Source organism: Drosophila miranda (genome assembly GCF_003369915.1).
Source record: "Drosophila miranda strain MSH22 chromosome Y unlocalized genomic scaffold, D.miranda_PacBio2.1 Contig_Y1_pilon, whole genome shotgun sequence".
Taxonomy (NCBI): Eukaryota; Metazoa; Arthropoda; class Insecta; order Diptera; family Drosophilidae; genus Drosophila; species Drosophila miranda.
This window is the reverse complement of record NW_022881603.1, coordinates 11,655,884-11,914,198: the sequence shown is the minus strand read 5'-3', so window position 1 is coordinate 11,914,198 and position 258,315 is coordinate 11,655,884. Positions and strand designations below refer to the sequence as shown.

The 258,315-nt window shown below is 50.3% G+C and overlaps 2 protein-coding genes and 1 long non-coding RNA gene across 8 annotated transcripts; 1 reads left to right on the top strand and 2 right to left on the bottom strand.

Moving 5' to 3' along the window:
* The first annotated feature begins 18,231 nt into the window (after window positions 1-18,231).
* LOC117189983 (F-actin-uncapping protein LRRC16A-like) lies at window positions 18,232-244,015 on the top strand. Of its 6 annotated transcripts, XM_033395065.1 has the most exons (22): window positions 18,235-18,380; window positions 18,447-18,874; window positions 212,304-212,401; window positions 228,268-228,318; window positions 228,385-228,513; window positions 228,605-228,688; window positions 229,665-229,891; window positions 229,952-230,113; window positions 230,176-230,273; window positions 230,995-231,182; window positions 231,246-231,323; window positions 231,396-231,729; window positions 231,805-232,798; window positions 239,646-239,808; window positions 240,141-240,215; window positions 240,819-240,839; window positions 241,254-241,848; window positions 241,903-242,295; window positions 242,358-242,474; window positions 242,537-242,593; window positions 242,767-243,206; window positions 243,447-244,015. In XM_033395065.1, exons 2-22 carry the CDS (start codon window positions 18,838-18,840, stop codon window positions 243,540-243,542), a joined length of 4,437 nt encoding a protein of 1,478 aa, XP_033250956.1. In that variant the 5' UTR covers window positions 18,235-18,380; window positions 18,447-18,837; the 3' UTR covers window positions 243,543-244,015. The 6 variants fall into 6 exon arrangements, with proteins under 6 accessions (XP_033250960.1, XP_033250956.1, XP_033250958.1 ...); XM_033395069.1 differs by lacking the exon at window positions 242,767-243,206 and having other exon boundaries at window positions 18,232-18,874; XM_033395067.1 differs by lacking the exon at window positions 240,141-240,215 and having other exon boundaries at window positions 18,235-18,874.
* LOC117189985 lies at window positions 20,715-21,528 on the bottom strand. Its single transcript, XR_004473616.1, has 2 exons — window positions 21,181-21,528; window positions 20,715-21,126 (listed from the first exon to the last, which is right to left on the bottom strand). It is a non-coding gene; the product is annotated as an uncharacterized LOC117189985 (long non-coding RNA).
* Window positions 234,088-238,284, bottom strand: LOC117189984. Its single transcript, XM_033395071.1, has 2 exons — window positions 236,404-238,284; window positions 234,088-236,326 (listed from the first exon to the last, which is right to left on the bottom strand). Exons 1-2 carry the CDS (start codon window positions 237,743-237,745, stop codon window positions 236,310-236,312), a joined length of 1,359 nt encoding a protein of 452 aa, XP_033250962.1. The 5' UTR covers window positions 237,746-238,284; the 3' UTR covers window positions 234,088-236,309.
* Window positions 244,016-258,315: the final 14,300 nt, after the last annotated feature.

Below are 258,315 nucleotides of genomic sequence, written 5' to 3'. Positions count from 1 at the left end.
TGCCGACGGCAATTGCTTCTCCACTTTGGATGATTGGGTATGACCTTTCTCCTAACGTTACCGTTTCATTTCGGTAATCGATGACGGCTTTGCTGGCCATCAAATATTCTCTGCCTAAGAGTATGTCATAATTATCAGAAAAATTATGAATATAAAATTTTTGTTTTGTCGGACAGTTTTTGGTTGCATCGCGTGTAATGCTCTGAGTCAGACGGACGGGTCCATTGATGGTATGGACGGTGAGGTTGTCGCTATCGACTTTGGAATCTGTATAGTTTTCTTTTATTATATTTATTGACGATCCCGAGTCCGCGATACCTCTTAATTTTTTATTATTTACGATTATTTCTATATATGGTCTTCCTCGATTTCTTCCGAGGCACTCTGCTGAAAATTTACATCCATTTTCATTTGTCCGCTTTGGCTTTCCCTAGACCGTTTGACTGTCTGATTTGGTGCACTGCTACCTGCCTGTGTCTGATTGATTTGATAGTTTGTGGGATTCTGGACTCTGCCCTGGTTTAAGGAATTTCTAAATTCGTTAAATAGCCCTTTATTATTTACGGCATTATTTCCTGAATTATTTCGATTCGATCCAAGATTATTTCTGGAAGTACTTGGGTTTTGATTGTTATAATCGTTACTACTATAGCGAGGGTAATAAGTTCCAACATTCCTACGATTGTTATTTCCGTTTCTTGAATGTTCGTGATTCTTGTTATCAGTTACGAAATTTTCGTAGATTCCTAACTCTTGAGCTGATTTTTCTAGATTAGCCATAGTAGAAATGTCTTTTTTTGCTAAAATGATGAATAGTTTATTGGGTAGAGCATCTTCTATGGTATGTCTGGTGGCATTTGCCAGAGCGTTTTTAAAGATTATCTTATTTTCTGGGCTAGTCTCCAGATTTAGTTTACTTACTATAACATTTGACTTAATTTCTAGTTCTTCTACGAACTTACGAATATTCCCATTGAATTTGGTGTCGTGTAATTGTTGTAGCAGCGTCTCGTATGGAGTGTGGTTGTTGAATTTGCTGATTAGGGCTGCTTTTAGATCGGTCCAGGTGTTGGGTTGAAGGCTTTGTGATAAAAGTTGTGCTCGTCCGCACAGTTGACCCTCAGTGGCTCCGTACATGATGCTTTGTTGCCGGATGTCTTCTGTTGAGTACAATTCAAAGATGTACTCGATTCTACTTATGAACGAGCTTAGGCGTTCTTGGCATCCGTCGTATGGTGGAATTTGCCTGATTGACTTCAAGGCTTGGTTCAGCTGTATTTCTGTTAGCGGCATGTTGATTTCTTTTTATTTATTTATTTTTTCTAATATTAATTGAGTTTCGTGTGTAGATTCTTTGGCGGATCTCTTTAGTATTAGCGTTACTTTTCCTCTGATCACTGTAGGTTATTACGCACTGTAACTGTCACTACGCCAATTGATCGTCTTAAAAAAAGGGATTCACTTTTAACTGAGATCCTACCGGCTGCGCCAATTAAATATGCGACACTTCAGTTTACGTTTTAAAAAAGGTTTTATTCTTCACTTAAACTTTAGCGTACATTGATTAGTTATTTCCCCGACGATGACTGAGGTCTGAAGTCTTGAACGGAATTAACTTTGGTTGAATTCTCCGACGGTGTCGCGATTGACGTTTGTCTTGAACAGAACTGAGTTGGCTTCTTAGATGCAGACTATTTATATTATGATGCTCGGTTTGGGATTCGGATTTGGATTCGGAGGCGTTGGCTTCGACTTCGGCTTCGGAGATGGAGTACGTGACTCGATCGATATGTGGGAAAGGCGGCTTTTGATGAAAGGCTTCCGCTGCGTATGATCGGTGTTGCATTACTTGGGGGTGGCTGAGAATAGGGCCTCTGATTGGTCAGCTAGGATGGTGTGATTCTTGAGAATCGATTCGTAATTGATCTCTGAAGAGTGGCGTGATTCTGGTGCGGCTGGATTCTAGTGCGGCTGGATTCTAGGGCGGCATCTATTGTTTTATGTTCAACTTCCAGTTTAGGGTGTTTGTTTACATTGCCTGCAATCGGCTGCGCGTGGTCCATTTCGAGCGTGAGATTGTTTATGAGGGTTCGAAGCTGAGGGTGTCGTATTGTTTATAGTATTGTGGGTGCAGGGTAATAGACATAGACAAGGGTATGCGGAGCATGGACTATAGATATGTCACTATATATATATATATATATATATATATATATATATATGTGTGTATATAAATCAATAATTAAAAACAAATATTTTTTTTTTGTATTATTATTCTCAATGGTTGATCAGACCGTTTCATGAGGTATTTCAAATTTTATACCTGTATTTATACCCGATACTCAAAATGAGTATTGGGGTATATTAGATTTGTGGTAAAAGTGGATGTGTGTAACGTCCAGAAGGAATCGTTTCCGACCCCATAAAGTATATATATTCTTGATCAGCATCAATAGCCGAGTCGATTGAGCCATGTCTGTCTGTCCGTCTGTCCGTCCGTCCGTCTGTCCGTCCCTATTAGCGCCTAGTGCTCAAAGACTATAAGAGCTAGAGCAACGATGTTTTGGATCCAGACTTCTGTGATATGTCACTGCTACAAAAATATTTCAAAACTTCGCCCCGCCCACTTCCGCCCCCACAAAAGACAAAAATCTGTGGCATCCACAATTTTAAAGATACGAGAAAACCAAAAGCGCAGAATCGTAGAGAATGAACATATATTTTAGACTGTAGAATCTGAATTGGATCGTATTATTATTATAGCCAGCATCAAGAAAACAATTTCATTTTTTCTCGCCCTGTCTCTCTCTAACACACACGTAGCATAGCCGGCTTTGCTTAGAGTAAAACATTAGCGCCTAGATCTCAGAGACTATAAAAGCTAGAGCAACCAAATTTGGTATCCACACTCCTAATATATCGGACCGAGACGAGTTTGTTTCAAAATTTCTCCACACCCCCTTCCGCCCCCGCAAAAGATGAAAATCTGGGGATATTCACAAATCTCAGAGACTATTAAGGCTAGAGTAACCAAATTTGTTATCCGCACTCCTGTTAGATCTCACTTTAAAACGTATATCTCAAAATTTCGCCCCACCCTCTTCCGCCCCCACAAAGGACGAAAATCTGTTGCATCCACAATATTGAGGATACGAGAAAACTAAAAACGCAGAATCATAGATAATGATCATATCTATCAGATTGCTGAATCTGGATCAGATCAGATAATTTTTATAGCCAAAAGGAACAAATCAATTTGCACTGGCTGCGCAGCCCCCGACGTCACGCTCAGACTGATTTTCTGTCTCTCTCGCACGCACTCTTTGTCGTGTCGTTCAATATTAGCGACGTCTGCCGGAGGAGAGCCATACTGACTTAGTATCGGGTATAACTGTAGAGTTGCGGTGTCCGCTGCAACTCACAACGTTCCCCCTCGTTTTAGCCTATCTTTATGAACTGTTTGTCTCTTATTTTTGCTAATGGTAATGTTATCTTTATCATCTATGCATATGACCTCAAATGGTCCTATATACCTAGGGTCTAACTTGTGTCCTACTTCGTTTTTTAATAGTACTTTGTTTCCTATTTCTATGCTTACATTTGATGCTTTGTTATCATAATATTTTTTATTTCTGGCTTTATTATTTTCTAGCGATATCCTAGCTCTTTGATATGCTATTTCTAGTCTAAACTTTATTTCTTTTGCATAGTCATCTATTTTATTTACTATTCTATTCTATTTACTTTATTAAAATCTATAAACTGTCTTGGTAATCTGCCAAAGACTAGTTCATATGGACAATATTCATGCGATGCCGAGGGTGTTGTGTTGAAATAATAAGTAAAATATTGTATCCAAACATCCCAATGGGTTTTGTCTGCAGATATGTATGAACGAACGTATTCATTGAATGTTCTATGACTTTGTTCTATTGTCCCTAAGGTCTGGTGGTGGTGTGCATTGGACGTTATATTGACTATCTTAAGATATTTGCACAAATCATTTATGATTGAATTCTTATATTCTGTTCCCATGTCCGTAATGAACGTCTTCATCGGACCGTACTTCAGAATAAAGTTTTCAAATATTGCTTTGGCAACGGTTGTTGCGCTTTTATTTGGAATTGGTATGAATACTAAATACTTTGTTAAATCGCATATTAGCGTAACTGCATATTCATTGCCATTTTCTGAGCATGGTAGTGGCCCTATAGTATCCACTATCACTCTATCAAAAGCCATGGTTGGTATTTCCGTTAGTGTCATTGGGGTCCTAATATGAGTTGTTATTTTAGATTTCTGGCATTTTTGACATTTACGTATGTATTCTTTGATATGACGAGTCATGTTTTTCCAATAGTAATGTCTTTTTATTTTCGCTAGCGTTTTCGAAATGCCATTATGACCTCCTTGAGTTGGATCGTCGTGAAATTTAGACAGTATCGCTTCTTGATCTTTTTCATTTTCTATTTGGGTCACCGGCTTGAGTAGCGCTACTCATAATGGTTTTAATATTTTATTGCCCATGTTCTTAAAAGATTCAATTGAACTTAATTCAAAGATCTTTTCGCTCGGTGCCATTTTGAGCTGGCTGATCGCAAGTATACCGGCTTGCATTTCAAGCCTTTGGAAGAACTGCCCTAAGTCAAGGGTTCCATTGGTATACAGATCGCTAACATCAATTCTTGCTACAACTTTTCTTCCATGTTTCAAAAAACATATCTGATTTTGTATGTGCAAGGCCACTACTTTTCGTACTTCGTCATTACAAATGACTTCATATACGTTGGGCTTAGAAGCGTTGTCAAGAGTTTGCATAGGAAAATCTTCTTGTACATTTCCTGCGCAGGAATTTTTCTGTCTATTTTGTTGCCTGGTAGTGACTTTCAGGACTTTGTTGTGCATGTCTTTTAGGTCGGATATTGTAATCCTGGATAGGGCGTCTGCCACGAAATTGTCTTTACCCTTGAGATATTCGACTGTGAAATCATATTCTTCTAGATCTAATCTCATTCTGGTTAGTTTTGAACTTGGATTTGTCATTGAGAACAAATAAGTTAGTGGTCTGTGGTCTGTCTTTACTGTAAAATGTTTTCCATAAATATATGGTGTGTAATTGCCCAGTGAATTGCTGCTAACTCTTGTTCTGTAGTAGTTTTGTTGCTTTCACCTTTGGTAAATGAGCGTGAAGCATATGCAACTGGGAGATGTTTATCTCCATATTTTTGTGTTAGAACAGCTCCACATGCGTGTTTACTTGCATCTGTAATTATGCAAAATTCTTTATTGAAATCTGGATATTTTAATAATGTGGGTTTAATTAAAGCCTTCTTTAAGTAATCGAATGCATTTTGGCATTCATCTGTCCATTGAAAGGTGACATTCTTTTTACATAATCGAGTTATGTGCCGTGAATAGTCGGCGAAATTTTTGATGAAACGTCTATAGTAATTGCAAAATGCCACGAATATTCTAGCGCTATCTTCGTCTGTAGGGACTGGATATTTTTCGATGACGTCATATTTTTTATCGTCGGGCAAAATGCCTTGATCAGTGCACTTGTGGCCTACAAAAGTCACTTCGTGCATGAAGAAAGCGCATTTTTCTGGATGTAGCTTAAGGTTGTTTTTCCTACACAAATCAAAAACGTCTGTTAAGTTTTTGATCATGTGGTTTTCGGAACAACCGATGACTATTAGGCCATCCATATACAAGAATGCTTGTGAAGTATTAAGTCCAGAAAAAGCAATTGTCATCATTCTTTGAAAGGAATTTGGCGCTATTTTAAGACCATAAGGTAGTCTAGTGAATTGGTACGAGCCATTGCTCGTTGAAAAGGACGTTAAATCTCTAGAGTGTTGTTTCAGCTCTATTTGATGAAATCCAGACATTAAGTCTAGACATGAAAAATATTTGGCTCTACCCAACTGATCAAGAATATCATCTATTCTTGGAAGTGGAAATTTATCGGACAATAATTTTTTGTTTATTTGACGATAGTCAATGACTAAACGCCATCTTTTATTTTCAGATCCTGGGAGACCTTTTTTGGGTACAAGTAGTATTGGACTATTGTACTTCGAAACTGATGGTTCTACTATTTTGTCCAGAATGAGTTTTTCTACCTGTTTATTGATTTCGTCTTTGTGTGCGTGTGGAATTCTATAATTTTTTGTGTATACCGGGTTGTTATCCTTCAATCTTAGCTCTTGCCTATAAAAATTATTAGTTGTTATCGATTCGGTTTCAAGTCCGAATATGTCTGTATACTGTGTGCATTAATCTTTTAGTTTTGTTTTAAATAGTGGCGGAAAGTTTTTAGTTAGCTTTTTCATGACATCTTCGTGTCTATCCTTGCTAATTTCTTGGACTATATCATAGTCACTTAGCATTTCGGTTTTTATTTTATTAATATTTACGATTTTGGTTGAATTTGTTGTATTCAACACTCGGACAAAAATGTTGTTTTTATTGGAAATTGTATTTCCAATGAATATTCCGTCCTCAATTTCTTGATTCGGGATTAGAACAGTATGTTCTGTTGACGCTAATTTAATTTGTCGGACAACTTCAGCGCGTGCTGGAAGAATTGTGGCATTATTATCACAAGTGTGTGTGATAGGTATGTTTATTGGGAAGTTAAGATTGTTTGGCCGTTGTATTAGAGTGTCACTAGTATGTGTACAATCTAATAGGCAATTGAATTTTTTAATGAAGTCTATACCTATAATGCCATCGCTAGGGATTGGAAAGTTTTGTTCAACTAAATGATAATCGTGTGGGATTATATACTTTCCTGTACATAATTCTACGAATGCTAAACCTTTTGAAAAAACTGAACCTTCGCCGATTCTTGATATTTTGGTTGATATGTTAACATTAACATTATCAAAAATATCGATATTTTTATACCCGATACTCAAAATGAGTATTGGGTATATTAGATTTGTGGTAAGAGTGGATGTGTAACGTCCAGAAGGAATCGTTTCCGACCCCATAAAGTATATATATTCTTGATCAGCATCAATAGCCGAGTCGATTGAGCCATGTCTGTCTGTCCGTTCAAATTAGCGGCGTCTGCCGGAGTGGCTCTCTCTCCTACTGACTTAGTATCGGGTATAACTGTAGAGTTGCGGTGTCCGCTGCAACTCACAACGTTCCCCCTCGTTATTACTGTATTCTTGTTGATACATTTATACGACTTTTCAAAAAGTTGTTTACTTTCTATAAGTTTTTTCGCTAAAACTGGCCATTCCATAATATTTTATTCGTTTTCTGCGTGCAATAAACAAGTATTAAGTGAATTTAATGCTGAATTTTTTTTTTTTTAACTAAGCTTTTTCAAGGTCCATAGCCCTACTAAGGTACCTCTTTTTCAAGGTCTTTTTATATAGGAGGTAAAGTTTTAGGAGCAAATTCAATGCTGCTATTATTGTTAGAATGGTCAGAAGTACTATTTGGGATTTTAGATGTGGTGTGTTGTCTACTACATCGACAACATTGATCACATTGGCTGTGCTATCCTGAACTTTAGAGTCATGGTTACCGATCTTGATATCTTTTTATAAATCTACTCATGAAATGGATCTGTTTGGTTCTTTCTTTATTAATTTTTTTTCTCTGCATGTAAGTATATATATAAAAAAAAATTTTTTTTTTTGTGAGGATTTGTTACCCTATTCTGAGAAATGAAATGTGAGTAGTCTTAGTGAACGGTTGTTAGCTTACATAACTGTTTACAATCATTTAAAAAAAAAAAAAATGCTAACAGCACGTTTGTTAGTTAAAGCCTAACAGAATTAGTATTTCGCAAGCTGCATTTTCATGCATCAGCTTGCTTTGTGGTAAGACTTATATTAAGGCAAGTTAAGGCTTGCGCATTTCTGCGGCCCCTTTGCGTTTCTTCGCTCTTTGGCGAAGTGTTGCCTTTATATTTGCAATACGCTCTATGCAGCGTTGTCGGTCCTCTTCTTCAGTTAACGACTTCAGGATTTCCTCTTCTAAATGTTTTTGGGTTAGAAGTTTCCTTACTTCTCCTCCTCGTTGGGTTTTGGGTTTCAGCTTCTTTTGCTGGCGAGCCCTGTACTCAGCTATTGTGAGTGGGCGTGGTCCATCAGCTGGACACACCTCAAGCGCCTCTTTCAGCGTCGGTGCGTCCCTTTGTTCAATAGGAACAGCATTTTTCATTGGTTCCTTTTCCATGGGCCTATGGGCTCAGGCGGTGCCGGTGCCGGTCATCGCACAGGTCAAGTTATATATTTGTAAGTATGTTATGTTTGTAGTTTATTTTCTTCTTTTAGGCCTATGAGCTCAGGCGGTGCCGGTGCTGGTCATCGCACAGGTGCTTCTAGTGACACACGCTCTTTGTAGCGTTGTCGGTGCCTTTTGAGGTCTTTATCTTCTTCCGTTTTCTTTTGTCGCACTTTTAATTCACTTTTAATTTTAATTGTCCATTGGTTAATTGTTCCATTGTAGTTAAAGAATGTTTATTGGCGTGTGCTCCTTCCGGTTGCGTATTTATAATTTTTTCACTATTTATTTTTCACAAAGGGTCCTGTCACGGTCGCCATGTAGAAATGGAATCGTAATCGAATAGAAACAGCGAAAACACTTCTGTTCTTTCTTTGGGTTGTATTCGGAATGAATTCAATTTATTCTTCATAAACTTATTTAGCCTAAAGTACATAATGTTCTTGGTTGAGTTCTGTCGCTAAGGGCAGCGGCAGAACGGGATCATGTAGCATGCCATATGTATGTGTATATTTATGTTTGTAAGAATGTATATGCAGAAGGCATATACATTGGAATGCTCATTTGGCCACTTGGAATATATTGCCGACACTGCAGTTCTCACGCTGCAGGCCAGTCCACATATAAGGGACTGATCGTATTACGGCTCTTGAGTGTGGCTATGTTACGTAAACATTGCGACAAAGTGTCTTTATGTTTATGAGCGTGATACTCTACATTAACTTTGGATATGACCACTTGACATATTGTATACACTACAATACGGTGAGCATATGTGTATTTGGCATACAACATACTACACTAGAACTGAAATTTGAGTTTGGTTCATGTTTTGGGTCTTTTGATGGACTGACCTACCGCCACAAAATAAATGAAGAATGGGCAGGGGGTGGGGGTATGGTACACTAGGGCGCGGGAAATTAAATAAAAGCTGTTAATTGTTTGATTTATACCACAAAATATAAAATATTACAATAAAATAATTACACATTTATTTCCTTATTTTAAACAGGTTGATTATAAATTATAAAAATTATGCAAACGCCTTCGGTTCTCGACTTTTTTGTTTATTATAACTAAAACAATGATGTATCTAAATATACAATATAAGAAAATATATATATACTTAAATAAATATGCATAAATATATATATTTCTTTCTATAAATAGAACCATACATATACTGTATGGTTAGTGGTTGTATGAACTGGCACATCTATGTATATACTGTATGGTTAGTGGTACTAGCTAATCGTGTAGAAAATTGAAGTATCAATCGGATTAAACTTGTTATGATCCGCCTCTTTGCCACCCTGGCCTATCGTTCCCAGCTAGCTCACGGGGAAGTCAGGGGTGTTTCCGACCCGATAAGCCAGGGGACGGATTGAACAAAACAAAAAAACATACAAAAAAAACAAATCTAATTTATAGGACAGACTTGTCCTCGTTGGCACTTTCGTCAGCGGGGATAGTTGGTTTCGTTATCCCTAGCAGGGTCCCACCCTTCCTTGAGCGCCACCTTTTTCATATTCAGGGTCCCGCTCTTCTTCTCGCTCTCGTCCCACCCAACTACCGTTTTCTATTCACTCATGACTCTTTTCAAATTTTCATTTTTATATCCATTATATTTTCATATTTAACTTGAACATTAATAATTAATAATCTAGGTTTATATAAAGGAAATAAATACTAACACAAAAATACTAACAACAAAATAAACCCTATTTCGGCCGAATTGGCAGCCCCCTTTGATAGAAGTTGTTGCTTCCTGATGCTTGCTGATGTTTACGTTTGATCGTGGTGTTTTTTTATATGATCGTGATATATTGTTTAATTGTGGGTCGGACGGGTGTAGATGTGCGAAATGTGGTGATGTTATGTGATGTGTTATGAATGAGGGTATACATGCGTGGGTTGTGTGTGATGTGGGTGGATGAAGGTGGGTGTGTGTGAATCGTGTGTGTGTATTTCTGCTTTGAAGTCCGGATTCTTTCCCCAGGGGGGGGGGGGGGGGGGGTGGTGTGTGGGGACAGAAACGTGTCTCCAGTCGGTGCTCCGCTGACGGTCCCTTGGTGCCGGTGCTCCGCTGACGGTTCTCGCATCAGTTTCCCGGCCTGGCCAGTACCGGGATGCTGCTGCCGATGTCCGCCGCTTCTGCTGATGTTGATGCCTGCCGCTGATGTCTTGGTGGGACCGTCGTCTCCACGATCTCCAATTTTGTTTCCTTTTTTTCTTTTAGGGCACGTGCGGCCTCCACTATTCTCCACCGGAAACTCTCTCTTTTTTCTTCCTCGCCCCGTTTCCTTTTCTCCCACGCAACTCTGCCACTGCTTCCCAGGATCCACTGTAGATGCCGCTGTCTCTTTCTTCTCCAGCCCTGATACCTATCGGCTCTCTCCAAAACCGCCCATAACACCACACTACCGTTTCCAGGATTACTCCGCCGAAACGGGAGTGCCAAGCTGGCGGGCTTTTTCAATTAAGGGGCCCCAAACGTAGGCCATCGCCCACACCCTGAGATTGAGAGTCTCTGGCTCCATCGACTGAGATGCCTGGGCTACTGCTTCAGATCCTTTGCGTGAAACACCCCAATACGTGAGCCTTGCAACGTCTCCAGCTCGTACAGACTGTTGCCCATACTCCGGATCACTCGGCACTTGACGTATTTTGGGCTGAACTTCGCGTTGATGTTGTTTTTAAATTTGCTCAACACGAAATTCCGCTTATATATCTCCTGACCCGGTGAGTACCTAATTTCTCGAGCTTTTCGATTATACCTGTTCTTCGCTCTGTTGTAGGCTTCATGAGAGTTTCCTCGGACCTCATCTCGGACTATCTCCATCTTGTCACTCCTCGCCAAGGGTGACATTTGTGCATCATTTAGGGCGCCCAGTCTGCGTGCCAATTTATAATCTCGGCCGCTAGTAAACATGTGCTGCCCAAACAACACAAAGTATGGCGACGTCCCGATACCCGTGTGTATAGCGCTCCTAGCCACACACTGGATCTCCGTCAGCTTCTCGTCCCAGCGCGTGTGATCCTCACTAGCGTATGTCCTTATTGCTGCCAGTACAGTCTGGTTCACTCGTTCGGCCGCGTTCGCCTGCGGTGCATAGTTCCCCGACTTCAGGTGCGTTATGCTTCTCCTGTCCAAGAATTGCGATAATTCAGCTGACACAAACTGCTTTCCATTATCGGTGTGTACTATTTCAGGCACGCCAAACTGCGCGAAGACCTCGGCGTGCAAGAATCGGATCACGGCCGAAGACGTCGCCTTAGGCAAAGCCTTCAACCAGACATATCTGGACATGTGATCGAGGACTATTAGTATGACCACATTGCCACTTCGAGTCCTCGGATATGGACCCAGGAAATCCAGGTACAGTTTTTGAATCGGCCTCTCGGTTCTGGTTTCGGCCCCCATGAGTGGACGGTGAACCTGTGTTGAATGTTTTGTTTCTTTGCAGGTGTTACAATCAGCCACATATGCCTTCACCTGCACGGTCATCCGGGGCCAATAATAGAACTGTCGCAGCCGTCCCAGTGTCCTCGCGATTCCTCCATGCATTGCCACATCGCTGTCGTGAGCCTGTTGGATCAGTGTGCTCGTCAGGGCTTCCGGGATCCATAGCTTCCACGAAAACTCCTCTAATTCCGGCCGGCCAAATTGTGTGCGCTTAAACAGCAGTCCTTCCTCCACCTTCAGGTCTGGGAATTCATCCTCATCGCTCTGGACCGACTCAATTTTTCTTCGGTATTCTTCATCCTCGAAGGCTGTGGTGTCGAACTCCAGGAAGTCGATAGCGTCCACGTCAAAGGGACGTGACAGCATATCGGCGACGATATTTTCCTTTCCTTTGCGGTGCTCGATTTCGAAGTCATAAGCCTGAAGAGCCAACGCCCACCTGGCTAGCCTCCCATCCAGTGCTTTGAATCGCATGAGCCACTGCAAACTCGCGTGATCTGTTATCACCGTGAATGGCATCAGTTCTACGTATGCACGGAACTTCTCTATGGCTCTTACCGCCGCCAGACACTCCTTCTCTGGCACGCTATAGTTGAGCTGTGCCCCTCTTAGCTTCGCCGAAAAGAATGCGATCGGGTGCTCTGCTCCTTCATCATCCCTCTGGAAGAGAACTGCTCCAATCCCCACGTGGCTCGCATCACACTGGATGAAGAAGTGCTTCTTAAAGTCTGGGTGATGTAGCACGGGGGCACTGGTAAGTGCTTTTTTGAGCTCCTCGAACGATTTTCCTGCCTCCTCCGTCAGCTTAAATTGCCCTTTTCCTTTCAGACAGTCTGTCAGAGGAGCCGAGAGTGCCGAGAAATTTCGGATAAACCGCCGATACCAGCCAGCTGTCCCCAAAAATCTCCGGATTTGTCTCACGTTCCTTGGCATTGGTATTTGGGTGATCGCCTGTACTTTCTCCGGATCTGTCCTAAGTGCGCCGTCGCCTACGATGTACCCTAAATACTTTAAATATTTATAGCCGAATTTCGATTTTTTTCTTCCAATTGTCAGGTTTGCCTCCTTGAGGCACTTGGCCACTTCCTCTAACAGGTGTATATGCTCCTCAAACGTCCGGGAAATAACTGGTAGATCGTCTAAGTATACAAAGACATGGCTTCGGAGTCGTTGTGGAATTACTCGTTCCATCAACCGACACAGCCGTTGGGCTGCATTGCACAACCCGAAGAGCATCGATTTAAATTGATAGAGTGGTCTGCCTGGCACCGTGAATGCTGTGTACGTCCGACTTTCAGGCTCCAGCTCTATCTGCCAAAATGCGTGCTTTAAATCGATGCTGCTGATGTACACCGTATCCTCTACGCGGCTCAAAATTGACTCTATGCTCTGCAGCGGGTAAGCATCCTTCACGGTTAATTTGTTTAGTTTCCGCGCATCCAGACACAATCGGTTCTTTCCCGGCTTCCGTACCAGCGTCACGCGGTTGCTCCACGGGCTCTCGCTGGTTTCGATGACTCCGAGACGCAACATTTCGTCCACCTCAGCAAACAACAGCTCTTGCACCGCGGGAGATACCGGGTAGAATCGCTCCTTTACGGGTACGGCTCCCTCGATTAATTGAATTTCGTGCCTTTCGAGCGTCGTTCTTCCCAAACCATGCGTGTCGAATGCCCTGAAGTTGCTCTTCACCTGGTCCAGACGTGTCTGCTGCGTGTGCGTCAACTCGTGCGGTTCCGTTGGTCTACTCCTAGTCAGCACCTCAGCATCAATTTCGGCTAATTCCTTGTGTCGTTCTAGACCTACTATATGCGGAGCCAGACCAAACTTCCGCCAGAAATCGACCCCTAGGTACAGCGGTTGCTTCAGCGAGGGACACAGGAACAACTCCATGGTCTGCTTCTGGCCTCCATACGTCATTACCGTCGACACATGTCCCAGTATTTTATGAGGAGTGCCGCCTGATGTTTGTACTGAGAATTTCTTTATGTCTTGAAGTTTCAGCTCCAATTCTCATATCAGTTCCAGGCCACCTTTACCCAGGAGGCTCACCGATGCCCCTGTATCCCATCAACGTCCTCGGGCCCAACTTTATTCGTGCGAATGGCCTGTCATCCTGACGAATTGCCGAGTGGACTGCTGCACACACCTGGAGCCGCCTCCTCTTGCGCCTCTGAAACCTGTCCCGAGCCCGCTGTGCTCTGACTGCTCTCGTTCGGATACTCTCCGCGACTTCGTCCCCCATTATCCGATTCCTAGCCTGCTCGTACTGACGCTGCCTTTCCTTTATCGGCTTGCGCTCGGACCATCTAGCTTCGGGTAATACAGCTTGGTTAACCTTATATATGGTAGTGTAAATATTCTTATTGCTACTTCTTTCCTTAGGGGTATCTAATTTAACGTTGGAGGACCTATCTATTGGCTGCTTCGCGGCGACGTGGAACTCGACTCCTCCAATTGCGTCGTGCTCCTTTTCGAGTTTCCCGGTCGACATTTAGGGCATTTTGGAAGGATGACCCCGGCCAGCCCGCACTTGTAGCAGAACAGGTTACGCACGGCCGACTCACACTCAAAATAGGTGTGACCCGGCTGAGCGCAATTCCAGCACCTCAGCTGGGCGCGATCGCCTCCGGGTTCCCTCGTCCTATGGACAGCATCCAATGCCTCGGTCTGTTCCTCCGGGTCGTGAGTGTTCGCATCCAATTCATGCACTTTGTGATCTTCCCTGCGCCTACTCCCCCAAGGTCTGGACCGCTCCTTGTCCATCGCGTCGCCAGCAGTTTCTCGGCGTCCGCACACTCTTCTCGCAGCTTCTGTAGGTTTGGTATCTGCATTGGATAAATCACCCTCGAAATTGCATCCCTAATATTGATCTTTATGATCTTTATTAGATCATAATCCGAGAACGGATTCAGCAATCTCGACCTCAACACCAACATCTCCTGGATGTACTGGTCCGCCGACTCCCCGTGGCGTTGTCGGCGTTCCCTGAGCTCTTGCTCTCGCTCGAACTCTGTCCGACGAACTTGAAACTGCTGCTGGAGACCATATCTCATATTCGGCCAGTCCGGCATTCCTACCGTCCGCACATGCATCCAGTACCAATCCCTTGCGTGGCCACTGACCAATGTGTGAAAGGCTTTCAACAACTCCGCCCACGGTACCTGATACGACGCCTGTAGATGCTCCACCCGGAATATGAATTCCGCCACGGGCATCCCCTTTGGATCGCCGTCGAAGCTAAGTCCCCATCTTCGTATCTGCACTTGCTCCTGCCTAGCCTCTCCGAAACTCGGTCGATTCCTGTTAGGGTTTGCTCCTGCGCCCATCCCGTTGAACAGCCACTCCTCCACGGGTCTCTGATCGGCTTGGGTCCTCTGATCGGCCTCCAATGTTCGTTTGTCCACGAACAAGTGCGTTGGATGTGCTTGCTGGTTCCCGGGTGCTTCCTGTTGACCTCCTCCCAGACTGGTTGCATTTGATCCCCGATTCCTTCCATTCGCATCACTCGCCGTTCGCTCCGCTTTTAACGAACCCACCACAGCGTTGATCTCTCGCATGAAATCTAGCATGTCTGCTTGCATTGACGATCTCAGCGCTTCCATTTGCTGCCCGAGCGACGCTCGGTAGGTCTCCTGTGCTTGGGCTAAGGCTGCGTTCACGGCTGAGCTTAACTCGGATGGTAACACCAGGTCCTTACGGGTTCGCTGTTGACCTCCTACCGCTCCGGCTTCTGGGTCCTCCTGGTACAACCCCGCATGTACGTTTACCGCCACTTGCGACGGCCCTTCCAGCCTACTGCCGGCTTTACCGTCCTGGGACCGAGTCGTCGGCATGTTGTACGGCTGGTACCTGCGCTGTGTCTCTGGGCTACGCCTTGTCTTTCCCGACCCTTTAAAAATCTCCGGGTCACTCATCAACCAATTTTCCTAACGTACTACTTTCCTTCGTCTATTCCCTATCTACTTAACTATCTTGGTGATAAATAAATTGGATTGTTTATTATCTGACTACCCTACTCCACTAAACACCTAGTTCCTGGCTAATTAATCCTCAATACCTTCAATCGAAACGAGAAAACAAATAAATAAATAGTGCAATAAATAAATAAGCGAATAATTAATTCCATGTTTAGATAACCAAATAAATAAATCTAAATACATACATCGGTTAATTTAAATCAATAAATTGATAAATCTAAATATCCAAACTGATTCAATCAAATAAATAAACACCTACATCTACAATTAATCGCCTAATTAAATTCCACACTAAATAACTAAATACTTCCTCTCCCAAACAAAAACTCTTTTTCCGATGACTTGCCTAATGCCTACTTCTAAAATTGCTTCCAAACAATGCTAGCGAGGATCGTCAGTCCTCAAAAAAAAAAATTATTTCCCTTTGGGTTTTCTTGCTTCGGCTTTCCAATAGTAAATCACTAACAAAAAAACATATAATTCCCAAACTGCTTCAGACAAAAATTCACCTTTAATTTGTTTGGTGGGACGAGAGACAACTGCATTAATTGTTTTGCAGGTGAGCGGACCCCCTTCTTTTCCCCTTGCTATTTACCTTCGTTTACTTTTTCTGAGTGCCAACTCCCTTTGCTGTTTCCTCCCTCAGATCACCGTGGATCCCCCAGAATCGGACAACGACGTTAATGCCTCTGGACATAACCCGGACCACGACTCGACAGATCCTCCGGCACCTCTTCCTCTTTTCAGATCCAGACAGCGAGCTCCACGAGTCGGACAACGAGGCTACTACCACCTGGTAATACCTGGACCACAACTCGGGACACACACTTCCTTCCCTTCTACCTCCGATACATAACTACCATGTCCCTTTTCCTCTCTTCTACTCCTCTCAGCGGCTACGACGGCTAGGATTTATTCCCGGCTCGCGGACCGGCTGAGTTTCGTTCTACCAGGGTTACATTTTACACCGGGTCTTTAAGACTCGCGTTTAAAATCGATCCCTTCTATTACCATTGGGCGCCATTTGTTATGATCCGCCTCTTTGCCACCCTGGCCTATCGTTCCCAGCTAGCTCACGGGGAAGTCAGGGGTGTTTCCGACCCGATAAGCCAGGGGACGGATTGAACAAAACAAAAAAACATACAAAAAAAACAAATCTAATTTATAGGACAGACTTGTCCTCGTTGGCACTTTCGTCAGCGGGGATAGTTGGTTTCGTTATCCCTAGCAGGGTCCCACCCTTCCTTGAACGCCACCTTTTGAATCCGCTCCCTTTTCATATTCAGGGTCCCGCTCTTCTTCTCGCTCTCGTCCCACCCAACTACCGTTTTCTATTCACTCATGACTCTTTTCAAATTTTCATTTTTATATCCATTATATTTTCATATTTAACTTGAACATTATTAATTAATAATCTAGGTTTATATAAAGGAAACAAATACTAACACAAAAATACTAACAACAAAATAAACCCTATTTCGGCCGAATTGGCAGCCCCCTTTGATAGAAGTTGTTGCTTCCTGATGCTTGCTGATGTTTACGTTTGATCGTGGTGTTTTTTTATATGATCGTGATATATTGTTTATTGTGGGTCGGACGGGTGTAGATGTGCGAAATGTGGTGATGTTATGTGATGTGTTATGAATGAGGGTATACATGCGTGGGTTGTGTGTGATGTGGGTGGATGAAGGTGGGTGTGTGTGAATCGTGTGTGTGTATTTCTGCTTTGAAGTCCGGATTCTTTCCCCAGGGGGGGGGGGGGGGGTGGTGTGTGGGGACAGAAACGTGTCTCCAGTCGGTGCTCCGCTGACGGTCCCTTGGTGCCGGTGCTCCGCTGACGGTTCTCGCATCAGTTTCCCGGCCTGGCCAGTACCGGGATGCTGCTGCCGATGTCCGCCGCTTCTGCTGATGCCTGCCGCTTCCGCTTTTGTTTCCTTTTTTTCTTTTAGGGCACGTGCGGCCTCCACTATTCTCCACCGGAAACTCTCTCTTTTTTCTTCCTCGCCCCATTTCCTTTTCTCCCACGCAACTCTGCCACTGCTTCCCAGGATCCACTGTAGATGCCGCTGTCTCTTTCTTCTCCAGCCCTGATACCTATCGGCTCTCTCCAAAACCGCCCATAACAAACTATGTGTTCAGCTGGGAAGTCCTAGATAGCTAGTAACTCCAAATCGAATATCAAAATCGAGGAATATGTGTCTAATCCTTGACGGAGAACGATTAGCCCATTGTAGCCCAAGGAGCTATTTAAATATTTCACCGAAAATATTGAATATTTAATCATTTTAGCGCAATTTAGGTGAAAGATATCGTGGTTTTCTTTAAGTAAAGTGAAAGGATAGGATGAATCTACCATAAGAACTTACAAACAATATTACTTTCCGCGGCTTAACTCAAGCTGTTCACCTGTTTAAATAGAGGGGGATGTAGTGGGCTAAGTTATTTTTCCCATTGGTATATTTACGGTATATTTTGAAAATAGGGTTCGGACTTATCGATAAGTGCATTATCTGAAAATGGTCTCACAGATTTTTCTGTGATGGGCCGGGGGAGAGCGTAGTTTTTGTTGAAGTAGTGCGTTTTTTGCGAACTTCGGCGAAATTGTTTAATCATAAATTAAGTGAACTGCGTTAAGCGGAGCGTTAAGCGGACCCCGCGAGACGAGGGTGGAAAACGCGTGAAAAGTAAGGAAAACGGCAGGCAAGGCTTTGTTCGTGTGTGAGCTTGCGAATAATGTGAATAATTAAAAGACGTTGCCAGAAGGAAAAGACGCAGCGAAAACCCCACGGAAGCACGGAATGGCCGATCAACCATGGTCTTTCGGGGATCGGGATGAGGAGTAGCTACTGCAGAATCCAGTTTCTGGCTGCTGTGAGGCAAGGCGTCTCGTCAGGATTGAAGTCGAATCGAACCGAAAACCACCGCCGCCACCACCACCATTAAAAACAACAATATCAACCATAAAAACAACAACGGAAAAAGCGGAGCCAAAAATCTTGGCCCTTTCCTGGCATCACTGCACCCGCCGCCGACACCGCCACCGCCTGGTTATTCCTGTTTGACTTTATTTTCACTCGTTTCGCTGCCAAATCGGCGCTACTTTCGCCACAAAAGATTTAAACAAAATTTTCGGAAGACAAGATGTCGACGCGCTCGCAATTAACCAAGGACTTGAACGGTGAGTAATTCTCTATTTCGTCTCTGTCGCTCTGTCTCTCTTCCACTCTCTCTCGTTGTTTGTCTCCCCTTCACACACTCATTCTCCTTCGAGCGGTGTTTGTGTCGTTCCTTTGTTTTGAGGAAGTGCATCTGCATCCCCTGCGCCGACGATGACGACGTTTTGTTTTCGGTTTTTACTGTTTTGTTTAGCCCGCTGACGGCTTCCGTTAGCCTGAATGTGACACCCGAGTTGAGGGACAGGGATACAGACGGACCTTTCGCACGTTAACATTTCCACCCACCCAATGACAAATGGCCCCCCCCCCCCCACACACATGCGCGGGTGCGGACCCCCCACCCCCCCCCCCCATCCTAGCCATAATTGTTATTTTATATATATAAATTGTTTTCCCAATAAAAAAAAAAAAACAAAAAAAACACACACATGCAGACTACTCCCCTCCTCCTCTTTGATACAACTCCACGGGCCGTGAAATCCAATCTGACAAAGCCGAAACACTCACCGCTTGGCATGAAAAGCCCCCACCGTAATGTTCTATGACAGGTGTCTGTCTGGTCCATAATCGCAAACCCCCAACCCTTCCACACACTGGTTCCGAATCGAAGCGAAAACCGGAACATTTTGTGAGCCCCATTTGCGCTGCTTTTACAGCTAGAGTGGATTACGTTTTGTGGTTGCAGAAGAACAATTGAAAAACTACCTTAATTATACCCGATACTCAAAATGAGTATTGGGGTATATTAGATTTGTGGTAAAAGTGGATGTGTGTAACGTCCAGAAGGAATCGTTTCCGACCCCATAAAGTATATATATTCTTGATCAGCATCAATAGCCGAGTCGATTGGGCCCTGTCTGTCTGTCTGTCTGTCCGTCTGTCCGTCTGTCCGTCCGTCCGTCTGTCCGTCCCCTTCAGCGCCTAGTGCTCAAAGACTATAAGAGCTAGAGCAACGATGTTTTGGATCCAGACTTCTGTGATATGTCACTGCTACAAAAATATTTCAAAACTTCGCCCCGCCCACTTCCGCCCCCACAAAGGACGAAAGTCTGTGGCAGAATTGTAGAGAATGACCATATCTTTAAGACTGCGGAATCTGAATTGGATCGCATTATTATTATAGCCAGCATCAAGAAAACAATTTCATTGTTTCTCGCCCTGTCTCTCTCTAACACACACGTAGCATAGCCGGCTTTGCTTAGAGTAAAACATTAGCGCCTAGATCTCAGAGACTATAAAAGCTAGAGCAACCAAATTTGGTATCCACACTCCTAATATATCGGACCGAGACGAGTTTGTTTCAAAATTTCGCCACACCCCCTTCCGCCCCCGCAAAGGATGAACATCTGGGGATATTCACAAATCTCAGAGACTATTAAGGCTAGAGTAACCAAATTTGGTATCCGCACTCCTGTTAGATCTCACTTTAAAACGTATATCTCAAAAATTTCGCCCCACCCCCTTCCGCCCCCACAAAAGACGAAAATCTGTTGCATCCACAATATTGAGGATACGAGAAAACTAAAAACGCAGAATCATAGACAATGATCATATCTATCAGATTGCTGAATCTGGATCAGATCAGATCATTTTTATAGCCAAAAGGAACAAATCAATTTGCACTGGCTACGCAGCGCCCGACGTCACGCTCAGACTGATTTTCTGTCTCTCTCGCACGCACTCTTTGTTGTGTCGTTCAATATTAGCGGCGTCTGCCGGAGGAGAGCCATACTGACTAAGTATCGGGTATAACTGTAGAGTTGCGGTGTCCGCAGCAACTCACAACGTTCCCCTTGTTTTAGAATGGTTTTGTTTTTCCAAATGATGAAATCTGTAGGAGAACATTTACAACGATCCATATATTTGTGTAGGTGTTTTTCTGATAATACATATATCTTATCTATCCGATTTTACTATCACTGAAATTGGTAAATGTTTTTTACAATACTATCCATCATCCCGAAGCACTGTGCCCTGGCGATGTCAATGGGAATTTTCCCCAAGCTCGCCGCCACTGCGAGTAATTTAAATTGAGTGCAGTGACAGCGGGAGGAGGAGTCGGTTCTCTGTTCATGGTGGTTCTTGGTTCTTGTTCCCAGGTGTAGGTGTTGACATGGTTGTTTCTTGTTTGTTTGCTTTACGTGTTGTTTGTCCAGGTGGTGGTCTCCTCTATCCTCCATGTGTACCACCGTCTACCTATCCCATCGAGATGCTCTCATTGCTACTCCCGTGTTTACTCCGACATTAGAAGAATCTTTTTCCTTCCAATTAGTATATTGTTATTAAAATTTAATGGGGAAAACCTTACGCCATCATCTCGATGTTTTATTTTCGACGGCTGCTGCAAATGAATTTGAATCTGAGTCCGCTGGAATGTGGCACACCCGCTCCAAATTGTGCATTGACAATTTAATTTATGATTCTGTCGCTACTTTCGTTCCAGTTGGCTACCAAAATAAACTTGATTCTGTCCCGCAGCTGTGTGGCGTCTTTGGCCTGGGGCTATCGGTGCTGCACCCGAAACTCAATTGGGCGTTGTATAGTGGTCGCCAACCGATCAGCTGTCAATTTATTCTCGGCATGACTGCACTGTTCATTGTTTTGAAAGATTTAAGACTGTTTGGACACCTGTCGCCGTCATTAATCATGCTGAAAATCGTTCCATCTTGCAAGGAAATTAACGATTACCCGATAGAAGGCACAGCCCACCATTCTAAATATATAGGAAATATAAGATAAGAAGTCGGTATAAATTGATACCACAGAAAGATTGCGATTGAGTGCAAGGTAATTAAACAAGCATAAACGCTTCCTTTGGGGATCCTTTGTCGTTTATCAACACTACGTCGCAATGCAGCAATAAATGAGGAGGAAAAAGCCCCATTTTCTTGTATGCCTATCTATGTTTTCTATTATCCAGTGTACTCGATTCTTTCTCTCTCTGTCTCTCGTTCGCTGCTGATAAGCCAGGGCCCACTGATAAGGCGGTCGTGTTTATCGGGGGGGCTCTCAGTGCTTATTTCGACGCGTTTTGTGCCTGGCCTGTCTCTGTGGGCCCGCAAATCCGTTAAGAACGCGTCCCCCGGTCTTCGGACACACTCGCCGTACGAGTATTTGTGTCTGTCTTTCTGTCGGTGTACTTGAACCGTTATTACGAATATTACGTGGATGGCTGCCCTGTACACCAACGAGATGATGAATCACATCGATCAGTATTTGCGGCGCATTATAGTGTAAAGTAGTGATCCTAGGCTGGGGTCAGTCTCAGTCTGCCCAGGGTCACCTACAGTTTATTTGTAAGTTGCTGAGACGTTGAGACTGGGGGGGGGAGGCGGGTCGTTGGCGCAGGGATCGCCGAGCCGCCGTCAACGACGGGGCCTTCGGGAGAAATTAGGGAGGGGGGGGGAAAGCGGCGTTGGGCCGGGCGGCGCGAAACTCACCCGAGACGCTGCACTCCCCGACTTCAGCAGGGTAAAACCCCTGTTGCCAAGGTCGAAGTGGGCCGCGGGTCCGGGGAGGTGAAGGAAAAGGATGAGGGGGGGCGCCTCTGTCGAAACGCGTACCACTTCTCACTCCAGCAGGGTAAAACCCTGTTGCCAGAGTCAGAGCGGGAGCGTAGTGACTGAGAACAGTCAGGAAAACGGGTGGGGAGGGGGTGGAGAGATGACCGCAGTCGGTGGTCCGACCAGAGAAAATAAATGGAAGCCAACGCGTTCTTAATTCTATGATCGAAGTTTTATTGGATTGGTTCCCCTCGCACTCCCTCCTACTCCTACTACTACCTTGGCCAGCGGCCAGCTCACCCGCGGATCCGGCGCCTGTGTTCCCGCAGCTCCTCCATGCTTTTCTCTCCTCTCTGGCGCGCGGCCGTTCAACACTTTTTTTTCTCCTCACTTCGATGTCCGCGACGTTCCGTCTTCGCTCACTTCCCAGAATCGACTCCTTCTCTCGCTACGGTCGCTCGACGTTCTCGCCACGCCTCGCGCTCGTTTTCGGGCCAACGGGACTTTTCCGAAAGAGCTCCGCTCTGCTGCCGGCTGAGCATGGCTCCCTCTCCTCGCCGTCTTCTTTGCGGTTGTTCCGTGTGAGCTGGCCGTTTGGCGGGATTTCGGCTATGCAAAACATAACTAGCTTATTTACTACTATAGCATATGGTTGTGAGTAATCCAATTATTAATATTATTATTATTATTCTTGTTACTATGTGAGGGTCCCAGTATGGGTCCTCACACCCTCTCCTTACTTCGGGGGCCCGTGAGCGAATAGTCACTTTGCTCGTCTTGCTGATGTGGACCTGGAAGAAGGTGTTGTCCGCCTCTGCCAAGAATCGGACATCTTTACGCCGCGGGTTGACGAGTTGTGCCAGGAGCCGGGCTTTCAGGGTGTCTGGCAGCCGGCCGTCGGGCGTACGTACTCTCCAATCCGCCTCCCCAGTCACCCAACGAACGGCTGGGTTGGGGGTCGACGTTTCTGGTATCTCCGGACGGCCGCCCTCGGGATGTAGGATGGCGTCCAGATCGCAGGCGTCCGGTAGCTCTGCGTCTTCGGTGGCGATGTCTTCGGGACGCAGGATGGCGTCAAAGTTGCTGACGGCCGGTAGTCCTGCATCTTCGGTGGCGATGTCTTCGGGACGCAGGATGGCGTCAAAGTTGCTGACGGCCGGTAGTCCTGCATCTTCGGGGGCGATGTCCAACCCGTCTATCCGTTCGAGAAGGTTGAGCGTATCAAGGGCCCCGAAGAGTGCCGGAAGCGGTGGCTCTTCCCAGCGGAGCACCTCTTTTTCGAACTCCGTCGGCTCGAATTGCTGGCGGTATCCGCGTGCGGTGGCACCTGGCAGCCCGTCAGGGATAGTGATGGCCTCTGCCCCCTCGTCGGGGCTCGGACCCGGAGCGGTGTAGTCGGCTGCTTCTCCTACGGTGGCGTGTCCAGGGCCCTGCGCGTGGTCTTCGGCGACCTGGTCGGGGTTGACCTGGCTGGGGCCCTGAGCATGGGTGAACGTGGCTCTGGCGGCGTTGCCAGGGCTTGGGTCCCTGTACGTCTGGGCCACGTCTCCTGTAATATTGACGTGATCGGGGTCTGAATCGTGCCCCTCGATGATCTGGTCGATGCGGGGCCAGCTTACGACGTCGCCGCATAAATTTTCCCAGCTGAGGACCTCTGGGTGGACTTGGAATTCTCGTGGAGTGGGGCGAAGAATCAGTTCCTCGATGATCTCCCAGTCGACTGGGGGCTCCGGCCTGGCTTTTGTCGTAGTTCTCCGACGGCGGGGGTCTCTCGCATTCGATGAGCTGTGAATAGGCATGGACTTGTCGACTACAGGCAAGAAATACTTTGATACTCTATGAGTGCGGCGGAGCGGTTATAGACTTAATGAGAATCTCCAAAATGTCGGCCTTGGTTGGTCCCTTCGGTACAATCACGGTTGCGGTTTGCCCTTGAAGGAACAGCCACGCCCGCTTCGTTTGGTGCGTCGTTCTTCGAAGGATGTCCGGGTCCCGGAAGCGGATGTGTCCAGGAGAAGCGGCCACGCACGCCTCGTTCGGTGCGTCGTTCCTCGCAGGATATCCGGGTTCCTGAAGCGGATGGGTCCAGGAGAAGCAGCCACGCACGCCTCGTTCGGTGCGTCGTTCCTCGCAGGACATCCGGGTTCCTGAAGCGGATGTGTCCAGGAGGAGCAGCCACGCACGCCTCGTTCGGTGCGTCGTTCCGCGCAAGATATCCGGGTTCCCGAAGCGGGTGTGTCCAGGAGGAGCAGCCACGCACGCCTCGTTCGGTGCGTCGTTCCTCGCAAGATATCCGGGTTCCTGATTGGTTTCGTCTCTGTGTATCCGGGGTGTCAGCATCGTCGTGGCGGTTTGAGTAGATCTGCGTTGTAATCAAGATTGTTGTATATTGGTTCGGTCAGGGTCGTCTTCACTGTCCGTCCTGATCTGGTCGGTCTTTTCATCATCTTCGTCGATGGTCGGGTAGAACGCCTTCAGGTCGTTCAAACTGGCTGATCGCTGCTTACGTCCGTTTAGAACCTGTAATCGGACGAGATTCGGAGAGAGAAACTTGGTCACCCGGTATGGTCCCTCGAATTTCGTGGCCAACTTGGAGGCGAAGCCTTCGGCTGCTTTGGACAGAGTGTGGCGACGTAACATCACTTGGGATCCAATAGCCGGTTTCCATTCCCTACGGCGGAGGTTGTAATGTCGTTTTTGCTCTTCTGATGCTTTGTCGCAGTTTGTTTTTGCGATTTCGAACACCTCTCTCATCTGTCGTGCCCTGGTCTCCGGGTCGGCGATGCTAGTTCCCGTTCCTGGCGTAACCTCGTCGTACAAGGCGCCTGGCAGTCTTGGCTCGCGACCTTGGATCAAAAACGCGGGGCTGAATCGCGTCGAATCGGACACGCTTGAGTTGATCGCGAGCGTGATTTCTGGCAAGAGCTCGTCCCAAGTGTTCTGTTTTCCGTCGATGTATTGCGCCACCATCGTTTTAATTGTTCTGTTCGCGCGTTCTGTTGGATTTTGTTGGGGAGTGTACGGGGCAGTATGCTGAAGTTCCATCCCTAGCCTTTTGCAGAATCCTTTGAACGATCGGCTGGTAAACTGTGCCCCATTGTCGCAAACGAAGGTACGAGGGGTACCAAAGCGGCTTAGGATTCTTTCTCGGAATGATCTTTCCAGGTGTGGCGTAGTTGCCTTGCGTAGAGGCACCAGTTCGACCCACTTACTAAATGCGTCGAAGAAAACCAGGAGGACGGCGTTTCCATGTTTGGAGCGGGGCAACGGCCCAACAAAGTCGGCGCATAACACGCTGAAGGGTTCGTCAACTTGTCTGGTGAACATTTTCCCCGCCGGTTTGAACTGGCTCACCTTGTATTTTTGGCACACTACGCATTGGCGAACGTATCTGGCGACTTCTCGGAACAGGCCTGGCCAGTAGTACTTTTGGGCGACTCGTGTGCTTGTTTTTCGGATTCCTAGATGTCCGGCCGTCGGGTGGTCATGGCATTCTTTTAGTACGCGTCGTCTATGTTCTGCAGCGACGCAGAGTTTCCATGGGGTGGAGTCTTCTTCTTCGGGCACGGTGTGCAGGCGCCGATACAGTTGTCCACTCTCGCTTCGGTAGTCTTCATATTTGCCCGGCTGCTGCCTGATTCTCGCCAACATTTTCCTGATCCACTTGCACTGTGACTCCTCCTCCAGAGCTTGATGTAGTAACTCCAATGGTTGGCGGGAAAGTGCATCTGCTACCACGTTCTGCTTCCCTCGGCGATAGCGAATATCGAATTGATATTGCTGCAGCTCCAAAGCCCAACGTGCTATCCGTCCAGTGGGGTTGTCGATCGAGTTGATCCATTTGAGGGCGAGATGGTCCGTGATCACGTCAAATCGGTATCCTTCCAAGTAACAGCGCAGCTTGCGGATTGACCACACTATTGCCAAGCATTCCTTCTCAGTAACGGAGTAGTTCTCCTCGGCTTTGGACAAGCGTCGACTCGCGTAGGCTATTACTCGTTCCTCGTCCCTTATCTTTTGTGTAAGGACGGCTCCTAATCCTTGTTCGCTAGCGTCGGTTTGCAATGAGAATTTTTCAGAAAAATCAGGGCAGGCGAGGACCGGCGCTTCGGTTAACCTGATCTTCAACTCCTCGAAGGCTTTCTCCTGTTCTTCCGACCATTTCCATTGCCGATCTTTCCTTAACAACGCCGTCATGGGTTCTACTATTTCGGAAAAGGTGGGTACAAACCGCCGGTACCAGGAGGCCATACCGATGCATCTATGAAGTTCCTTGACACCTGCCGGAGGTTTCAGGTTGCGCACTGCGGCGATCTTGTCAGGATCCGTGTGTATGCCGTTCCCGCTGATGACGTGTCCTAAATACTTCAGTCTGCGTTTGAAGAAGCTGCATTTGTCCTTGTTGAGTCGAAGATTAGCCTTGCGCAGCCGCTGTAGAACTGTCCCAAGATGCCGCATGTGGTCCTCCACGGTGTGCCCGATGACGATAATGTCATCAAGATAGGCGAATGCGTGTGGTTCCATGTCGGGGCCAATCACGCTATCCAGTGCTCGCTGGAAGGTCGCGCCGGCGGAGTGAAGGCCAAAAGGCATCACTTTCCAGTGAAACAACCCGCGGCCCGGCACGGTGAACGCCGTGCACTCGCGGCTGGTTGGGGCAAGCGGAATTTGCCAGTAGCCGCTCTTCAGGTCCAGGGTCGATATGTACCTGGCATCTCTCAGCTGTTCCAATATGTGGTGAATCCTGGGGAGGGGATACGCGTCGGGGATTGATCGCGCGTTCAACTGTCGGAAGTCTATGCACATCCTGATGTCACCTGTTTTCTTGCCCACGAGGACAATTGGGGCGCTATGTGGACTCTTCGAAGGTTCAATCTGCCCTTCCTTAAGCAGTTCGTCGACCTGTTTATTAATGACGGCTTGCATAGCGGGGTTTTTTGGATAATAACGTTGTTTTATAGGCTTGTTGTCGCGCATCACGATGGTGTGTTCTGCAATGGGGGACACTCCGCTGAGGCCGTCGAATTGTTTCAGTTCCTGTTGCAACCATTCGGTGATCCGGGGTTCCAGGGGTTCGTCGTCTTCGGGCTCGAATCCAGGGGCCAAAACGTCGGGCAATTGGGATATACTCACGGTGGCCACTGTTGCTCCCTGTGTCCGTTCCCTGGTGCGCCTACGGCGCGGCCCGTTGTCGCCGATGCCGGGCTCGAATCGCACTCGTTTCTTGGATCGCTGCTGTACCTCGTGTACCCGGAAGGGGTTTTTCAGCATGGCTCTGTGGTCGAGGCCGGGGAGCGCCGATGTCCATCCGGGTTGGTATCCTGCCGGGGTCGAGACCTCGCCCGAATTCCTAGAATTCCTTGAAGAAACGGCCACGCACGTCTCGTTTGGTACGTCGTCCCTCGCAAATTTTCCCCACCTCACCATCATGGATCCCAGGGGATCGGCCACGCGCTCCTCGTTCGGCACGTCGTTCCTCGTCGGTTCTTGATGCTGGGCGACCCGGTCTCGGCTGAGATTCGTAGGTTGATCCAGGCGGGCTGGGGATCCTATGTCTTGAGTCCTGGTATCATGGCTGTGTTTAAATTGCAGGCGCAAGGGGACTCCTCCACACTGCAGGGTCGCGTCTATTCCGCATAGGAAATCCATCCCGAGGAGGACGTCATCCAGCACGTCTTTCATTACTAGCACCGGCATCTTTACTTGTTGATCTCCTAGTCGTATGTCTGCCATCAGCGCCTGAGTCAATTCCCGGAGGGACCCATCCGCCAATCTGATCGTCGTTCGCACCATCGCTATACTCTGTCCGTTGTCCAGCTCCAGGGCTTTGCGTTCGCTAACGAAGCTCCGTGTGGCGCCTGTGTCCAGAGTAGCGAGTAGGTCCTCTCCTTCCATGGTTACTTGCGCGCGAATTCGTCCTCTCTCCAGCCGCAGGGTTCCCTTTACTGCCTCGGGGTGGGATTGGCGGTCTTCGCCCGGTCCCCTGCCGAGTGAAGCGCCTGTCCGTTTCCCGACGAATTCCTGCGACAGCATTCGATGGTGCGTAGCCCGCGACGGCCGCAGTCCCAGCAGTACAAGACTTGGGGCTGTTTACACTCCCTGGAAAAGTGTCCGGACCCGCCGCAGTTCCTACAAGCATGCTGCACGTCGATTATGGGGTCGGCGTCTTGGAGGATGGTTCCATTCCTGACATCCGGCTGCTGCGAGTCCGTCGACCAATCCCTCACCTGGGTTCTATCGTGCCGGAGATCCTGTGTCCTCGCGGCCGCGTGATTCCTTGGTCCTCGTTGACCAGCCGTTGGCCCTAAAGTTTCCCGCGGATGGGTGTCTCGTGCTTGGTTCGCGTAGCCCGTGAGCTCCGACGGTCCCTTGTTACGCGTCACCTCGAAGTTCACAACCAGTTGCGTTAATTCGGAGAGAGAATCAAAATCTTTTCGTCTCGTAAACAACTGGTATTCCGGGAGCATGTTATCGTATATCCTTTCCAATTCCTGAGCCTCGGTGTATCCCGCGCGCTGCATCATTAGTCGAATGTCCACGAGGTACGTTTTAAACGCTTCTTTTGGTCGTTGAAAATGGGTTCGGATCTCGTCTTCTAGCCGTTGAAAGTACCGGGGAGGCAAAAAAAACTCTGAAAACTCTTTGCGAAAGGTCTCCCATGGTTCTCCACTAAGGCGGCTCGTTCGAAACCAACTCTCGGCCCGACCGGTCAACAACACGAGGATTCCTTGTGATAAGTGGCGTAGATCTATCTTATAAGTGGCTGCCCTCTCTTGCACGTGCTCCAGGAAACTTAACGGATCGCCGGACCCATCAAACACGATTCCCCAGCGGACCATTTTCTCGGTGATCGCAGCGTTAAAATGCTCTTCGTTCCAGGTGGACCCCTTCGTTGGTGGGTCCTTGCTACCGTGCAGGTTTCTCTGCGCGGCACCGACGTCGATGCCATGGAGTAGGCTCTCTGCCGGCACAGCGGATCCCGACGCCACGATACTACGGCTACTGGCGGGTACGACATCATACGCAGCCGGGGGATGGGGTTGTAGGTTAAGAGGCGCGAGTGTAGAAGGGCGGGGAGAAAGTGGTTTAACCTCTGGAGTCACGGCGACTCCGTACTGGGCCTCCAATTCCTCCAACCGAGAACGCGCCGTACTTGGTAAATCGGCCGAGTTTGCGAAGGTCGCGAGTCGACGTCTCAACTCTTCGACATTTCCAGCGCTGTCTAACCCAAGCTCCGCGGTAATCATCTCCAACTCGTTCTTGCGCCTGACCGAAATCCACTTGACTCCCATGTTGAGTTGGTCCGGGTCACTGTTGCTGCACGTGGTCTACGATCAAATGTCTGGAGCGTCGCCCGAGGAGTCGAAAAACGTAGCTAAGGACGCGGCGAAAGACGGGGCTCTGAATCCTTAAACGGCGAGGACGCGTGCGAGGCTATTCGGTAGTGAATTACCGGTGGGCCGTCTTGGTCGTGGGCCTGGACACGGGGGCTGGCAATTAACACGCGCTTGTTCAGGGGTACTTCAGTCGTTGGTTTCTGCAGGATTGTTCCGGTTAGAATCCGTTGGTTCGTGTTCAGTTTCGGGGGGAGCGCGGGGTGGACAGAAGACGCGGGGATCGCTGTCTTTCGCACGTTGTATGCTGCGGGATAGGGACCACTGTATGCTGCGGGATAAGGACCACTGTAGTTTGCGCGTTGTGTACTGATCGAAGGTAGGGGATCACTCTGTTTCACACGTTGTATGTTTGACCGAATGCTGAGGATGACTGTCTCTTGCGTTGTATACAACCCGGCTTATATTGGGTCTGGCTGAACGGCCGAGCCTCTGCCGACGTCGACGTCTCGGAGTCGGCCGAGAACACCACGCGAGAGAGCCGCGGGCGAATGGTTAGGTAAATAGTCGAAGATCGGGGGGTGCGGGTAGTATGAGAAAGGGATAATTTCATGTATTATACTCGTGGGTCGTTCGGCTCATGCCCGCCGCCGACGCCCAGAACTGTTCTCCGGTCTTCACCCCCTCTCTCCCCACTGAGATGTAACAGAGGTCTGGCTGCCCTTGGCTCTTTCCCCACTGTACCGGGCGCTATGATCCCGCATGGTTTTGCCTGAGGATAACGGGGACCACAGAATTTTCGTTCTGCTTTGCGTGCTGCTTCGTCGCTGGTGTTTCGCTTGGATTTTTTTTTTTTTCTCTTTCTGCTGGACATGGGAAGGGCATCACTATGCTTTGCTCGGCTGCGGGCTGTACTTTCATTCTGTCGTTTTCCTCTCTAATTTCCTCTTTCCCGTTCTCTCCTCTTCATTTGCCGACGGCTAACGGGGATTGTACAGCTTTTCGGCCACGCTTTGCTCGCTGCTGGCCTGTACCTTCGTATCGTATTTTCTTATTGATACCCTATAAATTTCTCCTCGGTTTGATGCGGCGCTACCTACGCGATCTACTTGTGGGTCTTTAGGCCACGAAGGGTGAAATCCCCCCAGAAAACTATCGTTTGAATTGTCTCAACAGTCCCTGCTCGGGCGCCATCTGTAAAGTAGTGATCCTAGGCTGGGGTCAGTCTCAGTCTGCCCAGGGTCACCTACAGTTTATTTGTAAGTTGCTGAGACGTTGAGACTGGGGGGGGGAGGCGGGTCGTTGGCGCAGGGATCGCCGAGCCGCCGTCAACGACGGGGCCTTCGGGAGAAATTAGGGAGGGAGGGGGGGGAAAGCGGCGTTGGGCCGGGCGGCGCGAAACTCACCCGAGACGCTGCACTCCCCGACTTCAGCAGGGTAAAACCCCTGTTGCCAAGGTCGAAGTGGGCCGCGGGTCCGGGGAGGTGAAGGAAAAGGATGAGGGGGGGGCGCCTCTGTCGAAACGCGTACCACTTCTCACTCCAGCAGGGTAAAACCCTGTTGCCAGAGTCAGAGCGGGAGCGTAGTGACTGAGAACAGTCAGGAAAACGGGTGGGGAGGGGGTGGAGAGATGACCGCAGTCGGTGGGCCGACCAGAGAAAAGAAATGGAAGCCAACGCGTTCTTAATTCTATGATCGAAGTTTTATTGGATTGGTTCCCCTCGCACTCCCTCCTACTCCTACTACTACCTTGGCCAGCGGCCAGCTCACCCGCGGATCCGGCGCCTGTGTTCCCGCAGCTCCTCCATGCTTTTCTCTCCTCTCTGGCGCGCGGCCGTTCAACACTTTTTTTTCTCCTCACTTCGATGTCCGCGACGTTCCGTCTTCGCTCACTTCCCAGAATCGACTCCTTCTCTCGCTACGGTCGCTCGACGTTCTCGCCACGCCTCGCGCTCGTTTTCGGGCCAACGGGACTTTTCCGAAAGAGCTCCGCTCTGCTGCCGGCTGAGCATGGCTCCCTCTCCTCGCCGTCTTCTTTGCGGTTGTTCCGTGTGAGCTGGCCGTTTGGCGGGATTTCGGCTATGCAAAACATAACTAGCTTATTTACTACTATAGCATATGGTTGTGAGTAATCCAATTATTAATGTTATTATTATTATTCTTGTTACTATGTGAGGGTCCCAGTATGGGTCCTCACAATAGAGCTGCAGATACGCGACGTGGTGAAGAAGCAGCGCGACGAAGGTGAGCGCCGCCGTCTCCATTTGTTTACCGTAATTTGAATGCGTCATTTCTGCGGCTGCACATTCCCGCTCTGTTGCTCTCTTTTTTTCTGTTCCGCCTTGGAACCGATCTATCGATCGATCTGTCAGTCGTTCAGGTGCGGTCTCTCCAACGATTTTGCACTTCATAAAAGTTTGCCCGGCCCCTCCCCCCACTGACCCTCTGACCACACCTTGTACTCAAACGGAAATTGACTTGTTGAAAGTTTATTGTTGCTCTTGCGGTTGCTCCTCTCTTTGTTTATTTGTTGTGTAGGGTCTTCTCTGGCAGCGACTTCCACTCCATTTACTTAGCGCCAGCGGGGAGTTTCGGGGAGAGAGCCTCAGAGGTCGTATAGCATACTGATTGTTGCAATCGATTACAAACAAAGTGGATGTGCAATAAGCCAAATAAACAGAATGATTGAGAAAAACAGTGCGTTCAGGAAGATGTTTCAAACAAAGGCAGAGTTATGGCCAACAAAAGTGCATACAGACCGCGGAAATTTCTGAGAGGGATTTATTTGAGAGCCATATATTATTATATGTTTAAGTATATGTGTATATATAGTTAAATATTTTAATGCAAGTTTTAAATGAAACTAAGACTGGAATGTCACATAATAATACTCGTTTTCAAAATAAGTCAAGATGAGAGATGGGTGTAAATAAATAACTATTTAAATATCACGCAAAAGCATAAAAACTAAACGAAATTAAAATCGATTGAAAGATTGCACAAGAAAGTCATTTGTTTTTGGATATAGCCTATCAAAAATGCATCAGAGGCGCTTGCAAGCTAGTTTTTGTTTTTTGGAATATGAATATTTGTAGTATCGTTTAGCGATCAAATTTAACCTCCGCCTCGACACAGTCCTTGATGCAGCTCGTCCAGCTCGTCGCTCGCATGATCCTGCAGCGAAAAGTAATTGTTCAACTCGTCCACACAGGAGCGCTCCAGACAGCGCAAGTGCTCCAGGGCCGCTGGCTTGCGCTGCGAATGCAATTTGTGTAGGAGCGTTAGTTCAGCCTCTGACTGTACTGCAGTAAGTGGCGAGATCCGAGGCTTGGGGGCGAAAACGAACGGCTTGAACACAGATTCTGCTGCATTGGGCGTGGCCGTAAACCAATGACAGCATATCCCCTTGGCCGAGAGCACAGAAACAGTGGCCGCTCTGGAGCTACTCTCGTTGCTGGCGGCGCGCAGCGTTTCGAACATATCGGCACAGCTGATGAGCCAGGCGGCAGTAGAATCACACGCTATAAAATTGAGCTTGGTTTTATCATGGCCGTGGGTAGAAACCAGCAGCCCAATACGGTCCACGGCAGCCTCCACATCGCTGTGAGAAAATTCCCAGCCAAAATCCAAATCAAATGCAAAGCAATTCACAAATTTATACAAATCTCAATCATCGGGCGGAGCTGCTGCTCTCCGAAGGCCAATGCAAAAACAAAGGCAGTGGCAGTGGCGATTGCCCCAATTGGGGTTGCGAGAGCCTGACCCCGGGCTGACCCAGTTGCTAGCTCTCGATGATACTGTCCGCTCAGGTGGGGGATAATTTATGCCGCCAATTAAGTGACGTGCTTACCATTCATTTGCAATGCAACTAAGTGGCAAATGGCCCGCCATTAGTGCGAATTTATAATCGCAGGCACCAGCCTCCGTTCCAGCACCCGCTCCAGCTCCAGTCAGATGACGACCCCTCCTCTCTCTTGGCGCGTCGCGGCTCTCTCTCTCTCTCTCTCTTTCCTGCTATCTTTGTTTTACTCTCACTTTCAGCTTGCTCCAATTTCAATGGCGCTGCTCTAGTTATCCTTGTTGCTCATTAGTGATGCATGTTTTCGTTGTTGCTTTGGCTCACGCATAGTAACGGCACCTGGGCGCTCTGAGCCAGACAATTGTCGGTGGATTGGGAGGTAAAGGAAGACGAAAGTTGGGGCCGAACTAGTTTGACAGCATCTAAAAAAAAAAATACATTGGAGAAAGAAGAAAGAACGAACCGCACGGCAGCGCCATTAAAAGCCAAAGCCGAAACACGCTCATGTGCTCCATTTTCCAATAGCAACCTCCGGAGGTCGTGGATGTGCTATCTTTCCTGCTATCTTTGTTTTACTCTCACTTTCAGCTTGCTCCAATTTCAATGGCGCTGCTCTAGTTATCCTTGTTGCTCATTAGTGATGCATGTTTTCGTTGTTGCTTTGGCTCACGCATAGTAACAGCACCTGGGCGCTCTGAGCCAGACAATTGTCGGTGGATTGGGAGGTAAAGGAAGACGAAAGTTGGGGCCGAACTAGTTTGAAAGCATCTAAAAAAAAAAAATACATTGGAGAAAGAAGAAAGAACGAACCGCACGGCAGCGCCATTAAAAGCCAAAGCCGAAACACGCTCATGTGCTCCATTTTCCAATAGCCAAATGCGAATCTCTCTCTCTTCCGCTCTCCTGCTGCTCTCTTTCTCTATGGCTATGGTGCTGGCTGGTGAAATTGTGTCACCCAACAAGTGACGTTAATGACGTCGGGCCTGACGCTCGCATCCCTGACCTAGCTCCCGCTCTGCTGCTGCTGCTGCTGCTTTGGCCCACTTGTATATTTTGGGCAAGCAAGAGAGGCGGACAACGGACCGAGAGAGTAGGAGAACCCGAACCTGTCGCTTTCTAATACTCTGCCACAATGGGCGAGCGCAGGCCGCAACGAAATTTTCGCACAATAAATTGCGTTTTGAGGTCAAGCAAAGCCCGTTCCCGCTCGCTCCGCCCGCAATGAGAGTCACACATACATACAGTGGTGCTCATACACTTAAGCCACAAGAACTACACCAAGAATTTAAGCGAATATCAAGAAAATTTTTTATTTTACAGCTCCCATTTTTTGTCTCAAATTAGTTCTATATGTCAGTGTTTTAATACAACAACAACCAAGTTATGAAAATATATAGTCAGCGAAATAATTAAAAAATCTGAAATCATCTCCAACATATCCTGCTTATATACTTAAGCCACCTCAAAAAAAATGGTTAAAAAAGTTAAAATTATTTTTAATAAAACTACTTTAATATTCAGTAGGATGACCTTTCTGCTTAAGAAAAGTGGACCAACGCCTTGGTATTGAATCTACAGGACGTGCGCACTGTTGAGGGGTGATTTTCCTCCATTCTTCCTGTAAAATTCAACACAAATCCTTTTAATTGCTGGTTTTTTTTGGGCAACGGCTTGGTTTAGAATTCCCCACAAGTTCTCTATAGGGTTCTGGTCGGAACTCTGCGGAGGCCATTACAAAACATTGATTCCCTCTTGGTGAACCCACGACTTGACTATCCTGCAGCAATGTATCGGGTCGTTGCCCTGTTAAAATATCCAGGCAAGTGGCAAATTATCGGCATTTTATCCAGATAATGTGTTACTCAGAATGTCTATATACATTTCGGCATTCATAATACTTTGAATCTTCACCAGGGGACCTAAGCCCATTGCTATCCATCATGAATGTTAAAAAGCGCATTCAATTCGCCACAGTGCATACTCGCCAAGGTCCCAATTTTTGAAATATGATTGTTTGGATCGAAAAATCCAAGTTTAATGTCTTTAGAAGTGATGGTAAACTATATGTACGACATCCTGGCAACAAATAATTAACTCCACACACACACACACACACACACACACACACACACCGTGTGGTGAGCGGGCAGTAGAATACCACCACAGCATGTCACAGCTTGTCGTATGAGGCGACTAAGAAGACACGGGGATGTTCTGCTCCCTCTAAAGAGAAAAAAAGCAACTCGTAACCGCCGGCACAAGCCAGGTATCCCCCGGATAGGTCTAACACACTTGTGAAACACCTAGCTAATACGAGAAGGCGACTAAGACGGAGACCAGTAAAGTCTTAGGATAGGAACTGGACCCCCTTTTTTTGGATTGATGACCCCAGGGCTGACGGAAGCCAGCATTCTAGCACTTTAGTACGCGGAATGAAACCCCGCCGAAATGGCTGCTAGGTTAATGCTGCTTCTGCCCCCGTCCCGTGAAAAATTGGCAAATCTCTAAGCACGCTTCTTGTTCCGTAGCCATTAAATTGGACGTACAGGCTCAGTTGAGTCACTCCTGACTAGCGCGGATCCGGCTCTGAACTCCCGACCCCATAAGGGCGGGAGTCAACCCTCGCATGGCCTCCCTGCTTGCATAGACAACCATGGGATCATAACGCGACTGTACAACAGACAAGGACAACGGCTTACGAGTTGGGACCCAACAAAATGAGCAAAAGTATTACACCCATAACGACGAACGACTCAGAAGGCTTCAATAAAAGCAAAAAAATGGCGAGAACGCCAACTGGTGAGCGGACCGACGCCCCGCTGCCGGCCCTCCCTGGCCCGGAGCAGCACCAAAAAGCTCAGGGCAGCACAGCGCTGCGCGATCTAGGACGAGAGATCACGCAGCTAGTGGAGATGCTCGAGGATGGCAAGAGGCGATCCATACACCAACCCATGCGGGACTCGATCGAGAGCATAAGGGTGCTGTATGAGCTGGTTGCTATCCAGCTGCACGACGAAGGAGCTAAGGCGGTGATCAGGACCCACCAGTCCTCTCAGACGTCACCGATTTTCAGACCTCTCCCGGAGCCTAAGAGGAAACAGGCTGCAGGTGCACCAACACCCCGGACAAAGAGGACCAAGGCAGCGGTCGAGGTCCAGACCACACCAGGAGTAGCAGTTGAAAAGAACGCCCACGCTGAAAGGGAGAGAAAGGAGCCGGAGGAGACCCCATTTCTGACGGTGACCAACCGGCGCAGAAGGAAGAGGCCGCAAAAGCCGATTGGAGCGCTCGCGGACAAGACGCGACCAGACGCCATCGTCATTGCCACCAAAGGTGAAAAGACCTATGCAGAGATACTGCGCAAGGTTAGGACGGACGAAACCCTGCGTGGACTCGGTGATGCGGTCGCCAGGATCAGGAGGACCCAAAAAGGAGAGCTACTTCTACAGCTCAACAAGTCGGGAGAGGAGACGGAGATGTTTAAAAGCCTGGTAGCCAATACGCTGAAGGAGCACGCAGAAGTCCGTAGCCTGTCGCACCGGGTGACCGTAGAGTGCAAGGACCTGGACGAAATAACCACCACGGAGGATATATGCGAGGCTCTGAGAAGCCAGGTGGAATTGGCGGAGCTGTCTGCGGATGACATCCAGCTGAGAAAGGCATACGGCGGAACCCAGACGGCCACAATCAGGCTGCCAGCGGAGAGCGCTCAAAAGGCTCTGAAAATAGGAGTCCTAAAAGTAGGCTGGGTAAGATGCAGACTGCGTGAGCGAATCAGCGTCACCAAATGCTTCAGATGTCTCGAGTTTGGGCATATGGCACGACAGTGCAGTAGCAAAGTAGATAGGTCCAAGCTGTGTAGAAGATGTGGAAAGGAGAACCACCTGGCAAAGGACTGTAGCCTGGAACCACAGTGCATGCTCTGCAAGGGAACGAGCGCAGACTGGAAGCACGTGGCCGGCAGCGGTAGATGCCCCCAGTTTAGGAACGCCCTGACTAAAAGATCAGCATGAGGTGTACTCAGCTGAACTTAAACCATTGCGAAGCTGCTCAGTCTCTCCTGAGACAAGCAGTCAGGGAGAGGAAGACCGAAGTCGTGCTCATCTGCGAGCCATTCAGGGCGATACCAGGAAGCGGTTGGACCAGCAGCAGTTGCGGCAAGGCGGCCATCTGGGCCGTACAAATCCAACCCCAGGAGATATGCGCAGCCAACGAAGGATTTGTTAGAGCGAGGCTTAGAGAGGTAACCTTCTATAGCTGCTATGCCCCGCCGAGCTGGGACCTAGCGCGCTTCCAAAGTATGCTAGCGCATATAGCGGAAGACGCGCGCGGAAGAGCCCCCGTAGTAATAGCGGGAGACTTTAATGCGTGGTCCGTAGAGTGGGGCAGTAAGGAAACCAACGCCAGAGGCACGTGTCTGCTCGAGGAATTTGCGTCCTTGGACGTAATACTCGCAAACGATGGCAGGAAGCTAACCTACTTCAAGGCGGGCCGAGGGTCCATTATCGACCTAACCTTAATGAGCGTCTCACTCCATAGGGGAGCTACGTGGAGAGTAAGCGAGGAGTTTACGTTCAGCGACCACCAGGCGATCCACTTCGAATGCGGAGCAGCAACGAAAAGACAGCTAGCCAAAATTACCGGACCTAAATGGAAGGGCGACCACCTGGATGTGGAAACCTTCACGGAATATCTGCGCAACGCCAGCTGGAGCCCTGCGCGAGAAACGGCAGAGGGCCTGGCTCAGAAACTGGCGAAGCTCATGGAGGAGGTATGTGATGTGGCAATGCCAAGAAGGAAGCCTTGCAAAAGAGGAGCGCCCTGCTACTGGTGGAATGCGGAGGTTAACCAGCTAAGGAAAGCCTGCCTACGAGCAAGACGGTGCTACCAGAGAGCGCGAGGTCGGCCTGAGTTCGAAACCAGGGGAGAGGAACTCCGATCAGCGAAAAGAGCCCTTAAACGTGCCATAAAGAAGAGCAAGTCAGCCTGCTTCAGGCAGATATGCGAGGAGGCGGACGTCAACCCTTGGGGACGGCATATAAGGTCGTCACCAAGAGGATAAGGAGCCAGTCAACACCGGAAGTGACCTGCCCGATCCTGCTTCGTAGCATCGTGGAGGCCCTATTCCCACAGCACCCGTATAGGGAGGAAAGCGTCTCGAGCCAAGACTCCGAGCTGTGGCAACAGATTTCTGTTGAGGAGGTGATAGCGGCTACCAGGAGAATTGGGGATAAAAAGGCACCAGGACCGGACGGTATCCCAAACAAGGCATTGAAGCTTGGAGCAACCGCCAGACCAGAAGTATTTGTTGACACGTTCAACAAATGCCTACGGGAAGGAGTGTTTCCAGAGCAGTGGAAAGTGCAGCGGCTAATACTTCTACCCAAAGGAAATAAGTCCCCGGAGGAACCATCAGGATACCGCCCAATATGTTTGCTGGATACGGTCGGCAAAACCCTGGAGAGAATCGTCTACAACCGACTGCAAGTTGTGATCCAGGAGAAGGAGGCCTTATCGGAGTCCCAGTACGGATTCCGGAAGGCCAAATCAACGGTCGACGCCATCAAGGCAGTCACCGACATTGCATCCAGAGCGATCGAGGGAATAAGATGGAGATTTGGCACAAAGGAGTACTGCGCGGTGGTGACCCTGGATATCCGTAACGCGTTTAACTCAGCGAACTGGTCTCGGATAAACGAGGCGCTCGGGAGAATTGGAGTTCCCACCTACCTGCTTCGGATAATAGCCAGCTACCTGTCGGGTAGGGTACTGAGGTACGAGACGGAGGAGGGACCAAAGCTCTACAGGGTGACAGCCGGAGTTCCACAGGGATCAGTCTTAGGACCTCTACTGTGGAACATAATGTACGACGACGTCCTGAGACTCCAGCTCCCGCAGGGATGCACGCTTGTCGGTTTCGCTGACGATCTCGCCCTGGTCGTGGTAGCCAAAGAGCTCCGAGATGTCGAGGCGACGGCCAACGAGGCAATCCGGATCGTATCCAACTGGATGGAAAACGCGGGATTGGACCTGGCTGGCCACAAAACGGAGGCTGTACTCATCACGAGTCGGAAGAAGGTGGAGTACGCGACGTTTCGCGTGGGTAATGCGACTATTAAGTCGCAGGAGTCAATCCGGTACCTAGGCGTGATGCTGGATAACCGATTGAACTACCGGGCCCACATCGAGTACGTGAGTCAAAAAGCCTCCCGGATGCAGGCAGCACTCGCAAGGATGCTCCCCAATATTGGTGGACCCAAGGCAGGTCGTCGCATACTCCTGGCGAGAGTAGTGGCCTCGATCCTACTGTACGCTGCGCCGGTGTGGTCTTCAACCCTATCCGGCAACATGAGTCTAAGAAGAAAGATGTCAGTGCCATATCGGCTCTGCGCTCTTCGAGTAGTGTCTGGATATAGGACGGTGTCGGATAACGCAGCCCTGGTCCTCGCGGCCATGATACCGGTGGATATACTAGCGCTCGAGATGACGCATGTATATGAAGCGCGCGCAGGGATGCGAACTAATGCATCGCTAGAGACCATCCGTGCGTCGGAAAGGCGGGCGTCGATAGAAAAATGGCAGGCAAGATGGGACACGGCCACAAATGGACGGTGGACCCATAGACTAATCCCGGACATTGAGTCATGGATAGGGCGGAGAAGCGGAGAGATGAACTACCACCTCACCCAATTCCTGACGGGTCACGGAGGATACAGGAAGTATCTACATAGGTTCAAACACGAGGATACTCCCGAGTGTCCTGAGTGTTCGAATGAGAGCGAGGATCCGGAGCATGTGATCTACCACTGCACGAGGTACCGCTCAAGTGCAGAGTATTTCCCACGACCAGAGGAGCTAATGGCGTTCATGACGGAGTCCGACGAGAACTGGCAGCGCGTTAGCAACACCCTAATAGCCATCCAGAGCGATCTGAGAAGATGCGAAAGGGAGCGACGCGTAGAGGAGAGTGCCTAACGTAGGCAACCCATCCCCGCGAAGTAATACTTTGCGGTGATCCCGCGGGGAATGAGGTGTGCAGCTGTGCGTGGTGGTGAGTTTAGCTGGGAAGCCCCGAAGGGGTAGTCCAGTTCGTTGACTGGTACGGGCCGGTCGCGTCTCTTAGAGATTCTCACCCGCCGTGGCGTATCCATGGAAAAAAAAAAAAAAAACACACACACACACACCTCGATGATTGCAATGTAGAAGTGTGAACAAGTGCGGACGCGTTTCCTTGGTGCTCCCGGGCGGGCAGCCTATAGCTGCGACATCTGCAGGGAAACGAAACCAGATGGGTAACTACAACAACACTGGAGTCCGTACATACCCAGGAGAATGCCTAAGCATAGGAGTTGCCACATCCACGAGCTCCGGAGGCCCTTTATGCAGAACGATGACCAAGGCCAGGGGTGAGGGGTGAGAAATTTCCTCTCTGAGAGTGCCCTTTGCGCTCCCACTATCCGTGCCTTCTTCTTTCTTGTTGCATTTACAATTGCTGTAACTTAGGGTCGCTCTCCCGGCTCCACTCTCCCTGCAAATGCACTTGTCATGCCAGCTGATCTAGATATCAGCTGCTTAACAGAGTTAGGCAGCGGAGAAACCCGAAAGGTACCACAGGGAAGCTCCGGTAGAGGGCGAAAGCCCGATCGCCCGCAGCAACCTGACCAACAGATGGCGCCAGCAGACACTACGGTGCAGGGCAAGGCCCGTGCCAAAGTCTCAAAGGCTCCCTACTCCTAGCGGAACACACGGAACAATAGGGGTCAAAGGTCATGGAGCAGGCCAACAGACACCCCCACCGTCTAGGCGGCGCACCCCAAAGCGGGGCCCGCACCAGAAAGAAGGAAAGAAACCACTACCCTTCTTGACCACCGATGGACGCCCCAAAGGGCCTACAATCCAACCAAACCCAAGCAGCGTCTGACCCACAGTGGGCGGCTGCTTGGTCTGCGTCTGTATCACAGTGATCGGCAGTTAAATAACCTGGCAGAAGGTATAAAATGCAAACAACCTGGCAGTAGGTATAAAATGCGCATGAAATGGAAAGAAATGTACTCGAAAAACATAACTACTCCAGGTGGAAACCCACAAGGTGGAAATCCACACGCTCGGAGCAATCCCGCTGAAGGGGCACGGATTCTGGAGGCCCCAAGAAGCATTTCCCCCAACCTTGCTACGCCGGTGGCACACTTGGCCGGCGAAGCAAGTATGACTACAAGCATCGAAGCAACGGCTTTCCAAAGAGCCTCGAAAGTGGCAAGAACACCGCCACAGCAGCCAGCAGCCCCAGCCCTGCACATGAAACAGAGCAAAATACACGGCGTTGCCAGCGGGCCTTCACAGGACGGCAACAGAGATGCCGACACCCCAAAGAGGCAGCGTGACCCCCCTACCCCATCGAGTAGCGGAAGGAAAACGCCGCCCAAGAGAAGCAGGACCAGCGTGCAGGACATCGATGAGATTGGCGCAATTCTGGACGATCTTTTGTACCAGATGAACGAGAAGGGACAGAGGTCCATTAACATGGCCATCAAAAAGATGATGGCGCGCATGAAGGAACTGCAACTGGAGGTAAGGTCCCAGCTGAAGGCGCCAGCGGAAGGAAAGGTAGCGATGGGTGAATGTCAATGCCACTGCCACACCGCAGAACCTACCCCCAGGCTAGTTAACCCCCACCCAGGCGATGCGAAGACCTCATCGACAAAGGAGACGCAGACGACGCCATGAGTTCGCAGGAAGGGGACAACACCCAGTATGAAGGAGGAAAGCGCACGCCGTAAGCCCCGGACAGCGCAAAACAACGGTGCCAACCGGCAAGATGCGACAAAGAAGCCGACGACCAGCACGCAAAACACTGACCCCGCGCAGAAGTGGAACGAGGTAAGAGGGCGACGGGCGAAGCGCAAGCCGACAGCCCGGCCGGACGCGGTACTGGTGAAGTGCACCGAGGGAAAGTCATATGCCGACATCCTGAAGGTGGTGAAGGCAGCGCCAACGCTCCAGGTCCTGAAGAGCAAGGTCCAGGCCATAAGAAAGACTGCCTCGGGCGAGCTGCTCCTCAGGATGCAACAACCATCTGACCCTGCCACACAGGAACTGCAGAAGGCAATACAGGCAGCGATAGGAGAGATGGCAGCTGTAAAGGCCATTCAGGAGACAGTCGCGGTCGAAGTGCTCGACATAGATGAGCTCACGACAGGCGATGAGGTATTGGAAGCAATTACAGCAGCGACCGACCTGGACTTGACACAAGCAACAAAGCCGAGGATGCGGAAAGCGTATGGTGCCACGCAGGTGGCTACACTAAACCTCCAGCCCTCCCTTGCACAAGGGCAAGGTGCCTCCCTTGGCAAGGTGCGAATCGGCTGGGTGGTGTGCCGCATGCGAAGACGGATCGCGCCAACACGCTGCTTCAAGTGTATGGCCTACGGCCACACGGCAGCGAGATGCAGAAGACAACGTACAGTGGCGAAGGATACCTGCTTCAGGTGTGGCGCAGAGGGGCATGTACAAAACAAATGCACCAACCCCCCAAAGTGCCTACTGTGCGTGGGCAACAACGGAGACGCTCGCTCAACAGCCCACTCGGTCCTCAGCCGCAGCTGTCCCGAGTATAAGAAAGCCCTTTCCCAGCTGCTAGATGGTTAAGCTACTCCAGCTGAACCTCAACCACTGCCAAGCTGCCCAGGACTTGCTAACGCAAACGGTGCTGGAGCAGCAGATCGATGTAGCGCTCCTCAGTGGGACCTATAAGGAAAGAAGCGAAGCGATCTGGCACCAAAGCAAAGACGGCGGTGCGTCAATCTGGAGCTGTGGCCCCCAACCAGGCCAGCTCACACATAGAGCGCCTAGGGTGGGTTATGCGAGAGCCAAACATAATGGCACGTACCTATACAGCTGCTACATAGCCCCCCGATTCACACAGAACGAATACGAGGCGGTCATCAGGGACATAGCCAACGACGCCAAGGACAGATCCCCGGTCATAATAGCGGGCGATTTCAACGCCTGGGCTACGACCTGGGGCAGTGCCAGGAACACGCCCCGAGGGACAGCGCTATTGGAGGAATTTGCGAGCCTGAATGTCTGTCTCCTGAACGCAGGAAGCACCCCGACATACAGCAAAAGCAGGCCGAGTGTCTATCATAGACCTCACCTTTGCAAGCCCGGAGATCGCTCGCCACGCAAAGTGGCAAGTCCTGAGCACGTACACGCACAGCGACCACCTGGCTGTGATGACGGACACAGCCGCCATCGGGAATGCAACAAGGGGGCAACGAGCGCAATTGACTGGCTACAAAGAAGCAACGCTGGATACAGACGCGCTTCTAACAGCAGCTGAGAACCTAGCTGCCGCCGGGGACGCCGAAACAAGCGCGAGATCCATCTCCAGGACCGTCGTAGCGGCATGTGATGCAGCTATGCAGCGAAGGAAGCTAGGAGGAAGTAGACACCGCCCAGTACCATGGTGGAACGAGCACATCGCCCAAGCAAGGAGGGAGTGCTGCGCAGCGCGACGCGCGTACCAGCGATCCAGAGGTACACCACAGTTTGGGATCAAAGGGGCGGCATTCAAGGCAAATCGGAGAGCCCTTAGAGACGCCATTAGAATCAGCAAGGCCAAATGCTTCCAGCAGCTCTGTGAGGCGGAAGATGCAGAACCCTTCGGAGGGGCATACAAGCTGGTCATGGGAAAGCTCTGTAGGCAACCCACCCCAAGTGCCCTGTCCTGCTGAGGGAAATAGTCTGCGCACTCTTCCCCCGGCAACCACCAATCCAGGAGGCAGACAGCGTCGAGGATCAGGCACAGGCGGCCACCACCACCTTCTCGGTGAAGGAGGTGCAGGAGGTCACTGCCAAACTGAAGAACGGCAAGGCGGCAGGACCCGACGGAATCCCCAACGCGGCCCTGAAATGCTTGGTCAGTGCCCACCCAGAGGTATTCGCACGGATGTACAACAAGTGCATCCAGGAGCGGTACGTACCACTAGCATGGAAACGCCAGAGACTTGCCCTGGTACCCAAGCCAGGCAAGGACCTAAGCGACCCATCGGCATACCGACCACTATGCATGCTAGATGGTGTGGGCAAGATCTTCGAGAGGCTGGTATGCAACCGACTCGAGGCCGAGCTGACGCAACGGAATGGCCTCTCCACCCTCCAGTTCGGATTCAGGAAGCAGAGGAGCACCATCGACGCCATCCAGATGGTTACGAGCTTGGCCAGAGAAGCCATTGCAGGAACGCGATGGGCAGGAGGCTCTAAGGAATACTGCCTAGTGTGCAAGCTAGACGTGCGGAACGCATTCAACTCGGCCAGCTGGAAGAGCATCCTCGATGCACTGGCGAGGAGAGGCACACCCCAATACCTCATCCGGACGCTCCGAAGTTATTTAACGGACCGCGTATTGCTGTACGACACGGAGGATGGAGCGAAGCAGCACATAATCACCGGTGGCGTTCCACAGGTCCTAGGGCCGATCCTGTGGAATGCGATGTACGACGACATCCTGCGTCTGGAACTACCGGAAGGCTGCACGCTAGTGGGCTTTGCGGACGACATCGCGCTAGTGACGGTAGCAAAGCACATCAGCGGAGCAGAGCAGAGATGCAACGCAGCAGTGGGAAAAATAACATCATGGCTCACAGCGAACGGACTGTCCCTAGCGGAGAAGAAAACGGAGGCTGTGCTCATAAGTAGCAGGAAGGTGGTCGAACAGGCGTGCGTGATGGTTGGCAGCACTGCCATCAGGACCAAGCCCGCCCTAAAATATTTAGGGGTAGTACTCGACCAGCGACTTACATTCAAGGCGCACCTGGAGTACGCAAGCGCGAAGGCAGCCACAGCAACAGCGGCCATCAGTAGGATGATGGCCAACACTGGAGGGCCAAGACAACGCAGCAGACAGCTCATCGCCGGAGTTGTCACCTCCATAATCCTATATGGATCGGTTGTGTGGGCACCAGCAATGAGGGTGCCGTCATACAGCAGGGACAGCAGAGGCGCATACAGACGCTGCGCCCTCAGGGTTGCATGCTGCTTCCGGACGGTGTCAGAGGACGGCGCACTAGTGGTGGCAGGCATGGTCCCGCTGGACCTCCTTGCGGACGAGCGGCAGAGCGGCATGGCAGTCGGTAGCGAACGCCGCGAGGGCACTATAGCACGCTGGCAACGGCGATGGGATCAAGCCGAGAATGGAAGATGGACGAGACGGCTAATCCCCCAGCTGAGACCATGGATGCAGCGGAAGAGAGGCCAGATTGACCACTACCTCGGACAACTGCTAACGGGGCATGGCTGCTTCAAGAAATACCTATACCGCTTCAAGCACGCCGATGACCCGTACTGCAGCTACTGCGGGCCAGGAGTAGATGAAGACGCGGAGCACGTCTTCTTTTCCTGTCCCCGCTTTCGTCGGGAACGAGAGATGCTAGGAGAGGCGAGCCCAGGAGTAAGCGCAGAAACCCTCACCGAGCGGATGGTAGCCGACGAGCAGACGTGGCACGCGGCTGCCAATATGGCAGCAAGCGTCATAAGGGAGCTGCGTAGGCTTGAGCGATGCCGAACCAACTAGAGCCATAGAAGACACCAAGCTCCGCACCGCGAAGTAATGCCTAGCGGCAGTCCCGCGGGAGCGGACCTACCCTCAACATTCCCATTCCAACAACCCATCCCCCCCCCCACCACCCACTATTGTTAATATTGTTTTCCCAATAAAAAAAAAAAAAAAAAAAAAAAACACACACACCTCCGAGCGCGACGGCGTGCCCAAAGAGCGAGAGGCCGCTACGCCTTCGAAACCAGGCAAGAGGAATTTCGCACGGCAAAACACGGGCTGAAGGTGGCCATCAATAAGAGTAAGAGCGACTGCTTCCGCCACATATGCGACGAAGCGGAGGTAGACCCCTGGGGTACTGCTTATAAAGTAGTCACCAAAAGGATCAGAGGAATAAGCACTCCTACCCCGACGTGCCCGCAACTGCTGCATAGGATTGTGACAGCGCTGTTCCCCAGGCACCCGCAGAAGGAAGAAACTAACCTGGACCAGGAGGAGCCACCATACGAGCCAGTATCTACACTGGAGGTCAGAGAAGCAACCAGGAGAGTTGGCGACCGGAAGGCACCAGGGCCGGATGGAATACCCAACAAGGCCCTAAAGCTCGCGGTGGCCACCCGACCGGAACCCTTTGCGGAGACTTTCAACAGTTGCCTCAGGGAGGGAACATTCCCAAAACGATGGAAGAGGCAGCGTTTAATTCTGCTGCCCAAAGGCAACAAGCCAGCAGACGATCCATCGGCGTACAGACCAATCTGCCTGTTGGACACGGTGGGCAAGCTGCTTGAAAGAGTGCTGTACAACAGGCTTCTAGAGTTCGTGGAGGAAACAGAAGCACTCTCAGAGGCGCAATATGGATTCCGGAAATCCCGCTCGACCGTGGACGCCATCATGGCGGTAGTTAGCATCGCAGCGAAGGCCATAGAAGGAACAAGATGGAGGTGGGGCACCAAGGAGTACTGTGCCATCGTGACGCTGGACATCCGAAACGCTTTCAACTCGGCAAACTGGTCAAGGATCGAGACGGCGTTGTACCGAATCGGGGTACCGGTATACCTTCTGAGGATGATCTCCAGTTACTTCTCGGACAGGGTGCTGGGCTACGAGACGGACCAAGGAGAGATAGCCGTAACCTCTTACGGCAGGAGTCCCGCAAGGATCAGTCTTGGGGCCGCTCCTGTGGAACCTCATGTACGACAGCGTGCTCAGACTGCAGCTACCCCCAGGTTGCCAGCTAATCGGTTTCGCTGACGACCTGGCCCTAGTCGTTGTAGCTAAGGAGGTCCAGAAAGTCGAACTGGTAGCCAATACAGCTATTGATCTAATTTCTGGATGGATGCGGGAAGCCGGTCTGGATTTGGCTGGCCACAAGACGGAAGCAGTCCTCATCACGAGCAGGAAGAAGACGGAGTACGCCACAGTGCGAGTAGGAGCAGACCTGATAAAATCGCAAGACTCCATCAAGTATTTGGGAGTGATGTTGGACAACCGCCTAACCTTCCGCTCGCATGTGGAGTATGCTAGCCAGAAGGCAGCGAGGATGCAAGGAGCTCTCTCCCGCATGCTTCCAAATGTTCCATAGGCGGCACGGCGGTCATCCGCAATACAGCGCGACAGGCCTCCATCAAAACATGGCAGGAACGGTGGAATCAGAGCGTCATAGGGAGGTGGACGCATAAATTGATCAGTAGCGCGAAGGAGTGGATCGGAAGGAGCAGAGGCAACGCGGACTACCACATAACGCAATTCCTAACCGCGCATGGGGGCTATCGTAGCTACCTATATAAGTATAAACACGATACCAGCCCATACTGCCCTACGTGCCCAACCGCAATCGAAGACCCGGAGCATGCCCTCTACGGCTGTAAGAGATACGCAGCATGGACGGAGAATATTCCCCCAGCAGAGTTGCGGTTAGCTTTATGACAGCATCGGAGGATAACTATATATACGTGTACCGTCTTATCAAGCGCATCCAGGATGACCTGAGACGATGCGAGAAAGAGCGGCATGTAGCGGCCTAGAATAGGCCCCCCTCCCGCGAAGCAATACCTAACGGTGATCCCGCGGGGGGAAGAGGTTTTTTTTTTTTTAAATTCCATATTTTATTAGGTAGTGAAAAACGGAAGGGAAAAGCGTTTATATGATATATACAGCAGGATAGAATTAGTAGTATAGAAAGAAGTATTAGGTGTTTAAGTAGGTAGGTTTGGTTTGCCAGGTGCTCCTGCGGGACGACCGTCAAGTATTGCGTCGCAGGGCCCGGGCGGGCACTCTATGCCCCTCCTGTCTGCCGTCTTCTGGCGCGCTCGGCCTCGCGTAGCTTACGCATTACTACGCACGCAAAGTTGCATACAGCCTCCCATTTGCGCGTGTCTTCCAGCATCGCTCTCACCAGTGTTTCCTGGTGTCAGCCTTTCTCCACAGCAGTCCTCCATACTCTCTCTCTCCGCTGCGAATCTCGCGCAGTTGAAGAGTATGTGCTCCGCGTCCTCTGGCGTTTCGTCGCAGGCAGGACACTCTCCGTCTGTTTCGTGGCCAAACCTATGCAAGTATGATTTAAAGCAACCGTGGCCGCTTAAAAGTTGCGTCAGGTAGAAGTTTACACTCCCGTGACTTCGCTTGCACCACTCTTCGACTCTTGGGATTAGGGTGTGCGTCCATCTCCCCTTCGTCGACTCCGTCCATCTGCGCTTCCACTCGGCCATTGTTTGCTGCCGCTCCCGTTGTCCGATTGCGTCCCTATTTGGCTCCGCCGGCGCTATATCTCTTCGCTGCGAGTATATTTTGGCCGCCTCCCTTGCTAAAAGGTCGATTGGTGCCGTCCCAGCAATGATCAGAGCCGCGTCGTCGGATACCGTGCGGAAAGCACTGCATACTCGCAGGGCTCCCAGCCGATATGTTGCCTGAATATTCCTCATATAGGCTTTTGTGTTGGCCGCCTTCGTCCAGACCGCTGCACCGTATAGTATTGTAGCCTTTAGCACGTTGTGTAGTAGGAGCCGCCGTCCTTGCTTCGGGCCCCTCGTGTTGAGCATTATTTTGTTTAGTGCCCTGCCCAGTGCCGCAGCTCTTATGCTCACCTGGCTGAGGTGCTCACGGAAGCATAGCCGTGTGTCAAGTATCACTCCCAGGTACTGTATGGCTCTCACGGACTCTATCCTGCAAGATCCCACGTTCACCAGCGCTGTTTCGGTTTTTTTTCGGCTGCTGATCAGGACTACTTCCGTTTTGTGGTCGGCCAGTTGTAGCCCAGCGGAGCCCAGCCACTCTCTGATTCTCCTTATTGAGGCGTCACATTTGCCTTCCGCATCCTTGAGATTTTTTGCTACGGCCACTAGTGCCACCTCGTCGGCGAACCCTATCATTTTCGTGTCCTCGGGTACTTGCAGACGCAGGATGCCATCATACATAGCGTTCCAAAGTAGTGGCCCAATGACCGATCCTTGTGGGACGCCACCAGTTATCTCGTGTCTCTTAGTACCTTCTTCAGTCTCGTACATTAGCACCCGGTCCCGGAAGTAGTCTTGGACCATGCGCATGAGATGGCCTTCAACTCCAAAGCCCGTTAGCGCCCTCAGGATGCAATCCCAGTTTGCAGTGTTGAACGCGTTTCGTACGTCTAGTGTCACCACTATACAGTATTTTTTGGCACCGCCCTTCCAACGGGTGCCTTCGATTGCCTTTGCTGCAATGTCTGCCACCGTTGATAGCGCGTCTAGTGTGGAGTGGCCCCTGCGGAAGCCAAATTGCATTGGAGACAGGTCGCCCCCTCGCTGGATGGCTCGCTCTAGCCTTGTGCACATGATCTTCTCGAGGATTTTCCCCGCGGTGTCCAATAGGCATATCGGCCTGTAGGACGAGGGCTCGTCTAGCGGTTTGTCTGGATTCGGGATCAGCACTAGCTTCTGTAGCTTCCACCGCTCCGGGAAGATTCCTTCCGCCCAGCATCTGCTGAACATCCTTGCGAACATTTCTGGGTGGAACATAATGGCCGTCTTTAGTGCTCTGTTTGGGATACCATCTGGGCCCGGAGCCTTAGCGACTGGGATACTCCTAGCTGTGGCCTTGACCTCTGCCTCGCTAATTTGCTCTAGCTCACTTTGGTTCTCCGCATACTCCTGCCTTGGTGGGATGCCCTCCTGAGGCATACGGGGGAATAGAGTCTCCACGATATTCTTAATTTTCTCTGCTTCAACCGGTGCCTTCGGTTTCAGGGCATTCATTTTTTTTTATTATCACCTTGTAGGCCATTCCCCAGATGTCATGCTCCGCTGAGTCGCAGAGTTCCAGGAAGCACTTCCGCTTGCTATCCCGGCTAGCCATGGCTAGCTTCAGGTCCCTGCGGGCAGCTGTGTATTCGCCCTGGAGTTGCGTATAATTTGCCCGGCAACGCGCTCTCTGGTACTGCCTGCGGGCCTGCAGGCATTTCCGTCGCGAATCCTTAATCTGCTGGTTCCACCAGTAAACCGGCTGGTGGTGACTCCTGTACTCGTAGCGTCTCTCCATGCTCGCCCTGCAGGCGTGCAGCACTGCCTCCATCACTCTGTCCGCCTCGCTAGAGGCATCGGCCGCTGGCGGTGGGGTGACCAGGTTCGCCGAAAAGTCCGCTGTGTTGAGTGATCCGGCTTTGAAGCCCATCCTTGCTACCTGGGGGTTCCTTGCCTGGCGGGCTCTGCTGCCAGTGGTTATTTCGCAACATATTGCAGAGTGATCGCTTGCCGTGTAGGTATCGCTCAGCTTCCACTCAGCCCGCGTATACAGGGAGCTGCTGACGAAAGTCAGGTCTATGCACGATCCGATGCCGCCCCTGTTGAAGGTGTGCTCGTTTCCTGCGTTCAGCAGGGCAATATCAAGTGAGGCCAGGCTCTCCAGTAAAATTCTTCCTCTGGCGTTTGTTGACGGGCAGCCCCAGTCTTCAGCCCAGGCGTTGAAATCCCCCGCTATCACCACTCCAGAACGACCTCTTGCGTCCTCGGCTAGCTCGTGTAGGACGGCCGAGAACTCGTTGGCCTGCAGGCTCGGCGGTAGGTAGCAACTGTAGACCCAGAGTTCCTCGATCTTAGCTCTGACGTAGTGATTTGCGGACTCCACTGATTCCATCCGGCTCGGCCGTCTTCCGCAGACCCAGATCGCCGCCTTTCCTGAAACATCCACTGCAAAGTTAGCGTCACTCCTCGTCCTATACGGTGTGAGGAACCGTGGTTCCCACAGGCCGAATTCGACCAAAGCATAGCCGGATAAAGGCGGGGGGACGGTCGGATAAAGGCTGATGGCTGGCTGGATAAGGCGAAGGTCAGCCCAGATACCCACGGATAGCCGGATGCGGCGAAGAGGCCAAGGGCCCCGAGAGGAGAAGTGTCCCGCTCTCGGAGCAAGAGAAACGCGAGAGGCAGAGAAGACGGCGGGATCGGGCCGGCAGCGATCCGACGCATGACCAAATAGGGGCATGGGATCACGCCACCGGCCAGGCCCCGTTACGAAGGCCGTGGAAACCAGGAGACGGCGATGGAAAACTACCAACGCCGAGCCGGGGCCCGTCAAGGGGCTATAAAAGGAGGCTGCGGCAACGAAGCGGCTCTCTTTTTTTTCGTGGAGAAGTGATCGCGCGCGCACGTTGAAACCCCGCCGAAACGTGAGAGTAATACCCGGTACGGTTCGAAGAAGTGCAGTGAAGTGAATAGCAACAGGAAGACAGGCCCCGCCTGCCCCCAGAGTGAGTCTAAGTTAAGAGGTGATCCACAGTTGCCGGCGGAAGCTAAGAGGGGAGTGCGAGACGTAGAGTGCGGATTTGCGTGGCGGGCCAAAGCAACAGCGGAGGTCAAACTGCCCCAATCAACAGCCTCAACGCTGCCACACCCGACGAGAGCCCACGCGTGGTGGAGATCCATAGATAAGCTGAATTGTAGCATCTAGCCCTAAGTCCTAATATAAGTACGAATAAAGAGAGATTCGATTAAAGAAAAGGAAGGTCTAATCATTTGTCGTTGGGGGCAACAATAAAAATACGTTGCGACGAATCGGCCGACCGCTGAGCGAGCCCAGCAAACTCAAGCGAACCAAGAAGCAGGTCCGTTACAACTGGCGCCCAACGTGGGGCCTACAACGACAAATAGTAGGACAAAGGGAGGAGAAATATAGATGAGAGAATGGGGAAGGGACAATGGATCCACCGGTTGAGAAAGGAGGAGCTTGTCCAATGCGGCCACGCCTTCGGCGTGCGGCTGGAGGGCACAGTGGACGAAATGAGAAGAACATTTAAGGAGTGGATGAGGGAACACGAAGATGAGTCGGAGTGGGCCGATCTGATTGAGGTATGGGAGTGTCGGGCGGACAGGTCCTCGCCGACACCCCGGGCGGACGACAAACAAGCCGCGTACGAGCACCTGGTCCCCAGTCGACATACAGAGAGAATTGATAGCGAGTCTCTCAGTGCCAATACCGGAACGCTCGCACACGGGGACGCCTAGCAGGCCCCGCCACCAAGGATGGGATCGAAGCCGAGAGACCGAAAGAGGGAGCACCGAACCAGCCACAATACGGCCAGCACACCTGGACTACGCTAGAGTGGCGAAACAGGTGAGAGAGTGGTCGTTCCGGTTCGACGGGACGACGAAGCCTCTCGAGTTCTTGGAGCAGGTCGAGTGGTCCGCCGAGACGTACGGTCTGGATCCGGATCTGATCCCAAGGGCGATGCCGGAGCTGCTAAAAGGGCGGGCGCTGATGTGGTTCGTGGCGAACAATCGACAGTGGAGAACGTGGAAAGAATTCTCGTCGAGCTTCCAGGCTTACTTTCTGCCGCGGGGATACTTTGAGAAGTTGCTGCAGGAAGTGAGGATGCGGAAACAGAAATGGGGCGAGCCATTCAAAGAGTATATGGTAGAGATGCAGACACTTATGCGACCCCTGAAATGTCCCCAAGAGGAGCAGACGGAGCTGATTCGTGAGAATAGCATGCCCGATCTGAGAGCGTATATGATGCCGCACCGGTGCAAGGACCTCGACACCATGATGGAACTGGCAGACGAGTTCGAGGCGTTGGAGAGGGACCGCCTAGAGTTCCAACGGGAGAATCCAACCGTGAAAGCCCGGGCAGCGAATCCCTTCCACAAGCCAGCCGAGACGACGGCCTGTCGGCGATGCAAGGACGGCCCGCTGGACGGAGCAGCACTTGAGGAGAGGGGAGAGCGTGTCATTAGGCCGACACCGACCAACGGCAATATCGAGAACGGATATGTCAAGAATCCGGCCCAGGCGTGCCGAAGGTGTGGGAGCGCGGATCATTGGAGCCGGGAGTGCAATGGCCGACCTCTCACCTACTGCTGGAGATGCGGAAAAGTGGGCATCTCGGCATGGCAATGCTGCAGGAAGACGGGAAACGCCCCGCGACCCACGCCGCGGAGGGCCGTGCCAGGGTCGCAAGAAACGGTCCCTCAAGCCTAGTCGGCAGGCTGACCAGCGAGGAGGAACAGTTATCCGCGGTAGTGGAGGTCGCGGGCATGGAGCTGCAAGCCACGGTGGATACAGGAGCTACCAGCAGTTTCGTGAGCCGCGAGCTGGCGGACCGACTAAAGGGTGAAGGCCGGGAGGCGGCGGCAAGGAAAAGGGTGAGGTTGGCGGATGGCCATAGCCAGGAGGTCACGTGCTGGATTGAAACGAAGGTATGCTTTGGGAACAAGGAGATCCCAATGGTGCTACTCGTGTTGCCGGGCGTGATTGATGAGTTAGTGTTGGGATGGGATTTTCTCCGCGCGGTCGGGGCAGTGGTGACCTGTGCAGGGCACAGGGTGGTGATCCCTGCCCAAGATTGGGAACGAGGAGACCAGGAGGAAAGACTGTCCGTGGCGAAGGCCGAAGCTGGAGACACGGCTCCGGAGTCCGACAACGAAACGGACACGACCCTAAAAATGGCCGCCAGAGGGGTGTCAGCGGGCATGAGGCAGAATAAGGGGGCGAGGGAAGAGCCAGTGGAGGAATTCTTAGCCCGAGAGTTAGAGGCATTTTCCAGGATCGAGGGGGTGTCTAATGTGGCGGTGCACACAATCACCATGAGTGACCCGCAACCGATTAAGCAAAGATATTACCCGAAGAACCCCAAAATGCAGGCCGAGATTAACTAGAAAGTGGTAGAACTAGTAGAAATGGGATGCATAGAGCCGTCAAAGAGCCCCTACAGTTCGCCTATAGTGATGGTAAAGAAGAAAAATGGCAAATGGAGATTGTGCGTGGACTTTCGTCAAGTTAACGCGAGATCAGTAAAGGACGCGTACCCAATGCCCAGGATCGATTACATCCTCGATCAACTGCGGGAAGCGAAATTCATAAGTAGCCTAGATCTGAAGGATGGATATTGGCAGATCCCCCTGGCCGAGAGCAGCCGGCCGATCACGGCGTTCACGGTGCCCGGAAAGGGGCTATACCAATGGAAGGTGATGCCGTTTGGGTTACACTCCGCGTCGGCCACCTTCCAACGGGCGTTAGACCAGGTGATTGGGCCAGAAATGATGCCGCACGCGTTCGCATACCAGGATGACATAGTGGTCATCGGGCGAACAGAGGAAGAACACCGAAGAAACCTGAAAGAGGTGTTTCGACGGCTGCGCTTGGCGAACCTGCGGCTGAACGCAGACAAGTGCGAGTTCTTTAGGAAAGAGCTGCGGTATCTAGGCCACAAGGTGACCGGTGAGGGGATATGTACAGACCCCGAGAAAGTCGCAGCCATAGCCGAATTGAAACCGCCGACAAATGTCAAGGAGCTGAGACAGTACTTGGGAGTGGCCTCATGGTACCGGAGGTTCGTGCCCGACTTCGCCACCCTCGTGCAGCCCCTGTCCGGGCTCCTCAAGAAGAAGACGGAATGGGTCTGGACACAAGAACGGCAAGAAGCGTTCGAGGAGGTGAAAAGACGACTGTGGCGGACCCCGTGCTGGCGTGCCCCGACTTCTCGAAGAAGTTCATTCGGCAGACAGACGCCAGTGATTACGGGCTGGGTGCGATTCTCACGCAGGAGACGGAAAGGGGCGAACGGGTAATATCATATGCTAGCAGGACGCTAAATGGACCCGAAAGGAACTATTCGGCGACCGAGAAAGAATGTCTGGCCATTGTGTGGGCCATCCGCCGGTTGAGGCCATACTTGGAAGGATATCGCTTCAAGGTGGTCACGGACCACATGGCTCTGAAATGGCTAAATAGCATGGAAAGTCCGTCGGGAAGAGTGGCGAGATGGGCATTAGAGCTACAGCAGTACGACTTTGAAGTCACGTACAGGAAAGGACAGCTCAACGTGGTAGCCGACGCACTCTCCCGACAACCGGTGGAGGAGCGAGGCCGTCGGATAAGAAGTGAGGAGGGAACACAACCAGTAGGCGAGCCGCCCTGCAAGTGGTTAGAGGGCATGGTAGAAAAGATCAGAAAAGAATCCCCGAAATACCCCGACTATGTGGAGAAGGGGGGAAACTTGTACCGGCACATTCCTCACCGGGCAGGGAGCGAAGAAGTCGCCTCGTGGAAGTTATGTGTGCCGAAATATGCCCGAGAAAGGGTCTTAAAGGAAAGCCACGATAGTCCGGAAGCAGGCCACGCCGGCGGAGGGAGAACCGCGGCACGGGTGGCGGCAAGATATTACTGGCCAGGGATGTACAGGGACGTGAGGGCCTACGTGCGGAAGTGCGAACTATGTCTTCGCTATAAGCCAAGTCAGCTACAAGCGGCAGGAGAAATGTTGACACAGGTGCCGGAAGAACCATGGGCAACGGTATGCGCGGACTTTGTGGGTCCTCTGCCGAGGTCGAAACATGGGAACTCGATGTTGTTGGTGCTGGTGGATCGATTCTCCAAGTGGACCGAGTTGGTGCCGCTGAGGAAGGCCACAGCAGAGGCACTAATAAAGGCCTGTCGGGAGCGCATAATAGCCCGTTTTGGCACGCCCAAAGTCTTCATTACGGACAATGGGGTGCAGTTTGCAAGCAGGGCATTTACAAGATTCCTGGAGCAGCTAGGAGTTCGTCACCAGTTTACGGCGCCATACACGCCGCAAGAGAATCCGACAGAGCGAACGAACAGAACGGTAAAGACCATGATAGCTCAGTTTACCGAGGGTGATCAAAGGTGTTGGGATGAAAAATGGCCGGAGCTGATGCTGGCCATGAATTCGGGAGTGTCGGATACAACGGGATATTCACCGGCGTTCGTGGTGCAAGGAAGGGAACCCCGGCTGCCAAAGGCCCTATATGACGAGGAGACGGTAGGCACGGGACAAGGCACAGAGACGCCGGATGAAAATGCGAAGAAATTAAAGGAGCTGTTTCAGTTGGTTCGACGCAACTTGGAAAGGGCAGCCCAGGATCAGGCCAGGCATTACAACCTGAGAAGAAGACCGTGGGGACCCAAAGTGGGAGAGGTCGTGTGGGCCAAACAGCACCACCTTTCCAATGCAGCGGAGGGATTCGCCGCGAAGCTGGCACCAAGGTACGATGGGCCATACCAGATAGAGGATTTTATATCCCCGGTTATCTGCAACCTAAGAAAGGAGGGCGACAGGAAGAAGAGAACGGCACACATACGAGATCTGAAACCCCAACCCGAGGAGCGAGAGACACAGGGGTGAAGGAGAATGGCTGTAATAGGTCGCCCTAAAGGGTCACGCAGGACCAGGAACGGTAGAGTGCCACGCAGGACACTGGGGAAGGGTGCCGCGCAGGACACGCACGAGACTCGTCAGCACGCAGGGTGATGGACTTGTGCACTTAGATTAAAAAAAAAAAGGCGAACAGGAAGACTGTGTTTGGAGAAATCTGAAAAAAGCGAAAATTAGTAAAAAGAAAGGAAAATAAAACGAGAAGAGGAAAAGCGCAGCAAACCTGAACAGGAAACGCGTCACCCAAAGCTGGGAGGCGAATCCAGGGTCGGGGAGTGTAATCTCAGACAGCGGATGACCAGGAAAAACCCAGGGGCCAGGTTCACGCCTCAACGCGGACTCACGGGGCAACTACGAGCGTCGGGCCGGCAGGACGGGTGCCGCTCATGCGTGGACTACCGGGCGAGGAGTCGGATGATCCTCGGGTCCGAGCCACTGTGTGAGGGAGACACCCGTCAAAAGAGTCCGGCCGGTGGCGCAAAGGAGTTGCCCTGGGATGTGAGCCCAAGATTCCAGCCCGGGCGGAGGGTCGGATGACCCATTGTTCACGAGCGGAATCGCGGCAAGCGGCCCGCATTGAGGGCAGAGGGCGAGCTGGAAAGGGAGAAAGGATGGAGTAAAAGTCATCCGGGTCGGGAGAACTCACCCAGGCCAAGGAGGGTCCGAGCAGCACGGGATGAAGAAGACAGGTCGGCGGTAGCATGTAAGAATAAATAGCAATTTTTTTATAACAATTAAAAGTAAATAATTAGCAATCCATCAATCCATTAAATAGCAATTAAAATAAACAAGAATAAAGGGCTGAATAAAAGTTGTGAATAAGCAAAAATAAAATGGGGGAATAAAAAGCAAAATAATCATGAACGGGAAGGGGGTGGGTCCATCAAAGATGGAAAAGTTTTATCCATGAGCCAACAGAGAAACGCGGCGAGAACACAACAGTATCCAAAAAAGAAGTGATAAGGCGAAATCGGCTAGAGAGCGGAGAGCGCGCCGGCACTCGCACAACCAGGGGAAAGATGCCGTTAGAGAGCGCGGCCGTCAGAGAGACGAGGCTGAGGGCCATGAGTACAGACGCAACAACCGTTAGAACCAGGCGGGAGAGACCGAGACACGGAGCACCGGCACCGGTAGAGGGAACGATTGGCAATGCAACGCGTGTATATAGGCGGGTGGAAAACGGAACAGCGAACACTTGAAGGTAGTTATCACCAGAAAGAACGCAAGAAAGGCAGCAAAAAAAAAAATGGAGATGAAACGCGGGCTCAACCACGAGGATGGCAGGAAAAAGATGGATGATATGAGGGCCTTCCTGGAGGAGCAACAGGCGATCGTGGGAGGAGGGGGCTATCGCGCCGGTACTTCTCGTCAGCGACGGGCGTCTCTGCTCTCGCGTAGCGACGAGGAGGATTGGTGCGATGGCTCCCAGTTCCTTCAACTGCTGGCCTCGCCGTTGGTGTCACCGGCGCCATCGGGGCACGACTCGGTGTCGCCGACGGTGTCATCGGGTGAGGAGGAGGAGGAAGACGACGAGGGCATATGCACCGACGGCCCGCGCGCGCCAACCGCTCAGGAGAAGGCCAGATGGAGAAGGCAGATCGAGAGATATCGCCTAAACGCCCCTACACCTTATCGATAGGTGGGGATTCGGCCCCAGCCAGAAAATTGCAAGGGCTGGCAGCGCCGCCCGAGCAAAGGCGCCAGAGGCCGCCAGGGCGCCCGTGATCCCAGATGCCGTAAGGAGCGCGCGTAAAATGGGGCCGTTTGAATGAGGAAAGCACACTCCGTCGCAAGGTCGCGGAAAACGGGAGTATTCCGCTGCGGGAAGAAAGAGGGGGTGTGAGGAACCGTGGTTCCCACAGGCCGAATTCGACCAAAGCATAGCCGGATAAAGGCGGGGGGACGGTCGGATAAAGGCTGATGGCTGGCTGGATAAGGCGAAGGTCAGCCCAGATACCCACGGATAGCCGGATGCGGCGAAGAGGCCAAGGGCCCCGAGAGGAGAAGTGTCCCGCTCTCGGAGCAAGAGAACCGCGAGAGGCAGAGGAGACGGCGGGATCGGGCCGGCAGCGATCCGACGCATGACCAAATAGGGGCATGGGATCACGCCACCGGCCAGGCCCCGTTACGAAGGCCGTGGAAACCAGGAGACGGCGATGGAAAACTACCAACGCCGAGCCGGGGCGCGTCAAGGGGCTATAAAAGGAGGCTGCGGCAACGAAGCGGCTCTCTTTTTTTTCGTGGAGAAGTGATCGCGCGCGCACGTTGAAACCCCGCCGAAACGTGAGAGTAATACCCGGTACGGTTCGAAGAAGTGCAGTGAAGTGAATAGCAACAGGAAGACAGGCCCCGCCTGCCCCCAGAGTGAGTCTAAGTTAAGAGGTGATCCACAGTTGCCGGCGGAAGCTAAGAGGGGAGTGCGAGACGTAGAGTGCGGATTTGCGTGGCGGGCCAAAGCAACAGCGGAGGTCAAACTGCCCCAATCAACAGCCTCAACGCTGCCACACCCGACGAGAGCCCACGCGTTGTGGAGATCCATAGATAAGCTGAATTGTAGCATCTAGCCCTAAGTCCTAATATAAGTACGAATAAAGAGAGATTCGATTAAAGAAAAGGAAGGTCTAATCATTTGTCGTTGGGGGCAACAATAAAAATACGTTGCGACGAATCGGCCGACCGCTGAGCGAGCCCAGCAAACTCAAGCGAACCAAGAAGCAGGTCCGTTACAACGGCTCACTAAGGATAGCTACGTCCACCTTTTCCTCCCTGGTCGTTTGGCTCAACAGATCTTGAGCTGCCGCGCAATGGTTTAAGTTCAGTTGCAGGAACTTCACTTTATACGCTGGGTACGAGCGCCTCCCTGCACCATTGGGCATCTCCTGCTGCCAACATAGTGCTTGGTGTCCTGCCGGTTTCCCTCTGTACATACAGATCACTTTGGCTACTTTTGGCACGTTGCTGCTTTGTGGCCGCTCTCGCCACACTTGAGGCAGCAGCCCGAGCGGTCAACAGCGCTTGTGCAGTTCGCCGCTATATGGCCGAACTGTAGACATTTATAGCATCTCCTTTGTGCTTGCCGTTCACTGACCCGGCATCTGGTCCAACCAATCCTCAGCCTGCCCTCTTTGAGCAGTTCCTTGGCGACCGACGGTGGGAGGCAAACTATTGCCATTTGCGTGCCGGCGAAGGCCTGTCTAAGGCTTTTGACCGCACTGGTAACCACCTCTCGCCCCGCCTGTTTTGCAATTGCAGCAACAACATCCTCTTTTGTGACCTCTTTGATCTCCACGCAGGATTCCTCTGACACGGCTCTGATGCCCACTTGGTTTCCCAACGCCAGCTGGATGTCTTCTTTCATCCTCTCGTTGCTGCTGCTGCACACGCCCTTCAGTTCAAGCAGTAGATCTCCTTTCGCTGTTCGCCTGACCCGGTTGACGTTTTCGCTGACGGCCTTCAGTTTGTCGTCCTGCCGCCTGGTGACCATCCGCAGCATATCGCTGTATGTTAGGTTGCCCTGAGGTTGGATGATTATGACATCCGGCCTGTGTCTCCTTTCGGTCCGCTCCCGCTTTGATTTTCTGTCGACGAGTTGCCACTTCTGCAGCTTACTACTGGGGGTATCCCCTCTGGTTACTGGTGCGGTTGTGGGAGTGCTCTCGCCGCCCGCTGTCGCATGTCCTTGACCTGGGTCTGGCAGCATCAGTTTGTGGGGGACTCGGATCTGCGGCGGTCCCTTGTGCCGCTTTGGTGAGAAACGTCTGCTCTTGTGTGACTCCTCTCGTACCCGCCTGTACACGCTTCCTCTCTTATCTGCCTCCCTCTCTGGAGAGGTCTGTGAGGCCCTCTCTAGCATATGTGGGTTTCCCTTCAGCGTTTTTCCTTCATTGGAGGGTTTCTCCTTAAATGCTGGTCTCCCAGCATTTAACCACCGTTGTTTGCAGGTCTGCTATTCCTGCCGCGAGTTCCCTCATGGCAGTGTTAACGTGCCGCTGCTCGCTCATCATGGTTGTCAATTCTTTTACTCTCTCGCCTAGGCTGATGAGTGATTCCCTCATATTGGGCAGGGACTCCTGGGTCTTGCTCCCAGTCCTCTGTGCGATTCGAGCGACTCTTTCGGCCGCCGGGGCAGATTTAGGTGGCGATCTTCCCATGATATTCCGTCTCCCGAATACCACGTCCTCTGAAATCTCGATTTGCTGAGAATTCAGCACATCCGGGGGGAAGAGGTGTGTATGTGTGTGGGGTGGTTTTAGTACGTATGACTTGACTAGAGCAAGGAATCGTGCATGCCAATGGCACGGGTCATTGGTATCTCATGAAGATTTCCACTCCTCATGGCGCATCAATAAAAAAAAACGAGGGGGAACGTTGTGAGTTGCTGCAGACACCGCAACTCTACAGTTATACCCGATACTAAGTCAGTATGGCTCTCCTCCGGCAGACGCCGCTAATATTAAACGACACGACAAAGAGTGCGTGCGAGAGAGACAGAAAATCAGTCTGAGCGTGACGTCGGGCGCTGCGTAGCCACTGCAAATTGATTTGTTCCTATTGGCTATAAAAATGATCTGATCTGATCCAGATTTAGCAATCTGATATATATGGTCATTATCTATGATTCTGCGTTTTTAGTTTTCTCGAATGTGCAATATTGTGGATGCAACAGATTTTCGTCCGTTGTGTGGGCGGAAGGGGGTGGGGTGAAATTTTGTGATACACTTTTTATAGTAAGATGTAACAGGAGTGCGGATACCAAATTTGGTTACTCTAGCCTTAATAGTCTCTGAGATTTTGGAATATCCCCAGATTTTCGTCCTTTGCGGGGGCGGAAGGGGGTGTGGCGAAATTTTGAAACAAACTCGTCTCGGTCCGATATATTAGGAGTGTGGATACCAAATTTGGTTGCTCTAGCTTTTGTAGTCTCTGAGATCTAGGCGCTAATGTTTTACTCTAAGCAAAGCCGTCTATGCTACGTGTGTGTTAGAGAGAGACAGGGCGAGAAAAAATGAAATTGTTTTCTTGATGCTGGCTTTAATAATAATACGATCCAATTCAAATTCTGCAGTCTAAAAGATATGGTCATTCTCTACGATTCTGAGTTTTTGGTTTTCTCATATCTTTAAAATTGTGGATGCCACAGACTTTCGTCCTTTGTGGGGGCGGAAGTGGGCGGGGCGAAGTTTTGAAATATTTTTGTAGCAGTGACATATCACAGAAAACTGGGTCCAAAACATCGTTGCTCTAGCTCTTATAGTCTTTGAGCACTAGGCGTTGAAGGGGACGGACAGACGGACGGACGGACAGACGGACAGACAGACATGGCTCAATCGACTCGGCTATTGATGCTGATCAAGAATATATATACTTTATGGGGTCGGAAACGATTCCTTCTGGACGTTACACACATCCACTTTTACCACAAATCTAATATACCCCAATACTCATTTTGAGTATCGGGTATAACGAGGGGGAACGTTGTGAGTTGCTGCGGACACCGCAACTCTACGGTTATACCCGATACTTAGTCAGTATGGCTCTCCTCCGGCAGACGCCGCTAATATTGAACGACACGACAAAGAGTGCGTGCGAGAGAGACAGAAAATCAGTCTGAGCGTGACGTCGGGCGCTGCGTAGCCAGTGCAAATTGATTTGTTCCTTTTGGCTATAAAAATGATCTGATCTGATCCAGATTCAGCAATCTGATGATTCTGCGTTTTTAGTTTTCTCGTATCCTCAATATTGTGGATGCAACAGATTTTCGTCCTTTGTGGGGGCGGAAGGGGGTGGGGCGAAATTTTGAGGTATACGTTTTAAAGTGAGATCTAACAGGAGTGCGGATACCAAATTTGGTTACTCTAGCCTTAATAGTCTCTGAGATTTTTGAATATCCCCAGATTTTCGTCCTTTGCGGGGGCGGAAGGGGGTGTGGCGAAATTTTGAAACAAACTCGTCTCGGTCCGATACATTAGGAGTTTGGATACCAAATTTGGTTGCTCTAGCTTTTATAGTCTCTGAGATCTAGGCGCTAATGTTTTACTCTAAGCAAAGCCGCCTATGCTACGTGTGTGTTAGAGAGAGACAGGGCGAGAAAAAATGAAATTGTTTTCTTGATGCTGGCTATAATAATAATACGATCCAATTCAGATTCCGCAGTCTTAAAGATATGGTCATTCTCTAAGTTTTTGGTTTTCTCATATCTTTAAAATTGTGGATGCCACAGATTTTCGTCCTTTGTGGGGGCGGAAGTGGGCGGGGCGAAGTTTTGAAATATTTTTGTAGCAGTGACATATCACAGAAGTCTGGGCCCAAAACATCGTTGCTCTAGCTCTTATAGTCTTTGAGCACTAGGCGCTGAAGGGGACGGACTGACAGACATGGCTCAATCGACTCGGCTATTGATGCCGATCAAGAATATATATACTTTATGGGGTCGGAAACGATTCCTTCTGGACGTTACACACATCCATTTTCACCAAAAATCTTATATACCCCAATACTCATTTTGAGTATCGGGTATAAAACACAAACACACACACACACACACACACATCAAGCTCAATCTGAATCACTGTAGGGCCGCACAGGACCTGCTCCTGCAGACGGTGAGAGAACTCAAATCGGACCTGGCCATACTCAGCGAGCCGTACAAATCAGGTGACAACGAATCCCGGGCGACCGACAGAACAGGGAAGGCATCCCTGTGTGCATGTGGAGGCGATCCCTGCAAACTCAGCAATGTGCTGGCAGGAGACGGATTTGTGCGCGCGAGAGCTGGCAACCTATGGGTATACAGCTGCTACCTAGCGCCCAGTCTACCCCTCGAGTCCTCCGCCCGAATCATTGAGGAACTAGCTGAAGACACAAGAAACCGCGGGGCAGTCCTAATCGCCGGGGACTTCAACGCGTGGGCACACGAGTGGGGCTGTCAAGTCACCAACGCAAGAGGCCGAATCCTGCTAGAAACTTAAGCATCGCTAGACCTAGCGCTGCTGAACGAGGGCTCCCAGCAAACCTTCTGCAGGGGTAGCGCTGGGTCAATCATTGAACTAACGTTCGCGAGCCCTTCGCAGCTGCGCAATGCAAGGTGGCGAGTAGGAGACGTGTACACCGGAAGCGACCACGAAGCCATAGTATGCACCATTGGCGAACGCCCCAGACCCAGCAGATCAAGCGCGAGGAGCAAAGCCTACATCGTGGACACGCTCAACACCAGCGCTCTGGCTAGAAGCCTCGAGACGTGGGAGGCCCTCGGGGACACAAGTGCCAACGAATCGGCCAACCAGCTCGCCTTGCGAATGGAGGAGGCCTGTGACAGGAGCATGAGACAGCGGAAGCCATTCATGCGGCATCACGAGCCAATCGTGTGGTGGAACGCCGACATCGACAGGCTCCGGACAACGTGTCTAAGGGCCAGACGAGCTATGCAGAGAGCGCGACGCACGACTCGGTTCGTCACATCGCATGAGGAGTATAGGACCGCCAGGAAGGCACTGAAGCATGCAATTCGGAGCAGCAAGCGGGAATGCTTTCTCCAGCTCTGCGACACAGCGGAACAAGACCCCTGGGGCAGGGCTTACAACATCGAAATGAAGCGGCTAAGTGCCGGGAGCAAGGCGCCAACGGACCCCAGCACCCTCGAGGACATAGTGCACACCCTGTTCCCCAGCGAGCAACAGAGGCGTCCAGGCCCCTTAGAAAGCGACGCACCGATCACGGGCATCGAAATGATCACGGAAGCGGAGATCCTGGAAGCCGGTAGGAGCCTGCCCAGCAAAAAAGCCCCAGGCCCGGATGCAATCCCAAATAGGGCTTTAAAACTGGCATTGGCACTACAGCCATCCGCCTTCGCCGAGGTCTTCAATAAGTGTCTGCTAGAAGGTACCTTCCCCGATAGGTGGAAGATTCAAAAGCTACTGCTGCTCAACAAGCCAGGGAAACCACCAGGCGAGCCTTCTTCGTACAGACCAATTTGTCTCCTGGACAACGCGGGGAAGGTATGCGAAAAGCTCATTGCACGTAGGCTCAGCCGTGCCATTGAAGATGCCGGCGGCTTGTCGCCCAACCAGTATGGCTTCCGGAAAGGCAGATCAACCCTGGATGCCAGTGGCATAGTCACCAACATAGCGGAGAATGCAGTAAGTGGGACCCGCTGGAGAGCGGGCCAAAAGCAGTACTGCCTGCTGGTTACCCTTGATATAAAAAACTCTTTCAACTCTGCGGACTGGGGTAAAACGATGGAAGCCCTACGGAGGCTACGGATCCCGGAATACCTCCTGAGAATAGTGGACAGCTACCTCAGTGAGAGGGTGCTGCTGTACGAGACGAGCGAAGGGATAAGATCATATAGAGTGACTGCTGGAGTCCCGCAGGGGTCGGTGCTGGGGCCGCTCCTGTGGAATACGATGTATGATGGAGTTCTGCGACTGAACCTTCCCGAGGGCACGACGGTCGTCGGGTTTGCCGATGACGTCGCCATCGTAGTGGTAGCCAAGGAACTTGAAGCAGTTGAAGCAGCTGCAAACGGGGCAATCCGTGCCGTGGAGACGTGGCTCGCCATAGCGGGATTACAGCTGGCGGCCCACAAGACCGAGGCTGTTCTGATTAGCAGCAGGAAGAAGGTGGAGACGGCTCGAGTGTCGGTCGGCGGACACGACATTACTTCGCAAAGGGCTCTTAAATACCTAGGAGTGATGCTGGACACTAGGCTTTCCTTTAGAGAGCACTTGGAGTACGCCAACACAAAGGCCGCACAGACTTGCCGAGCACTCTCGCGAATCCTGCTCAACACCAGGGGCCAAAGCAAGCAAGGAGGAAGCTGATCACCAGCGTCGTCTCCTCTCAGCTCCTGTATGCTGCCGCAGTGTGGTCCAAAGCGACGAAGGTGCCGAGCTATATGCGAGGAGTCGAAGCAACGCACCGCTTATGTGCCATCAGGATCGCCTGCGCGTTTAGAACCATATCTGACGACGCAGCACTGGTCATCGCGGGACTAGTCCCAATAGCAGAGCAAGCGAGGGAAAGGGCCGAGGTGTACGAGCTATCTCGCAGGGACACCCACAATCCTCCCACCGGAGTCGAGAGAGAATCACCCAGGCACGAGACCGTCAGGAGATGGCAGATGAAGTGGGATTCCTCGACTAAAGGACGCTGGACCCACCAGCTGATTCCGGATATCAAGCTGTGGTTGGAGAGGAAGCACGGACAGGTGGACTTCCACCTCACTCAGATGCTGAGCGGCCACGGATGCTTCAGATCGTACCTGAAGCGGTTTGGACACGAAACGGAGGACTGGTGCCCATCAAGTGGTCGAGGTATCGTGGAGGACGCTCACCACGTCTTCTTTGAATGCAACCGTTTCGAGTACGAGAGGCGCCAGCTAGAGGATGAGCTAGCCACCAGCATTAGCGTCGGAGGGATCGTGCCGCTCATGGTAGCGAATCCCATGGCGTGGGATGCCACCACTAGGTTCGCCGCCACTATAATGCGGGAACTACGGAGAGCGGAGAGGGAATTGAAAGTGTCGGACGAGTAAGGAGGAACGGCTGTGCGAAGCAATGCTTTGCGGCCGTACCGCATAGCTACGCCCCATTACCCCACCAACAAACCACAGTCACACACACACACACATGCCGCATGCGACGACGGATCGCGCCAACACGCTGCTTCAACTGTATGGCCTACGGCCACACGGCAGCGAGATGCAGAAGCCACTACAGTGGCGAAGGATACCTGCTTCAGGTGTGGTGGAGAGGGGCATGTACAAAACAAATGCACCTTCCCCCAAAGTGCCTACGGAGACGCTCGCTCAACAGCCCACTCGGTCCTCAGCCGCAGCTGTCCCGAGTATAAGAAAGCCCTTTCCCAGCTGCTAGATGGTTAAGCTACTTCAGCTGAACCTCAACCACTGCCAAGCTGCCCAGGACTTGCTAACGCAAACGGTGCTGGAGCAGCAGATCGATGTAGCGCTCCTCAGTGAGCCCTATAAGGAAAGAAGCGAAGCGATCTGGCACCAAAGCACAGACGGCGGTGCGGCAATCTGGAGCTGTGGCCCCCAACCAGGCCAGCTCACACATAGAGCGCCTAGGGTGGGTTATGCGAGAGCCAAACATAATGGCACGTACCTATATAGCTGCTACATAGCCCCCCACAGAGCGAATACGAGGCGGTCATCAGGGACATAGCCAACGACGCCAAGGACAGATCCCCGGTCATAATAGCGGGCGATTTCAACGCCTGGGCTACGACCTGGGGCAGTGCCAGGAACACGCCCCGAGGGACAGCGCTATTGGAGGAATTTGCGAGCCTGAACGTCTGTCTCCTGAACGCAGGAAGCACCACGACATACAGCAAAGCAGGCCGAGTGTCTATCATAGACCTCACCTTTGCAAGCCCGGAGATCGCTCGCCACGCAAAGTGGCAAGTCCTGAGCACGTACACGCACAGCGACCACCTGGCTGTGATGACGGACACAGCCGCCATCGGGAATGCAACAAGGGGGCAACGAGTGCAATGGACTGGCTACAAAGAAGCAACGCTGGATACAGACGCGCTTCTAACAGCAGCAGAGAACCTAGCTGCCGCCGGGGACGCCGAAACAAGCGCGAGATCCATCTCCAGGACCTTCGTAGCGGCATGTGATGCAGCTATGCAGGGAAGGAAGCTAGGAGGAAGTAGACACCGCCCAGTACCATGGTGGAACGAGCACATCGCCCAAGCAAGGAGGGAGGGCTGCGCAGCGCGACGCGCGTACCAGCGATCCAGAGGTACACCACAGTTTGGGATCAAAGGGGCGGCATTCAAGGCAAACCGCAGAGCCCTTAGAGACGCCATTAGAAGCAGCAAGGCCAAATGCTTCCAGCAGCTCTGTGAGGCGGCAGATGCAGAACCCTTCGGAGGGGCATACAAGTTGGTCATGGGAAAGCTCTGTAGGCAACCCACCCCCAAGTGCCCTGTCCTGCTGAGGGAAATAGTCTGCGCACTCTTCCCCCGGCAACCACCACTCCAGGAGGCAGACAGCGTCGAGGATCAGGCACAGGCGGCCAACACCACCTTCTCGGTGAAGGAGGTGAAGGAGGTCACTGCCAAACTGAAGAACGGCAAGGTGGCAGGACCCGACGGAATCCCCAACGCGGCCCTGAAATGCTTGGTCAGTGCCCACCCAGTGGTATTCACACGGATGTACAACCAGTGCATCCAGGAGCGGTACGTACCACTAGCATGGAAACGCCAGAGACTTGCCCTGGTACCCAAGCCAGGCAAGGACCTAAGCGACCCATCGGCATACCGACCACTATGCATGCTAGATGGTGTGGGTAAGATCTTCGAGAGGCTGGTATGCAACCGACTCGAGGCCGAGCTGACGCAACGGAATGGCCTCTCCACCCTCCAGTTCGGATTCAGGAAGCAGAGGAGCACCATCGACGCCATCCAGATGGTTACGAGCTTGGCCAGAGAAGCCACTGCAGGAACGCGATGGGCAGGAGGCTCCAAGGAACACTGCCTAGTGTGCACGCTAGACGTGCGGAACGCCTTCAACTCGGCCAGCTGGAAGAGCATCCTCGATGCACTGGCGAGGAGAGGCACACCCCAATACCTCATCCGGACGCTCCGAAGTTATTTCACGGACCGCGTATTGCTGTACGACACGGAAGATGGAACGAAGCAGCACATAATCACCGGTGGCGTTCCACAGGGTTCGGTCCTAGGGCCGATCCTGTGGAATGCGATGTACGACGACATCCTGCGTCTGGAACTACCGGAAGGCTGCACGCTAGTGGGCTTTGCGGACGACATCGCGCTAGTGACGGTAGCAAAGCACATCAGCGGAGCAGAGCAGAGATGCAACGCAGCAGTGGGAAAAATAACATCATGGCTCACAGCGAACGGACTGTCCCTAGCGGAGAAGAAAACGGAGGCTGTGCTCATAAGTAGCAGGAAGGTGGTCAAACAGGCGTGCGTGATGGTTGGCAGCACTGCCATCAGGACCAAGCCCGCCCTAAAATACTTTGGGGTAGTACTCGACCAGCGACTTACATTCAAGGCGCACCTGGAGTACGCAAGCGCGAAGGCAGCCACAGCAACAGCGGCCTCAGGGTTGCATGCTGCTTCCGGACGGTGTCAGAGGACGCCGCACTAGTGGTGGCAGGCATGGTCCCGCTGGACCTCCTGGCGGACGAGCGGCAGAGCGGCATGGCAGTCAGTAGCGAACGCCGCGAGGGCACTATAGCACGCTGGCAACGGCGATGGGATCAAGCCGAGAATGGAAGATGGACGAGACGGCTAATCCCCCAGCTGAGACCATGGATGCAGCGGAAGAGAGGCCAGATTGACCACTACCTCGGACAACTGCTAACGGGGCATGGCTGCTTCAAGAAATACCTATACCGCTTCAAGCACGCCGATGACCCGTACTGCAGCTACTGCGGGCCAGGAGTAGATGAAGACGCGGAGCACGTCTTCTTTTCCTGTCCCCGCTTTCGTCGGGAACGAGAGATGCTAGGAAAGGTGAGCCCATGAGTAAGCGCAGACACCCTCACCGAGCGGATGGTAGCCGACGAGAAGACGTGGCACGCGGCTGCCAATATGGCAGCAAGCGTCATAAGGGAGCTGCGTAGGCTGGAGCGATGCCGAACCAACTAGAGCCATAGAAAACACCAAGCTACGCACCGCGAAGTAATGCCTAGCGGCAGTCCCGCGGGAGCGGACCTACCCTCAACATTCCCATTCCAACAAACCATCCCACGCCCCGCCCCCCACTATTGTTAAAAAAAAAAACGAGGGGGAACGTTGTGAGTTGCTGCGGACACCGCAACTCTACAGTTATACCCGATACTTAGTCAGTATGGCTCTCCTCCGGCAGCCGCCGCTAATATTGTGCGTGCGAGAGAGACAAAAAATCAGTCTGAGCGTGACGTCGGGCGCTGCGTAGGCACTGCAAATTGATTTGTTGCTTTTGGCTACAAAAATGATCCGATCTGATCAAGATTCAGCAATCTGATAGATATGGTCATTATCTATGATTCTGCGTCTTTAGTTTTCTCGAATGTGCAATATTGTGAATGCAACAGATTTTCGTCCTTTGTGTGGGCGGAAGGGGGTGGGGCGAAATTTTGAGATACACGTTTTATAGTAAGATCTAACAGGAGTGCGGATACCAAATTTGGTTACTCTAGCCTTAATAGTCTCTGAGATTTGTGGATGCCCCAGATTTTCGTCCTTTGCGGGGGCGGAAGGGGGTGTGGCGCAATTTGGACACGAAACGGTCAAGGTCCGATATCACAGGAGTGTGGATACCAAATTTGGTTGCTCTGGCTCTTATAGGTTCTGAGATCCTTGAACTCATATTTTGCAATCGGCAAAACCGACCATGAAACCTGTGTGTTAGAGAGAGACAGAGCAAGAAAGAATGAAATATTTTTCTTGATTCTGGCTATAATAATTATACGATCTGGTTGAGATTTTACACTCTAGAACATATAGTCATTCTCTACGACTCTGCGTTTTTGGTTTTATCGTATCTTTAAAAATGTGGATGCCACAGACTTTCGTCCTTTGTGGGGGCGGAAGTGGGCGGGGCGAAGTTTTGAAATATTTTTGTAGCAGTGACATATCACAGAAGTCTGGATCCAAAACATCGTTGCTCTAGCTCTTATAGTCTTTGAGCACTAGGCGCTGAAGGGGACGGACAGACGGACAGACAGAAAGGGCTCAATCGACTCGGCTATTGATGCTGATCAAGAATATATATACTGTATGGGCTCGGAAACGATTCCTTCTGGACGTTACACACATCCACTTTTACCACAAATCTAATATACCCCAATACTCATTTTGAGTATCGGGTATAAAAACACACACACACACACACACACAAACACACAGTTTGAGTTAGAGGATGGTGTGTTAAAGTATCAAGGTGCGGACGCGTTTTTACCGGTGCTCCCGTGTGGACGGCAAATAGGAGGCAAACCTGCAGGAAAAAAGCTCGGTCAGGAAACAGGCGGACACAGGGTAGGACTACGTACCAAATGGTCACCTATAGCGCGCACAAACTCAGCCCAGCGTAATAATCCAGACACTGCAAACGGAAAATCCCGGTCGTTGGCCAAGGGCGAGGGGTGAGATTTTGCCCTCTTTGTCTCTCATTCCAAGCATGCCACTAGTGTTGTAATCAAATCTCACTCTATGTTACGTGCTGTCTGCTTTGTTGCAAATTGTAACAAGTCATGCCAGCTGATCGAGCCGCCAGCTCCTGATCGGTGCTTCGCAGCCCTGCAGCAGCCCTGACGCGTTGCCGAAAAACGACAACAGAGGGCGCTGATGGCGATCCAATAAGGTCGAATAGAGCACCTACAGGGGGCGCAGTGCGCAGATCTACCGGAGCCGCCAGGCGACTACCCTCCGCCAGAGGGCGCTTTATAACGGACGCAAAAGACGGGCAAACGGCTGCTCCAACCGACGGGCATCCTGCGAAAAGCACACGCGAGCGGACAGCAAAAGGGAAATGGCAGGCTACCAACCTGCCCGTAGCACCGAACCCAGTAAGGTGCTCCGTATGGTATACTGGAAGCCACTTAAGAATTTTTCTGCTATAGGGCTGACGGCAACGGCATTCCATGACCTCAATAGGCAGCTTGATACGCTGCTGAAATGGCTCATGGGCTAATGTCCTTGCCGCCCCCGTCCCGTTAAAACCATGGCAGGCCTCTTCTAACGCTCGGCAGCTGCACCATTAAGTTGGCTGCGTAGGTTTGGTTGATTCCATCCCAATCAATACCGATCTGGCACTGAACTCTGCAGCCCATAAGGCCCAGAGTCAACCCTCGCATGGACCTCATTCTCGGAAAGGTACCCATGGGATCATGAAGGTGACTACGCAATACAGCTGTCGACAACGGACTAGAGTTGGGACCCACTAAAGGAAATGACTTCAACTATCAATAAATTGACGGATGTGCTGAATTCTCAGCAAATCGAGATTTCAGAGGACGTGGTATTCGGGAGACGGAATAACATAGGAAGATCGCCACCTAAATCTGCCCCGGCGGCCGAAAGAGTCGCACGAATCGCACAGAGGACTGGGAGCAAGACCCAGGAGTCCCTGCCCAATATGAGGGAATCACTCATCAGCCTAGGCGAGAGAGTAAAAGAATTGACAACCATGATGAGCGAGCAGCGGCACGTTAACACTGCCATGAGGGAACTCGCGGCAGGAATAGCAGACCTGCAAACAACGGTGGTTAAATGCTGGGAGAGCTCGACCAAGGAGAAACCCTCCAATGAAGGGAAAACGCTGAAGGGAAACCCACATATGGTAGAGAGGGCCTCACAGACCTCGCCAGAGAGGGAGGCAGATAAGAGAGGAAGCGTGTACAAGCGGGTACGAGAGGAGTCACACAAGAGCAGGCGTTTCTCACCAAAGCGGCACAAGGGACCGACGCAGATACGAGTCCACCACAAACTGATGCTGCCAGACCCAGGTCAAGGACATGCGACAGCGGGCGGCGAGAGCACTCCCACAACCGCACCAGTAACCAGAGGGGAGACCCCCAGTAGTAAGCTGCAGAAGTGGCAACTAGTCGACAGAAAATCAAAGCGGGAGCGGACCGAAAGGAGACACAGGCCGGATGTCATAATCATCCAACCTCAGGGCAACCTAACATACAGCGATATGCTGCGGATGGGTCACCAGGCGGCAGGACGACAAGCTGAAGGCCGTCAGCGAAAACGTCAACCGGGTCAGGCGAACAGCGAAAGGAGATCTACTGCTTGAACTGAAGGGCGGGTGCAGCAGCAGCAACGAGAGGATGAAAGAAGACATCCAGCTGGCGTTGGGAAACCAAGTGGGCATCAGAGCCGTGTCAGAGGAATCCTGCGTGGAGATAAGGGATCTCGACACCCTGGTCACAAAAGAGGATGTTGTTGCTGCAATTGCAAAACAGGCGGGGCAAGAGGTGGTTACCAGTGCGGTCAAAAGCCTTAGACAGGCCTTCGCCGGCACGCAAATGGCAATAGTTTGCCTCCCACCGTCGGTCGCCAAGGAACTGCTCAAAGAGGGCAGGCTGAGGATTGGTTGGACCAGATGCCGAGTCAGTGAACGGCAAGCACAAAGGAGATGCTATAAATGTCTACAGTTCGGCCATATAGCGGCGAACTGCACAAGCGCTGTTGACCGCTCGGGCTGCTGCCTCAAGTGTGGCGAGAGCGGCCACAAAGCAGCAACGTGCCAAAAGGAGCCAAAGTGCTCTGTATGTACAGAGGGAAACCGGCAGGACACCAAGCACTATGTTGGCAGCAGGAGATGCCCAATGGTGCAGGGAGGCGCTCGTACCCAGCGTATAAAGTGAAGTTCCTGCAACTGAACCTAAACCATTGCGCGGCAGCTCAAGATCTGTTGAGCCAAACGACCAGGGAGGAAAAGGTGGACGTAGCTATCCTTAGTGAGCCGTACAGGACGAGGAGTGACGCTAACTTTGCAGTGGATGCTTCAGGAAAGGCGGCGATCTGGTCTGCGGAAGACGGCCGAGCCGGATGGAATCAGTGGAGTCCGCAAATCACTACGTCAGAGCTAAGATCGAGGAACTCTGGGTCTACAGTTGCTACCTACCGCCGAGCCTGCAGGCTAACGAATTCTCGGCCGTCCTAGACGAGCTAGCCGAGGACGCAAGAGGTCGTTCTGGAGTGGTGATAGCGGGGGATTTCAACGCCTGGGCTGAAGACTGGGGCTGCCCGTCAACAAACGCCAGAGGAAGAATTTTACTGGAGAGCCTGGCCTCACTTGATATTGCCCTGCTGAACGCAGGAAACGAGCACACCTTCAACAGGGGCGGCATCGGATCGTGCATAGACCTGACTTTCGTCAGCAGCTCCCTTTATACGCGGGCTGAGTGGAAGCTGAGCGATACCTACACGGCAAGCGATCACTCTGCAATATGTTGCGAAATAACCACTGGCAGCAGAGCCCGCCAGGCAAGGAACCCCCAGGTAGCAAGGATGGGCTTCAAAGCCGGATCACTCAACACAGCGGACTTTTCCGCGAACCTGGTCACCCCACCGCCAGCGGCCGATGCCTCTAGCGAGGCGGACAGAGTGATGGAGGCAGTGCTGCACGCCTGCAGGGGGGGCATGGAGGGACGCTACGAGTACAGGAGTCACCACCAGCCGGTTTACTGGTGGAACCAGCAGATTAAGGATTCGCGACGGAAATGCCTGCAGGCCCGCAGGCAGTACCAGAGAGCGCGTGGCCGGGCAAATTATACGCAACTCCAGGGCGAATACACAGCTGCCCGCAGGGACCTGAAGCTAGCCATCCGGGATAGCAAGCGGAAGTGCTTTCTGGAACTCTGCGACTCAGCGGAGCATGACATCTGAGGAAGGGCCTACAAGGTGATAATAAAAAAAATGAATGCCCTGAAACCGAAGGCACCGGTTGAAGCAGAGAAAATGAAGAATATCGTGGAGACCCTATTCCCCCGCATGCCTCAGGAGAGCATCCCACCAAGGCAGGAGTATGCGGAGAACCAAAGTGAGCTAGAGCAAATTAGCGAGGCAGAGGTCAAGGCCGCAGCTAGGAGTATCCCAGTTGCTAAGGCTCCGGGCCCAGATGGTATCCCAAACAGAGCACTAAAGACGGCCATTATGCTCCACCCGGAAATTTCGCAAGGATGTTCAGCAGATGCTGGGCGGAAGGAATCTTCCCGGAGCGGTGGAAGCTACAGAAGCTAGTGCTGATCCCGAAGCCAGACAAACCGCTAGACGAGCCCTCGTTGGACCAGAAGGTTGGAAAGGTCAAAGTGGCATGGTCCGTCTGCCGCATACGGGAGCGAAACCTGCCGTTAAAGTGCTTCAGGTGCCTTGAGATCGGCCACGTTGCACTAAATTGCAAAAGATCTGTGGACAGAAGCGGGTGGTGCTTCCGCTGCGGGTCTGCGGAGCACAAGGTAAGCGACTGCCACAATGAGGCAAAATGCTTCCTTTGTGTCGGAAAGGGCAAGCCCCACACACACGTAGCTGGTAGCCACAGGAGCCCCATGGCACCCAAAGAGAAGGCAAGTCAATACGCTGGACATGGTTAGGTTTTACCAAATAAACCTAAACCATTGCGAGGCTGCCACAGATCTGCTCTCTCAGTCGGTGCGTGAAATGAGATCGGACGTTGCCATAATTAGCGAACCCTACATTTCCCCCGAGGATGGATTCTGGGTCCAAAGCTCCTCAGGCAAAGCAGCAATATGGGCTTGCGGTAAGCCTCCTCTGCGGCCCTCAGTGTGCGTTGAGTTCCGACATTTCGTCAGGGCAGAACTGGGGAACTTATGGATTTACAGCTGCTATCTCCCCCCAAGCTTGAGCCGTCATAGCTTCGCTGCGACGATGGACGAATTGGCCGACGACGCCAGGCACCACAAACCAAATGTGATTGCTGGCGACTTCAATGCTTGGGCCCAGGAGTGGGGCAGCGACATCTCCAGAAGCAGCAGCTCGGACGCCATATACAAGGGACACGCACTGCTTGAGGCCTTCGCTGCGCTGGACGTAGTATTGTTGAATCAGGAGACCGCGAATAGCTTCAAGAGGGGTGGCTCTGGGGCAGTCATTGGCCTTACATTCGCCTCTAGTAGCCTTTCCCCTCTGTCCACCTGGCGCCTGGGGAACCACTATACGGCCAGCGACCACGAGGCAGTGGTGTTCTCGATAGGTGGAGAAGGTGGTTGCAGACTGACCAGGGCAACGCAGACAAGCCGGAGAGCAGCCTACAATCCCGAATCAATGCGGATTCCAAGGTTCTTGGAGGCGCTGAGGCATATGGAGGTCGGAGGCTCAGCTCAACAGATGGTCAACCAGCTTTTGGAGTCCCTACTGCTCGCATGCGATGCCAGTATGTGTCGCAAGAGGCCATTCAAGGGTAAGCAATCGCCGACCTATTGGTGGAACGACGAGATCCAGGAGGCCAGACGCACTTGCCTGTCAGCTAGAAGGCGATATCAACGGGCTCGCAGAAGGAGTGGCACTAGCTGGCCAAGGCTACAGGCGGAGTACTGCGGAGCTAGAAAAGCGCTAAAGAACGCTATCAAGGAGAGCAAGAGGGAGTGCTTCCTGCAGCTTTGCGACTCAGCCGAGAAGGATCCGTGGGACGTGCCTACAAGACGGTAATGAAGCGAATGCATGGCAGCAACGCGGGGTCGCCGTCTGACCCAGACCAGTTGCGGACGATTAATGAGGCATTGTTCCCATCCGGGGCTCACGGTCCTGCCATCAGTGCCGTCGCACACCAGCCTGCATATTCGGTCGAACCTGTCACGGAGCACGAAATCGTCGCCCTGGCCCAAAGCTTAAAGGCCAAGAAGGCCCCAGGCCCTGATGGAATCCCCAACCGTGCGGTAAAACTGGCGATGGCATACAACCCGCACGAGTGACTGCTGGAGTCCCGCAGGGGTCGGTGCTGGGGCCGCTCCTGTGGAATACGATGTATGATGGAGTTCTGCGACTGAATCTTCCCGAGGGCACGACGGTCGTCGGGTTTGCCGATGACGTCGCCATCGTAGTGGTAGCCAAGGACCTTGCAGCAGTTGAAGCAGCTGCAAACGGGGCAATCCGTGCCGTGGAGACGTGGCTCGCCATAGCGGGATTACAGCTGGCGGCCCACAAGACCGAGGCTGTTCTGATTAGCAGCAGGAAGAAGGTGGAGACGGCTCGAGTGTCGGTCGGCGGACACGACATTACTTCGCAAAGGGCTCTTAAATACCTAGGAGTAATGCTGGACACTAGGCTTTCATTTAGAGAGCACTTGGAGTACGCCAACACAATGGCCGCACAGACTTGCCGAGCACTCTCGCGAATCCTGCTCAACACCAGGGGGCCAAAGCAAGCAAGGAGGAAGCTGATCACCAGCGTCGTCTCCTCCCAGCTCCTGTATGCTGCCGCAGTGTGGTCCAAAGCGACGAAGGTGCCGAGCTATATGCGAGGAGTCGAAGCAACGCACCGCTTATGTGCCATCAGGATCGCCTGCGCGTTTAGAACCATATCTGACGACGCAGCACTGGTCATCGCGGGACTAGTCCCACTAGCAGAGCAAGTGAGGGAAAGGGCCGAGGTGTACGAGCTATCTCGCAGGGACAACCACAATCCTCCCACCGGAGTCGAGAGAGAATCACCCAGGCACGAGACCGTCAGGAGGTGGCAGATGAAGTGGGATTCCTCGACTAAAGGACGCGGGACCCACCAGCTGATTCCGGATATCAAGCTGTGGTTGGAGAGGAAGCACGGACAGGTGGACTTCCACCTCACTCAGATGCTGAGCGGCCACGGATGCTTCAGATCGTACCTGAAGCGGTTTGTACACGAAACGGAGGACTGGTGCCCATCATGTGGTCGAGGTATCGTGGAGGACGCTCACCACGTCTTCTTTGAATGCCACCGTTTCGAATACGAGAGGCGCCAGCTTGACGATGAGCTAGCCACCAGCATTAGCGTCGGAGGGATCGTGCCGCTCATGGTAGCGAATCCCAAGGCGTGGGATGCCACCACTAGGTTCGCCGCCACTATAATGCGGGAACTACGGAGAGCGGAGAGGGAAAGGAAAGTGTCGGAGGAGTATGGAGGAACGGCTGTGCGAAGCAATGCTTTGCGGCCGTACCGCATAGCTACGCCCCATTACCCCACCAACAAACCACAGTCCCAGACCCCCACAACTAGTTGCTAACCCTATATAAGATCTAGTATTAAAGCATAATAAAAGTAATAGAATACAAAAAACACACACACACACACACACACAAGGCATTGAAGCTTGGAGCAACCACCAGACCAGAAGTATTTGTTGACACGTTCAACAAATGCCTACGGGAAGGAGTGTTTCCAGAGCAGTGGAAAGTGCAGCGGCTAATACTTCTACCCAAAGGAAATAAGTCCCCGGAGGAACCATCAGGATACCGCCCAATATGTTTGCTGGATACGGTCGGCAAAACCCTGGAGAGAATCGTCTACAACCGACTGCAAGTTGTGATCCAGGAGAAGGAGGCCTTATCGGAGTCCCAGTACGGATTCCGGAAGGCCAAATCAACGGTCGACGCCATCAAGGCAGTCACCGACATTGCATCCAGAGCGATCGAGGGAGTAAGATGGAGATTTGGCACAAAGGAGTACTGCGCGGAGGTGACCCTGGATATCCGTAACGCGTTTAACTCAGCGAACTGGTCTCGGATAAACGAGGCGCTCGGGAGAATTGGAGTTCCCACCTACCTGCTTCGGATAATAGCCAGCTACCTGTCGGGTAGGGTACTGAGGTACGAGACGGAGGAGGGACCAAAGCTCTACAGGGTGACAGCCGGAGTTCCACAGGGATCAGTCTTAGGACCTCTACTGTGGAACATAATGTACGACGACGTCCTGAGCCTCCCGCTCCCGCAGGGATGCACGCTTGTCGGTTTCGCTGACGATCTCGCCCTGGTCGTGGTAGCCAAAGAGCTCCGAGATGTCGAGGCGACGGCCAACGAGGCAATCCGGATCGTATCCAACTGGATGGAAAACGCGGGATTGGACCTGGCTGGCCACAAAACGGAGGCTGTACTCATCACGAGTCGGAAGAAGGTGGAGTACGCGACGTTTCGCGTCGGTAATGCGACTATTAAGTCGCAGGAGTCAATCCGGTACCTAGGCGTGATGCTGGATAACCGATTGAACTACCGGGCCCACATCGAGTACGTGAGTCAAAAAGCCTCCCGGATGCAGGCAGCACTCGCAAGGATGCTCCCCAATATTGGTGGACCCAAGGCAGGTCGACGCATACTCCTGGCGAGAGTAGTGGCCTCGATCCTACTGTACGCTGCGCCGGTGTGGTCTTCAACCCTATCCGGCAACATGAGTCTAAGAAGAAAGATGTCAGTGCCATATCGGCTCTGCGCTCTTCGAGTAGTGTCTGGATATAGGACGGTGTCGGATAACGCAGCCCTGGTCCTCGCGGCCATGATACCGGTGGATATACTAGCGCTCGAGATGACGCATGTATATGAAGCGCGCGCAGGTATGCGAACTAATGCATCGCTAGAGACCATCCGTGCGTCGGAAAGGCGGGCGTCGATAGAAAAATGGAAGGCAAGATGGGACACGGCCACAAATGGACGGTGGACCCATAGACTAATCCCGGACATTGAGTCATGGATAGGGCGGAGAAGCGGAGAGATGAACTAACACCTCACCCAATTCCTGACGGGTCACGGAGGATACAGGAAGTATCTACATAGGTTCAAACACGAGGATACTCCCGAGTGTCCTGAGTGTTCGAATGAGAGCGAGGATCCGGAGCATGTGATCTACCACTGCACGAGGTACCGCTCAAGTGCAGAGTATTTCCCACGACCAGAGGAGCTAATGGCGTTCATGACGGAGTCCGACGAGAACTGGCAGCGCGTTAGCAACACCCTAATAGCCATCCAGAGCGATCTGAGAAGATGCGAAAGGGAGCGACGCGTAGAGGAGAGTGCCTAACGTAGGCAACCCATCCCCGCGAAGTAATACTTTGCGGTGATCCCGCGGGGAATGAGGTGTGCAGCTGTGCGTGGTGGTGAGTTTAGCTGGGAAGCCCCGAAGGGGTAGTCCAGTTCGTTGACTGGTACGGGCCGGTCGCGTCTCTTAGAGATTCTCACCCGCCGTGGCGTATCCATGGAAAAAAAAAAAAAAAAACACACACACACACACCGTCAGTGGGATTCCTCGACTAAAGGACGCTGGACCCACCAGCTGATTCCGGATATCAAGCTGTGGTTGGAGAGGAAGCACGGACAGGTGGACTTCCACCTCACTCAGATGCTGAGCGGCCACGGATGCTTCAGATCGTACCTGAAGCGGTTTGTACACGAAACGGAGGACTGGTGCCCATCATGTGGTCGAGGTATCGTGGAGGACGCTCACCACGTCTTCTTTGAATGCCACCGTTTCGAATACGAGAGGCGCCAGCTTGACGATGAGCTAGCCACCAGCATTAGCGTCGGAGGGATCGTGCCGCTCATGGTAGCGAATCCCAAGGCGTGGGATGCCACCACTAGGTTCGCCGCCACTATAATGCGGGAACTACGGAGAGCGGAGAGGGAAAGGAAAGTGTCGGAGGAGTATGGAGGAACGGCTGTGCGAAGCAATGCTTTGCGGCCGTACCGCATAGCTACGCCCCATTACCCCACCAACAAACCACAGTCCCAGACCCTCAATACTAGTTGCTAACCATATAAGTACTAGTATTAAAGCAGAATAAAATTAATTGAATACAAAAAAAAAACAAAAAAAAACACATAAACACAAACGTGTCGCAGTTGAGGCGCATTTAAACCTCGAAAATGAATTAACTTCCATCCGTACATACATATGTATGTATGTACATATGTACATATATATCTAATGTGCACAAAAAAAAAAAATCTGCTGCAAGCGTAATATTTACGAAAAAAGGCGGACAAGAGCTAATCTGTCTACCCGGTGACACTGAAATAAACACAAGCCACATTGTACGTGCCAGAAAGAAATGGCTATAGTTGTATTAGTGGAGAGAGCAAGAAGGAGCTAGAGAGAGGGATAGAGAGAGAAACACCTACATAGACGCTACAGCCAACGCACACACCTGCGCCGTAAGCTGTTACCTGTGCGAGTGTGTGTGTGTGTGTATGTTGGCTTTTCGTTGCTCTCACTCACTCTCTCTCTCTCTTTCTGTGGGAGCCCAGCTGAGATGCTCTCAGCTCCAATGTGTGTGTCACCCTCCCCTTCCCCGTCACCATCTCTCCCTCTGCCACTGCTGTTTCGTTCCAAGCTCTCTTTTTCGCTTTATGATTCATTTGCCTGAACGCTATTCTTTCTATTTGGTTCGTTGTTGCTTTAATTACTGTCCAAATAGTTGCAATGCCTGGTATCTATCTATCTACATATCTATGTAACAATGTACAAGTATCTAAAAAAACGTTTGTTCGTTAGCTTCTTTTTGGTTCAGTGAGCAGCTGAAAAGCTTCACACACACACACACACACGCACACACACACACACACACACACAACCAACACCAATGCAGCTTTTACACCAACACCAACACACAGGCAAAGAGTCGAAAGCAAATGAACTACTTTTTAAACAATTAAGTCGACTTTTTTCACTGCTTTATAACAGTTAGATTTTATATTTAGATATCTCTTTATATTTCTCCCCTTATTTGGGAGGAGAGTATCACTTTTTCGCACAAATACCGATTTCGTTCTTTATTCGCGCAGTTATCTTATCAGTCACACACGCGGGGCTTTCGAAAGTTCTTTCGAATTGGCATTTACCCAGCGGAGAGGGGTAGCAGTAATGCTATATTTTAGATTTATTTGTCTTTATTAACGGCCATCCGTCCGTTCGAGTGTAACTATGACGTAAACGCGCCGCCAGCCACAGAGCCAACTACTCGTACAATCAACAGGCGGCGGCGGACAGCAGACAGCAGAGGAGCAGAACACATCAACGACAACCGACAACCGACAACCGACAACGACAGCTCAGCAGCCAAGAGCCAAGAGCAATAGCCACTTTAGCCACACGAACCAACAGCAGCAACTGGAGTGCGAGCGAGCGAGCGAGTGTAAGTACTCCAAAGCAAAGGCAGAGGTATCGTAGAATGGCGGCCGTGCCGAGGCAGAGACGTCGGCCTTAATACACACTCAAACGAATGGAATCGGTGGGCTGCTCTCTTTCTCTCTCTCTCTACGAAACCACACACGCATACACACAGACTTATAACAGGCCCCCATCATTCCCCCAAAAAAGTATCTCGACAGAGAGCCCCGTTTTAGAGCGCTGATTTATGAATGTGTTTGGTTATGAGCGAGCGTGAATGCATGCAAATTAAATAACTGCGGTAGCGGATTGTGTTTTTAAAAAGTTTTTATTTTACTTCTAACTTCACTGATATAGATTTAAGAGAGGGTCACAAAGGATTCCGGGCAAAGGGTTTGCGCGATCTTAATTTTTAGCTCGACTTTGCGGTGTCGCTTCTGGATCAAGACTGACTTGAACTTTCTGATCTTTGCATCGTTGATCCCTTTCGGGAATAGTTTTTCTATAAACATTTCAATTGATTTCGCCATCCCGAGTATTGGATTTCGTCATCCAAAGAGAGAACTGTAAAATGCCTAAAGTGCAGGATCTGCAGAAAGCCGGGAGTGAGATTGTTTATGAGAAGCCGGGTGTGGGCAAACATTGGTTTTCCATTTAGGCGACTGTCAAAGATTGGGATTGCGGCGGGAGCCCTTGAGATTGTACATCTTAGAAATCAATTAGGCGGAGGCCCAAGATTGAAATTGTTTTCGTTTTGGAAAGCCAAAGATTGTTTACAACTCGTATAAGAGCTCAATAGAATTGGGTACGTTAACTCCCCCCATTCTTAAATGTTTCGTCCCGATACATTTTGAAGTTCTGATAGAGCTCTAATTTCTTCTGACAGTATTTGAATTTTGCTTTCCACTATTTCTTCTGACGGTATTCTTATTGATTTAATAAGTACAAATTTGGTTAATTTATAGCCGAAGTAAAATAACATTATCAATATCAAAATGATTAAGAATGGTAAGGCCGTATTACCTAATGTTATAAGGGGATTTAAAATATTAACATTATCAAAAGAAAATTGCTTATCATTCGATTGTATATAATCAACTAATTCAAAATCGCTATATCTATGATGCGATATAAATCTTAGAATTTTACCCTTATCATTTATGTGGGTTATATTATTTATTACAATTGTGTTGTTGAATATAAGGAGATACGATCCTAACAAAGTAGTATTGTCTACGATATTTTTGCCTGAAACTAATATGGCACCATCCTAAATGATGTCTATTTATTTGATTTTTCCCTTTTTTTAGTGCAGTTGGCTTTAAAGCCATTAAGTAAATTGGTGAAACAGGTCTTCTTTAAATTTATTTGTGCGTAATTGTTAAAAGTTTCACTTTTAAAATTATTCATTAAATAGTATTTCTCCTTACATTCACAAACTTTTTCACTTATAACTAACATTCCATCATTTTGTGAGATGGCTCTTGCATGGTAAAACTTGCAAATATCTTAATTTGAGGATATTTTATGTAAATGATTATTAAATCAGCATTTCGAATTATTTTAACCGTTGCAATGTCCAGCAGATCAGACAGTTCAACAGGATGTTTTTTATGCTTATAAATGTCCTCTATTTCGTTTTTATTTAAAATTTTTGTATTGAAAATGTTTACTTTTAAGAGGGTTATGGTATCAACTAAATTTAGTAGGTCAAAAGTTATTAATTTTAAACGATGCTTTCTCAGTATCGTTTCTTCATTGAAGATGACATTTTTTAATGAATTTGATAGCAATTCAATTTCTTTGAAAAATTTGGAATTTATTACAAATTGTTTATTATTATTTTCAGTTAATTCATTTACTTTATTTTGTATTTTCAAAAAGTCGTCATGATCAGGGCTGCCTGCTATCCATTTCCAAATGGTACCTAATTCATTTATTCCCCTTTCATAACGTTTTGGAACTAATTCTGAAATCATTTATTTTAATAGACTTAAGTCCATTGATATTTCCCACTCATCGTCTGAATTAATTGATTTGTTGACATATTTGGATTCTTTATCAATTATCTCTCTATAAAAACTCAAATTAGTAATATGGAAAAGTTCAGCGTATGTTTCATAAGTGTAAACGTCTCTGTCGTCTTTGAGCAATAGATAGTCACTATGCGTATAGTCAATTACTTCCGAAGTCGTCAATATAACAAAAGTCAGTATTAGTATATTCGCATACATTTTGAACTATCCGGTAGGGGTCGTCCTTCTTAGTTTGGCTGACAGATCTTCGAACGGGTCTTCCTTCATGATTTGGCTGACAGGGCTTCGAACGGGTCTTCCTTCTTAAATTTCTTTGTTTAACTGGGTCTTCTGGGGGTCTTCCTTCTTTGGTTTAGCTGATAGTTTCACTTTCTTTGTGTTTTGGTTTGGTTGGTTTTGTTTAAAAACTTTGGTTTTTTTGGTTTTTTTGTATTTTTGAATTGTCTTGATTAGCTTTTGTATTTATTTGTATTTTGTATTGTATTTGTATTTGTATTTGTATTGTATATTGTATTTATTTTTGCACACCCTAAGCTCCGGTTTGTTTCCTTTTTATCTCACTTTTTCTTATCTTATATCTCACAGTCACTCCGCGTTTTTATATCTGAAGGATTTATTCCATTAATCAATTGTCCTTCGGGTTTCGGCACGACGCAACACTTTTATTATTCGGTGCTTTTTATACAACGTCGCCCCACGTTGGGCGCCACTTAAATAACTGCGGTAGCGGATTGTGTTTTTAAAACGTTTTTATTTTACTTCTAACTTCACTGATATAGATTTAAGTAGAGGGTCACAAAGGATTCCGGGCAAAGGGTTTGCGCGATCTTAATTTTTAGCTCGACTTTGCGGTGTCGCTTCTGGATCAAGACTGACTTGAACTTTCTGATCTTTGCATCGTTGATCCCTTTCGGGAATAGTTTTTCTATAAACATTCCTTCGGGTCATTGCGCCATAGGATGCACTGCACGTGCGTATCGGGATGGGAAACGCGTACACAGCGGTACATTTTGCAGATATCGCCACACAAGGCGACTTTAAACGAGGTGGAACGTTGTGAGTTGCTGCGGACACCGCAACTCTACAGTTATAGCCGATACTAAGTCAGTATGGCTCTCCTGCGGCAGACGCCGCTAATATTGAACCACACGACAAAGAGTGCGTGCGAGAGAGACAGAAAATCAGTCTGAGCGTGACGTCGGGCGCTGCGTAGCCACTGAAAATTGATTTCTTGCTTTTGGCTACAAAAATGATCCGATCTGATCCAGATTCAGCAATCTGATAGATATGGTCATTATCTATGATTCTGCGTTTAGTTTTCTCGAATGTGCAATATTGTGGATGCAACAGATTTTCGGCTTTTGTGGGGGCGGAAGGGGGTGGGGCGAAATTCTATGATATACGTTTTATAGTGAGATCTAACATAAGTGCGGATACGAAATTTGGTTACTCTAGCCTTAATAGTCTCTGAGATTTGTGGATGCCCCAGATTTTCGTCCTTTGCGGGGGCGGAAGGAGGTGTGGCGAAATTTGGACACGAAACGGTCAAGGTCCGATATCACAGGAGTGTGGATACCAAATTTGGTTGCTCTGGCTCTTATAGGTTCTGAGATCCTTGAACTCATATTTTGCAATTGACAAAACCGACCATGAAACCTGTGTGTTAGAGAGAGACAGAGTGAGAAAGAATGAAATTGTTTTCTTGATTCTGGCTATAATCATTATACGATCTGGTTAAGATTTTGCACTGTAGAAGATATGGTCATCCTCACCGATTCTGCGTTTTTGGTTTTATCGTATCTTTAAAAATGTGGATGCCACAGATTTTCGTCCTTTGTGGGGCCGGAAGTGGGCGGCGCGAAGTTTTGAAATATTTTTGTAGCAGTGACATATCACAGAAGTCTGGATCCAAAACATCGTTGCTCTAGCTCTTATAGTCTTTGAGCACTAGGCGCTGAAGGGGACGGACGGACGGACGGACGGACAGGGCTCAATCGACTCGGCTATTGATGCTGATCAAGAATATATATACTTTATGGGGTCGGAAACGATTCCTTCTGGACGTTACACACATCCACTTTTACCACAAATCTAATATACCCCAATACTCATTTTGAGTATCGGGTATAAAAAGCGGAAATGAAGCAGAGTTATCAGAATTTTAGGTTGGATGGTGGGTCCAGCCATTAGCGCATCATTCAGTGATACTCCAGACGCTGTTTTGGCATACCCATCGAACACTACGCGTAATTTGGTGGCTGTACTATCCTGCTTGTGGACGCAATGGTGAGGCAAGAAGTACTGCGGGAGGTCTGACTGCCGCGAAGCTGGCGACATGTGTCCTAAATCACGATACTCCTGGAGAAACTCCATATATTTTGCCTTAAGCTGTGCATTTTTTGCTAGCTTCCTCTCCAAATTGAGAAATCTACGTAGCGCCTCCTGATACGATTCTCCTAATTCCTCTAGACTGAATTTGGTTGGCAAACGCCCGGAGTAAGCTCCGGACTCTAGGCGAATGCAGTTTGTGACGAAATGCTGTTCGCAATGAACATCTTCCTCCGAAATTGATGAGGGCGAATAATCTCCATCGACTTCCCAAAACCGCCTTACAATATCGCACAAATTAGTCTCGCAAGCGGAGATGACAGGGGGATCTTCAACGGCTGCTAGCGCCGCACGGGCTTTCTCAGAGTTTTTAATACTTCCTGACACTATCCAGCCAAGTTTCGTCTTCTGCAATGTTGGCAATTGGTCTGACAGTCGAATCTGTCCAACGCACATTAATTCGAAAAACAAACCAGCACCTATCAACAGATCGACACGCTGGGGCTTGGCGAAATTAGGATCAGCCAGTTTTAGATTATTTGGCATTGGCCAATCCTTTGCGTCTAGGCCGAAGTTAGGCTGCATTCCTGTGATTGAGGCAGTGATAATTGCAGAGAGGAAACCGCGATAGCTTTCGTCTTGAGATTGCAGGACGATGTCCACAGCCTTGCTGGATGGTAGAATTGACTCTCCAATACCGGCGATTTTAACGTGAGACGGGTGAGGATCTAACTGCAGCTGATTGGCGAGTCTCGATGTTATAAAGTTAACCTGAGAAGCGGAATCTAAAATGGCACGACATGGAATAAGCGATCCAAAACGGCCCCTGACATATACGATTGCAGTAGCTAGCAGCACGTTTTGGCTAGGCAGAGATTTTTGACTCGAGGGGGGAGGGCTAATATATTTGCTTGCTACTAGGGCACTTGCAGGATCATGCTGGGTCGATTCCGTGCTCGGCGACGGCAACTCAGCGTCAGCGCCCGACTGCATGTGGAGCAGTGTGTGATGCTTGGCTTGGCAATTTCTACATGCCCCTGACTTGCAGCGTTGCAATGAATGGCCTTTGTTGAGGCAGTTTAGACATAAATGGCGCTTCTTTACCTCCTTGTATCGAGAAAAAACAGGGAGATCTATAAATGCCTGGCATCGGGATATGTAGTGATTGGAGGATTTGCAATACTTGCATGTTGAGCTATTATGATCGTTAATGGAGGTGATTAGGGTGCTAGGTTTACTTTCTCCCACCTGCTGGCTAGGAATTGTTACCATAGCCGATCCCAAATTTTCCAGCATCCGACATCTTGCTTTCAAGAATGAGGCCATGCTTGACCACCGAGGCAATCCTGACGTCGGCAAGTTCTCTTCCCATTTCTCCTTGGTCTTGTGGTCCAATTTCGTGCCTATGATGAAGATCAGCAACCCATCGGAAATCTCCTGCGGGGTCGCCAAGGTCGCAAGTGCGAATTGATTTTATCGCTGAGCGCGCGCAAGCCGATAGCCGAGCCCTTCTCCACCCCTTGCAGCCCGAAAATAGCCTTGACGTGTGCCTGAAAATGTAACAGTTTATTATCGAATCGCAACATTAGTAAATTCAACGCCTTGTCGTAATTCTCCTCAGAAAGTTCCAAGGAACGAATCGTATCCAGCGCAGCACCATCTAGACATCCACGAAGATATTGGAATTTTTCGATGATTGGTATACGATGGTCTTTGTGCACCATTGTCGAGAACATCGAGTGGAATACTGGCCAATCCATGTAGTTCCCCCCGAATCGCGGAAGCTGCAACTCGGGCATTCGAGAACGGCCTATACTATTATAGGCGAACAACGACGAATTCCCCTCGAGAGTATGCCGAGCCGTTGAATTGGCAACATTTACCGTGCGAGCAGCCATCAACTCCCGCGACAGCCTGGACCTAACCTTCACATAAACATTCGAAAAGTCCAGTCGGGCATCATGGGCTAACTGCAGGAAATCCAGCCTTTCAAGGCTCGTTTGAGCGGCATCGAAATCCGCATTCATTCGCTCGATTTGCTCTAAGCGAGCTTGAAGTTCTGCCTCATCTAACTCGGCAAGCTCTTCCTTGGTGAGAAAGCGATCCATGGCCTTTAGTTGGCTTGCGATGGACTCGGCCTTGTGCTTGTATAAATCTACATCACTCGGCATTGCTGCGTTCGCGACATTGGTAGGCTCAGGTGCTGCCATGTTGAGGTTTTAAAAGAGTCACTCAGCACGACCGAAAAAGACACCCTGTATACGTATAAACGTGGGAACCGAAAGCAAAGGGATTACAGCTAATGCCTTTAGCTGTGCGGCTGTGCGAGCTGTCCGATTCCGCTTTGTACTCCGCTTGTGTGTATTAGTGAGTTCGCTGCACTGCCTACCGCACTGCACTGACCGAATTGTCGCGACAGAGAAATTAATAGCCAGCAATGCGTGTATGTAGGTGTATGTAAGTGTGTTTTAGCACCGAATTGTGCTTAACCGCCGAAAATTTGCTAGGGCTAACGAATGTCGATCGCGAATGATTATTAATTGACACTGCAACTCAGAGATCACGTCGGGGTCACCAAATTTTATGTGGAGATAATGTTTTTTATCCCCAATCGGCCGACTAATTATTTCGAATTAAATAAAACTCGGCGCAGAAATAAAATTACGATATGTTCTTTAATGCGTGACATCCAAATTGCAAGTGTGGCTTGCCTGCCCTTTACATTGCCGCTCCGATCGCTAAGCGCAGCTTCGCTCGGCCGACGTCGGTAGGCAGACGCAAAGCGGAAATAGCGAAGAGCGAGCTGGCAGAGAGCGTATAGCAGGGCAAGCAAGCGCAGAGCTTTAACAAACAAATGAGTGACATAGACATAAGTAACAAACAAAATAAGCGGCTGAGGGCCAAGAATTAGGTGCTATTTGGCAAGCAGCTAATCGGCTGGGTTCTGCTCCGAACACACGTTTTATAGTAAGATCTAACAGGAGTGCGGATACCAAATTTGGTTACTCTAGCCTTAATAGTCTCTGAGATTTTTGAATATCCCCAGATTTTCGTCCTTTGCGGGGGCGGAAGGGGTTGTGGCGAAATTTTGAAACAAACTCGTCTCGGTCCGATATCTTAGGAGTGTGGATACCAAATTTGGTTGCTCTAGCTTTTGTAGTCTCTGAGATCTAGGCGCTAATGTTTTACTCTAAGCAAAGCCGCCTATGCTACGTGTGTGTTAGAGAGAGACAGGGCGAGAAAAAATGAAATTGTTTTCTTGATGCTGGCTATAATAATAATACGATCCAATTCAGATTCCGCAGTCTTAAAGATATGGTCATTCTCTACAACTCTACGTTTTTGGTTTTCTCATATCTTTAAAATTGTGGATGCCACAGATTTTTGTCCTTTGTGGGGGCGGAAGTGGGCGGGGCGAAGTTTTGAAATATTTTTGTAGCAGTGACATATCACAGAAGTCTGGATCCAAAACATCGTTGCTCTAGCTCTTATAGTCTTTGAGCACTAGGCGCTGAAGGGGACGGACAGACGGACAGACGGACGGACGGACAGACAGACAGGGCTCAATCGACTCGGCTATTGATGCTGATCAAGAATATATATACTTTATGGGGTCGGAAACGATTCCTTCTGGACGTTACACACATCCACTTTTACCACAAATCTAATATACCCCAATACTCATTTTGAGTATCGGGTATAAAAAGCGAAACCGGTGAAAAGACAGACCCACACGTGTGGCCGGTACATACCGAGGAGATTTGCAAGGCAGGCGAGGCCGCATGTCCAATTTCAGACGGCAGGTAGGCGAAATGTGTCCCCCCTTGGTCCACCTGGCCAAGGGGGGGGTGTTGAGTTTGCCCTCCTTTCTTGTTCTCACTGCTCTTTCAGCACTCGATATTCTTTGTTGTTTTAATTGTAACTTTTCACTCTTTGGCCCGGCCGTCTTGCTCTTGTTCTTCACTGCAAGTGTTACTCGACAGGCCAGCTGATCGATATATCAGCTGCCGACCAGTGCACTGCAGCGGAACCAATAAGCCACCGGCAGAGGGCGTGCTCATGCTGATCTAGGATTATCTACTCCTACATCTGCTACACCTACATGTAGCATAGATTATGTTCCCCCACCAGAGGCCGCCACTGTATTAAGGTGGCTACACAGTGCCAAAATTAAGTTTTGGACACTGTACTATTGGTGATATGGGACGTACTAGGAGGCAGTCGTACTAAAGGTAGTGGAACCTAATAATAGTAACCACCACGGCGAGCCGCTGCCTGTCGCAGGAGGCGACAAAACACGGCATCAAGGCCGAGACCAGTACAGCCTTGATTATAAAACTGGAAACACCGGCACGGAAAGACGTTTTTGGGCTGACGGCGTCAGTATTCTAGAACTTCAGTAAGCGGAGTGAAATCCTGCTGAAATAGCTTCTAGGCTAATGCTGAGGCCGCCCCCGTCCCGTTAAAAACTGGCAGTTCTCCTAGGTACGCTTCCTGATTCGTCGCCATTAAGTTGGTGGTGCAGGCTCGGTTGAGCAACGCTCCCGACTAGCGCGGATCCGGCTCTGAACTCTTGACCCCGTGAACGCAAGAGTCAACCCTAGCATGGCCTCACTGCTTGCATAGACAACCATGGGATTAATAACGCGACTGCGCAAGCGAACAGGAACAACGACCCGGGAGTTGGGACCCATTAGAATGGAAACACCACAATCACAACCAAAAATTACAGAGGACGAAAACGCATTCACGAGGAGTGCAAGGATGGCAAGATCACCGGTGGAGGTGAGACCTGCGGGAGAAGCAGCAGTAGCAGTCCAGGAGCGGACTCAAAAAGATCGGAACAAAAAGGAGCTACAACAGAAGGAGCAGACCCAGATGGAGCAGACCCAGATAGGGCAAAACCAAACGAAGCAGACCCAGAAGGGGCAGAGCAGCACGGCGCTACGCGATCTCGGGCAGGAAATTGCAAAGCTGGTGGAGATGCTGGAAGACGGGAAGAGGCGCTCCATCCACCAGCCGATGAGGGACTCCATTGAAAGCATCCGAGCGCTCTACGAGCTGGTGGCCATCCAGCTTCATGACGATAGGGCAAAGGCGGTGATCCGTACCCACCAGTCCTCCCAAACTTCGCCGTTGTTTAGGACACCTGTGGAGGCAAAAAGGAAGCAGGAAAATGGGAAAGCACCGAAAAACAAGAGGAGCAAAGGGGTGGACACCCAGACGAAAACCTGCGCGGTTGGAGTGGATGCGAAAACTCCAACTCCAGGAGATAACGACACAGGGGAGACACCGACGGCGCCTCCGAACAGGGAGTGGAGGAAAGTTGAAAGAAGGCCGAGAGTAAGGAAGCCCAAGCCTTCTAGGGTGATGACGGAGAAGGCACGCCCGGATGCCATCATCATAGCGGCGAAAGACCCGAGCAGCTACGCAGAGATTCTGCGAAAGGTAAAAGGAGACGAGAAGCTACAAGGGCTAGGAGAGGCGGTGGCAAGAATCCGCCGCACCCAAAAGGGGGAACTCCTGCTCCAGCTCAGCAAATCAAGAGAGGAAACCTCGTCCTTCCAGAGTCTGGTCGGCGAGTCGCTAGGGGACGCAGCAGAGGTCCGCGCCCTCCAATAGCGAGTCATCATTGAATGCAGCGACTTGGACGAGGTGACCACCAAGGAGGAGATAAGGGACGCCCTCATGTCCCAGGTCCAGTTGGCAAACGGGGCACTGGACGACATATCAATAAGGAGAGGGTACGGACAGACGCAGATTGCAACTGTCCGACTTCCGACAGAGGACGCCCGCAGGGCACTCAAAATAGGAGGACTGAAGGTCGGCTGGGTAAGAGGCAGACTTAGGGAAAGGGTCAGCGTCACCAAATGCTTCCGCTGCATGGAGTTCGGCCACATGGCCAGACAGTGGAGGAGCGATGTAGATCGTTCTAAGCTGTGCCGGAGATGCGGGAAGGAGGACCACCTTGCAAAAGACTGCGACAAGGACCCCCAGTGCATGTTCTGCAAGGGAAAGAAGGAAGATTGGAGGCATATTGCAGGAAGCGGCAGGTGCCCCCTCTTTAGACAGGCACTTGCAAAGAGGATAGGATGAGGTGCATGCAGCTGAACCTTAACCACTGCGAGGCGGCACAGGCACTACTGAGCCAAGACGCCAGGGAGAGGAAACCGGACGTGGTCATCGTATGCGAACCATACAAACCGGTGCCAGGCAGCGGTTGGGCACAAAGTAAGTGCAGGAAGGCCGCGATCTGGGGCGTCGAGACCCCGCCGCTCGATGTAAATTCGTCAAAGGAGGGCTTTGTAAGAGCTAGACTCAAGGGTGTAACTTTCTACAGTTGTTACGCACCGCCGAGTTGGGACCTGTCGCGTTTCCATACTATGTTGGAACACATTGCGGAAGACACTCGTGGGAGGACACCCTTCGTCATCGCAGGTGACTTTAATGCGTGGGCCGTCGAATGGGGCAGCAAAGAGACCAACGCAAGAGGGTACTGCCTACTGGAGCAGTTCTCGTCTCTCGACGTCGGACTGGCAAACGACGGGAAAAAGCTGCCCTACTGCAGGGCGGGAAGATCCTCAATAATAGATCTGACCTTTCTGAGTAGTTCGCTATGTAGACATTCCACATGGAGAGTGGGTGACGAATTCACATTTAGCGACCACCAGGCGATACACTTTCAGCTCGGACAGCGCAACAGAGTCCCCAGGAAGCCAAAAACAACGGGGCCAAAGTGGAAGGATAGTCTACTGGACGTCGCAGCCTTCTCGGACTCCTTCAGGCAACGCGGGTGGAACCTAGCTGGTATCTCAGCGGAGGAAGCGGCACGGGAACTGACGCAGAGGATAGCCGACGCATGCGACCAGTCCATGCCAAGGAGGAAGCCAAAGAGCGAGAGGCCGCTACGCCTTCGAAACCAGGCAAGAGGAATTTCGCACGGCAAAACACGGTGAAGGTGGCCATCAATAAGAGTAAGAGCGACTGCTTCCGCCACATATGCGACGAAGCGGAGGTAGACCCCTGGGGTACTGCTTATAAAGTAGTCACCAAAAGGATCAGAAGAATAAGCACTCCTACCCCGACGTGCTCGCAACTGCTGCATAGGATTGTGACAGCGCTGTTCCCCAGGCACCCGCAGAAGGAAGAAACTAACCTGGACCAGGAGGAGCCACCATACGAGCCAGTATCTACACTGGAGGTCATAGAAGCAACCAGGAGAGTTGGCGACCGGAAGGCACCAGGGCCGGATGGAATACCCAACAAGGCCCTAAAGCTCGCGGTGGCCCCCCGACCGGAACCCTTTGCGGAGACTTTCAACAGTTGCCTCAGGGAGGGAACATTCCCAAAACGATGGAAGAGGCAGCGTTTAATTCTGCTGCCCAAAGGCAACAAGCCAGCATACGATCCATCGGCGTACAGACCAATCTGCCTGTTGGACACGGTGGGCAAGCTGCTTGAAAGAGTGCTGTACAACAGGCTTCTAGAGTTCGTGGAGGAAACAGAAGCACTCTCAGAGGCGCAATATGGATTCCGGAAATCCCGCTCGACCGTGGACGCCATCATGGCGGTAGTTAGCATCGCAGCGAAGGCCATAGAAGGAACAAGATGGAGGTGGGGCACCAAGGAGTACTGTGCCATCTTGACGCTGGACATCCGAAACGCTTTCAACTCGCCCAACTGGTCAAGGATCGAGACGGCGTTGTACCGAATCGGGGTACCGGTATACCTTCTGAGGATGATCTCCAGTTACATCTCGGACAGGGTGCTGGGCTACGAGGCTACAAGGAGAGATAGCGTACGAGGTTACGGCAGGAGTCCCGCACGGATCAGTCTTGGGGCCGCTCCTGTGAAACCTCATGTACGACAGCGTGCTCAGACTGCAGCTACCCCCAGGTTGCCAGCTAATCGGTTTCGCTGACGACCTGGCCCTAGTCGTTGTAGCTAAGGAGGTCCAGAAAGTCGAATTGGTAGCCAATACAGCTGTTGATCTAATTTCTGGATGGATGCGGGAAGCCGGTCTGGATCTGGCTGGCCACAAGACGGAAGCAGTCCTCATCACGAGCAGGAAGAAGACGGAGTACGCCACAGTGCGAGTAGGAGCAGACTTGATAAAATCGCAAGACTCCATCAAGTATTTGGGAGTGATGTTGGACAACCGCCTAACCTTCCGCTCGCATGTGGAGTATGCTAGCCAGAAGGCAGCGAGGATGCAAGGAGCTGTCTCCCGCATGCTTCCAAATGTTGGTGGACCAAAGACTGGATGCCGAAGACTGATGGCAAGCGTAGTGTCCTCCATCCTTCTCTACGCAGCGCCAATCTGGGCGGCAGCGGTCATAAACAACCAAAGCCTGCGAAGGAAGTTAGCTGCTCCATACAGGCTAGCCGCGCTGAGGGTCATCTCGGCTTACAGGACTGTGTCCGAGGACGCAGCACTAGTCCTAGCGGGTATGATACCCGTGGACATACTGGCCAGGGAGATGAAAATAGTGTACGAAAAGAGTACGGCGCAGGGAACCATAGGCGGCACGGCGGCCATCCGCAATACAGCGCGACAGGCCTCCATCGAAACACGGCAGGAACGGTGGAATCAGAGCGTCAAAGGGAGGTGGACGCATAAATTGATCAGTAGCGCGAAGGAGTGGATCGGAAGTAGCAGAGGCAACGCGGACTACCACATAACGCAATTCCTAACCGCGCATGGGGGCTATCGTAGCTACCTATATAAGTATAAACACGATACCAGCCCATACTGCCCTACGTTCCCAACCGCAATCGAAGACCCGGAGCATGCCCTCTACGGCTGTTAGAGATACGCAGCATGGACGGAGAATATCCCCCCAGCAGAGTTGCTGGTTAGCTTTATTACAGCATCGGAGGATAACTATATATACGTGTACCGTCTCATCAAGCGCATCCAGGATGACCTGAGACGATGCGAGAACGAGCGGCATGTAGCGGCCTAGAATAGGCCCCCCTCCCCGCGAAGCAATACCTAACGGTGATCCCGCGGGGGGAAGAGGTGTGTATGTGTGTGGGGTGTTTTTAGTACGTATGACTTGACTAGAGCAAGGAATCGTGCATGCCAATGGCACGGGTCATTGGTATCTCATGAAGATTTCCACTCCTCATGGCGATTCCATGAAAAAAAAAAACACACACACACACACACAAACACATAGGACAGAAGCGGGTGGTGCTTCCGCTGCGGGTCTGCGGAGCACAAGGTAAGCGACTGCCACAATGAGGCAAAATGCTTCCTTTGTGTCGGAAAGGGCAAGCCCCACACACACGTAGCTGGTAGCCACAGGTGCCCCATGGCACCCAAAGAGAAGGCAAGTCAATACGCTGGACATGGTTAGGTTTTACCAAATAAACCTAAACCATTGCGAGGCTGCCACAGATCTGCTCTCTCAGTCGGTGCGTGAAATGAGATCGGACGTTGCCATAATTAGCGAACCCTACATTTCCCCCGAGGATGGATTCTGGGTCCAAAGCTCCTCAGGCAAAGCAGCAATATGGGCTTGCGGTAAGCCTCCTCTGCGGCCCTCAGTGTGCGTTGAGTTCCGACATTTCGTCAGGGCAGAACTGGGGAACTTATGGATTTACAGCTGCTATCTCCCCCCAAGCTTGAGCCGTCATAGCTTCGCTGCGGCGATGGACGAATTGGCCGACGACGCCAGGCACCACAAACCAAATGTGATTGCTGGCGACTTCAATGCTTGGGCCCAGAAGTGGGGCAGCGACATCTCCAGAAGCAGCAGCTCGGACGCCATATACAAGGGACACGGACTGCTTGAGGCCTTCGCTGCGCTGGACGTAGTATTGTTGAATCAGGGGACCGCGAATACCTTCAACAGGGGTGGCTCTGGGTCAGTCATCGACCTTACATTCGCCTCTAGTAGCCTTTCCCCTCTGTCCACCTGGCGCCTGGGGAACCACTATACGGCCAGCGACCACGAGGCAGTGGTGTTCTCGATAGGCGGAGAAGGTGGTTGCAGACTGACCAGGGCAACGCAGACAAGCCGGAGAGCAGCCTACAATCCCGAATCAATGCGGATTCCAAGGTTCTTGGAGGCGCTGAGGCATATGGAGGTCGGAGGCTCAGCTCAACAGATGGTCAACCAGCTTTTGGAGTCCCTACTGCTCGCATGCGATGCCAGTATGAGTCGCAAGAGGCCATTCAAGGGTAAGCAATCGCCGACCTATTGGTAGAACGACGAGATCCAGCCAGACGCACTTGCCTGTCAGCTAGAAGGCGATATCAACGGGCTCGCAGAAGGAGTGGCACTAGCTGGCCAAGGCTACAGGCGGAGTACTGCGGAGCTAGAAAAGCGCTAAAGAACGCTATCAAGGAGAGCAAGAGGGAGTGCTTCCTGAAGCTTGGCGCCTCAGCCGAGAAGGATCCGTGGGGACGTGCCTACAAGACGGTAATGAAGCGAATGCATGGCAGCAACGCGGGTACGCCGTCTGACCCAGACCAGTTGCGGACGATTGTTGAGGCATTGTTCCCATCCGGGGCTCACGGTCTTGCCATCAGTGCCGACACACACCAGCCTGCATATTCGGTCGAACCTGTCACGGAGGACGAAATCGTCGCCCTGGCCCAAAGCTTAAAGGCCAAGAAGGCTCCAGGCCCTGATGGAATCCCCAACCGTGCGGTAAAACTGGCGATGGCATACAACCCGCACGAGTTTGCTAAGGCATTCACGCAGTGCCTGCGGGAAGGTCTATTTCCGCCGCAGTGGAAGTTGCAACACCTGGTGCTATTGCCAAAGCCAGGAAAGCCGCCGGACGATCCCTCCTCGTTTCGACCGATTTGCTTAATCGACTCGCTGGGGAAGACTCTGGAACAGATAATCCGTAGAAGACTGGACAACGCCGTCGAGGATGCTGGGGGACTTTCACCAAACCAATACGGCTTCAGGAGTGGGAGGTCAACGGTGGACGCCATAGGCAGGGTAGTCGACATAGCCTCCAAGGCAGTGGAGGGAACTCGATGGAAGGGCGGCAAGAAGGAATACTGCCTGATTGTCACCCTAGACATCAGGAACGCCTTCAATACGGTGAAGTGGGAGTGCATCCTGGACTCACTTAACCGGCGCGGTGTACCCCAATACCTTCAGGCAATCGTAAGGAGCTACTTCGAGGGGAGACTGCTGGAGTATAATACGGCGGCCGGCGCGCAGACTCACGGCATAACGGCAGGCGTTCCCCAAGGATCAGTGATGGGTCCCCTCTTATGGAACATTGCCTACGATGGAGTCATGAAATTAGCACTTCCAGGCGGATGTCAGCTAACCTGCTACGCAGATGATGTCGCCCTGACGGTGGTAGCCAAGCACCTGGACGTCGTCGAAGCAAATTGCGACACCGCAATCCAGCTGATTGCAGACTGGCTCCGTTCTGCGGGACTAGAGCTAGCCGCTCATAAAACCGAGGCAGTATTGGTGAGCACCCGTTCGACTGTGGAGACCGCTCACATCAGGGTTGGCGGCCAGAGACTATCGTCGTAACGAGCCATTCGGTATCTGGGCGTGATGATCGACACCAGGCTCAGTTTCCGTGAACACCTAAGCTACGTCCAGAAGAAAGCGGCAAACACGAGTCGGGCGCTGTTCCGAATACTGCTGAACACCCGTGGCCCGAAGCAGGAGAGGAGGATTCTGCTGACCAGCGTAGTCCGCTCAGCCATGACCTACGCAGCAGACGTATGGGCGGATGGCATTAAAGTTGCCAGCTACGCTAGGGGCGTAAAAGCCACTCATCGCCTCTGCGCGCTCCGGATCTGCTGCGGCTTTCGGACCATATCCGACGACGCTGCCCTAGTACTGGCGGGGGGGCTACCTATGCACCTTCTGGTGCTTGAGGAGAGGGCCGTGGCCGAAGCCATCCGGGCCGGCGCGGCAAGGAGAGACGCGCGCAAGCAGGCCCGTGAAGGAATCTTCAGAGCATGGCAAAGCCGCTGGGACGGCTCTGATAACGGACGGTGGACACACCGCCTGATTCCGGATGTCCGATATTGGATCGACAGGCGACACGGTGCGGTCAATTTCCATTCCACACAGCTTCTGAGCGGACACGGCTGCTTCAGCCATTACCTTTGGAGGTTCGGCCACGAGGACTCGCCGAACTGCTCGTGGTGTGGCGACGCCACTGAAGACGCTGAGCACATCATTTTTCAATGTGGGCGCTTCTCACTTATTAGGGAGGAGTTGTGGCGAACCGCCGGCGGGCAGCTCACGCCGAACAACTTGATCGAGGCGATTGTGGAAGACCCCATGGTATGGTCGGCCTGGAGCAACTTTGCAGCCGGCGCCATGAAGGAGCTGCGTAGGTGCGAGCGCCGAAGGAACGAGAGTGGCTAGGTGGAACCATGGTCCCTGCGAAGCATTGCTTTGCGGCCGTCCCGCAGAGACCCGGAACTTCCTGCCGGTCTCTCCAACTCAATACAGCTCCCTGTCTAGCTATAGTTAAATCCCAGGCTTATAAAATTTAATAAAATTAAGAGTTAATACAGAATAAAAAAAAAAAAAAAAACAAACACAAACACATACGGACACATCAAGTGAACGGAAAGTGAACAGACGTGTTTCTAGTGTACCTCCAGTGATCATCAGGAGAAAACAAGCCTTAGACCCTCCTGAAAAAGGTAAACAAGTAAGCGCGTGGATTCCATTAGGAAGGGGTACGTACCGAGCCTGGCCCAAGCGAGAAGGGCAATCCCACAGCGCAGAAACCAGGTGAAATCGGGTGCTCCAGCCAGGGCTGAGGGGCGGAGGGGAAATCCAGTCCCGCTATCTCTCGCTCTCTCCCCACTGGGACCACAAAAACAAAGTTTTTTCGCGCGAACTTCACTCCACATCGTTCTTCCATTCTCGGCGACTCGAGCAGCTGATCGATATAGTAGCAGTGTTAGATAGTGCGCAAACTATCAGCTGTACTATATGCTACACAAATCTTGTAGCAACCAGCCGCCGACAAGCATAAAACCAAAAACAAAGAAGAAGAGGGAAAAAACAAAAAAGTCAGAAAGGTGCATACTTCCAGGCGGAAATTATTTGTTCTGGTAAGGAGTAAGCGATACCTGCCTACATCTAGGCCAAAATTAGCTAGCACAAGTCTAGGTAGGGGAAAGGGCTGAAGGTCGCGGATCCGACTATTTTCCAACCCCCCCCGCCTAGGCGGCGCCCCGGAAAAAGGGGCTCTGGGGACCGAAAAAGGGGCGGTATATCCCCCATCGACCAGAAGCCAAGGGAAACCTGTGGCCAGCGCGGGATCCTCTATCGCCTGGCCTGTTAAAGCAAGCGGCATGGAGGTAGGAAACCCCTTTGGAAAAAGCGCAGCGATGGCAAGATCGCCCCCTCAGCCAAAAGCCACGCCATTGGCACAGCAGCTGGCCGAATCGCTTAGAAGCCCTACCACGGCACCAAAGTCCCTGGCGGACGCGGTACGCCAAATAGGGCTGATCTTGAAGGACCTCTCGACCCTGTTCACCGGCCAGAGGCACATCAACCAGCGGATGAGAGACAGCCTAACACAGCTGGTACACCTGCAGGAGATGACAGCCGACCTCACCAGCCAAGATAATGGTAAGGCCCCCGAGCGCAAAGAGGCAGACACGCAGACGTCGCCAATAGCGGCAAGTAGGAACGGCAGAGGGCTCGGCACCCTGGAGAGGAGTCAAGCGACACCAAAACGTGCAAGGGAACCAACAGCAGGACAGAGGCAGACACCGCCGAAGAAGTTCAGGCCACGGGAGCGAACGGACCGCGAACTTGAAACCCAACGGTCCCTAATTGGCAGCAGTTCGGTAGGAACCTGAAAAAAACAGACCACGAAAAAAACGCGACCAGACGCTGTAGTGATAGCGAGCGTAGGAAACATCACTTACGCGGAATTATTAAAATCGGTGAAAGGAGATGCAACGCTGAGCCATGTGAGCGGTGATGTGGAAAGCATCAGGAAGACAGCTAAGGGAGATCTGCTGCTGCGCCTCAAAAAAGCCCCGAGTCACAGCGCGGAGGAGGTCAAATCGGCGGTCGGAAATGCACTGGAGGCCAAGGCAGTAGTACGGGCCCTGACCGAACAAACAAGGCTCGAGTTAATGGATCTAGACGAGATAACAACGAAGGCAGAGATATTGGAAGCATTGAAGCGTGCCACAGGGGAAACCGAAATCCCCGAGGAAGCGGTAAGGTCCTTAAGAGCCACCAGAAGCGGGATGCAGATAGCCACCCTATCCCTCCATGCAGTCACCGCCAACAAACTCGCTGCAATGGGGAAGATAAGGGTCGGCTGGGTAAACTGTCGTATCAAACAAATGGTGTCGCCAAAACGATGCTACAAGTGTTTGGAGCTCGGGCACATCTCGGTAAACTGCACCGGAGAAAAGGACCACAGAGGAGCGTGCTTTAGATGTGGAGGCAGAGACCATGAGGCCAGAAATTGCAGCAAGGACCCACACTGCATACTCTGCGCTCAAAAAACGGGTAGCCCCACGGACCATGCCTCAGGAAGTTTTAAGTGTCCAGCGTACCGCGAGGCAGTTAGAAAACTCAAATGTTAAGGATCATCCAACTGAACCTTAACCATTGCAGGGTGGCCCAAGACCTTCTCACCCAATCCGTTACAGAGCTCAACACGGACCTGGCACTGCTGAGCGAGCCCTACAAGACCGTGAGATCCAACACGTGGGTCATGGATCAATCGGGGAAAGCGGCAATCTGGATGTGCGGCAAACCGGCACAGCATCTAGACGAAGTTAAAAGATCCAAAGGATACGTACGAGGGAGCCTGAAAGACCTATGGGTATACAGCTGTTACCTATCACCCAGCTGGTCACTCGAAGAGTTCAGCGACACAATCGACAACTTGGCAGATGACATCAGAGCACACTCGCCGTCGCTAGTAGCTGGTGACCTCAACGCCTGGGCAACGGAATGGGAGTCAGTAACAACGAATGCTAGGGGCCGTGTCCTAGTGGAGGCTTTTGCCTCCCTGGACATAGTCCTAAAAAACGCTGGTTCCAACCCAACATTCAGCAGAGCAGGTACCACATCCATCATAGACCTCACCTACATAAGTACTCGACTTGCAGCGAGCACGTTATGGCAGATCAGCGAACAGTACACCGCGAGCGACCACAACGCTATCCTCTGCAGTATCCAGACCAGAAGAGCCACCCAGAGTATCGCTACGAGGGGGCACTACAAAGAAAACACGCTGAACACACCAGCCTTCAGGGCAGCCCTAGCAGGACTAGCCGACGTGGAAGGCGAAGACGATCTAGTGGCACAAGTCATGGGACAACTCGAAAGGGCGTGCAAAGCTAGCATGTAGCGCAGCAAACCATTTAAAGGCCATAGGCCGGTATACTGGTGGAACCAGGAAATTGAGGAGGCCCGCCACGCATGCATAGGCGCCAGAAGAGCATACCACAGATCCCGCGGAACAGCAGACTTTCAGGCTCTCAAGGAAATCTACACCCGAAGAAGGAAGGCACTGAAGAAGGAAATCAAAAATAGTAAAAAACGAAGTTTCCTAGATCTCTATGACGAAGCCGAAAACGATCTCTGGGGTAAGGCCTACAAGGTGGTCATGAAGAAGACCGGCGCATTCAAGCACGCGGCACCAACGGGAGCGGAAAAAATGGAGGCAATCGTCAAGCACCTATTCCAAGCGCAGGACACGCAGGTAGACAGGATCACGAGTACGGGACACCAAGTACCCCCAGTGACCCCGCATGAGTTGGCAGAACTAGTAAAGAGAGTGCCAAACTGCAAGGCACCAGGATGGGTGCTTTCCTGGAAGATGGAAGAAGCAAAAGCTGGTGCTGATACCAAAACCTGGGAAAGACACGGAGGACCCATCGGCATACAGGCCTATCTGCCTCCTGGACGGCGCAGGTAAGATGCTGGAAAGCGTAATCAGCGCAAGGTTAACGGAGGCAATCGAGGCCGCTGGTGGACTCTCCGACAGCCAGTACGGCTTTAGGAAGGCTCGCTCTACCTTGGATGCGCTAGACAAGGTGTGCGGCACTGCCAGATAGGCCTTGGAAGGCACACGATGGCTCGGCGGGGCCAAAAAATACTGTCTGGTGGCAACACTGGACGTGAAAAACGCATTTAACTCGGCATCCTGGAGCAGGATAATGTCCTCCCACACTCGAAATCCCCGGATATCTACAGGCGATGGTCAGTGACTACCTGGATAACAGATGGCTGATTTACGACACGGAAGATGGCCCTCGGTCAAACTCCATCACGGGAGGGGTCCCACAAGGATCTGTACTGGGACCTGTACTGTGGAATACCATGTATGATGGAATTCTTCGCCTCAACTTCCAACAAGGAGTCGAAATCGTGGGATTCGCTGACGATGTCGCGATGACGGTCACGAAGAAAACCCGGGCGGAGACCGAGAGCTGTATGAACGAGGCCATCGGAACCATAAGCGACTGGCTAGACCTGGCAGGGCTCAAGCTAGCCGAGCACAAGACGGAAGCTGTTCGCATCAGCAGCAGGAAACAGGTGGAGACGGCGAGGATAACCGTAGGAGGAGCCTCAATTACCTCAAAACGAACGATTATATACCTGGGAGTTATGCTGGACACCAGGCTGTCGTTTAGAGAGCACCTGCAGCAGACACACCAGAAGGCACGCGGCGTAGTCATGGCGGTTTCACGCATGATGCTGAACCACAGAGGCCCAAAGTCAACGAGTAGGAGACTGTTATTTAACGTGGCCAAGTCATCCATACTATACGCAGCGCCAATATGAGCCCAGGCCACGAGGACCAGGAGCTACACTAAGGGCATTGAGTCGGACTTCAGACTCGGAGCCCTGCGGGTGAGCTCGGCGTTCCGTACTGTCTCCACAGAGGCAATAATGGTAATAAGCGGCATACCACCAGTAGAGCTCGCAGCGAGGGAAGCCATCGAAATCCACAAGGGAAGAAAGGCCGCCAACACACAGGCAGACGCTAGAACGGTTAAGACCAGGGCGAGGGCTGAATGTCTTGAGAGCTGGCAACTCAGATGGGATAATGCTGAAACCGGCCGTTGGACCCACCGACTAATCCCCAACATTGCAGCATGGATGAATCGGCGGCATGGAGAACTTACGTTCTCGCTGACACCAGTTCTCAGCGGCCACGGGTGCTTTAAAGAGTACCTCCACCGCTTTGGCCACGAGGAAGATGGGCTGTGCAGCTGCTGCTTGAATTAATCACTGCCGTGATGTGGCACAACAGCGTCCGCAGCTCGTCAAATCCAAGAACCGAGTTGCCTATCGCACGGTAGAAGTGGTACTTGGCCGTCTTCACTGCAGCCTCCCATAGACCACAGGGGAAAGTTTGGTACCTAGGATGCTGGAAAACCAAGCAAATTGGACGGCGATATGCAGTCTTGCATCAGAAATCGCTTCGGAATTGAGACAGCTTGAACGCACACGAAACGAGCGGCCGTAATAGGCTAGCCAGCCTTGCGAAGCAATGCTTCACGGCAGTCCCGCAAGTCTGGTCCATATATATATATATATATATATATATGCTATATGTTAAGCTATTAAGCGTTTTTAACAACTGTTGCAATTTGAAGTTAATGAAAGTCGAGAGGCTGTTTATAATTCACAATTTATTTGTATATGTAAACCAACTTATCGCGTATGTACATATGGGGATGATTGGGGCGAACGATTGATGCGAGGATGTTAGTCTAATAGCTGCGACGATTAGCTCAAGACTGCCCATGCAAGGGCTGACGGGCCAAATTGCCGGGCCCTATGCAGCAAGCTTAGACGCGAGCGAGAGCGTATGATAGCCCGAGAGCGTTAGAGCTGCTCGGGGACGCTGTTAAGCCGAGTCCGAGAGATTGCGACATAAGGAGACGAAAGAATTCCGCTGCATGCGCATATGCGGTAGCAAATGATCTTTGCAGTGGGGCATTGGAAACGACAACACCAAAATGCATTTCCTTTGGGCCGCACCACTGGCAATAATTTAAAATATTTAAGCTGCTTGACCCGACATACTCCCCCCGTTGGAAGCCTGACTTTCAACAGCATCTTTAAGGGGCAGCAGGCACAGCTTGTTGACGGCGCGCTGGGTGATTCCAGATGACGTCTTCAGCAAAGCAACTCGGGCAACGCCATCTCGTCCAGGCCAAAGCTCGACCACTCTCGCCAGTGGCCACTTCATGGGAGGAAGATTCTCATCCTTGACAAGAACCAAATATGCGACTGCTAAACTAGGCTTCGCAGTGCGCCACTTTGAGCGCTGCTGTAGTGACGTTATGTACTCCTCCTTCCACCGGGACCAAAAGAGCTGCTGCAGGTACGAAACGCGCTGCCAGCCGTTCAGGCGATCGAAGTTTAGCTGCGTGCCGTCAGGCTCAGCGAACGAAGCAGGAGGGCCACCATTCAAGAAATGCGCTGGAGTTAGAACATCTAGATCGGCAGGGCTCTCTGAAATTGAAACTAAAGGTCTTGACAACAGCGTCCGCAGCTCGTCAAATCCAAGACCCGAGTTGCCTATCGCACGGTAGAAGTGGTACTTGGCCGTCTTCACTGCAGCCTCCCATAGACCACCAAAATGAGGGGAGCGCGGAGGAATGAAATGCCAGTCTATAGCCTCGACCAAGCAAAAATCCAGCAGCGCCTTCTGATGGTCATCGCAGAGGACCAGGCGCTTTAATTCCATCAGCTCATTCTTAGCGCCGACAAAATTGGTTGCGTTGTCTGACCAAATTTGCCGCGGCTTCCGTCTGGTACATATGAAGCGCTTTAGTCCATGTAGAAAAGCAACTGTGGATAAGTCCTTTATAAGCTCCAGATGAACAGCCTTGGTAGCGAAACAAATGAAGACGCAGACGTAGCACTTGATTGGAGCCTTGTTGCGTGCCTCCGGTTTGTAGAAAAACGGCCCACAGAAGTCCACGCCTGTGATCTCAAAGGCATGAGAACCATCAAGCCGCTCCTTTGGAAGATCCGCCATAATATGATCCAATACCCTGGGCTTCAGTCGAAAGCATCTTACGCACTTGTTTACTGCCTTGTTTACCGTCTTCCTCCCCCCAATAGGCCAATATTGGGATCGAATTAGTCCAAGCAAAGCTCGAGGACCAGGGTGCAGATTCCGCTCATGAAAATGGGAGATTATTGCAAGAGTCAGTGAATGGCTGCTGGGCAAGATGATGGGATGACGGCCATCAAAATCCAACGAAGAGTTTTTCAGTCGACCATCTACCCTGAGAAGTCCAAACTGATCCATGAATGGCGATAACGATGCGATTGAGCTCGATGAGGAGACTGCTCCCCTTGCCCGCAGTGACTTCATGTCCTCCCATAGCTGAGTACGCTGGTCTAGTCGTAGCAATACCTGGGTTCCATGTTCAATGTCTGAGACAGTGAGTCCGGGGCGCCGAATTCGGTTGCAAAACTTGTGAATGTATCCGAAAACGCGTTGCAAAGAAGCAAATGAATTCGCATACTTGGAATCAGCAATAATGTCCATGTAGGGCGATTTGGACCATGAGCCCAAAGAGGTGACTCATTCAGCTCAGTCGGATGAGCCCCTCGAGACAGAATGTCGGCTGGGTTTAAAGCTGTGGGAACATAGCGCCATTCCATTTTTTCGGTCATTTCCTGAATCGTTGACACTCTATTTGCAACAAAAATATTAAATCTTGACGGCTCGTCCCGAATCCAAGAGAGCGCAACGGCAGAATCACACCAACAGTAACACCTTCCCTTGAATACATTCATTCCAGCTATCTCAGATATGAGCCTAGCCAGCAACTCCGCTCCACAAAGCTCCAACTTTGGTACTGTAAGTGTCTTCAAAGGAGCCACACGAGATTTGGCACAAAGTAAGTGACTGCTGAAATGCTGACCCTTGGACACGACATAAATGCATGCACCATAAGCCTCGATGCTGGCATCGCAAAATCCGTGAATTTCCAGCGTAGAGTCTGGAAGGAGCACAAGCCAAGAAAATTGAAGTCGACGAATCTGACCAAAACTGGTGCATATTTCCTGCCACTCGGTGTTCAGTGCGACTGGAAGGCTTTCATCCCAGGACAACTTCTCTTGGCACAAACGCTGGAGAAAGATTTTGGATTTAGTAATTACGGGACCAGCTAGTCCGAGAGGATCGTAGAATCGCGCTATGGATGACAAAACAGAGCGCCTGCAGGAATTCAAAGAAGATTGAAGGGCCGAGAAAGAAAATAATAGTAGATCAGAAACCGGATCCCACGCAAGTCCTAAAGTTTTAGTCACATGGCTGCCATCGTCGAACTTCAAAAATGTTTCCTTGTCCACTTCCGGAACTCCATCCAGCACAGCAGGGACGTTCGAACACCATTTCCTCAATCTGAACTGACCTCTATCAATATCAATCGATATCAAGTCATCCACGTAGAAGTCACGGCGAAGGATTTCAGCTCCAACTGAAAACGCCATCTGCTCGTCCATTGCCAACTGATGCGTCGCTCGCACAGATAGATAGGAGGCAGGCTTCGTCCCGTAAGTAACGGTGTCCAATTTAAACACACGCAAGTCTTCTTCCCTGGAGTTTCTCCACAGAATACACTGCAAGTTGCTATCCTCGGTCGAGACTCTTACACAACGATACATCTTACAGATATCTCCCGTAATCGCATCGGCGTATGACCGAAATCGAGCAAGAATATGAAACAGTTTGGGTTGGATTACGGGACCAGCCATTAAAACGTCGTTCAGTGAATATACAGATGAGGTTGAAGCGGATCCATCAAACACGACGCGAAGCTTGGTCGTAGAACTATCTTCCTTCATGACGCAATGGTGAGGCAAAAAATATCGGCAGTTGCTGATTGACTGGGTAGGAACCTGAGACATATGGCCTAAATCAAGGTACTCCTTTATAAATGCTGCATACTGAGATTTAACATCACGGCGACGATCTAACTTTCTCTCAAGGGTCAGGAATCTACGAAGCGCTTGATTGTAAGATTCTCCAAGGAGATCCAAATTATATTTTGCTGGCAGCCGAACACAATAATCGCCTTTATGTAGTCGACGGAAATGCTGAACAAAGTGTGCTTCACAATCTAGCTCTTCTTTGGTAAACTTTATTATTGGTTCGATGCAATTTTCTACCTCCCAAAACCTCCGAAGAAGCACCTCAAGCCGATCCTCTGAACTATTATCCTCAGCAGCTACGGCCCGAGCGCGAGAGACCATCAACGAGGAACCTTTTAAACGCGAACAATTTCCAGACACGACCCATCCCAAGCGCGTTTTCTGAATTGAAGGCAATCCTGGCAGTAGCTTGACCTGACCAACACACAGGAGCTCGAAAAACAGACTTGCGCCAATTAGCAGATCGACGCGCTGCGGCTTATAAAACTCCGGATCAGCTAGTGGTATGTTAGATGGAACGAATGTTCCAGTTTTGAGTGTCAATTCCAAAGCTTGGCTGTCGATCGGTTATGCTAGAGGCTACAATGGCAGTGATGAGAGTTGAGTAATCCGATGAGCGAGAGTGCAGGCTAACGTTGACCGAAAATCCATCCGTGACGAAGCTAGAGTCGCCTATTCCCGAGACTGCAGTCGATGATTTCATTTTTCGAAGCTGAAGCTGATTCGCGAAACGAGAAGTTATTAGATGCAACTGGGAGCCGGAATCCAGCAACGCTCGGCAGGGAACTAAAACTCCGGAACGATTTTTGACTAAGACCGTGGCCGTGGCAAGTAAAACAACACCATTCCTGAGATCTTGGGCAATAAGGGCAGACGAGGTAGCCGCTGAAGTAGAGGGCGCAGTGGTATGCTCAGACGGTGTAGACTCAGACAGAGCAGACTGAGATGGAGTATACGGCGCTGATTTCCCTTGGACTGCGGTATCTTCAGGGCTACCAAACTGAAGGAGGGTATGGTGTCTACCCCCGCAGGTACGACAGTTGCTCGAGGTGCACTGAAGTAATCGATGCCCTGTTCTGAGACAATTTATACACAACGAAAGCCGCTTGGCTTCTTTATGGCGATTTGTGGGGGACAGCTCTTTAAACTTCTGGCAGTACTGGACCTCGTGAGCACCATCGTTGCACAGCGCGTAGCGTGCTACGGTTTGGTTCGTTGTAACCAATGTGGACCTAGAATTATTATGCTTTCTACTTCTGCCCACCTGATTGCTCAACGCATAGCTTGCCATAGAAAAGTCCATCGTCTCCAATGATCTGCATCGCTGCTCCAAGAACGAGGCCATAGATTCCCACGACGGAATTAAGTTTGCGAATGCGGGGTCGTTGAATCGTTCCTCCCACTTCTCTTGGCTCGCTGGATCCAGTTTTCGGAGAATTTCCTGCACGACGATGCATCCTGCGATCTGCTCAGTGGTGCCCAAACCCTGGAGCGCGCGCATATGTGAATTGAACTTGTCTGAAAGCTCCCGAAGCATGACCACTGACCCAGGTTCCACAGCCTGGAGCGCCAGGATCTCATTGATGTGTGCCTGAAAGACCAATCGCCGATTATTGAATCTGTTTTCCAGCAAATCTAATGCCACAGCATAATTGCCATCTGAGATTTCCAGCGACCGAACAGTCTCCAATGCCGAATCCCGCAGACAGGAACGCAAATGCTGGAGCTTTTCTATGTTTGTTAAGTCCGGATGGCTGTCGATGATGGTGGCAAACATTGAATAAAAGTCCGTCCAGTTCGCATACCCGCCGCTAAACGTCGGCAATTGTATAGGAGGCAGGGATGGTACTTGTCTACGGTGAGGTAGAAATTGCGAGCCGGCAAACTCAACCGTAGTATTTCCTCCAGCCAAGGTAGAATGAAACGGCATGCGGCCGCTACTCTTAGCCATTTCCCTCATAATCGCCGCCTTCAGCGAGCTTGCAAGTGACTCAAAAATGTCACACAAACCACTGTGAATTTCGCTTCGATACAATTCCTCAAGCTCGCCGTGAAACATCTCAAATTTGCTGATCAACTTCTCGACTTGCTCTTGCTTTACCACGAGCATGTAGTAGTCAAAGTCTGACGACTCATTCTGCCAAGCGGTAGCTAACCTTTTCATTTTCTCGCATAATTCCGTTGACTTAAGCTTCAAAAAAGACACCCTGTTTTGCTCACTGGTCATTGGAATTTCGTTAGCAGCATTAATTTCCATGGTAGCGGCAGCGTTAGCAGAAAGACCAACGTCTCTAGCGGGAAGATGATCGCAAACAGTAACACGAGCAATAGACGACAAGAACCGAGCCCAGCAAGCGAACAGCTATGTACGAACTGTATATACAAAGGCGACCGGTGTAAGAAACGTTTCTTGCGGGAAGATGACCGAAAAGAGAAGCGCCAACAGCTCCGTGCACTACCGATTATGCAGGGGAGGCCGGTGTATATATGTATGGATAACTTATGTGGTCGATGACACTGGTTGAGATGGCAATTAGTTAAGATATTTGAATGCTATATTAGTTTGTGATTGCACTGATGGATTATTTATTGCACAATCACGTCGGGGGTCCCCAAATGTTAAGCTATTAAGCCTTTTTAACAACTGTTCCAATTTGAAGTTAATGAAAGTCGAGAGGGTGTTTATAATTCACAATTTATTTGTATATGTAAACCAACTTATCGCGTATGTGATATGGGGATGATTGGGGCGAACGATTGATGCGAGTATGTTAGTCTAATAGCTGCGACGATTAGCTCAAGACTGCCCATGCAAGGGCTGACGGTCCAAATTGCCGGGCCCTATGCAGCAAGCTTAGACGCGCGCGAGAGCGTATGATAGCCCGAGAGCGTTAGAGCTGCTCGGGGACGCTGTTAAGCCGAGTCCGAGAGATTGCGACATAAGGAGACGAAAGAATTCCGCTGCATGCGCATATGCGGTAGCAAATGATCTTTGCATTGGAAACGACAACACCAAAATGAATTTCCTTTGGGCCGCACCACTGGCAATAATTTAAAATATTTAAGCTGCTTGACCTGACGCTATATATTTTTATTTTTAACTTTTATATTCTTATATTTAATATATATATATATATCATATTTTTACTATGAATAAAAAAAAAACACACACACACACACACACAGACAAGCGTGAGTGTTTTCCAAGTGCGATTGTGTTTATCACGAGCTCCAAGTTTTCCGGCAAAAAAATCCGCGCCACGCCTGGCAACTGAAAGGAAAGCTGTTAAGAGCAGGTCACTGAAGCACCGGTACGTACTGCGTATGAAATCGGCCCTCGCCGACCACCCGTTCTGTTGCAGGGGCATATCCAGTGCGCTCCGTGCAGGAGGGGGAGAGGGGTGAACTCTTGTTTGGCGCCTTCCGCTATACACATTGTTGGTGGTGAAGCAAAACAATTTTCTCACTCAAATTTTTCTTTCTTTTTCTGTTTACGGCTCTCGCCGGGAGCCTCCCACTCAGCAGCTGATCACTGAGCTGCCAGTCAGGTGATCGCGCAGGGTGGCAACTCGGACGGTGCTGCCGGACAGCCTCGTACGGAACAGGGCTGCCGGAGTGCCGGAGCAGAGTTACGCGCCAAACGAAATTTGAAATTTCAAATTAAAATCGACCCAGAATTAACTGGAACATCGAGCAAAGGAATGGAAGAGGACGAAAACCTGGCTTTCCTGAAGGGCAGCAAGCTCGCCCGATCGCCAGCAGCTGCGTCAGCTCCAGGAGCAGAGTTACAGAGCATGGACCCGGACGCCCGGGAGACCCCTAAGAGGGTACGGGACCCAGCCAGCCCAGAGAGTTTGCAAAGAAAAACGCCGCCTAAGAGAAGTAAGGCCTGCCAGGAGGCAACCTGCCTCGAAAACCTCCAAGAGCTGGGAAATATCTTGGATGAAGTCCATAGCAGAATGATGGATAAGAATACGCGCCACATCAACATGGCGACGAGAAACATGTTCGTACGAATGAATGAGCTTCACACGAGCATCAATGAAGCAAGCCAAGCATCAGCAGCGGGCAGAAGCGCCAGGCAGGAAGGCATCGACGCCGCAGTCCTGTGCTCAAAATGCTCACAGAGCACCAAGAGCATGAGCATGGACAAAGAGCAGCAGACAACGACAGTCTGGAAGAAGGATGCCGCGGCGCAAACGGAGCCGTGGCGTAGGCTAAGCCAGCCACTGGTGGATCCGGGTCCCCCCCCTCCCCCCACGCGCCCAAGGCAGCCAAAAAGCGCCAACGCAACCAGGAGGCCGCAGAAGAAAGCCTCGTTGCCGCCACAAGAAGACGTGGCGACGCCCAGCGTTATGAGCCAGACTAAGGGCCCCGAGATTCCGGTCAGCGGATGGAGGGAGGTGGCCAAGAAGACGAGGGCAGCCAAGAAGCCGGCTAGGAAACCTCACCGCCCGGACGCCGTGGTCGTCGAGGCGAAAGGAAAAACCTACAGCGAGGTGCTGGCCCTGGTTACCCGGAGAGAAGACGGTCAGCTTCAGGACCTGAGTACGAGCGTCAACAAGGTCCGCCGTACCGCAAATGGTAACCTGCTCCTTGAGCTGAACAGAGGCGATAAAGAAAGCGCAACAAGGATTAAGGAGAGCCTCGAATCGGTACTGGATGGAGTAGTGGAGGTACGAGCCCTTGCCGAAGACACGAGGACGAGGGTGCTGGCGATCAGCGACCTGGACCCGTTAGTAACCGCGGAGGACCTTGTCAAGGCCGTAGCGGAAGCCTACGCCCATCATACCGGGACACCCAGACTGCCGTAATTGGACTGCCGAGCAAGGATGCTCAAGTGGTCCTCGGCAAGGGCAAGGTCAAGGTGGGATGGACGGTATGTAAGATCAAGGAGAAGGACTCGCAGCCTAGGTGCTACAAGTGCTTGGAGATTGGGCACATTGCGCCAAACTGCCATAGTGCGGTGGACCGAACTGGGCGCTGCATTCGCTGCGGCGTCAATGGGCACAAGATAGCAGACTGTCCAAACAAGGCAACCTGCTTCGTCTGCGCCGGGAGAGGCCGAGAGGACAGAGGCCATCAATCGGGAAGCCGGCAGTGTCCCTTCTCGAAGTTAGGAGAGGTAGCCGGAACAAGAGGATGGAAGTGATCCAGCTCAATCTGCATCACTGTAGGGACGCACAGGACCTGCTCCTGCAGACGGTGAGAGAACTCAAATCGGCCCTGGCCATACTCAGCGAGCCGTACAAATCAGGTGACAACGAATCCTGGGCGACCGACAGAACAGGGAAGGCATCCCTGTGGGCATGTGGAGGCGATCCCTGCAAACTCAGCAATGTGCTGGCAGGAGACGGATTTGTGCGCGCGAGAGCTGGCAACCTATGGGTATACAGCTGCTACCCAGCGCCCAGTCTACCCCTCGAGTCCTTCGCCCGAATCATTGAGGAACTAGCTGAAGACGCAAGAAACCGCGGGGCAGTCCTAATCGCCGGGGACTTCAACGCGTGGGCACACGAGTGGGGCTGTCAAGTCACCAACGCAAGAGGCCGAATCCTGCTAGAAACTTTAGCATCGCTAGACCTAGCGCTGCTGAACGAGGGCTCCCAGCAAACCTTCTGCAGGGGTAGCGCTGGGTCAATCATTGACCTAACGTTCGCGAGCCCTTCGCAGCTGCGCAATGCAAGGTGGCGAATAGGAGACGTGTACACCGGAAGCGACCACGAAGCCATAGTATGCACCATTGGCGAACGCCCCAGACCCAGCAGATCAAGCGCGAGGAGCAAAGCCTACATCGTGGACACGCTCAACACCAGCGCTCTGGCTAGAAGCCTCGAGACGTGGGAGGCCCTCGGGGACACAAGTGCCAACGAATCGGCCAACCAGCTCGCCTTGCGAATGGAGGAGGCCTGTGACAGGAGCATGAGACAGCGGAAGCCATTCATGCGGCACCACGAGCCAATCGTGTGGTGGAACGCCGACATCGACAGTCTCCGGACAACGTGTCTAAGGGCCAGACGAGCAATGCAGAGAGCGTGACGCACGACTCGGTTCGACACATCGCATGAGGAGTATAGGACCGCCAGGAAGGCTCTGAAGCATGCAATTCGGAGCAGCAAGCGGAAATGCTTTCTCCAGCTCTGCGACACAGCGGAACAAGACCCCTGGGGCAGGGCTTACAACATCGAAATGAAGCGGCTAAGTGCCGGGAGCAAGGCGCCAACGGACCCCAGCACCCTCGAGGACATAGTGCACACCCTGTTCCCCAGCGAGCAACAGAGGCGTCCAGGCCCCTTAGAAAGCGACGCACCGATCACGGGCATCGAAATGATCACGGAAGCGGAGATCCTGGAAGCCGGTAGGAGCCTGCCCAGCAAAAAAGCCCCAGGCCCGGATGCCTGGCTGTGGAGTATTGTTTTTTATCCCCAATCGGCCGACTAATTATTTCAAATTAAATAAAACTCGGCGCAGAAATAAAAATACGATATGTTCTTTAATGCGTGACATCCAAATTGCAAGTGTGGCTTGCCTGCCCTTTACATTGCCGCTCCGATCGCTAAGCGCAGCTTCGCTCGGCCGACGTCGGTAGGCAGACGCAAAGCGGAGATAGCGAAGAGCGAGCTGGCAAAGAGCGTTTAGCAGGGCAAGCAAGCGCAAAGCTTTAACAAACAAATGAGTGACATAGACATAAGTAACAAACAAAATAAGCGGCTGAGGGCCAAGAATTAGGTGCTTTTTGGCAAGCAGCTAATCGGCTGGGTTCTGCTCCGAACATTCACCCCCCGTTGGAAGGCAAAGGCTTTCAACAGATCCATCCTGAAGGGGCAGAACCGCTATTTTTCCAACGGCCCTCTTGAAGATGCTTGCTTGGGCGCAGCTGGCGGCTACGCTGGGATGATCGTCGAACGCAGCAATCGGCGCTTCTTTACGAAGGCGGATTGTCGTGATTACGTCTTGATCATCGGGAACCTCTGTAATTGCATAGAATGGCAGGAAATTTGGCAATGTAGAAACTGTTGAAAGTTGAATTTCATTTGGCGTGGATATGTAGGTTTTTAATATATGGAAAAGTTCGCGCTGCAGTTCCTGATTCTCCAGCGTTGTGGGTCGAAAATCGTCAATAGAGATGCCCGAGGAATTTTTTAAAAGCGGCTAAAGCTGCGCGCTTATTCTCCTATCCAACCAAGTTTTGTCTCCTGCAATGTTGGCAATTGGGCTGATAGTCGAATCTGTCCGACGCACATTAAATCGAAGAACAAACCAGAACCTATCAACAGATCGATACGTTGGGCTTGGAGAAATTAGGATCAGCTAGTTTTAGATTATTCGGCATTGGCCAATCCTTTGCGTCTACGCCGAAGTTAGGATGCATTTCCGTAATTGATTTGGTGACAATTGCAGCGAAGGAAGCTCGATAGCTTGCGTCCTGGGATTGTGCAACTATATGTACAGACTTGCTCGAAGGTAAAATGGAATCTCCGATTCCAGAGATGTGAACATAAGACGAGCGATGATCCAACTGCAACTGATCAGCAAGTCTTGATGTTACAAAGCTTGCCTGTGATGCAGAATCCAAAATGGCACGACAAGTGCTCCATAACGATCTGTTACATGGACGAGGGCAGTAGGTAGCAACACGTTGTGGCTAGGCTGAGATTTCTGGATCGAGGGGGGAGGGCTAGAACACCCGCTTGCTAGAAGCACAGTCGCGGCCTCTTGCTGGATCGATTCCTCGGCCGGTGAAGAGGAAGATGAAGCACCAGTTCCCGATGGAATGTGGAGTAGCGTGTGATGTTTGGCCTGGCAATGACTGCAAAGTCCTGACCTGCACCTCTGCAATTCATGGCCTTTGTTGAGGCAGTTCAAACACAAGCGGCTCTTCTTTGCTTCTTTGTATCGTTCAAACGCAGAGAGATTCAGGAATTCCTGACATCTAGATATGTAATGCTCGGAGGAATTGCAATGGTTACATATGGGGTTAGGATGGTCGTTACTGGAGGTGATATGGGTGACAGGTTTGTCTTCTCCCACCTGCTGGCTAGGAATTGTTACCATAGCCGATCCCAAATTTTCCAGCATCCGACATCTTGCTTCCAAGAATGAGGCCATGCTTGACCACCGAGGCAATCCTGACGTCGGCAAGTTCTCTTCCCATTTCTCCTTGGTCTTGTGGTCCAATTTCGTGCCTATGATGAAGATCAGCAACCCATCGGATATCTCCTGCGGGGTCGCCAAGGTCTGAAGTGCACGCAAGTGCGAATTGATTCTGTCGCTGAGCGCGCGCAAGCCGATAGCCGAGCCCTTCTCCACCCCTTGCAGCCCGAAAATAGCCTTGACGTGTGCCTGAAAATGTAACAGTTTATTATCGAATCGCAACATTAGTAAATTCAACGCCTTGTCGTAATTCTCCTCAGAAAGTTCCAAGGAACGAATCGTATCCAGCGCAGCACCATCTAGACATCCACGAAGATATTGGAATTTTTCGATGATTGGTATACGATGGTCTTTGTGCACCATTGTCGAGAACATCGAGTGGAATACTGGCCAATCCATGTAGTTCCCCCCGAATCGCGGAAGCTGCAACTCGGGCATTCGAGAAAGGCCTATACTATTATAGGCGAACAACGACGAATTCCCTCGAGAGTATGCCGAGCCGTTGAATTGGCAACATTTACCGTGCGAGCAGCCATCAACTCCCGCGACAGCCTGGACCTAACCTTGACATAAACATTCGAAAAGTCCAGACGGGCATCATGGGCTAACTGCAGGAAATCCAGCCTTTCAAGGCTCGTTTGAGCGGCATCGAAATCCGCATTAATTCGCTCGATTTGCTCTAAGCGAGCTTGAAGTTCTACCTCATCTAACTCGGCAAGCTCTTCCTTGGTGAGAAAGCGATCCATGGCCTTTAGTTGGCGCGCGATGGACTCGGCCTTGTGCTTGTAGAAATCTACATCACTCGGCATTGCTGCGTTCGCGACATTGGTAGGCTCAGGTGCTGCCATGTTGAGGTTTTAAAAGAGTCACTCAGCACGACCGAAAAAGACACCCTGTGTACGTATAAACGTGGGAACCGAAAGCAAAGGGTTTACAGCTAATGCCTTTAGCTGTGCGAGCTGTCCGATTCCGCTTTGTACTCCGCTTGTGTGTATTAGTGAGTTCGCTGCACTGCCTACCGCACTGCACTGACCGAATTGTCGCGACAGAGAAATTTGCTAGGGCTAACGAATGTCGATCGCGAATGATTATTAATTGACACTGCAACTCAGAGATCACGTCGGGGTCACCAAATTTTATGTGGAGATAATGTTTTTTATCCCCAATCGGCCGACTAATTATTTCGAATTAAATAAAACTCGGCGCAGAAATAAAATTACGATATGTTCTTTAATGCGTGACATCCAAATTGCAAGTGTGGCTTGCCTGCCCTTTACATTTCCGCTCCGATCGCTAAGCGCAGCTTCGCTCGGCCGACGTCGGTAGGCAGACGCAAAGCGGAGATAGCGAAGAGCGAGCTGGCAGAGAGCGTTTAGCAGGGCAAGCAAGCGCAAAGCTTTAACAAACAAATGAGTGACATAGACATAAGTAACAAACAAAATAAGCGGCTGAGGGCCAAGAATTAGGTGCTTTTTGGCAAGCAGCTAATCGGCTGGGTTCTGCTCCGAACACTGGCATTGGCACTACAGCCATCCGCCTTCGCCGAGGTCTTCAATAAGTGTCTGCTAGAAGGTACCTTCCCCGATAGGTGGAAGATTCAAAAGCTACTGCTGCTCAACAAGCCAGGGAAACCACCAGGCGAGCCTTCTTCGTACAGACCAATTTGTCTCCTGGACAACGCGGGGAAGGTATGCGAAAAGCTCATTGCACGTAGGCTCAGCCGTGCCATTGAAGATGCCGGCGGCTTGTCGCCCAACCAGTATGGCTTCCGGAAAGGCAGATCAACCCTGGATGCCATTGGCATAGTCACCAACATAGCGGAGAATGCAATAAGTGGGACCCGCTGGAGAGCGGGCCAAAAGCAGTTCTGCCTGCTGGTTACCCTGGATATTAAAAACGCTTTCAACTCTGCGGACTGGGGTAAAACGATGGAAGCCCTACGGAGGCTACGGATCCCGGAATACCTCCTGACAATAGTGGACAGTTACCTCAGTGAGAGGGTGCTGCTGTACGAGACGAGCGAAGGGATAAGATCGTATAGAGTGACTGCTGGAGTCCCGCAGGGGTCGGTTCTGGGGCCGCTCCTGTGGAATACGATGTATGATGGAGTTCTACGACTGAACCTTCCCGAGGGCACGACGGTCGTGGGGTTTGCCGATGACGTCGCCATCGTAGTGGTAGCCAAGGACCTTGCAGCCGTTGAAGCAGCTGCAAACGGGGCAATCCGTGCCGTGGAGACGTGGCTCGCCATAGCGGGATTACAGCTGGCGGCCCACAAGATCGAGGCTGTTCTGATTAGCAGCAGGAAGAAGGTGGAGACGGCCCGAGTGTCGGTCGGCGGACACGACATTACTTCGCAAAGGGCTCTTAAATACCTAGGAGTAATGCTGGACACTAGGCTTTCATTTAGAGAGCACTTGGAGTACGCCAACACAAAGGCCGCACAGACTTGCCGAGCACTCTCGCGAATCCTGCTCAACACCAGGGGGCCAAAGCAAGCAAGGAGGAAGCTGATCACCAGCGTCGTCTCCTCTCAGCTCCTGTGTGCTGCCGCAGTGTGGTCCAAAGCGACGAAGGTGCCGAGCTATATGCGAGGAGTCGAAGCAACGCACCGCTTATGTGCCATCAGGATCGCCTGCGCATTTAGAACCATATCTAACGACGCAGCACTGGTCATCGCGGGACTAGTCCCAATAGTAGAGCAAGCGAGGGAAAGGGCCGAGGTGTACGAGCTATCTCGCAGGGACACCCACAATCCTCCCACCGGAGTCGAGAGAGAATCACCCAGGCACGAGACCGTCAGGAGGTGGCAGATGAAGTGGGATTCCTCGACTAAAGGACGCTGGACCCACCAGCTGATTCCGGATATCAAGCTGTGGTTGGAGAGGAAGCACGGACAGGTGGACTTCCACCTCACTCAGATGCTGAGCGGCCACGGATGCTTTAGATCGTACAAGAAGCATTTCCCCCAACCTTGCTACGCCGGTGGCACACTTGGCCGGCGAAGCAAGTATGACTACAAGCATCGAAGCAACGGCTTTCCAAAAAGCCTCGAAAGTGGCAAGAACACCGCCACAGCAGCCAGCAGCCCCAGCCCTGCACATGAAGCATAGCAAAATACACGGCGTTGCCAGCGGGCCGTCACAGGACGGCAACAGAGATGCCGACACCCCAAAGAGGCAGCGTGACCCCCTACCCCATCGAGTAGCGGAAGGAAAACGCCGCCCAAGAGAAGCAGGACCAGCGTGCAGGACATCGATGAGATTGGCGCAATTCTGGACGATCTCTTGTACCAGATGAACGAGAAGGGACAGAGGTCCATTAACATGGCCATCAAAAAGATGATGGCGCGCATGAAGGAGCTGCAACTGGAGGTAAGGTCCCAGCTGAAGGCGCCAGCGGAAGGAAAGGTAGCGATGGGTGAATGTCAATGCCACTGCCACACCGCAGAACCCATCCCCAGGCTAGTTAACCCCCACCCAGGCGATGCGAAGACCACATCGACAAAGGAGACGCAGACGACGCCAGGAGTTCGCAGGAAGGGGACAACACCCAGTATGAAGGAGGAAAGCGCACGCCGTAAGCCCAGGACAGCGCAAAACAACGGTGCCAACCGGCAAAATGCGACAAAGAAGCCGACGACCAGCACGCAAAACACTGACCCCGCGCAGAAGTGGAACGAGGTCAGAGGGCGACGGGCGAAGCGCAAGCCGACAGCCCGGCCGGACGCGGTACTGGTTAAGTGCACCGAGGGAAAGTCATATGCCGACATCCTGAAGGTGGTGAAGGCAGCGCCAACGCTCCAGGCCCTGAAGAGCAAGGTCCAGGCCATAAGGAAGACTGCCTCGGGCGAGCTGCTCCTCAGGATGCAACAACCATCTGACCCTGCCACACAGGAACTGCAGAAGGCAATACAGGCAGCGATAGGAGAGATGGCAGCTGTAAAGGCCATTCAGGAGACAGTCGCGGTCGAAGTGCTCGACATAGATGAGCTCACGACAGGCGATGAGGTATTGGAAGCAATTACAGCAGCGACCGACCTGACCTTGACCCAAGCAACAAAGCCGAGGATGCGGAAAGCGTATGGTGCCACGCAGGTGGCTACACTAAACCTCCAGCTCGCCCTTGCACAGAAGCTCCTGGAGCCGCATGCGACGACGGATCGCGCCAACACGCTGCTTCAAGTGTATGGCCTACAGCCACACGGCAGCGAGATGCAGAGGCCAACGTACAGTGGCGAAGGATACCTGCTTCAGGTGTGGCGGAGAGGGGCATGTACAAAACAAATGCACCAACCCCCCAAAGTGCCTACTGTGCGTGGGCAACAACGGAGACGCTCGCTCAACAGCCCACTCGGTCCTCAGCCGCAGCTGTCCCGAGTATAAGAAAGCCCTTTCCCAGCTGCTAGATGGTTAAGCTACTCCAGCTGAACCTCAACCACTGCCAAGCTGCCCAGGACTTGCTAACGCAATCGGTGCTGGAGCAGCATGTACAAAACAAATGCACCAACCCCCCAAAGTGCCTACTGTGCGTGGGCAACAACGGAGACGCTCGCTCAACAGCCCACTCGGTCCTCAGCCGCAGCTGCCCCGAGTATAAGAAAGCCCTTTCCCAGCTGCTAGATGGTTAAGCTACTTCAGCTGAACCTCAACCACTGCCAAGCTGCCCAGGACTTGCTAACGCAAACGGTGCTGGAGCAGCAGATCGATGTAGCGCTCCTCAGTGAGCCCTATAAGGAAAGAAGCGAAGCGATCTGGCACCAAAGCACAGACGGCGGTGCGGCAATCTGGAGCTGTGGCCCCCAACCAGGCCAGCTCACACATAGAGCGGCTAGGGTGGGTTATGCGAGAGCCAAACATAATGGCACGTACCTATATAGCTGCTACATAGCCCCCCACAGAGCGAATACGAGGCGGTCATCAGGGACATAGCCAACGACGCCAAGGACAGATCCCCGGTCATATCCCCGGACGGACACAGCCGCCATCGGGAATGCACCAAGGGGGCAACGAGCGCAATGGACTGGCTACAAAGAAGCAACGCTGGATACAGACGCGCTTCTAACAGCAGCAGAAAACCTAGCTGCCGCCGGGGACGCCGAAACAAGCGCGAGATCCATCTCCAGGACCGTCGTAGCGGCATGTGATGCAGCTATGCAGCGAAGGAAGCTAGGAGGAAGTAGACACCGCCCAGTACCATGGTGGAACGAGCACATCGCCCAAGCAAGGAGGGAGTGCTGCGCAGCGCGACTCGCGTAACAGCGATCCAGAGGTACACCACAGTTTGGGATCAAAGGGGCGGCATTCAAGGCAAACCGGAGAGCCCTTAGAGACGCCATTAGAAGCAGCAAGGCCAAATGCTTCCAGCAGCTCTGTGAGGCGGCAGATGCAGAACCCTTCGGAGGGGCATACAAGTTGGTCATGGGAAAGCTCTGTAGGCAACCCACCCCCAAGTGCCCTGTCCTGCTGAGGGAAATAGTCTGCGCACTCTTCCCCCGGCAACCACCACTCCAGAAGGCAGACAGCGTCAAGGATCAGGCACAGGCGGCCACCACCACCTTCTCGGTGAAGGAGGTCACTGCCAAACTGAAGAACGGCAGGGCGGCAGGACCCGACGGAATCCCCAACGCGGCCCTGAAATGCTTGGTCAGTGCCCACCCAGAGGTATTCACACGGATGTACATCCAGGAGCGGTACTTACCACTAGCATGGAAACGCCAGAGACTTGCCCTGGTACCCAAGCCAGGCAAGGACCTAAGCGACCCATCGGCATACCGACCACTATGCATGCTAGATGGTGTGGGTAAGATCTTCGAGAGGCTGGTATGCAACCGACTCGAGGCCGAGCTGACACAACGGAATGGCCTCTCCACCCTCCAGTTCGGATTCAGGAAGCAGAGGAGCACCATCGACGCCATCCAGATGGTTACAAGCTTGGCCAGAGAAGCCATTGCAGGAACGCGATGGGCAGGAGGCTCGAAGGAATACTGCCTAGTGTGCACGCTAGACGTGCGGAACGCCTTCACCTCGGCCAGCTGGAAGAGCATCCTCGATGCACTGGCGAGGAGAGGCACACCCCAATACCTCATCCAGACGCTCCGAAGTTATTTCACGGACCGCGTATTGCTGTACGACACGGAAGATGGAGCGAAGCAGCACATAATCACCGGTGGCGTTCGACGGCATGCGATGTACGACGACATCCTGCGTCTGGAACTACCGGAAGGCTGCACGCTAGTGGGCTTTGCGGACGACATCGCGCTAGTGACGGTAGCAAAGCACATCAGCGGAGCAGAGCAGAGATGCAACGCAGCAGTGGGAAAAATAACATCATGGCTCACAGCGAACGGAGAAGAAAACGGAGGCTGTGCTCATAAGTAGCAGGAAGGTGGTCGAACAGGCGTGCGTGATGGTTGGCAGCACTGCCATCAGGACCAAGCCCGCCCTAAAATACTTAGGGGTAGTACTCGACCAGCGACTTACATTCAAGGCGCACCTGTAGTACGCAAGCGCGAAGGCAGCCACAGCAACAGCGGCCATCAGTAGGATGATGGCCAACACTGGAGGGCCAGGACAACGCAGCAGACAGCTCATCGCCGGAGTTGTCACCTCCATAATCCTATATGGATCGGTTGTGTGGGCACCAGCAATGAGGGTGCCGTCATACAGCAGGGACAGCAGAGGCGCATACAGACGCTGCGCCCTCAGGGTTGCATGCTGCTTCCGGACGGTGTCAGAGGACGCCGCACTTGTGGTGGCAGGCATGGTCCCGCTGGACCTCCTAATCCACAAATAAGTCGCAGTCACTCGAGTCACTGCGAGCGAGTGACAGCGAGTCACAGTGACTCGATCCACGACTACCGCACAAATGTAAGATTAATAATAATGTATCGTTTATTAAAAGTGTTTTTCTTCCGACTTTTTGTTCATGGTGTTCGATGGTATCTTAAGTTCAAATGTTAATTTAGATGGGATAGTGCTTGATACACTGTCCTTTACATTCGGCCCTCCTGCTCATCTTCATCTGTCCCAGATGATAATATATCATCGTTCTCTGAGACAAAACGCCATAGCATCATATTGTCACTGCTCGTTGCTGTGATATTTGGCCCCTCGACTTGAGCAACCTTTCTGACGTCGTAGCGACCGTTCCGCTTTACCTTGGTGACTTCATATGGGCCTAGATACTCGCTGGCCAACTTGCGTCCTGCGACGAACTGCGTCCTCTTGATCGCGACCATGTCTCCTAGTCTGGAGCCGTGCTCAGGTCGTCGTTTTTTATCATAATTGCGTTTGTACACCTCTTGCGCCTTCTCAATGTTTTGTTTCGCTTGGTCACGCAGTTCTTGGCGCTCGTTGTTAAATTGCGTAACCAACTCCTCGTTGAGCGCCTCCAATAGTCGACTTTCAGCTTGTCTGTGCATCTTTGTCCCAAACATGACCTCGAATGGCGACGACTTCAACGTAGAATGCACATGCGAATTAATCGCCATCTGGACCTGTGGCACATGCTTGTACCACTTCGTTGACTTCTGAGCTGAGAGCTTTGCGATGATACCCAAAATTGAACGGTTCACCCGCTCAATCTGACCGTTGCCTCTCGCCACACCTGTCGTTGTACACACATGTTCGACTTTGTTCTCGTTGAGAAACTCGCTGAATGCGTTGGATGTAGACGCTGCTCCTCTGTCGCTGACTATGCGCTTGGGAAAACCAAACACAAATGACCAATCGCTCAGCCTCTTCACAACTTCTTCGTGACCTGTTGACTTAGTTGGGAACAGCCACACAAACTTGGAGAATGCATCTACCACAGCAAAAATGTACTTGTATTGCTTGGCTGTCGCATCCATTGGTCCCAAATGATCAAAGTGCAGCGTGTATAGTGGTGTGTCACCCTTGTCAATGCAATGAAGATAGCCTTCTTGTTTGCCCAACTTCTTGCTGAAAATTATACAACTGATACAATTAGTAATAAACTTATTTACTTTCCGTTCAAGGTGCGGAATCCAGTATTGCTGCTGAACTGAGTGCATTGTCTTCGCTGTGGAGAAATGACCAACTTCATGCGATCCTTGAATGATATTCCTTTCCATCAGCCTTGGAACCACCAATACGTCATTGCCATTTACAGATTTGAAGAGAAGACCTCCTTTAAGCTTGTAGTCTTGATATGGGTGCTGCTTCAGGATCTCAACTGTGGCTTTAATGAAATCGTCATCCTGCTGTGCTTTCTTTATCCGAGCTTTATCCGACGGAGCTACGTCACGAACACGCATGTCTGCGGAAAACGACTGAGACAGTCCACGTGTCTCATTCTGTCCCCTGGGCGGTGTACTGCTTTGAATGTAAAGTCCTCCATATACAGAATCCACTGGGAAACTTCTCTGGGAATATCTGCTTTCGTTGTTGTCTGCTTAAACGCCGCACAGTCAGTGGCAAGATCAAATTTGATCCCCAACAGGTAGTGACGAAACTTCTTGAGTGCGAGGTATGCAGCTTTGACATCCAAATAGTAACTGTGACGTTTGGACTCAGCTTGTGTAGTCTTTTTACTCCAATAGTAAATCGGGTGGAAATTGCCATCAGACTGCTGCAGCAGAACTGCTCCGAAACCTTCTTTGGATGCATCCGTGTGGAGTTCCGTTGGCGCTTCTCGTGAGTATAAATGTAATACAGGTGCGATTACAAGCAGATTCTTTAAGGTTTGTAGCGATTGTTGCTCTGCTTCGCCAATGTTGAAAACTGCTTCCTTCCTGAGTAGATTCGTGAGCGGCCGGGCAACTTGTGCATAGCCAGGGATGAACTTTCTGAAAAAGCCTGTGAGTCCCAGAAATGTGTGAGGAAAGGGGGCACACGTAGGGGGCAGTGCAGGGTTAAGCGCTAACGGCCGTTATCCGGGGATATCCGGAGGCGGCGAATTCCCGAGGAGAGCTCTCCCGGGGACCCAAGATGAGAGGGGAGGACCCCTGGAGAGAGAGCCGCGGGATGACGGGATCGGGCCGGCAGTGGCCCAGCGCATGACCAAATATGGTCATGAGATCACGCCACCAGCCAGGTCCCGTTGAAAAGCGACAAGGGAATGAAGGAACGCCGATGGAAAAATACGGGCACCGCATGGCGGAAAGTGCCGTTAGCGCCAGGCGGCATCGGCGGCGCTGACGCAGAAGCGAGCCTATAGGAGGAGGGCCGCGACCAGGAACAGGGGACGGTCAGCAAACGGAGCTAGCAAGAGTGAAGTGCACAGTGAGCGACAAGAGTGAGACCAAGCGAAGGGAAAAGAGCGTTAGAAAGCGAACACGTTGTGTGAGGATTGAGAGGCGGACTCGAGCGTGCAGCCAAGAGCCAAAGACCCCAATCCCTTGATTGGGACTCACCAGGAGTGAGGCACCCTCGGGCCGCAAAGCCAAGGGAGTCGAGTGAGAGCGAACGCGTCAGGCGCCTGACTGAGTGGCGGATTTGGGCCACGTGCCAAGAATCGCTAGCCCCAGTCAGTAGAGCCGGCGGTGCCACGCTCGGCGACGCCGTGGGGGGCCCAGGGAGCGACACGCTCATCGAACCACAGAGGAGAACCACGAGGAGAACCCGCACCGGAGTCGGAATAGCGTAAGATAGACTTAAGATACCAATAAAGCATAGTAGCATACCAGTACAAGACCCAACCCGTGCCTTCTTACTTGTCGTCGGGGCAACATACAAATATTGTTGCAGCGAGCCTTCCGACCGCTGAGCCAGCCCAGCTGCATCAGACGGGAAAAGAACGGAACGTTACAAATGCTTGAACTGCTTTAATGTCTTTGGGCGTAGCAAACCGACTGACAGCTGCTGTCTTCTCTTTGCCGGGCCAGATTCTCCCGTCCTCAATGATATGACCCAGAAAGCTAATGTGTGGCTGCATGAAGCTACATTTCTTCCACTTGATCTTTAGGCCAAACTGCGCAGCTGTCTCCAGAACCAACTTCGTCTTCCTCATGCATACCTCGGGCGACGCGGCGTAAACAATTATGTCGTCCATATAAAGCTGCATAATGTCAGAGTTCATTAATTCTTGAAAAATATAGCTTACGAACCGAATGAACGCAGCTGGCGAGTTCTTGAATCCGAAAGGCGCTTTATTAAACTCGAATAATCCCTCCTTTGTGACGAAGGCCGTATACGACTTGCTTTGCTCTTCCATAGGCACATGGAAAAAGCCGTTTTCAAGGTCCATTGTGGTAAACCACTTAGCCGACTGCAGCTTTTCCAAGACTTCCTCCATGATCGGGACTGGGAAGCAGTCCAGCAATACCATGCTGTTTAACTTCCTGTAGTCTACGCAAACTCTAAGTGTACCATCTTTTTTCTTCACGACGACAACTCTGCTCGCTACATTTGCAGACAACTTGCGCACGATTCCTTGCTCGATCCATTCTTCGACTTGCTTCTTTACGGCACTGGCTTCGTCTGTTGATAAACGACTCGGTGAGTGATGAAACGGCTTGATTACTCCGTCGGGAACTATCTTCAGTTGGATTGGAGACTGCTTTGCAACTTCTGTGGGCATTTGGTAACTGTTTCTTATCATCTGTTCAACGTCTTTTCGATATTGCAGCGGAGCTACAAAGGATGACTCTTCAGTTACATTATATATAAGAGCATGCTCATCTGTTGGCACAGGATCTGCGTCATGCTTCAAAAACGTGTATCCTTGCATATCAGCGACGAAACGGAACTTTTTAATGAAATCATGCCCCAAAAGTGCGTCGAAATCAATCTGGCTACTGGGGACTACTAAAAACATCTGTGTGGTCTGCAACTTATCCACGGTAACTTCTGCATTAAAGTATCCAACAGGCTTTGTTGATATCTGACCCAGACCGCGCAACATAGTTGTGCACTTCAAAAGTTTAACGTTTTTCATGGTCTTCAACATACTCTCTTTGATTATGGTTACATCTGACCCTGTATCCACAAGACATTCAACAACAATGCCGTTTATTTGAATTTTTTTCATGCGACTGCGATCCAAAATGACCCGAACTTGATCAACTTTATCAGCTTCATAAGGACTGTTTGAGATGCCAAGCTTTTTTGGCACCTATGTGTTTCAAAAATGAAAAGAGATTTTGGGTTAAAATTTATAATTCGTATTTAATCTTGGTGGCTTAGCGGAAGCCGATTGCTTGCTGTTGCCAGATAAACTTTATGCGAGATCGATATGCAACCAATGCGCAGAGGGGTTAGCATAGAACTAAACTATAGACGACGGCGTTAGATCAAAGTGATTGCCGAAGTGGCGGCAGCAGATCAAAGTAGTTGCCGAAGTGGCGGCGGCAGAGAGCCCCTTTAGCGGGAGAGCGCAGCAGCTCTGCAGAACGTCAACGTTTTACAACATAGGCGGCTCTCTCTGCTCATACAATAATAATGTTAAAGTTACGGTTATTCTTCAGCGGCTGGCCCGAACATACTCCCCCCGTTGGGAGCTAGTCTCTCAACAGATTCCTTAAGGGGCAGCAAACATAGCCGAGTGACGGCCCTCCTGATGTTTCCTGAGGATGTCTTCAGGTCAGCGACGCGACACACTCCGTCCTTGCCCAAAACGACATCGACCACTCTAGCCAGTGGCCAACGCATTGGAGGAAGATTTTCGTCCTTCACCAGAACGAGGTCGTTCTCGCAGATGTTTTGCGCGGGGGTACGCCACTTCGCGCGCTCTTGCAAAAGAGTGAGATACTCTTCGCGCCAACGGCTCCAAAATATTTGCTGTAGTTGGGTGACCCGCTGCCAGCCATCCAGACGATTGTAGTTCAGCTTCGTTAGGTCAGGCTCGAGGATTTGCTCATGGGGGCCGCCTAAAAGCAGATGAGCAGGAGTCAAAACGTCAAAATCATCGGGATTTTCTGAAAGAGAGAGCAAAGGGCGAGAGTTAACAATTGCAGTGATCTGACAGATCAGAGTGCGCAGCTCGTCGAAGCTAAGCACAGATGGTCCAACTGAGCGGTACAGGTGATATTTTGCGGTCTTCACGGCCGCTTCCCACAACCCGCCAAAATGCGGATAGCGAGGTGGGATGAAACGCCAGTCGATCGAGTCAGCCAAGCAGGATTCGTGGACCTCCTTCATATGCGGTTCGCTCAGACAAAGCTTCTTTAGCTCCAGAAGCTCGTTCTTGGCCCCAACGAAGTTTGTCGCATTGTCCGACCAAATTTGACTTGGCCTTCCTCGAGTGGAAGTAAAACGCTTTAGTGCGCCTAGAATCGATGCGGTGGTCAAATCCTTTACGAGCTCCATGTGTATAGCCTTAGAAGTGAAACAGATGAATACGCTAATGTAGCACTTGATCGGAGGCCTCGTGCGGATTTCTGATCGGTAGAAAAAAGGTTCACAGTAATCTACTCCAGTGACTTCAAAAGCTCGAGATCCTTCCAAACGTTCCTTAGGTAGGTCTCCCATGATGTGTTCGACCATGCGCGGCCTAGTCCTGAAGCATCTCACACATCTGCTGACGACCCTTGACACTGCCTTAACACCTCCAATGGGCCAATATTCCAGCCGAATTTTGGATAGCAAGGCGCGAGGTCCGGCATGGAGGTTTCTTTCATGATAATATCTTATCAGCGCAAAGGTAATGGAATGTCCCTTTGGCAGAATGAGCGGGTGCTGAGCGTCAAATCCTAGCGATGAGTTGCCAAGACGACCTCCAACTCTAAGTAGTCCAGAATGATCGATGAACGGGTTGAGCGAACTAATAGAACTGGATTTCATGACTTGACCATTGCGCCGAATCTCCTTTATGTCCATCCACAAATTTGCCAGCTGAATGTGTCGAATTAGAAGATGCGTTCCTTGCCGAATATCAGAAACGGTGAGTCCTGGATGCCTAAGACGATGTATAAATTTATGCATGTAGGCGAATGTGCGCTGCATGCGAAAGAATGAATTCGCAAATTTGCATCCGGACGTGAGATCGGCATGTGGAGACGTGATTAGCAATCCTCTCTTGCGAAGCTCCAAAGTTGCTATGTTGTTAGATGAAGGATACAGGCCACTTATCCTTGGAGCCTAGCAAAAAGGATGGGCCGTGAAACCATAGCTCTGACTGGATAAGATGGTTGGGAAGCGAGCCTCTCGAGAGAATATCAGCAGGATTTAAAGAGGTGGGAACATAGCGTAATTCCATGGCTGCCGTCAACTCCTGAATTGATGCCACTCGATTTGCCACGAAAACTTGAAATTTAGCTGGCTCGTTCCTAATCCAAGATAATGCTGTTGACGAATCCGACCAGCAATAGAACCGACCTGTAAAGATTCCCATGTCCTTTACACTCTGCATGATTTTCGCAAGCAAATGGGCTCCACTTAATTCCAGCTTAGGAATCGATATAGTCTTTAGCGGCGCCAATCGCGACTTTGAGCACAAAACGTGGCTCAAAGACTGGGCTTCCCTGGACACGACATACACGCAAGCGCCATATGCTTCCAAGCTGGCATCACAGAATCCGTGAACTTCTGTAGCCACACTAGAACGAAGAACCAAGCGAGGAAATGAGATCCGAGAAATGCTTGCCAAACTGTTTCTCAAGTCCATCCAAGTTGAATGCAACGCTGAGGGTAGGCTTTCATCCCAATCCAAATTTTCTCTCCAAAGCTGCTGAAGGAAGATTTTGCACCTGACAATGACTGGATTTATCAATCCAAGAGGGTCGTAGAACCGCGCAATCGTAGATAAAACCGACCGCTTTGATGGCTTTGAGTTTGTGTCCAGTGCGGACAAGGCAAAAAGCAGCTGATCCGAAGCAGGGTCCCACGCTAAGCCGAGAGTTTTGGCAATGTCGCTTCCATCATTAAACTTTAGGAACTTCTCTATGTCATCTTCAGGGGTTCCCTCAAGTACTTCCTGGTGACTGGAGCACCATTTCCTAAGTCTAAAATTACCACGGGACAGTAAAGCTGATGTTTGGTGCATCTTGTCCATGACCTGTGCGACCGAATTACCGCCCGAAATAAGGTCATCCACGTAAAACTCCTGCCGCAGAGCAGCTGAGCCAAGAGGGTAGGACTGGTGCATATAATGCAAATCAATGTACTCCCTCATAAAGGCGGAATACCGCTCCTTGAGTGTAGGATTACGCTTCAGTTTTCGCTCCAGACTGATGAACCGTCGATAAGCCTGAGCATAAGATTCTCCTAAACGATCAGTATTGTTATTTAGCGGCAGACGAACTGCATACTCCCCGGATGGCAACCGTGAAAGGTGGCTTACGAAATGTGCTTCACAATCGTCTTCTTCTTTGGTATTCAAACCAGCCTCCACACAATTCTCGACTTCCCAAAACATACGAAGAGTTTTATCCAACCTTGCTTCCATCTCAGCTATCGAATCTGGACAATTGTGCGTAGCCAAAAGCGCCGAGCTTGATACCTTCTGTCCACCGCCAGATACGATCCACCCAAGCCGGGTCTTCTGCAGAAGAGGCAGTCCATCGGTGAGTTTGATTTGCCCTACGCAGAGGAGATCATAAAAAACGCTCGCACCAATGAGAAGATCAACCCGTTGAGGATTGAAAAATGCAGGATCAGCGAGCTGAATGTTAGATGGAATACGCCAATCGGATACATTTACTGTCATACTTGGTTGAGAATCGGTAATCGTGGGGGCGATGAGAGCAGTAAGTGTAGTTGTGTAAGCAGAGGTGCGAGAATGCATACAAATGCTTATGGTGGATCCCTCAGTAGAAACGCTGGTATCGCCCAGCCCAGACACAAGTGCAGACGATTGAGTTCTCCTAAGCTGAAGCTGCTGGGCGAACCTGGATGTGACGAGATGCAGCTGCGATCCTGAATCTAAGATGGCACGACAAGGAACTAAAACGCCAGACCGATTCTTTACGAGAACCACGGCTGTAGCCAGAAGCACGACATCAGAGTGAAGACCTTGGGCAGCAAGAGAGGTAGACGAAGGTAGAGACGAGCTGCTAGCAGAATTTTGAGCAACGGAAAGAGTGTCCGGTTGAACGGCCAGATCGGGAGGAGTAATACCTGGGCAGTCTTGTGTTGTGGGCTGTATACTATCGAAGTGCAACAAACTATGATGCCTACCGCCGCATACTCGACATTTTCCACTATTGCATGCGCGGGTCCGGTGCCCCGGCTTTAGGCAATTGAAGCATAGGGAAAGCTTCTTCACTTCTTTGTGGCGCAGCAACGGTGAAAGATTTCCGAATATCTTGCACGAGTATATTCCATGGCCCGCTGAGTGGCAAAAGACGCATACAGACGGGTCGGCGGAGGAGTTGGAAGCTACAAACGTTTTCTTAACCTGCGTATAGAAATGGTTTTTTGCCACCTGATCGCTAGTAGCGTGTGTCGCTGTAGCATATTCCAACCGCTCCATTTTCTGGCAGCCTTGCTGCAAGAATTCGAAGAATTCCTCTGCGGTATGTATAGCATCCGACGATGTGTGCTCCTCCCATTTGGTTTGCGTCTTCGAATCCAACTTCTGCAGCAGCATGTTGATGACCATGAATCCTGAAATCTCCTCAGCAGTTCCCAATGTCTGCAACGCTCGCATGTGTAAATTGACTGCATCCGAAAACTCCCGAAGCCTTTTAGCAGAAGGCGAGTCTACCCTCTTTAGCCCAAGAATCTTCTAGATGTGTTCCTGGAAAACAAGTCTTTTGTTATTAAAGCGTTTATTAAGTATATCCAGAGCCGCACGATAATAGGCACTGGAGAGCTCTAACGATCGAACCGAATCCAAAGCCGCATCAGCGAGGCAAGAGCGAAGGTGCTGGAATTTCTCGATGTCACTGAGATCCGCATCCGCTTCAATCACCGATTTGAACATTGCCATAAAATCCGAGAACTCGACGTATCCACCAGAAAACTTAGGCACCTTCAGCTCAGGAAGTCGCTGCTTGTGAGCCATGATGATGGTACTATGTCCGGAATGGCTTGGCAGAGTCGTAGAATGGGCAGCGGCGTGTGACTGGCTTACTTCAACAGCAGCCAGCAACTCAGCTTTCAACGATATGAAAAGAGTATCGAAGATTTCGCGCAGCTCACTCCCAATCTCGTTTTGATCGAGAGCCTCCAACTCATTATGGGCCTTATTAAATTCCTCTCGAATTTCTGCCAACATATCAAGGCGCACCTCGACTTCCGCGGCGGTCAGCTTATCGATTTTATTCCACGCGAAGGATTCACCAAGCCTGTGCAATCGATCATATAATGACTGACTTTTACGCTTATACAGACTCAGTCTGGAATCAGCCACCACAATATTTCCGCCCGCGCCTGTATTTGGATCGTTGTCCATGTTAACCGTTAAGCGACGATGTATAGACGCGAGAGCGAGAATGCAAGACACGAAAAGTCAAGAACCGCGGCTGCAGCTGCGCTGAGAATGAGAGATTCGACGCTTAAAGTACCGGAATTTGTCTATAAATATTCCAGCCGCACTCTCACTGAATTTGCACTTTAAACTGTTTTTCAACGTGCACCCAAATGTATTTGTTGGTAGTTAAACTACCCAACAACAAAATATTGTATAAATAATAAGTGTTTTAACGGAACGCGATTAAGCAATGGTCTTATATCACGTCGGGGGGTCACCAATGTTTGAGATGCCAAGCTTTTTTGGCACCTATGTGTGCACCTATGAAAAGAGATTTCGGGTTAAACTTTATAATTCGTATTTAATCTTGGTGGCTTAGCGGAAGCCGATTGCTTGCTATTGCCAGATAAACTTTATGCGAGATCGATATGCAACCAATGCGCAGAGGGGTTAGCATAGAACTAAACTATAGACGACGGCGTTAGATCAAAGTGATTGCCGAAGTGGCGGCAGCAGATCAAAGTAGTTGCCGAAGTGGCGGCGGCAGAGAGCCCCTTTAGCGGGAGAGCGCAGCAGCTCTGCAGAACGTCAACGTTTTACAACATAGGCGGCTCTCTCTGCTCATACAATAATAATGTTAAAGTTACGGTTATTCTTCAGCGGCTGGCCCGAACAAGGACAGTTACGCGAAATGTGACCATTCTGATTGCACTTAAAACACTTTGTTTCGACTTTGCAGTCTTTGCGTTTGTGTTCTCCTGATCCACAGTTATAGCAATATTCTTTTTTACCGCTTTGCCCACTTTGCTGCTTGAAACTCGTTTTATGCTGTTCGTTATTGCCCTTCTTCTCCCATATGTTCAAACGATCATAGATATCGAACTCTTCTTTCAAGGCCCTGAAGGTCTTACAGCGATACATGGCATACTTATACTCGTTTCTTATGTCCAGACCGTTCACAATATGGCTTATAACAGCCGCGTCTTCAACATGTCCGACTGCTGCTATTTTTCTCATCTGCAGCAAGTACTCGTTCATCGACTCACTACTCTTCCTCTTTCTTTCTTGCAGCAGCTTATGAATGTCTGCACTGTTTTAGCTACATGTGAATTCATCCAATAATACGTTCTAGAGTTCCTCATAGGTGCACACGCATTCAGCTTCAAGGAAAAGCTTAGCTGCACCGGTCATTTTTCCTCTGGCCTGCACATACTTTTGCTTTTCAGTAAGCTCATATGCGTCGGCATTTTTTTCGAATATCTCAAACCATTTTTCTATGGGAACCGATTTTCCATCACAATCGCTCACAACTTTTGTAAAATTATCTGGAGCGATATTCATTTGGATTTCTCGTTGCTCATCGCAAAGCACTTTCAAACTTAGCAACTTTATCATTTGATCAATCTTGTCATCAGTATTGTTTTCCGCATTTTCTAAATCTTCCATCTCGTTTGCACTCGGGCGCGACGTTCCTGGTACAGCTTCTTCCTTCTCTCTCTCTTTCCAGTGCAACGGCGGCGGTGTTTGCATCATTTTGCGGCTCTTTTCGACTTGTGTCTGTGTACCCGACGAGTGCTTGTCTTTTCTGTTTATAAGTGTGTATTACACACAACGTCTCTGTGCGTGTTTTTTCTGCTTGCGTACGTACTGCGCACGGACAAGGCGACGCTGCAGCGCGACAATGAATTTCACAATTTTCCAACCGAATTAAACGACCGATCTTTTATTAAACTCCGTGTCTAGTGTTAGGCTCACAGAATTTGGATTGTTCAACTTAATGTTTATAGTCACCAACAACAACTTTACAACTTTATGTACATACATAGCTACAAACAACAACTTTAACAACTTTTCAACAATCCTCTTCTTGCATCAGCTTCTGCTTTCTTCTGTTTTTCTTTTTCACACACTCCGAGCTCTGTACCATCGAAACATGGCAGGAACGGTGGAATCAGAGCGTCAAAGGGAGGTGGACGCATAAATTGATCAGTAGCGCGAAGGAGTGGATCGGAAGGACCAAAGGCAACGCGGACTACCACATAACGCAATTCCTAACCGCGCATGGGGGCTATCGTAGCTACCTATATAAGTATAAACACGATACCAGCCCATACTGCCCTACGTGCCCAACCTCAATCGAAGACCCGGAGCATGCCCTCTACGGCTGTAAGAGAAACGCAGCACGGACGGAGAATATCCCCCAGCAGAGTTGCTGGTTAGCTTTATGACAGCATCGGAGGATAACTATATATACGTGTACCGTCTCACCAAGCGCATCCAGGATGACCTGAGACGATGCGAGAAAGAGCGGCATGTAGCGGCCTAGAATAGGCCCCCCCTCCCCACGAAGCAATACCTAACGGTGATCACGCGGGGGAAGAGGTGTGTATGTGTGTGGGGTGGTTTTAGTACGTATGACTTGACTAGAGCAAGGAATCGTGCATGCCAATGGCACGGGTCATTGGTATCTCATGAAGATTTCCACTCCTCATGGCGCATCCATGAAAAAAAAAACACACACACACGCACACACACACACACACACACACCCAGGGAAGCCATGGCAGGAACGCGATGGGCTGGAGGCGACAAAAAGTACTGCCTAGTATGTACACTAGACGTACGAAACGCCTTCAACTCTGCCAGCTGGCAGAGCACCCTAGAGGCCCTGACCAGGAGGGGTATATCTGAACAAATCACACGGATTCTGCGAAGCTATTTTACGGACCGCGTCCTGATCTACGACACGGAAGAAGGAGCAGAACATCACCAAATCACCGGAGGCGTCCCACAGGGCTCGGTCCTATGGCCGATACTGTGGAACGTGATGTATGACGATATCCTGCGGCTTACATTACCGGGAGGGTGCACCCTGGTGGGCTTCGCCGACGACATAGCACTGGTGACAGTGTCGAAACACGTAAGAGACGCAGAGGAGAAAACCAACGTAGCAGTCGGGATGATAGTGGCCTGGCTCGCAGCCAACGGGCTAGCATTGGCGGAGAAGAAGACGGAGGCTGTGCTAATGTGCAGCAGAAAAAAGGTCGAGCAGGCATGCGTGAGAGTCGGTAGCACGATCATCAGGACCAAGCCTGCGCTAAAGTACCTAGGGGTAATGATGGAATACGCCAGCGCAAAAGCGACTGCAGCAACGGCGGCCATAAGCAGGATGATAGCCAATACAGGGGGACCACGGCAGCGTAGCAGGCAGCTCATCGCTGGGGTGGTCACCTCCATAATCTTATATGGATCAGCAGTGTGGGCACCAGCAATGATGGTTTCCACATACAGCGGAGACTGCAGAAGCGCATACCAACGCTGTGCCCTGAGGGTTACATGCTGCTTCCGGACGGTGTCTGAAGACGCCGCACTTATTGTGGCAGGCATGGTCCCGCTGGATCTCCTGGCAGCTGAGCGGCAGAGCGGAGTGGAGGTAGCCAGCGAGCGGCGAGAGCGCACTATAGCCCAGTGGCAACGGCGCTGGGACCAAGCGGCAAAAGGGAGGTGGACCAAACGTCTCCTTCCCCAGCTCTGCCCATGGCTGCGAAGAAGGCACGGCCAAATGGACCATTATTTGGGCCAACTGCTGACGGGGCATGGCTGCTTCAAGCAGTACCTGCATCGCTTTAGGCATTCTGACGACCCGTATTGCAGCTGCTGCGGGCCTGGGGTCGACGAGGATGCAGAGCACGTCTTCTTTGTATGCCCCCGCTTCTCGCAAGAACGAACGAGGCTAGGGGAGACGCTTGCAGAAGTGAGTGTGGACACCCTCACCGACCAGATGCTAGCCGATGAGCTGCGCAGGCTGGAGCGAAGCCGGACAATGCCGCGAAGTAATGCCTAGCGGCAGTCCCGCGGGAGCGGCCATGGCGCATTTGGCGACCTTATGTTCGTGAGCAGCAGCCTCAGCCGCAGGACAACGTGGGAAGTTAGTGGCTTCTACACCGGGAGTGACCACCAAGCCCTCATATGTGAAATCCAGGAAGCGGGCGCACCTAACCCGTTCATTGGCAAGCAGATCGGTTATAAGACCGAAACGCTAGAGCCGGATATGGTCCGGGCCATGTTTGAGGACTACGAGACCACCGGTACGGCTGAAGAGAGAGCAAGCCAACTGGCTATACATACGCTGGAAGCATGTGATGCCTCCATGCTAAGGAAAAGAAGAAGCCTGAACAACCGCAGGCCAACGTATTGGTGGAACGCTGCAATAGGTAGCGCCAGGCAGGAGTGCCAGCGGAAAAGACGACTATACCAGCGTTCGAGAGGTTCCCCGGAGTTCGAGAGGCTCCAAGGAGAATATAAGGAAAGCAGACGCTGCTTGAAGAGGCAGATCAAGGATGCCAAGCGCAAATGCTTCGAAAAGCTCTGCGATGACGCAGAGGCGAACCCTTGGGGCTACGCATACAGGCTGGTAATGAAGAGCCTGCGAGTGTTAAGTCCCCCGCCGCCAATGTGTGCAGATCTGCTGGTTAACATAGTAGAAACCCTATTTCCAGAGAAAGTGGCAGCCCAGAGGGTGATGGATAGAATATCGCCACCTGAAATAGAAGCCACCACGGGAGCAGAAGTCCTCGAAGCTCTACAACGGATCAAGAACGGCAAAGCACCAGGACCTGATGGGGTCCCAAATGCCGTTCTCCGCACGGCTATTGAGACCTATCCACAAATGTACGTGGATTTATTCAATGCCTACATGTCCGAAGGGACCTTCCCCAGACCATGGAAGCGACAGCGGCTAGTCCTCTTACCCAAGGGGAACAAGCCGACCGAGGAGCCATCATCCTATAGACCACTCTGCATGCTCGACACAGTGGGTAAGATCCTCGAGCGCATAATCCACACCAGGCTGGAGAAGGCAGTAACGCGTCAGCTCTCACCGAGACAGCACGGGTTTCGCAAAGGCAGGTCCACGGTGGACGCAATCGGCGAGGTATGTGAGATAGCAAAACGAGCTATCGATGGCACCCGATGGATGTACGGGACCAAAGAGTATTGCATAGTTGCAACACTCGATGTCCAAAATGCATTCAACTCTGCCAATTGGGATCACATACTAGAAGAATTGAGAAACTTTCAAGTACCGCCGTATCTACAGAATATCATCGCGGACTACCTAAGAGACCGAGTGCTCATATATGAGACGGATAACGGGACACGTGAGCACCAAATCACTGGAGGAGTTCCCCAAGGATCGGTCCTCGGCCCGCTGCTGTGGAACATCATGTATGATGGAATCCTCAAGATGGATATGCCAATGGGCGCCACGGTGATAGGCTTTGCCGACGACATAGCAATAGTCGTAGTGGCAAAACAGAAAGAAGCGGCGGAAGAAATCTACAACGACGCGGTAGAGAGAGCCAGAACATGGCTATCAGGGAGGGATCTCTCATTAGCCACCCACAAAACGGAGGCGGTGCTCATAAGCAGCAGGAAAGTAGTGGAGACGGCCACGATCCGAGTAGGAGACTGCACTATTAGCTCCAGTCCAAGCCTGAAGTACCTGGGGGTCATGATTGACCACAGACTCAGCTTCAAGCATCACATGGCGTATGCAAGCAGCAAAGCAGGAAAGACGGCAGTGGCCCTATCCCGCATCATGGCCAACACCGGAGGCCCGAAACAGCCAAGGCGAAAGCTACTAGCGAGCGTAGTTGGCTTAACGCTAATGTGTGTTTTATGCAATGATGCATAAAACATATGCCCGAGAATGCAACGCAGTCCAGAGGCTGTGTGCCCTGAGGGTGTGTTGCGCATTCAGAACGGTATCCAAAGACGCCGCACTAGTGGTAGCAGGAATGTTTCCCAGCCATCTGCTGGCAAGAGAAGCCGCAGGAATCAGGGCACAGCGAACCCTGGGGACTACGGACCAGGACACCAGAGGTGCCTTAAGGCAGCGCACGATCCTGCAATGGCAAGATTCGTGGGATAACAGCAGCAAAGGGCGATGGACCCATAGGCTAATTCCAGACCTGAAGAGTTGGCTGAACCGTAGCCATGGACAAGTGGAGTATCACCTGACACAACTGCTGACAGGACACGGTTGCTTTAAAGCCTACCTGCATAGGTTTAAGCACGAGGACGACCCCTTCTGCGTGGTCTGCGCAGGGGTCATCGAAGACGCAGAGCACTGCTTCTTCGAATGTCCAAGATTTCGGCAAGAACGAGAGGATCTAAGCAACAAGCTTGGAAGAATGCCAGCGGTGACAAACCTGGCAGAATGCCTGCTGGAGTCGGAAGGAAACTGGGCCGCGATTAGATTCATGGCCGTAACTATGGCTACCAAACTGCGTCGCGAAGAAAGAGCACGCAATCCAAGGAGATAAAGGATAAAGGATATTATTAAGAGAAGAGCCCTACAGGCATCTCCCCCCGGCGAAGTAATATCTCGCGACAGTACCGCCGGGATCCGGGATAGGTGTGGTTGGTTTTAGAGCGGTTAGAGTCCCTCACTTCGGCTTCGGCTGAGTCGGCATGAAGCTTTCCTGTAGTCACACAACAAAAAAAAAAAAAAAAAAAAAAAAAAAACACACACACACACAAAAAAAACACACACACTCGATATTCGACTCGATTCGATTCGGTTCGGTTCTTGCTCATGATATCTTATTGACCAATTTTTGTGAGACGAACGGAAATGCTGATTTATTAGACACACATAATTTATTTTCACATAGACACAGTGTGTATTCTAGTGAGTGCGGTCGTGTTTTTAAATCGTTCCGTATAATTCAGTGGAAAACGTCGGAAGTTAGCCTGGAAAAGAGGCAAAGAGTAGTTAGCGCGAGCCATAGTAGTGCTGCGTTACTTACCTGCGCGGAACGCAAGTCCGCAAGCAGAGATGCGGCCACCTGGTTAATAGTACTGGCCGAAGGGGGGGGAAGGAACTGCAGGTAAGTGCCTGTTTTCCTATTCTTCTTCGCTGTGATTCTTGGCGCCACTTGTTGGTTGCTGCCTTCTTTTTGTTTTTGGGCAAAATTGGCCAAGCACACCGCAAGTGGTGTTGGATAACGACGGAAGAACAGCTGACTGCAGGCACGGAGCTAAGTGCTGGAAAACGACAGCGTCTGGCCAATAGAGGGCGCGGCCACAGCAACCGGAGTTGCCAGATCAACGGCCAGATAGGAGATGAGCGATCAGCGGGAACAAGCTGCGGCTTGCAGCACTCCGCTGACAAGCTCATTCGCCTGGGATGAGGAGAATCCCTTTCGCCGTAAAAATGCGCTGGCGCGATCGCCAAATCAGCCGGCGGAAGCAGTGGAGGAGCGCGCAAGATCCTCTCCTCCAACGCTGCAGCGCCCCCAAGAGGAGCAAGCAGACCCGAAGGAGAGGGCCATGGCGCATTTGGCGAGCTTGGGCCAAAAGGCCAGAGAGTTGAGGAAGCTGATCGTGCTCCCAAAGAGGTCCATCACGAACCCAATGAGGGATCTGGTGGATGAGATCGAATATCTGCAGCGAGAGTTGGAATCGTGCTGGCAGGCGATCTCTGCGGAGCAGGCTGTAGCCAAGGTTACACAGCCGGAAGTGACGGAGAGGGCGGGAAAGAGGGCACGGAAAGAGCCCAGGAACACCACCTACCCGTCCCCGTCCCCGTCCCCAAGGCCGAAGAAACCAAAACATGGACCCAAAAAGTAAAAAAAAAACGGAGAAGAAGCCGCAGGAAGGCCAAATGAGGGACGCCGTAGCTCGCAAGGGACCGGAGGACGCCCCAAAGGATCGAGAGGTGGGGTGGGTGAAGGTCGTAGCTAGGCAAAGGCCAAAGACAAAGCAGCAGCAACGACCAAGACCGCCACGCAGCGATGCAATAGTCATCGCCGCCACCAGCACTGTCTCATATGCAGACATTCTAAGGAAGGTCAAGACAGAGCCAGGTCTTAAAAAGCTAGGGCAATCGGTGCAAGGGGTGCGACGCACAGCAACAGGAGAGCTGTTGCTGATGCTGGAAAAATCGGCGGACCCGAGAACCCACGAGATGCAGGCAGCAGTCAAGGAAGCGCTAGGAAGCACGGTTGAAGTAAGGAGTCTTACCGAAACTGTCATCTTGGAGGTAAGGGACATAGACGAAGTGTCCACCCAAGAGGAAGTCCTAGCGGAACTCAAAGCGCAGGCAGGGGTGGAAATCTGCGAGGCCGCAGCCATCTCCATCAGACCAGCCTATAGGAGCACGCAGACCCTGACTCTGAAAGTTCCACCGGCTATAGCAAAGCCCCTCCTGGAGAAAGGAAGAATTCGCCTGGGGTGGGGGTATTGCAGAATACGACCCAAGTCAACTCCCCGAAGATGCTACAAGTGCATGGAGTTTGGCCACATCGCGCCTAATTGTAAGAGCAGCCAAGACTTCACGAAGTGCTGCTACAATTGCGCAGGAGCCGACCACCAGGCCAAAGATTGCAAAGACGAACCAAGTTGCATTCTTTGCAAGCGCCACCGGGTGAAGGACCCGAAGCACCAAATGACGAGTTCGAGGTGCCCGCAGTACCAAAAGGCGATGCAGCAAATGAAGGATAGATGAAAATCATCCAACTAAACCTCAACCACTGCGAGATGGCACAGCAGCTGCTGGACCAGACCATAAGGGAGCACCGTATTGATGTAGCAGTCATAAGCGAGCAATACCGGAATCGCAACTCGGGAGAGTGGATTGCTGACTCGAGCAAGAAGGCAGCGATATGGAGCTGTGCGAGTCCCACACAGCAACTACTGCAAACATACGTCGGAGACGGATTCGCCAGAGCCCGGATAAATGGAGTGCACATATATAGCTGCTACCTGCCCCGAGCCTCAGCCTACAGCAGGCGACGCAGGCACTGGAAAGGATTGCTGAAGATGCGCGGGAGAAACACCCTACGCTCATAGCCGGCGATTTCAACGCTTGGGCGACGGAGTGGGGATGCCCGAGAACGAACCCAAGGGGACAGGCGCTCTTAGAATGCTTTGCGACGTTGGATGCCGTACTGCTGAACACAGGCACACAGCAGACGTTCGGCAGAGCTGGAACGGGGTCTATAATAGACCTTCGTTCGTGAGCAGCAGCCTCAGCCGCAGGACAACGTGGGAGGTTAGTGGCTTATACACCGGGAGTGACAACCAAGCCCTCATATGTGAAATCCAGGAAGCGGGCGCACCTAACCGGTTCATTGGCAAGCAGATCGGTTATAAGACCGAAACGCTAGAGCCGGATATGGTCCGGCCCATGTTTGAGGACTACGAGACCAACGGTACGGCTGAAGAGACAGCAAGCCAACTGGCCATACATACGCTGGAAGCATGTGATGCCTCCATGCTAAGGAAAAGAAGAAGCCTGAACAACCGCAGGCCAACGTATTGGTGGAACGCTGCAATAGGTAGCGCCAGGCAGGAGTGCCAGCGGAAAAGACGACTATACCAGCGTTCGAGAGGTTCCCCGGAATTCGAGAGGCTCCAAGGAGAATATAAGGAAAGCAGACGCTGCTTGAAGAGGCAGATCAAGGATGCCAAGCGCAAATGCTTCGAAAAGCTCTGCGATGACGCAGAGGCGAACCCTTGGGGCTACGCATACAGGCTGGTAATGAAGAGACTGCGAGTGTTCAGTCCCCCGCCGCCAATGTGTGCAGATCTGCTGGTTAACATAGTAGAAACCCTATTTCCAGAGAAAGTGGCAGCCCAGAGGGTGATGGATAGAATATCGCCACCTGAAATAGAAGCCACCACGGGAGCAGAAGTCCTCGAAGCTCTACAACGGATCAAGAACGGCAAAGCACCAGGACCTGATGGGGTCCCAAATGCCGTTCTCCAAACGGCTATTGAGACCAATCCACAAATGTACGTGGATTTATTCAATGCGTGCATGTCCGAAGGGACCTTCCCCAGACCATGGAAGCGACAGCGGCTAGTCCTCTTACCCAAGGGGAACAAGCCGACCGAGGAGCCATCATCCTATAGACCACTCTGCATGCTCGACACAGTGGGTAAGATCCTCGAGCGCATAATCCACACCAGGCTGGAGAAGGCAGTAACGCGTCAGCTCTCACCGAGACAGCACGGGTTTCGCAAAGGAAGGTCCACGGTGGACGCAATCGGCGAGGTATGTGAGATAGCAAAACGAGCTATCGATGGCACCCGATGGATGTACGGGACCAAAGAGGATTGCATAGTTGCAACACTCGATGTCCAAAATGCATTCAACTCTGCCAATTGGGATCACATACTAGAAGAATTGAGAAATTTTCAAGTACCGCCGTATCTACAAGATATCATCGCGGACTACCTAAGAGACCGAGTGCTCATATATGAGACGGATAACGGGACAAGTGAGCACCAAATCACTGGAGGAGTTCCCCAAGGATCGGTCCTCGGCCCGCTGCTGTGGAACATCATGTATGATGGAATCCTCAAGATGGATATGCCAATGGGCGCCACGGTGATAGGCTTTGCCGACGACATAGCAATAGTCGTAGTGGCAAAACAGAAAGAAGCGGCGGAAGAAATCTGCAACGACGCGGTAGAGAGAGCCAGAACATGGCTATCAGGGAGGGATCTCTCATTAGCCACCCACAAAACGGAGGCGGTGCTCATAAGCAGCAGGAAAGGAGTGGAGACGGCCACGATCCGAGTAGGAGACTGCACTATTAGCTCCAGTCCAAGCCTGAAGTACCTGGGGGTCATGATTGACCACAGACTCAGCTTCAAGCATCACATGGCGTATGCAAGCAGCAAAGCAGGAAAGACGGCAGTGGCCCTATCCCGCATCATGGCCAACACCGGATGCCCGAAACAGCCAAGGCGAAAGCTACTAGCGAGCGTAGTTGGCTCAACGCTAATGTGTGTTTTATGCAATGATGCATAAAACATATGCCCGAGAATGCAACGCAGTCCAGAGGCTGTGTGCCCTGAGGGTGTGTTGCGCATTCAGAACGGTATTTTTCGTATCTTTCGTAGTGATCAGACGTGTTTTTGTTTTGCGCTCCGCATTTTTTCCTTTTGTTTTGAATAAACAGCCGGTGTTTTGCTAACTAAATTCTAAATTTACTTCCTAACCAGACAACAATCTGGAAACCTATTCTATTACGCGGGTGCATGCCTTTTGATTTGTGTTAAAACATTATTTAACTTTTTATTTTTCGGCGTCGGCTTGTGCTTGTGCTTGTGTTGTGTTGTTGCAGTGAGTGAGTACGCATTACATTGCATTGCAGTCCGCTCTCGTCTGGTAGCTTTTGTTGTTTTATCACTCTCTCGCTATCACCTCAACTTCAATAACTGTTCTTTCTCTCTCGCTCTTTAAACTTTCTGAGCAATAGCGCTCTCTGCTTAGTAGCTCTCGCTATAACCGCTCTCCACTCTGCTCTCTTTTTTTTTTACCAATTCCGCTTTGAGCGTTGTCTGGCACATTGGTCTGATACCAATTTGTTTTGAAAATAATAGTATATATATAAATAAATAATAAAATAAAATGGAATACGCTGTGGTCTGTGCCAAAAAAAGCTGTAAGAAGCAGATCACCCACGATCAGCCGAATGTCCCCTGCTGGCTCTGCGACAGCGTAGTGCACGCAAAATGCGCTGGATTTTCTGGCCTCGTGAGTGATGCTATAGCCAAACGTAATGGCTTGCATTACAGTTGCGAGGCATGCCGTGCGGTGGAGAAAGACATGGTGGCTTTCATGAGGCAGACGCGGAGTGGCTTTAAGGAGCTGACCGTTGGTTTTAAAAACCAATACGATCGGCTCCTAGCCATGGAGGCTCAGTTTAGCGGTTTAAAACTGCTGAATGAGTCTCCGAGGCGCAAAAAGGTCACTCCGCGGGATCTGCAATTGCCAACCGTCACTCAGCCGTGCGCCGCCGAAAAACTGACTCCGACCACTCCAAGTGTGCAGCAGTTGATCTCGTTTGCCACTCCAAGAGCAACGACAGCTGCTGGCGACGCAGATTCGGTAGCCGAATTCATCGCCTCGGAGAATGTGCAGCCAAGTACGTCTGCAGCGTCCGTGTCGGTGGTGTCCGCAATTTCGCTAGTTGTCCCGTCTATACCGATCCCACCAGTAAATAGACGTTCCGGACCTCCAGTACTGCCACCACAGGTACTAGGCCTGTGGTGACTAAACCACTGGTGGGAGTCCCACCAAAACGACAAGTTTTTGTTTCACGGCTGGCCCCTGACCTCACATCTAATGATGTAATTGCTTTTATTCAAAGCAAAATAAAAGCCGTGGGTTTAAAGGTGGAGAAATTTAACTTCTCTTATGCCAGGGAGATAGCCTCGTTTAAGATAAGCATCTCCCCAACTCAATTTGACACCATTTGCTCCGCCAAATTTTGGCCGGAGCATTTGGTGGTGAAGGAGTTTAAGGCTAAGAAGAAGAATAGGCCCCCCATATCCCTTCCAAACCTTTCCAGTGTGCCACCCTCAACCTCAACTTCCTCTTCCTCAACTTCCCGTCTTGCTTCCACCTTTCCAAAAAACTAACTTCTCTTTTAGTAACCTATCAGAATGTAAGAGGCTTGCGTAGTAAGCTCAGCATTCTTTTCCGGGATAGTGTTGCATTTGCTTCCCACGTTATTGTGTTTACTGAAACCTGGTTAAAGCCGGACATTCTTAGTTCCGAGGTTTTGGCAGGTCGGTACACAACTTTTAGAAAGGACCGTTCGTCTCGACGGGCAGGGGGGGTTCTAATTGCAGTGGACTCTTACTTCACGTCGGAACACTTCACAGTCCAAGTTCAACAGGAACTGGAATTCCTGTGTGTAAAACTGATTCTTCCCCCTTTCGCTATATTCATTACTTGCTCGTATATCCCACCTTCTTCGGATATTTCAATTTATGAGCAGCACTTGTCCGCTTTAACCGCTGTTTCTTCCTCGCTATCTGATAAAGATCGTATGATAGTTCTTGGTGACTTCAACTTGCCAGGAACTGTTTGGTCTTCGGTAAACGAGTCTAGTATCCTAGTGCCCATGTCACGACATGACTTTGTTGACGGCTTGCTTGACCTATCCCTGTCTCAAGTCAACCATGTGAATAATTCCTTGGGTCGATTGCTTGATCTGTGCTTTGTATCGGATCCGACCATAGTGTTGTTAACCCGAGCCCTTCCGCTCACTATACCTGAAGACGCCTACCACCCTACTTTCGAGGTGTCGCTAGATATAGGACCAACTGTATTGGATCGGTCGAGTAGGCTGCCCGAACGTGTCCGCTGCTTTCGTAAAGCCGAGTTTGCGAAGCTTAATAACCTCATTAGGGATTTTGATTGGTCCGCTTTGTACTTGTGCACTGATATCATAAAAGGCACAAACATTTTTTGCCCAATTCTTCCAAACCACCTATTCTGAGGAAAGCTACTCTTGTCATCCGTACCCATACGGTTTACCGAGGTCGAACGGCATTTTCAGTCCCTTGTTAAATGAATGTTCCCTACTTCATGATCTTCGACTAGTTAACCCGGTGTTTTCACCGGGTCCAGACGGGGTTCCAGGTTGTGTACTCAGGTACTGCGCCGAGGCTCTGTGTGGACCTTTGCTTAAACTATTCACCCTATCCATTGATTCTTCTTGCTTCCCCCCGATCTGGAAGGAATCGTTTATAATTCCTCTCCATAAAAAAGGTAGCAAGTCTGATGCAAAAAATTATAGAGGTATAGCAAAGTTATCCGCTATTCCTAAAATGTTTGAGAGGGTTTTAACTCCGCACTTGCAACATCTCTGCAAGTCACTTATATCTCCAACTCAGCATGGATTTATAAGGCGGCGATCAACCACCACGAACTTGTTAGAGTTTACCTCTTTCATTATTAAAGGCTTTCAAGGTAACTTACAGACGGATGTTATTTACACCGACTTTAGTAAAGCATTCGACTCTGTAAACCATTCCCTTTTAGCGCATAAACTTGACCTTTTAGGGTTTCCGCCCAACCTCCTGAGATGGATTTCTAGCTATCTTTGTTCTAGGTCTCAAAGAGTCCTCTTCAAAAACTCCCTCTCTTTCCCAGTAAAGGTTTCTTCGGGAGTACCACAAGGCAGCCATCTAGGCCCCTTACTCTTCACACTCTTTATTAATGACTTACCTTCAGTATTAACATACTCTCGAGTACTTATGTATGCGGATGATGTTAAACTCTGTGTCCAGTACAAGGACATTTCATTTCATTCTCGCTTGCAATCCGATCTCAATAACTTTCAGTCATGGTGTTGTGCAAACTTGTTACACCTTAATGCCTCGAAATGCAAAGTTATGACATTTCATCGTTCTAGCCCTTTGTTGGCTCCTTACACCCTATTTGGTGGTTCTCTTGAGAGAATTACCCTGGTGGATGATCTGGGTGTTATGTTAGACCCCAAGTTAAAGTTTTCCGAACACATTTCTACCATGGTAAATAAGGCCATGAGCGTGCTTGGGTTTATAAAGAGGTGGTCAAAGGAATTTGACGACCCCTATATAACAAAGACTCTCTATACCTCGCTTTTTCGTCCGATCTTAGAATACGGCTCCTGTGTATGGTGCCCTCAGTACAAAGTACACCAGGACCGTATAGAATCAGTACAGAAAAACTTTTTACTCTTTGCTCTGCGGGGCCTTAACTGGGATGCGGGTGTAAGACTCCCATCTTACTCTAGTAGACTACTATTAGTAAACCTCCCATCCTTAGTTAACCGTAGAAAAATGCTTGGTGTGATATTTATGCACAACTTGATCAGGGGTGACATAGACAGCCCTGATCTGTTGAGCCGCATAAACTTCACGATTCCTATTAGACTGACTAGAAATTTTATACCGTTGTTCCTTCCACTTTGTAGATCGAATTATTCCTTGCATGAACCGTTTAGGGTCTTATGCTCGGATTATAATTCCCTCTACCATATTATATCCACCACTAATTCTCTTCCTCTTATTAAATTATTAATCCTTACACACCTTTCTATTAATTAGTAACTGTAGTGGTATTTGTACTTTGATTGCATGCTTAGTTTCTTAGTAAGTTTAGTACTAATTTTCCTCGAATGTTAGTCTAATAGCTATCTTTCTTGCATGTTCGCGTTTGGTTCGGCTACGCACCGCGCGTCATGCGGCAGCGCCCCTCGGTCGGTTGGGCGGGAGGAGGGCTGCGTTTTGCCTGGGATCCGCGCGTAACAGCCTTCTGCTGGTGTCACACGGGCCACTTGACGGTGCAGTAGCTGCATCGCCTCTTGAAAGATGCAGGCATTGCATGTCAACGTCCACAATAATTAAAAAAAAAAAAAAAAAAGACGCCGCACTAGTGGTAGCAGGAATGTTTCCCATCCATCTGCTGGCAAGAGAAGCCGCAGGAATCAGGGCACAGCGAACCCTGGGGACTACGGACCAGGACACCAGAGGTGCCTTAAGGCAGCGCACGATCCTGCAATGGCAAGATTCGTGGGATAACAGCAGCAAAGGGCGATGGACCCATAGGCTAATTCCAGACCTGAAGAGTTGGCTGAACCGTAGCCATGGACAAGTGGATTATTACCTGACACAACTGCTGACAGGACACGGTTGCTTTAAAGCCTACCTGCATAGGTTTAAGCACGAGGACGACATCATCTGATGTCGAGCAGACAACGACCGTCTGGAGGAAAGATGCCGCAGCGCAAACCGAACCGTGGCGTAGACTTAGCCAACCATCCGTGGCCGAAGGTCCAATGGGGGAGCCGGGAACCCCACCTACGCGCCCAAGGCAGCGAAAAGGAGCTATCGCAACCAAGAGGACCCTTAAAAAGGCCCCGTTGCGGCCACACCAGCGCCATGAGGCAGCCCAAGAGCCCCGGAATCCCGGACAGCGAATGGAGCGTGGTGGCCAGACGCGGTCATAGTTCAGGCCTCCGGGAAGTCGTACAGCGAGGTTCTGGCAATGGTCACCAGACGACACGACAACCAGCTTTCCGACCTGGGAAGCTGCGTCTCCAAGGTACGCCGCACCATAAACGGCAACCTTCTTCTGGAGGTGGCAAAACACAGCGTGGAGAGTGCTGAGGGCATGAAAGCCAGCATCGCACGTGTCCTCGGCGATGGAGCGTCTGTGCGCGCAATGACGGAAGACTCGAAGGTCATATTGGAGATACGGGACATCGACTCCCTGGGGACGGAGCAGGAGATCTGTGCCGCTCTAACTCGCCAATTCAACATTGACGAGGAGGTCCAGATGGAGTCCCTAATGCAGCACTAAAATGCATAATTAGAGCCCATCCGGAGCATTCGCCACAATGTACACCCAGTGCCTAGCGGAGCGGACAGTCCCACGAGCATGGAAACGGAAAAGGCTGGTTCTGATACCCAAGCCAGGCAAAGAGCTCAACGACCCATCGTCATACCGGCCGCTGTGCATGCTGGATACCATGGGAAAGATTTTCGAGAGGATGGTATGTAACCGACTGGAGGCGGAACTGGCGGAGCGTCGCGGACTTTCCGACCTCCAATTCGGGTTCCGCAAGCAGAGGAGCACCACCGACGCCATCGAGATGGTGAAAAACCTTGCCAGGGAAGCCATGGCAGGAACGCGATGGGCTGGAGGCGAAAAAAAGTACTGCCTAGAGACCCAAGAGTAGACGTACGAAACGCCTTCAACTCTGCCAGCTGGAAGAGCATCCTAGAGGCCCTGACCAGGAGGGGTATATCTGAACAAATCACACGGACTCTGCGAAGCTATTTTACGGACCGCGTCCTGATCTACGACACGGAAGAAGGAGCAGAACATCACCAAATCACCGGAGGAGTCCCACAGGGCTCGGTCCTAGGGCCGATACTGTGGAACGTGATGTATGACGATATCCTGCGGCTAACATTACCGGAAGGGTGCACCCTGGTGGTCTTCGCCGACGATATAGCTGGTGACATTTTCGAAACACGTAAGAGACGCAGAGGAGAAAACCAACGTAGCAGTCGTGGCCTGGCTCGCAGCCAACAGGCAGCAGGCATGCGTGAGAGTCGGTAGCACGATCATCAGGACCAAGCCTGCGCTAAAGTACCTAGGGGTAATGATGGACCAGAGGCTGAACTTCAAGGCCCACCTGGAATACGCCAGCGCAAAAGCGACTGCAGCAACGGCGGCCATAAGCAGGATGATGGCCAATACAGGGGGACCACGGCAGCGTAGCAGGCAGCTCATCGCTGGGGTGGTCACCTCTATAATCTTATATGATGCAATGATGGTTTCCACATACAGCAGAGACTGCAGAAGCGCATACCGACGCTGTGCCCTGAGGGTTACATGATGCTTCCGGACGGTGTCTGAAGACGCCGCACTTATTGTGGCAGGCATGGTCCCGCTGGATCTCCTGGCTGAGCGGCAGAGCGGAGTGGAGGTAGCCAGCGAGCGGTGTGTTAAAGTATCAAGGTGCGGACCCGTTTTTCCCGGTGCTCCCGTGTGGACGGCAAACAGCAGAAAAACCTGCAGGAAAAAAGCTCGGTCACGAAACAGGCGTACACAGGGGAGGACTACGTACTAAATGGTCGTCGGCCAGGGGTGAGATTTTGCTCTCTGTGTCTCTTTGTTGAAATGGCTCATGGGCTAATGTCCTTGCCGCCCCCGTCCCGTTAAAACCATGGCAGGCCTCTTCTAACGCTCGGCAGCTGCACCATTAAGTTGGCTGCGTAGGTTTGGTTGATTCCATCCCAATCAATACCGATCTGGCACTGAACTCTGCAGCCCATAAGGCCCAGAGTCAACCCTCGCATAGACCTCACTCTCGGAAAGGTACCTGTTCGGAGCAGAACCCAGCCGATTAGCTGCTTGCCAAATAGCACCTAATTCTTGGCCCTCAGCCGCTTATTTTGTTTGTTACTTATGTCTATGTCACTCATTTGTTTGTTAAAGCTTTGCGCTTGCTTGCCCTGCTAAACGCTCTCTGCCAGCTCGCTCTTCGCTATCTCCGCTTTGCGTCTGCCTATCGACGTCGGCCGAGCGAAGCTGCGCTTAGCGATCGGAGCGGCAATGTTAAGGGCAGGCAAGCCACACTTGCAATTTGGATGTCACGCATTAAAGAACATATCGTAATTTTATTTCTGCGCCGAGTTTTATTTATATCGAAATAATTAGTCGGCCGATTGGGGATAAAAAACATTATCTCCACATAAAATTTGGTGACCCCGAACGTTATCTCTGAGTGGCAGTGTCAATTAATAATCATTCGCGATCGACGTTTGTTAGCCCTAGCAAATTTTCGGCGGTTAAGCACAATTCGGTGCTAAAACACACTTACATACACGCATTGCTGGCTATTAATTTCTCTGTGGCGACAATTCGGTCAGTGCAGTGCGGTAGGCAGTGCAGCGAACTCACTAATACACACAAGCGGAGTACAAAGCGGAATCGGACAGCTCGCACAGCCGCACAGCTAAAGGCATTAGCTGTAATCCCTTTGCTTTCGGTCCCCACGTTTATACGTATACAGGGTGTCTTTTTCGGTCGTGCTGAGTGACTCTTTTAAAACCTCAACATGGCAGCACCTGAGCCTACCAATGTCGCGAACGCAGCAATGCCGAGTGATGTAGATTTATACAAGCACAAGGCCGAGTCCATCGCAAGCCAACTAAAGGCCATGGATCGCTTTCTCACCAAGGAAGAGCTTGCCGAGTTAGATGAGGCAGAACTTCAAGCTCGCTTAGAGCAAATCGAGCGAATGAATGCGGATTTCGATGCCGCTCAAACGAGCCTTGAAAGGCTGGATTTCCTGCAGTTAGCCCATGATGCCCGACTGGACTTTTCGAATGTTTATGTGAAGGTTAGGTCCAGGCTGTCGCGGGAGTTGATGGCTGCTCGCACGGTAAATGTTGCCAATTCAACGGCTCGGCATACTCTCGAGGGGAATTCGTCGTTGTTCGCCTATAATAGTATAGGCCGTTCTCGAATGCCCGAGTTGCAGCTTCCGCGATTCGGGGGGAACTACATGGATTGGCCAGTATTCCACTCGATGTTCTCGACAATGGTGCACAAAGACCATCGTATACCAATCATCGAAAAATTCCAATATCTTCGTGGATGTCTGCGCTGGATACGATTCGTTCCTTGGAACTTTCTGAGGAGAATTACGACAAGGCGTTAAATTTGCTAATGTTGCGATTCGATAATAAACTGTTACATTTTCAGGCACACGTCAGTTGCAGTTCATCGCTCGTCTTATGTTCACATCTCTGAAATCGGAGATTCCATTCTACCTTCGAGCAAGTCTGTACATATAGTTGTACAATCCCAGGACGCAAGCTATCGAGCTTCCTTCGCTGCAATTGTCACCAACTCAATTACGGAAATGCAGCCTAACTTCGGCGTAGACGCAAAGGATTGGCCAATGCCGAATAATCTAAAACTAGCTGATTCTAATTTCTCCAAGCCCCAACGTATCGATCTGTTGATAGGTTCTGGTTTGTTCTTCGATTTAATGTGCGTCGGACAGATTCGACTATCAGCCCAATTGCCAACATTGCAGGAGACAAAACTTGGTTGGATAGTATCAGGAAGCATTGATAGCTCGGAGAATAAGCGTGCAGCTTTAGCCGCTTTTGAAAATTCATCGGGCATCTCTATTGACGATTTTCGACCCACAACGCTGGAGTACCAAAACTTAGAGCAGCAATGCAGGAAGCAGCTGCTCGAGTGCCAGGTGCAAGTGGAAAAACTGCGATCGGAGAATCAGGAATTGCAGCGCGAACTTTTCCATATATTAAAAACCTACATATCCACGCCAAATGAAATTTAACTTTCAACAGTTTCTACATTGCCAAATTTCCTGCCATTCTATGCAATTACAGAGGTTCCCGATGATCAAGACGTAATCACGACAAGCCGCCTTCGTAAAGAAGCGCCGATTGCTGCGTTCGACGATCATCCCAGCGTAGCCGCCAGCTGCGGCTTCAAGCAAGCATCTTCAAGAGGGCCGTTGGAAAAATAGCGGTTCTGCCCCTTCAGGATGGATCTGTTGAAAGCCTTTGCCTTCCAACGGGGGGTGAATGTTCGGAGCAGAACCCAGCCGATTAGCTGCTTGCCAAATAGCACCTAATTCTTGGCCCTCAGCCGCTTATTATGTTTGTTACTTATGTCTATGTCACTCATTTGTTTGCTTTGCGCTTGCTTGCCCTGCTAAACGCTCTCTGCCAGCTCGCTCTTCGCTATCTCCGCTTTGGGTCTGCCTATCGACGTCGGCCGAGCGAAGCTGCGCTTAGCGATCGGAGCGGCAATGTAAAGGGCAGGCAAGCTTCACTTGCAATTTGGATGTCACGCATTAAAGAACATATCGTAATTTTATTTCTGCGCCGAGTTTTATTTAATTCGAAATAATTAGTCGGCCGATTGGGCCGATTCCGTCAGAGACGGAATATCATAGGAAGATCGCCACCTAAATCTGCCCCGGCGGTCGAAAGAGTCGCACGACTCGCACAGAGGACTGGGAGCAGGACCCAAGAGTCCCTGCCCAATATGAGGGAAGCACTCATCAGCCTAGGCGAGAGAGTAAAAGAATTGACAACGATGATAAGCGAGCAGCAGCACGTTAACACTGCCATGAGGGATCTCGCGGCAGGAATAGCAGACCTGCAAACAACGGTGGTTAAATGCTGGGAGAGCTCGACCAAGGAGAAACCCTCCAAAGAAGGGAAAACGCTGAAGGGAAACCCACATATGGTAGAGAGGGCCTCACAGACCTCGCCAGAGAGGGAGGCAGATAAGAGAGGAAGCGTGTACAAGCGGGTACGAGAGGAGTCACACAAGAGCAGGCGTTTCTCACCAAAGCGGCACAAGGGACCGCCGCAGATCCGAGTCCCCCACAAACTGATGTTGCCAGACCCAGGTCAAGGACAGGCGACAGCGGGCGGCGAGAGCACTCCCACAACCGCACCAGTAACCAGAGTGGATACCCCCAGTAGTAAGCGGCAGAAGTGGCAACTCGTCGACAGAAAATCAAAGCGGGAGCGGACCGAAAGGAGACACAGGCCGGATGTCATAATCTTCCAACCTCAGGGCAACCTAACATACAGCGATATGCTGCGGATGGTCACCAGGCGGCAGGACGACAAGCTGAAGGCCGTCAGCGAAAACGTCAACCGGGTCAGGCGAACAGCGAAAGAAGATCTACTGCTTGAACTGAAGGGCGTGTGCAGCAGCAGCAACGAGAGCATGAAAGAAGACATCCAGCTGGAGTTGGGAAACCAAGTGGGCATCAGAGCCGTGTCAGAGGAATCCTGCGTGAAGATAAGGGATCTCGACACCCTGGTCACAAAAGAGGATGTTGTTGCTGCAATTGCAAAACAGGCGGGGCGAGAGGTGGTTACCAGTGCGGTCAAAAGCCTTAGACAGGCCTTCGCCGGCAAGCACAAAGGAGGTGCTATAAATGCCTACAGTTCGGCCATATAGCTGCGAACTGCACAAGCGCTGTAGACCGCTCGGGTTGCGGCCTCAAGTGTGGCGAGAGCGGCCACAAAGCAGCAACGTGCCAAAAGGAGCCAAAGTGCTCTGTATGTACAGAGGGAAACCGTCAGGACACCAAGCACTATGTTGGCAGCAGGAGATGCCCAATGGTGCAGGGAGGCTCACGTACCCAGCGTATAAAGTGAAGTTCCTGCAACTGAACCTAAACCATTGCGCGGCAGCTCAAGATCTGTTGAGCCAAACGAGCAGGGAGGAAAATGTGGACGTAGCTATCCTTAGTGAGCCGTACAGGACGAGGAGTGACGCTAACTTTGCAGTGGACGCTTCAGGAAAGGCGGCGATCTGGGTCTGCGAAAGACGGCCGAGCCGGATGAATTCAGTGGAGTCCGCAAACCACTACGTCAGAGCTAAGATCGAGGAACTCTGGGTCTATAGTTGCTACCTAGCGCCGAGGCTGTAGGCTAACGAGTTCTCGGCCGTCCTAGACGAGCTAGCCGAGGATGCAAGAGGTCGTTCTGGAGTGGTGATAGCGGGGAATTTCAACGCCTGGGCTGAAGACTGGGGCTGCCCGTCAACAAACGCTAGACGAAGAATTTTAATGGAGAGCCTGGCCTCACTCGATATTGCTCTGCTGATCGCAGGAAACGAGCACACCTTCAACAGGGGCGGCATCGGATCGTGCATAGACCTGACTTTCGCCAGCAGCTCCCTTTATACGCGGGCTGAGTGGAAGCTGAGCGACACCTACACGGCAAGCGATCACTTTGCAATATGTTGCGAAATAACCACTGGCAGCGGAGCCCGCCAGGCAAGGAACCCCCAGGTAGCAAGGATGGGCTTCAAAGCCGGATCATTCAACACAGCGGACTTTTCCGCGAACCTGGTCAACCCACCGCCAGCGGCCGATGCCTCTAGCGAGGCTGACAGAGTGATGGAGGCAGTGCTGCACGCCTGCAGGGCGAGCATGGAGAGACGCTACGAGTACAGGAGTCACCACCAGCCGGTTTACTGGTGGAACCAGCAGATTAAGGATTCGCGACGGAAATGCCTGCACGCCGGCAGGCAGTACCAGAGAGCGCGTGGCCGCGAAAATTATACGCAACTCCAGGGCGAATACACAGCTGCTCGCAGGGACTTGAAGCTAGCCATTCGGGATAGCAAGCGGAAGTGCTTTCTGGAACTCTGCGGATCATGACATCTGGGGAAGGGCCTACAAGTTGATAATAAAAACGAGGGGAAACGTGAGTTGCTGCGGACACCGCAACTCTACGGTTATACCCGATACTAAGTCAGTATGGCTCTCCTCCGGCAGACGCCGCTAATATTAAACCACACGACAAAGAGTGCGTGCGAGAGAGACAGAAAATCAGTCTGAGCGTGACGTCGGGCGCTGCGTAGCCACTGCAAATTGATTTGTTCCTATTGGCTATAAAAATGATCTGATCTGATCCAGATTCAGCAATCTGATAGATATGGTCATTATCTATGATTCTGCGTTTTTATACCCGATACTCAAAATGAGTATTGGGGTATATTAGATTTGTGGTAAAAGCGGATGTGTGTAACGTCCAGAAGGAATCGTTTCCGACCCCATAAAGTATATATATTCTTGATCAGCATCAATAGCCGAGTCGATTGAGCCCTGTCTGTCTGTCCGTCCGTCGGTCTGTCCGTCTGTCCGTCCCCTTCAGCGCCTAGTGCTCAAAGACTATAAGAGCTAGAGCAACGATGTTTTGGATCCAGACTTCTGTGATATGTCACTGCTACAAAAATATTTCAAAACTTCGCCCCGCCCACTTCCGCCCTCACAAAGGACGAAAATCTGTGGCATCCACAATTTTAAAGATATGAGAAAACCAAAAACGTAGAATTGTAGAGAATGACCATATCTTTAAGACTGCGGAATCTGAATTGGATCGTATTGTTATTATAGCCAGCATCAAGAAAACAATTTCATTTTTTCTCGCCCTGTCTCTCTCTAACACACACACACGTTGCATAGGCGGCTTTGCTTAGAGTAAAACATTAGCGCCTAGATCTCAGAGACTACAAAAGCTAGAGCAACCAAATTTGGTATCCACACTCCTAATATATCGGACCGAGACGAGTTTGTTTCAAAATTTCGCCACACCCCCTTCCGCCCCCGCAAAGGACGAAAATCTGGGGATATTCAAAAATCTCAGAGACTATTAAGGCTAGAGTAACCAAATTTGGTATCCGCACTCCTGTTGGATCTTACTATAAAACGTGTATCTCAAAATTTCGCCCCACCCCCTTCCGCCCACACAAAAAACGAAAATCTGTAGCATCCACAATATTGCACATTCGAGAAAACTAACGAGGGGGAACGTTGTGAGTTGCTGCGGACACCGCAACTCTACGGTTATACCCGATACTAAGTCAGTATAACTCTCCTCCGGCAGACGCCGCTAATATTAAACGACACGACAAAGAGTGCGTGCGAGAGAGACAGAAAATCAGTCTGAGCGTGACGTCGGGCGCTGCGTAGCCACTGCAAATTGATTTGTTCCTATTGGCTATAAAAATGATCTGATCTGATCCAGATTCAGCAATCTGATGGATATGGTCATTATCTATGATTCTGCGTTTTTATACCCGATACTCAAAATGAGTATTGGGGTATATTAGATTTGTGGTAAAAGCGGATGTGTGTAACGTCCAGAAGGAATCGTTTCCGACCCCATAAAGTATATATATTCTTGATCAGCATCAATAGCCGAGTCGATTGAGCCCTGTCTGTCTGTCCGTCCGTCGGTCTGTCCGTCTGTCCGTCCCCTTCAGCGCCTAGTGCTCAAGGACTATAAGAGCTAGAGCAACGATGTTTTGGATCCAGACTTCTGTGATATGTCACTGCTACAAAAATATTTCAAAACTTCGCCCCGCCCACTTCCGCCCTCACAAAGGACGAAAATCTGTGGCATCCACAATTTTAAAGATATGAGAAAACCAAAAACGTAGAATTGTAGAGAATGACCATATCTTTAAGACTGCGGAATCTGAATTGGATCGTATTATTATTATAGCCAGCATCAAGAAAACAATTTCATTTTTTCTCGCCCTGTCTCTCTCTAACACACACGTAGCATAGGCGACTTTGCTTAGAGTAAAACATTAGCGCCTAGATCTCAGAGACTACAAAAGCTAGAGCAACCAAATTTGGTATCCACACTCCTAATATATCGGACCGAGACGAGTTTGTTTCAAAATTTCGCCACACCCCCTTCCGCCCCGCAAAGGACGAAAATCTGGGGATATTCAAAAATCTCAGAGACTATTAAGGCTAGAGGAACCAAATTTGGTATTCGCACTCCAGTTATATCTTACTATAAAACTTGTATCTCAAAATTTCGCCCTACCCCCTTCCGCCCACACAAAGGACGAAAATCTGTTGCATCCACAATATTGCACATTCGAGAAAACCAAAAACGCTGAATCATAGATAATGACCATATCTATCAGGTTGCTGAATCTGGATCAGATCAGATCATTTTTATAGCCAATAGGAACAAATCAATTTGCAGTGGCTACGCAGCGCCCGACGTGACGCTCAGACTGATTTTCTGTCTCTCTCGCACGCACTCTTTGTCGTGTCGTTTAATATTAGCGGCGTCTGCCGGAGGAGAGTTATACTGACTTAGTATCGGGTATAACCGTAGAGTTGCGGTGTCCGCAGCAACTCACAACGTTCCCCCTCGTTAGTTTTCTCGAATGTGCAATATTGTGGATGCTACAGATTTTCGTTTTTTGTGTGGGCGGAAGGGGGTGGGGCGAAATTTTGAGATACACGTTTTATAGTAAGATCCAACAGGAGTGCGGATACCAAATTTGGTTACTCTAGCCTTAATAGTCTCTGAGATTTTTGAATATCCCCAGATTTTCGTCCTTTGCGGGGGCGGAAGGGGGTGTGGCGAAATTTTGAAACAAACTCGTCTCGGTCCGATATATTAGGAGTGTGGATACCAAATTTGGTTGCTCTAGCTTTTGTAGTCTCTGAGATCTAGGCGCTAATGTTTTACTCTAAGCAAAGTCGCCTATGCTACGTGTGTGTTAGAGAGAGACAGGGCGAGAAAAAATGAAATTGTTTTCTTGATGCTGGCTATAATAATAATACGATCCAATTCAGATTCCGCAGTCTTAAAGATATGGTCATTCTCTACAATTCTACGTTTTTGGTTTTCTCATATCTTTAAAATTGTGGATGCCACAGATTTTCGTCCTTTGTGAGGGCGGAAGTGGGCGGGGCGAAGTTTTGAAATATTTTTGTAGCAGTGACATATCACAGAAGTCTGGATCCAAAACATCGTTGCTCTAGCTCTTATAGTCTTTGAGCACTAGGCGCTGAAGGGGACGGACAGACGGACGGACGGACAGACAGACAGGGCTCAATCGACTCGGCTATTGATGCTGATCAAGAATATATATACTTTATGGGGTCGGAAACGATTCCTTCTGGACGTTACACACATCCACTTTTACCACAAATCTAATATACCCCAATACTCATTTTGAGTATCGGGTATAAAAATGAATGCCCTGAAACCGAAGGCACCGGTTGAAGCACAGAAAATGAAGAATATCGTGGAGACTCTATTCCCCCGGATGCCTCAGGGGGCATCCCACCAAGGCAGGAGTATGCGGAGAACCAAAGTGAGCTAGAGCAAATTAGCGAGGCAGAGGTCAAGGCCGCAGCTAGGAGTATCTCAGTTGCTAAGGCTCCGGGCCCAGATGGCATCCCAAACAGAGCACTAAAGACGGCCATTATGCTCCACCCGGAAATGTTCGCAAGGATGTTCAGCAGATGCTGGGCGGAAGGAATCTTCCCGGAGCGATGGAAGCTACAGAAGCTAGTGCTGATCCCGAAGCCAGACAAACCGCTAGAGGAGCCCTCGTCCTACAGGCCGATATGGACACCGCGTGGAAAATCCTCGAGAAGATCATTTGCACAAGGCTAGAGCGAGCTATCCAGCGAGGTGGCGAACTGTCTCCAATGCAATTTGGTTTCCGCAGGGGCCACTCCACACTAGACGCGCTATCAACGGTGGCAGACATTGCAGCAAAGGCAATTGAAGGCACATCGTGGTGACACTAGACGTACGAAACGCGTTCAACACTGCCAACTGGGATTGCATCCTGAGGGCGCTAACGGGCTTTGGAGTTGAAGGCCATCTCATGCGCATGGTCCAAGACTACTTCCGGGACCGGGTGCTAATGTATGAGACTGAAGAAAATACTAAGAGACACGGGATAACTGGCGGCGTCCCACAAGGATCGGTCCTTGGGCCACTACTTTGGAACGCTATGTATGATGGCATCCTGCGTCTGCAAGTACCCGAGGACACGAAAATGATAGGGTTCGCCGACGACGTGGCACTAGTGGCCGTAGCAAAAAATCTCAAGGATGCGGAAGGCAAATGTGACGCCTCAATAAGGAGAATCAGAGAGTGGCTGGGCTCCGCTGGGCTACAACTGGCCGACCACAAAACGGAAGTAGTCCTGATCATCAGCCGCAAAAAAACCGAAACAGCGCTGGTGAACGTGGGAACTTGCTCAACACGAGGGGCCCGAAGCAAGGACGGCGGCTCCTACTACTCAACGTGCTAACGGCGACAGTACTATACGGTGCAGCGGTCTGGGCGAAGGTGGCCAACACAAAAGCATATATGAGGAAGATTCAGGCAACATATCGGCTGGGAGCCCTGCGAGTATGCAGTGCATTCCGCACGGTATCCGACGACGCGGCTCTGATCATTGCTGGGACGGCACCAATCGACCTTTTAGCAAGGGAGGCGGCCAAAATATACTCGCAGCGAAGAGATATAGCGCCGGCGGAGCCAAATAGGGACGCTATCGGACAACGGGAGCGGCAGCAAACAATGGCCGAGTGGCAGCGCAGATGGACGGAGTCGACGAAGGGGAGATGGACGCACACCCTAATCCCAAGAGTCGAAGAGTGGTGCACGCGAAGTCACGGGAGTGTAAACTTCTACCTGACGCAACTTTTAAGCGGCCACGGTTGCTTTAAAACATACTTGCATAGATTTGGCCACGAAATAGACGGAGATTGTCCTGCCTGCGACGGAACGCCAGAGGATGCGGAGCACATACAGGACAGGACAGGACAGACAGGAGGGGCATAGAGTGCCCGCCCGGGCCCTGCGACGCAATACTTGACGGTCGTCCCGCAGGAGCACCTGGCAACCCAAACCTACCTACTTAAACACCTAATACTTCTTGCTATACTACTAATTCTATACTGCTGTATATACCATGTAAACGCTTTTCCTTTCTGTTTTTCACTACCTAATAAAATATGGAATAAAACACACACACACACAGGAGAGAAGTGTGAAGCGAGAAAGTGCGGTCGCGTTTTCCTGGTGCTCCCGCCCGGAAGGCTATTTAGCCAAGTGTCTTCAGGAAAAACGAGGGGGAACGTTGTGAGTTGCTGCGGACACCGCAACTCTACGGTTATACCCGATACTAAGTCAGTATGGCTCTCCTCCGGCAGACGCCGCTAATATTAAACGACATGACAAAGAGTGCGTGCGAGAGAGACAGAAAATCAGTCTGAGCGTGACGTCGGGCGCTGCGTAGCCACTGCAAATTGATTTGTTCCTATTGGCTATAAAAATGATCTGATCTGATCCAGATTCAGCAATCTGATAGATATGGTCATTATCTATGATTCTGCGTTTTTAGTTTTCTCGAATGTGCAATATTGTGGATGCAACAGATTTTCGTTCTTTGTGTGGGCGGAAGGGGGTTGGGCGAAATTTTGAGATACACGTTGTGGAGATAATGTTTTTTATCCCCAATCGGCCGACTAATTATTTCGAATTAAATAAAACTCGGCGCAGAAATAAAATTACGATATGTTCTTTAAGGGGGTGCAATTCTCCAAATTGCAAGTGTGGCTTGCCTGCCCTTTACATTGCCGCTCCGATCGCTAAGCGCAGCTTCGCTCGGCCGACGTCGGTAGGCAGACGCAAAGCGGAGATAGCGAAGAGCGAGCTGGCAGAGAGCGTTTAGCAGGGCAAGCAAGCGCAGAGCTTTAACAAACAAATGAGTGACATAGACATAAGTAACAAACAAAATAAGCGGCTGAGGGCCAAGAATTAGGTGCTATTTGGCAAGCAGCTAATCGGCTGGGTTCTGCTCCGAACATTCACCCCCCGTTGGAAGGCAAAGGCTTTCAACAGATCCATCCTGAAGGGGCAGAACCGCTATTTTTCCAACGGCCCTCTTGAAAAGGCCTTTTTGAGTGCGGATGACGGCTACTCTGATGGTTCCATCTTTTCCTGGGATGACGCTCTCAATGCGGCCAAGCGGCCACGCTGGTGGCAGCGTTTCCTCCTTGATCATGACGAGCGCTCCTAGCTTGATGTTTGGAGACGATGACCGCCACTTGCTCCGCTCCTGAAGAATCGAAAGATACGCCGTGCTCCATTTTCTCCAAAACGCCTGCTTCATTTGACACAGCCGCTGCCATCGACTAAGTAGTTTGACCCGGAGATGCGCCACATCTGGCTCGTCGAATGCAGCTTTCGGGGCTCCATTGAGAAAGTGGTTTGGCGTGAGCACATCTAGATCATCGGGACTTTCTGTAATTGCATAAAGCGGACGGGAATTTAACAAAGCAGAGATTTCACAAGCCAAGGTCTGAATTTCATCAAGAGTAAAAATGTAGGTCCCGACGATGCGATGAAAATGATATTTAGCTGCTTTAACAGCCGCCTCCCACAAACCCCCAAAATGAGGTGAGCGAGGGGGGATGAATTTCCAGTCGATTCTACTAGAAACGCAGAGATGTGACACAGCCGACGTATGAGGATCGCTGAGGAACATTTGCCGAAGCTCCAAAAGCTCATTTTTTGCTCCTACAAAATTTGTAGCGTTGTCTGACCAGATGATTCGAGGTTTGGGACGTAGACTTATAAAACGCCTTAATGATGCCAGAAAGGATTCTGTAGATAGATCCCGAACGACTTCCAAATGAGTTGCTTTGGTGCTAAAGCATACGAAGACAGCGATGTAACATTTGATAGGAGGCCTGCTTCTGACTTCCGACTTGTGATAAAAGGGTCCGCAAAAATCAACGCCCGTTGTGTGGAATGCTGGATTAGTCCTTACGCGATCCGCAGGCAAGTTTCCCATGATATGTTCCCTCAGCACTGGCTTCAAACGAAAGCATCTAACACATTTGCGAATGATTCCCGCAACATATTTGCGTCCACTAATAGGCCAGAATTTTTGCCGAAGCAGTCCGAGCAATCCTTGAGCTCCTGCGTGGAGAAACCTTTCGTGAAAGAAGATAATAATAGAGACAGTGACAGGATGTCCCTTAGGAAGCAGGATCGGGTGCTTCGCGTCGTAGTCCAATTCGGCATTTTGGAGGCGGCCTCCAACACGCAGCAATCCAAAGCTATCCAGAAAGGGATTCAGTGAGGCCATCGTGCTTTTTGGGGGTAGGGCCTGTTTGCTGGCGAGGGCCCTTATCTCTTCCGAAAATTGTTGCTGCTGTATTGCCCTTATGAGCAAATGCCTACCATTTTTGATGTCGATTACGGTAAGTTGACCCTGCGACCGCGCTATGCCTTTGTCCTTGAGAATGTAGAATCGATATATGTAAGCAAAGACGCGCTGCATGGATCCGAATGAGTTTTAAAATTTGCAATCGTACGATACATCCCTTTCGTTTGAAACAACCAATGCTGCATGACGACGTTCATCGGTCGGCAATTGCAAGCCTGCAGGCCACTCTGAGCTCTCAAGACGCAAGAATGGTGGTCCAGAGATCCAAAGGCTGCTATCCATTAGTTCAGCGGGCGTGGGTCCACGTGATATGATGTCGGCAGGATTCAACTTTGTGGGCACGTGATGCCAAGTCATTCCAGCGGTGAGCTCCTGAATCCGCTGAACTCGATTAGAAACAAATATATTAAAATTCAATGGTGATTCTCAAATCCAGGCAAGGGCTATGGACGAATCCGACCAGCAATGTATTTGGCATGGAGCTGATAATCCCTTAACTATGGTGGACACTAGTTCGGCTAATACGAGGGCAGCGGACAGCTCAAGCTTGGGGATAGTCATACTTTTCAAGGGCGCGACTCTGGATTTTGAGCATAAGAGATGACTTTGCACAATGCCAAGAGCTTCCGAACGCATGTATACACAGGCGCGATATGCCATATGCTCGACACAGTGGGTAAGATCCTCGAGCGCATAATCCACACCAGGCTGGAGAAGGCAGTAACGCGTCAGCTCTCACCGAGACAGCACGGGTTTCGCAAAGGCAGGTCCACGGTGGACGCAATCGGCGAGGTATGTGAGATAGCAAAGCGAGCTATCGATGGCACCCGATGGATGTACGGGACCAAAGAGTATTGCATAGTGGCAACACTCGATGTCCAAAATGCATTCAACTCTGCCAATTGGGATCACATACTAGAAGAATTGAGAAACTTTCAAATACCGCCGTATCTGCAGAATATCATCGCGGACTACCTAAGAGACCGAGTGCTCATATATGAGACGGATAAAGGGACACGTGAGCACCAAATCACTGGAGGAGTTCCCCAAGGATCGGTCCTCGGCCCGCTGCTGTGGAACATCATGTATGATGGAATCCTCAAGATGGATATGCCAATGGGCGCCACGGTGATAGGCTTTGCCGACGACATAGCAATAGTCGTAGTGGCAAAACAGAAAGAAGCGGCGGAAGAAATCTGCAACGACGCGGTAGAGAGAGCCAGAACATGGCTATCAGGGAGGGATCTCTCATTAGCCACCCACAAAACGGAGGCGGTGCTCATAAGCAGCAGGAAAGTAGTGGAGACGGCCACGATCCGAGTAGGAGACTGCACTATTAGCTCCAGTCCAAGCCTGAAGTACCTGGGGGTCATGATTGACCACAGACTCAGCTTCAAGCATCACATGGCGTATGCAAGCAGCAAAGCAGGAAAGACGGCAGTGGCCCTATCCCGCATCATGGCCAACACCGGAGGCCCGAAACAGCCAAGGCGAAAGCTACTAGCGAGCGTAGTTGGCTCAACGCTAATGTACGCTGCACCAATATGGGTTGATGCAATGAAGCATAAAACATATGCCCGAGAATGCAACGCAGTCCAGAGGCTGTGTGCCCTGAGGGTGTGTTGCGCATTCAGAACGGTATCCCAAGACGCCGCACTTGTGGTCGCAGGAATGATTCCCATCCATCTGCTGGCAAGAGAAGCCGCAGGAATCAGGGCACAGCGAACCCTGGGGACTACGGACCAGGACACCAGAGGTGCCTTAAGGCAGCGCACAATCCTGCAATGGCAAGATTCGTGGGATAACAGCAGCAAAGGGCGATGGACCCATAGGCTAATCCCAGACCTGAAGAGTTGGCTGAACCGTAGCCATGGACAAGTGGAGTATCACCTGACACAACTGCTGACAGGACACGGTTGCTTTAAAGCCTACCTGCATAGGTTTAAGCACGAGGACGACCCCTTCTGCGTGGTCTGCGCAGGGGTCATCGAAGACGCAGAGCACTGCTTCTTCGAATGTCCAAGATTTCGGCAAGAACGAGAGGATCTAAGCAACAAGCTTGGAAGAATGCCAGCGGTGTCAAACCTGGCAGAATGCCTGCTGGAGTCGGAAGGAAACTGGGCCTCGATTAGACTCATGGCCGTAACTATGGCTACCAAACTGCGTCGCGAAGGAAGAGCACGCAATGCAAGGAGATAAAGGATAAAGGAGATTATTAAGAGAAGAGCCCTACGGGCATCTCCCCCGGCGAAGTAATATCTCGCGACAGTACCGCCGGGATCCGGGATAGGTGTGGTTGGTTTTAGAGCGGTTAGAGTCCCTCACTTCGGCTTCGGCTGAGTCGGCATGAAGCTTTCCTGTAGTCACACAACAAAAAAAAAAAAAAAAAAAAAAAAAAAGCAGGCGCCATATGCTGCTTGGCTCGCATCACAAAACGTGTGCATTTATAATCTGGCTTGCTGCCGAAGCACGTAACGTGGAAACTTAAAGTTTTTAACCATCGACAACTGCGAAGTCAGCTCAATCCAAGTCGTATGTAGATCCTGGGGCAGGCTTTCGTCCCAATTCAACTTTAGGCTTTCGTTCCATAGCGACTGCATAAATATTTTAGCTTTTGTGATGATGGGAGAGATGAGCCCTAGAGGATCGTAGAACCTAGCTAGTGTAGACAGGACCGAACGCTTCGATATTGGTCCTGCAGCGGTTCCGACGTGAGCGAAGCTAAACAGAAGATTGTCCGTGGTGGGATCCCAAACTAGACCAAGCGCCTTGGTTACTTCAGTCCCGTCATGAAAGGTAAGGAACTTTTCGCGATCCGCCTCCGATACGCCTTCTAAAGCATTCATTGGTGTTCATTGGAACACCATTTACGTATGGGAAAACATCCTTTCGAAAGTAGCTCCTTTACCTGCTGACGAATCTTGATGACAGAATCAATGCTGTCCCCTCCAGATATGAGATCATCGACATAGAAATCTCTTCGAACAACATCAGCGCCAAGCGGAAAACGAAACTCTTCATCATTTGCCAATTGATGCATAGCACGAATTGCTAAGAAAGCGGCAGGTTTGGTTCCGTAAGTAACAGTCTCCAACTTGAACACCTGAATCTCCTCCTTCGGGTCATTGCGCCATAGGATGCACTGCACGTGCGTATCGGGATGGGAAACGCGTACACAGCGGTACATTTTGCAGATATCGCCACACAAGGCGACTTTAAACGAGGTGGAACGTTGTGAGTTGCTGCGGACACCGCAACTCTACAGTTATAGCCGATACTAAGTCAGTATGGCTCTCCTGCGGCAGACGCCGCTAATATTGAACCACACGACAAAGAGTGCGTGCGAGAGAGACAGAAAATCAGTCTGAGCGTGACGTCGGGCGCTGCGTAGCCACTGAAAATTGATTTCTTGCTTTTGGCTACAAAAATGATCCGATCTGATCCAGATTCAGCAATCTGATAGATATGGTCATTATCTATGATTCTGCGTTTAGTTTTCTCGAATGTGCAATATTGTGGATGCAACAGATTTTCGTCTTTTGTGGGGGCGGAAGGGGGTGGGGCGAAATTCTAAGATATACGTTTTATAGTGAGATCTAACATAAGTGCGGATACGAAATTTGGTTACTCTAGCCTTAATAGTCTCTGAGATTTGTGGATGCCCCAGATTTTTGTCCTTTGCGGGGGCGGAAGGAGGTGTGGCGAAATTTGGACACGAAACGGTCAAGGTCCGATATCACAGGAGTGTGGATACCAAATTTGGTTGCTCTGGCTCTTATAGGTTCTGAGATCCTTGAACTCATATTTTGCAATTGACAAAACCGACCATGAAACCTGTGTGTTAGAGAGAGACAGAGCGAGAAAGAATGAAATTGTTTTCTTGATTCTGGCTATAATCATTATACGATCTGGTTAAGATTTTGCACTGTAGAAGATATGGTCATCCTCACCGATTCTGCGTTTTTAGTTTTATCGTATCTTTAAAAATGTGGATGCCACAGATTTTCGTCCTTTGTGGGGGCGGAAGTGGGCGGGGCGAAGTTTTGAAATATTTTTGTAGCAGTGACATATCACAGAAGTCTGGATCCAAAACATCGTTGCTCTAGCTCTTATAGTCTTTGAGCACTAGGCGCTGAAGGGGACGGACGGACGGACGGACGGACGGACGGACGGACAGGGCTCAATCGACTCGGCTATTGATGCTGATCAAGAATATATATACTTTATGGGGTCGGAAACGATTCCTTCTGGACGTTACACACATCCACTTTTACCACAAATCTAATATACCCCAATACTCATTTTGAGTATCGGGTATAAAAAGCGGAAACGAAGCAGAGTTATCAGAATTTTAGGTTGGATGGAGGCTCCAGCCATTAGCGCATCATTCAGTGATACTCCAGACGCTGTTTTGGAAGATCCATCGAACACTACGCGTAATTTGGTGGCTGTACTATCCTGCTTGGGGACGCAATGGTGAGGCAAGAAGTACTGCGGGAGGTCTGACTGCCGCGAAGCTGGCGACATGTGTCCTAAATCACGATACTCCTGGAGAAACTCCATATATTTTGCCTTAAGCTGTGCATTTTTTGCTAGCTTCCTCTCCAAATTGAGAAATCTACGTAGCGCCTCCTGATACGATTCTCCTAATTCCTCTAGACTGAATTTGGTTGGCAAACGCACGGAGTAAGCTCCGGACTCTAGGCGAATGCAGTTTGTGACGAAATGCTGTTCGCAATGAACATCTTCCTCCGAAATTGATAAGGGCGAATAATCTCCATCGACTTCCCAAAACCGCCTTACAATATCGCACAAATTAGTCTCGCAAGCGGAGATGACAGGGGATCTTCAACGGCTGCTAGCGCCGCACGGGCTTTCTCAGAGTTTTTAATACTTCCTGACACTATCCAGCCAAGTTTCGTCTTCTGCAATGTTGGCAATTGGTCTGACAGTCGAATCTGTCCAACGCACATTAATTCGAAAAACAAACCAGCACCTATCAACAGATCGACACGCTGGGGCTTGGCGAAATTAGGATCAGCCAGTTTTAGATTATTTGGCATTGGCCAATCCTTTGCGTCTAGGCCGAAGTTAGGCTGCATTCCTGTGATTGAGGCAGTGATAATTGCAGAGAGGAAACCGCGATAGCTTTCGTCTTGAGATTGCAGGACGATGTCCACAGCCTTGCTGGATGGTAGAATTGACTCTCCAATACCGGCGATTTTAACGTGAGACGGGTGAGGATCTAACTGCAGCTGATTGGCGAGTCTCGATGTTATAAAGTTAACCTGAGAAGCGGAATCTAAAATGGCACGACATGGAATAAGCGATCCAAAACGGCCCCTGACATATACGATTGCAGTAGCTAGCAGCACGTTTTGGCTAGGCAGAGATTTTTGACTCGAGGGGGAGGGCTAATATATTTGCTTGCTACTAGGGCACTTGCAGGATCATGCTGGGTCGATTCCGTGCTCGGCGACGGCAACTCAGCGTCAGCGCCCGACTGCATGTGGAGCAGTGGGTTATGCTTGGCTTGGCAATTTCTACATGCCCCTGACTTGCAGCGTTGCAATGAATGGCCTTTGTTGAGGCAGTTTAGACATAAATGGCGCTTGTATCGAGAAAAAACAGGGAGATCTATAAATGCCTGGCATCGGGATATGTAGTGATTGGAGGATTTGCAATACTTGCATGTTGAGCTATTATGATCGTTAATGGAGGTGATTAGGGTGCTAGGTTTACTTTCTCCCACCTGCTGGCTAGGAATTGTTACCATAGCCGATCCCAAATTTTCCAGCATCCGACATCTTGCTTTCAAGAATGAGGCCATGCTTGACCACCGAGGCAATCCTGACGTCGGCAAGTTCTCTTCCCATTTCTCCTTGGTCTTGTGGTCCAATTTCGTGCCTATGATGAAGATCAGCAACCCATCGGAAATCTCCTGCGGGGTCGCCAAGGTCTGAATTGCACGCAAGTGCGAATTGATTTTATCGCTGAGCGCGCGCAAGCCGATAGCCGAGCCCTTCTCCACCCCTTGCAGCCCGAAAATAGCCTTGACGTGTGCCTGAAAATGTAACAGTTTATTATCGAATCGCAACATTAGTAAATTCAACGCCTTGTCGTAATTCTCCTCAGAAAGTTCCAAGGAACGAATCGTATCCAGCGCAGCACCATCTAGACATCCACGAAGATATTGGAATTTTTCGATGATTGGTATACGATGGTCTTTGTGCACCATTGTCGAGAACATCGAGTGGAATACTGGCCAATCCATGTAGTTCCCCCCGAATCGCGGAAGCTGCAACTCGGGCATTCGAGAACGGCCTATACTATTATAGGCGAACAACGACGAATTCCCCTCGAGAGTATGCCGAGCCGTTGAATTGGCAACATTTACCGTGCGAGCAGCCATCAACTCCCGCGACAGCCTGGACCTAACCTTCACATAAACATTCGAAAAGTCCAGTCGGGCATCATGGGCTAACTGCAGGAAATCCAGCCTTTCAAGGCTCGTTTGAGCGGCATCGAAATCCGCATTCATTCGCTCGATTTGCTCTAAGCGAGCTTGAAGTTCTGCCTCATCTAACTCGGCAAGCTCTTCCTTGGTGAGAAAGCGATCCATGGCCTTTAGTTGGCTTGCGATGGACTCGGCCTTGTGCTTGTATAAATCTACATCACTCGGCATTGCTGCGTTCGCGACATTGGTAGGCTCAGGTGCTGCCATGTTGAGGTTTTAAAAGAGTCACTCAGCACGACCGAAAAAGACACCCTGTATACGTATAAACGTGGGAACCGAAAGCAAAGGGATTACAGCTAATGCCTTTAGCTGTGCGGCTGTGCGAGCTGTCCGATTCCGCTTTGTACTCCGCTTGTGTGTATTAGTGAGTTCGCTGCACTGCCTACCGCACTGCACTGACCGAATTGTCGCGACAGAGAAATTAATAGCCAGCAATGCGTGTATGTAGGTGTATGTAAGTGTGTTTTAGCACCGAATTGTGCTTAACCGCCGAAAATTTGCTAGGGCTAACGAATGTCGATCGCGAATGATTATTAATTGACACTGCAACTCAGAGATCACGTCGGGGTCACCAAATTTTATGTGGAGATAATGTTTTTTATCCCCAATCGGCCGACTAATTATTTCGAATTAAATAAAACTCGGCGCAGAAATAAAATTACGATATGTTCTTTAATGCGTGACATCCAAATTGCAAGTGTGGCTTGCCTGCCCTTTACATTGCCGCTCCGATCGCTAAGCGCAGCTTCGCTCGGCCGACGTCGGTAGGCAGACGCAAAGCGGAAATAGCGAAGAGCGAGCTGGCAGAGAGCGTATAGCAGGGCAAGCAAGCGCAGAGCTTTAACAAACAAATGAGTGACATAGACATAAGTAACAAACAAAATAAGCGGCTGAGGGCCAAGAATTAGGTGCTATTTGGCAAGCAGCTAATCGGCTGGGTTCTGCTCCGAACACACGTTTTATAGTAAGATCTAACAGGAGTGCGGATACCAAATTTGGTTACTCTAGCCTTAATAGTCTCTGAGATTTTTGAATATCCCCAGATTTTCGTCCTTTGCGGGGGCGGAAGGGGGTGTGGCGAAATTTTGAAACAAACTCGTCTCGGTCCGATATATTAGGAGTGTGGATACCAAATTTGGTTGCTCTAGCTTTTGTAGTCTCTGAGATCTAGGCGCTAATGTTTTACTCTAAGCAAAGCCGCCTATGCTACGTGTGTGTTAGAGAGAGACAGGGCGAGAAAAAATGAAATTGTTTTCTTGATGCTGGCTATAATAATAATACGATCCAATTCAGATTCCGCAGTCTTAAAGATATGGTCATTCTCTACAACTCTACGTTTTTGGTTTTCTCATATCTTTAAAATTGTGGATGCCACAGATTTTTGTCCTTTGTGGGGGCGGAAGTGGGCGGGGCGAAGTTTTGAAATATTTTTGTAGCAGTGACATATCACAGAAGTCTGGATCCAAAACATCGTTGCTCTAGCTCTTATAGTCTTTGAGCACTAGGCGCTGAAGGGGACGGACAGACGGACAGACGGACGGACGGACAGACAGACAGGGCTCAATCGACTCGGCTATTGATGCTGATCAAGAATATATATACTTTATGGGGTCGGAAACGATTCCTTCTGGACGTTACACACATCCACTTTTACCACAAATCTAATATACCCCAATACTCATTTTGAGTATCGGGTATAAAAAGCGAAACCGGTGAAAAGACAGACCCACACGTGTGGCCGGTACATACCGAGGAGATTTGCAAGGCAGGCGAGGCCGCATGTCCAATTTCAGACGGCAGGAAGGCGAAATGTGTCCCCCCTTGGTCCACCTGGCCAAGGGGGGGTGTTGAGTTTGCCCTCCTTTCTTGTTCTCCCTGCTCTTTCAGCACTCGATATTCTTTGTTGTTTTAATTGTAACTTTTCACTCTTTGGCCCGGCCGTCTTGCTCTTGTTCTTCACTGCAAGTGTTACTCGTCAGGCCAGCTGATCGATATATCAGCTGCCGACCAGTGCACTGCAGCGGAACCAATAAGCCACCGGCAGAGGGCGTGCTCATGCTGATCTAGGATTATCTACTCCTACATCTGCTACACCTACATGTAGCATAGATTATGTTCCCCCACCAGAGGCCGCCACTGTATTAAGGTGGCTACACAGTGCCAAAATTAAGTTTTGGACACTGTACTATTGGTGATATGGGACGTACTAGGAGGCAGTCGTACTAAAGGTAGTGGAACCTAATAATAGTAACCACCACGGCGAGCCGCTGCCTGTCGCAGGAGGCGACAAAACACGGCATCAAGGCCGAGACCAGTACAGCCTTGATTATAAAACTGGAAACACCGGCACGGAAAGACGTTTTTGGGCTGACGGCGTCAGTATTCTAGAACTTCAGTAAGCGGAGTGAAATCCTGCTGAAATAGCTTCTAGGCTAATGCTGAGGCCGCCCCCGTCCCGTTAAAAACTGGCAGTTCTCCTAGGTACGCTTCCTGATTCGTCGCCATTAAGTTGGTGGTGCAGGCTCGGTTGAGCAACGCTCCCGACTAGCGCGGATCCGGCTCTGAACTCTTGACCCCGTGAACGCAAGAGTCAACCCTAGCATGGCCTCACTGCTTGCATAGACAACCATGGGATTAATAACGCGACTGCGACCCATTAGAATGGACACCGCAACTCTACGGTTATACCCGATACTAAGTCAGTATGGCTCTCCTCCGGCAGACGCCGCTAATATTAAACCACACGACAAAGAGTGCGTGCGAGAGAGACAGAAAATCAGTCTGAGCGTGACGTCGGGCGCTGCGTAGCCACTGCAAATTGATTTGTTCCTATTGGCTATAAAAATGATCTGATCTGATCCAGATTCAGCAATCTGATAGATATGGTCATTATCTATGATTCTGCGTTTTTTATACCCGATACTCAAAATGAGTATTGGGGTATATTAGATTTGTGGTAAAAGTGGATGTGAGTAACGTCCAGAAGGAATCGTTTCCGACCCCATAAAGTATATATATTCTTGATCAGCATCAACAGCCGAGTCGATTGAGCCATGTCTGTCTGTCCGTCTGTCCGTCCGTCCGTCTGTCCGTCTGTCCGTCCGTCCGTCTGTCCGTCTGTCCGTCCGTCCGTCTGTCCGTCCCCTTCAGCGCCTAGTGCTCAAAGACTATAAGAGCTAGAGCAACGATGTTTTGGATCCAGACTTCTGTGATATGTCACTGCTACAAAAATATTTCAAAACTGCGCGCCGCCCACTTCCGCCCCCACAAAGGACGAAAATCTGTGGAATCCACATTTTTAAAGATACGATAAAACCAAAAACGCAGAATCGTAGAGGATGACTATATGTTCTAGAGTGTAAAATCTCACCCAGATCGTATAATTATTATAGCCAGAATCAAGAAAACAATTTCATTCTTTCTCGCTCTGTCTCTCTCTAACACACAGGTTTCATGGTCGGCTTTGCCAATTGCAAAATATGAGTTCAAGGATCTCAGAACCTATAAGAGCCAGAGCAACCAAATTTGGTATCCACACTCCTGTGATATCGGACCTTGACCGTTTCGTGTCCAAATTTCGCCACACCCCCTTCCGCCTCCGCAAAGGACGAAAATCTGGGGCATGCACAAATTTTAGAGACTATTAAGGCAAGAGTAACCAAATTTGGTATCCGCACTTCTGTTAGATCTCACTATAAAACGTATATCTCAGAATTTCGCCCCACCCCCTTCCGCCCCCACAAAGGACGAAAATCTGTTGCTTCCACAATATTGCAGATTCGAGAAAACTAAAAACGCAGAATCATAGATAATGACCATATCTATCAGATTGCTGAATCTGGATCAGATCGGATCATTTTTATACCCAAAAGGAACAAATCAATTTGCACTGGCTACGCAGCGCCCGACGTCACGCTCAGACTGATTTTCTGTCTCTCTCGCACGCACTCTTTGTCGTGTCGCTTAATATTAGCGGCGTCTGCCGGAGGAGAGCCATACTGACTAAGTATCGGGTATAACTGTATAGTTGCGGTGTCCGCAGCAACTCACAACGTTCCCCCTCGTTTAGTTTTCTCGAATGTGCAATATTGTGGATGCAACAGATTTTCGTCCTTTGTGTGGGCGGAAGGGGGTGGGGCGAAATTTTGAGATACACGTTTAATAGTAAGATCCAACAGGAGTGCGGATACCAAATTTGGTTACTCTAGCCTTAATAGTCTCTGAGATTTTTGAATATCCCCAGATTTTCGTCCTTTGCGGGGGCGGAAGGGGGTGTGGCGAAATTTTGAAACAAACTCGTCTCGGTCCGATATATTAGGAGTGTGGATACCAAATTTGGTTGCTCTAGCTTTTGTAGTCTCTGAGATCTAGGCGCTAATGTTTTACTCTAAGCAAAGCCGCCTATGCTACGTTTGTGTTAGAGAGAGACAGGGCGAGAAAAAATGAAATTGTTTTCTTGATGCTGGCTATAATAATAATACGATCCAATTCAGATTCCGCAGTCTTAAAGATATGGTCATTCTCTAAAATTCTACGTTTTTGGTTTTCTCATATCTTTAAAATTGTGGATGCCACAGACTTTCGTCCTTTGTGGGGGCGGAAGTTGGCGGGGCGAAGTTTTGAAATATTTTTGTAGCAGTGACATATCACAGAAGTCTGGATCCAAAACATCGTTGCTCTAGCTCTTATAGTCTTTGAGCACTAGGCGCTGAAGGGGACGGACAGACGGACAGACGGACGGACGGACAGACAGACAGGGCTCAATCGACTCGGCTATTGATGCTGATCAAAAATATATATACTTTATGGGGTCGGAAACGATTCCTTCTGGTCGTTACACACATCCACTTTTACCACAAATCTAATATACCCCAATACTCATTTTGAGTATCGGGTATAAAAACAAACGAGGGGGAACGTTGTGAGTTGCTGCGGACACCGCAACTCTACGGTTATACCCGATACTAAGTCAGTATGGCTCTCCTCCGGCAGACGCCGCTAATATTAAACGACACGACAAAGAGTGCGTGCAAGAGAGACAGAAAATCAGTCTGAGCGTGACGTCGGGCGCTGCGTAGCCACTGCAAATTGATTTGTTCCTATTGGCTATAAAAATGATCTGATCTGATCCACATTCAGCAATCTGATAGATATGGTAGTTACCTATGATTCTGCGTTTTTAGTTTTCTCGAATGTGCAATATTGTGGATGCAACAGATTTTGGTCCTTTGTGTGGGCGGAAGGGGGAGGGGCGAATTTTTGAGATACACGTTTTATAGTAAGATCTAACAGGAGTGCGGATACCAAATTTGGTTACTCTAGCCTTAATAGTCTCTGAGATTTTTGAATATCCCCAGATTTTCGTCCTTTGCGGGGCGGAAGGGGTGTGGCGAAATTTTGAAACAAACTCGTCTCGGTCCGATATATTAGGAGTGTAGATACCAAATTTGGTTGCTCTAGCTTTTGTAGTCTCTGAGATCTAGGCGCTAAAGTTTTACTCTAAGCAAAGCCGCCTATGCTACGTGTGTGTTAGAGAGAGACAGGGCGAGAAAAAATGAAATTGTTTTCTTGATGCTGGCTATAATAATAATACGATCCAATTCAGATTCCGCAGTCTTAAAGATAAGGTTATTCTCTACAATTCTACGTTTTTGGTTTTCTCATATCTTTAAAATTGTGGATGGCACAGATTTTCGTCCTTTATGGGGGCGGAAGTGGGCGGGGCGAAGTTTTGAAATATTTTTGTAGCAGTGACATATCACAGAAGTCTGGATCCAAAACATCGTTGCTCTAGCTCTTATAGTCTTTGAGCACTAGGCGCTGAAGGGGACGGACTGACGGACGGACGGACAGACGGACAGACGGAGAGACGGACAGACAGACAGACAGACAGGGCTCAATCGACTCGGCTATTGATGCTGATCCAGAATATATATACTTTGGGGTCGGAAACGATTCCTTCTGGACGTTACACACATCCACTTTTACCACAAATCTAATATACCCCAATACTCAAAATGAGTATCGGGTATAATTACAGAGGACGAAAACGCATTCACGAGGAGTGCAAGGATGGCAAGATCACCGGTGGAGGTGAGACCTACGGGAGAAGCAGCAGTAGCAGTCCAGGAGCGGACTCAAAAAGATCGGAACAAAAAGGAGCTACAACAGAAGGAGCAGACCCAGATGGAGCAGACCCAGATAGGCAGACCCAAACGGAGCAGACCCAGAAGGGGCAGAGCAGCACGGCGCTACGCGATCTCGGGCAGGAAATTGCAAAGCTGGTGGAGATGCTGGAAGACGGGAAGAGGCGCTCCATCCACCAGCCGATGAGGGACTCCATTGAAAGCATCCGAGCGCTATACGAGCTGGTGGCCATCCAGCTTCATGACGATAGGGCAAAGGCGGTGATCCGTACCCACCAGTCCTCCCAAACTTCGCCGTTGTTTAGGACAGCGGTGGATGCAAAAAGGAAGCAGGAAAATGGGAAAGCACCGAAAAACAAGAGGAGCACAGGGGTGGACACCCAGACGAAAACCTGCGCGGTTGGAGTGGATGCGAAAACTCCAACTCGAGGAGATAACGACACAGGGGAGACACCGACGGCGCCTCCGAACAGGGAGTGGAGGAAAGTTGAAAGAAGGCCGAGAGTAAGGAAGCCGAAGCCTTCTAGGGTGATGACGGTGAAGGCACGCCCGGATGCCATCATCATAGCGGCGAAAGACCCGAGCAGCTACGCATAGATTCTGCGAAAGGTAAAAGGAGACGAGAAGCTACAAAGGCTAGGAGAGGCGGTGGCAAGAACCCAAAAGGGGGAACTTCTGCTCCAGCTCAGCAAATCAGGAGAGGAAACCTCGTCCATCCAGAGTCTGGTCGGCGAGTCGCTAGGGGACGCAGCAGAGGTCCGCGCCCTCCAACAGCGAGTCATCGTGGAATGCAGCGACTTGGACGAGGTGACCACCAAGGAGGAGATAAGGGACGCCCTCATGTCCCAGGTCCAGTTGGCAAACGTGGCACTGGACGACATATCAACAAGGAGAGGGTACGGACAGACGCAGATTGCAACTGTCCGACTTCCGACAGAGGACACCCGCAGGGCACTCAAAATAGGAGGACTGAAGGTCGGCTGGGTAAGAGGCAGACTTAGGGAAAGGGTCAGCGTCACCAAATGCTTCCGCTGCATGGAGTTCGGCCACATGGCCAGACAGTGTAGGAGCGATGTAGATCGTTCTAAGCTGTGCCGGAGATGCGGGAAGGAGGACCACCTTGCAAAAGACTGCGACAAGGACCCCCAGTGCATGTTCTGCAAGGGAAAGAAGGAAGATTGGAGGCATATCGCAGGAAGCGGCAGGTGCCCCCTCTTTAGACAGGCACTTGCAAAGAGGATAGGATGAGGTGCATGCAGCTGAACCTTAACCACTGCGGGGCGGCACAGGCACTACTGAGCCAAGACGCCAGGGAGAGGAAACCGGACGTGGTCATCGTATGCGAACCATACAAACCGGTGCCAGGCAGCGGTTGGGCACAAAGTAAGTGCAGGAACGCCGCGATCTGGGGCGTCGAGACCCCGCCGCTCGATGTGGATTCGTCAAAGGAGGGCTTTGTAAGAGCTAGACGCAAGGGTGTAACTTTCTACAGTTGTTACGCACCGCCGAGTTGGGACCTGTCGCGTTTCCAAACTATGTTGGAACACATTGCGGAAGACACTCGTGGGAGGACACCCTTCGTCATCGCAGGGGACTTTAATGCGTGGGCCGTCGAATGGGGCAGCAAAGAGACCAACGCAAGAGGGTACTGCCTACTGGAGCAGTTCTCGTCTCTCGACGTCGGACTGGCAAACGACGGGAAAAAGATGACCTTCTGCAGGGCGGGAAGATCCTCAATAATAGATCTGACCTTTCTGAGCATTTCGCTATGTAGACATTCCACCTGGAGAGTGGGTGACGAATTCACATTTAGCGACCACCAGGCGATACACTTTCAGCTCGGACAGCGCAACAGAGTCCCCAGGAAGCCAAAAACAACGGGGCCAAAGTGGAAGGATAGTCTACTGGACGTCGCAGCCTTCTCGGACTCCTTCAGGCAACACGAGTGGAACCTAGCTGGTATCTCAGCGGAGGAAGCGGCACGGGAACTGACGCAGAGGATAGCCGACGCATGCGACCAGTCCATGCCAAGGAGGAAGCCGTCTCTACGAGGAAGACCTTGCTACTGGTGGACGCAGGAAATAGGCGAGCTTAGAAGGGCTTGTCTCCGAGCGCGACGGCGTGCCCAAAGAGCGAGAGGCAAAACACGGGCTGAAGGTGTCCATCAAGAAGAGTAAGAGCGACTGCTTCCGCCACATATGCGACGAAGTGGAGGTAGACCCCTGGGGCACTGCTTATAAAGTAGTCACCAAAAGGATCAGAGGAATAAGCACTCCTACCCCGACGTGCCCGCAACTGCTGCATAGGATTGTGACAGCGCTGTTCCCCAGGCACCCGCAGAAGGAAGAAACTAACCTGGACCAGGAGGAACCACCATACGAGCCAGTATCTACACTGGAGGTCATAGAAGCAACCAGGAGAGTTGGCGACCGGAAGGCACCAGGGCCGAATGGAATACCCAACAAGGCGCTTTCAACTCGGCCAACTGGTCAAGGATCGAGACGGCGTTGTACCGAATCGGGGTACCGGTATACCTTCTGAGGATGATCTCCAGTTACTTCCCGGACAGGGTGCTGGGCTACGAGACGGACCAAGGAGAGATAGCGTACGAGGTTACGGCAGGAGTCCCGCAAGGATCAGTCTTGGGGCCGCTCCTGTGGAACCTCATGTACGACAGCGTGCTCAGACTGCAGCTACCCCCAGGTTGCCAGCTAATCGGTTTCGCTGACGACCTGGCCCTAGTCGTTGTAGCTAAGGAGGTCCAGAAAGTCGAATTGGTAGCCAATACAGCTATTGATCTAATTTCTGGATGGATGCGGGAAGCCGCATCTGGCTGGCCACAAGACGGAAGCAGTCCTCATCACGAGCAGGCAGAAGACGGAGTACGCCACAGTGCGAGTAGGAGCAGACCTGATAAAATCGCAAGACTCCATCAAGTATTTGGGAGTGATGTTGGACAACCGCCTAACCTTCCGCTCGCATGTGGAGTATGCTAGCCAAAAGGCAGCGAGGATGCAAGGAGCTCTCTCCCGCATGCTTCCAAATGTTGGTGGACCAAAGACTGGATGCTGAAGACTGATGGCAAGCGTAGTGTCCTCCATCCTTCTCTACGCAGCGCCAATCTGGGCGGCAGCGGTCATAAACAACCAAAGCCTGCGAAGGAAGATAGCTGCTCCATACAGGCTAGCCGCGCTGAGGGTCATCTCGGCTTACAGGACTGCGTCCGAGGACGCAGCACTAGTCCTAGCGGGTATGATACCCGTGGACATACTGGCCAGGGAGATGAAAATAGTGTACGAAAAGAGTACGGCGCAGGGAACCATAGGCGGCACGGCGGTCATCCGCAATACAGCGCGACAGGCCTCCATCGAAACATGGCAGGAACGGTGGAATCAGAGCGTCAAAGGGAGGTGGACGCATAAATTGATCAGTAGCGCGAAGGAGTGGATCGGAAGGAGCAGAGGCAACGCGGACTACCACATAACGCAATTCCTAACCGCGCATGGGGGCTATCGTAGCTACCTATATAAGTATAAACTCGATACCAGCCCATACTGCCCTACGTGCCCAACCGCAATCGAAGACCCGGAGCATGCCCTCTACGGCTGTAAGAGATACGCAGCATGGACGGAGAATATCCCCCCAGCAGAGTTGCTGGTTAGCTTTATGACAGCATCGGAGGATAACTATATATACGTGTACCGTCTCATCAAGCGCATCCAGGATGACCTGAGACGATTCGAGAAAGAGCGGCATGTAGCGGCCTAGAATAGGCCCCCCTCCCCGCGAAGCAATACCTAACGGTGATCCCGCGGGGGAAGAGTAGTGTATGTGTGTGGGGTGGTTTTAGTACGTATGACTTGACTAGAGCAAGGAATCGTGCATGCCAATGGCACGGGTCATTGGTATCTCATGAAGATTTCCACTCCTCATGGCGCATCCATGGAAAAAAAAACAAAAAAAAAACACACACACACACAAGTGAACGGAAAGTGAACAGACGTGTTTCTAGTGTACCTCCAGTGATCATCAGGAAAAAACAAGCCTTAGACCCTACTAACAAGTAAGCGCGTGGATTCCATTAGGAAGGGGTATGTACCGAGCCTGGCCCAAGCGTGAAGGGCAATCCCACAGCGCAGAAACCAGGTGAAATCGGGTGCTCCAGCCAGGGCTGAGGGGCGAAGGGGAAATCCAGTCCCGCTATCTCTCGCTCTCTCCCCACTGGGACCACAAAAACAAAGTTTTTTCGCGCGAACTTCACTCCACATCGTTCTTCCATTCTCGGCGACTCGAGCAGCTGATCGATATAGTAGCAGTGTTAGATTGTGCGCAAACTATCAGCTGTACTATATGCTACACAAATCTTGTAGCAACCAGCCGCCGACAAGCATAAAACCAAAAACCAAGAAGAAGAGGGAAAAAACAAAACAAACAAAAAGACAGAAAGGTGCATACTTCCAGGCGGAAATTATTTGTTCAGGTAAGGAGTAAGCGCCCCCTCAGCCAAAAGCCACGCCATTGGCACAGCAGCTGGCCGAATCGCTTAGCAGCCCTACCACGGCACCAAAGTCCCTGGCGGACGCGGTACGCCAAATAGGGCTGATCTTGAAGGACCTCTCGACCCTGTTCACCGGCCAGAGACACATCAACCAGCGGATGAGAGACAGCCTAACACAGCTGGTACACCTGCAGGAGATAGCAGCCGACCTCACCAGCCAAGATAATGGTAAGGTCCCCGAGCGCAAAGAGGCAGACACGCAGACGTCGCCAATAGCGGCAAGTAGGAACGGCAGAGGGCTCGGAACCCTGGAGAGGAGTCAAGCGACACCAAAACGTGCAAGGGAACCAACAGCAGGACAGAGTCAGACACCGCCGAAGAAGTGCAGGCCACGGGAGCGAACGGACCGCGAACTTGAAACCCAACGGTCCCCAATTGGCAGCAGTTCGGTAGGAACCAGAAAAAAACGCGACCAGACGCTGTAGTGATAGCGAGCGTAGGAAACATCACTTACGCGGAATTATTAAAATCGGTGAAAGGAGATGCAACGCTGAGCCATGTGAGCGGTGATGTGGAAAGCATCAGGAAGACAGCTAAGGGAGATCTGCTGCTGCGCCTCAAAAAAGCCCCGAGTCACAGCGCGGAGGAGGTCAAAACGGCGGTCTAAAATGCACTGGGGGCCAAGGCAGTGGTACGGGCCCTGACCGAACAAACAAGGCTCGAGTTAATGGATCTAGACGAGATAACAACGAAGGCAGAGATATTGGAAGCATTGAAGCGTGCCACAGGGGAAACCGAAATCCCCGAGGAAGCGGTAAGGTCCTTAAGAGCCACCAGAAGCGGGATGCAGATAGCCACCCTATCCCTCCATGCAGTCGCCGCCAACAAACTCGCTGCAATGGGGAAGATAAAGGTCGGCTGGGTAAACTGCCGTATCAAACAAATGGTGTCGCCAAAACGATGCTACAAGTGTTTGGAGTTCGGGCACATCTCGGTAAACTGCACCGGAGAAAAGGACCACAGAGGAGCGTGCTTTAGATGTGGAGGCAGAGACCATGAGGCCAGAAATTGCAGCAAGGACCCACACTGCATACTCTGCGCTCAAAAAACGGGTAGCCCCACGGACCATGCCTCAAGAAGTTTTAAGTGTCCAGCGTACCGCGAGGCAGTTAGAAAACTCAAATGTTAAGGATCATCCAACAGAACCTTAACCATTGCAGGGTGGCCCAAGACCTTCTCACCCAATCCGTTACAGAGCTCAACACGGACCTGGCACTGCTGAGCGAGCCCTACAAGACCGTGAGATCCAACACGTGGGTCATGGATCAATCGGGGAAAGCGGCAATCTGGATGTGCGGCAAACCGGCACAGCATCTAGACGAAGTTAAAAGATCCAAAGGATACGTACGAGGGAGGCTGAAAGACCTATGGGTATACGCTGTTACCTACCACCCAGCTGGTCACTCGAAGAGTCAGCGACACAATCGACAACTTGGCAGATGACATCAGAGCACACTCGCCGTCGCTAGTAGCTGGGGACTTCAACGCCTGGGCAACGGAATGGGAGTCAGTAACAACGAATGCTAGGGGCCGTGTCCTAGTGGAGGCTTTTGCCTCCCTGGACATAGTCCTAAAAAACGCTGGTTCCAACCCAACATTCAGCAGAGCAGGTACCACATCCATCATAGACCTCACCTACATAAGTACTCGACTTGCAGTGAGCACGTTATGGCAGATCAGCGAACAGTACACCGCGAGCGACCACAACGCTATCCTCTGCAGTATCCAGACCAGAAGAGCCACCCAGAGTATCGCTACGAGGGGGCACTACAAAGAAAACACGCTGAACACACCAGCCTTCAGGGCAGCCCTAGCAGGACTAGCCGACGTGGAAGGCGAAGACGATCTAGTGTCACAAGTCATGGGACAACTCGAAAGGGCGTGCAAAGCTAGCATGGAGCGCAGCAAACCATTTAAAGGCCATAGGCCGGTATACTGGTGCAACCAGTCAATTGAGGAGGCCCGCCACGCATGCATAGGCGCCAGAAGAGCATACCACCGATCCCGCGGAACAGCAGACTTTCAGGCTCTCAAGGAACTCTACACCCGAAGAAGGAAGGCACTGAAGAAGGAAATCAAAAATAGTAAAAAACGAAGTTTCCTAGATCTCTGTGACGAAGCCGAAAACGATCTCTGGGGTAAGGCCTACAAGGTGGTCATTAAGAAGACCGGCGCATTCAAGCACGCGGCACCAACGGGAGCGGAAAAAATGGAGGCAATCGTCAAGCACCTATTCCCAGCGCAGGACACGCAGGTAGACAGGATCACGAGTACGGGACACCAAGTACCTCCAGTGACCCCGCATGAGTTGGCAGAACTAGTAAAGAGAGTGCCAAACTGCAAGGCACCAGGACCAGACGGCATCCCAAATCGGGCCCTCAAGCTGGCTATTAGCCTGCACCCGACGATCTTTGCGCAGACCTATACCAAATGCCTCACCGATGGGTGCTTTCCTGGAAGATGGAAGAAGCAAAAGCTGGTGCTGATACCAAAACCTGGGAAAGACACGGAGGACCCATCGGCATACAGGCCTATCTGCCTCCTGGACGGCGCAGGTAAGATGCTGGAAAGCGTAATCAGCGCAAGGTTAACGGAGGCAATCGAGGCCGCTGGTGGACTCTCCGACAGCCAGTACGGCTTTAGGAAGGCTCGCTCTACCTTGGATGCGCTAGACAAGGTGTGCGGCACTGCCAGAAAGGCCTTGGAAGGCACACGATGGCTCGGCGGGGCCAAAAAATACTGTCTGGTGGCAACACTGGACGTGAAAAACGTATTTAACTCGGCATCTTGGAGCAGGATAATGTCCTCCCTGCGCACACTCGAAATCCCCGGATATCTACAGGCGATGGTCAGTGACTACCTGGATAACAGATGGCTGATTTACGACACGGAAGATGGCCCTCGGTCATACTCCATCACGGGAGGGGTCCCACAAGAATCTGTACTGGGACCTCTACTGTGGAATACCATGTATGATGGAATTCTTCGCCTCAACTTCCAACAAGGAGTCGAAATCGTGGGATTCGCTGACGATGTCACGGTGACGGTCACGAAGAAAACCCTGGCGGAGACCGAGAGAGGATGAACGAGGCAATCGGAACCATAAGCGACTGGCTAGACCTGGCAGGGCTCAAGCTAGCCGAGCACAAGACGGAAGCGGTTCTCATCAGCAGCAGGAAACAGGTGGAGACGGCGAGGATAACCGTATTGAGGGAATTGAGGCGGCTGGAACGCACACGAAACGAGCGGCCGTAATAGGCTAGCCAGCCTTGCGAAGCAATGCTTCACGGCAGTCCCGCAAGTCTGGTCCATATATATATATGCTATATATTTTTATTTTTAACTTTTATATTCTTATATTTTATATATATATATCATATTTTTACTATGAATAAAAAAAAAAAAACGAGGGGGAACGTTGTGAGTTGCTGCAGACACCGCAACTCTACGGTTATACCCGATACTAAGTCAGTATGGCTCTCCTCCGGCTAATATTAAACGACACGACAAAGAGTGCGTGCGAGAGAGACAGAAAATCAGTCTAAACGTGACGTCGGGCGCTGCGTAGCCACTGCAAATTGATTTGTTCCTATTGGCTATAAAAATTATCTGATCTTAGCCACATTCAGCAATCTGATAGATATGGTCATTATCTATGATTCTGCGTTTTTAGTTTTCTCGAATGTGCAATATTGTGGATGCAACAGATTTTCGTCCTTTGTGTGGGCGGAAGCGGGTGGGGCGAAATTTTGAGATACACGTTTTATAGTAAGATCTAACAGGAGTGCGAATACCAAATTTGGTTACTCTAGCCTTAATAGTCTCTCAGATTTTTGAATATCCCCAGATTTTCGTCCTTTGCGGAGGGGGAACGTTGTGAGTTGCTGCGGACACCGCAACTCTACAGTTATACCCGATACTAAGTCAGTATGGCTCTCCTCCGGCTAATATTAAACGACACGACAAAGAGTGCGTGCGAGAGAGACAGAAAATCAGTCTAAACGTGACGTCGGGCGCTGCGTAGCCACTGCAAATTGATTTGTTCCTTTTGGCTATAAAAATGATCTGATCTGATCCAGCATCTGATAGATATGATCATTATCTATGATTCTGCGTTTTTAGTTTGCTCATATCTTCAATATTGTGGATGCAACAGATTTTCGTTCTTTGTGGGGGCGGAAGGGGGTGGGGCGAAATTTTGAGATATATGTTTTATAGTGAGATCTAACAGGAGTGCGGATACCAAATTTGGTTACCCTAGCCTTAATAGTCTCTGAGATTTGTGAATATCCCCAGATTTTCATCCTTTGCGGGGGCGTAAGGGGGTGTGGCGAAATTTTGAAACAAACTCGTCTCGGTCCGATATATTAGGAGTGTGGATACCAAACTTGGTTGCTCTAGCTTTTGTAGTCTCTGAGATCTACGCGCTAATGTTTTACTCTAAGCAAAGCCGTCTATGCTACGTTTGTGTTAGAGAGAGACAGGGCGAGAAAAAATGAAATTGTTTTCTTGATGCTGGCTATAATAATAATACGATCCAATTCAAATTCTGCAGTCTAAAAGATATTGTCATTCTCTACGATTCTGCGGGCGGAAGTGGGCGGGGCGAAGTTTTGAAATATTTTTGTGGCAGTGACATATCACAGAAGTCTGGATCCAAAACATCGTTGCTCTAGCTCTTATAGTCTTTGAGCATTAGGCGATGAAGGGGACGGACAGACGGACGGACGGACGGACGGACGGACAGACAGACATGGCTCAATCGACTCGGCTGTTGATGCTGATCAAGAATATATATACTTTATGGGGTCGGAAACGATTCCTTCTGGACGTTACACCCATCCACTTTTACCACAAATCTAATATACCCCAATCCTCATTTTGAGTATCGGGTATAAAAACACACCGAAAGTAACGAAAGTGTAGAAGTGTGAACAAGTGCGAAACCCGTTTCCTTGGTGCTCCTGGGCGGGCAGCCTATAGCTGCGACATCTGCAGGGAATAAAAACCAGATGGGTAACTACAACAACGCTGGAGTCCGTACATACCCAGGAGAATGCCTAAGCATAGGAGTTGCCGCATCCACGAGCTCCGGAGTCCCTTGATGCAGAACGATGACCATGGCCAGGGGTGAGGGGTGAGAAATTTCCTCTCTGAGATTGCCTCCCACTATCCGTGCCTTCTTCTTTCTTGTTGCATTTACAATTGCTGTAACTTAGGGTCGCTCTCCCGGCTCCACTCTCCCTGCAAATGCACTTGTCATGCCAGCTGATATAGATATCAGCTGCTTAACAGTGTTAGGCAGTGGAGAAACCCGAAAGGTACCACAGGGAAGCCCCGGTAGAGGGCGAAAGCCCGATCGCCCGCAGCAAACTGCCCAACAGATGGCGCCAGCAGACACTACGGTGCAGGGCAAGGCCCGTGCCAAAGTCTCAAAGGCTCCCTACTCCTAGCGGAGCACACGGAACAATAGGGGTCAAAGGTCATGGAGCAGGCCAACAGACACCCCCACCGTCTAGGCGGCGCACCCCAAAACGGGGCCCGCACCAGAAAGAAGGAAAGAAACCACTTCCCTTCTTTACCACCGATGGACGCCCCAAAGGGCCTACAATCCAACCAAACCCAAGCAGCGTCTGACCCACAGTGGGCGGCTGCTTGGTCTGCGTCTGTATCACAGTGATCGGCAGTTAAATAACCTGGCAGAAGGTATAAAATGCAAACAACCTGGCAGTAGGTATAAAATTCGTATGAAATGGAAAGAAATGTATTCGAAAAACATAACTACTCCAGGTGGAAACCCACAAGGTGGAAATCCACCCGCGCGGAGCAATCCCGCGGAAGGGGCACGGATTCTGGAAGCCCCAACAAGCATTTCCCCCAACCTTGCTACGCCGGTGGCACACTTGGCCGGCGAAGCAAGTATGACTACAAGCATCGAAGCAACGGCTTTCCAAAAAGCCTCGAAAGTGGCAAGAACACCGCCAGAGCAGCCAGCAGCCCCAGCCCTGCACATGAAGCAGAGCAAAATACACGGCGTTGCCAGCGGGCCGTCACAGGACGGCAACAGAGATGCCGACACCCCAAAGAGGCATCGTGACCCCCCTACCCCATCGAGTAGCGGAAGGAAAACGCCGCCCAAGAGAAGCAAGACCAGCGTGCAGGACATTGATGAGATTGGCGCAATTCTGGACGATCTCTTGTACCAGATGAACGAGAAGGGACAGAGGTCCATTAACATGGCCATCAAAAAGATGATGGCGTGCATGAAGGAGCTGCAACTGGAGGTAAGGTCCCAGCTGAAGGCGCCAGCGGAAGGAGAGGTAGCGATGGGTGAATGTCAATGCCACTGCCACACCGCAGAACCCATCCCCAGGCTAGTTAACCCCCACCCAGGCGATGCGAAGACCACATCGACAAAGGAGACGCAGACGACGCCAGGAGTTCGCAGGAATGGGACAACACCCAGTATAAAGGACAGCGCAAAACAACGGTGCCAACCGGCAAGATGCGACAAAGAAGCCGACGACCAGCACGCAAAACACTGACCCCGCGCAGAAGTGGAACTTGGTCAGAGGGCGACGGGCGAAGCGCAAGCCGACAGCCCGGCCGGACACGGTACTGGTGAAGTGCACCGAGGGAAAGTCATATGCCGACATCCTGAAGGTGGTGAAGGCAGCGCCAACGCTCCAGGCCCTGAAGAGCAAGGTCCAGGCCATAAGGAAGACTGCGTCGGGCGAGCTGCTCCTCAGGATGCAACAACCATCTGACCCTGCCACACAGGAACTGCAGCCGTAAAGGCCATTCAGGAGACAGTCGCGGTCGAAGTGCTCGACATAGATGAGCTCACGACAGGCGATAAGGTATTGGAAGCAATTACAGCAGCGACCGACCTGGACTTGACCCAAGCAACAAAGCCGAGGATGCGGAAAGCGTATGGTGCCACGCAGATGGCTACACTAAACCTCCAGCCCGCCCTTGCACAGAAGCTCCTGGAGCTTGGCAAAGTGCGAATCGGCTGGGTGGTGTGCCGCATGCGACGACGGATCGCGCCAACACGCTGCTACAAGTGTATGGCCTACGGCCACACGGCAGCGAGATGCAGAAGCCAACGTACAGTGGCGAAGGATACCTGCTCAGGTGTGGCGGAGAGGGGCATGTACAAAACAAATGCACCAACCCCCCAAAGTGCCTACTGTGCGTGGGCAACAACGGAGACGCTCGCTCAACAGCCCACTCGGTCCTCAGCCGCAGCTGTCCCGAGTATAAGAAAGCCCTTTCCCAGCTGCTAGATGGTTAAGCTACTTCAGCTGAACCTCAATCACTGCCAAGCTGCCCAGGACTTGCTAACGCAAACGGTGCTGGAGCAGCAGATCGATGTAGCGCTCCTCAGTGAGCCCTATAAGGAAAGAAGCGAAGCGATCTGGCACCAAAGCACAGACGGCGGTGCGGCAATCTGGAGCTGTGGCCCCCAACCAGGCCAGCTCACACATAGAGCGGCTAGGGTGGGTTATGTGAGAGCCAAACATAATGGCACGTACCTATATAGCTGCTACATAGCCCCCCGATTCACACAGAGCGAATACGAGGCGGTCATCAGGGACATAGGTCATAATAGCGGGCGATTTCAACGCCTGGGCTACGACCTGGGGCAGTGCTAGGAACACGCTCCGAGGGACAGCGCTATTGGAAGAATTTGCGAGCCTGAAAGTCTGTCTCCTGATCGTAGGAAGCACCCCGTCATACAACAAAGCAGGCCGAGTGTCTATCATAGACCTCACCTTTGCAAGCCCGGAGATCGCTCGCCACGCAAAGTGGCAAGTCCTGAGCACGTACACGCACGGCGATCACCTGGCTGTTATGACGGACACAGCCGCCATCGGGAATGCAACAAGGGGGCAACGAGCGCAATTGACTGGCTACAAAGAAGCAACGCTGGATACAGACGCGCTTCTAACAGCAGCAGAGAAACAAGTGCGAGATCCATCTCCAGGGCCGTCGTAGCGGCATGTGATGCAGCTATGCAGCGAAGGAAGCTAGGAGGAAGTAGACACCGCCCAGTACCATGGTGGAACGAGCACATCGCCCAAGCAAGGAGGGAGTGCTGCGCAGCGATCCAGAGGTACACCACAGTTTGGGATCAAAGGGGCGGCATTCAAGGCAAACCGGAGAGCCCTTAGAGACGCCATTAGAAGCAGCAAGGCCAAATGCTTCCAGCAGCTCTGTGAGGCGGCAGATGCAGAACCCTTCGGAGGGGCATACAAGTTGGTCATTGGAAAGCTCTGTAGGCAACCCACCCCCAAGTGCCCTGTCCTGCTGAGGGAAATAGTCTCCGCACTCTTCCCCCGGCAACCACCACTCCAGGAGGCAGACAGCGTCGAGGATCAGGCACAGGCGGCCACCACCACCTTCTCGGTGAAGGAGGTGCAGGAGGTCACTGCCAAACTGAAGAACGGCAAGGCGGCAGGACCCGACGGAATCCCCAACGCGGCCCTGAAATGCTTGGTCAGTGCCCACCCAGAGGTATTCACACGGATGTACAACCAGTGCATCAAGGAGCGGTACGTACCACTAGCATGGAAACGCCAGAGACTTGCCCTGGTACCCAAGCCAGGCAAGGACCTAAGCGACCCATCGGCATACCGACCACTATGCATGCTAGATGGTGTGGGTAAGATCTTCGAGAGGCTGGTATGCAACCGACTCGAGGCCGAGCTGACGCAACGGAATGGCCTCTCCACCCTCCAGTTCGGATTCAGGAAGCAGAGCAGCACCATCGACGCCATCCAGATGGTCACGAGCTTGGCCAGAGAAGCCATTGCAGAAACGCGATGGGCAGGAGGCTCGAAGGAATACTGCCTAGTGTGCACGCTAGACGTGCGGAACGCCTTCAACTCGGCCAGCTGGAAGAGCATCCTCGACGCACTGGCGAGGAGAGGCACACCCCAATACCTGATCCGGACGCTCCGAAGACGACCGGACGACACGGAAGATGGAGCGAAGCAGCACATAATCACCGGTGGCGTTCCACAGGGTTCGGTCCTAGGGCCGATCCTGTGGAATGCGATGTACGACGACATCCTGCGTCTGGAACTACCGGAAGGCTGCACGCTAGTGGGCTTTGCGGACGACATCGCGCTAGTGACGGTAGCAAAGCATATCAGCGGAGCAGAGCAGAGATGCAACGCAGCAGTGGGAAAAATAACATCATGGCTCACAGCGAACGGACTGTCCCTAGCGGAGAAGAAAACGGAGGCTGTGCTCATAAGTAGCAGGAAGGTGGTCGAACAGGCGTGCGTGATGGTTGGCAGCACTGCCATCAGGACCAAGCCCGCCCTAAAATACTTAGGGGTAGTACTCGACCAGGCGCACCTGGAGTACGTAAGCGCGAAGGCAGCCACAGCAACAGCGGCCATCAGTAGGATGATGGAGGGCCAAGACAACGCAGCAGACAGCTCGTCGCCGGAGTGGTCACCTCCATAATCCTATATGGATCGGTTGTGTGGGCACCAGCAATGAGGGTACCGTCATACAGCAGGGACAGCAGAGGCGCATACAGACGCTGCGCCCTCAGGGTTGCATGCTGCTTCCGGACGGTGTCAGAGGACGGCGCACTAGTGGTGGCAGGCATGATCCCGCTGGACCTCCTGGCGGACGAGCGGCAGAGCGGCATGGCAGTCGGTAGCGAACGCCGCGAGGGCACTATAGCACGCTGGCAACGGCGATGGGACCAAGCCGAGAATGGATGGACGAGACGGCTAATCCCCCAGCTGAGACCATGGATGCAGCGGAAGAGAGGCCAGATTGACCACTACCTCGGACAACTGCTAACGGGGCATGGCTGCTTCAAGCAATACCTATACCGCTTCAAGCACGCCGATGACCCGTATTGCAGCTACTGCGGGCCAGGAGTAGATGAAGACGCGGAGCACGTCTTCTTTTCCTGTCCCGCTTTCGTCGGGGACGAGAGATGCTAGGAGAGGCGGGCCCAGGAGTAAGCGCAGACACCCTCACCGAGCGGATGGTTGCCGACGATCAGACGTGGCCCGCGGCTGCCAATATGGCAGCAAGCGTCATAAGGGAGCTGCGTAGGCTGGAGCGATGCCGAACCAACTAGAGCCAAAGAAGACACCAAGCTCCACACCGCGAAGTAATGCCTAGCGGCAGTCCCGCGGGAGCGGACCTACCCTCAACATTCCCATTCCAACAACCCATAATAACCCATGGCTATAAAAATGATCTGTTCTGATCCAGATTCAGCAATCTGATAGATATGGTCATTATCTATGATTCTGCGTTTTTAGTTTTCTCGAATGTGCAATATTGTGGATGCAACAGATTTTCGTCCTTTGTGTGGGTGGAAGGGGGTGGGGCGAAATTTTGAGATACACGTTTTATAGTAAGACCTAACAGGAGTGCTGATACCAAATTTGGTTACTCTAGCCTTAATAGTCTCTGAGATTTTTGAATATCCCCAGATTTTCGTCCTTTGCGGGGGCGGAAGGGGGTGTGGCGAAATTTTGAAACTAACTCGTCTCGGTCCGATATATTAGGAGTGTGGATACCAAATTTGGTTGCTCTAGCTTTTGTAGTCTCTGAGATCTAGGAGCTAATGTTTTACTCTAAGCAAAGCCGCCTATGCTACGTGTGTGTTAGAGAGAGACAGGGCGAGAAAAAATGAAATTGTTTTCTTGATGCTGGCTATAATAATAATACGATCCAATTCAGATTCCACAGTCTTAAAGATATGGTCATTCTCTACAATTCTACGTTTTTGGTTTTCTCATATCTTTAAAATTGTGGATGCCACAGATTTTCGTCCTTTGTGGGGGCGGAGGGCGGGGCGAAGTTTTGAAATATTTTTGTAGCAGTGACATATCACAGAAGTCTGGGTCCAAAACATCGTTGCTCTAGCTCTTATAGTCTTTGAGCACTAGGCGCTGAAGGGGACGGACAGACGGACAGACAGACAGGGCTCAATCGACTCAGCTATTGATGCTGATCAAGAATATATATACTTTATGGGGTCGGAAACGATTCCTTCTGGACGTTACACACATCCACTTTTACCACAAATCTAATATACCCCAATACTCATTTTGAGTATCGGGTATAAAAAAAAAAAAACACGCACACACCGGGGTGAGAGTATAAACCGTGAATTTTTCGAGTGCGGACGCGCCAAACAGCTGCTCTGCAAGACACAGACAAATCGCGAAAGATACCTGGAAAAAAATACCCGAAATTAGCTCAAGCTCTTGCTGACACCGCGTGCTCACCTGGGAGGATCGAGTCTCACCCCGACTGGCTTCTGATCCGGGCTGCGCGTTACACTTCCACGGTCACCCAAAGTGGGCAGGGGCGCTGGGGCCCCCCGTGAGTGCTTTGGTCGGCGCTTTTTCACTCAACACTTGGAGATTCCCACCTTTTTTCATCCTTTCTTTCCTTTGGGCCGGTTCTCCCGTTCTTCACTCCAGGCCTCGCAGCTGATCGACTGGGGTACCAGGGCTGGATAGTGCAGGCCACTAACCAGCTGATCGACTGCAGTGTGGTGAAGGGGCACTAGGTGCCAAACAATCCAGCCCTCGACAGAGACCGCTGCGGAAGATAACTGCGCCCACAGCAGCTAGCTTCTGTCAGCGACCGCACCTGAGGGAAGGTACTGCCTAACTCCTAGGCGGGAGCACTTGCAAACCGCACACACACCTACGCATAAGTTCCATCCCAAATTCACACGCGTGGAGGAATCCCGTGGCCGGGGCGCGGATCCTGGAGGCCCTGAGAGATGTTCCCCCGAATCCTGCTTCGCCGGTGGCACACTTGGCCGACGAAGCAAAATGCGCTACAAGCCAAGGAGCAATGTCTTTCCAAAAAGCCTCAATTGTGGCCCGAACACCGCCACAAGCAGCTTTAGCACCGCCAATGAAGCAGAGCTCGTTGCACAGCTTTGCCAGTGGGGCCACGCAGGACGGCGGCAAGGACACTGATACACCGAAGAGGCCGAGGGACCCCCCTACACCATCGAGTAGCGGGAGAAAACCCCCCCCCCCCCCCCCCAAGCGAAGCAGGAACCGCTTACAGGACATAGACGAGATTGGCGCAATTCTGGACGACCTACTCTACCAGATGAACGAGAAGGGCCAGAGGTCGAGAAGAGAAGAGAAGATGGTAGCACGCATGAAGGAGTTGCAAGTGGAAGTCAAATCCCATCTGCAGGCCCCAGAGGATAAAAGGGCAGCGCCAGGAGGATGCCAGTGCCATGATCACACTGCAGGCTCAACTGGCCCCCTACCCAGGATGACCAACCGTGACCCACATCCCACGAAGCCCAGTGCGACTAAGGCTACAGCTGCTACATAGCACCAAGGTTCACGCAGCAGGAGTATGAGGCGATCATCAGCAACATCGCTAACGACGCACGAGGCAAATCGCCGGTCCTGATAGCGGGCGACTTTAACGCCTGTGCCACGACTTGGGGCAGCGCCAAGAACACAACCCGTGGGACATCGCTCCTGGACGAGTTGGCAAGCCTGAACGTCTGTCTCCTCAACACAGGAACCACACCAACGTTCAGCAAAGCAGGGCGGGAGTCTATTATAGACCTCACCTTTGCAAGCCCAGAGCTCGCACGCCACGCGAAGTGGCAAGTGCTGAGTGCTTACACCCATAGCGACCACTTAGCTGTAATGACGGAAACCTTTGCACCCAGGAACACAGCAAGGATACAGCGGGCGCTCCAGGCCGGGTACAAGGAGGAAAGCCTGAGCAGAGCCGCGCTCCTCTCGGCAGCAGAAAACCTAAGCGCCGCCGGGGATGCTGAAGCATCCGCGCTTGCCGTTTACAGGACCGTCAAAGCGGCCTGTGATGCAGCCATGAAAAAAAGAAAGATCGGAGGAAGCAGGCACCGGCCAGTACCGTGGCGAAATGAGCACATTGCCAAGGGCAGGAAGGAGTGCTGCGCAGCTCGGCGTGCCTACCAGCGAGCAAGAGGCTCCGCCCAATTTGTCAGAAATGGCGTGGCATTCAAGGCCAAAAGAAAAGAGCTGAAGGAGGCCATCAGAAGCAGCAAACTCAAATGCTTCAAGGAGCTCTGCGATGCGGCCGATGCGGAACCTTTTGATGGAGCATACAAACTAGTCATGGGGAGATTAAACAGGCAGCCTGTGCCCAAGGATCCGGTACATATGAGAGAGATAGTCGGCACACTTTTCCCTAGACAACCACCTTTACAAGAGGGAGCTAGGGTAGAAGGGGCTAGCCTGAGGGACACCACCACCATCATCACTGCCAGAGAAGTACTGGAGGCCACGGGTAATAATTAGAGCCCATCCGGAAGCATTCGCCACAATGTACACCCAGTGCCTAGCTGAGCGGACAGTCCCACGAGCATGAAAACGGCAAAGGCTTGTTCTGATACCCAAGCCAGGCAAAGAGCTCAACGACCCATCGTCATACCGGCCGCTATGCATGCTGGATACCATGGGAAAGATTTTCGAGAGGATGGTATGTAACCGACTGGAGGCGGAACTGGCTGAGAGTCGCGGACTTTCCGATCTCCAGTTCGGGTTTCGCAAGCAGAGGAGCAGCACCGACGCCATCGAGATGGTGACAAACCTTGCCAGGGAAGCCATGGCAGGAACGCGATGGGCTGGAGGCGACAAAAAGTACTGCCTAGTATGTACACTAGACGTACGAAACGCCTTCAACTCTGCCAGCTGGAAGAGCATCCTAGAGGCCCTGACCAGGAGGGGTATATCCGAACAAATCACACGGACTCTGCGAAGCTATTCTACGGACCGCGTCCTGATCTACGACACGGAAGAAGGAGCAGAACATCACCAAATCACCGGAGGCGTCCCACAGGGCTCGGTCCTAGGGCCGATACTGTGGAACGTGATGTATGACGACATCCTGCGGCTTACATTACCGGAAGGGTGCACCCTGGTGGGCTTCGCCGACGACATAGCACTGGTGACAGTGTCGAAACACGTAAGAGACGCAGAGGAGAAAACCAACGTAGCAGTCGGGATGATAGTGGCCTGGCTCGCAGACAACGGGCTGGCATTGCCGGAGAAGAAGACGGAGGCTGTGCTAATGAGCAGCAGGAAAAAGGTCGAACAGGCATGCGTGATAGTCGGTAGCACGATCATCAGGACCAAGCCTGCGCTAAAGTATCTAGAGGTAATGATGGATCAGAGGCTGACGTTCAAGGCCCACCTGGAATACGCCAGCGCAAAAGCGACTGCAGCAACGGCGGCCATAAGCAGGATGATGGCCAATACAGGGGGACCACGGCAGCGCAGCAGGCAGCTCATCGCTGGGGTGGTCACCTCTATAATCTTATATGGATCAGCAGTGTGGGCACCAGCAATAATGGTTTCCACATACAGCAGAGACTGCAGAAGCGCATACCGACGCTGTGCCCTGAGGGTTACATGCTGCTTCCGGATGGTGTCTGAAGACGCCGCACTTGTTGTGGCAGGCATGGTCCCGCTGGATCTCCTGGCAGCTGAGCGGCAGAGCGGATTGGAGGTAGCCAGCGAGCGGCGAGAGCGCACCATAGCCCAGTGGCAACGGCGCTCCTTCCCCAGCTTAGCCCATGGCTGCGAAGAAGGCACGGCCAAATGGACCATTATTTGGGCCAACTGCTGACGGGGCATGGCTGCTTCAAGCAGTACCTGTATCGCTTTAGGCATGCTGACGACCCGTATTGCAGCTGCTGCGGGTCTGGAGTCGACGAGGATGCAGAGCACGTCTTCTTTGTATGTCCCCGCTTCTCGCAAGAACGAACGAGGCTAGGGGAGACGTTTGCAGAAGTGAATGTGGACACCCTCACCGACCAGATGCTAGCCGATGAGCAATCATGGAACGCGGTCGCCGACATGGCAGCAAGCGTGATCAAGGAGCTGCGCAGGCTGGAGCGAAGCCGGACAAACTAAGCCAGAAAGATGACCCCACTGCCCGCACCGCGAAGTAATGCCTAGCGGCAGTCCCGCGGGAGCGGTATTGGGGTATTGAGTATTGAGTATTGGGGTATATTAGATTTGTGGTAAAAGTGGATGTGTGTAACGTCCAGAAGGAATCGTTTCCGACCCCATAAAGTATATATATTCCTGATCAGCATCAATAGCCGAGTCGATTGAGTCTTGTCTGTCTGTCCGTCTGTACGTCCGTCCGTCCGTCCGTCTGTCCGTCCCCCCGTGCTCAAAGACTATAAGAGCTAGAGCAACGATGTTTTGGATCCGGACTTCTGTGATATGTCACTGCTACAAAAATATTTCAAAACTTCGCCCAGCCCACTTCCGCCCCCACAAAGGACGAAAATCTGTGTGGACGGTTTTCTAAGGGTTAAACTACAAAGAGAGTGAGAGCGCTCTAACTGCGATTGCCCACTCGGAGAACGGCGTCGTTTCATGCTAGGGCGGCGTAACCTCGTCTCCGATCACAACGACAATTAGCAGTTGCAGCCGGCCGCGCTTAAACCCGTATTACCCATTACATTGTACTCTATACGCGATTAAGATTAAAGTTTAAGTTGATTGAAGTCCAAATGAATAAATCTCGAATTGTCTATATCGTGTAGTACATTATTAAACGCAAAGATTCCCCAGAGCATTTCTGCTCAACATTGAAATCTCGTATCGAGGATTTCACAACATTTTTGGTGGCCCATGAGGGGAACCGCGTTTAATTCGTACTATACGCATATGATTCTACCTCGTTCCGCGTTCAGTTAAATGTACAAATAAAATCATATTTTACCGGCTGCAACTGTAAACGGCAAACACAACGCAAACCAACGGTTTATCCAACAGCCGCTATCTCTCGCACGAAGCAGGGACAAAGAAGACCAGACGATAGCTCTGCGCCTGGACAGTAGCACACAACAACAACACAAGCCGACGGTTAGACAGCAGCCTCTCTCTCGTGCAAAGCAGAGACCAAGAGACCAACGAGCGTTCTGTTGCTGCACATCATCTCTAGACACAAGGCCTCAACTCAACGCTCACAGTAGCACAGTTTCTGCTCTCCGCTCGGACAACACCAACAACAACGACTCGCAAGTTCTCTTAAGCTACGCTTTAAGCAAAGAGAAGCACTCCCGAGTACCAGAGTAAGTGTTTCGTTGTGGGTATTTTGTACAAGGTCAAAGAGAGTGCAACTAAGGGTGAGAAAGGTACATAAACATATAACAGCAACATGTCAACAGCCGAGTCCCACGACCTCGAAGCCGATCCTCAGGTGGAGATCGACAATCTCAGTGTTATTCAGACAAATCTCATTGCGAGGGTTAATCAAACGGTGCGTAATTTCAGAAAGGATGGCGCAGATCGGAAAACAAAAGCTTATTTTCAAACGCGCTTACAAACTTTGCAACGGTTCTTAGGTGAATTTGAGCAAAATCATCAACGTTTACTAATACTTCGATGTCCAAATACGCATAGTTATGTGTCCAGCGAAGTGGCCTTTCGCTTTGATGAAGACTATACAACGGCATTCAGCATCATATCAGAGGCCTACGAAAATGTATGTCCAAGAGCACCACCGGTACAGCAGAATCCGGAGCCAGCAAATCCATCTGTATCATCAGTGCAATTGCCAAGCTACCTGTACCGACATTTACAGGCAAGTTTGTGGATTGGCCGGCATTTCACGATGCATTTGTTCAACTCATCCATAACAACCAGAAACTGTCCGACGTCCAAAGGTTTCATTTCCTGAAGCAAGCTCTTCCCTCGGATCGCGACGAGGATATTCAGCAGATGGCGCTTGCGGGAAATAACTATGCTTGGAGTCTCGTCCTCAAGCGATACGACAACAAACGGCTGCAGTTTATGTACCATATGAACGGTTTGTATGACTTGCCACAGTTGACAAAGGAGCAGTCTGCTGATATAAAACATATGCTTAATGTTGCGACGGTTTGTCTCAATGCTTTCAAGAATCTAGATGTTCAGCATTGGATGGCTCATCATCTCACTTCCAGACTGCCAAGCACGACACTGCAAACTTGGCAATTCGGTCTCGGTAGCTCTGCCGAACTTGCCACATTTTCTCAGCTACAATCATTTCTCAACGACCGTCTCGTCAGCATCGATGTGTTCGAAAATCGAGGCCACTCCACGACGCGGACACCTGTGCCGCAGCCTGTCAATCAAAGGCACCCGAAGAAGTCAGTTGGCAACGTAACATACAAGGGCAACAGTTTCCACGCCAAGACTGCGGTTGAAGAACACACTCGCTGCCCTCACTGTAGCGACAGTCACAATCTTCGGCATTGCCCGGACCTTTTGTCCAAGGACTGCTTTGCAAGGAAAGCCATCGTCGATCATGCAAAGGCATGCCTCAACTGTCTGAGCCGTTCCCATGCACTTTCAAAATGTACCAGTAAAAGGAACTGCGCTCGTTCCGGTAACTCCTGGCAGTATACAACGAGCGACTCATCTGGCAGGGCTACACCTACGCAACTCTACGCTAGGACCCCACTTCCTACTCAGAGCACTGCACAGCCTCTCCCAGTTGTTCCCAACACTAGTTCCGGTGGTCATCCACAGTCTGCAGCGACCGACTCGTCTGTGAGAAGACACTCTGCGCAACTAGTCTCCGCTACGGCAACGCATCACGGACCCAGCACTGTCCTTCTGGCCACTGCCCTGGTCACAATCGACAACCCCCACACTGGCCAATCAGCTGTGGTACGTGCGTTAGTGGATTCAGGCTCGGAAGGAACCCTCATTACAGAGCACACAGTGCAGGCTCTCAACCTCAAGGGGCGTCCAATTTCGGCAGAAATTGCTGGAGTTGGGACCACCTCCAAGAACAGGTGTACCTACACTACAGAATAGTCATTAAGTTCTTGTACTTCGCAGTTTTGTACTACCATTGATACTGCGTTTATACTTAAAACGCTTACATCGCAATTACCTTCAAAATCCATCAAAATGCAGCAATGTCCTCATTTGAACGGAATAGAACTCGCCGATCCCAGGTTCTACAAATCACAACGGATTGATCTTCTGCTGGGAGCGGACGTAATCCCACAGATCCTGCTTTCAGATATCCGCAGAGGAAAGGAGAACCAACCAATTGCACAGCACACCCAGCTTGGCTGGATAGTCTTTGGTCTAGCCACTTCCACACGCTCACACGCTGTCACCATTAGATGTCACCACAACAGGCTAGAGAATCTCGTCCAGAAATTCTTCGAAATGGAGCATCTCGGTTCTGCAAAACAGCTCACACCAGAAGAGCGATGGTGCGAGGAGCATTTTAAACGAACTCACATCCGTCAACGAAACGGCAAGTATTTGGTACGGTTACCACTTAAGCGTTTGTTTGACCCTTCGCAGGTGCTAGACAAATCTCGTAGAGGATGACTATATGTTCTAGAATGTAAAATGTCAACCAGATCGTATAATTTTTATAGCCAGAATCAAGAAAACAATTTCATTCTTTCTCGCTCTGTCTCTCTCTAACACACAGGTTTCATCGTCGGTTTTGCCAATTGCAAAATATGAGTTCAAGGATCTCCGAACCTATAAGAGCAAGAGCAACCAAGTTTGGTATCCACACTCCTGTGATATCGGACCTTGACCGTTTCGTGTCCAAATTTCGCAACACCCCCTTCCGCCCCCGCAAAGGACGAAAATCTGGTGCATCCACAAATCTCAGAGACTATTAAGGCTAAAGTAACCAAATTTGGTATCCGCACTCCTGTTAGATCTTACTATAAAACGTGTATCTCAAAATTTCGCCCCACCCCCTTCCACCCACACAAAGAACGAAATTCTTTTGCATCCACAATATTGCACATTCGAGAAAACTAAAAACGCAGAATCATAGATAATGACCATATCTATCAGACTGCTGAATCTGGATCAGATCGGATCATTTTTATACCCAAAAGGAACAAAGCAATTTGCAGTGGCTACGCAGCGCCCGACGTCACGCTCAGACTGATTTTCTGTCTCTCTCGCACGCACTCTTTGTCGTGTCGTTTAATATTAGCGGCGTCTGCCGGAGGAGAGCCATACTGACTTAGTATCGGGTATAACCGTAGAGTTTCGGTGTCCGCAGCAACTCACAACGTTCCCCCTCGTTTTATAAATATAAATTGTTTTCCCCATAAAAAAAAAAAGAAAAAAAAAACACACACCGGGGTGTTGGACTAAGAGATACTGACGGGTGACACATGCACTATACACCATGCACCATGCACCATGCACCATGCACCCGCTCACGGCACAGTGCAGCACAATTGTTCACCCACTCCCTGCACATAGGTAGCTAGAGGCGGGAGGGGAAAGGGCGATGGCGAGGGCAGACACTTGTAGTTGGGAGTGTATGAGTATTTTGAACTCGTGTAATCTCTGCCATTGTGCCGAGCTTTGCAGCTGCAAAAAGCAGATAAAATTGGGTCACATTCGTTGGGTTCTGAGTCTGAGCCAGCTTAGATGGTTGTCAATGCCGCCTGCAGATTCCGCTACGAAAAAGGCAACCAAACTGGACAGAAACTTTTTGGACAAACTTTATGGGAGTATCAGTTCTTTGAACCCGATGTTGGTACATTACACGGCCATTGGAAAGCCATTTATCTGGCCCAAACCGTAAATCGAACGAAACAACCGCAGAAATCAATTAAAGCCACATTTCCTTTTAGCGGAAATGGACCTGCGACAGCCGAGAACTCGGAGAGTGTCCGTCCTCCAGACAGGTAATCATGTTGCATGTTCAATGTAATTGGCTTCTGGCTGTGGAGTTTCAGGTGTACATATATCTGTATCTGTGGAACTCCGCCCTCAGAGAAGTTCAATGTTTGCTCCTGTCGTCTCACCGCTCTCCACCTTTAATAACCTTTCCTCTTCTGGTTTGTCGTATAACCATCATTCGGTTTGACATTCAATATATATATCGAAATCCCAGTGAATTTCGGATATACCATGTGGCAATTGTAATGTCTCCTCTTCCAGGCTGAGGTAAGCTCAGTCCTGTCCAGGGGTCTTCCTACAAGAAATTTGTAGTTCGCAGGAACTCCGAAAGGGGGGTCGGCTCGTCTTACTGGGCGGACGTGAGGGTCGAGAAGAAAGGCGCGGAGCGAGGCACACCCGCGTGGGTCGAGAGAGAGGCGGACGCAGGGCGAGGCACACCTGCGTGGGTCGGGAAAGAGGGGTCACAGGGCGAGTCACACATGTGGGGGTCGAGAGAGGGGCACAGGGCGTGTCACACCTGCGTGAGGGAGGGGGGGGTTTCGAGGATTGATCGGGGGTTAGTGGAGGTGAGTGTGGCTCGCTGGCGAGTAGTTGTTGCTGACCGGGGAGGGGTTTGGATCCCCAAAAATGACTTACACGGGGTTGGTTCTCGTTACAATAATGATTTATTTGCTTGCTAGTTACACAGGTAATTTGTTACATTGAATTTTTTTTTGTTGTTTCGTCACGTTCCCGGAAGGATTCTTAACTTGTATCCTAGTTGTCACGCGGGACAACGTCTATACTCGGCCCGGGTCTCCGCGTAAGTGAAGTCTGCTCGGCGCTTGCGCGCTCGGGAAAACTTCGCTGCCGCCGATCTCTAACTTATCAGTATCTACGTGTCTTCGTCTTCGTCGGCTTCGGATTGGCTGCCGCTTCGCGGAGCGTCCCGAAGTCGTGAAGGGAAGGGGCGGGGGTTCTTATCGGCTAGTCTGTGCTTCGGGAGCTTAAGTTTAGAGGTGGGGGTAATGTGTTGGCCCGGTGGGGATTTGTCACCGGTTAACGGTTCGTGTCTCGGGAGCTTATGGCTAAACGCGGGGTAATGTGTTGGTGTGGGGGGCGTTCTTACCGGCTAATTGTTAGTGCTTCGGGAGCTCTTCGTTAGAGGTGGGGGTAATGTGTTGGCTGTCGTGAAACGGTAGCCGAAACGATATGGGGAATGAGTTTCTTTATTGGTGGTACATTTATTGTATGCATTCTCTGTTCTTAAGGCTAAGTAACGATATATTTAAGGGAAACTGGAGACATAAAAAGGGGAAAAATGAGGCGGTGACGATCCCGCGATGTAGCGCGCTGTGACGAACCTTCCTAAGGTTCGTTACACCCCCCCCCCCCCCCCCCTTTCTTCCGGGAGGAGGTCGACGCAGACAGGCGCGGCCCGGGATCGCTTGTGGACCCGGTAGCACTGATCCCAGGACCAGCTTCGGAAACGGAGCCTCTCCGCTTCCAGCAGCCGCTGGTGTATCTCCTCGATGAGGCCCGCCGGTAGGGCCCGGCCTGGGACGTTCACATGCCAATCTGCCGGCGCGATTACCCACTGGGTGGGCTGGTTCAGCTCTTCGATCAGGGAGAAGTCCGCTGGACTTTGCCCCTCCCGCGTAGATTCGTCTTGACGAAATCGTAGTGTTTCATCCAAGTCGCAGTCCACCAGCAACTCGTCTTGTCCTTCCCACTCCCCAGTTTGGGGGGTCGGCGCCGTCTCCTCCGCAACGGGTTGTTTTACCCTCCGTAGGGTCATGGTGGGGTACCCGCTGTCCGGCCCCGTTTCTCACTGCTCCTCCGGTTCGGTCAGCTCCGCTTGTCGAACCGGAGCGGCGTTTCCCTCTTCTGTAGCCCCGGTGGGCCATTCAGTGGGAGGGCCTTGCGCTGCCTCCGCGTGGGGCGCTTCGGCGTGCGTTGGTGTGGTCGCCGCTGACTCTTCTGGAGGATTGGGGCATCGGGGAGGATCCGATGCGGGCGTTGGCGGTCGCGCTTCGGCGTGCGGGGGGCTTGCCCTGGCTGGGGCGGCCGGTTCGGAGCGGTAGTCGATTGGTTCCGCGGCTTCTCGGAATGTCCTGAAGAACGCGTTGACATTCCGGCCGGGAGGGACAAAGACGTCTACGGACATCTGGTGGTTACGCGTGACGCGTAACCCCCATGGCGTGACCGTGTGGGGAAAGGTCTCTGTTTCGGCTATGAATTGCCGACCGTAGGGTTCCTCCTCTTCGCTCTCCCCGTCGTCGTAGTACGCGTTGTATGGTTTCGGTATGTAACGCTCCAGCCCCCTCTCGGGCGGTAAATGCCACGGCCGGTTCGGGGATCGCGGCGCTGGTGATAACCGGCATCTTCAAACTCCTGTTCGAACATCGGCGCGTATGATGGCGTCTCTGGTTCCGGGAAGCTGTGCTGGCTAGAACCGGCATCTTCGAACTCCTCTTCGAATGACGGTGACCCTGGCTCCGGGGAGCAGGGCGCGGCTCGTCGTTTATACGGCGGCGGCGACCACAGGTTCTCTCGACGGAACCCGGGTGGTCGGCGGGAGAACAGCGGGGGCTGTCTCGGGGACCCTCGTGGTCGGCTGCCCCTGCCTCGTCGACGTCTAGCTCCATATCTGCGTACATGTCCCCATCGGAGGTGTGGGGTTCTTCGGCTACTCCTGGCTTCGGGGCGGCTTCCTCGTCCGCCTTGGTAGCGGACTCCGGTTCCTCGGCGTCGGAGAAATCCGTGAGGTCTACGACTTCGGGTGACTCTGCTGATGCAGCGGCTCTCTGGTGCGCCTTAGCTGGGGTGTTCTCGGTGGCGTTCGCGGCTGGTTCTTCGGTGCGTAGAGTTCGGGGAGGGGGAGAGTGTCTATTTTCTATTTAATCTACTTTAATCTTCTTAATTCTAGGGCCTCCCAGGGGGCGTGACGAAAACTTACATTGTTTTGGTTCTGGTATAGTAGGGTTTTATCAAAATCGGAATCTGACTTATTTCTTGTATTTCTAACGTCATGCATTTCCCTCCGCTGACAGCGCGACTCACGGGAGCCGGCGTCAGCGGGCTTGCAATTCTGTAATCTAAGCTAGGGTAAATGGATCCGTGGGACGATTATGGACGTTTGGGGCATGGGTTTATGAATGTGTGTAATGAGTGTAATGCATGAATCTGCCGAATTGACATTTATATATTTTTTCGTTCTTTCTTTATTTTATTTTTATTTATTTTTTTTTTTTTTTGATATTTCATTTTCGTCGTCTTTTCCCTTCGTAACTTTCGTTTTACGGGCAGCGCAGCTATGCGTCGCACGCGGGCTCCGATCGGATTTCGGGCGCCGATGGCCCCGGTTTAGGGCCAGCTCTTATCGCTGGGCTCGGCCGGCCTCTGGGCATGTATCGCCGCGGGAAGGCTCTGCCGGGGGCGACAGTACCGTGCGCCGTCTCTGTTGTTCTGGCCGGTTCGTCATTGGCCGGGGGGTAACGGGGGGCGGCCTCCACGTCTCGTGCTGTATGCTCGTTCCGAAGGCCTTGGGATTTGAGGCGGCGGTATAGCACCCAGATGATGGCGCAGAGAGGGATGGCGACGACGAGGGTGAACAAATAGGAGGCGGCGCTCCTTATCGTCACCGTCTCGTTCAGGTCGTCGATGTAGTTTGAATTTTGTAGGCTTAACTCCCGTAGGAACGGCAAGCTTAGCTTTTCCTTGTGTGCCGTTACGTTTATTCGAGTCATCGCCGGTACCACCGCCTTTCTTTTGGAGTCGCCGAGGTGATTCACGTACCAGGTCCCGTTAAACGAGACCCAGTGGGAATACGTAACTAGGTACGATCCCGAGATTGCTTGGGTGGTCCCCGCCTCATCTACAACGGTGAACCTTGCGTCGTTGACGATGATGGTGCCGTGGTCCACCACGACGATCGGATCAAGGGACCGGGCGAAGTCGCGCAGTGCGCGACGGACCCGGTCACCATCTGCTGAGCGCAGGTGATCCCCTCGCGTTCTCTGCAAAACGTAGCGCCGATGGTGGCTTCGCAATCCCCGATGCTGAGGGTTTGGGGCCCGCACTCTGCCACGATGTCTCCCTCGCTGAAATCCAGTATCTTGTTCTGATGTTGGACCGTGAAAATAAGCATTTTCCTACAGACCAGCTTCGGTTGGGGAAACTTGATGAGAAAGTGGAGTAGGTCTGCGCTCTGGAAGACGCTAATGTTTGACACTTCTAGTAGCTCCACTAGGCTGATGTTAGCGAGGTGTTGCTCGCCCAATTCCTTAATGTCAGCGCCGTCCAGAAGGGCGGGGCTGATCACGTTGATCTTGGCAAGGGTTAAGGCCAGGATGAGGTCTTCCAGATCCGTTATAATGATCCTGTTCCGGGCTATTATGGCTTCGGCCCGGTCGGCGTTGTCCTCCTTGGCGATGTGGTTCACGAGGCGGATCAGCTCGTTGATCCGGGTTTGAATCCTGGAGTTGATTTCGTTTTGGCCACGGCTGGACTCCGCCAGCTGCTTTTGTTGGAATTTGACCTGCTCCCAGTCGTCGAAGTCGGGCGTTCCGGCCACTACCTTCAATGCTGTTCCGAGCAGGTTTATATTCCTTGTTCCCCGATGGTGGACCCTTAGCGTGGCCACCAGTTTCTTGATGTGGTCCAGGTCGGCTGCTATCACTTGCGCCATCCGGTCTAGGCTAAACAGCTCCGCGGCTTGTTCCGTTTCGGCGACGTAATCTTCGTATGAAGTCACGTTCGTAGTGTGGTGCAGGTATCCGTGGTTGGCCCAAATGATGGCGTCCCCGTCCGCTATTGGGATATAGTCCGCGTTAGTGTAGTCATTCAACTTGACCAGCGCGCGCGTCGAGGTTAGCAGAGTGAGGAAAATCAGTAGGTCCTTCATGTTGTGTGGTTTTGCGTTATCTTCGGATGCGTTAGGGTTGGGATCGATTCGACCGTTCGGCTGTGGTGGCGGAATGGCACTGATCGGTGATGGTGGGGTCTCGGACTGCCGGAGACGCTTGTCGCGGGCTACGCCGTCGGTCGACCTAGTGTCGGTACTTTTCGGGATCCGGGCAGTCGTCGCTTGCCTCGCTCGGGTTTTTCCCCGGCACGGGCGCCCCTTCCCCCCCTTTTCCTTTCGTTTCAGCCGGTACCTGTGCCCCTGTCGTGGTCCGGCGCTTGTTCGGCGGTACCTGGGTCGTCCGCCTCCCCGGCACGTTCGTCGGGTTCGCGGTCGTGGAATTCTCTCAGATCGTTGATGTTGGCGACCTTCCGTTTCCGGCTGCTCGGGTGCTGCAGCTGAACGATGTTTGGCGACGGGAAACCCTTCACGCGATAGGGGCCGTCAAATTTAGGGGCCAGTTTTGCCGCGAAGCCTTCGGCGGCGTTTGAGAGGTGATGCTGCCGTAGAAGTACTAGCGAACCGATCGTGGGACGCCACTGTCGTCGGCGAAGGTTGTAGTGCCTCCCTTGTTCTTGGCTGGCCCTTTGAATGTTGTTTCTGACGATGGGGAACACTTCTTTTAGCCTGGCGGCCTTACCCATAGGAGTTTCCTGGGCGGTTCCCGTCCCCGGCGTGACCTCGTCGTATAAGGCGCCGGGCAGTCGGGGCTCTCTTCCGTGTACGAGGAATGCCGGGCTGAAACCGGTAGTCTCCGAGACGCTCGAGTTGATCGCCAGCGTCATTTCTGGCAAGAGTTCGTCCCACGTGTTTTGGTGATCGTCCACGAATTGGGCGATCATCGTCTTCACGGTCCGGTTTGCCCTTTCCGTCGGGTTCTCTTGCGGACAATAGGGCGCGGTGTGTTGGAGTTCCACGCCGGCGGTGTGCAGGAAGGTCTTGAACGACCGACTGGTGAACTGGGTGCCGTTGTCACAGACAAACAGCTTCGGAACACCGAAGCTACTCAGTATGCGTTCCCTGAAAGCTCGTTCGCGGCTAGCCGTCGTTGCCTTCTTAAGGGGCACCAGTTCGACCCATTTGGAGAAGGTGTCAAAGAAAACTAGCAGGATGGCGTTCCCCCGTTTGGATCGGGGTAACGGTCCGACGAAGTCGGCGCACAGGGTGGCGAAGGGTTCCTCGGCCTTGCGAGTGAGCATCCTGCCCACTGGCTTGCGTAGGGTAGCCTTGAACTTCTGGCAGCTCACGCAACCGCGGATATATCGCCTCACGTCGCGATAAAATCCCGGCCAATAATACCTCTGGGATATCCTCGTGATAGTTTTTCGTACGCCGAGGTGGCCTGCCGTCGGTTGGTCGTGGCACTCGCGGAGGACTCTCGCTCGGCAGTCCTTGGGCACACAGAGCTTCCACGGCACGTGGTCGTCATCGTCGGCTCCGTGCCCCAGGTTTCGGTAAAGCTGCCCGTTTTCGTACGTGTAGTCCGGGTATTTTTGGGGCTCGTCGTGAACTTGTTGGATCCTTCTTCTGAGCCACGGGCAGGTCGTGCCCTCTTCTTCGACGCGTGAAAGGGATTCCAAAGGTTGCCTGGAGAGCGCGTCGGCGACCACGTTCTGGTTGCCGGCCCGATAATGTACGTCGTATTGGTACTGCTGCAGCTCCAGCGCCCATCTCGCCACTCTCCCGTAAGGGCTCTCAAGGGTGTTTAGCCATTTCAGCGCGAGATGGTCGGTCACCACGTCGAACCGGTATCCTTCCAAGTAACAGCGCAATTTCCGGATTGCCCATATGACGGCCAGGCATTCCTTGTCGGTGGCCGAATAATTCTCCTCTGCCTTGTTAAGGCGCCGGCTGACGTAGGCGATGACGCGTTCCTTCCCTTCGATCTCTTGGGTGAGGACCGCGCCCACACCCACGTTGCTCGCGTCGGTCTGCAGGGAGAATTTGACGTTGAAGTCCGGGCAGGCGAGCACCGGGGAGGTGGTGAGTCGCACTTTGAGTTCGTCGAAGGAGTCCTGTTGTTCCTGTCCCCATGCCCATGCTCTCCCCTTCTTTAGTAGCAATGACATCGGTTGCACTATGGTGGCGAAATTGGGGACGAATCGACGATACCAGCCCGCCATGCCTATGCATTGCCGCAATTCCTTCAGGTTAGTGGGCGGTCTCTGGTCTTTGACGGCCGCTATCTTGTCAGGGTCGGTATGAATGCCTTCCTCGCTGACCATGTGACCCAGGTATTTTATGCGGCGCTGGAAAAATACGCATTTGTCTGCGTTGATCCGCAGATTGGCCCGGCGCAGTCGCGAGAAGACTCTCTTGACGTTGCGCAAATGTTCCGCGAAATCCTTGCCGACGATGACGATGTCGTCCAGATACGCGAAAGCGAAGGGTTCCATGTCTGCGCCGATGACCGTGTCGAGGGTACGCTGGAACGTGGCTCCCGCGGAATGTAACCCGAAAGGCATTACCTTCCACTGATAGAGGCCTCTTCCGGGCACCGTGAACGCCGTGGCCCCCTTACTGTCATGGGCCATCGGTATCTGCCAGTATCCATTCTTCAGATCCAGCGTGGTGATGAACCGCGCGTTTCGGAGTCTTTCCAGTATATAGTTGATCCTCGGCAACGGGTATGCGTCCGGGATCGAATGTTCGTTTAGTTGTCGATAGTCCACACACATGCGCCACCTCCCGTCCTTTTTGCGGACGAGGACAATGGGGGCGCTGTGGGGACTTCGCGAGGGCTCGATCAGGCCTTCCGCTATCAGCTGGTCGACCTGCTCGTCGATGATCCGACGCATAGCCGGGTTCTTTGGGTAGTACCGTTGCTTTATGGGACGCTGGTCCCTTATAACTATCGTGTGCTCCGTGAGGTCCGTGGTCCCTCGAAGGCCTGCGAGCTTCGGCAGCTCTTCGTCCAGGAATTCCTGGATTTGCGGCGCCACGTCGGGAGGCCAGGGGTCGGGGACTCTTTCTGGCTCCTCTTCGCTTAGCCGGCTGGTTCCGGGAGCGGGGGTCTGGTCTCGGCCCTCGGGGAGTATGGTCATGTCGAACGCGCTTGGCGGTTCGATCCCACGAGGGTACTCCCTCATATTAGCGACCACCGAGGTAGTTTCGGGTGTAGGCAGGGCATTTTCGGGACTCCGGCTGAATGCATGGGTCGTGTCGTATTCGGCGTGATGCACGAACATGCGGGTCTCGATGATGCCGCTAGTACTAGACCAGTGGCTCGCTCGGGTGACGCAGATTTCCGCTCTGGTGCCTGCTATTGTGAAACCTTCGGCGACGCGGGAAGGGTGGCTCCGGCAGCGCCTCGTGGCGTTGGTGCTGATGAGTTGTCTCGAGTGGCCGTTGCTCCTATTCCCGGTTCTCGGCTGGGAAAACTTCGGGCAGTAAGGACGATATCGGATGTGGGAGTTTCCGTTATCGAAAGGGCTGCGTTACTGCGCTCGCTCGCCGGGGCGGCTAACGTGGTCGTTGTATTCGGCGCTGGGCCGCTGGACGATCGTCGCCGCCGTGGGGGTTCGATCGTTGCTCCGGGCTCTCCACCACTCGTCGAGGACGTTGGACCGGGGGTCCTGGTGGGTCTGTTCGCGTCCCTTGTTGCCTCACCCGAGATTTTGCCCTGGTTGGATGACCTGGGGTCAGGGCGTTCCGTCGGGGTCCTGGGCTTCGTGTTCTTGATTCCTTGTTTGCGTGGCGTATCGTTCGTCGCCTTGGGTTTCTTAGGCGCGTGTTCCGGGGTGTGCACCTGGCTGGCGGTAACTACCGGTGTATTCGTCGCGAGGCGACTGTCGCGGAGTTGGAGGAGGGTGGTCGATGGTCCTTACGCCTCGCTTACCGCATTCCCAACAGAACAGGATGGAGGGGTTGGTGCAATTGTGGGAGGCATGGCCGGCTCCGCCGCAGCGGCGACAGGCCATCCGTGGGTTGGCGATGGGGGTGGTGACCATGCGGTGAGCGACTTCCGGCGCTGGAGTGTCGGGTCGGTTTGACGATGGTCTCCTTGCCGGTCCTGCCGTGTCCCATTGGGGCTTCCGAAAGGAGGTCCGGTTTGCTTCGACCTCGTTTTGCGTCTGGTGCGTCGTCGGTCTAGTGTATCTTGGGCCGGGCCGAGGGGCAGTGGGAGCAGTGGGGTTATTCCGCTCTTGGATGGATTCGAACTCCGTAGCCAACATCGTTAGTTGGGCCAAACTTCGCAGTTCGTGTCTTCGCACGTACAGTTGATATGCCGGCAGAGTATTATCATAAATCCTGTTGAGCTCTTGGGCATCATCGTACCCGGCGTGGTGCATGAGCAACCTGAGCTCGATTATGAAGTCCTTGAATGACTCGCCCGTCGCTTGCTTGCGGGCTCGGATCTGATCCTCTAACTGTTCGAAATACCGCGGCGGGAGGAAAAAGGCCAAAAATTCTTGCCGGAAGTTGGCCCACGAGGCGCCTTGCAGCCTGCTGGTGCGGAACCAGCGGTTGGCTCGGTCGATAAGGATTTCCGCCATAGCTCGAGGCAAGTGGTTGGTGTCTATCCCGTACGAAAGCGCGCGCTCTTCCAACAGCTCGATGAAAGACAACGGATCATCCTGTCCGTCGAATTGGATCCCCCACCTCCTAATCCGTTCCGCCATCTGGGCAGCTTGACTGTATCGATGGGCTTTCAACGCGTCGTTACCTCCCCGGGGTCTATCGCTTTCAGGGAGGAGCCTCCTCATGGGAGAGGGGCGGACCTCTGTGGACGGGGGTCTTGGGGGGGCGGCTGCGGTCACCACGATGGGCGGGCCGGTTGGTCTGCCTTCGGGGGCCCAGGGATCTGCAGACCGCTTTTGGGGTCTGCCTTCCGTCTCTCCGCCTGTCCGGAAGTAGAGGGTTGCGGTGACTTTGCGCGTCCCGGTGGTTTGGCGTATTGCCGTTCGAGTTCCGCCAGTCGAATCCAGGCCTCTTGTTCGGGGGGTCCTTCGACCAGCGTGGCGAACCTTTTCCGTAGGTCCTCAACTGTCCCTTCGCGGTCGAACCCGAATTCTTCCGCGAAGGCTTCCAGTTCTTCCCGGCGGCGTTTGTGGATCCAGACGGTGCTGTCCCCCGGATTAACGGTCAATTCGTCCCCGTCGTATTCACCTGATTGTTCCCCCGTATAGGGCTCCATGCTTCTCTTGGTCGTTGCGTCGCTGTTCCTACGGACTGGTTGAGCGTCCGGGATCTTGAGGTACTGTGTTCCCTTTTCTTTTCACTGTCACTTAGTACACGTACGTAGACTCGTTCGCGATCCTCACCGTTAAGGTCCTAGTTACACAGGTAATTTGTTACATTGAATATTTTTTTTCCCGGAAGGATTCTTAACTTGTATCCTAGTTGTCACGCGGGACAACGTCTATACTCGGCCCGGGTTTTCGCGTAAGTGAAGTCTGCTCGGCGCTTGCGCGCTCGGGAAAACTTCGCTGCCGCCGATCTCTAACTTATCAGTATCTACGTGTCTTCGTCTTCGTCGGCTTCGGATTGGCTGCCGCTTCGCGGAGCGTCCCGAAGTCGCGAAGGGAAGGGGTGGGGGTTCTTATCGGCTAGTCTGTGCTTCGGGAGCTTAAGTTTAGAGGTGGGGGTAATGTGTTGGCCCGGTGGGGAGTTGTCACCGGCTAACGGTTCGTGTCTCGGGAGCTTATGGCTAAACGCGGGGTAATGTGTTGGTGTGGGGGGCGTTCTTACCGGCTAATTGTCAGTGCTTCGGGAGCTTTTCGTTAGAGGTGGGGGTAATGTGTTGGTACGAGAATGTGGGATTGGCTGTCGTGAAACGGTAGGCGAAACGATATGGGGAATGAGTTTCTTTATTGGTGGTACATTTATTGTATGCATTCTCTGTTCTTAAGGCTAAGTAACGATATATTTAAGGGAAACTGGAGATATAAATGTAGTAGTTTAAGTTGCTTGATGGCAACGAGTAACATTTATTTGATAAGTATGTTGGACTTAAAATTATAACAGCTCCAAGTTTTACAAGTTTGTTTGTGACTAATTATATGCGTGTACGTCTGATGCGTGGCTGAACTGACAACTGACTGACTCTCTCTCTTGCTATCGGCTCTCTCAGAGCCGATTACTGGTCTATCCCGACGACACGATGAAAACACGACCGCTTCGTGTCTCTCTCTTTCCTTCGTTTCCTACATTCGGCTGTCCTGACGGACCATTCGCCTCGGATGGGTCTAGCCAAGGTTTCATATATTCTGAAACTGTAGAGGTCTTATAGGGACCCTCAGTATCCCCAATCTTCTCGACTTCGTACCTTCCATGATTCTTTACCCTAACCACCTTATACGGCCCTAGATACTTTCCTTTTAGCTTTAATCCAGTACCATACTGAGTACGCTTGATAGCTACTAGCTCATTAACCTCATACTGTCTATCTAGTTTCTTTTTTAAGTCAAAACTCTTCTTGTTTTCCTGCTGTAACCGTGCAATGTTTTCAACTACTTCCTTTCTAATTTTTTCGTGGTCCTTGTTGAACTCTTCGATAAGTGATTCTTCCAATATTTCTTTTATTTTTGGATCCATTCCTATACGCATGTCTAGCCCAGTCAATATCTTGAAAGGTGTTACCTTGATACTTCGCGGCTCAACACTGGTGATCATTTGCTGTACTTTTCCTAGATGCTTATACCAACTACCGGAATTACCCTGACAACATAGGCACCACCATTAGAACCAGAAAATTGTGACACACTACCTTCCACGTCTTTTAGCGTAAACCAAGATTTATACTCTGCCTGTCGCGTACCTGGTTGAACTGCTACGGTATCATCAACTGCTGTTACTACGGTCTCATCCTCTGACTCTTCTTCATTCTCAACTGGAAAGCCGTGATGTATTAATAGTCTATCTTGCAAATCGCGCTTTCGTCCCGTCGTCTGCAACGCAAGCTCTCTTAACTTCTCTCGCAAATCTGCGACTCAACTGCGACTTATCTCTTCAACTTGCATCGTGACGATTTAAATACAAAATAATTGATATTAGCTTATATCTAAGAAAATGTAATTAAATCAACTTAAACAACCTTATTACTGCTGGCCTGTTAACAATTTTCCAGTTAACATCGACTCCGAAAACGCCTTTAAAGTCGTCACTGTTAACGATCGCTTCTCTGTTAACGCTCACCTTACTATGGGTTTACCCTTGTTAGCTCTCGCTTCTGCGCAGAACTTTCCAGACTCCAAATTTGACGCACACACACCACCACATCCAGATCTCGCTTGCCTGTCGATGTCGCTGTTGCCGTCCTCTCTTTGTTGCCTTGCCTTGTCTCGCTGTTCGCCGTTAACTCGTTGTCGCTTCCCGAATCGTCGCTGCTTATGCTGTTACAAAATGGTCGTCTCCTTGCTGCTTGTCTCTTCTTGTAGTTGTAGTCTCCGTCCGACGCAGTGAAACACAACAACAATCAATGTTCTTTGATTCTTGCTGTTTGCTGCCGTCGTTTTGTCGCTTCTGCTTCCTTTGGAACGAACGCACTCAGATTGTCGTCTCTGTGCCGCTTGTCTCCTTGTAGCTCTAGCCTCTCAGACGCAATGCACAACAACAACAACGAAGGTTTTGATTCTTGCTGTGTTTGCTGCCGTCTGCCGTAGTTTTGTCGCTTCTGCTCTCTTTGGAACGAACGCGCTCAGATTGTCGTCTCTGTGCCGCTTGTCTCCTTGTAGCTCTAGCCTCTTGAATGTCTGCTCACACTAATGCGCCTTCTTCGACAAGTGTCTCTCTCGCACTTATAGGCCAGACTGCAATTCAATTTCGCACCGCGACCGATCTCTTGTGTCACCAGTCTCGTGTTCGCCAAAATTTCCAAATACACGCACAAATCTCACTTGCAAATGTTGTTGTCTTGGGCTTATTTTCGGACGAGCCCCCAATTTGCAGTAGTTTAAGTTGCTTGATGGCAACGAGTAACATTTATTTGATAAGTATGTTGGACTTAAAATTATAACAGCTCCAAGTTTTACAAGTATGTTTGTGACTAATTATATGCGTGTACGTCTGATGCGTGGCTGAACTGACAACTGACTGACTCTCTCTCTTGCTATCGGCTCTCTCAGAGCCGATTACTGGTCTATCCCGACGACACGACGAAAACACGACCGCTTCGTGTCTCTCTCTTTCCTTCGTTTCCTACATAAAAAGGGGAAAAATGAGGCGGTGACGATCCCGCGATGTAGCGCGCTGTGACGAACCTTCCTAAGGTTCGTTACACAATGTTTATGCGTGACAAATCAGTGACTTCTGGGAACTGGGGAACTGGCGCTCCTATGACTGGGTAGGGAGGAGAACTTGCAGCAAAGTAGTGGAAAGTTTTCAAAGTGTATAGAAACTTCGGTAATTTCCGTTCTCTATCATTTATTTGTTGTACAAGTAGTTCCGCTGCTTCTGCTCTGAATTACATCTCTCTTTCGTACACGTTATTGACATAGTGACGCCCAATACGTTCCTCTGTTTGAGAGTTAAGAAAGGGAGTGGAGTGGTAGCGGGAGCGGGAGCCGGAGCCGGAGAGAGTGCCCAAGTTCATTCACATTTCGAAGCGCTCCGCCTGTAATTAAGAGAGAATCAGTCAACTGTGGTTCACTGTTGTTGCCATCTCACTCGCTCGATGATGATTATCAAGGCTTCTTCACGCGACAGGCCCGGGTCTTCCAGTGGGGTGTGTTGTGGTGTGGTGTGTGCGTGTCGAAATGTCTTAACAATCTATTTTGGCCATAACGCACAATTGGCACTCATTATCGTAGACACGCCGTCCTCCCATGGGCATGGGCCGTGGGCCATAAAGACAAAATGCCTTAATATTTATTTTGCCCACCACTTTGTGGCCGGGCCTAGTAATTGTGGTCAGGCTCGGAAATTGGCCGGCCGCAGCCCTTTTTATGGCCGGGTGGGAAGGGGGGCGTCATCATGCAAATCCATTGCCAAGCGTTACCCCAATGCCCGTATCCGTATCTTTTCACTTTCCACTGGCACCACTCTAAAAGAGGGAGAGAGTGATTATCGGGAAGAGAGCTGGAAGAGGGGCAAATATCTCCCTTCGTTTCTTTGTAGAGGGAGCGGCACCTCTGCTATGCCGGCAGTCAGAATTTTTGACATTTCAATTCCATTCCTCCTCCTTTGCGTGCGGCATAGCCAGACAAGGAGTCATAACTCTCGACTCCAGGCCCCAGAGAAAAAAAAAGAGCCAGAGGCATGCCTGTCGCATGACATAATATGTAGGCCCTCCTCCCCCTTGCACTTGAGCATGCTGCACTTCCTCGTCATCGGGCGTGTGTGTGTGTGTGTGTGTGTTCGGCTGGAGTGAAAGAGAGTACGTGTGAGAGTATGCTAAGTAGCTGGCGGCATAAGCACGGCATTGCCACAACGCCACAAAGCGGGATACACACACACATATGTATAACGATAGGTGCATTCATATACATATACACTGTATGTGCACTGATACCGTAATAATATTTCAAGTTTTTATTGTGCGATGCAGTTGCACAGCGGACCTCGGATGTCACTTAATTGCATTTCCGCTTGCCTCCAAGATGATATTAATACCGTTTCATCTCTCTCTCTCTCTCTCTCTCTCTTTGCAGAAAGTGTCAAATCGATTCTGGGGCGCCACACAAAGATACTCGTCAAGTATATGGTCAAATTGGAAACGAAAGGCGATAAGACGGAGAATCGTGTTTTGGTAAGTGGAGTCCCAGCCCACATCCACCTTCCCCCAGTGGCTGGACTTACAACAAGCTGCAGGTGCCGCTGATGCTGCTGCCTGTCAGCGGCACAAATTCAAATGTTTGCCTCCCTTCGGGCAGTCACTGGTCCAATTTGTGCATGGAAATTGCATACTGCAGCCAAATTGCCAGCAAATGAATGAATTGTCAAGTACACTTAGGGCCCAGGCATGGCCTGAAGTAATTGAAGGAGCAAAGGAGAAAACTTTATCCCAGACTCAGTTTTAAATGCCCAAAACATTTTACGAAAATTCTCCTTAAAAAAACAGAAAATGTTGAAATATTCCAGGAAGTCTGGGAATAATGAAAACTTAATCACAGAATGTAAAAAATGTTCAGTAATTGAATTGAGGCAGGTGTCGAAATGGGGACACATGGCGCAAAGCCCCACAAATTGAACAAGGAGACAGAAAAATGAGGGACGAGGTTAGGTTAGGTTAGGTTTCAGGCGGTAGCCTGGGGGAGTGATGAAACCCTCCCAAGCTCACTTGGACCTGTAGAAGGTCCGTTGTGGTGCCGCATGGGCGTGTGCCCCTTCCCAGTGCCTAAAAACCGTGGAGAAACAGGCTGTTGCAAATTAAGGGCAGTCCCATCCGGAGGCTTGGATGAATCTGGACAAGGTCCCCGGTTTGATTTCGGACAGGTCCGAAATGTCTGTGAGGAAAGCGGCCCCGAGAATACGAAGACGACGATTTCCAAGGGCCGGGCAGTGGCAGAAGAAGTGGGGGACCGATTCCTCCTCTTCCTCGTCGCGACAACTCCTGCAGAAGTCGTTATGAGGGATTGACAGTCTAGAGGCATGAGTGCCAATCTGCCAGTGTCCCGTAATGGCTCGAGTAACTGCAGAGCACTGTGCTCTGCTGAGCCTATACAGCTCGGCTGAGCGCTTCTTCGATCGATATGGCCATATCAATCTTGAGATTTTACAGGAAACGGTTTGCTGCCATCTCCTATTGGCATTTTGCTCGAACAATTCGTGCGTGAGGAGCCTGCACGTAGCCAGAGGCATCGCTACCTGCTCCCTCTTCATAAGGAGAGGAATTGTAGTACCCTGCCTTGCTAGCTCGTCGGCGGCGTCGTTTCCCTCGATGTCCCTGTGGCCAGGGACCCATATAAGGAAAAGGTCTAACTGATCTGCGATCTCGTGCAGAGACCTGCGGCAGTCATTTACAGTCGCTGAGTTCGACGATATTGAGCCTAGAGCTTTAATAGCTGCTTGGCTGTCCGAGAAAACGCACACTAAGTGCGTGTCTAGAAGTAGTTTGGAGACGATGGAAATGGCCTCCTTGATGGCTACAACCTCCGCTTGGAACACACTGCAGTGGTCCGGGAGCCTGAAGCAATGACTGATGTTCAGCTCGCTGCAGTAGACTCCGCCTCCCACGCGGCCGTCTAACTTTGAGCCATCAGTGTAGAAGTGAACCGCATTTGCGGGTCCTGGTTCGCCCATTTCCCAGTCCTCCCTAAGTGGGATTGATACCTGGAAAGGCGTCGAGAGGTGATCACTAGGGACACAATAATCTGTCCTCTCTGGTAATTGCGGGTGTCTCGTCAGGATTCCGAGTGCCCAACCGCGGACGCTTTCCACAGTCTGGCTTCTCTCATTCTGAGTGCGGAAAGTGTTGCCACTTTCTTTCCCATGAGATCTATGGGGAGGAGGTCCAGCACAGTATCCAGGGCTTCCCCTGGAGTAGTGCGTAGCCCGCCAGTTATGCATAGCTCTGCCATGCGTTGAACTCTGCTGAGTTTATTGAGGCATGTCCTTCTGTCCAAGGCTGGCCACCATACCACCACTCCATAGAGCATGATCGGACGTATGATGGTGGTGTAAAGCCACCGAACTATATAGTCCACCGAACCCCATCTTAGTCCGATGGCTTTCCTGCAAGTATAGAGGGCTACTGTCGCCTTCTTTACTCTATCCTCTATGCTCAATTTCCAATCGAGCTTTCTATCGAGGATTAGACCAAGATACTTGGCGTTGTTGCTGAAGATTAGCGCTTTCCCACATAGTCTTGGGGGAATCAGTGCCGGAACTTTGTACTTCCTAGTGAAGAGCACCAGTTCCGTTTTAGACGGGTTGACGCCTAGACCGCATTTGTCTGCCCATTTTGACATCTTCATGAGAGTGCTTGTCAGGCACTCACACAGCGTCTGCGGGAATTTACCCGAGAATGCTATAGCAACATCGTCCGCATACGCCACCACGCGGCAGCCACCCCCTCTATCTCCCGCAGCAGTTCGTTCACTGCCACGTTCCATAGGAGGTGCGAGAGGACTCCGCCCTGCGGGGTGCCTCTACTAACAAATCTGGTGGACGTTGACGTCTCCAGTGATGCCTCAACCGTCCTGCATTGTAGCATCTGATCGATCAGGCTCACCGTCCGGGAGTCAACCCCCAGGTCCGTCAGTGCACCCGTGATGGCGGTCGGGAGGATGTTATTAAAGGCGCCTTCTATGTCGAGGAAGGCTACCAGGGTGTACTCCTTACAGTTGAGGGACGCTTCTATGATCGATGTGATCGTGTGTAGGGCCGTTTCGGTGGATCTTCCTTTCCGATAGGCATGCTGGGAGTCTGAGAATAGACTAGGCGGAATATTTACCGTGAGATGCATCCCCAAAAGCCGTTCCATCGTCTTCAGAAGGAAGGACGATAGACTTATGGGTCTGAAATCTTTGGGGGCAGTGTGCAAGAGCTTGCCTGCCTTGGGGATGAAGACGACCTTGGTGTGAAGCCAGGTTTCCGGGATATATCCATGGGAGAAGATTCCCTCGTATATCCTTTTGAGCCAATTAGTGGCTTTTTGTCCAGCGTGAATCAGTTGGGCAGGGATGATGCCATCTGGTCCCGCGGATTTGTATGGTTTGAAGCTTTTTATTGCCCAGGAAATGTTCTCCTGGCTTAGCAGGTTCATGATAACACTTGAGGCAACGGAGGGAGCCGCGATGTAGTGTGGTCTGTTTTCATCGCAGCCGGGAAAGTGGGTGTTAAGGAGAAGACTTAGCGACTCATTGCTGGACGTTGTCCATGATTGGTCGGCGTTCTTCAGGTAGCCCAGAGTGGGTGTAGTCTTCGAGAGAACTTTGCGCAAGCGCGAGGCTTCCGAGCTATTCTCAATGTCGCTACAGATCTTACGCCATGAGGCGCGTTTGGCTTTCCTCAGTTCTTTATTGTAAACTGACAGACTGGCCTTGTAATCGGCCCAGTTCTGCTCAGCGTTTTCAGCCTTAGCTTTATTGAAGAGTCTTCGGGAGGCTTTCCGGAGTTCCCTCAGTTTCGGATTCCACCATTCAGGTTTCTTCCGGCCTCTGCTCTTGCTAGAGGGGCAGGATTTATCGAGCGCCTCATTGCAGGCGTCGGTAAATAGTTTAACAAGATGAGTCGTGGCTTCCCTGGAGGTCTCCTCCTCAGGTGGAGTCTCAGGGAGAACACGACAGAGGTGGTCTGAGTAACGAGCCCAGTTTGTCCGCCTAAGGTTCCGAAATTGAGCTGGTCTCGGTAGTGAAAAAGAGAATACGGTTTCCACGTACCTGTGGTCCGAGAAGGAGTGCTCTTGGCCTCGCAGTCTGTGATTAGCGCCCTGAGCGCCTGTGGAGGGGGGTCTGGTTGGTCGTGACCCATGTACGTGGAGCAGATTCTCAGTGAGCACCCCTGGCCTTCGAGGCTCACTGCTGTTTGGTCTTCATTGCTGAAATTTGGGAGCAAAAATAAGTGCAAATCTCGTTTTGCAAGGATGCAGTTGCGAGTTTTACCTGCGGAGTCAGCTACGTATAGCTTATAGGCAGGAGTCCTCAGACCAGAGACCCTGTTTCCGAGGATCCAGGGCTCCTGAATGAGGACTATGTCGGCTCCACCCTTGGCTAGGTGGAGCAGGAGAGCAGCGCATGCTGCCTTACAATGGTGGAGGTTTATCTGCAGGAGTATTAGTGACATTCCTGAGGTTCACCTCCACCATTGTCCTGTCGTGGTCGCTCTCCGAAGAGTCCAGCTCCTCCGCGACCCCGATGTGCTTGAGATCCCTAGTGAGATCGCTCACGTCTGACACGTAGCCATCTAGGATGTCATCCGACACCACTGATGCCACGTCTGACACCGCAGGCTTGATCTCCATACTAGAGATCTCCGGGGGCTCCAGGTCTGGCTCGACCGTCGGTTGCATGCCTTTGGAGTCGGACTTGTACGGTACTACGACTACCTTCTTGTAGCCGTAGTCCACAGCGCCCTCCGTGTCGTGGAGAAGTCTGACCGACTCCTCGTTCAGGACGAGGTTGATTTGGCGCCTCTGCCCGTTGCTCTCCTCTACCTTGGCCACCTTCCAATCGGCTGTGGGAAGGTGGGGTTGCAGACCTGCAGAATCCGGAGAATCTTATCCGGCTCTGCAAGCTTCGCCGAGACCCACGCTCTGGCCCTCGGCCTCCCCTCCCACTTCACGACCTCCAGCTGGGCTCCTGGGTAGACCTCCTTGAGCGACGCTACCGCCTTCGCGTAGAGGGCCGCCGAGCGAGCATCTTGGCAGGCGATGGCTTTCACCCTGTCTTGGTGCCACCCGGCGTCCTCATACTTGGGCGGTGGTCCTCCATTCTCCTCCAACTCCTGGAGGAAACGGTCTTTGAGCTCGTTTTCCACGAGGTGCCACTTGTCCCTAGGGATCTGCCCGTCTTTAGCGCCCCTGTCTAGGACTCCAATCAGGGGTTTTCCCCTCGCCACCTCAGCAAACGAGCGGTTGCTCAGTGTCTTTGTCCTCTTGGCCTGTTGGACTTGTGTGGCGGTGTCCTCCGCCGAGCGTTGCCGCTTGCTTGGGGCCTTGGCTGTGGCCTTGCCAGCTTTGGCTGGCTGGTAGTCGGGCAGGACTGTCTTGGCCCATCGCCGCGATTCGATTCCCTGGGCAGACGCCAGGAACACCGGGTCGTCGTTGCCCAGGATGAAGGCCGCACGTCTTTTGTCCTGGAACTTGGGCCTATCTTTCGAGGCAGAGGCGCCGCCTGCCGGGGTTGTCAAGGGGTTCCCGGTCCCAAGGGGTCCGCCAGCCGCGATATCGCTCTGCATGGTCGCCCCCCGGTAACCGGGTCGCCCTTGGGGCCCCCCGACGTGGATTGGCCCGATTGGCTTTTCGGTCCTCTCCTCACAGCGCCTGCTGCCTCGAGACGGTGGACCGACTTAGTCTCCTTCCCCGTCTTTTTGGGCACTGGTTTCCCAGATGCGTTTGTAGAGGGATGGTCTTTTCCCTCCGGCACTTTAGGAGGAGTGCCGTGCTCCTTTGCGGTGTTTTTATACCCGATACTCAAAATGAGTATTGGGGTATATTAGATTTGTGGTAAAAGTGGATGTGTGTAACGTCCAGAAGGAATCGTTTCCGACCCCATAAAGTATATATATTCTTGATCAGCATCAATAGCCGAGTCGATTGAGCCCTGTCTGTCTGTCCGTCTGTCCGTCCGTCCGTCCGTCCGTCCGTCCCCTTCAGCGACTAGTGCTCAAAGACTATAAGATCTAGAGCAACGATGTTTTGGATCCAGACTTCTGTGATATGTCACTGCTACAAAAATATTTCAAAACTTCGCCCCGCCCACTTCCGCCCCCACAAAGGACGAAAATCTGTGGCATCCATATTTTTAAAGATACGATAAAACCAAAAACGCAGAATCGGTGAGGATGACCATATCTTCTACAGTGCAAAATCTGAACCAGATCGAATAATGATTATAGCCCGAATTAAGAAAACAATTTCATTCTTGCTCGCTCTGTCTCTCTCTAACACACAGGTTTCATGGTCGGCTTTGCCAATTGCAAAATATGAGTTCAAGGATCTCAGAACCTATAAGAGCCAGAGCAACCAAATTTGGTATCCACACTCCTGTGATATCGGACCTTGACCGTTTCGTGTCCAAATTTCGCCACACCCCCTTCCGCCCCGCAAAGGACGAAAATCTGGGGCATCCACAAATCTCAGAGACTATTAAGGCTAGAGTAACCAAATTTGCTATCCGCACTTCTGTTAGATCTCACTATAAAACGTATATCTCAGAATTTCGCCCCACCCTTTTCCGCCCCCACAAAGAACGAAAATCTGTTGCATCCACAATATTGCACATTCGAGAAAACTAAAAACGCAGAATCATAGATAATGACCATATCTATCAGATTGCTGAATCTGGATCAGATCAGATCATTTTTATAGACAATAGGAACAAGTCAATTAGCAGTGGCTACGCAGCGCCCGACGTCACGCTCGGACTGATTTTCTGTCTCTCTCGCACGCACTCTTTGTCGTGTCGTTTAATATTAGCGGCGTCTGCCGGAGGAGAGCCATACTGACTTAGTATCGGGTATAACTGTAGAGTTGCGGTCTCCGCAGCAACTCACAACGTTCCCCCTCGTTTTTATAACCGATACTCAAAATGAGTATTGGGGTATATTAGATTTGTGGTAAAAGTGGATGTGTGTAACGTCCAGAAGGAATCGTTTCCGACCCCATAAAGTATATATATTCTTGATCAGCATCAATAGCCGAGTCGATTGAGCCCTGTCTGTCTGTCCGTCTGTCCGTCCGTCCGTCCGTCCGTCCGTCCGTCCGTCCGTCCCCTTCAGCGACTAGTGCTCAAAGACTATAAGATCTAGAGCAACGATGTTTTGGATCCAGACTTCTGTGATATGTCACTGCTACAAAAATATTTCAAAACTTCGCCCCGCCCACTTCCGCCCCCACAAAGGACGAAAATCTGTGGCATCCATATTTTTAAAGATACGATAAAACCAAAAACGCAGAATCGGTGAGGATGACCATATCTTCTACAGTGCAAAATCTGAACCAGATCGAATAATGATTATAGCCAGAATTAAGAAAACAATTTCATTCTTGCTCGCTCTGTCTCTCTCTAACACACAGGTTTCATGGTCGGCTTTGCCAATTGCAAAATATGAGTTCAAGGATCTCAGAACCTATAAGAGCCAGAGCAACCAAATTTGGTATCCACACTCCTGTGATATCGGACCTTGACCGTTTCGTGTCCAAATTTCGCCACACCCCCTTCCGCCCCCGCAAAGGACGAAAATCTGGGGCATCCACAAATCTCAGAGACTATTAAGGCTAGAGTAACCAAATTTGCTATCCGCACTTCTGTTAGATCTCACTATAAAACGTATATCTCAGAATTTCGCCCCACCCCCTTCCACCCCAACAAAGAACGAAAATCTGTTGCATCCACAATATTGCACATTCGAGAAAACTAAAAACGCAGAATCATAGATAATGACCATATCTATCAGATTGCTGAATCTGGATCAGATCAGATCATTTTTATAGCCAATAGGAACAAGTCAATTAGCAGTGGCTACGCAGCGCCCGACGTCACGCTCGGACTGATTTTCTGTCTCTCTCGCACGCACTCTTTGTCGTGTCGTTTAATATTAGCGGCGTCTGCCGGAGGAGAGCCATACTGACTTAGTATCGGGTATAACTGTAGAGTTGCGGTCTCCGCAGCAACTCACAACGTTCCCCCTCGTTTTTATAACCGATACTCAAAATGAGTATTGGGGTATATTAGATTTGTGGTAAAAGTGGATGTGTGTAACGTCCAGAAGGAATCGTTTCCGACCCCATAAAGTATATATATTCTTGATCAGCATCAATAGCCGAGTCGATTGAGCCCTGTCTGTCTGTCCGTCTGTCCGTCCGTCCGTCCGTCCGTCCGTCCGTCCGTCCGTCTCCTTCAGCGACTAGTGCTCAAAGACTATAAGATCTAGAGCAACGATGTTTTGGATCCAGACTTCTGTGATATGTCACTGCTACAAAAATATTTCAAAACTTCGCACCGCCCACTTCCGCCCCCACAAAGGACGAAAATCTGTGGCATCCATATTTTTAAAGATACGATAAAACCAAAAACGCAGAATCGGTGAGGATGACCATATCTTCTACAGTGCAAAATCTGAACCAGATCGAATAATGATTATAGCCAGAATTAAGAAAACAATTTCATTCTTGCTCGCTCTGTCTCTCTCTAACACACAGGTTTCATGGTCGGCTTTGCCAATTGCAAAATATGAGTTCAAGGATCTCAGAACCTATAAGAGCCAGAGCAACCAAATTTGGTATCCACACTCCTGTGATATCGGACCTTGACCGTTTCGTGTCCAAATTTCGCCACACCCCCTTCCGCCCCCGCAAAGGACGAAAATCTGGGGCATCCACAAATCTCAGAGACTATTAAGGCTAGAGTAACCAAATTTGCTATCCGCACTTCTGTTAGATTTCACTATAAAACGTATATCTCAGAATTTCGCCCCACCCTTTTCCGCCCCCACAAAGGACGAAAATCTGTTGCATCCACAATATTGCACATTCGAGAAAACTAAAAACGCAGAATCATAGATAATGACCATATCTATCAGATTGCTGAATCTGGATCAGATCAGATCATTTTTATAGACAATAGAAACAAGTCAATTAGCAGTGGCTACGCAGCGCCCGACGTCACGCTCGGACTGATTTTCTGTCTCTCTCGCACGCACTCTTTGTCGTGTCGTTTAATATTAGCGGCGTCTGCCGGAGGAGAGCCATACTGACTTAGTATCGGGTATAACTGTAGAGTTGCGGTCTCCGCAGCAACTCACAACGTTCCCCCTCGTTTTTATAACCGATACTCAAAATGAGTATTGGGGTATATTAGATTTGTGGTAAAAGTGGATGTGTGTAACGTCCAGAAGGAATCGTTTCCGACCCCATAAAGTATATATATTCTTGATCAGCATCAATAGCCGAGTCGATTGAGCCCTGTCTGTCTGTCCGTCTGTCCGTCCGTCCGTCCGTCCGTCCGTCCGTCTCCTTCAGCGCCTAGTGCTCAAAGACTATAAGAGCTAGAGCAACGATGTTTTGGATCCAGACTTCTGTGATATGTCACTGCTACAAAAATATCTCAAAACTTCGCCCCGCCCCCTTCCGCCCCCACAAAGGACGAAAATCTGTGGCATCCACATTTTTAAAGATACGATAAAACCAAAAACGCAGAATCGGTGAGGATGACCATATCTTCTACAGTGCAAAATCTGAACCAGATCGAATAATGATTATAGCCAGAATCAAGAAAACAATTTCATTCTTTCTCGCTCTGTCTCTCTCTAACACACAGGTTTCATGGTCGGTTTTGTCAATTGCAAAATATGAGTTCAAGGATCTCAGAACCTATAAGAGCCAGAGCAACCAAATTTGGTATCCACACTCCTGTGATATCGGACCTTGACCGTTTCGTGTCCAAATTTCGCCACACCCCCTTCCGCCCCCGCAAAGGACGAAAATCTGGGGCATCCACAAATCTCAGAGACTATTAAGGCTAGAGTAACCAAATTTGGTATCCGCACTTCTGTTAGATCTCACTATAAAACGTTTATCTCAGAATTTCGCCCCACCCTTTTCCGCCCCCACAAAGGACGAAAATCTGTTGCATCCACAATATTGCACATTCGAGAAAACTAAAAACGCAGAATCATAGATAATGACCATATCTATCAGATTGCTGAATCTGGATCAGATCAGATCATTTTTATAGCCAATAGGAACAAATCAATTAGCAGTGGCTACGCAGCGCCCGACGTCACGCTCGGACTGATTTTCTGTCTCTCTCGCACGCACTCTTTGTCGTGTCGTTTAATATTAGCGGCGTCTGCCGGAGGAGAGCCATACTGACTTAGTATCGGGTATAACTGTAGAGTTGCGGTCTCCGCAGCAACTCACAACGTTCCCCCTCGTTTTTATAACCGATACTCAAAATGAGTATTGGGGTATATTAGATTTGTGGTAAAAGTGGATGTGTGTAACGTCCAGAAGGAATCGTTTCCGACCCCATAAAGTATATATTCTTGATCAGCATCAATAGCCGAGTCGATTGAGCCCTGTCTGTCTGTCCGTCTGTCCGTCCGTCCGTCCGTCCGTCCGTCCGTCCGTCCGTCCGTCCGTCCGTCCGTCCGTCCCCTTCAGCGCCTAGTGCTCAAAGACTATAAGAGCTAGAGCAACGATGTTTTGGATCCAGACTTCTGTGATATGTCACTGCTACAAAAATATTTCAAAACTTCGCCCCGCCCACTTCCGCCCCCACAAAGAACGAAAATCTGTGGCATCTACATTTTTAAAGATACGATAAAACCAAAAACGCAGAATCGGTGAGGATGACCATGTCTTCTACAGTGCAAAATCTGAACCAGATCGAATAATGATTATAGCCAGAATCAAGAAAACAATTTCATTCTTTCTCGCTCTGTCTCTCTCTACCACACAGGTTTCATGGTCGGTTTTGTCAATTGCAAAATATGAGTTCAAGGATCTCAGAACCTATAAGAGCCAGAGCAACCAAATTTGGTATCCACACTCCTGTGATATCGGACCTTGACCGTTTCGTGTCCAAATTTCGCCACACCCCTTCCGCCCCCGCAAAGGACGAAAATCTGGGGCATCCACAAATCTCAGAGACTATTAAGGCTAGAGTAACCAAATTTGGTATCCGCACTTCTGTTAGATTTCACTATAAAACGTATATCTCAGAATTTCGCCTTACCCTTTTCCGCCCCCACAAAAGACGAAAATCTGTTGCATCCACAATATTGCACATTCAAGAAAACTAAAAACGCAGAATCATAGATAATGACCATATCTATCAGATTGCTGAATCTGGATCAGATCAGATCATTTTTATAGCCAAAAGGAACAAATCAATTTGCACTGGCTACGCAGCCCCCGACGTCACGCTCAGACTGATTTTCTGTCTCTCTCGCACGCACTCCTTGTCGTGTCGTTTAATATTAGCGGCGTCTGCCGGAGGAGAGCCATACTGACTTAGTATCGGGTATAACTGTAGAGTTGCGGTCTCCGCAGCAACTCACAACGTTCCCCCTCGTTTTTACAACCGATACTCAAAATGAGTATTGGGGTATATTAGATTTGTGGTAAAAGTGGATGTGTGTAACGTCCAGAAGGAATCGTTTCCGACCCCATAAAGTATATATATTCTTGATCAGCATCAATAGCCGAGTCGATTGAGCCCTGTCTGTCTGTCCGTCTGTCCGTCCGTCCGTCCGTCCGTCCGTCCGTCCGTCCGTCTCCTTCAGCGCCTAGTGCTCAAAGACTATAAGAGCTAGAGCAACGATGTTTTGGATCCAGACTTCTGTGATATGTCACTGCTACAAAAATATTTCAAAACTTCGCCCCGCCCACTTCCGCCCCCACAAAGGACGAAAATCTGTGGCATCCACATTTTTAAAGATACGATAAAACCAAAAACGCAGAATCGGTGAGGATGACCATATCTTCTACAGTGCAAAATCTGAACCAGATCGAATAATGATTATAGCCAGAATCAAGAAAACAATTTCATTCTTTCTCGCTCTGTCTCTCTCTAACACACAGGTTTCATGGTCGGTTTTGTCAATTGCAAAATATGAGTTCAAGGATCTCAGAACCTATAAGAGCCAGAGCAACCAAATTTGGTATCCACACTCCTGTGATATCGGACCTTGACCGTTTCGTGTCCAAATTTCGCCACACCCCCTTCCGCCCCCGCAAAGGACGAAAATCTGGGGCATCCACAAATCTCAGAGACTATTAAGGCTAGAGTAACCAAATTTGGTATCCGCACTTCTGTTAGATCTCACTATAAAACGTATATCTCAGAATTTCGCCCCAGCCTTTTCCGCCCCCACAAAGGACGAAAATCTGTTGCATCCACAATATTGCACATTCGAGAAAACTAAAAACGCAGAATCATAGATAATGACCATATCTATCAGATTGCTGAATCTGGATCAGATCAGATCATTTTTATAGCCAAAAGGAACAAATCAATTTGCACTGGCTACGCAGCCCCCGACGTCACGCTCAGACTGATTTTCTGTCTCTCTCGCACGCACTCCTTGTCGTGTCGTTTAATATTAGCGGCGTCTGCCGGAGGAGAGCCATACTGACTTAGTATCGGGTATAACTGTAGAGTTGCGGTCTCCGCAGCAACTCACAACGTTCCCCCTCGTTTTTATAACCGATACTCAAAATGAGTATTGGGGTATATTAGATTTGTGGTAAAAGTGGATGTGTGTAACGTCCAGAAGGAATCGTTTCCGACCCCATAAAGTATATATATTCTTGATCAGCATCAATAGCCGAGTCGATTGAGCCCTGTCTGTCTGTCCGTCTGTCCGTCTGTCCGTCCGTCCGTCCGTCCGTCCGTCCCCTTCAGCGCCTAGTGCTCAAAGACTATAAGAGCTAGAGCAACGATGTTTTGGATCCAGACATCTGTGATATGTCACTGCTACAAAAATATTTCAAAACTTTGCCCCGCCCACTTCCGCCCCCACAAAGGACGAAAATCTGTGGCATCCACATTTTTAAAGATACGATAAAACCAAAAACGCAGAATCGGTGAGGATGACCATATCTTCTACAGTGCAAAATCTGAACCAGATCGAATAATGATTATAGCCAGAATCAAGAAAACAATTTCATTCTTTCTCGCTCTGTCTCTCTCTAACACACAGGTTTCATGGTCGGTTTTGTCAATTGCAAAATATGAGTTCAAGGATCTCAGAACCTATAAGAGCCAGAGCAACCAAATTTGGTATCCACACTCCTGTGATATCGGACCTTGACCGTTTCGTGTCCAAATTTCGCCACACCCCCTTCCGCCCCCGCAAAGGACGAAAATCTGGGGCATCCACAAATCTCAGAGACTATTAAGGCTAGAGTAACCAAATTTGGTATCCGCACTTCTGTTAGATTTCACTATAAAACGTATATCTCAGAATTTCGCCTTACCCTTTTCCGCCCCCACAAAAGACGAAAATCTGTTGCATCCACAATATTGCACATTCAAGAAAACTAAAAACGCAGAATCATAGATAATGACGATATCTATCAGATTGCTGAATCTGGATCAGATCAGATCATTTTTATAGCCAAAAGGAACAAATCAATTTGCACTGGCTACGCAGCCCCCGACGTCACGCTCAGACTGATTTTCTGTCTCTCTCGCACGCACTCCTTGTCGTGTCGTTTAATATTAGCGGCGTCTGCCGGAGGAGAGCCATACTGACTTAGTATCGGGTATAACTGTAGAGTTGCGGTCTCCGCAGCAACTCACAACGTTCCCCCTCGTTTTTATAACCGATACTCAAAATGAGTATTGGGGTATATTAGATTTGTGGTAAAAGTGGATGTGTGTAACGTCCAGAAGGAATCGTTTCCGACCCCATAAAGTATATATATTCTTGATCAGCATCAATAGCCGAGTCGATTGAGCCCTGTCTGTCTGTCCGTCTGTCCGTCTGTCCGTCCGTCCGTCCGTCCGTCCGTCCCCTTCAGCGCCTAGTGCTCAAAGACTATAAGAGCTAGAGCAACGATGTTTTGGATCCAGACATCTGTGATATGTCACTGCTACAAAAATATTTCAAAACTTTGCCCCGCCCACTTCCGCCCCCACAAAGGACGAAAATCTGTGGCATCCACATTTTTAAAGATACGATAAAACCAAAAACGCAGAATCGTAGAGGATGACTATATGTTCTAGAGTGTAAAATCTCAACCAGATCGTATAATTATTATAGCCAGAATCAAGAAAACAATTTCATTCTTTCTCGCTCTGTCTCTCTCTAACACACAGGTTTCATGGTCGGTTTTGTCAATTGCAAAATATGAGTTCAAGGATCTCAGAACCTATAAGAGCCAGAGCAACCAAATTTGGTATCCACACTCCTGTGATATCGGACCTTGACCGTTTCGTGTCCAAATTTCGCCACACCCCTTCCGCCCCCGCAAAGGACGAAAATCTGGGGCATCCACAAATCTCAGAGACTATTAAGGCTAGAGTAACCAAATTTGGTATCCGCACTTCTGTTAGATCTCACTATAAAACGTATATCTCAGAATTTCGCCCCACCCCCTTCCACCCCAACAAAGAACGAAAATCTGTTGCATCCACAATATTGCACATTCGAGAAAACTAAAAACGCAGAATCATAGATAATGACTATATCTATCAGATTGCTGAATCTGGATCAGATCGGATCATTTTTGTAGCCAAAAGCAAGAAATCAATTTGCAGTAGCCACGCAGCGCCCGACGTCACGCTCAGACTGATTTTCTGTCTCTCTCGCACGCACTCTTTGTCGTGTGGTTCAATATTAGCGGCGTCTGCCGCAGGAGAGCCATACTGACTTAGTATCGGGTATAACTGTAGAGTTGCGGTGTACGCAGCAACTCACAACGTTCCCCCTCGTTAGATTTAAATTTGGCATATTTGATCCCACGAGTAGGCGGGAAGGGGTTAGTCGCCCGGGGCATAGCCCGCGTGCCCCGGGAAGCCTTATTAAAACTGGAGGTCGGCAGGTATCCAGAGTCCGCATATAAGCGACCGAGCACCCCCTCGGCCATGCATCCCTCGGCATATGACAGTGTCACCTTGGATTGGGGTTATTTCACTGAGAGTTTTCTTCTCTCCGCCCGACTACAATTAGCCAGCATCCTGGCAGAGACATGACCGTACCAGGACCTGTTTCCAGCCGCCCTCACGGGGAGAGTATAGTCGCACTTCCGCCGGTGTGTACAGTTACGGCGGGTGCCGTTTCGCTCGTGCCCACCTGTATCCTATGACGCGGAGCACAGTCGCCTTGGATCCAGGGCAAGCCATGAACCCGAGGCGCCTGTGCCCCGTTCCGAGTCTACAGTTGTGACGAGCCGACCCGACATCCGTTTATCCCCCTGTAGCACCCGACGGCTGACGGCCAGGGACGAGGTTATTATTGAGAATTATAGATTAAGGTCAGGTCAGTTGTCGAGTCAAGGAAGGAGTTCCCTCATTGAATTATTCAAAAAAAGCTGGAAAACTGTTAAGTATTTTTTCATCCAAGACTGAGTAGCAGATTTTCTGAAATACTAACCACTACGTGAAGGTCATCTCAAGTTCTGTAGCTTTTGAATAGAATCTAAAAGGTAATTATCGGAACTATTTGGGAAAAATAGCATTTTGAAAAAGATGGTGCCATCCGTAAATTAAAACAATTAACACACGTAATTCAATCATCAAAGATTAGATTTCAATCAACTCTTACAGTTTTAGCTCCATCTCAGGGGCTATCAATCCGTAAACTTAATTAAAACCACACTCGGGGGAGACAATCAGTAGTCGTAATTCTCGAGGAAAAAATAGAATACTTTCTGGAGGCAAAAGTTTCCCACCTGCCTGCAACTCCCCGCCCCGCCCCGTCACTGTCTGTAATTGATATTTTATAGCATACTTAGCGGCGACACGGCCCTTGCCCTTTTAGAGGCCAAGCTATGCTAATTTCTTGGATGGCCAGGCCGACAAAACTTGTACGGCCGCTTGATGAGCTCACACAGCTGGAAAATTGATTTGTGCAGGCCGCTTACCTGTGTACTCCTACTCCTACGTCGCGTACGGTGGCTGAGACAAAGTGTCCAATTACCAAAGTCGACCGGAGCTCCTCTGCTGCTTCTACTGCTTTGTTGCCTCTGCATTTGAGTGGCAAAACGAACTATTTGACGCACTTTGATTTCCAATTGGCAGGCAACGAACTTTCTTTATCAATGCAGAAGTTGAGGAGCAGAGAGACAGCCACCGGGACTGGGACAAAGGCCGTAGAAAATTGAGTTTACCCTGCAAAGAATACCCACGATACAGGATATTTCTTTGAGTGTAGGTCCGCTGGCTAATGGAGTTACTCTCCACTAATGAGCCACCTCCCTAATGGAGTTGCAGTTTTGTGTCTAGAGTGTCTGCCTTTTGATTTCCAATTTAAACACTCTGTCTAATGGTTCTCTCCTTGCAGGTCTTTACTCCCGTGCGGGTTTACTTGCTGAATGCCAAAGTGCCAACGAAGGTGAGCCTTTTAACGCACGGCCTGTGCATCAACGCTAATTCTTCTTTTATCTCGTATTGCTTTCAGATCGAATGCCGTTTCCACTATCTGGACATTGTGAGGGTCGAGAGCAAGAAGTCCACCCACTTTTCCATTGTGACCAACGATCGGCCATACTCGTTTGCCACCACCGGCGATGCGGGCAATTTCAGCTCGGTAAGGAGCCCTCCATCCATTCAATTATTATTATTCTAAAGTACAATATGTGTATAATTAACTCGATTCCATCTTTGTGCTCATTCTGCAGAACGCTGATGTCATTCTAACCGATTTGGCCTCAGCCATCAAGCAGATATTTCCAACAGTTCCTCTAAAATACATCATCCGCAAGGCAAGTATGAATGTTAGCCAGATGAATCCATGGAATCGTTGATTTTGGGATCGATTCATGATGGAGTGTCAGTGGATTACTTCGCGGATAACTTTTGCCAATGAAAAACCTACTCCCGAAAAGGGTGTAGAGGAACGACAATCCACTGACTACTGACTGACTCACGTCGGGCTTTAATTAATGTTTAATTGAATATTTAGTGAACAATTGTGTGTATCTGGTGTGCCTCACCCACAGCCACAGCCATGCGTGCGTTCCATCTGCACTGCTCCCCTCCGGCCAATTAGGGGCTTAAGTGCATAAACGTTGTCATCTGGCGCAGCCGGGGTTAATAATTCAATGCATTTATAATGCTCCTACAACTAGCATACGAGTTTGTTGTAAAATATGCTGGCCATACGTTTATGCAAATCGGGCAGATCCGCCCACCACCGGCCACCACTCGGAGCGGCACCCACGTCATAATTTAAGAATAAGTACTCTCCCTATCGCTCTCTTGAGGCGCACAACAAGTATTCCACTGAGACTTATACCGCACCGTATAGTGTATCGTGGGTGTCTGTCTGTCTTAGGCAAGAGTATCTGAAACCTCGGCCCTTGAAGCTTCCACCTCTCTTGTTTTCCATTGTCGAGTGGGGAAAAAGGCAGCCAGCAATTGAAGCAACATTGCTGTTGACGCCTCAAAATCTAGGCATCAAAATTCACATTAAGCAAAAGTGTTAATCGCGAGATTAAGCAGACAGGCAGGCAGGCCTGCGGGGACGCCCAAAGTGGGGTCGGGTCCGAGTCCAAGTCCGCGTCCGAGGAGTCATGGAAGTGTGAATTGTTCTTCAAGTTGGTCAACTTGCAGCACAACAATGTCGGACACTTGAAACCCTGGAAGCTCTTCAAAACTTGATGAAGTTTTTCCAAAACAGATTTTTGCAGCAGGTCTCTGAACTTTTTGCATTTCTACTTGTCTCTCTCTTTTCTACAGATCGATATACAGCCCCCGGAACGGGAGACAATTTTCTCCGAGGAATTCCGACCCTCCGATCCGCGGAATGTGGGACCCTGCGGTGGCTTCAGCGCCCAGTACGCCTGCATGTGCGACTTCCATGGGGTGCTGTACCGCGAGGAGATGGCCTGGGATGTGGACACCATCTATCTGTCCCACGACACGCGAGTCCTCAACCTGCGCGACTTTGACCACTTGGAACCGAAGTAAGTTTCTGGCCAATGAGGATTATAATTGACTGAATGACTCTCTTCTGTTCTATGCAGAGACTTGATGGTCATCGTTTCGGCGCTGGAGTACAATACGTTTTTTCGTGGCCTAAAGGCCGCCCACATGCGGCTCTCCCACGAAACCCTGGAACGCATCCTGCACGTGCTCAAGCGCTCGATGTGGCTGGAGGAGCTGCATCTGGAGGCGTTAGGCTTAAGGTGAATAGTCCAGGTTCCGAGTAATCTGCGTGACACTGATGGCATTTTATCGCTCTTTTCAGATGGGATTTCCTGAACAAGTTATCTATATCTCTGATAACGAATAGCAATCCCGCCATTCGCACCATCGATCTGAGCCACAATATAATTGAGGACAAAGGTGTGTCTCCCCCAGGCCATGCAGCCATCCAGCCCCCTATTCCCAAACCCCTTAGTCCTCTGCCCTGCCCCCGAGAGCCGCCACGCGTAATCCAATTAATCCAATTCTTGTCTACTCTACCCATCTGTTTTCTTTGTGTGTTCTCTTGTCGATTGTATTGTCGATTTTCCTTTTTGTTTCGATGCTTATTGTCGATGATGAGTGACATTTTGTTCGTGTAGGTGCAAGCTCGTTGTGCGCCCTACTTGGAAAGATTGTACAAGGTTTGCAGCCACAAATAGAAACATCATTATCATTTATCTCTAAATATATAATACATATTGCCATATTGTAATACATTTGCCATGCCATGCCGTTCTTGCCATTGTTGTTGCTGTTGTAAGCGCTCTTGTTTGTTGATTTCATCAATATTTGCAATACGATTATCCAAAACGAATCCTCCCACCCGACATGTCCTTCCCGTCCATAACCCATTGCCACAAATGCCCCCCGCCTTCAGCAAATTACCAACAAAGTTAGCACTCAGTCAGACCTTATTTCATACTCTTCTTCATGCATTTGATATAACAAAATATTGGTCCAGAAATTAGTGAAAAATTCCGGAACCACTACAGATCATGCTTCATTCATGTCAATATCTCTCGTTGTTCGTCAAATATCGTTCCTTAGAGTTCCTTAGATCCATTTGCTAAAGCATTTGTGTTTCTTTTCTGCTGCTTAGGTGCCATACATCTGGCCGGACCCATAGCCAAGGTGTCGAAGGGTCTGTGCAAGCTGGTCCTGGCCCACTGTGGACTCACCTCGAAGGGCGTCAACCAGATGTCTCACTCACTGACGCTCAATCAAAGTATTTCGAACTCGCTCACGTATCTAGACCTAAGTGGTAATAGTCTCAAAGATGATTTAACCGTGAGTACTGCCTGCATCTGCAACCAAATGGAGCTACAACTGAATCTGCTATTTGTTTCGCAGAATCTGCACAATTTCCTGGCTCAACCCAATGTGCTGGAGCACTTGGACCTGGCCTCGACTGACATCATGCTGGAGAATGTATGTATCTTGGATTAGAAATCGAATCTATGGAGAATCTCCAACTCAAACAATATCCATGTAATCTTCTAGCTGTTTGGAGCTCTGCTGCGCGGCTGTGCCACGCATCTGGCCCACCTGAATGTCTCGCACAACTCGTTCAGCACGAAGAAGGGCAAGGAGATACCGCCCTCGTTCAAGCAGTTCTTCACCAGCACATTGAGCCTCAAGCATCTGAACATCGCCGGCTGCAAACTGCCCATGGAGGCGCTCAAGAACCTGCTGCTCGGCCTGGCCTGCAACGAGTCCACGGCGGGCCTCTACCTGGACCTCAGCAGCAATACGCTGGGCACCCAAGGCGCCCACGTGATCGAGTCCTGCATACATGGCGTACGTGTGCTCCAGAGCCTGGACATCAGCGACAACAGTGAGTGGTGGCCAGAACATAACTTTTCCACAAGGTGTCGCAATCTCTAACCGAACTGTTCGAATCCCCTTGCAGATCTGGATGCAGAGCTCGCGCCCGTGCTGACGGCCATCTCGAAGAACCCCTCGATTCGAACGCTCCACCTGTGCCGCAGTCTGACGGGCATGAAGCCGAAGCACATACCCCCTGTGATGGACGCCCTGGTGAACCTCATCCAAAAGGATGACTTCCCGCTGGCCGAGCTGGTGTTGTCTGAGAACAAACTCAAGCACGACCTGCACGACTTCATCAACGCCCTCGGCAGCAACCAGAGTCTCCAAAAGCTCGACATCAGCGGCAACTTCATGGGCGACGTGGGCGCCCGGCTACTCGCCAAGGCGCTGCAGATCAACAATCGCCTGCGCACCATCTACATGGACAAGAACGGGGTCACGCTGCAGGGGTACGCGGACATTGTGTACGCGCTGCAGCACAACCACAGCATGCGCACCATCCCCTTTCCGGTGTTCGACATTGCGCCGCACCTCAAGAACCATCCGGACAAGACGGACGCCGTCATGCGCAAGATGCAGGAGCTGCTGCAGCGCAACTGCAATGGTCTGCAGCGGACCAATGGTCAGGGCTTTCGGCTGCAGCACGGCTTCATGCTCTCCTCCACCCACCAGCTGGTGGATAAACTCGTGGCCGAGACGCAGGACACCATCTCGATAGCCAAGGGCGGGGGCGGAGACTCGGCTGCCTCTGGGGTCCAGCGGCTGATCACCGACGCCGAAAACTGCAAGCAGCTGATGCCCAAGCTCCAGGAGGCCGTGCGCAGCGATGCCCATCCCATCGAGATGAAGCTGACGCGAGTGGCCAGCGAGCTGGGCTACACGATCAAGAGCTACCTCGAGGAGACCCTGGAGACCATGATACGCACCGGCATCGAGCAGTGCCCCAAGACCCTGGGCAATCAGATTGTGATCCAAGATCTGCGCAAGGCGCTCGCCAAGCGACTGGTGGTCCCCGAAGACTTTCTGCAACAATGCCTCCTCAACAATGCCGGCAGCGAGATAATGAACAAAGTTGGGTGAGTGTCACAAAGATGGAAACGATCAGGGCTACAATAGGTTAAGAAAGTGACTGTTGAAAGAGTTGGAAGATTGGGAGGACTATAGTATACAATGGAACAACGAAATATATATTTAAATGAACTTCGCAGTAATCGGATCCATAGAGCATCATCTTGCTTTATATACAATATGTTTGTACACGGAGCGTTTTCCGCATTAATGTTAATTCACGGATGGGGGTGTGTTAGTTTTTTCTGCAAACGAATCAAAGTCTATACAAGGAAGAGAAAAGTCGATCGATCCAGTTGAGTATTAGGGAATAACTATTTATTACAAATCTTAGTGCTTGAGTACTGGGCATAAGAGAGAGAATACAGTGGTGAATTTAGTACAATTATGGTGAGTAAATACAAAAAGTGAGCGTAGGCTCTCTATTTTACGAAGGTCATTTGAATACTTGTTCCTTAAAGGAGTTTGACCGAACATCCCGGCCCCGTTGAAAGGACTGCTTTCAAACCACCGGAAGAATTGCCACCTTGTGTATTGGCCTGCAACATGTACCATTTGCAGTGCGGAGGTGCACCACCCGTACAAGTCCATCCTTCCCAAGCACAGTAGACTGCACTCGGCCTAGTTTCCAGCGTAGCGGTGGCAGGTTGTCCTCATGGATGATGACCAACGTGCCCTCGGTGAGGTTCGTTGAGGTTGCTGTCCACTTCGTGCGCGATCGCAATTCGTTGACATAGTCAGCAGACCATTGCTTCCAAAACCGTTGCTTGACGGCCGTAATCGCATCGTAGCGGTCCATACTTGACAGCTTGATATTCTCGAGGGACCTTTCAGGTAGTGATCGCAATGATTCGCCAACCAAGAGATGACCAGCCGTGAGAGTGCTATAGTCATTTGGGTCTGACGAAAGCGGCGATAGCGGGCGCGAGTTGAGGATCGATTCTATCTCGACGACGACAGTGCTCAACTCTTCGAAGGTGAACCTGGTGTTGGCCAGCGTACGATTTAACAGCCCCTTTGCGCTCTTGACTGCCGCTTCCCAAAGGCCTCCGAAATGAGGTGCCCTGGGGGGAATAAAATGGAAATTAATAAAGTCAGATGCGCAAAATTTATAGATTTCATCTTGGGTCTGCTTTAAAAACATAAACTTTTTTAGTTCCTGCAGTTGATTCGATGCCCCTACAAAGTTAGTGGCATTATCGCAGAAGATGTCTGTCGGCAGCTTGCGACGACCTCCCATCCGTTTCAATGCGTTTAAGAACGCCTTTGTTGACAAATCAGAGACTACTTCGATGTGAACGGCCTTGGTGAGAAGGCAAACGAACACGGCTATGTATGCTTTTGTAGGTCCCTTTCCTCGAATGCGTAGATATGTGTTGATGGGTCCACAAAAGTCAACTACACAGCGTTCAAAGGGTCGAGCCGGAGCGAGTCCCGTAGGCGGTAATGAGCCCATGAGTTGTTGTAGCAGCTTCGGTCTGTACCGAACGCAGTGTACACAGGAGCGAACAATTCTACGTGCCAAGTCTCTGGCGTTAACGATCCAATACTCCAAACGAATGAGAGCGACTAGGGCTTTAGGTCCAGCGTGATAGTTCCGAAGATGCAAATGGCGAATATAGTTCCATACAAATTAGGACTGAATAGGCAGCAGCAACGGATGTTTTTGACCGTCTTGTAGGTCTGAGTATTCCAAACGTCCACCAACCTTGATAAGTTCGAATGCTGCTTTTTAATGGTTTTTGCTTCTGAAGTAAACGGATGTCCTCTACAAAATGAGTTTGTTGAATGTTCCAAATAAGGCAATGTGAAGCAAAACGAAGTTCATCTGGCGTCGGTGAGGTTGTGGTAAACGTCGATTGCTTCCGACATCTCCTTATGAACCTAATCATCCAAGCAATGAGACGCAGACTGTGAGTGTACGAGCTGATATTATCGACGATGTTGAGGATATTATTTGTCTCGTTTACGGCAGCAAACAAACTTTTCCGATTCTCCGAGTTAACCACGTCCATGTCAATATCAAGTTTTCCACCAGTGGCGGGCCAGTTTAGTGAATCTTCGACTAGAAACGTAGGACCCGAAAACCATGGAGACTTAATCAACTCGCTCACGTTACAGCCTCGCGACAGAATATCAGCAGGGTTTTGATGTGTTGGCACATAGCGCCATTTTCCATCAGACGTTAAATCCTGAATATCGGACACTCGATTTCCAACAAAGGTCGCTAAGGTGACTGAGTGTTGTTGCAACCAATGCAATACGAGCTGTGAGTCGCTCCAAAAATAAGATGTGATAGTGTGTTTACTGAATATGGCCTTGACTTTGTTATACAACTGAGAAAGTAGATGTGCGCCGCATAGTTCAAGCTTCGGAAGAGACTGTTTCTTCACTGGTGCTACTCTAGACTTAGAAGTGAACAATTTCACTGTGACCTGTCCAAGCGAATTCTCCGTGCGCACATAAACACAGCAGCCGTATGCCCGAATCGATGCGTCGCAAAATCCATGTATTTGAGTGCTCCTAGTATCAGGCTGCAAACAAAAACGAGGTACCGCTAGTGACGACAGTGAATTCAGCGATTCCAAACACTTGCTCCACTGGCTTAAATTCTGGGGGACAGACTCGTCCCAGTCGAGTTTCAAAAGCCACAACTCCTGAAGAATGATCTTAGAGATAATGACTAACGGTGACCTTTGAGATGTTGTACGGCAAGAGGCGTCAAAGACAACTCTGAGCTTCGTCGAGGTACTGCTTGGTTTCAGAACGAAATGGTGGGGTATATAATAATTCGGTTCTTCCAAGTTAGGATTCAGTACGAGGGACATATGGCCGAGACTTTCATATTCCTGCATGAACGAGATATACTGCGAGCGAATTTCCGGTAGACGAGCGAGACGTCTCTCAATGGCAAAAAATCGAGTTCGAGCTGTATCTAAGGAACTTTCAAGACAACTTGGATCTTCTTGAAATGGCAAGCGAACGACAATCCGCCCACTGGCATCCTGATGTGTTGTGTCCCTGAAATGGTCCTCACAGCGACGATGATTTGGGAGCATTCTAGCGCTTGGATCGACAAATGAGTCCACTTTCCATAATTGCTGCAAATTCTTGTCGATCGACTCTTCTACAGTCGCCAAGCACAATGGTGGCTGTCTGTTATATTGCCGCTGGTACCTCCCAGCAACAACCCAACCAAAAAGAGTCTTCTGCAAAGTGGGAAGATTTGGACCAATGCGAATCTGGCCAACAGCTAGAGCTCCATAGAAGGCTTCGGTCCCCAGTAACAAATCAATACGTTTAGTCCTATAGAACGATTCGTCAGCCAATGGAGTGTTAGCTGGTAGGTTCCAATTCGATATGTCGATCTCACTATCTGGCTGGTAGGCAATATGGGATGTGATTCCAAGCTGGAGAGTGAGCTGATAGCCGGAAGTACGTGACTTAATAGAGGTAGTCGTACGAGCCTTCAAACTAGTAAGGGAGTCTCCTATACTGCGAATTCCAATGTGGTGTTTTTCACGACGAAGGCGAAGCTTTTGTGCAAAGGTTTCGGTTACAAAATTAACCTGAGAGCATGAATCAAGCAACGCTCTACCGAGTTTGTATTCACCTGTGGCATCCTTTACCAAAACCATAGCTGTTGCCAACAAAATTTGATCATCTGCTGCGATCTCCATATGAGAATGTGAAGCAGCTTGATGAGCCGTTTGCCAGGAGGGTTGCGCTGGTTGGAGTACCGGTTCAGTAGTTGAAGATTGTCCTGCTGATGATTGGGGTGGCTGTTGCGGCTGAGAGTGATGCAAAGATGAATGATGATTCCGATTACAGGATCGGCAACGATGAGTCGATGAACATTGCGCCACTCTATGACCATTTCCAAGACAATTGATGCAGAGACTGAGGCGTTTTGCATTGTCGTACCGTTGGTTGCTGTTCATAGCCTTGAACTGAGCGCAATTAGAGATCTTATGGCCAGAACTAGAACAAAGTGTACAAGACGGATTAGTGATAGCAAACGACGAGTTTATTTGGTGATTAGAATGACGATTTGACTTATTGGATTCAGCCTTTCGTTGTGACGAAGTAGCAGCCGAGTTTCCAGACGAATGGAGAAACTGACAGAGGCGTTCCAAAAGCTGTGTGCATGCTAGCCAGGTTGGCAGAGTTTTGTAGTCCTGCGATTCCTTCCACTTGTTCCGAGTTTGCTGATCACACTTTTCCATTATAATATATATAACCATAGCGTGAACAATGTTCTCAGGTTTGCCGATGGACTCCAGCGAGCTTAATATAGCGGATGCCTTATCCACTAGGCTGTGAAGCTGCTGACTGTTTGACCTTTCCACAGGTTGTAGTGCAAACAATGCTTCAATACCTTCTAAAAATATAAGAGTAGGATTATCAAAACGGCTTTTGAGTTTTGCTAGGGCCTTCGGATAGTTTTCGCTTGTAACCTGGAATGCCTGAATTGTATCTAATGCCGGCCCCGTGAGGCAGGTCAGCAAATTATTAAACTTTTCTATATTAGACAATCCAGACTCACGCACAACAATTTGCTCGAACGAGTGAATGAAATTCTTATAGTTTGCATATGTTCCGTCGAAAGTGGGTAGCGACAACCTTGGTAACGATGACTTCACTGGCGGTGGGTGGTAGTCCGGCGCAACAATGCTGGCGTTCAGATCTCCTCCCATTTTTTCCTTTATGGCTAGCTTGATTGCTATGTATGTATCCTCCAAATCTGCCCGTCCTTCATCATTCGGACTAAGGTCTTCAATATTAGCTTGGACACTTAAAACATTCTTGAAATACGTTTCTAAGATGTTCAACCGATAGCGAAGCTCGTCATTGCATATCGGGGTTTCCGATTTAGCATCTACCACAGATTTGATCCGAGTTATATTTCGTTTTATATTGCTCCGTTGGCGTTTTAAGTCTTCGAGCGTCGTCATTTTGTTGTGTAGTGTAATTACGCTGACACAGAACTAGAGCTTCCAAAAATAACAACAACAAAAAACGCAGCAAGCAGCAGCAGCTAGAGCACAAATCCAATGGTGAAAGCAAAAGCAAAAGTTCCAGCAGCGGCAACGAAAGCAAAACGAAAGTGAAGCGGTGGAATTCCAATAGAAAGAATGCGTTGATCGATAGACCAAAGCAGGTAGCTGCAAAGCGAACGAACCGAGAATGCAAGCGCCGTTGAATGCGTTGTGGGTGACAAGCGAATGATAAAATTAAACGAGAACGGCGAGAGCAAGGCGAGGACAACGATCCCGCGATCTAGACGAACAATTCTGATACGGTTTTCGGAGCTTTCGATTGCAGCTGCGAGACGAGCGAATGTTGTAATTGTTGCCTTTGTAGATTGCGATTAGTTTAATTGTTCACAGAAGAATTAACATAACACACATGCCCCACATTGGGCGCCAAAATGTTTGTACACGGAGCGTTTTCCGCATTAATGTTAATTCACGGATGGGGGTGTGTTAGTTTTTTCTGCAAACGAATCAAAGTCTATACAAGGAAGAGAAAAGTCGATCGATCCAGTTGAGTATTAGGGAATAACTATTTATTACAAATCTTAGTGCTTGAGTACTGGGAATAAGAGAGAGAATACAGTGGTGAATTTAGTACAATTATGGTGAGTAAATACAAAAAGTGAGCGTAGGCTCTCTATTTTACGAGGGTCATTTGAATACTTGTTCCTTAAAGGAGTTTGACCGAACACAATACTCATAGCAATCCTAGAGCGAGATTCGAAGGTCAAATTCAAGCCCGAATTGCGATAAGTGAGGGAAAAAAGGAGACCAAACGGAGTGTTGATATGGGAAATGTTTAGGAAAATTGTAGAATTTCATTTGAATGGTGAGCATTGTAGAAAGATTAAGATTATATAGTAAGTATCGCATTCATAGTAAATATTAACACAGTTATTAGTCATGATTCGCAAACGAAAAAAGAAATGGGGCCGAAGCTGTAGATACACTTACGGCTGGACAGCACTTTCTGTGATTCGTGAGTGATCTATGAAAGGTTACAGCCGACAGAGTAGTTTCCATAAAAACAGATAAATGATTAAGAATTTGTATGGTAAATCTATATCCCAAATGGGTGATACCCTCTGGAAGAGTATGGGAAGCAAGCAAGCAAACATATTGTTTTTGCATATTTTAAATTGCGTTTCGAGTGGCGCTCTCTCCCAGCGAAGCAGCCTCTCCACAACACTCGACTCCCCACTCTCAGTTGGAATGTGGAGAGTGGAGAGCACTGGCATTAGCACGTGTGTGTGTGTGTGTGTGTGGGGGGGGGGGGGGGGGGGGGGGAGAGTGGTAGAAATAGAAAGAGCAAAAGAGCATACTCCCCGATAAGATTAAAAAACACACACACAAGAAAAACAGAAACAGCTGAATGCAGTTCCACTGTGCCAAAGGGGATATCGGACTCAAACGCGTCTGTGGCCCAGAGCCAGGCACATAGGATATAGGAATAGACATATGTATACATTTCTAAGAAAACATATGTGTCGCGATATTGTGTGAGCGCCAGCAAATAGTCCGAGGAGAATCCAGTGCGAATCAGTTGGCAGTCATCGTGCGACAGCTGTTGAGCAGCGACCCCCGACCAGCATAGAAATGGGTCTGATGCGCACTTTGTGCTGCTGCTTCGGCGGCTCGTCCTCGAAGGCGCAGGGCAGCAGTCCAGTCTACAGAGTGTGTCCCGATGAAGAGCTGGAACCTTCGCCTATGCTTGTGCCTGTGCCTTTGCCCGCAGATCCAGAGCCAGCTGGCCATAAGTAGCCCTGTTCTCCGGCTCCCCTTCGACTCCTTTGACTAATTTGTGCTTGGTTCTTTACAGTGAGATTGAGCAGACGCTGGCCGCCGCCATCTCGGACCGGGCAACGGATGAGGTGCTGGAGGCATTGACCCGCTTCCGCCGGGGCATGGGCATCGCCGAGTCGCCGTCGGTGCTGCTGGATGAGCCCCAGACGCCGGACATTGTACGCAGTCGCTCCAGTCATGTAAGTAGTGTGCATCGATCTACCTATGCGTCTATCGAGGAGGCACCCCCCTTATCAGGCCCGGGGCAAAGCTGGCTCATGTCACATGTGATGTCATGGCCCCTAAGGCCCCCAGAGAGAGGTTCACTTTCGACAAAAGTGGAGCACCTCGCCAGTGACTGAGCCAGTTGGCCGCTGACTCTGCTTATCAGCATTCGATTAAATATTGGGCCAGTTTTGGTGGGTTGCCGAATCGACAAACTATTTGGAGTGGACCACAACACAGACAGCAACAGACAGCGACGAGCAAACACTAACCGATCGCACATACCCTTCAACTCTGACTCTTGCAAGATGCGGACGGGCTGATCATACGCCCGGGCGGACGCGGCTCGATACTGCACAAGCTGGGCCTGGAATCGCCCACTGTAAGTGTTGAAAATCTGTCGCTACCCAATTGGATGCAATAGACACCTCCAAAAAAAGAACCAAATAGACCATAGAAATACATCGAAGATTGCAAGCGAATAGTGTAGAGTGCTAAATGCTGAGAAGAAGTCGCACCCTCATAGATACATACACATACACCCATATAGCATATATACGTACATACGAACATTCATGTGTAAAATGAACTCAAAACAAAACGTAGCTGGAACAAACACACGAGCGCAAATGAAATACATCGAAATCGAAACAAATTAAAGTGCAATATGCACCAGCATACCTCCTACATACTCGTGCATACATACATCATTGAATCATCGAATCTCATTAATAACTCAAATGTGTATTCAAAATGCTCATGCTCATTATTTTTCTCATGTCTTCCTGCCCCCGACAAACACCCAACCAACCAACCATCAACCATCAAATCAACCAAACCAAACCAAATCAATGTACAAAAACCGCAACAACTCGTACTCGTAATCGTACTCGTACTCGTACTATATAAATATAAACTACTATATTTAAACCTTGTCTCCAACTCATTTACATAATTGCATTTCAATATCAAACAAACACAAAAGAAATTGGAATATCTCAACCTTGTAAGTAGTATTTGTCATATCTCTCTTTCTCTGTCTCCCTCTGTCTCTACCTCTGTATAACTCTGGAGTTGGGTCGATGAATCAGCTGCCTCTGGGACTGCCAGCGAATGGGGCAGATGCTCCTTGATTCCCCGACAGCTGAGAGCTGGCTGAGAGAGATCGGACCGAACTCTTATCCCTAAATTTATGCCATTCCATTCCCCCGCTCTGCTGTAGTCTGCTCGTTTCTGTAGAATATCTATATCTGTTTTTAACCGTAGTCGATCCCCCGAAATACAAACACATTTCATTATTTCACACACACCATAAACACACCCCTAGAAATCCCTCCCCGACCCGCCCCTCCGAATATGAAGGATTTGCAGACACCTCCATCTAATGGAGCCCATCTAATGACATCCATCCACCCCGCAGGCCACTTCCCATCTGCCCACCAAGCGTCGCAGCGTTGCCCGAAAGGTTCGTCCTCAGTCGGTCGTGGAGAATCTCAGCCTGAGCCACATACCCGATCTGCTGGAGTCCCCCTCCTCCCATCGCTCCAACTCCCAGCTGTCGACCTGCGGTGCAGCTGCCGGTGCCGCCGCCTTGGCCGCTTCCAGCAACATGACGGACAGCATCGCGGCCATGGACGATGGCGGCGTCGACGAGTGCTGCGACTCCATCACCGAGCTGCCCAGCGCCTCGTTCCAGCTGCAGCACCTGGTCAAGGGACGACCGAAGCGGGCCAAGACGCGGGCCCCGACCCGGCCGTTGGTCAGCGCCGAGTGTGCCGGTGGCGGCAGGGAGATTGGCGAGGGACTGGAGCACTTCTTTCGTCCGGGATCGGTGACACCCACCACACTGACGCCCCTCGTCTCGCCCACGTCGGAGGAATGCAGCTCTCTGTCGTTTGTCGACAGCCCCACCATGAGCCGCGATGGCAACGGACACATGACCTCCGAGGAGACCACGCCCATCCTGGAGGAGCGCCGACCAATCAAATTAGACCGCCAGTCGCCCCTCTTTAAGAGTAAGTGAATCCTGGATAACCACAGAACCATATCATACCATACCTTTCCCGCAGATGCCTCCTGGGCCACCCGGTCGCGCTCCACGGACAACCTCGAGAAATATTCGCCGTTGGTGGGACGCAAATCGCCGCTGGTCAAGATGCGCACCGAGGGTGGGCCTGGCTCGGGTGCTGCCATGGAAGAGGGAGCCACATCCGGATTGCTCAAAGCGGGCACCCGCGATGACAAGATGCGCTCGCCAAGCAGCGATTCGATCAAGAGCCACGCCACCAGCGGCGAGGGAAGCGTGATAGTGAAGACGGGCAACGGAATTCTGCGCACGCCCATTGTGCTGCAGAAGCCGCGTCCCTGGTCTGTGGTGGGCAGCGAGCCCAAGTCCAGCGATCTGGTCACTGGAAACGGTACCGCCGACTCCAACAAGACGACGCCGGACAAGCTGCAGGAAGGTATGAAATGGGAGGGGGGAATGAATCCTATCAGCAATCACTAATCACTCTTTTGTGTTCAGATGTTGAGGTGCTGACCTTTGGCCAGAGCACCGGCGGCTCGATAGTGGGTATCACACCGGGCATAGCCATAGCAGGGGGCGGCAGTGGCGGGGGCAGCATTGTGGGCATTACACCAGGTGAGCGCCGGACACTGTTCCCATAACGAAAACGAAACGAAATAATCAATCTTCTGTTGCAGGAGCTGCCCTTGAGAAGAAGTCTGTGCGTGAGCTGGCGGCAGGCCTTAGTCGATTGGGTAAGTGGAGTGTCCCAGTCAGTGCATGAGAAGATGTATGCGATGCCTGCCCAGCACTTTGTAGATCTCTCTCCATTCGTAGATGTAGATTTTTGCAAGCTTAAACTATTTTTATTTTGTATCTTATTTATTTTCATATTTTGATTGATTTGTTGTACTCGTTAAATGTAAAGAACTCCCCATGAAACCGCCTGTTATGCCCAGAACCCTCCTGAACACAGCAGGTGGGCGCACGAGCAATGCATCTTCCACCTCCTCGACCTCGTCATTGTCATCCTCCACCAGTGGCGGTGGAACCACAACTACTACAACAACGACGACAGTATTAAATACCCAGAACCAGGCGCGCTCAAGGATTGTGAGCACCACGAGCAGCAACAGCGAGAGCCAGGAGACGCTGAGCAAGATCACCATCACAGAGCACGGCGGCAGCAGTCAGTCCATCAGCCACTCGAGCACCACCGAGAAGAAGCACGCCATGGCCTGCGCCAGCCTCATCAGCAATGAGATCCTGAGCATGCGCAACGGTCAGCTGAGCGGCAAGTCGGGCAGCTGTGCGGAGAGCGGCGGCATCAAGCGCATCGCTGGCAAGGAGATCTCAACGCTATTCGAGGTTTGAACCCGGAACCACAGCTGCTTCAAACATGAATCGCCGTTCGAAATTTTTGGTGGCCTCGTTGTTTCGGTTGCTCATCCTGTGCGTCTAACATTTGTTGTCTAGTGTGTAGTCCTTAGGTTGCATGTCACTAGCACTCATCCTGCATCTTTATGTTGCCTGTTGTCATAGTAATTGTTAAGCTGAGAAATACGAAAATAACGTAAACACACATTTAACATCTGCCCTTCCGAACAGGAGACATTAGCTGAAGACCTGCAGCGCACCATCTCGACACGACGCATGTTTAGAGAGACTACGCCCTACACAAAGGAGGATGTCGTTGATTTATAAGTTTGCTAGTTATATGCTCGACATTCCCTTAGATCGTCCCTGGCCCACCCTAACTTCGACCCCCCGCCCCATCCCATCCGAGAGCCAGCCACAGTTTTGTGTGATCGATCGATCCAAAGGGATGATTAGATGATATGTTTAAGACGAGAAGATATGTAGAGACGGTAACGGAAACGAGGTTGCAACTTATTCGTACTGAACCATTAATTGCACATCAATGGCGCGTGTGTATTGTTTTCCTTTGGCAATTTTGTGGAATGAACGTGATTTATTTATTGATATACATACCTACTATATAACCTACATTTTATCCAAATTAACCTTTGCATATTTATAAAGATGTTTTTGTGTACTATATTTTATATTTTATGTATTTTAAATGATTTAAGTGCCAATTATATACAGAACTAAAAGAAATCTATTTTTAGCGCGAGCTATTAAACAATTTCAATGAAACTAACGAAGGAGCGCAATGAATATGATATGATAATGTAAGATATGAATATTAGTTTATAAGATTTGAACATTAGTTTAAGATTTACTCATCGATAGTATTATAAGAAATACCAATGTACTCGATATATCGATACCTGTCCTCGACAAGTATCGATATGCCAACACACATTCATTCGAATACGACGATCAAGAAAGAAGAACATATAATAAAACCGTGCTATTAAAAGTCTACCTATCCGGTGTGGGGTTTGCCCAAAAAAAAACTCTGTGATGAACTATGCAGACATAAGAGCGAAAACCAAAAGTGAACTTAGCGACATATTGCGTAGGCAAAACGTATATTTTGATCAAGATGCCAACATACACCAATTACGTACAGCAGTACAAAAAATCATGGAAGACACGCATGAGCTAGGAAATACGGCGCCAAACGCAAACCAGACTATGCAGGCAGACATTTTTGCAGTCCCGGTTGAGCGCGAGATAGATAGAGACAACCGTAGTGCACAACACGCAGTAAAAGCGGCGCGAGATGCATATGGTGAAAATGTGCAGAAGGCTCGAGAAGCATTCATGCCGCGACAAGACAACGCTTGTTCGAAATTGACCATGCGATCAGATGAATACGAAGAAGAATCGCGCCGTTTGCAGCAGTTGGAACAATTGTACGTTTCTCGCAAGCGCTTAGCTGATCTCAAATTAAGCATATTGAAAACGGAGAAAGAGGCTATGGAGTTGGAAACGTCGAGAGATTGCATCGACTTGACACACATTGAGGCATTGATGCGTCCATTTTCTGGAGATGACGACCAGGCTGTAACCAGTTGGATAAGTAACTTTGAGGACATTATGAATTTCCATGGTGTATCCGAGTCCAAATGCTGGATATTAGCGAAGCGGCTGCTAGGCGGATCGGCGAAGGCGTACATCGACCATGTGGCGCCTTTGACTTGCCAATTGATGCGAGCAGAATTGCTCAACGTCTTTGAGCAGAAAGTGACAGCGTGGGACATTGGAAAGCGACTAGAGGCACGGAAAATTGCAAATAATGAAAGCGCATTGCAATATTTCGTCGCAATGTGCAGCATAGCGTCGCAAGCAGACATGGCCACGAGCGATGTGGTCAAATTCATCGTAGAGGGACTGCAGGACAAGACGGGCATGGCAGCATCCATGCTATATTGCAGCACACTCAACGAGTTGCGTGACAAGATGGTCACCTATGATAAGGTCAGAAGAGCTCCTGGCGTCGTAGCAATTCGTAGCGAAGGTATGACAAAGGGAAAACTAAATGTGAGTATGGCATTTGGGCAGCAGCAAGGTGGTGGCGCAATGCGTTGCTACAACTGTCGGCAATTTGGGCACGTTATGAAGAAATGCAGTCAGCCAAAGAGACCGGATGGGGCATGTTTTAACTGTTGGAGTACCAGCCACCTATATTCGCAGTGCCCGAAAGGAAAGATGGCCACTAGGGTAGCTGCAGTTCAAGATGAGGAGCGACCAGGAGAAAAAAACAACGACGATTTAGCGGCTGTCCAGTTAATCACTTTATGACTTCCGTTTGGTAAACAAAGAGGCGTCAGTATTTTTAGTCTGTTTGATACAGGTAGCCCTGTAAGTTTTATTCATAAGTCTTTGATACCGAAGTCGGCTATAGTTGAAGCCTATAATGAAGTTAGGAAATACTATGGACTAGGAGGACAACCAATTCCCATATCGGGAAAATTTAAGTGCCATATTGAATTTTGCACAAAGAAATATATCGTTCTATTAAACATCGTAGATGATAACATGCTGCCTTTGCCGGTATTGTTGGGACGCGATGCCCTTAAAGTTATTGAAGTAAAATTAGTTCATAAGAAAAATATCAATGCGAAGCAACACACACCATTAAGCTCGTTAAAGCAAAAAGCTATTAGTTTAACCTGCGCGTCTTTATTCACCGAACGTAAAAATAATATTAACATAAGACTATATGATAAGTTAGATGGTAATCAATCAGAAAGAAGCGAGCTAATCAAACGTTCTAATCCATTTAAAAATCAGACACAAGAAAACTCAAGGAATGACAAAATGGCCATCGAGAATATGAATCAAGGCGACGAGTCCAGTAACTTTTGTGCGGCGGTAGAGATTGATGAAGAGGAACATATTAACGTAGGTTTCGAATTTGGCCCCACTCTTGCAGAAAAGTGTAGGGAAGTTATTAAGACATACTATTTACACAAAGAATTTGCCTTTAAAGCACCACCAAAGTATCAGATGCAGATTCGTGTAACAGAAACAACACCATTTCATTGTACTCCGCGTCGTTTATCCTACCATGAGAGAGAGAAAGTAGCTGAAATAGTAGATGATCTGTTAGAAAAGAAAGTAATCCGTCATAGTGAGTCTCCTTATGCTTCCCCGTTGGTCCTAGTAAAAAAAAAATCAGGAGAACTTCGAATGTGTGTCGATTACCGTGGTCTGAACAAACGAATTGTTAAAGATAATTTCCCATTGCCCCTTATTGAGGACAGTCTTGAGTTTTTAGAAAACAAGTGCTGTTTTTCCATTATAAATTTGAAAAGTGGGTATCATCAAATAGGCGTAGAAGAAAAATCAGTTTCGTATACATCGTTTGTGACACCGCAAGGACAGTATGAGTACTTAAGAATGCCCTTTGGGTTAAAAAATGGATCCGCTATTTTTCAGAGATTTATTTCGGAGCTCTTGAGAGACTTTATTAGGAACAAAAGCATTGTAGTGTACATGGATGATATATTAGTAGCGACTAAAACAGTTGAAGAACACATGGATATATTAAAAAGACTATGCATTCGGTTTAGCGAGCAAAATTTAGAGATAAATCTAAAAAAGTGTAGGTTTGTCAATCGAAACATCGATTTCCTGGGGTATAAAGTTAATCAAAACGGAATAGTTCCTAGTGATTCCCATATTGAGGCCTTGACAAAATACCCAGTCCCTCAAAATGTAAAAGCACTGCACTCATGCTTGGGATTCTTTTCGTATTTTCGACGTTTCATGTTGTCATTTGCGACGACAGCTAAGCCCTTGGTGCAGTTGTTAAAAGAAGGTGGTCCGTTTCCCATGAATAGAGAACAGGTGAAGACGTTTGAAACTCCTAAGAATGCGTTGGCAAATCCTCCGGTATTAGCAATTTTTAGCCCAAATAGAGAAACGGAATTACATACAGACGCAAGTTCATACGGTTATGGCGCAATACTGATGCAAAGACAAGATGATGGGAAGATGCACCCTGTGTCCTATTATTCCAGCAAAACAACAGAAAGAGAATCACGTTATCATAGTTTCGAACTAGAGACATTGGCTATAATTTATGCATTGAGGCGTTTTAAAGCATATTTGGAGCATAGGTCCTTCAAAATAATCACGGATTGTAATTCGTTAGTACAGACGTTAACCAGAAAGTCAATTAGTCCTAAGATAGCACGGTGGTCCCTAGAGTTAGAGAACTATGATTACTCCATTATGCACATACCTGGAGCCAGTATGGCGCAAGTTGATGCGCTGAGCAGACAAGATCAAGTGACGAATATGTTAGAGGATGGTTATAGAGTCAAATACGGTTTAGAAAAGTCTAATTTAGAAAAAGATGAGAGTAGAAAGCAATATACAAGGAATAGTGTAAGTAAAGACAACACTGGTAGTGAGCATAGAGGTACCGTAGAGAACCCTGTGATTAAGTGTAGAGAATTAAATATCAATAGAGAGCGTAGTAGTACCGTACAGAACCCTGCGATTGAGTGTGGAGAATCAAGTGCAGTAGGAAGTAGATTGGGAAATAGGTGGAAGTCTGATGATAGAGTGAACCTTGGTAGTGATTGTAGAGATAACATAGAGAATAGTGAATATAGGGAAGAGGATGGATCGAAGATTGAAATTAGAGATTTGAGCCAATGTAGAAGAAGCGTTAACGATGTGGTGGGGGGAGTAAAGTACATTAGTAATAGGAATTCAGATAAAGAGAAAAAATGTGTTGAGGATACAGTAGAGAGGGACAAGTTAGAGTTTCAGGAGGAAAGATTACTAAAATCATTGATAGTTGGGGTAGTAGGTGCAACGCCAGAAGATGTTGATTTGATATTGCAAACAGAACAGATGCGAGACAAGGAAGTAGTTAGGATTCGAAAAATGCTAGAGGATGGAATTGAAGTAGATTTTGAAATGATAGATGGTATTGTTTACAAGAGGAGTTGTGAAAACAAACTATGTTTCTATGTACCAATGTGTATGGAGAGCAGTTGATAAGGCGGTCACACGAAAAACTAGGACATCTGGCCGCAGAGAAGTGCGTGAGTGACCTTTTGAGGACCTGCTGGTTTCCGTCAATGAGAAGTAAAGTGGCAAGGTTCATCAGAAACTGTCTACCGTGTATACTACACTCGATGCCTAAAACAATCCATAACAGAACGCTCCATAGTATCCCAAAGACGTGTGTTCCTTTTCATACCCTACATGTTGATTATTTGGGTCCGTTGCCGAGTATTAGATCTAAGCGAAAACACCTCCTTGTGGTAATAGATGCATTCACTAAGTTTGTCAAATTGTTCCCGGTTAATAGTACCAGCACGCGGGAAGCGAAGGATGCCTTAAGTAAATATTTTGATTTCTATAGTCGCCCTACTAGGATAATATCAGATCGTGGGACCTGTTTCACCTCGTTAGAGTTCTCTAGTTTTCTGCAGGAGAGAGGGATAGAGCACATTAAGGTAGCTACAGGTGCACCGCAGGCGAATGGCCAAGTGGAGCGGGTGAATCGTGTTCTTACTCCTATGTTAGGAAAACTGTCAGAGCCCCTTGAGCAAGCCGATTGGTATAGGTTGATGAGCAAGGTAGAGCACGCCATTAATAACTCCGTTAACAGCAGTACGAAAAAGACACCTAGCACACTGTTATTTGGAATACCCCAGAAAGGACCCGTTGTAGATGAATTAACCGAATACCTAGAGGAGAAGTTAGCGTCAGAACTTAGAGAGTTGGAAACTATAAGAGAAATAGCAAGTGAGAACATACGGTTGTCGCAGAAAAGAAATGAGAAGATGTATGCCCATAAACATATAGCCCCAGTTAAGTATGAACCTGGTGACTATGTAGCAGTCCGGCATGTGGACACAACACCGGGGATCAATAAGAAGTTCGCACGAGGTATCGAGGACCGTACAGGATCAATAGAGTATTGGATAATGATCGTTATGAGGTTGTCGACATTGAGGACTGTCAGTTGACGCAAATGCCATTCCGAAGTATACTAGAACCAGCAAGGCTTAAACCCTGGGTAGAGTGTAAGGATAAAACCATGGTCTCATGTTGTTAATCGATGAAATAGTATGTTAAGTAAGACAATACCGAATAAGAAATGTTTAACCAACTGTATGCCTTAGTGTGTAGATCGTGGGCGATCTGTAGTCAGGTTGCCCGAATGTAAGATATGAATATTAGTTTATAAGATTTGAATATTAGTTTAAGATTTACTCATCGATAGTTTTATAAGAAATACCAATGTACTCGATATATCGATACTTGTCCTCGACAAGTATCGATATGCCAACACACATTCATTCGAATACGACGATCAAGAAAGAAGAACATATAATAAAACCGTGCTATTAAAAGTTTACAATATGTATCTATGAATGAGAGAATAGACGATGTATACACTTTATGTAGATCGATTGCGTGCATACGAACTATTTTAATGGCCTACACTGTTATGGGCGGTTTTGGAGAGAGCCGATAGGTATCAGGGCTGGAGAAGAAAGAGACAGCGGCATCTACAGTGGATCCTGGGAAGCAGTGGCAGAGTTGCGTGGGAGAAAAGGAAACGGGGCGAGGAAGAAAAAAAAGAGAGTTTTCCGGTGGAGAATAGTGGAGGCCGCACGTGCCCTAAAAGAAAAAAAGGAAACAAAATTGGTGATCGTGGAGACGACGATCCCACCAAGACATCAGCGGCAGGCATCAACATCAGCAGAAGCGGCGGACATCGGCAGCAGCATCCCGGTACTGGCCAGGCCGGGAAACTGATGCGAGAACCGTCAGCGGAGCACCGGCACCAAGGGACCGTCAGCGGAGCACCGACTGGAGACACGTTTCTGTCCCCACACACCAGCCCCCCCGGGGAAAGAATTCGGACTTCAAAGCAGCAATACACACACACGATTCACACACACCCACCTTCATCCACCCACATCACACACAACCCACGCATGTATACCCTCATTCATAACACATCACATAACATCACCACATTTCACACATCTACACCCGTCCGACCCACAATTAAACAAAATATCACGATCATACAAAAAACACCACGATTAAACGTAAACATCAGCAAGCATCAGGAAGCAACAACCTCTATCAAAGGGGGCTGCCAACTCGGCCGAAATAGGGTTTATTTTTTTTGTTAGTATTTTTGTGTTAGTATTTGTTTCCTTAATATAAACCTAGATTATTAATTATTATTAATAAATAATGTTCAAGATAAATAAGAAAATATAATGGATATAAAAGGAATATTTGAAAAGAGTCATGACTGAATAGAAAACGGTAGTTGGGTGGGACGAGAGCGAGAAGAAGAGCGGGACCCTGAATATGAAAAGGGAGCGAATTCAAAAGGTGGCGCTCATGGGAGGGTGGGTTCCTGCTAGGGATAACGAAACCAACTATCCCCGCTGACGAAAGGGCCAACGAGGACAAGTCTGTCCTATAAATTAGATTTGTTTTTTTTGTATGTTTTTTTGTTTTGTTCAATCCGTCCCCTGGCTTATCGGGTCGGAAACACCCCTGACTTCCCCGTGAGCTAGCTGGGACCGATAGGCCAGGGTGGCAAAGAGGCGGATCATAACAAATGGCGCCCAATGGTAATAGAAGGGATCGATTTTAAACGCGAGTCTTAAAGACCCGGTGTAAAATGGAACCCTGGTAGAACGAAACTCAGCCGGTCCGCGAGCCGGGAATAAATCCTAGCCGTCGTAGCCGCTGAGATGAGTAGAAGAGAGGAAAATGGACATGGTAGTTATGTATTGGAGGTAGAAGGGAAGGAAGTGTGTGTCCCGAGTTGTGGTCCAGGTATTACCAGGTGGTAGTAGCCTCGTTGTCCGACTCGTGGAGCTCGCTGTCTGGATCTGAAAAGAGGAAGAGGTGCCGGAGGATCTGTCGAGTCGTGGTCCGGGTTATGTCCAGAGGCATTAACGTCGTTGTCCGATTCTGGGGGATCCACGGTGATCTGAGGGAGGAAACAGCAAAGGGAGTTGGCACTCAGAAAAAGTAAGCGAAGGTAAATAGCAAGGGGAAAAGAAGGGGGTCCGCTCACCTGCAAAACAATTAATGCAGTTGTCTCTCGTCCCACCAAACAAATTAAAGGTGAATTTTTGTCTGAAGCAGTTTGGGAATTATATGTTTTTTTGTTAGTGATTTACTATTGGAAAGCCGAAGCAAGAAAACCCAAAGGGAAATCATTTTTTTTTGAGGACTGACGATCCTCGCTAGCATTGTTTGGAAGCAATTTTAGAAGTAGGCATTAGGCAAGTCATCGGAAAAAGAGTTTTTGTTTGGGAGAGGAAGTATTTAGTTATTTAGTGTGGCATTTAATTAGGCGATTAATTGTAGATGTAGGTGTTTATTTATTTGATTGAATCAGTTTGGATATTTCGATTTATCAATTTATTGATTTAAATTAACCGATGTATGTATTTAGATTTATTTATTTGGTTATCTAAACATGGAATTAATTATTCGCTTGTTTATTTATTGCACTATTTATTTATTTGTTTTCTCGTTTCGATTGAAGGTATTGAGGATTAATTAGCCAGGAACTAGGTGTTTAGTGGAGTAGGGTAGTCAGATAATAAACAATCCAATTTATTTATCACCAAGATAGTTAAGTAGATAGGGAATAGACGAAGGAAAGGAGTACGTTAGGAAAATTGGTTGATGAGTGACCCGGAGATTTTTAAAGGGTCGGGAAAGACAAGGCGTAGCCCAGAGGCACAGCGCAGGTACCAGCCGTACAACATGCCGACGACTCGGTCCCAGGACGGTAAAGCCGGCAGTAGGCCGGAAGAGCCGTCGCAAGTGGCGGAAAACGTACATGCGGGGTTGTACCAGGAGGACCCAGAGGCCGGAGCGGTAGGAGGTCAACAGCGAACCCGTAAGGACCTGGTGTTACCGTCCGAGTTAAGCTCAGCCGTGAACGCAGCCTTAGCCCAAGCACAGGAGACCTACCGAGCGTCGCTCGGGCAGCAAATGGAAGCGCTGAGATCGTCAATTCAAGCAGACATGCTAGAGTTCATGCGAGAGATCAACGCTGTGGTGGGTTCGTTAAAAGCGGAGCGAACGGCGAGTGATGCGAATGGAAGGAATCGGGGACCAAATGCAACCCGTCTGGGAGGAGGTCAACAGGAAGCACCCGCGAACCAGCAAGCACATCCAACGCACTTGTTCGTGAACAACCGAACATTGGAGGCCGATCAGAGGACCCAAGCCGATCAGAGACCCGTGGAGGAGTGGCTGTTCAACGGGATGGGCGCAGGAGCAAACCCTAACAGGAATCGACTGAGTTTCGGAGAGGCTAGGCAGGAGCAAGTGCAGATACGAAGATGGGGACTTAGCTTCGACGGCGATCCAAAGGGGATGCCCGTGGCGGAATTCATATTCCGGGTGGAGCATCTACAGACGTCGTACCAGGTACCGTGGGCGGAGGTGTTGAAAGCCTTTCACACATTGGTCAGTGGCCACGCAATGGATTGGTACTGGATGCATGTTCGGACGGTAGGAATGCCGGACTGGCCGAATCTGAGATATTGTCTCCAGCAGCAGTTTCAAGTTCGTCGGACAGAGTTCGAGCGAGAGCAAGAGCTCAGGGAACGCCGAAAACGCCACGGGGAGTCGGCGGACCAGTACATCCAGGAGATGTTGGTGTTGAGGTCGAGATTGCTGAATCCGTTCTCGGATTATGATCTAATAAAGATCATAAAGATCAATATTAGGGATGCAATTTCGAGGGTGATTTATCCAATGCAGATACCAAATCTCCAGAAGCTGCGAGAAGAGTGTGCGGACGCCGAGAAACTGCTGGCGACGCGATGGACAAGGAGCGGTCCAGACCATGGGGGTAGTAGGCGCAGGGAAGATCACAAAGTACATGAATTGGATGCGAACACTCACGACCCGGAGGAACAGACCGAGGCATTGGATGCTGTCCATAGGACGAGGGAATCCGGAGTCGACCGCACCCAGCTGAAGTGCTGGAATTGCGCTCAGCCGGGTCACACCTATTTTGAGTGTGAGTCGGCCGTGCGTAACCTGTTCTGCTACAAGTTCGGGCTGGCCGGGGTCATTCTCCCTAAATGCCCTAAATGTCGGCCGGGAAACGCGAAAAGGAGCACGACGCAATTGGAGGAGTCGAGTTCCACGTCGCCGCGAAGCAGCCAATAGATAGGTCCTCCAACATGAAATTAGATACCCCTGAGGAAAGAAGTTACAATAAGGATGTTTACACTACTATATATAAAGTTAACCAAGCGGTATTACCCGAAGCTAAATGGTCCGAGCGCAAGCCGATAAAGGAAAGGCAGCGTCAGTACGAGCTGGAGACGTTGCAAGGCTCACGTATTGGGGTGTTGCACGCAAAGGATCTGAAGCAGTAGCCCAGGCATCTCAGTCGATGGAGCCAGAGACTCTCAATCTCAGGGTGTGGGCGATGGCCTACGTTTGGGGCCCCTTAATTGAAAAAGCCCGCCTGCTTGGCACTCTCGTTTCGGCGGAGTAATCCTGGAAACGGTAGTGTGGTGTTATGGGCGGTTTTGGAGAGAGCCGATAGGTATCAGGGCTGGAGAAGAAAGAGACAGCGGCATCTACAGTGGATCCTGGGAAGCAGTGGCAGAGTTGCGTGGGAGAAAAGGAAACGGGGCGAGGAAGAAAAAAAAGAGAGTTTTCCGGTGGAGAATAGTTGAGGCCGCACGTGCCCTAAAAGAAAAAAAGGAAACAAAATTGGTGATCGTGGAGACGACGATCCCACCAAGACATCAGCGGCAGACATCAACATCAGCAGAAGCGGCGGACATCGGCAGCAGCATCCCGGTACTGGCCAGGCCGGGAAACTGATGCGAGAACCGTCAGCGGAGCACCGGCACCAAGGGACCGTCCGCGGAGCACCGACTGGAGACACGTTTCTGTCCCCACACACCAGCCCTCCCGGGGAAAGAATCCGGACTTCAAAGCAGCAATACACACACACGATTCACACACACCCACCATCATCCACCCACATCACACACAACCCACGCATGTATACCCTCATTCATAACACATCACATAACATCACCACATTTCACACATCTACACCCGTCCGACCCACAATTAAACAAAATATTACGATCATACAAAAAACACCACGATTAAACGTAAACATCAGCAAGCATCAGGAAGCAACAACCTCTATCAAAGGGGCCAACTCGGCCGAAATAGGGTTTATTTTTTTTTGCTAGTATTTTTGTGTTAGTATTTGTATAGTATAGTATATAAACCTAGATTATTAATTATTATTAATTAATAATGTTCAAGATAAATAAGAAAATATAATGGATATAAAAGGAATATTTGAAAAGAGTCATGAGTGAATAGAAAACGGTAGTTGGGTGGGACGAGAGCGAGAAGAAGAGCGGGACCCTGAATATGAAAAGGGAGCGAATTCAAAAGGTGGCGCTCATGGGAGGGTGGGTTCCTGCTAGGGATAACGAAACCAACTATCCCCGCTGACGAAAGTGCCAACGAGGACAAGTCTGTCCTATAAATTAGATTTGTTTTTTTTGTATGTTTTTTTGTTTTGTTCAATCCGTCCCCTGGCTTATCGGGTCGGAAACACCCCTGACTTCCCCGTGAGCTAGCTGGGAACGATAGGCCAGGGTGGCAAAGAGGCGGATCATAACAACACCTAAACAAATCGAAATGAAATAAAATATTTTTTATAACTGCTTCCAAATACACGTATTTATCGTTTATTATTTTAATAGTTTTCATTTTCCTTACAACTATACACGTACATATATGTATGTACGTACATGTGTGTGGTATTAAAACGACAGTCTGTTTCAAATATTCAAGCGCCGTTTGCGACAAAGAACGTATGCATTTATTTACTGAGAAGCTCTGCTCTGATTTTTTATACAAAGTTAACAATTTACGCTAAGAATTTACTATATGTGAACGATAACGAATTACCCAATGCATTTAAAAGTACAGTAAACATACTACTATATACTCGAGATGAAGATCAAGTAGTTTGCACGAACGACACAGGAAGTTTTATCCAATAGAGTTTGACCCAGTCCACCTCCACCGAACACACGCACTTCGAGTTTAGAGTGTTGCCCGATATCTCCCATAGTTGGCTCAATTGTTTGCCATTCAACTTAGACACAAAAGAAACGAAAATACGAAATACTTTACGTGTTCATTATGGTTAAGCAATTTAAACTTCATTGTAATCTATTGAAATTCAAATTAAATGAAAAACAACAATTTAGCCCTGCGTTTCCCTTTCAAACTTCGATACAAAACCGCCACTACTTGCGCTATCTATACCGATATCTTTCTATTATATAAAATAGTTTTGGGTCGTCGTCGTTATTTTAAATAGTGGGTTAAGTTTTTCATTCCACACTTTACGTTTTTTACCGTTGGGAACATTCAATTTGCATGGGCCATGTTGCGTGACCTTCCATCCATGGCCACAATTATTAGTTATTGATCTAAATTATGAAGTCTAGTGTAAGTTAGGCTAGGGCAAAGCGGGAGCGCAATAAAAGCTCGCTCTCTCGCTCTTGGCGAATTCGCCCCGTTTTGACACCGTAGGTTAGCTAGAGTAAGATTTTTGAATTGTGAAGAAAATATAGTTGTTCGCCAACCTTGAATTAGATCGAGCGTATCAAGTTTTTCGCCCCGCCAAATAAATAATTTAAATTACAGCCACCCAAAGTTTTCGGTAATTGATTAGAAAAACTCTTCTAATTTTTCGTGGCGCCCCCGGGTGAATTATAGGTGAATTATAGGCAACAACAATAAGTGACAGTGACACAAGAAATTGCAGTATACATATGCAAACATATTCGTTGCCCGCGTCGTGTGTGTGTGCAATCGGCAATCAATTTGTAAAATATCATCGCGTCGGTCGCGCCACAATAATTTTTGTGCAAATTCTGCTACCGCCGAGGGATGCCCTGCGATAAAGACAGGAAAGTAGCAGTTGGATTCAAAGATACAAAAGAGGAATCAGAGGTATTTGTGCAGAAAATTGAAGGCTGAGCAAAAGACATTCAGATCTCTCTTTGAGGTGTCTTGTGCTGAAAACATTGCACATCGCCTTCAATTCTAGGCACAGACGTATGATATACATATAGTAGAGCTTCATTGCATGCATTTTATTAGTAATTGCATAAATATAACTAAAAACACATAAATACATACATATCGACACATACAGACATATGTGAACCGCTATTTGGACGCAACAGTTATATGTACTTACATACATCTTTCGTTTACTGCAATCACTGTCGCCCCCCCCCCCCCCCCCCCTTCCCTTTTATTTTGTTCTACCTTTCTTGTCGTTAGAACCTCACAAAGTTTGTTCGTTCGTTCACCCAAGCCACGGCGTATAGAAAATACCCACACATACATACAAGCAGCAGCACCGGTGCATTATTTCGTTTTCGCTTTCGCTTCTCCACTGCTGCTTGCGTTGTATTTGTTGGGAGAATTTTGATTGCCGCTCTTGAGCTTAACGGTGCGCCAAGTGACGCGCTACCCTGTATCTAGGTTAGGTTAGGTAGAGACGGCCGCCAAGCTCGCTCGGAGCCCAGCACACTTAGGCCGGTTTCGGCCCGTTGTGATACCGCTTGGGATCATTCCCTCCCTGCAGATGAGACTTCATGTCAACAGTTGTCCCATCCAGATGCCCTTATAAAGTTGACGATCTTTCTGGGACATAGCGTGGACATCTCCGAGATGTCGTTCAGAAAGGCAGAGCCCAAGTGATGCAGCCTCCTTCTGCTGAGAGCTGGACAGGAACAGCACAGGTGTTCCACTGTTTCCTCCTCGTCCTCGTCTCTGCAGCTGCGGCAGAAATCATTGTATGGGGCACCCAGCCTGTTTGCGTGGGTGCCTACTAGCCAGTGTCCTGTGAGGGAACGTATGACTGCGCTGCACCTTTCCCTGCCTAGTTTGCAGAGCTCTAAGGTGCGCTTCTTATCTATGGTCGGCCATGTTTGCCGAGCTGTGCGACAACGTGGCCCTATTTGCCACTTGTTGTCTATCAGTCGCGTGTACTGCTCCTTTATGATGAGCTTGCAGGTGGCCATAGGCATACAAATGTCCTCCTTATCTTGGAGAAGGGGGGTTGTAGTGCCAGATCCGGCCAGCTCGTCCGCTATGCAGTTGCCCTCGATAACCCGGTGGCCCGGGACCCATATAAGGCTGATAGCAAATTTCTGAGCCATCTCGTGAAGAGATCTGCGGCACTTCGCCACAGTAGGCGAGTTCGAGGAGATCGCGTTAAGTGATCTGATCGCAGCTTGGCTGTCGCTGTAGATGTTTAGATTGGTTGCCGTGGTGGTAACCGTGTGAAGGCAGTACAGAGCCTCCCTGATTGCTGTGACTTCCGCTTGGAAGACGCTACAGTGATCCGGAAGCCTGAAAGATTGCCTTATGTTAAGTTGTTCAGAGTAGATTCCTCCTCCAACCGTCCAGTTTTGAGCCATCCGTGAAGATGCTTATGGCCCCGTCTGGGCCGGGGAGTCCCTCGAGCCAATCGTCTCTATGAGGGATGATTATGCTGAATGGAGTCTCCGTGTGCTCCATTGGAACTTGATAGTCCGTTCTTGCTGGGACCATGTTGTTTTTATTTAGTATAGATGAGTGACCTATGTTCTGGGGTACCCATTGTTCAGAGTCCCTAAGACGTATTGCTGCCATTTCTGCCCGCTCCTTTCCTGCAAAGTCAAGGCTCTGAAGGCATAACATGGCGTTTAGCGCATCATTTGGTGTAGTTCGAAGAGCTGCACTGATGCAGAGGGCGGCTGTTCGCTGAACCTTGCCCAGCTGATTGGTGATTGTCCTTTTTGTTAGGGCAGGCCACCAGACAGTAACTCCGTAGAGTATTATAGGTCTGACTATTGCCAGATATATCCATCGGACTATGCTTGGGTTCATGCCCCACTTTAGGCCAATAGCTTTTTTGCAAGTATAGAGTGCTGTCGTTGCCTTCCTCACTCTATCCTTGACATTCAGGTTCCAG

Excerpts from the sequence above, each read along its gene's own strand:
- LOC117189984 (XM_033395071.1), bottom strand. The coding sequence starts at position 237,745 with ATGACGACGCTCGAAGACTTAAAACGCCAACGGAGCAATATAAAACGA.
- LOC117189983 (XM_033395065.1), top strand. The coding sequence starts at position 18,838 with ATGTCGACGCGCTCGCAATTAACCAAGGACTTGAACG. Across the intron at positions 212,402-228,267 it reads AGACGGAGAATCGTGTTTTG|GTCTTTACTCCCGTGCGGGT; the intron begins GTAAGTGGAGTC and ends CTCTCCTTGCAG. Across the intron at positions 240,216-240,818 it reads TGGGCCTGGAATCGCCCACT|AAATTGGAATATCTCAACCT; the intron begins GTAAGTGTTGAA and ends CAAACACAAAAG.